General features: G+C 40.5%; 4 protein-coding genes across 8 annotated transcripts; 1 reads left to right on the plus strand and 3 right to left on the minus strand.

Moving 5' to 3' along the window:
* Positions 1–6,703: 6,703 nt before the first annotated feature.
* On the minus strand, positions 6,704–59,912 carry ubac1 (UBA domain containing 1). 2 transcript variants are annotated; one of them, XM_052037044.1, is made up of 11 exons: positions 59,680–59,912; positions 51,901–52,021; positions 50,176–50,249; positions 49,670–49,777; positions 48,323–48,425; positions 46,461–46,569; positions 45,524–45,737; positions 44,713–44,799; positions 42,176–42,314; positions 38,405–38,547; positions 6,704–6,830 (listed from the first exon to the last, which is right to left on the minus strand). In XM_052037044.1, exons 1-10 carry the CDS (start codon positions 59,815–59,817, stop codon positions 38,432–38,434), a joined length of 1,209 nt encoding a protein of 402 aa, XP_051893004.1. In that variant the 5' UTR covers positions 59,818–59,912; the 3' UTR covers positions 6,704–6,830; positions 38,405–38,431. The 2 variants fall into 2 exon arrangements, with proteins under 2 accessions (XP_051893004.1, XP_051893005.1); XM_052037045.1 differs by lacking the exon at positions 6,704–6,830 and adding an exon at positions 13,003–13,022.
* A 7,112-nt stretch (positions 59,913–67,024) lies between these two features.
* Positions 67,025–122,130, plus strand: LOC127582066 (xenotropic and polytropic retrovirus receptor 1 homolog). Its single transcript, XM_052037046.1, is given in 16 exon segments — positions 67,025–67,093; positions 71,965–72,016; positions 93,353–93,454; positions 95,920–96,137; positions 97,890–98,039; positions 100,244–100,331; positions 103,202–103,236; positions 103,238–103,283; positions 105,262–105,449; positions 106,479–106,658; positions 108,535–108,703; positions 109,604–109,798; positions 110,701–110,873; positions 114,184–114,320; positions 117,479–117,688; positions 121,667–122,130. Coding segments are annotated over 16 exon segments (2,058 nt in total). The 3' UTR covers positions 121,713–122,130.
* Positions 122,131–129,581: 7,451 nt separating this feature from the next.
* On the minus strand, positions 129,582–193,572 carry LOC127582027 (nucleus accumbens-associated protein 2-like). 4 transcript variants are annotated; one of them, XM_052036956.1, is made up of 7 exons: positions 193,438–193,538; positions 178,801–178,944; positions 152,159–153,070; positions 145,034–145,210; positions 138,812–138,917; positions 138,606–138,703; positions 129,582–136,690 (listed from the first exon to the last, which is right to left on the minus strand). In XM_052036956.1, the coding sequence occupies exons 3-7, from the start codon at positions 153,012–153,014 to the stop codon at positions 136,197–136,199; spliced, it is 1,731 nt and encodes a 576-aa protein (XP_051892916.1). In that variant the 5' UTR covers positions 153,015–153,070; positions 178,801–178,944; positions 193,438–193,538; the 3' UTR covers positions 129,582–136,196. The 4 variants fall into 4 exon arrangements, with proteins under 4 accessions (XP_051892916.1, XP_051892918.1, XP_051892919.1 ...); XM_052036958.1 differs by lacking the exon at positions 193,438–193,538 and adding an exon at positions 192,806–192,826; XM_052036959.1 differs by lacking the exon at positions 193,438–193,538 and adding an exon at positions 182,913–182,935.
* Positions 193,573–222,195: 28,623 nt separating this feature from the next.
* Positions 222,196–236,522, minus strand: LOC127582144 (transmembrane protein 250). Its single transcript, XM_052037194.1, has 2 exons — positions 236,396–236,522; positions 222,196–224,653 (listed from the first exon to the last, which is right to left on the minus strand). The coding sequence occupies exon 2, from the start codon at positions 224,528–224,530 to the stop codon at positions 224,111–224,113; it is 420 nt and encodes a 139-aa protein (XP_051893154.1). The 5' UTR covers positions 224,531–224,653; positions 236,396–236,522; the 3' UTR covers positions 222,196–224,110.
* Positions 236,523–279,818: the final 43,296 nt, after the last annotated feature.

The raw sequence follows: 279,818 nt of genomic DNA on the forward strand, positions 1-279,818 counted from the left end.
TTTTTTTCTTTAAGAATAAATCTTGACATCTGCTGGTGTTAACTAAGCTTTCCTTATGCATAAGTTTTGAATGTAATTATTTGCTAAAACTTTTTTTAAGAATAAATCTTGACATCTGTTGGTTTAACTCTCTAAGCTTTCCTTATGCATAAGTTTCAATTGTAATTATTGCTAAAACTTCTTTTCTTTAAGAATAAACCTTGACATTTCTGGAGACACAAGAGACTGCAGATGCTGGAATGGAGAAGAAAGCAGCTGAGAGGTGATAGCAGAGGTAAAGGACTGAAGACGAAGGAATCTGATAGGAGAGGGCAGTGGACCATGGAATAAAGGGAAGGAGGTGGGGAATAGATAGGCAGGTCATGAGGGCGGGAGAGTATTAAATTGGAGCTGGACAAATTACGAGAGTATTAGGCAGGAATTAGGGAGAATTGATTGGAAACAGCTGTTTTTGGGCAAGTCCACATCTGACATGAAGGGTGTTTAAACACCAACTGCACAGAGTACAGGACAGGTATGTTCCAGGAAGAAGGAAGGACAAGGATGGTAGAGTAAGAGAACCTTGGATGTCGAGAGAGATGGTGAATTTAGTCAAGAAGAAAAAGGAAAAGTATGTAAAGCTTAGGAAGCTAGGATCAAAAAAGAGCACTTGAGGATTATAAAGAAGCCAGAAAGGAACTCAAGAAGGGAATTAGGAAAGCCAGCAGGGGCCACGAAAAGTCCATGGCAAGTAGGATTAAAGGGAATCCCAAGGCATTCTATACATAAGAGCAAGAGGATAATTAGGGAGAGGGGCACGGTAGCATAGCAGTTAGCAAAATGCTTTACAGTGCCAGCAACCTGGGTTCAAATCCGGCCACTGTCTGTAAGGAGTTTGTACGTTCTCCCCGTGTCTGTGTGGGTTTCCTCCAGGTACTCAGGTTTCCTCCAGGTGCTCTGGTTTCCTCCCACATTCCAGAAGACGTACAGGTTAGGAAGTTTTGGGCATGCTATGTTGGCGCCGGAAGTGTGGCGACACTTGTGGGCTGCCCCCAGAAGCCTACGTAAAAAGATGCATTTCACTGTGTGTTTCAATGTACATGTGACTAATAAAGAAATCTTATCTTACCACTCAAGGATAAAGGAAGGAACATGCACTTGGAAGCAGAAGATGTGGGTGAGGTTCTCAATGAGTACTTTGCATCAGTATTTACCAAGGAGAAGGATGTGGAGGATAAGGACACCAGTGTGGAGCATGCTAATATGCTAGGGCATTTCGAGATAAAGGAGGAGCTAATGTTGGGTCTCTTAAGGAGCATTAAGGTGGATAAGTCCCCAGGGGCTGATGGTAAATACCCAGGTTATTGAGAGAGGCAAGAGATGAGATTGCTGGGGCCTTGACCAATATCTTCGTGTCCTCTCTAGCCACAGGCAAGGGCCTGGAGGACTGGCGAGTGGCTAATGTTGTTCCATTATTCAAGAAGGGAAACAGGGATAATCCTGGTAACTATAGACCAGTGAGTCTCACATCAGTGGTAGGGAAGTTACTGGAGAGGATTCTTAGGGATAGGATTTATGAGCATTTGGAAAACCATAAACTAATTAGGGACAGTCAACATGGCTTTGTGCAGGGCAAGTTGTGCCTTACTACATTGAGTTTTTTGACAAGGTGGCAACGGTGATTGATGAAGGTAGAGCTGTGGATGTTGTCTACATGGATTTTAGTAAGGCATTTGACAAGGTCCCTCATGGGAGGCTCACCCAGAAGATTAAGATGCATGGGATCCATGGTGAATTGGCCATTTGGATTCAGAACTGGCTTGCCTGTAGAAGACAGAAGGTAGTGGTTGTTGGGACTTATTCCAGCTGGAGGTCTGTGACTAGTGGTGTTCCTCGAGGATCTGAACTGGGACCTCTGCTCTGCTCTAAATGACCTGGATGAAAATGTACGTGGGTGGGTTGGTAAGTTTGCAGATGATAAGAAGATTGGTGGTGGTGTGGAAAGCGTAGAAGACTGGCAAAGGATACAGCGAGATATAGATCATTTGCAGGTATGGGTGGAGAAATGGCAGTTGGATTTCAACCTGGCCAAATGTGAAGTGTTGCACCTTGGGAGATCAAATGTAAAGGGAAGCACACTGTTAATGGCAAGACCTTTAACAGTATTGATGAGCAGAAGGATCTTGGGGTGCAAGTCCATAGCTCCCTCAAAGGGACTGCACAGGTTGATAGGGTGGTAAAGAAGGCATATGGCACGCTTGCCTTCGTTAGTCAAGACATTGAGTTCAAGAGTCAGGAAATTATGCTGAGCTTTATAAAACTTTAGTTAGGTTGCATCTGGAGTATTGCATTCATTTCTGGTTGCCCCATTATAGGAAGGATGTATTGGTATTGGTTTATTATTGTCACTTTTACTGAGGTACAGTGAAAAGCTTGTCTTACAAAAGGATCTCACAGGTCAATTCATTGCACAGTGCAGGTACATTGAGTTAGTACAGAGTGCATTGATGTAGTACAGGTAAAAGCAAGAACAGTACAGAGTAAAGTGTCACAGCTACAGAGAAAGTGCAGTGCAATAAGGTGCAAGGTCACAACAAGATAGATCGTGAGGTCATAGTCCATCTTGTTGTATAAGGGAACCATTCAATAGTCTTATCACAGTGGGGTAGAAGCTGTCCTTAAGTCTGGTGGTATGTGCCCTCAGGCTCCTGTATCTTCTACCTGATGGAAGAGGAGAGAAGAGAGAATGTCCCGGGTGGGTGGTGTCTTTGATTATGCTGGCTGCTACACCAAGACGAGAGGTAAAGACAGAGTCCAAGGAGGGGAGGCTGGTGTCTGTGATGCACTGGGCTGTGTCCACAACTCTCTGCAGCTTCTTGCGGTCCTGGGCGGAGCAGTTGCCATACCAAGCTATGATACATCCAGATCGGATGCTTTCTATGGTGCATCAGTAAAAGCTGGTGAGAGTCAAAGGGGACAAACCAAATTTCTTTAGCCTCCTGAGGAAGCCCAGGTGCTGGTGAGCTTTCTTGGCCATGGCATCTATGTGATTTGACCAGGACAGGTTGTTGGTGATGTTCACTCCCAGGAACTTGAAGCTCTCAATCCTCTTGACCTCAGCACCATTGATGTAGACAGGTGCATGTACACCGCCCCCTTTCCTGAAGTCAATGACCAGCTCTTTTGTTTTGTTGACATTGAGGGAAAGGTTGTTGTCATGACACCATTCCACAAAGCTCTCTATCTCCTTCCTGTACTCTGACTCATCGCTGTTTGAGATACGGCCTACAACAGTGGTATCATCTGCAAACTTGTAGATGGAGTTAGAGCAGAATCTGGCCACACAGTCATGAGTGTATAGGGAGTAGAGTAGAGGGCTGAGGACGCAGCCTTGTGGGGCACCAGTGTTGAGAATAATTGTGTCGGAGGTATTGCTGCCTATCCTCACTGATTGCGGTCTGTTTGTTAGAAAGTCAAGGATCCAGTTACAGAGGGAGGTATTGAGTCCTAGGTCTCGGAGTTTGGTGACAAGGATGTCAAGGCTTTGGAGAGGGTGCAGAAGTGGTTTATCAAGATGCTGCCTGGATTAGAGGACATGTGCTATGAGGATAGGTTGGACAAACTTGGGTTGTTTTCTCTGGAGCGATGGAGGCTGAGCGGAGATCTGATAGAGGTTTATAAGATTATGAGGGGCACAGACAGAGTAAACAGCCAGTATCTTTTCCCCAGGGTTGAAATGTCTAAGACCAGATGGCGTGCATTTAAGGTGATAGGGGGTAAGTTCAAAGGAGATGTGCAGGGCAAGTTTTTTTACACAGAGCGTGGTGGGTGCCTGGAATGCATTGCCTGGGATGGTGGTGGAGGCAAATATGATAGAGGTGTTCAAGCAGCTCTTAGATAGGCACATGAATGTGAGCGAAATAGTAGAATATGGACATTGTAGGCAGAAGGGATTAGGTTAGTTGGGCATTTTAGTACCTGTACTGTTCTATGAGAATTGGAATTTGAAAACTTGCATTTAACACCAGATTATGGGATGTAGTTTATGTTGAGATTATGACAAAATACAAAAAGACGGTAAACTTGCATGGTGAATGTAAATGGAAACTGAACTTCTATGTAGATGATAGATTTTTATAAAGGGAAAAGGAGACCAATTAATTGGAAAATAAGAATTCAAATAGCATACTGAGACCAGGGGATCTCGGCCTGGATCTGGACTACGAATTAACAAACTATTAAAAAGCCAAAAAATGCAAATAAACACTGGATGGAGTTCATTTAAGGATAAATAGAATAGAATAGCTCAGTTTCTGTTAAGCTTACATCGAACTTTGGTTAGACAAGATATGGGGTACTATGCCATTTTCTATTCTCTACATCACAAAGCATGGGGAGGTACAGCAGAAGATCTATAAGTGTTTTACAAGGAAGATGGCAGAACAGAGAGGTTTATCTATTCGGGGAAAGGCTCAACAGATTGAAGCTCTTCTTTTGAAAACAGAAGGTTGGGAGATGACCTAAGAACATCAGAAATAGAAACAAGAGTAGTCCATTTGCCCATCATACCTCTTTCACCAATCAATAAGATCAGGTTGATCCTTTACATAAGGATCCACTTTCCTGAACTAATCCTATTTCAATTGATTCCCTCAATATAAAAACTTCTATCAATCTCTTACCTGAATATACCCAACTACAGAGTCTCCATAGTAGAAAATTCCAAAGATTAATTAACTGCTGGATGAAGAAATTTTCTGTAATTCCTGAATGGCCAGCACCTTATTTTGAGACAGTGACTCCTGGTCTAGATACCCTAAGGGAAACATCATCTTCACTTCTCCACTGTCAAGGCACACCAGATATTTGTATGTTTCAGTGAAATCATCTCCCATTCCTCTATACTTGGGCATGGCACCAATCTTTTAACCTATCTTCATTTGATGAACCTGCCATCCCTGGAATCAATTTGGTGAACCTTCACTGCACTACTTCTATCACGTATCTATCGTTCTTTAGAGGGAGGCCAGACCTGAGTACAATATTCCAAATGTGTTTTCACAGGGGACCTATATAATTGGAGCAAAACATCTCTACTCTTATGGAACCACAAGAGACTGCATATGCTGGAAATTGGAGCAAAAAATGAGCTGCTGGAGGAACTCAGTGGGTCAGGCAGCAGTTGTGGAGGCAAAGGGATAGTTGATGTTTTGGCTCAATACCCTCCCATCAGGACTGAGAGTGTAAAGTGGAGATAGCCAGTATAAAGAGGTGGTGGCTGGGGGGGGGGAGGGGGGAGGTGGTGGCTGGGGGGGGGGGGGTGGTGGTGGCGGTGGTGGTGGGACGGGTGAGGCAGGACTGGTAAGCAATAGGTGGATGCGGGTGAGGAGGGGTTGATGGGCAGATGGAGCCTGGTGGGGGAGAGAAGGGTGGAGATAGCGATAGGAGGCTGGGAGGTGATAAGTGGAGACAACAAAGGGCTGCAGATTAGTGAATCAGAAAGGAAGATGATGAGTGGAACCAGAGAAGGGACGCATGGTGGGCAGATGAGAACAGTAGGGGGAGTTGACGGTGTGGGCGATAGGCAGATGGAATTAGATGGGAAAGGGGAAAGAAATGGGTAACAGGGGGCTGGGTTCGGAAAGAAAGGGGTATGTGAGAAGACCTGGGTAGATCAGAAGGAGAGAGAAGGGAACAGAGGGGGTGAGGATTACCTGAATTTGGAGAATTTAATGTTCATGCCGTTGGGTTGGAGACTACCCAGGCAGAATATGAGTTGCTTTTCCTCTAGTTTGTGTTTGGTCTCACCTTGGCAGTGGAGAAGGCCGACGACAGAGAGTTGATGTGGGAACACGGAGGGGAGTTAAAATGGCTTGCAAGCTGGAGCTCAAGATTGCCATTGCGGACGAAGCTCAGGTTCTCGGCAAAATAGTCACCTACTCTGTGCTTGGTCTCACCAATGTAAAGGAGCCATATCGAGAATGCAATAGATTTGGTTGGAGGAGGTGCATGTGAACCTCGGCCTCACCTGGAAGGGCTGTTTAGGTCCCTGGATAGTGGTGAGGGAGGAGATGTAGGGACAGTTGTTGCACCTCCTATGGTTGCAGGGGAAGGTGCCCGGGGAGGAGGAGGGATGAGTGAACCAGGGAGTCATGGAGAGAGAGGTCTCAGTGGAAAGCAGAAAGGGGTGGGGAGGGGAAGCTATGACTGGTGATGGGATCGTATTGCAGCTGGTGGAAATTATAAAGAACGATGTGCTGGATGCAGAGGCTGTGGGCATCAACCACAGCAGTGGAGAAACCATGATTCCCGATAAAGGAGGACATTTCAGATATCCTGTTCTCAAGAACAGATGTTGCGGATAGTTTGCCTCCTGAGGTGGAGCCAGAGAGAGAGGAGAGGGGTGTCAGAAATAATCCAAGTGAACTTGAGTGTGAGGGTGGGAAGCTAGTAGTGAAGTTGATAAAGTTGACGTGTTCTGCACCAATGCAGTCATCAATGTTGCGGGAAAAGAGTTGGGGAGTCATGCCAGAGTAGGTTTGGAACACGGACTGTTTCACATAGCCAACAGAAATGAAAGTGTAGCTAGGGCCCATGTGAGTCCCCACTTCTATAATTAAATCCTCTTGCTGTAAAGGTCAATATTTCATTTGCCTTCCTGTACTTGCATGTTAACCTGCAGCAACTCACACATAAGAACATCCAAATCCCTCCAACAAAAATGTTTAAAATTAAGGATGAGTTTATTGGTATGTTCATAAAATAGATGTTTCCCATTCCAGAAGTGTCATATCCAGAAAGAAAATACTGCAAATATGAAATAATGGAGCTTTCATCAGGTTAGACAGCACCTGTGAAGAGAGAAACAGAGTTGGTATTTCAGGTCAATGACTTTTCATCGGAACTGAGAAAACTTCAAAATCAAACAAATTTTAAGTTGCATTTAGTTTTAGTGCCCTTCAACTTAGCACAGGCCTTCCCTTTTGTTTTCTCAATCCTTATCCCCTTTTTCCCGCAGCTTAAAAATTTTTATTCTGCCTAAATGTTCCCAGTTCTAATGGAAGATCATTACACTTAAAATTTTAATTGTATTTCTCCCTCCCGAGATGCTGCCTGTTCTGCTGAGTATTTGTAGCATTTTCTGCTTTAATGTCATCAACATATGATAGTCCTAATTAATCCAGTAGATAATTCAAGAGAAACTTCTTTACCTGGAGGGTGATTAGAATGAACAACTTGTTACCACATGTGGTTAAAGAGTTGATTACCATTTATGCACTTTAGGGCAATTTAGATAACTACATGAGAGAGAAGGGAATAGACAGATATACTGAGAATTAGATGAAATAGGGCGAGAAGAGGCTCATGGGCTGAATATCATATTGCTGCACTGTTAATTGCATCTAATTGATTTTAGACCTTTGTGGAAGTTATGTGTCATTGAATTGAGGGATGTTAATGCTACCAACTTTAATTTTAATATCAAATATGCATTATATCCAAATCAATAACATTTGAGACCAATGCAAATCTCTGTTTTGATTGAGCTTTCAGACTTACGATACATACCAGCCATTCACTGGCTGACCATCCAAAGCAAATAGCACGGGTAGAACTATTTTATTGATGTGATCTGGTTACCAGCTTGCAGCAGATGTAGAAAATTTGAGAAACTGTGATTGGGGAGATTAAATCTGCAGATTAGTGGGGATTTGTTAGCATATTTGTGTAAATTTTGCAAACAAGCACTTGGATAGCACAATGGGTGCAGGTTTACTCTGCACCTGTTGTAATATAATTGTAAAACCATTTAGGAAGTATGAGATTATATCACTACACCCAACACTGGCAGAAATCTGTTCTGTTATCTACCTCTCAAGATATGGATATATTATAAACACAAATTACATTGATTTAAAATCAACCTGAACCAATAATTTGAAGTATGCCAAATTGCACAATGCCTTGTACAAGCTTTAAAAGATCAGTTTTATGAACAGACATTTTACATCCATGGCATGATTGTGGGATCTGTAAACTTCTTAACAATATTTGGGGCAGGTGTAAATAAATGACCTGCATAAGTTGATCAGCATTCCCAAAAGTGAATTCCCATATTATGGTGAAAGTTAGTAAGAGAATCATTTTTTGGTCCCTAAAAAAAAATACTTGGTACTGTTGAATCATGATGTTCCTGGATTTAAGAAAAATAACTGTTTTTGTATTCTCACATGGTATTTCTTTTTGCCTTTAATCTTCCCCATATTTCTTGTTTTCAAAATTACTAAATTTCTTCCAGTTAATGGATGCTAATTATGATTTCCTTTATGTTCTACTTAAATCATAACACAAGTGGCTGCTGAACACATAATGTGTGAATTTCATCGATGAGTCACTGTTGCTCTCCCCAGTCACTCGGTTATACAAATCAGATGGTTAGGTAATGAGTTACACAGACCTAGGTTTCAATTTTGTCTGTACAGAATTAGCTGATTCTCTGCCTGGGAGCAGGAGAAATGTGCTAAATCTCTTTAGCACAATAAGAAGTTGATTTGTAATAGTGAAAATTATTTTTTCTTTGGAAACAAAAGACACATTTTTGAGAGTTGCAGGTTGCATTTACGGGACTTCAGAGGTTTTATTACCTTCAGCATCTCTTCAAGAGCAATTAGGAATGAGCATCAAATGTTGGCCAAGCCAGTGGTGTTAACATTTCATACACAAATAAAATATGGACAGAAAATATTCTCCCCTAGTTTCCAAATTGTTAGGAATGAAGTTCTTGTTTTTGCTAATTTTGGCAATAAAAAGATGTGCAAAATACAGTGAAATAAAATAGTATATTTGCAAAATCAAAATAGAAATGTAGAAATTAGAGCCTCCCAACTTATTTAATATTTACAGGGCTAACTTTGTCAAACTATTTCAATTTCTCCCAATAATGTAAATTGCCTTGATCAATCTGCCTTCCAATCATCAGGATTGATATATCTCCTTTGGAAGCATTCTGTCACATATCTGCAATTGTTGTTGACTAATTAGTGCAAAAGAACTAATCTTTGACATTTCTAGTTGCCATGGAAATGGGTACCATATGGCATAGGTCATTTTTCAGAGTCTGCCGGATGTAGCACAGGCAGTGACATGAGAGGAACAGTTATGTATAATGGCACTGAGGCAATGACCTGGAAAGTTATGCACACAATGTAATACAGGAAATTACACTAACATCACCCAACCCCCTAAAATCAGAGGTTTGTAACAATATGGCATCACATCTAAGTCCAGTTCTATTTGATAATCTGCACCAATATTGGAAACACTTTTTATTCTCAAATGAAGTTAGATCTCTGAATAAGCTCATATCTCTTGGGGTCCTAAAGTCAATCCCATCTGATTCAATAATACCCTTTTCTTGGTGATTTTTTAAATTCATATTTGAAGGATTATTACATTGTTGGAGTGTGAAATTTCAGTAAACCACAACCCCTTCTGCCCGTTTCAGCAGCTTGGCTTACTGTTAGAGAACAGGTACAATTTGAAAAGGTGTAGGGAGTTCTTATAGGCCAACATTCCTTCCTCGATTAACATCATATTAATATACATATCATTGTTGTTTGTACCATAATGTTATATATAAAATGACCACTGTCTTTTCCCACAAAAGAAGCCTTTGCACTTCAATATATCTCATTATAAGAGAAATCTCTGGGAGACGGAATGAAATATTACAGCTCTTTCTTTCCTTCATTTCCCAGATAAGTGCGAAGAAATCGTCTCTGATAAATGTATTCTGCCTTGACATTTGGCTTTGTTGAAGGCAATGAACTGAATTTCGGACACAGAATTCAACGTACATATACTTCTATATTGTATGTTTAGTGCAACTGAGGATGAATATCTGCATTATTTCCTCTATATGTATGTAGTTAATTCTCTTTTCATTGCTCCCATTGACTTTTTTTCAACCACACAGCATTACCTAATCAGGAAGTTCATTCTCTCTACCCCCTGCCAATGTTCTTTATTTGGCATCTGAGAAGTTTGCCAAAGTACAGCTGTGAATCATCCCATAATTTGTGCCCCAGCATTCCTCAGTGGTCTCAGGAGATAAAGGGAAAGGCCAAAAGAGAAACAACTTAAAAAATGTGATTCACAGACTTTATTTTTTCATTATTTTTTCAATGGCAACAGCATAAACATTCACTAAGAATACAGGGCTTTGAGGAAAGACCAGGTAATGGGACAAAATGGATTGCTCTCCAAGGAGATTGGACGTCTGTGCTATGTCAGTTGTATGATTCCATGACTAGAGTAGTTATTGACCTTCAGCGTAGTGAAAGGCCTTGACCATGAACTGCCACCTTTCTCTTCATACTTAAGTTTCAAGGGGACATTGCCATTTTTTTGCTCATTCTGGGAATTTTTTTATTAAATGTTTTTTATTAAACCACTAACAAGGTTGGTATTTTTTGCTCATCTGTACTTGCTCTTGAGAAGATGGCGGTGAGATGCCTCTTAAACTGTTGCAGTCCATGTGCTGAAGATGTTCCCGCATGCATTTTGGAAGGTATTTGAACTAACTTGATGCAACACTGCTTTGACCTAGATGCTATCAAGGTTATTGAGACTTATTCGTGTTGCACATATCAGGGAAGTGGAGAGTTTCCATTACACGCCTGACTGGGAATTTGAAGGTGGCAGGGAGACTTTAGAGAATCAGTAGGTAAGGCACTCACTGCAAAATACCTAGCCACTAACCTGTTCAGGTAGTATTGTTGTAGCTGGTTTAGTTGAATGCTGGTTGATACTGACCTCAACATTGATGGTAGAGGATTTAGTTATGGAATTTGATTATCAAAGGAGGTGATTAGATTCTCTTCTATTGGAGACTACCAAAACCTATTAACTCAGTATGTAAAATACATGCCATATCTCTCTAAGATTAAATATTGACCACGCTTTGCTGCATTTGAGCACAGACTGCTTTATTATACAAGGAACGGCAAATTGAACATCGTATCCTGCAGTGTGATCTGTACACATGCTGACTCAAACTAACTTATGTAATCCACTAAGAAACAAGCTCAGCATCTTGCAAACCTGTTTAGTAGTTTAAAGGCATGTCAACTTCCGTGTATACCTAGTGGGCCTTCCGGGGAAATTGTATAGGGAGTACTGGAGACAGGAGGATGAGTTTTGATTGACAGACAGATTTGTGACTGCACGAGTTCCCCTGGTGCATCTCCTTCCTCCTCCTGGATACCCTGGGAGCCTACCTCTTTGATAGGAATTTGATGCCGCTGAGAAAAAGATAGAATCCAGGCCTGAAACTCACAATCTGTGAATCATTCCAAACATGCTGCAGTCAGCTGGGCATGACACAAACAAAATATGCCTGTCTGGAGTATTGGTCTCCATGGTAACAGCTAGAGGAATCACATTCTTTTGCCTTATACAATGCCACCACAGGAACTGAATGACCAGAGAAACTTTGGTTAACCAGTGTTTTATTATATCACCAACACTGTCCAGGCTTAACAGACTTTACCATTCAATCCTTCGATTTCAGCTTCTGATTCATTTTTGTTTGATGGCCTAACAAGAAACTGCATCGTAGCAACTTTTATCCTTATTCTTGGCTTCCTATAGTTAAAATAACTTTGTCCATTTAAATCTTATGTAAATTTTATCAATCGTTGCCTTAGTCTCTGAGTGCAAAGGAATTCCACTGCTCGAGTGATTCAGTTGGCCCTTATATAATTATAGCTCATATGTCCTTTGACATTTTGTGTTCTTGGAAAATGTCTCTTCGGAGAGTTGCAAGGGTTGAGAGGAATAGGACGGCACTGTTTTCTCCTGTACCTCCCAATGCTCTGATTCCTTGCAGGCTACACTAAGTGAAGTTGCCATGTGAGCGCAGGCACGAGGTAAAATTGCCAAAGCGTGCATTTCGATAGCACCTACTAAGGCACAACTGAAACTGATTCAAAGATGGAGACAATAGGACAGGTGAGCAAATGTTTGAACAAAGCAATAGATTTTAAGCAGTGTCTTAAAGGAAGAATGAGGTAGAGAGCTTTAAGGAGGGAATTCCAGAGGGGGACTAAACAACTAAAGACATGGCTACCAATTATAAACATCAAGCCAATTTCAATCCTACTACAGAATTATAGACCCATACTACAGAGGAGGAGGCTATTTGACCCATTGTGTCATCGTGGAGCTATTAATCCCACCTCCCTGCCCTTTTCCTATTGTTCCTCACCCCATGAAAGGAATGAGATACTGTAATATATATCATGCTAACTTCTTAAGACTCTTCATAACTAATCCATGACCCGTGTTAAACACTGCAGAACATGTAACTTGCCTTTTTCATTCAATACGGCTGTAATAATGATCCAGCCACTTTAATTTAATAAAATCAAAGAGATAATGCTAATGACAGGCTTTAGTTGTAGCTGAGTCCAGAGAAACTAGGGTGTTCCTTAGAAATTAAATCTCAAAAAGCTTCAGATTGCCCCACCTTATGTTGTTACTGTGTTGATAAAGGAAACAAGTGTTCAGTTCTATTTCTAACTTCTCAGATAATGAAGCAGTCCATGCCTTCAGACAGCAAAACCTGGGGAACATCTAGGCTGAGGATAATAAGTGTTAAGTAAAATGCACACCACACAATTGCCAGGCAATAGCCAATTTCAACAAAAGGCGATGTAACCACCAAAAGCTATGACAGCAGATCTATGACTCACCTAACTCATGAAAGCCCAGTCGTATGGTTGTTTTAGGATCCTGGCAACAGTGACTGCATTTCAAAAAATTCATTGGCTGTAAAGTACTTTGTGATATCCTGAGGCTGTGATTGATGCAATATAAATATTTTCTGCAAGCTACAAAGCATAAATCAGAAAATATCCATGCTTTGCTAGGGTGAATGCAACTCACCCAAATCTCCAGGACCTGGTGGATTTCGTCCTGGTGGTACTGAGATGGTTGATGCATTGATTTTAATTTTCTGAAATTCATTCGATTCGGGGAAGCTGCCAGTAGATTGGAAGATAGCAAATGTAAATCCTTTATTCAATAAGGGTGGGAGACAGCAATAGACAGTGGCTTAATAATTTCAGAGCTGAGGCAGATCATTTTCAGGTAGCCTAGAGATGAAACCATTATACAGGTCAGACAGAGTCAGACTGAATAGGGAAACAGCCTCAAATTAAACTGGGAACATTCCAGATTGGAGCCAATGTCCAATGCATGAAAATTACCAGGATTCTGGGAGCATCAAGGCCAAAGCTCAGTCACCCAATCTCAGCATTTCAACCCACAGTGCACAGGTTCTAACTGGTGTGTGTGAACCCAGTATCAAGTCTGCACAAGTGTCCAGTGGAGCCTCTGGCCTGAGATCTGAAAGGTATCAGAGTCACCTCACTGGAAAAAAATACCCAGGTTTGACAGGGCTGAACAATCTACTCATGTTCCAATGTTCCTTTAAAGTGCTGGAATTGTGTGTTCAGCAATTAATAAAATGAAACATGGACATAGATACTCAGATTTGTCCCTTTCATGCAATTTTATTCACAGAAACTATGAGATACCTTCATGTTTCCCTTTTGCCCCACTTTTATAACTACTCCCTCTTTACAACTTGATTTCTGTCACATGCTTTAACACGGCTGTTTCCAATGAGCCTATTACACATATTTCTTGCCTCTTGTATGAAATGTGCCACCTGGTGGCTTAGATTCACAAGACACTGCAAAATCAGGGATTAGAGCAAAAAAAAACGTGCAGATGCTAGAAATCCTTTTAAAACATGAAAACATCTTTAAATCCTATAAAGTACTTCTGAAGTGCAGACACATATGTAATTTGGGAAACCTAGCAGACAATCTGAACTCAAGGTTCCAAGGAATGTGACTACAACCAAATAATTAGCAACATTGGCTGAGAGATTCATGTTTTCAGTACAAGGAGATAACTACATTTCGTTGAACTAATGTAATACCAACTTTTATATCCACTTGAGAGCAAAATTACTGCTCCGATTATTACTTCATCTGAAAAGCAGCACCTTCACTCACTCCCTCAGCACTCTGTCAGCTAAGAGTTTTTATGCTGATTCAATAGAATGGGACTTGATCCTACAATCCTCTGACTGTAAGAAGGATACCAGTGAGCCAAAGAGAGAATTCCTTTTAAGATTAATTGATTTAGACAGATATGACCCCTTTTCACTCCTGGAGGCATTGACTCCTGAAGGGTGTCAGACACATTGTAATTCCTTCCACAAGTACCCATTCTTAATGTACCACTTAAGGCAATCTATTCCACTGTGGTGGAGAAATTAATCTTGTTCCCTTGACTTCCACAGCTGTGTACATTAGAACGGAGTCAAGCATGTATATCTTTTGTTCAGTAGAAAGACCAGATCCGTATAGAATATTTCGTGTGCAATCTCAAGGGCCCTACGTAGTTGCAGAAAGACATCTTTCATATTCAGATTGTCTTGTATAACGGCTACCATCGCGCTGGCTCGACCCCCCCCCCACCCCACATTCTCTCTTCTCCTCCCTCCCATTGGGGCAGAAGATACAAAAGCCTGAAAGCATGTACCACAAGGCTCAAGGACAGCTTCTATCCCGCTGTTATAAGACTATTCAAAGGATCTCTTTATGATAAGGTGGACTCTTGACCTCATCATCTACCTCATTATGGCCTTGCACCTTATCGTTTATCTGCACTGCACTTTCTCTGTAACTGTAACACTATATTCAGCATTCTGTTATTGCTTTTCCCTTTGTACTACTTCAATGTACTGATGTGATGAAATGATCTGTATGGATGGCATGCAAAACAAAGTTTTTCACTGTACCTTGGTACATGTGACAACAATAAACCAATTATCATTTACCAATTACCTTCCTAATTATTGCTGTACCTGTAAGTTAACTTACAGCCATTTGTAGACAAGGGCATACAGGCCCTCTAACACCAAGATCTTTCAATCTCTTTCATGGAAATTGTATTCTGCCTTCCTATTTTTCTACCAAAGTGGATGACCTCAGAGTTTTCCACATTATATTTTGTCCAACACTCTTGCTCATTCATTTAGTCTGTTCATATTCACTTGAAGCCATTCAATTTAGCATCATCAAAAAATTGGGTGTATTATACATGGTCATTTCATCCAAATCATTGCTGTAGATTGAGAACAGTTGGGATCCCAGCACCAATCATTGTGGCATCCTCGCAGACACAGCCTCTCAAATCAAAAATGACCCCTTCATTCCTGCTCTGTTTCCTATCCATTAGCTAATTTTTAATCCATATCAGTATATCACCCTCAATCCCATATATCCTAATTTAAATGACATGTTTTTGAAGGCCTTCTGAAAGTCCAAATATATTGTATCCATTAATTCCCCCTTATTCATTTTGCTAGATATAACCTTGAAGAGTTCTAATAGATTTGTCAAATGTGATTTCCCTTTCATTAAACCACGCTACCTCTGCAGAATCCTCCTGTTAAATTTTAACCACCTTGCTACCACTTCCTAAATAATAGATTTTAATATTTTCCCAAGGAATATGTCAATCCATCTGGTTTGTAGTTCTTCATTTTCTTCTTTCTGAAATAGCAGGGTTCCATTCGCTACCTTCCAATCTGTGGGATCCTTTCTGGAATCTATAACATTTTGGACAACTAGTACATCCACTATCTCAATCATTGTTTCTTTCAAGATCTTGGGGTGTATGTCGTTGGATCCTGATGATTTATTGGCTTTCAGTCCCATTAATTTATCCATTTATTTTACTAACGTTAATATCTGTTTGGTTCTCATTCACTTGAGATCTGTCGTTCTCCATGACTTCCAGGAGTCTTTACAGTTTTTGTGAAGAGACAGAATAGTTGTTTAATTTATCTGCCATTTCCTATTCCCCAATATAATTTATTCAGTGTCAGTCTGTGAGAGATTCATAATAAATTTTGCAAATCATTTCTGTCTTACATATCCTAAAAAACATTTCTGGTATGATTTATGTTTTTCACTGGTTTATTCTTGTACTCGACTTTCCCTTTCTTTATTAATTTCTTGATCCTACTTTGCTGAAACCATAAGTTTTTCCAGTTCTCAGGCTTAATGCTCTTTTTGAAAGTCTTTTCCTTCAATCTAATGTTATCTTTAACTTCTCATTAGTCATAGTTTGATTATTTTTCCTGTTGTTTTACTGTGGGTTAAAGGGATTATATATTCCCCCTGATCTATGTACTAATTCTTTACAAGTTAGCCATTGCTGGTTTATTATCACCACCTTTTAATATAGTTTCCCAACCTACCATGGCTGACATGCCTCACACATTGTTAGCGTAGATTTAAGAGTGCGGCTTCACATTGTACTAAATTACTTTTAATCTTTACATACTATTCTATTATATTGTGATCACTCTTCCCTAAAGGCCAATTAACTAGTAGATTATTAACAAATCTTTTCTTATTGCACCAAACTAGACCTAAGATAGTTGTTCCCTCATTTGATCCTGACTATATTGATCTAGAAAACAAATTCTTCTACACTCTGTGAATTCATCATCCACACTATTACTGCTAATTTGGTTTGCCCTCTCTATATGTAGATGAAAGTCTTCATTATCATTGTATTAGCCTTATTATAGGTAACTCTGATTTCTAAAGCCATGTTCCCAGTTTACCACTCCTGCCTCTATTTTCTGCCCCTAGTTTCTTAGCTCCACCCAAACTGGTTCTACTTCTTGATTTCCAAGCAGTGACTAAAGCTCCAGAAATGATATAGCTGATCTTGTCTGAATCCAGGCTAGGCTTTCTTTTTGGGAGGTGAAATAGACAGAAGGAATGGCATGCTCCTGGTCTAATGTAATCCAAAAATTCCGTGCTTTATTGTAGCATCCAAATCCCAGTGAACGCAGCTCAGTAACAGCTGGCCAGCAGTTGTTCTTCTGTTCTCAATTGCCAACAGCTTTTCTTAAACAGCCCATCAAGTGCTGCATGATTATTTTAAAACTTAATACATCGGCCACTCTGACAATTACATTTTCAATGTTCATTTTAAATTCAGATTGGTAAGTGGCAACCTAAACATTATGTAGCTGGCTTCAAGGTTTGAGAACAACAAATTGGCAGCACAATGGCCTGAAAAGGCTAGCAGCTGTTTCATGAGAGGTATATATTTTTGGGCTGAGAGATTTGCTAGCAAGGCACTTTCTTCATGTTGAGCAGCCATGAGCCAGGGAGTCCCAGGAATTGGTGGGGGGAGTTGCACTTTTTCCAAGGATGCTTTGAGAACATCCTTAAGTTTATTTCTCTATCCACCTGAAATCCTTTACTGTGGAAGGAATAGAGTGTCCATTTCAGAGGTCTGGTGACAGAGCTGACTGAGTGCAGTTAGCATCTCCACGGTGGAGATGTTGGTTGGGAGAGGGCAGTGACATTGGTTGACTTATCCCGCCAATGGAGTTGGAGGATTTTGTGGAGACTGCTTTGGGGGTATCTCTACAGAAAACTGAGGAGACTGCTGTGGGGAGCCTATATCCGAGAGTTACACAAAGAGGTCTGGGATCACTGCTGGAGATTTGGGTAACTGACAGATTATGACACAGTCTGCAGTCAGTTCCAAGGTCACAGAGCATCATGGGTTTGAGATGGTGTTGAACACCACTGGCAAGTTTCAATAACAAACAAAGGCACTGGAGGAACTCAGTAGGTCAGGCAGCATCTATGGAGGGAAATGGACAGTCAATGTTTTGGGTTGAGACCCTTCATCTGGACATAGATTTTCCCTCCATAGATGCTGCCTGACCCACTGAGTTCCTCCAGTGCCTTTGTCTGTTGGTCCAGATTTCCAGCATTCATCGCTTGTCTCTCCTCCGACAAATTTCAACCTTCTGATTACAGTGAACATACAGATAACAGCATCTCTGAGAACTAACATAGTCACGTTGCCTACCATACTAAACATATCCAGCTTGCTGCACTGTGTATGGTGTCAGGATGGCACTGTTGCTATTGGAAACTGACTGGTAATAAATTATTTCCTATTACTGGTAGGAGAATTTGTGTGATTCTTTAATCTAATATGAAGAATTTTGGCAGTTCCATTTACATTCCGGATGAATGCTAATAATTACCACGCAATAATGTAATGGAGTGATTGAGGTAATTACAAAAGTGCGCACAATGCACCTTCCAGTTTGGCCAGTGACCAAATGATGATTGTATCTCACTGATCAGTATGAGTTTTATAATGCTGGATGCCTGCCTGCTCTCTCAGGTGGATGATACATTTCAACCATTTTGCAAAGAAAAAAACAGGGGAGTTAACACTAGTATCCTGAACAATATTTATCCCATAACATCTAGAAACAAATTATCCTTTTTTTTAAATGACTTTACACAAATTGCTTGTTTCCTACATCACAGTGGTAACTAAATGGATAATGGCTGTGCAGTACTTTGGAATTTCTTGGTGCTGTGAGAGGCATTCTTGTTCCCTTAGGTTGGGGATGACTTTCTTCCACTCCAGTTTTCTGGGTTCTGGAACTGAAGAGCTCTATGCAGCTGGAGATGCTGAACGGGTGGGTGGGTTTAGCATGGAATGACATCAAAGACACAAAATCAGCACAACAGGCCACTCGACCCATTACATCCATACTGGGTCTATGTAAGAGCAATTAAAAGACAGTCCCAATTGAGGAGATCCTGAAAGTCCTTGACAACCTCTCCCCCCTATTCTTGGCTTTCAGCTGAGTGGGTCCCTGGGTTTTAGATCACAGATGATCTTGACAGCACTGAAACATGTACACGCCCATGATTATTGTGGTAATCAAACATTTGCTGGATCCCTGCACTCTTTCCAGCCATCATGTGTCCTTTGGGTCACAGTTTTTTTTCAGTTGGTCCTCAACCTTCAGATGGCTGTGTTTTTTGTTAACCTGTCTTTTTTCGTCCATGAGATATGATTGTGCTTCCAGTGCAAGGAAACCTTGTGCATAGAATTAATTAGTTCCTGCATCTCCTGGTTGCTCTTACTAAACCAGTCTTGGGGTTTTCTGGTAGAGAAGCCAAGAGTCACTTTGCAGGAGCTAATTGCAGTAGACTTCATGGCAGACCAGGAAACACAAGGACTTCTGCCACTTAGGAGGCACCATGTTGTCCACAAAGTACCAACTGTATGGAACACTCATTGAGCCCTTCAATATTAATTTTCCTGTGCCTACCCTGCTGTTGTCATCACATCTAGGGGCCAGGTTAATGGAGATGACAGACTGGGTCAGGTGCTCATCCCGCCAGCAGCCACTGGCACCTGTTATGGCACAAACATTGCAACTAACCCTACCATCAGTCACTCAGACATAAACGAGCAGGTGTCACTATGAGATCTTGTACTTGTCTCTGTGACAAAGCTGCATCTGGGTTTTTGAAGCATTTTGCTCAGACTTGGGAGGAGTCGCTTTCTCTTTTCCTTTCTACTCACACCTTAATTAGAGATTGGTGTCTTTACCACCTCTGGCTCTGAAAGTTACCAAGTAGCATCAGTTTTCCTACAGTTGGGTCTCTGAACATTCCTTGGCAAGAGTCATGGTGGAATTCATTTTTGGCCTCATCTATTGCCTCCAGGGTTGGTGTATCTGTGTGTCAATGACTGCAGTATGCTGGTTCTACTTTAAAGTGAACCAGAGGCTGATAAGGTGTTGCTTTTCCTACAGGGGCAGTTGCAAAAGCACCCAAGTGGGAAATGTTAAGGGTGAGATCCATGCCACATAGAGGGAGTTCCTCCTTCAGTCTTCCTTTCCAGAACATTTATATAGCACCTTGTTCTTTGATCCAGCCTTTCCTTGCTCATCAATTCTCGTGTAGGGCAGTAAAATCAACATTGAACTTCAAGTTCCCAGGCGAAGTTATTAGTGTGATATTCAGGTACATTACCATTAGGGGTGTTAATGAGGGTCTTTGCTTTCCAGGTCTCAAACCTCATTTAGACAAGTGGAAGAAGCCTGTGCATGCTATCATTTAATGCAAGGCAGCCATTACACATTAGGTGCCAAGTGGTCCTCAGCTGAGGAAGTTCTTGTCCCAGCAGCAAGGAAACCCAGGACAAATGGAGAACCAGGCTCTGCTGCATGGACTGGAACACATGCAGACATACAAGCCTTCGAGCTTGTACAAGGCATTAAAGAAATAAAGACTTTGCATTTATATAAAGTGCTGAGTAGCATTCCACTGTGGCATGGTTTATGCCACAAAAATATTACAGCAAAAGAACACTTTTATGCTGATTAAAACACCACCACCAATTCTGTTGTTGGAGACTAACGTTAAAATTACTAGCAGCTCACTTCGGGGTTTCAGCAGAGTGAAAGGAGAGAAATGCCGAAAGTGTCGGGGAAGAAAGCCCAGAACTGCAGTCTGTGAGATGTTGATTATTCTCAATGAGAGAGACCAGTAAATCTGAGTGTTTTGTTTTATACACACAGTGGTGGGGCCCTAATGCAGGCTCCTTAAAACCTCTCTCTGACCAAGCTTGTACATGCATCCTAATATAATCCTTTGTCACATTTAGTTTGATAACATCTCTGTAAAGCACCTTGAATTATTTTGCTATATAAATCTCAGTATAAAGATGCAAGTTGTTGCTATACATGATGAGACTTATTCCGTTCACTGTTATAATTTGTCAACTGGAATTTGGATTCCTACACCTTTGGCCTGCTGATCCAGTAGCATTAGAATCATGATGTTGTTCCCAAATCCCAACCTTTATTGGACCTGCAGTAAACTCCCAACAGGTCACCTTGGTGATCAAAGGGCAACTATGTGATACTAAAATATAACAGGCACTAGAAAACATTTTTAACAGTAATGGAAGACAGTGATGGAAACATAATACAAATGCTTCTCAACTTGAATATACATCTTGATGAAGGCTGGCCTATAAATTTCAAGGCTTCAAAACTCAGCAGTAAATTCCATAGGCTGGCAGCAAAAGGCTCATTCACATGGTCACATGGTGTGTTGAAACCTTACAGCTGAAACAGCCGTTACACTCACTTTGTCACGTGGTGTCTGACAGCAGGTTGACATTCAACACCATTTAGTTTTTACTGGTCTAGAAGGACTTCCCTGATTTACACGAGGCAGATTTCACATCCCCTTCCTATCTCCATCCCATCTGTCAGAAACTTATGAGATTTTAGTAGTTTGTGCATTGTAAAATGCACGAGACAAGCCTCGTTATATTAAAAAGCGAAGGAAAGCACTGTACTGGAATGGAGAGATAATACACACATTATGGTAAAAGCAATAAAGAAAAATAGCATAGAAACTCCACTTTCTCATACTGTAAATAGGCCTAATTGTTGTGTAATGGTCAGGCTCAAAGTTTATAATACTGACTGGAGTATCTTTCACTAACCCATTCACCAATTGCCATTTACTACCTTGTTAAAATTCTTAAAATTAATTTTAAAGTCGCCATTAAGGAGAGAGTTGTTGCTGCTGGGGAATTAACATCCGCCAAACCTCAGTACCTTGAAAAGGGCGAGTAGAGCATCTTGGTCAGTCTGTCTCTACCTGCCCATGTGACCCTCTCAACACCCACTCTATATTCACAGAAAGCGCAGCACAGCTGAATACCAATGCAGCCCCCTCTGCCCTTTGTCCAAGCCCCAGCCAAAGGACAACATTTCTCCCCCTTTCCCCACACAGGCCTGTCTAACCATTAGTAATTGGTGCAAATGTTAGAGGAAAGGCAGTTTTGTTTGTGGTTTCAATCCTGTTGCCAATAGGGTTCAAGCTATTCATGATTTATTACCAGCTGCATGGTACCTAAGTTTTTATTTGCCCAAGCATTTTCTGTTTTTATTTTATATTTTCAGCATCTTTCATTCAGCAGTTGACATATATTCACCAAACCAAACTAAAATGTAAACTTCTAGGTACACAGCTAGCATCTAAACTACAGTGTCATCCAACTCCCACGCACTAAAGCACAGATATTTAACTAGTACTTTATCATGATCATCACATTCCTAAAAATAATTCTTACCCAACTCTCCAAAATGTAAATAGCCTCATTTAAGTTTTGAAGCCAGGCTATAGGACGAATCAGCACTTTGGCACATCATAGCCAGCCAATCAGCGCCAATGTAGATTTTAGTGGAAGAGATAGCAACATTTAATCTAATGTTCCTCTTGGTTAGAGGAACAACAAGTATAAATCAGCTTGTACACTAGAATTGAAAGGCATGGCTCCATTTACAGAGCAGTTAAACAAATTGTGTGAACTGGATTCAAGTCAGTCTATAAGAGTGTGTTTAAACCAGCACATGTAAAATGTGGGATTGAAGATCATCTCTTTTGCTCAAATTTTGTGGCTTTCAAGGTGGTTAAAGAGTCATGTGCAACTCTGCCACAGGTGGGGAAGGTGATGCTTGATGGGGTGGGTAGGAAGGTCATTTGGGCTGTTGTGCACTCCTGTTGCTTGCACATACCTTCCCGCTGCCATCGTCAGTGCTTCCTAGATCCTCCTTCGAGCAGCTCCAGGGCCAGCAATTAGTCAGTGAGGATGTTACACTCATTTCCAAGGAGAATGAGAACAACTTTTAAGTATTTTCTTTGCACTCCTGACAGACCTCAGAGTCCAGTGCTTGTTTAGGGATCCTGTTGTCAAGCATTCACACAATATGACCCACCCATCATAACTGGTTGCAAGTAACCAGAGATGGGGAATTTGGCTTGATAGATGCTGACATTGTAAGGCCAACAATGACCTTAATCTCATTCATTGATTTACAGCTACAGGCTCTGCTGGGTTATGGGCACTTTCAGAGGCCAAGCAAATCATCGATGCCTCTGAACAAAGCCTACGAGAGCTTGGGCTTTACACTAAACATTGGGAAGACAAAAGGTCCTCTACCAACCTGGTCCACTACACATTGTTTTCCAATGATAAAATTCACGATGAGATAACTTTCCCTTTCAAGGAACCGCACCTTGAAGGCAAATGTCAATGATGAAGTTTACTACCACTTCCAATATACCAGCATAGCCTTTGGCTGATTGGAGAGTGCTTGAAGACCTCAATTATGAAACTAAACTCATGATTTACTGAGCAGCAATGATCCCCACCCTCCTGTATTCTACAGTAGGCATCTCCAAGGACATACCATCTAATGAGTATCCACAAAATCCTGCAGATTCATCACTTCTTTTCCAACAGTTCATAAGGAATCTCCTGCTATCACTTATAGTTGGGCAGTTCTTTTATATAGAGAATTGTAAGAAAACAAAAGACCTTAATATTAAATCGTTCTCAAGCAGATATAGAATATCCAATGGAACTAATTTGAAAAGGAGCATGGCATTCTCCCCCTTGTTCCATTATGTATCTGTCCCTCAACCAACAGCCAAAAGGTGATAAAGTCTAGAAAATCTACAATTCCTATTTATGGGCACCTCTTGTGCACAAACTACCCACATTTGTTGCATTAGAGCAATGACCTATACTTTATTCTGTCATCCAGGAAATGCTTTAGTATATTCTGAGGTCATAACAGGTGCTGTATAAAAGGAGATCTTCATTTATAATCTCTATTCTTAGGTGACAATTTTAACTTTACAGAATTAGTTAGCAACTCACATAGGTTTTTTATGAGTTTTCAATTTTGAATAATTTTTCAGAACTCAATTGACTTGGGTTCCAACAAAAATAAGCAATTGCAAGAAAAAAGAATGAAGTGATTGTTTGTAAAGATATTGGTACACCTTCCTGAACAAATTGAATTGGTGAAGCTGTATTGGTATGTTTGCAGATGACTGCATGGAATCTGGTTTTGGCTTCTAGAATATACAAACACGTGGGTAACAAAGAGACACTGCCAGGATTTGCACATCAAAACATCCTTTTGTACAATCAAGTAGAAGATATTTTAACTATATGATGTTCTGTTAATATCTGGCCTTGTCTACACTCAAATACTTCACTCAAGAATCAGTTCCAAACAAAGCATTTTGTTTTGAATACAGACACTGGAATGATTCACTTGTATATCATTTGGTTAGATCAGCTGTGCAACTTTTTTTCTCCTCCCCACTTTAGGTAGACTTTTCTTTTATTAATGATCTTAATATACATTGTTCATTAGACTGATTATTCAAGTGAGATGGTCCAGAGTGCTCAATGATGTGGAGAATGACAACGGCACTATTGATGATTGTAACCATACTTCTAATGCCCCCTCCCCTCCAATATACAATTAATATCTTGTTCCAATTACTTGTTCCAGAGTTCAGATTGATTTGGGCACTTTCTCATCACTCTGCTCACATTGTTGAAAACTTTGGTTGACATGAGTCAATGCACATCTGATCAGTGAAGCTAACTTGACAACCTTCAAACTCTCAGCAACGTTGGGAGTCATTGGATGTTGTATCTCAGTTCCTTCCACTGTTTCAGGAACTCGATGAATATACTCATTACATTCAGGCTACAGACATTCCTTCTGAATCCTGACTAGATGACAAATCCTGTTCCAGCGACTGTATAGTATACTGCTCTTTGCAGCACCTGGCCACGTGTTACATGTTTAAAGAATATATTAAAAAAAAGGGGCCGAGGCTGGGGTACCCAGGTTAATGCTCTGGGAGTTTTTCTGACTGCTAGTAAACCAGTACTATTTTGCTAGTCAACAAGTATCTATGACTTTGCCTGAAAAAGATGGTAAAACAATATACAGTAAAACTCCGATAATCCACTTTAAAATTGCTAGAAACCCTGATGGTTCCACAGCTGCCTCACTGGGTGCTGATGATACCTGTGCTCCCTTTAAAGTCACAGGGATGCTGGTTCCTGCACTCTCTTGAAAGTCACCAAGTCCGTCTCTTGTTCTCTGTTGAAACGTATTACGTTTGCTGGAAATTTATATTAGTGTGCAACATCTAAAGAAATGTTGGAGTATTAATTGAAATAACGGTTTGGAAAACCACCGAGATCTTGAGCATAGCAGATTATTACCATGTTATTGTACATGAGATCAATGATGGAGAAAGCTTTGGAAACAGATTCTGGGACTCATCAAGCCTGTTGAACTGGTACCAGGTGAGCTTTGATGACATAGTTCCCGTTTTAGATGATTGTGCTATAGCTGCCAATTACAGCTGAACTTTACTATTTCTGGAGGTTATATCACAAAGCCCTCCAGCGGTTTTTATCCACAAATAGTGTTCAAGGAAAATTAGGAGAGTCAAATCTCTTCTTACACAATTTTCTCCCAGCCTGCTCGTACCAGTATCAATTCCTGGAAACTCCAAAGATTAGGCTGGGTACAACACTGGCCAAAAAACCAGGGGTGTAAAAGATTACAGGCTAGATGGGAATGCAGACAAAGGTCAAAAATCAGACCAGCCATGATTTCATCTGAAGGTGGACCAGGCTTGAGGGGCCAAATGGCAGCCTCCTGCTCCTTATGTGACTGCATGAGCAGCGAGTTCATTATCCTGGTGCAGAACAACTGAACTATTTTAAGCAGCTGCAGTGAGCGAGTCAAGTTGTGTTATAGAGCAGCTGAGAATGAATGGGTTACAATGTCGACAATGCCTGGTTTTATTAATTAGATCACAGCTTCTCAAAGACAGGAAGGAATGCTAATACAAATACATCTCATTGAATAGGATCATAGTACTGCAGCTACACAAATATTGACAACTAGAATTCACCACAAAAAACGTGAAGTTGTACCATAAAACAGGTCAATAATAGTTCTTTCAATTGAGAATTAGAATACTTTTAATAACATGGATAAAATTGTTAGCCTGAGATAAAGCTTTATTTTATTTTGCACAAGTCAAACCTACATATCACACTTGGCCAAGAGGCACAACACTCAAAGATACAAGGCAGCTGGTCATTTTCTGCTGGGTATTCTGACCAGAAGACCATTTCAACTACTCTACCACTTTCCCCCTCCTACAGAAAACCAGTTATCCCCAGGATGACTATTCGAGGAATTACTTGCACGTCACTGACATTGTTCAAGATGTGAAAAAAAATTCCACAGCCATCTGTAGTCTCGTCTCACAGGAACTCCCTATCCAACAGCACAACATTACAAGGACTGCAGCAGTACAAGGCAGCTGTCCACCACCTTCATAGACAGTTATGGGCAATAAATACTGCTGTAGCTAGTTACACCCATATCCCACAAGTGAATATAAGGAGAATACTGTTGGAATTCAGGGAAAATGGGAGCCCTTTTGCACAAACTATTCCACAAGCAGTAATTATATAAATGACTAGATAATTTGCTTTCATGTTATAGTGGAGTAAGTATTGGCTAGGACACTGAAGATACTCCCTTCATCTCTTAGTGTTATGGAATTTCTTGTCCACCCATGAGTTTAACATCTGAAAGACAGCTCTCCCGCCGGTGTAATGTTCCACTGGAGTGTCAATCTTGACTTTGTGCTCAAGAGTCGGATGCAAACCCACTATCTTGAGACATAGGCACTTAGCCATATCTGACATCCATTTGGCATGGTAGGACCACTAAGATCTCAGGAGAGTAGCCTGGCCATTACTACTCATCTGTGTGCGCTCATTCTATTCAATTTCCACACCCACACATTGCACCAAAATCAACATTGAGGTTGAAAAACTGCAAATGCTAGAAATCTGAAATTAAAATAGAAAATGCTGGAAATGCAACTGGTTGGTTTGTAATTTAAACTGGCTACTGCTTTCCCCAACAAGCCAGGAGCCTTATTTGGGCTGGTAATCTGATCCATACTTGCACTGTTTACTCAAAACAGCCCTGCCAAACATTTAGGGCAATTGGCAACTTCCATTATGAAACTCACGGTGTAATCCTATACAGATGCATCTCTGGGAATGCTGGAGAAAATGAGCCTGCATCCCCTCAAGATTCTGCAACTTTTTAAACTTGTGCCCAGCACTCTTAGTCCATACTACTTACAATGTTGTCAGCACTTCCAGCAATTGTTTAATATAGTTGATCTATTCACATTTGAAACAAATTTATTTATTCACACAGGATAATGCTGTAATTTAAGTCATTTAGTGGTGCATTTTGAAAGTGAGTTATACAAATAAAATCAAAAGACTCATTTAAATCTTTTATTGCAAATAAATAAATTCCAAATACTTTGTTAAATAACCTGAAATCATAGTTCACATTAGTATCAGAACTGTGCACTTCACAATCCACAAAACCAGTTCACAGTCACTCCAAATAGGTACAGGAAACAGGGGAAATTGTGCCAATGATCTGACTTGGGAAAGAACAGCTTTCAACAAATGAAGGCTGTTTTACAAGCAATTGATCAGAACACAGAAAAGACAGATGCAACACAGAATTGCAATGCATTTTCACCAAGAGCTGCACTGGTCTGTGGAAATCTGGGCTGCAATACTCTATAAATTCTGAGGGACAGCAGGAATGCTCGAATGCACTTTTCCCTGGTCTACCAGATGCAATCAAAATTGCACCACAATAAATTGTGACACAATTAAACACAGTAAGTGTTACTTAAAATTCTCTCGTTTCTTCTAATAATCTTTAGATTTTGGACTGCCATGAATGCTGGAGTGTGCATTGCTAACCATACTTTATGTAAAATTAGAGCAGACTGCTGTTAGTAAATGAAGACAGCATTTTAGTCTAGATTGCCTCAAGATGAATTGTATATTAAATTCTCATATGCAGTATTGAACCCTGATGCATTAATCTAGACCACGAACTTTCTGCTCAGACCTAATGATAGTAGATTTACATCATCTGCTGTTTTCATTGCAAAGACCTTTTAAGTGGGCTGGGCCAGTGAAATCAATGCACAACACAATGAGCCAACTCTCATCTTTCTCTTCCTGACCCAATCTCCACTTCCTTCTGTTGAATCATATTTGTATTATCTGGCAGGGCTGGATTCTGAAAATTGTGGATTCTTGCAATACAAGAGACCATTCAATATATTGAGTTCTTTGAAAGTGTTATTCAATTAGTCTCGCATACCCATAGCTGACCCAAAGCTCTGCAGATTTCTCCATGGGACAACATTGAAAATGAAAAGAATGCATTGATCAAAGCCTGTGTTTTGAATCAGCTACCAATCTTACAAAAGCACAAGATAAAACCAGGGAGGAGGAGGAGGAGGATCGACATGTCTATCTTCCCAAGACCTGGTTCAGTTCAGCCAAATGCAGTCATACAATAAAATCATCCTCCCCGCCCCCCGAAACAATAAAAGTATTTTTCCTTCATTTTCTATAACTTGCAGGGAACTTGGCCACAAGTTCACAAAATAAAGGAAATTATCAATACTGAAGTATGCGGCACATTATGGATGGTACTTCTGCTATATATAGATAATACCCATAAGGAGTGCAAGGTCAAAATTAGTATTCTTTTCCCAATAGCTGACACAAGTTATAATGATTGAGCAGGTGAGTTTGGATTATGAATGCTCCAGGACCACCCCCCCCCCCCCCCCCCCCCACAAAAACTCTACAGGACTAGCCCTATTTGATGACACTCCAACATTAAACACTGATAATGTTGCTCTAACAGAACAATATAACCAAGAGTTAATGCTCTGGATTTTGAAAAAAAATAAGTAGAGAAGCAAGCAAGATCAAGGTTGCAGTACAACTCTAAAGAGTTTAGTGGCAGACTTATGGAACTCATTAGCCAAATCAATGCCACAATTAACAATTACAGCAGATCAACTAAGAATGTGTGTGGATAAGTAATGCCAACTAGAGCTTTATCAACAGTTGCAGGAGATGCCTGTGATATTTGCAGCTGGATTCCCAAAAGAAATCCATTGACCAGAGATTTTAGTCAATGACAATGAACATAGGCAAGAAATATCATGGTTAGTTTTCCAGCATCATTTATATTAAAAATGAATGCTCACTTCTTCTGCTTCTCACTACAAGTTCTGTAGTGCATCAAAAGGCAAACCTTTTTGCTGCACTACAGGACTCAAATCTGACAGGGTGCAAGGACCTGTTTTTACCTTGGAGTAAAATATTACACATCATGGACCACAATCCTGGTAAAAATGAAAGGGGACAGAATCCAATGTGATAAATGCAGCCAAAGAGTCTGGTTGCAGAGAGCTTCTTTGTACTCGGGCCTAGCCAAGCCCTTTATGTTCTCTCTCTGTCACATCTTCCAACACCCCACTCTCTCCCACATCAAATTGTCACATCAATTATTTCTATTACACACCAATCATTATCTAGCTCGAGAATGCAGAACAGTTAAAATAAGGTGGCTGCATTTGACCTCTAACCATCTGAACACATCAAGTGACGATTACCACAAATTGCTGATACATTCAAGCTCAAGATTTGAGCAAGTCACTGTTTAAAAACACTGGAAATTTTGAAGAGCTGGTCTCTTTCAGAAATAAAACAAAAACAGCACAATTAGAATAATAAGGAAATTAAATAATTCTTCAGTTCAAATCATGAGATCAATTTAAGTCCAAAGTCAAAACAATTACTACACATTACCTGATACAGGGATGATCAAATGTATTTGTCCCATCTGCTTTTGCATCCTATGCAGGTAAGAACATGGCTGTAAATCAAATGAAACAAACCATAGTGCTTGCAGCGTCTAAGGGACATTTTGTAAATTAACTATAGGTTCAAGATGAGTGGCAGAAAGTGGCAATTACTGCTGCAAGAATATGATGACAGCAATGAACATGATGGAATACACAACTATCTTATATTTTTTTAAAGTTAACTATGATAAATGAGGAACCATGAGGAGGGCAGCAGGCTCTGTAGCTAATATTGGAGTGCACAAGTCTGCATTTTACTTCCTTATTGAGCCATGGATCAGAGCAACATGTAATGCAAATCAAGTCAGCCATGTATCTGGTAAACACAGGTGCATGTACCACATACAACTAAATCACTAGTGACCTGCATAGTACAGGGAAAGTTCCTATGAAGTTGATTAAACAAATCAGTGAAGGTTACATTCTTAGCAAGTCTTACATCTCTATACAAATTCAGAGAGGTGCAGATGGCACACACTCTGGGTCAGATTTAACAGATTGTGATTATTAGTGGGAACCCCACTGGGTAGTTTTCCCCTCCTCTTCCAAGGTTATGGCAGTAAATAGACGCAAGCTTGCATCCTAGAGTCTTTCACATACAGACATCAGAAAGCCCAACCTTTGAAAATTTAAATGGGATGTCTTGATTAAGCAAACTCAGCAAGTTGCTTAAATTCCTTTGAGAAGGGATTGAAATAGCAAGCTCAAGGTAACAGACATCAGTAACAGAAAATACATCTCCAGACTATACAACCACCATCTTTTGTCAATTCTAAACCCTTTTAATAATGTACAAAATGATTTGCCCTCTCCAGGCAACAGGCAGTCAAGCCATTTGTTACATAAATTAACATTACTAATAGTCAAATATCATACACCTACTGAATTTAAATACAAACTGAAAATTCAGAGAAAACACTAAACAATTCAACACCCACCCATAAATATTTCCTTTTGTCAAGTAAATGTATACTTTTAAAATGCATCTCTAAATGGGGATTTCTTCTGCTTGTAATCTTGTGTTTTTTTTAAATTATCATTGAACTGAAGAATCAAGAGAACCATTAAAATATCTGCAAACTGGAACCTGGATTTCGACAGAGCCTTATATAATCTCAGGATGCCTTCAACCACTTGTACCTACTGACATATTTGGAATTGTAATCACTATTGTTGGTAGAAAACTCAGCAATTAGTCCACAGCAATGTGATAGAGGTGACCATGGTGGGCCGAAGGGCCTGTTTCCGTGCTGTACAATTCAGTGTCCAGTGATTTTGACTGAGGAATAGGTGCTTGGGACTCCAGACTGGCTCTAAATGCATTCTCTAAATTGGCTCTAAAATAACTTTTTCAAAATTATGCCATTACATGTTTAATATCCTCTCAAAAGCACAGACGGCACCTCAAATTACTATCCCTTATAAAATAAAGTACCTCTGAGTTCAGCACTAAAGTGTCAATCTGGATTACATGCTCAATTCTCCAGCGTGGGGCTGGAACACACAACCATACGACTGAGGCAAAGCTGTCTATTCTACCTTACTGTAGTTGTTTCATTACATGGAAGCCCATGGAAGTGATCTCTAATTCTGCTAAGGATCAAAGCACCAGAAGCAACGTGATAAAATATCCAGCACACAATGCATAATGAAAAGCTCCTTTACAAATTTGATCAACTAGAAATGAACCATCTGTACCATTTGCCCTATAGTGGGCATTATTCCAAATGCAGATCCTGCTGTGATATGGACAGTGCTTCCAGGTAAGATGGAGAGATCTCAATGACCTCAGGCTCCAAGTTTTGAAACAAAGATCAAAAGCAGATAATATATTTTTATATTAATGGACACACAAATCTTTGATTGAGATCAATGTGAAATAGTTAGAGGTCCAGCACAACTCTACAGACAGGTGTTTATTTTTGGTTGCTTTCATTTAACTTCGATTGTAGAAGCCGACTTTACACGAGAGTAATACTAAGTGGTTTCAATTCCCAGACCCCAGTGTTACAGGGGGCAGGGGAGGAGAAAGGGAGTTCTGTTCCCAGAAAGTGGCCCACATCGCGATTTCCCCCCCCCCCCCACAAAGTCACGTCATTTGAGCATGTGTCAAGAAATGAGAATTGAAAAAGAAATTCTAATTTTTTCAATGTAAATTTTGTAAGAGCAAATTTATATTCCATATTCCAGATTTCTTTTGGTAGTGATTTGTGAATTCCACAAGGGTAAATTTATGTTACCTGGGCAGCCGTAACACAAGTGTGTGCCTGTAATGGAGAGCATGTGATAGCCAGGTGTGTGGGGGAGGAGTGTGGGTGAGGGAATAGGTGGAGGGAAAAAGCAGGCTGGCAATTCTGCAGCCACCACAGGAACGAGTGCATATGCTTGTTTTTAAATACACAGAAGTGCTGCAACTGCCAGACGTGCTAAGTTGTTATCTTTTGTAAAAGTATGCCCAAAAGCTAAATCCAGTTAGATGAAATGTCTACACCTGTACTAAAACAAATTTAAAAAGTGTAAACCATTTATCTTACACCAAAATGATCTTCATCTTAAAATGAATTGCAGAACACTTAGCAACACTGACATTTGTTAACAATATCTGGAATAAAATGTGATTCCTAATATACATTTCTCTCTCCCCTTCTAGCATCTCTAAATTATGCATCAATTTGATTACAAAACTCAAATCCCAATATTAAATTTTGATGAATTCATTACAATTTGCAAATTCATTTTCAGGTCAAAATGGCTAAACATTTTGAAGACACACCTCACCCTTCCTGCTGCACACCATTCTCAATAATACTTGGTAAAGTACAGTTCAGTAATTCAAAGTATAAACAATTCAACTTTTGCAATTGTGACAAACTGAAAATTTTAAAATGATATAACAGTATATTAACCAATCCTATCTTTGCAGGGGTGGGGTTTAGTGGTCAGAAGGAAATACAAATACCTGTGATCTGTAACAAAAGATAGACTTAACGAATTGCAAAGAATTTACGTAGGCCACTTAAAGAAATGTTAAGCGATTTATCAATATGAAAATGTTTACTCTCATCTGCTGCAGAATATTGCATTTTGGATGGCTTTTATCAGTCACCCCTCAATGCAGTAACTGATTTGTACGAATTCAGTGTATTGTCCACAGCTCAGGCCTGGCAAAATGACATCAGTAAAAAGATCTTGCATTTATATAGTACCTTTCACAATAGGAGTACTTTCTAGTTTTAAGATGGGAAATGTGGCAGCTAATTTGTGAATACCAAGCTCCCATAATAACCTGAAATAACCACATAATCAACTTTTTAAATAAATGTTGATTAAAAGATGAATATTGGCAGGAATATTGGAGAAAGAATCTGACTTCATCCAAACAAGCAATGAAGCAAGCTCAGATGGCAGTAGATACCCTGGCCAAAGTTAACCCTTCACCAATCTAACAGAATTTGGCTTTGGAATGTTATTTAATTGACAGCTCATTTTTATGCAGTAACATTTCTGGAGGGTGAACACATGGGCCAACTTATGGTGCACTTTATGGGCATTCTTCAAAAGGGTACAGGGAAAACAAAAATCTTTAAATGAATGCAGAAAAGTGAAGAGGGTCATCAACATTGCACATCATAAAAGAAAAATGGGAATCCTAGCAAAAGGGCCAAGGCCCAGACTACAGATTGAATCAAAAGATCAGGTGATTTAACAAGTACTAGATGTTAACAAATGGCAATAACAAGCCTGCAGATGGTAGGAACAAAATTGGGACTCTTGAAGATCTGACAAAGAAAACATCAGAATCACATGGGGTGCTGGCACTTGTGTAGTGGCAGAGGTGAGTGCAAGTTTGAAGGATTGCATTTATTTAGAGCTTTGAAGGTTTGAGGAAAATTAGATTATTGCTGGTTGTGACAGCTTCCAAATCAGAAAGCAGACAGAGATAGTTGCAAGACAGTTTGGTGGCTAGAGGTGCAAGACCAATGGTATGAACAGTTAGGAAGATTACTGAGTAAAAACAAACAAGAGAAAGAGTCAAGCACGGCACACTCATCAGCAACCAGTGTACTATTTGAGCTTCACTAATCAAATATCTGTGCCACTGTGTAGATCTGCCTACATTGATTCTCACCATCCCACATCCTTTATTTTTCCTCCTCTTGGTGCTGCAGTCATACCACCCACTCTGACACTAGTATGTAGAACATTTTTAAATAGTCGTGTACGTTGATATCACATTAGCAAAGATAAGTGCCCATTCCAGCTAAAGGTCACTCCATTTCCATTAGGCCTCAATGCAGACATTACATTGTATTACTAACATAATTAACATAAACCACAATCTATAGACTGAAAGTCTACACTTGGACAAATGCAAATGGTCATTTGCCATTTTATTAAACTTGTTCCATTGAATTATTAAAAACAGGTAGAGTACATTTAAAAAATTATTTTCTAATTCACAGAATCACTCCACTTGTAATGCAGCTGATTTTAATTATAAATAAATTACCATTTTCCCCCCCAAACCCTAAAAAGGAATCTCTTCTTAAAAAAGTAGAATACAAATAATGAATATAAGAAATCAACTAAGAGCTGGAAAAAACACAATCAAGGTATCAGCATCTAAAACTGTACAAAGGTTCTTTTAAGATAATCCACACTCCCCAAGCTTGCAGATGCACTGTGGATTAGCAACATTTTCCCTTCCTTCTGATTTCATTAGTTAATACTAAAAGTGTTTGTTCCTGCAAATGGATGCTGCAATTAGCTCTTGGCAGCAATTCCCAATAGCACGAGATCTGCATTGTGCATTGGTAAACTCAAACAGAGGCGAGGACAGATTAGAAAGTGTGACTCACTAACATTTTAAAAGATGCATAAAACTGTCGATCAGAAATAAATGATCTTATTTGGTAGAATTCAATCCGAAAGCTTATACATCAACATCCATTGAACATTTTCTATTACATATCACTTGACAGGAGGGAAACAGTGTCATTTTAATATTAAATGTTTTAAAATTTATTTTGCAAGTTACTTTGTCTCTACAATAATGGAATCAGTTTTTTTGATTTGTCCAATAATGCTTCACTCAGGTCAACCTTTATCTAAACAATATAAAGTACAGGCAGCCCCCATATTACCCGGGGGGGGGGGGGGGGGGGGTTGCGTTCCTAATAAGCCAGCTGCATGGTGATTTTCCATAACCCAAAGCTGCATCATCTGTATGCACATCAAGAAACACAAGTTGAAAAAATATTTAGTTTTCCCACATAAATTCTGTGGGCAAATTTCATTTTATCTCTCTAATTTTTGGATAGTGATTTGCGAAGTCTGTAAGGGCGAATTTTTGTAACCCAAATGGCGATAACCTGTAATTAATTGTGCAAGATGGGATGAGTGTTAGCAACAACAGAAAGGGTATGTTGCTTCAAAGTAGTTATGCAAATTAATCATTCAATGGCAATACACACTTAAAATGACAAAATTTCTTCCGAATTGACAAAAGGGTGGTGCCAGATCAAGCAGATGAGCAGAAAACTTCGGACAATTGATTCACGATTAGAGACCCAATTTCAAATTCCTATAATTTTGCATGGGCCTTTAGCAGGAAAAAGGTTTTCTATTTATAATGACTTTGTTTCATGCAGGAGGACATAGGTAGGAGTGATCTGTTCTAGGGCTGACAATGAATGAATGGCACATGGGAAAGTGAAAGGACTATCTTGCCCCATTTTCCAGAATATTTGATAGATTCTTTGAAGAGCAAGGGGCACACCAGAGTAGCTCAAGGGATGAAACAGAGTCAAGTTCACTGGTCATCAAATTTCACTATGTATAGCATTTGAGGTAAAGCATCTCAAGGGACTGAAAATCCAATGTTACATGGTCAGACAGGCATGAACTGAGAAGTGAACCAAACACATTCACAACCTAAATGACTTGGCTCCCTCAATGGCAACCCACATGCTGCCACAGACAAAGAGTACAAATAGCAATTACTCAGTAAGCAGATCATGTGAGAAGTTACCTCATTCTCCAGAGAGGATTTTGTTCCCTTGCAAATGAAAATTTGCAAATCAAACAGAAAAAAATTCATTCCAAAGAAGTGTGAGGTAATGCCTTTGGGGGAGTGCAAACAGTGAGAAAATACCCAATAAACAATAGGATACCCTGCAGGAGAATTTTGTTGGTGGATCCCAAAAGATAGCAAAGCTAATGAATAAATGATGATGACGATGAGTGGAACACTTCTCCATAGCTGGCAAAAGCAAAGAATACAAGAGCAAGGTCAAGCTGAAGATAGAACAGTCATTAGGTTAGAGCTGGTGTGCTGCTCTGAAGGATGTGATAAGCATTGGTTGGGGGGGGGGGGGGGGGGGGGGCGTGGGGAATTTATTTCATCCAAAGATCGACAGGGTCCTTGAACACTCAACCTGGGAGGGTGGTGGAGATAAAAACCCTTTTAACATAAGAGAAATACCAGGATAAGCATTCACTATGCAGAAAACTACAAGACAACTGACCAAGACCTGGCAAGTAGGATAATTCTTCATTGCTCTTTTGGCTGGCATGGTATGGGTCACTTTAAATGTCATAAATGTCTACAATTCTAAGAAATGAATGACACCCAAATGCTATGCAGTGATATCACCCCTCATCCTCCTGCTTTGAGAACCAAAATGCCTACTGGTACTATTCATTGGGCTTGCACAAAAATGTTAGGTGCCATAGATTTGTACCTACAGCAATGAATCATCCATGGCTTTTGGGGGGGGGGGGGGGGTGGCTGGTGGTGGAGGAGGGAGTAGGAAGTGCAAGTACATTTGTTAAAACAGAATCTCTGGAATATCTAGAACTATGGAAATGCAAAAATTAATCCAATTTGTGCAATAAAAAAAGTTTTACCAACCACAGCACTTCAGTTCCTCTAGTTACATCTGGGAGAAGGTTCTGCATTGCACAGGTCTCAATCAATAATTCTCCACACTATTTTAAAATTGCCCTTCAGGCAATGAAAGCCATTTCCTGTACAACCCAATCTATTCCAAACCAATCAGGAGACAGGTTAGTTGGTCTGGCTTGTAATGGGAAATGATGTTGAAGATTAAGAAGTCAGGCAGATCTTTTCAAATGAAACAGTAGAAAATTAAAAGTCAACCAAATTTCAAAAAAACAGCAAGCCTGATGCTTCCCCCCCTTTTGATGCAAATCTTTTGACAATCCTTTCAGCCAATATAAATGCAGAAGAGACCTTTCACTCTGCTCAGTCTCTCCTTTTAAAGCACTGGTAGTCTCGCACTCTAAACTACAAACTAATGTCGCTAGTGAATCAGTAGCTCCTGATAATCTCAGTACACTTTTTAAAGAAAGGAGAACACTTATAAAGCACCACAGGGGAAGAACTGCTTTTGCCTTCACATCCAGTGATATCGTAAGTACTTTCCGGAGAAACAGTGATTTTGCTCTACAGGGACCTAAGCATTTCTTCTACTAGGTCTCTTTATTTTGATTGTGCATCAATTGCTGGTATTCATTTAAATGTTACTACTTACAGATGTTCTAGTGTAAAGATATACCCCAGCAACCAAAACATTTCCTTTTCATAAACAGATGACTACTCCAGCATTCAAACCCTAACACCAATTTTAGTATCTCACCACTGTAAAACTAATTTAAAAGCAAAACAACTTCATCTGTTCATGGTAATCAATTTCATTGAATGGATTCATCATCATAAGTCACAATGATTATGGATATTAAATTTTCCCTTTTCCCACAGATGTTACAAGTTGGTGCATGGAAAACCCAGGGATATCACAAGTAAAAACTCATCTGTACAAGTTCTCCAAATACAGCATTCTATATTAAAAAAAAATCAGCATTTATAGATTCCTTAAACACAGCAGTAATGAGCACCTTAGTACCATGTAGTGAAAGAGGAGATCATCTTCCAAAGCTGCAAAGGAATCATTTCTTTTCATTACTTTGAACTTTTCTTTTAAAAAAAGCAGTGGGAGGAGTATTCTTTACTCTAAAAGAGACTTATTTGGCACTGCGAGTATTTTGAACGTTGGACTTCCCGTACATACCCTGATGTTGCTGGGTGCAAGGAAAAGCCAAACTTGCATATTAGCAAAAGATGTGATAAGAAAACCCTTACTCAAGCTACAATTATCACCTTTTATTTTCAACACTAAATCAGTACTGTCTGCAGGACTGCCTCCTTCATGGTGCGCTGCTGCTAATTTTGAGGTTCTTAGAGGACTGAACCTTGATAAGCAAGAGCTTCAAAGCTCTCCACATTAAGGTCATTCCAAGTTTGCTTTGGTGCATTTCTGAAGGAACAGTACTGGTCACCTGTTACCAAAGTCATTCTCTCCCTTTCAGAGGTATAGGGCTCAAAAACCAAGGCAATTCAAACAATAGTAAACGTCTGTTTAGTGGATCCCAAGCATTCTACCCTTTGTTCTTTGGCTGTTCACAAATGTCCAAATGCCAAATGACACATTTGTTGCCCTTTGCCCAAAGTGGGATTACCATCGTCTTTTGTATTTATAAGTGTTCTCTTTTGTGTCTTGAATTCTGTGCAATTACTAATAACCTTTCCTTTAAATTAAAAAAAAACCTCAGATCAAGGCCTTAAACACTAGATCCAAAGGCAACAGTAGTTAAGTGGATGTAGTTGCAAGCTTCTCATATTTTAAGTACAAACAGGCTCCACCAGTGAACAATCCACAATTGCTCTTCTCAGTAAATGATAAACATCTCTGCAGGTGAGTAGCTGGAAGCACCTGTGTCATGGAAGAGGGGCAGATGCCCTACGTACGATTCAGTGTCTGGAAAATTCTAGAAATCTGCAGCATCACCGGGCCGGTCTCAGGATCATTCATCCACTGAGTGCTGTTCAATGGATTTTCCAGCATATCTTCAAATGCTGTGAAAAGGAAGAGATTGAGAGGGGAAGGGCAGGGAATGCAATGGAGCGTGGGAGTCAGAGGAGGAAGAGAAAAAAGGGGAAGTGAATTGTAGCACAACACAAAATGTAACTTCAACAGTAGATAACTGCATAGTGCAAGATTACTTTAAAAAAATCTCAAGATTAACTTAAATAAATTTTACATAATATTTATTAAATAATCACTTGTGGTATATTCACATTTTTAAATTAATCATGTATAGCAAAAAAAGTATACAGATTTGAGTTACAATAAAGTACTTTCCTTTATTAAAGATGTTACTCAGCATTAAGTGAAAACAATAACAAATAAGTAACTTAAAAGACCATGCTAACCCTGGAAAGAGTCTGTCTTTCATTGGTTTTATCATAGAATCATACACCATAGAAACAAGTCATTTGGCTCAACTTGTCCATGCCAGCCAGTGGGCACCATTCTATATTAACCCCATCACCCAGCACTTGGTCCATAGCCCTCTGTGCCTAAGCAATTAAAGTAGTCATCAAGACACCCGAATGCTTAAACCATGCTCTCAGGCAGTGCATTAAGGTACTTGCCATTCTCTGGGTAAAGGTGGTCGCTCACATATCCCCTCTGAACCTCTTCTCCCTTACCCTGAACCCATGTCCTTTCATTTTATCTACCTCTGATACAGAGAAATGATCCCTGAAGTCTACTCTATCAATTTTATACATCTCAGTCACATCCCCTCTTAACCTCCTCCACTCCAGGGAGAAAAGACCCAGCTTCTGCAGTCTCTCCTCAAATGTACTGCTCCATTCCAGGCAACATCTTAGTTAACCTCCTCTGCATCCTCTCCAGCACCATCACATCCTTCTTATACTTCGGCGACCGGAACTGCATGCAGTACTGCAACTGAGGGCTGATAATGTCCCTAATTCTATATTCAGTGCCCTGACTAATGAAGGCCAGTATCCCGCATGCCTTCCTAACCACATTGTCTACCTGCATTGCCAACTTTAAAGATCTAGGGACTTGTACTCGAAGTCCCTGTTCCTCAATACTCCGAGACCCTACCATTCATGGTGTATGGCCTAGCCTCATTAGTGCTCCCAAATTCATAACCACTCATTTGCCATCTTTCAGCCCATTTCACCAAATTATCGATACATCTCTGCAGCCTAAGCCCATCTTCCACGCCATCAATAACTCTGCCAATCCTGCTGGAAAGCTAAGGTTCTTTACAAACTCAAGATGTTAAAGTGCAAGCAAGGCATGATTTACTCAGACCAAAGCCCTCAGGATCTGTGCATTGCCAGAATCTATTCGAAGAAGAATCAAATGCCATGAGAATTACAGGCAAAGTATATTGCAAAAAGTCTGTGAAGATTTATTTTTACGTTAATTAGTAATACTGAAGGACAGTATGGTCAAAATCATTTTTCCTGGTGACAGAGGTACAGTATAAGAAATTGATTTTACTTTCCTTTGAAGCCCAGATTGAATAAATGACATTTGCTGACAGACCTTGCTACCTCTTGATCGGACAACTATACAGGTGTCTTGGAGTGACCATGCAGGAGAAGGAAAAGTAAGGGAGATTTGCCTTTCCCCCTGGTGTGTGCTTATGAAATAGCAGTGTTGATCAAACTAGGAAAGTCCACAGGCCTGATGCTCCTACTATCCGATTGAAAGGCAGCGTAAAAACAAATAATGAAAAAAGATTTTTTAGGAAAGGGAGATACATCTCAAATATTGTGATCCCATCGCATATTTTTCTCATCTACCCAAGAAAAGCAAAAACAAGTGAGGCTGCTCCAAAAGAATCAGTCAATAACAGCTGCCAAGGGCAATTGGCAGTTCTATCACAGCCATTGTTCTATTGCAAAAGAACAGAAGTCCACAGGGAAAGTTATTTTTGTATTGTGTAAATGTTTATGCAGCTTTCCACTGAAGTTTTCTTTCTTGCTTATAAAGATCACTACTGTTTGCACAAGGGAAACCACACCATTACAGTAGCAGTCATATAGTCACAGATTGCTCACTGAACATCCATGGATAGCAGCACTTTGATAATAAGTAGAATGTTCCGTCCACAGGATTTGGGGGGACATTTAAACTTTCTGAAGTGTACTTAGAACATCTATGTCAATGCTATGCTTTGTTACAAAGCAAGGCATCAATACTATAGTAACAAATTGAAAACACTACTCACTAAACAGTTGATGAATCCCTGAGTCACTGAGTTCCAATCTGAGTCACTGAGTTCAGTGAATGGAAAATATAGTTGTCAACCACCAAATAACACAAACTATTCATTTTCAAATACTGTTAACATGTAGCCATGCAACTGTTAAATTGGTTAAGGAAGTGAAACCTACTGATAGGAGATAATCCTTTAATTGTGCAGTTCAATGATCTTTGCAAGGCTAATACTCTAGATTACCAGGGGGAGAAACATCCAGGCAAAACCTCTGCTGCAAATCACTATTCAACCTTCTGTGTGAACACACGTACACAAGACAGGACAGCTCAATGTTTATCACCTCTTGCATTCGAAAAACAGAGACCAAACTAGTTAAATCTTGCTGAGCAGAAGACAACCTTTGGCACAAAGAATGGGTAGGAAAGCAAGTTGTGAAGATGACACAAGGAGGGTTCAAATGATATAGGTAGGTTAAATGAATGGCCAAAGATCAGAGAAACAGAATAAGTGTAAAATTGTCCATTTTGGCTGGAAAATTGGTGAAAGATTAGAGTTCCAAGGTGCAGACAGGTACCCTAGTACATCATTTGCAAAAGACTAGTATGCAGATAGAGCAAACAGAATGTTCTTTTATTTCAAGAGAAATTAAATATTAAAGTAGGAAGGTTATGCAGGGCATTGGTGAGTACTGTGTATTGGTTTCCTTACTTAAGGCAAGATGTAAATACATTGGAAGCAGTTCAGAGAATATTTACCCAGACTGATACCTGAAATGGATGGATTATCTTATGGGGAAAAGATTGGTCAGGTTAGGCTTGTATCCCCTGGGAGGTCAGAAAAAACAGGAAGTGACTTGAAGAAAAAACAGGAAGTGACTTGAATTAAAAAACATACAAAATCCTGAGGGGTTTTAACAGATTGAACATGGAAATATATTCCCTTTTGTGGAGTAATCTAGAACTAGGGGTCATTGTTTAAAAATAAGGGATTGCCCATTTCAAGCAGATGAGGTAATTTTTTTCCCCTCTGTCAGTGGATCTTGAATCTTTGAAACTTTTTCTCAAAAGGCATCAAAAATAAGTCTATTTAAGGCTGGAGTAGAAAGATTCTAATAAACAAGGGAGTGAAAAGTTGCCTAGGATGTGTGGGAATGTATTGAATTCCCAATCAGATCAGCAGTGATCTTTTTGAACGGTGGAGCAGATTGGAGGGCCAAATGGCCTGCTCCTAAACACAACACAAACTTAGACTCCAAAGGCACTGTGGAAATAAACACTTGGATGTAGCTAGCATCCTCAGGAGAAAATAGCAGGGACAAATAGAGAGGGAAAAAAAACTGTCTGGAAAAGATTCAAGGAATCAAAATCAAAGCAGCAGTTTGAAATTCTAAACGTAGTTCACACATTTTCACGAGACCAAAGCTTTTTAAGAAAACTTACCAAGCAGCGTTTTAGGATTAATCAGTCCCAGCTGTACTACAGGGTTGTCCAAAATGGCTTGGAATAATGGACTTTCCATATCAATGCCTTTATCCAATTCCTCAGGGGAAGGCTTTCGATCACCCAGCAGCCACTCACACTGAATGTTAAAAATTGCCCATTATTGATCAGTTTAAAAAAATACAAGTTTATTCTTTGCAGATCAATTGGTACTGTAACAATACAATGACAGATTCAGAATAATGTTTCAATTACAAGACTTTACTTTCACATTACACCTTTATTATAAAATGACACAAATTATTTGAAAAGGTCATACAAACTCTTGCACTGAGCCACAAAGAATTCAGGGTAGATAACAAAAATCTTGCTCAAAAGGGTGTTCTAAGGAGCATCTTTAAAGCAGGAAATTATTTAAAGCTCGAAATTAAGGGGTTTAGGGAGGAAATTTCAGACATTGGTCCTTACAGGATGAAGGCATGGCTGACCATCATTGGGCAATTAAAACTGGGGATATGTACAAGAATTGTTGGGCTGGAGGTTGTAGATAGTGAAGGGCCAAGCAGTGGAGGTGGTTGTAAACAAGGATGTGAATTTGAAACCAAGGCATTATTTAACCAGGAGCCAACAAGGTGACCAAGTTCCAGGATGATGGGTTAAAAACAACCGGTGCAAATTGGGACAAGGGTAGCAAAGTGCTCATTTACTGGGTATCAGCAGCATCAAAAGGTTCAGATGAATGTAGACTCTCCCAACTGGGCAGCTGCAGTCAAATCATATTTCAGACATGTTTTAATTTGAAGTAGTTTTATTTATAGCATCTTTTCTTCCTCTTAGGCAGTCCTTCAGGGTCAAAGGTGCAAGTCCAATTCTGTAGGTTCAGAAAGTGGCTGATGAGTCTACTGTGGAACTCACAGAATCTGCCACAGGTGGGGCAGAAGGTGCTTTACAGTACAAGTGAGTGTAGTTTGGGAAGTGATGCTCCCCTGCTATTTGGATTGGGCTTTATATGCCCAGATGAAGAGGCTAGAGAGTCTCAATGTCATCCCAAATTTTAAGTGGTTACGGGCCAAGGATTCTCAGGAATCAGTGAGGTGGTTATACTTTGAGAATATCCTCAAATTCTTTTCTCCATTCATCTGGTAATATCTTGCCATAACAAATTAGAATAGAGAGCATTTTGTAGATTTGTGTGTCAAGCACCTTTCAATTACTTCGAGTCAAACAGCAGAGACCTCTTTGTAACTATTATAGATGGTTTTATTCTCATTCTTGAAGATGATCACAATTATGGTGCCTCAGAGGTTCCCTGGCCATTTCTCCCCTTTCCAACCTTGGGAGTTGCAGTTGTGGATTTGTGAAGGAAATTCTGCTCAACATTAAATAGATACAGCAGATGGCAAGAGTGCCTCCCCCCTTCAAATTCCTACTCCCAACAATCCTTCTCATACATCAAGTAAAACTGGGAAGTTCAGTGCACAAGTAAAACTATTACACTGTTAGTGATTGTGGTAATTCATGTGATTTACTCACATTCCACAGCTCAGCTAACCCTTCCTAAAATACTATGGTGATAAACTCAATTAAAACATGCAAAGCACTATTTTAGGCCCAGGGTGGAGAGAGGGTGTAAACTAGCAGAGGGAGAGGTGGATGAGAGGAAAAAACAAAACATCCTAGCTTAAAAAACAACAAATCTGCACAAAGGCTCTTTAGGAGCCTTAAAAATGTAATTTTCAGTTGGCTGAATAATTTAACCAAATTTGCTCACCCAAGATTTCCTCATTACCAACATTTCCTGGGATACAGTTCCACCAGCAGCTGTCCTTTATTACATTTTGGTTTGCAGGGCTTTACTAGATTGACCACTATTGCTACCCATTACACCAAAGAGACAGTTTTAATTTTCTTCTAAGACAGCAAAGCAACTTTCATAGCCAAGTGGTGACCACTAACTTATTTTATTCTATTTCAGTGATATTGCTAAGAAATTCAAAAGGGAACAGCCATAAATAACACTTTATACACAAGCCCAGAATAGAGAAAAAATACCATGGCAAATGAATGCACCACCTCTTCAGAGAGATGCAATATTATGCTCCATGCTGACTCATGAAAACAACCATAATCACCTTTTCTTAAATTATCAGTGACTCATTTTGCACAAACATCCTACTTTCCCCACCCCCTTAAACTAAGCAATCTGTTCATGGTTTAGATAACCTCAATTAAGAACCCAGTGAATAAAACTCAAATGCAATTAGATACAAGTATTTAGAGTCAGACTTGTACAGCTCAGAAACAGGCCCTTCAGCCGTGTTCATACCAACCTTTTTGCCCATCTGCACTAATCCCAGTTACCTGCATTAGGACTGTATACTTCTATACCTTGCCTAGTCAAGTACCTGTCTAAATGCCTCAAATGTAGTAGGTGTATCCGATTCCACTACCTCCTCTGGCAGTGCATTCCAGATATCAACCACCGTGTATGAGACAATATTTTGTTTCATTTAATAAACTGCCCTTTTGGTACTTACAGCAGCATCTTGTTGGTTGTTGTTGACTCTCAATGCATCTATTACCTCTTTTTCATCAAATCCCATTTCCATTAGAGCAATCATTGCCTATCAAAGGAAATACAAATTGATTGACAACTGTTTGAACACTTGTATTTCACTCAACACTATATAAATAGCACGTTACTTATAAAACCTTTCATGGCCTATTAAGGATTAATATAGTGCCCCTTAGCAGCATTCAGAAAAGGGATTTTAAGAACAAAGTCGTGACATAACAAATGATAATCATGCTCCATTTTAAAAACATGTCACTACACATGGCCAGAATAATTGCCCTCCAATTCTGCTCGGTGACACGATTCAGTTTTATTTTTGATTTTCCCTTTCCATTCCCCACATGTACATAAATGCCTGGAAGCCTGTGTGATGAACAGTTACAATACAGTGGGCAGAGAATTGAGGGGTTAAAGCAGCTGACTCTAAACACTGACGAAATCCTCAGGCACTGATTTCACATCTTTGGCCAATAACACAGCATTTTGCACAGAAGACAAAACTTCCTCATTTTGCCAGCAAAAAAAAAAATCACAGACAAGAGTTGGAATGCAGAGCATTCAACAACAGCCCCAGTTTTTCATAGCCTATGCTGCAATAATTATTTTGCATCCTTAACTCTTCACCTATCCAGGTTTAGGAAAAATGACTACTTGTAACATATCTGTGCCACACTAAAACATCAGTGAGCATCCCAACTAATATGAAGTGTACCTAGTACAAGAAACATTCCCACCTTATGACATCAGCATTGGGGAAAATTCATTCTACTCACTCTGGGTTCTGGTCGAAATTCCCGTTTCCTCCTAATTCTCTTGAAGATATCAGTCAACTCATCTTGTTTGGCAATTTCAGTAACTGCTTCGGGCTTTGCCTCCTCTGCTGCTGCTCTCCTTCCTCCAGATGTTCCGGGACCAGGTAGTGGTGCATCAATTGCAGGGTCTTCTGCATGCTCGATTAGCCACTCCATGGCCTGTGTTACAGACATACTGGAGGTTGAAGGGAAAACCTGCAATTATTGGTACAGCTGCAACTCTACTTCAGATATTTAAACCCCAGAATGGGGACTGCAGAACTAAGACTGCCTCTCTCTGCATCAGTAATGTAAATAAGGCTAAATGACAGTTATACTTGAAATTGAAACAAAATAATTTTTTTTTTAAATTGGCTAAAGATTGATTCTTGTACCCAAAACAAAATGTCTGACGGTTCTTAACATACCATTTTGACACACCCCAATTTATCATACAACTGTTATTGGCCAGACATTTAAATGAACAGCTAGGTTTGGGAATATACTTATTCTGCTGTTATGGGAGCATCATAACACAAAGCAAAAATCACCTTAGATAGAATTGGGTATTCCAAGTCGGGACATTTAAAAAAATATAAACATTTACAGTAGCTGAGCTATTTTCCTCCAACTTGACAAAGGGAAGCTTAGAGAAAGGCAAATCCTTTGAAAAATAAAATAGTGCTCCATTTAAGTGTGACAGTAAACACAATTTAGAAGGCTCTCTAGTTAACAGAATAACATTCCCTAAGGGCTTTGATATTCTTCAATACTTAGTATTAAGAGAAAGGGACTACGTGCCACAACTACCATCCTTTCTTCACAGACCTGTCCAATCACCAATCATCCAGTGCAGAATTCTCCACCTAAAACAGCCATTTGCTTAAAAAAAAAACACAACTCTTCAAAACAGACTCACTGATTCAGCCGTAATGCTTTAACTGCTCGACTCTCAGGGAAGCCCATTTCCGTCAGTTGACGTAGAGCTGCCTCATCCACTCGTTCTTCCTCATCCTCATCCAGCATAGCTATGAAAAGGAAAAATACACCACCAATAGTCACAACAATCTAATTTGTCTTGAAGCTACTATGAAACAATTAACGCATTCTCAGAAGGACTTTAAAAATAACGTTAAAAAGAGCATGACAGATATGACACGGCTGTTGAAAAATCTGAAAATTCAAATGTGGAATAAAGCTTTTCTGCAATGATTTTACTAAATCAGTGGTTTAATCTCCAAAACGATTTGATCAAGCTGTTCAATATAATGAAAAGGGCTTGATCAGAAGATAGTTTCCTTTTCAGTTCTGATGAAAGGTCATTAACCAGAAATGTTATCTCCGTCCCTCTCCACTGATGCTACCTGCCCTGCTGAGTACCTCCAGCAGTTTTTGTTTTTACAGTTTCATTCATCATATCAAAGAACCAAATAAAGACTACTTTGCAAATAATATTCCCAACTATTGAGTTGATGAAAATATTCATGATCCTGTAATTAAGTTTCATTTCCTCATTAAAACATCCCTTCCTGGCAAAGATTTAGAAGGAAGAAATCAGCAGTTGTATTGATTAAAATCAAAGTTACAAATCTCTACCAATGTGGCTCAGTATTCCTTTAAAAACAATTTTGCTCCACCATCCCTAAGAATGCTTTACATTTTAGAAGTAGTTATAGAAATGCAAGTTACAATGCTTCAACAGGAGAACTCAATAGTTCTTTACAAAAGTAGAAATTGTCACATTTCTTGATTTCTTTGTTTCTATTCCACAATTATTCCCTTCAGCACATTTATGGTCTCAAACACCAGGCTCATTATATTTGGAAGATAAGTAGACTCCATCTCTTAAGATGGTTTGGTGCATCCATAATTGCTAAGTAACATTCCAAAAATGCAAAGAACAAGCACTCAGCCATACAATGTAATTATCAGAATGAACAGTTTACTCTCACATTTAGAACTTTAATCTGTTCTTCCATGTCTCTCATTGGTCTGCAGCTTAAGTTTAAAAAGGTATTAATCAAAGATGTTGAATTCTATCTTATAGACACAGATTTGCTGAGCTTCCCAAGCTTCTCTAATTAGTTTTCTTTTGAAGATGCTTATTACACACAATCTGAGGACAAGCATGTGTCTCATACTTAGAAAAGACAGCAGACAGAATTGAAGACAGCAGTTTAATTTCATAAAACATCTAGCAGTGACACAATGTCACTGTTTTACTTCTGTAGGGAACTGCAAAATAAAAATACTTGCTTGAATCCTGTAAAACCCAAGCTCATTGGGACATGACCCTAGCTCCCAACCCACTATTAGTTACCCAAAGAAAGAGGATGCCATTATGACAGAAAATGTTTTCAGTCCATTTTAATATTGCTCCACTTCCTGGCCAAGTACAGAAATGTCACCATTTCAGGAACTCCCTGTTAGCCCCACAAGCTTTTTATGAAGTCCTATGATCTTGTTTTACAGAGTCCATTACCATATTTTCTATGATGTTCTCTGTTCTAAATAATATTGTGCCTCTCAACAATTTTGTTAAGACAGACAAAATAAAAACCAAATAAACCAAGCAACCAAATATCCTAATTTATAAATGCCAATAATTCTGACAATTCACTTCAATAGTCTTCAAAATAACTTTGTCTAACTTCGGTTCTTCCCAATCTGCACTTAACCACTATAGTCAATAACCTTAGAAAGTACATGCTTTGTGGATAGGAAACAAAATCATCGCCAGAGAGCAGACCATTACCTGTTTCAATAAATTGGCAATCTTACCATTAGCCTTCTTAAATAGTTCAACAGCATCTGGATTTAGCGCTAGCAACTTCTGTGCCACTTCTATTAGTGAAACAAGGATTTTCCTGAGTTCTGTCTGAAACTAGAAATACATGTTAGTTTACGATTTATTTTCAGTTAAATATCATTGCTTGGTTGAAAAGTTCAAAAAGACAATTGGTTAATACAGATCTTGTATTCCCTCCCCCCTTGCTTGTAAGCAAGCAAATCACATCTTGCCTGCAAGGTCTGTCGTTTATCTAGTCACTTCAAATCACTAACACTCCAGCTAAATATCAATATATACCAGCTCATCCGCTTCTACCCAATCCCTCTTTAAATTCCATATTTAAGCATAAAATGACTCCTTTAACATTTCATTTCTTGGAACAAGGCAACATACTCAGTGGCAGAAAGCAGACATGGTCACATTTTGGCTTTGTGTCCCTGTCATTCAGCCCCTCAGTAATGATTACTTCAATCACCATTAGCACCCCGGTAACTCCTTCCTGCTATTGATATTTATTCTGTAGGATTGATTTGAGTATTGTTCAGCGGGTAGAAATAAGGCAACAAGTGAGTTAGTTAATATCAGATGGAAGACACAGTCCTTTCCCATAGTCTTCAATTTTGAAGACCTTGGCAGCAAGATCTCCCAACAGGCTTGGCTCTGTCATCAATACTGGAACCCAATGTTAAATATCCCCACAAGGAAAGTCATCTTAGCTTTCCTGCCTAATGAACAAATAGGAAGTCAAATCTAGGCCAGGTGAGACAAGTGATCTATTAAAATAACCTGTATGGCAAGACCGAGCAGAACTTTCCCTCTGGACCCTGCAGAGTAGATATAAGCCTCCCTGCAAGAAACCCCCTTTCTGTGGCTTACCAAGGGCTAGGAACTATTCCATTGTCCCAGTTGGCAGCATCCTGACCCTCTACAAGCATCTGCTGCTTATTGATTTTGAGCTGGAAAATATCCTTATGCTCCAGGAGTTAAAAGTCACCCAGAACTCAGATGCATTTTTCAAGAGTTTTAAAACTGAGCTTCATTGATTTCCAACATAAAAGTTCATCCCTGATTATTTAAATCCAAAACAAACTTGATTTAACAATGGGTAAGGTAATGCCTTGTTAACTTTATTGACTTTCCAAATTCCTATACCAGAAACAATTACTTTGGAAACAGCCTATATAAACCCATTACTTGCATTCTCTTGCCAGCAGTTGGGGTGGATAGGAATTTATCCTGAAATAAGTGGGTCAGAAATGTGCAGAGAAGATGTTTTTAAATGTATTGTATAAAAGTTGACTTAAAAATCTTTTTAAAAAAAATGTTAAGTTACGTACATCTCGCAGGTTGTGCTGGGTGACCATCCGATCAACCTGCCGAGCAGCAAGTTGAGCTGTCACCTTCATGATGGCCTCCTTATCTGGTGCCTTTTGTTCTTGTTTTTTCTAAAAAAAAGGAAAGGGAAAATTCTTTATATCTGACTATAAAGATGGTGCGATGCAGACTATAAACTACCAATATAATATCCAATACCTTGTAAAGGCAAACTAAATCATTCTGGACAATGTCAGAAGCACTCATTTAATCACTCCATAAACCCATTCTTATCTTTCCACAGGAAATATGGAGAACTACACAAAAGCTTCTACTTCACATTCAGTGCTTTCCAATCTAAGGTGAAAACTACGGATTAAATGTAACAAGGCCACAGGAAAAATCTTGTGATTTTACAAGCAATCCTTAGTGATGCAAAACAACCAAGCAAAGATTAGATGATTGCTTTTCTAATATTGTGGAGTTTCACCCAAAAGGCAATGTAGATCATTTTAAATAAGTGGTTTACCTTTTCTTCAGCAGAAACATCAGCCATTTTGGGAGGAGCAGCAGGGGCCCGCTTTTTAATTAACAATAAAACATCTAGAATAAAAACAAAGGTAAAGATGAATATGCAACTGAGATAACAGCAGACAGTAGATTATCTGAACACACTACTCAGCATCTTACAAACAAAGCAGAGTAAAGGTTAATGTCATTATCCAGTTAAACCACAGGAATTACCAACAGCATTTTAAACTATCACGCTATCATGCCATTATTTTACCTGGACACTCTGGGGTTCACCATAGGACTTGGTTTTCACAAGCAAAAAAAAGTGTGGATGCTGCAAATCTAAAATAATACCATAAAATTCTGGAGATATTCAGCATTAACTCTGTTTCTCTCTTTGTAGACAGTGCACTATCTGGTTAGTACTTCCAGTGTTTTCCATTTTTATCTTAGTTTTAAAGTTGTGATCCTCGATATTTAAAGTAACAATATTTTACCATCCTTTTAATGATGACTTCTAATTTTTTCTGTTGGGATACAGTTTGTTAGCTTTCCTGTTTACTTTGTCCCCATGATCATTATTGATTGTAAACACCACAAATGGTAAAACCAATCCTGACTCTGTCCTCAACTCTATAAACAACCCTTACCAGACAGTAATGAACTAGAACTTCAGATAATACTCCCTGACTTAACTCAAGAACACTGAGATCTACTAAAGCTCTAATATCAATCCAGACCAAGGACCAAAGATAGGTCTCTCCTACTTTGTGTGGTTCAGCTACTTACCAGAGAAAATCTCTCTGCTACTGTAGATAACTTAGACCACTGCTTTGGTGCAATCCAATGTTTATATTTTCCTTCAATCACACTACTCCAAACATCCAGTTACCCAGAAATGAAAAGCCCAAGCTTAGCAGTGGTAGGGATTACTTGAGTATGTTTCACAGCATCCTGTCCAGAACCGAGGTGCACAAATTAATGACCTCCAGTTTAAGGCAAGAATCACTTCTGGCCCTGGAGGCCATTTATAATGCAACACAAAGACATCATAAACCTTTCCCCAGCTCAAAACCTTGGAATTCCCTACCTAGCGGTACTGCAAAGTATCAGGCAGCAAAGGTTCAAGGACAAAGCTCACCATTATTCCCCAAGGCAAACAGGGCTGAGTAATAAATGAATATAAACTCTTTGTATACAATTCCTCTCTGTATGGAATCATATTATATTAGTCTTTTTTCCACATCGGTATTATTTTCCTTTTATAACTTTTTGGATTAGCTCTGCAACTTAACACTACTTCCTTGTGCATCTTGTCACTTCACTTTTCACAGTCTCCTGTACCAACAGTCTATTCACTTACCTAAATTTCTTTACAACAACATACAGAGCTGTCCAGCAATAATTCAAGGACAGCAACTGGAAACTCAAAAGCAATACTTAAAATAAAAAGGGAGAAAACTGATAGTCTACAATAAGTTCTTAAGACTGCAACATTCTCCACGTTTGATTGACTAAGTTACTCAAATATTTGTACTTTCCAATGCATCCCACCACTAGACACCCATTATTCAGGGAGTTATCGCAGTAGGATTAGAACTTAGTTTAAAGCAAACTCTCAAATGAGCTTCCTTTATCAGTATTGTTCTTTAAAAATGAGAAATTACACCACCTTAAAAAATTTGATAGTAACATTTTTCCCGAAAATCCTCTCCATTCACAGGGCTGCAATGATACTCACCTTTATCCTGGAGGTTTTCTTCAGCCACAGTCTTTGTGTCCGACAGGACCCTCTCCGAAGTAGCGTGAATGAGTTTGTGGTGTGTAACTGTCTTTGGATCTTCTAATCCTCCCTGTACACACTGCAGGATATGCCAAGAAATCAAAAAATGATTTTAACTCTGAAAGGATACACCACAGTAAATATTACACTAAAGGCCTGAATTCAATCTTTTACTTCCATAATGCTGAAACACTAACCGGCACTGTTATTAGGTTCAGTTAGAGTACTAGAAACAGGGAAAAGGGAAAAATAAAACAAAAATACATTAGTATAACATTGGTTTAAAAAGTTTCACCATTTTCTCCTGCTCCCAAATCCATCAGTTCTTTAAGATATAGCCCCGTGAGCATAGGGAACCTGCTGCAAGTGACATCCAGGAAGAATTCTATCCTCAGCTAATAGGTACACAGAGGGCGTGCATTAGACCTCACATGGGCACAAAGACCTGTTCTGGCTTTTCTCTGCTTTTACCCAAGCCCCAAGACAATTAATGTCTCAGGCGAGCTCTACTGATCTTAACCACTCAGCTGTTCATTTTTATCTCACACATCACGTCTCATGCTCTTAATAAATCATCTCACATTACCACCAGGCCCTGCAATTGGCTTGGCAGTACCAGCGTATTACTGCAGTTTTACATAACTCCCAAGTAATTTAGCCAGGGGGGAAAAAAAAATCTAAAATTGAAGGATTGTGTCCTAACGAGTGCTTTCTCCATAGGTGTCACAACTGAAAATTTCACATACTTGTGAACCCAAGTTTGGACCCTGAGCTGTGAGCACTCTATATACACAAATTAGATAAAAGAATCACCCAAATCCCAACTGCTATCACGTGCAATGTCAAAAAATCTGAAACAACATAACCCCAGCCTTCAGCTGCTCTCCAAACTTCAATATCCAACTTTAACATGTATTGCTATTACTTCATCTTTGTTACTTCAGTATGCCAGAATTCCATGTCTCAATGTCTTGGGAGTGCCTTTACCATAAGTGCAGTAGGGGTTCCAGATACCAGTTGTCAAATTCTCAGACAACTGAGAATGGCAATGACTATAACCTTGCAAGCATTGGCCAAACTTTGAGCACAAAATTAAGAGTCCAAGAGGCAAGAGTCTATAGGTTTTAATTTTCCATTGAGAACTGAGTTCTAATCCAGTTCCAGAATATCAACCAGATTATTTTATTTTTAAAATCAGTGCATAACGATCCTCATGCTCAGGTCTCTCTTCAGGGACCAATTCCCAACCCTCCCTCTAAAGAATTGTGAGTACTACACACCAAACATGTAGGTAGCGTAATCTTAAAACAGTAAATGGTCCAGCTAATATTGTTCATGGTTCTTCTCTCAGCTAGTTCTTCAATCCTTCTATCCACCATCAACAAACCCTCCCAAAAAAAAAAGTCCTTGAATCTATCAGCTGTCAAATCTGTGACCTTTGTTCCTGGAAACATGTTTGAACCCTTCCAATCAATTTCTCACCCAAGATCACTAAAGACTTTGTGATTTTGATAAACTAACCTTCTTCCAGCTGCCACTCCACCATTATCCAGTTGGCAGCAATACACTTTCTTAGCTCTCCAATCATGGACAAAAATCAATTGCAACAGTTTCTGTTCACACTCCTCTAGCCACTGCCAAAGAACTATCCTCAAGCGCTTACCATTTCTCCTCTGTGCACTCTCCTTTGGCAATATCAGGTTCTGTACATATATTGTTTACACACAGCTCTATCACAGCACCATCCTTCTTGACTCATTATATAAACTGTTAGACCATGCATCAGACAGTATTCAATGGATGGAAATGTCCTCCAATTAAATACCAGCAAGATCAAAGACATCATCATTGCTTCTTGCCATTAAGTCCATTCCTTAGCTGCTGACTCCACTATCATCTCTGGTATCCACACAAGAATCAGGACTTTTGCAATTTATGGCCTTTCCTTAAGGCGAAGGATTTGAATGTTGGGACATAATGCTAGTTGAGGCTAATGCAGTGGAATGAACAAGACCATAGGAGAGATCTAAATACAAGAATAAGATTTTTTTTTAAAAATGCAAGGTGTTGATGGACCAGAAGTCAATGCAGATAACAAGCACATGGGCAGTGAGCAAGAGGCATGCAGGATGTGGTTTAGGATACCAGCTGCATGATTTTGGAAAATTCAAATTTGAGGATGATTGAGGATAGGAGGAGGGGAGTGTGCATCCAATAGAGCCATATTAATATTGGCAATTTTCTTTAAACTACATGACATACATGAGGGAGGCTCTTTTAAGTTCATTCACCTTACTGGTGCCTATAGCATCACTGCCTTCATCACACCTTCAGACTCCATTCCACACAGCAATCATTGTGAGGAATCTCTGACATCAACCTTGCATTTCTTCATGACTAGTGCTCTTCAAGTTCTCCTTGTCTAGTGCTTCAGATTTCCTTTGTCTATGCAATATAGCACCTTACAATTATTGATCACCAACAATAATTTTTATTAAAAAAAATCAGCTATGCCTCTGAAAACTACCTCATCAAACAAGCTTTTGATCTGTCCCAACATCTCCCTATGTGGCTTGGTCTCACATTTAGTTTGTCAAATGCCATGGGGATATTTCTCTAAATTAAAGATAATGCAGGAATATGTTGTATCAAGCAGTTCAAGCCATGTGTATAAGCTACCCTTTGTGAATGAAACACCACTTTTTCCTCACTAATCTCCAAAGGTTAACAATATGACACTGATGCAAACCATTACCTTTTCCCAGGGCAGTAAATTTAAAAAAGCTTAAGGACTTTATAAAGTAGACCAAGACTCTGAACCAGTACACCACATTTCAACAAAACTGCCAACTCCAACTTATTATCCTGCAGGCCAGGTTCATTTTTTTTTTACTTAAAAGGAAAACAAACCATTCCTATCAGGATACCTTTTTAATAGAAGACATTAAAGTCCCAAATTCTGAAAGATTTTTCCACAATATTCTTAGAACCAAGTTATTGTTCTCCTCATGTTAAGCATAATTTCACAACAGTATTTTTCAGATCAGTGTTGAAAAAGAGCATCCATGTCAAAGACAGCAGGAAACTTAATCAATTGTGCAGCATAGCAAGTGGATGTGGCAAGATGCTATAATTAGATGTTATTTTGACTTTCTTGCCCAAATAGACCAGTATCCAGCATCCCCTAGTGGAAATGCATGTGCGAACAGCAAGGTAGGATCACGTTCATTAATGAAGTCACCACAACTATGACAGCCTGATGAATCAAGGAGGCTCTTATGCAAAAAGATCACTTAGATGGGATACCAAAGAATGACTGGTTTTCCTGGTACTCTTGCCTCAAGAGTCAATGACCTGGGAGATGAAAAGTAATTTTCCTTTAGCAAGTCCCATGATACAATACCAACTTAATCAAGACACGAGATTGAGGGTCCTGCACAATACAGATCTCAAAACTTCTAAATACAAGTTACTGGAAGGTCTACTGCTTCCATCTGTTATGGAGTGCAATATAATCTATTTCCAGAGAGCTCAAAGGCCCAATAAACAAAAGTCTTAACCACCAGTGGCCAGAACCATTTCTCAACCAAACCAAAGCCAAGAATAAATTTGTTCATCTTGAATCTATATTAAAAACAGGCCAAGAAATTTACATGCCTCTCAGTAAATACTTGTCACACCCATAGCACAACTAAATTATGTAGTTTTCCAAAATCAAACATTAAAATACAAATTTTAAAAAACATCTAAAAATAAGATGGAGAAATCTAACTTGTGAACACTCACCATCCATTACACAATGGACTAGAAGAACATTAATGGAAAAAGACAAGCAGACGTTCAGCTAAACAAAGTTTTAACCAACTATACAGATGTAAACTACCAACTATGTTGGTGGAGAGATTTAAAAAAAAGTAAGCCATTTTGAGAAATTTTTTGAGCTAAATACAAGAAAAATGTCCCACCTTTTCTATAAGAAGAATTCTTCCTCTGGTGATATCACAGGCTAGAACAAGTAAAACAGATTACACCAATGATGTGGAAGGGCTGATGGTTATTTTTCTATTGATAGTTTGTGTTCTAATCAAGCTTGTTGAGGAATATATTCCAAGTGACTAAGCTTCTGGGGATTGAAGATGGGCAGTACAAAAAAGGAAGATTTGAAACTAACAAAAAAGAATGAAATAGGTAACAGGCAAATAGTCTCAAGTAATAAAAGGAGGGTAAAGGAAGGAGATAAAAGTAATGGATCAGGTCTATCACACACAAACACAGAAGAAATTCAGTTTTGATAAAGTTTTCTTTTTAAAAAGATAGACCGAAAAGTCTCCTGGAATACAACTCCAATTGGCCAACACAGTAGTAGTGTACATCAGGTGTTAAACTTTTACACAGCTTTCCCAAGTTTAAAAATAACATGCACTGGCTGGCAGCATATTAAATGATGGTCAAGTCAACATGTTTGAACCAGAATCAAACATGTTGCTGGGCCAAGAATAACTAGCTATAGCCAGAAACTGGAACAATGTGCATACCATTCCTATGGGCTAAATGCAGCTCAATGCTGATATATATGTATATATAAATAAACACCAACCTATTGAATCAGACCACTAGAAAGTAAGATACGAGTAAAATAGAAAACAAGTTCTGGAGCAAACTGGACATCTAATAATTTAATGAAGCTCAAGGTACTCAAATAACTACACCAGAAGACAAAGTCAAATACACAGGGGTATCTCTTGTGCTATTCTCAAGAAAACTGCCACAGCCAGTCAAAGACCTCAAAACTTCAGGTACAGCAGTGAAAGAAAAAAAACACCTTCAAAGATGAAGGATAAACACCATATAAAAGGATAATAGAAAATTATTGCCAGTTCATTAAAAGAAAACTGAGCCATTCCCTTGGCTCTCCCCAGTAACCAATGTCTCCAGCTGATGAGTCAGAATACAGAATCGTTGCATGCTGCTTGACCCCAAGCACTTCTGCCAAGTTTGGATACATTATTAAGAAGTTCTCTTCCAAAATCATAATCCATGCCTTTAACATTAACAGGCTTTGTTCCTTTAGACCATCCAACTCAATCTGAATGAAGTTGATGGTGTGAGGTTGCAACTACAAAATAGCTCAGCAACATCCTCAACTAAGTATGCATTTCCAATCTCATCCAGATACTGTTTATCTGACCCAGAGAGCCAACTTTCATACAAACAATGCTATTTTCATAGTGACGGTGATCTACTTCCCTCTTACACCTCCCATCTTTCACAATTCCTGAACACCAGGTTACCATTCTCCATTCCACCACCAAATGTTAACTCATTAACCTACACCTTCTACCCATTTAAAACAAATGCATCCATCTTAATCCTCAGGTTTGTTCCCATTCAGCTATTCTTCACTGAAAAATGAACTGACATGTTTTCGTGCACAAGCCTGCGTAATTATTAATTCCTACAATTAGAAACCAAATTACCGGTGCCTGATAGTGACCTAGAATTTTTTAAATAAAGGATGTACTAATTCAAAAGACTGCAGGGTAAATACAAATTTAACATTCTTCATTTGTGCACCTAAGCTGCACATATTGGCAAGCAATCTGACAGTATAGAGCACCCAGTCTAGCTTGATCATACCTTCACACATACATTCTTTCTTTCTTGCACAAATCACACCATTAGAGGTCTCAGGAGAGCTGAAGTGATCAGACTAATATCCTTTTTCAAAGCCAGGATGCAAAGACTTGTCACACTTAACTCTTCACAGCCAAGGAGATCAAACACAAGTATGTGTCTCCTTAGCAATGTGTATTGCTCTTCCTCTGGGCTGCAAGATCAGTCAAAGTACATAAAATAGAAAAATTCCTTTGTATTTGGAAAATTAACAGCACAAGAGGACAATCAGCCCATCATGTCCATGCTGATCTGTCTTCAATTATAAAGTTAAACCTGCAAAAGGCATTCCCATAATTGACAGAGAGACCAAAAAAAACAATAAATCAATAAAGGGAATCATTTAAAAAAATTGTACAATATTATTCCACTTCACTCTTGACAAGAACCAATTATTATGATTTTAAATATAAGGAGTGATCCAACTTTGGGTCAGCTGTGAATGCAGAGTATTTCTAACAGCCTGTATACTGCACTATGAGCTTATTTATTTTTGGCAGTTAGTAATTGCCAGGGCACAAATGAAAGAAGAAACCCACATTTTTTTTAATATAAAAACTAGGCAAAAGACAAGCTTTTAGCCTTCAAGAGTCCAAAACAAGAGTTCACTGGAACCATAATCCAAAAACTGCTGATAAGAAACACTCAGTAATTTGATAGGGTAAAAAAAAGCAAACTAGCTAAAAATAATTTCAATGATCACGGCTTTAAGGACTGACATCAGCTCCTTCAAAGCTAGGCACCACATTTTTCAGTATCATCTTCTCCATAACTAATCTAGGTTGCAATAATCACCTTCATAAATGATGCGACCTTGAAGCAACTCAAGCAAATATGTGCCACTAAATTTATGACCCTATCAAATGAATTCATAGTAAATCTTATTTTGTGTTTTTCCATGTACTTCAGTTTGAAGAAACTGCTTGCATTGGTAAAACACCTTCCATCTCTGCAGATGGTCCAAAGCACCTCCCAGTCAAAGAACAGGGGAACCGTGTCACTATTGTTACGCAAACAAACCCTGAAGTTAGCTCATGCCTAGCAAAGTCCCACAAATTGAAATGAGAATGATTTCAGGAACTTATTTTTAGCTAGCTGTGGAATAATGGTTGGTCAGACGTTGTGCCAAACATACCTGAACAGATGGATTGTACCTTATTTTAAAGAGAACAGTCGCAACAGCAAAACACTCCTAAAGTCTGCACTGAACTACCAAAGATTAAGTATTCACATATCTGGAAAAGGACATGAACCCACAATCTTCTGACTCACAGGCTAGCCATAGGTCAAAACCAACACTTAGATCCTTAAGCAACCAACGTAGAAGCTTATTTACCATTAAAGAGTAGATTGTGCACAAATTGGCATCCAGCGCAGGAGAGAGAGAAAAATCAATCCACTGACAACATCTACACAAAAAGTTTCTAATTGCGAGCAGTGGAAATAAGTCTGTTTAAGAGAGAGTTGCACAGCATTTTAAACTTCTAAAACTTCAACTGTAAATAGAATCAAAAGGAAAGAGTTCAAGGGCAAAATCAAATCGTAGTTTGGTGACCCAGCCCTATTAAAAAAGATATTGAAGTGCTTTAAAAGTTATACCACGTTTGCAGTGCGGATGGGATGAAGATAGTCTAGTACATTTATTTATGGAATGCAGTCGCAGCTAAAGGACACATGAAAGAAGTAAACTACATAATACATGGAAAAGATGCCAACGTCCTGAATAAAAGATCGCTGGAAGCATTGAGCATGAAACGCTGATAATAATGTCTCAGCGATTTTACAACAACAAATCGTATTTCGGACGGAGGTGGGTGAGGGGGCAGCACAAGGGCCCCGACCAGCAGAAGGCAGCCGGTGGCACAACCACTCGGACCACCGGGGCAGTGGTTCCCTTCCCCCAAACACTCCTGGGTGGGGATCAGCCCCCCACCCACCAACCAACCTCCCCAGCGCACGACAGGCCACCCAGGGCAGCTCACCCCTCTCCCAGCACAGGGCGGTCGTGCCTTGCCCCCAGCCCGCGGGGTGGGGCAGGGCAGGGCAGCCCCCGGCCTGACTTACGTGCTTCAGGCAGCGCTCCTTGAGTTTCTCGATGCCGGTGTCCTCGGTCACCTCCTCCACCCACTCGGCCCCCTCCATGGTGCAAATGTGGAGCCGCACCACCTTCCCCGCAAAGATCTTCTCCTCCTGCACAAACATGGCCCGGCCGCCGCCACCGCCGCCGACTTTATTCAAAAAACGACCGTTCAAAGTCCTGCCGCGCCCGACCCCCCTCACCGTCCCTCCGCCCACAGCCTCCGAGACCAGTGCGACCTTTCACCTCTCACCCGCTCCCGGGAGGGGTCGCTTTGTCTTCGCCTAGTGCGCAGACGCACACCATGCAATGCATTGTGGTGATTGTAGTTCTCACCATTTGCTGATGGAACTGCAGGAAGTATTTAATGTCACAGTATGAAGGCAGGCTTGTTGGGCTTTTTATTCCTGTGCTGGCCTTCCATTCAATTAGTTCCACTCCCCTGCGTTTTCCCTATACTCCCGAATTTTCCCCCTCAAATATTTGTTCAAATTCCTTCTAACTCCTCTCCAGCCAATTTATAAGATATCTTCATTAGTCACATATACGTCGAAACACACACAGTGAAATGCATCTCTGCGTAGAGTGTTCTGCGGCAGTCTGCAAGTGTCGCCACGCTTCTGGCGCTAACATAGCATGCCCACAACTTCCTAACCTTTGGAATGTAGGAGGAAACAGGAGCACCCGGAGGAAACACACGCAGACACGGGGAAAACGTACAAACTCCTTACAGACAGCAGCCAGAATTGAACCTGGGTCGCTGGCGCAGTAATAGCGTTACGCTAACTGCTACACTACATGCCTATTAAAAGCAACACACAAAGCACTGGAGGAACTCAGTGGGTCAGGCAGCATCTATGGAGGGAATCTATGGACCCTTCATCTGGACTGCCTATTATTTGCCTCTGTTTTTTTTAAATCACCTTAAATCTGAGTCCTCTGGATGCTGATGACAGAGGAAGCGGTTTCTCCTTCCTCCATCAAAAAATTCAGAGTTCATGATACTGCAAAAACCCTAAATATGATACATGAATAGAATTTACAGTGAAGAAACAGAGTGGATTAATGGAGATGAACTGGAGTGGCAGGTTACGATGGATGGGTAGTTTGGAAGGAGACATGCTCCCGCCACCATTTAAATGAGGCTCCTGTGTGTTCTTAGCAAATAGACTTGGTTATTTTTGCCATCCGAGTGTTCTTTCTCCATTTTGAGCAGTCATAATCACAGTTACAAGTCAGTGGAGATATTATAGTTTGCAAGTCATTATATACTCATTCTGCAAATCCTTACCCTCCAGTACACTTCTGAGACATGCACTACATACAACAAGTACCTCAAAGTCCCTAACATCAGAAAATTAAAGGTCCTCTTCCAATCTGACCCCACTCTATAACACCGCTCCCAGTGCCATTCAGTAATGGTCCAGGACAAGACCCCGGTAAACACAGGCCTCTTCCCATACCTCAGGAGCAACATCTCATCTTAGTGATGAAATTCACCATCGTCTTCAGTGCACCAGCACAGCCTTTGCCTGTCTGAGGAAACAAGGATTTGAAGATCAAGTCTTCAGACCATTTTTATTTCAAAAATAAACTTTATTCATAAAAAATATATACATGAAATACAAAAACTGTGCATGCCTTTCTTTACATTCCCAATGTCATCCAGTCAAAACAGTCATACTGTTATCAGGTTGTAGTGTTATCATGTTCTCATACGGCTTCTTTGGACAATATATACTTTGTGCTTGAGATACTTTTATACAGGACCCAGCCCCACAGTCTGGTGGTGGCAGGACATTAGACTGCAGTCCGTCCCAACAAAGCCTTCGTGTTGGCAGCACCAAGCTTCAGTGCATCCCTTAACACTTACTCCTGCAGCCTACAATGTGCCAGGTGGCAGCATTCCCTTACGGATATCTCATTGTACTGGAAGACCAATGTTTTGAGCAGAACAAAGTGCATTTTTCACCAAGATGATAATCTTCCAGCAGCCCTTCATAATTGTACCTGTTTGCGTCCCTAGGAATAGCCAATACATCAGAGAATCCTCTGTTATGCAACTGTTCAGGATGAACCTTGCCAAGGACCCTTGCATCCCCTTCCAGACCTTCTTTGCAAATTCACAGAGACAAAGTGGTGAACGATCATCTTATGCTCATTGCAGCCATCATGAGGGAGTGTGAGTTGTGGGTGAGATGTCGACTATGCATGAAGGATCAGACAGGGAGGGCCCCTCTCACTGCCAGCCAAGCAAGGTCTTGGTGTATGTTGGTGAATTCTGACAATGAGGTGTTCTGCCAAATGGTGTTGACAATCTGCTTGGGAAACCATACCACAGAATCCATCGTGTCCTTCTCCCGCAGGGCCTGCAGGATGTTCTGTGCTGACCACTGCCTGATGGACTTGTAGTCAAAGGTGTTTTCTTAAAAGAACTTTTCCAATGATGATAGGCAGTGGGACAACGTCCAACTGAATGGAACATTGCGTGGCAAAGAGGCCAAGGCTATCCTTCACAGCACTGTGAACAGGTAGAACGTCAGCAAGTAGTGACACTTGGTGCTTGTGTACTTCAGTTCAATGCACAGCTTGATGCAGCCACACACAAAGGTGGTCATCAGGACGAGAGCAACGTAGATTTCAGAACTGACACAAACCTCATATTGCTGAGCAACCGTAGTCCTTGGCTTCTGTACACTACTGAAACATGGACTACCCTCAGCGACACCTCAAAGTGCTGGCGATGTAGTACCAGTGCTGTGTCCAAAAAATCCTCTGACTCAACTGGTAGGATAAGCAAACCAATGACAGCATCCTCTCCCAGGCCAATATCCCCAGCATTGAGGCCCTAATTGCACTTGTTCGGTTCCAATGGGCGGGGCATGTCACCTGTATTTCTAACAACAGACTCCCAAGATAGACTATTTCAAGCTACGTTGTGGCAAAAGGTTATCAGGTGGACAGACCAACAATAGAGAATTAAAATCTTCGGAGTTCATGAAAGGAAAATGTGTATGCTTCTCATCTGCATGAATTTTAAAAACAATGAGACCGGCATTGAACAACTACAGTTTTAGGTCATTGGAAGCTGGGTTCAAAATATCTCCTGATGCAAGTGTCTTCCAGGCCAGCAGGGAGCAGTCTTTACTCAGGCTACCAGCACCAAAACAAACAGTTTATTTTGTTTCACTTTGCACAAGGAACCACAATCAGTATCCAATACAAAAATAACACTGCTGAAGTGGACTCTGAATAGGATCTTGAAGCAAAGAATGTGAAAGGAGTGGGGGGGAAAAGTACTCCATAAACCATTTCATGGTATTGGTCCTCTGTCTACTGAAATACACTACAGCTTCTCCCCAAACCTGGGACATCCTCCACTAGAAAACACAAAGGCAGTATGTGCATGGAGACACAATCCCATTTGAGTTCCCCTCCACGTTACACTTCATCGTAGCCTGGAGACATTCCTTCATTCTTCCATAGTTACTTGGTCAAAATCCTAGAAGCCCAACGAACAGCAATGTGGGAGGATGTTCACCACATGGACTAACAGTTCAAAAGAATGGTCACTGCCACTTTCTCAAGGGAAATAAATGCTCGCAATGTCAGTGCAGCTCACCTGCTGAGAATGGACAAAACAAACTTAGGATTTGTTTTGTAATTCATGTGATTCATCAAAATTCTCCTGGCAGAAAATGAAATAAAATGGTGCCCATCCTCTTCACTCTGTGGAAGCATGGAGCTGAGTTGGGATACCTTTCAGGAGCAGGCAGTGTCGGTAATTCTGTGTGCAGAAGGAATATTGATACTGGGCACAGATAGAGCAACATGAGCAATGCATTTTGTGTGATCCAGTTACAGTAATCTGATTACTATGGTACTGGAATACATCATAAATTCAAATCTGAACTTGTGCCTCTAGGATCAGGTATTCAATCTAGGGATGAGCGTATGATGTAGGTTGGCATTGCTGTGTAGTACTGATGCACTGCTGTCATTTGATTAAAGCGCTAAAACAAATCACCCCTCAACTCACTTAGGTGGGCATAAACGATCCAAAGATACTCTTACGAGGAACAACAAGGGAATCTTCCGTGATGTCTTGGACAATGTTTAGCACCAAGGGATTACCTGATGTGGGGTTTCAACCCGAAGTGTCAACGATTCCTTTCCCCCACAGATGCTGCTTGACTTGCTGAGTTCCTCCAGCAGATTGTTTGTTGCTCCAGATTCCAGCATCTGCAGTCTCTTGTGTCTCCATGTTTTGTCTGGTCATTGTATCATTGCAGCTTGTGGGTCATTTCAGTGCACACAAAGAAAGTAGTAATACAATTGTGACCATATCAAAAATAGGCTTAATTTGTTGAAGGATGTTCTCATGTCTTGAAAGGTGCTGTGAGGATACAAGCCTTTTTTTTATTTTCTTGATCATTTATGAGTTGAAAGCAAAAAAAACATACAATATCATGAAAGTTGCTGGACTTGTAAGATCCCAATTTGTTCATTAATGTTTATCAAAGAATGGACCCGTCCACTCTCCTGGGGTTAGGCTACACCTTACTCTAGTCGCACCATAAGTATTGTGTCTCTTGTTGTTAGAACTAGCTGGGACTAGATAGAAAACATATTGGAGTGATTCATGTACATTGGTGACAAGGTGATCAAGTAACCTGCCGAATCACTTAGTTTTACAGACAATTGCTTAAGGAAAACCTTAAAGGAGAAAGAGAGACAAAGATGGAGATGATAGGCAGGAATAAAGATCGAACTATTGAGAAAGGGTGTGAGGGTGAGACAATAACAACGTTGTGTTAGGAAATAATGGATCTACCAACAATTGAACTGACCTTGCACCAACTCACTCAAGGAGACTGAAGCTCTATACATATTACTGAGATGCTTCAAGAAAATAATGATACTTAGACAAGTGGCTCAGTACCTAAAAACCTCAAAAGGCAGGGCACAGTCTTTTAATCGAATTAAAAGAGGTGCAAGAATCTGCCTCAGTCACTCTTTCCAAAATTCACCTCTTGCACCCCTCCAATCCAAACATCATCATCTCCATCAGCAAGGAAGAAAATGTTGGAGGAACTCAGTGGGTCAGGCAGCAAATGTGGAGGTAACTGGACAGTCGATATTCTGGGTCGAGACACTTCACCAGTCCAGATAAAGGGCCCATTGAGTTCCTCCAGCATTTTGTTTCCTGCTCCAGATTCCAGCATCTGCGGTCCCTTGTGGCATCATCATCACTATCTCTATTGTAAGAGGAAGGGAGAAAATCAGTTACAGTTCTTTATTTTGTTTATGGGATCTGGGGCCTTGCTGCTAAGGCCTGTATTCATTCCATATCAGGTAGTCTGCTTGGTCCTGGATGGCACTTTCTTTTGAGTGTATTAGAGCTGCAGTTACTCAGGCAGGTGGAGGCTACTCCAACACGCTTCCCGATTGTGGTGAAAATGTTTTGGGGAGTCAAATAGTGAGTCACTTGCCACAAGATACCCAGTCTCTGACTTACTGCTGTAGCTCCAGTATTTACGTGCCCATTATAAACTATATCAAAGATCAAAAGATTCATACAGGTGGCCACTTGTCTCGTTGCTCACAGCTCTCTGAACAAGCTACACAATTGTCCCACTCCCTCTTGCTCTTCCCCACAGCCCTGGATTATTTTATTTATAATAGCTGTGATGAGTCTACTGACTGTTAGAATGGGGCTCACTGCGAATGATTTCAAAACATTCTGTTTGTATCTCATCCCAAACTGAAGTGGCTCATGCCTGCAAGCAGCGAAACCTGGACAACATTAAGGCTTGAGATGTGAACTTCCAAGTAACATCTATGCTACATAAGTGACAGAAAATGACAATGGACAAGAGAAATTTAACCACCTATCTCTGATCTGAATGACCATCACCATGTCGACCAATGTCAACATCCAAGGAGAATCTCTACTGACCAGAAACTAATGGAGATTTGCAAAAACTTAAGTACTGAGGGAGATGCATTTTTGAGGAGAAAAGGGCAAATGTATTTTTAGTTTTTTTTCTGTGAATTAGGCAATATTTTCCATATTTATTATGAATAATAAAAATTTATTACTATACTATGATTACTAACAAAGTGCTGATTTCCTCTTTTTTGATTGTGAATTTATTGGTTGTCCTGGGGAGACCAATGGTTCTCTCATTACAGAAGAATTAATATATCTGGTGGGGGAGTGCACTTCCATGGAGACAACGGAATCAGATTTCTGCTGGAAATTTGATCCTGCTTTAATTTTGGTAGAAGATTGGGTGACACCATAGTGAGCCCATTTAGAGCGGCTCCCATCCCCTAGAGTGCCAATTGTAGCTGCATCATCAGAGAACTATAGGTCTATACTACACCTTACATGGAAAAGTGCCATCTGACTTCACCCCTTGATCTAATGGGCCTTCTTCTAATTTTAGGATTATGTTCCCCCCATTCTTCACTCCTACACCAACATAGGGCAGGAACAGAGAATGCTGTTAAGAGAGGAACAGGCTTAACCTTTCAGGTCAATGACCTTTCCTCAAAACTGAAAGGGAAACTGTTTCTCCAGATCAAGCTCATCAAGCCCTTTTATTATATTAAAAACCTGGAGCAAATCAAACCTCCTCCCTTGGAGCCAGGGGAAGGTGTCCAACTTTGGTTGTCAGTACCCAAACTGAAGGAGTGTGGGCTTCCGGTTGTGTACTTTTAGCTCCATTGTCATCAGAGCTGCGAGTGACCAGCGCCCAATATTCGTGGACTCATTTTTAGTGTGTTGGTGAGAGGGATTTCTCCCCTCAATCTCCTCAATGGAAATGAAAACCAAGTTAATCCGACCTCACCTCCTAATTCAACGCTCTAAAGCCCTGGCAGGCGATGCACCTAAATCATTGCACACAATAAAACATGCCTATAAATGGTAGTTTACTGAAATAATTAACTAAAATAAGCAGGCGAAAGTTACATTGAAACAGCGTGCAATAAAACCCTGTGTTTTTTGACAGTGCTGTGCTTGCTATCTCCCTCTCCCGCCCTCCCTTCCTGTTAGCGGAGCGCTCAATTATTTATTGATAGGTAGTGATACTGTTCCTGTTACCGAGACGCCTGGAGCCGGAGAAAGGTGTCAGGGATCTGCTCGAACTTCACCATAATTAATCGTTGTGCAAAAATATATATTAACTTTTATTGCGGTATCTGTCGCCGGGTGAAACACCGAGCGGTCATTAGGCAGTGGGCTGGTTTTGTCGCTTCATCTTTTTCCTTCGCTCCTGTTATGTTTCCCTGGAACATCCTCAATGCTCGGAGTTCTTGACAGCAATGAAGTTTGCGGAACATCTGTCGGCGCATCTAACGCCGGAATGGAGAAAGCAGTACATCGAATACGAGGTGAGAACTTCGATGGTTAACACTCGTGTTATTTCACTGTATCTAAACTATGTCGGAACGAAAACGATTTACTCCTTTCCTTCAGTGAAAGTTCCCTGGAGAGAGGCAAAATTGTGACGGAAAGTACCCCCATGTGAGAAAATGGCTCTAGTCAAATTGGGTACCTAAATATGGAGAGTCAGAGTGCGCTGGTGACCTGCAAGTGTCCCCTTCAGACTTTTATCGACTTACATTAAATTATCAATGGTAACTTAACTGTTTTATTCTCAACAATATCTTTGTATGGGCGTCTTTGAGAATCATCTGTTGACGATGTTTACCAATCTGTCAAATTAAGCAATTCTTCGCTATCATTGGTATATTTCTGCGCGCTGAGTGAATAGAGCAGAGTTAGAACTAGATTCAGGGCGGGTGTTGAGAGGATCCATCGAGAAGGTGTGAGAATCAGGTGATATCTCCCACTTTTATTCCCATTCCGGGTCTTCGGCACATTATTCAATTGGTTTGCTGCAATGCGAGAGGTGTTCCTCAGAGACAGTGAACTCTTTCAAGTGGAGATAGACTAACATTAAGCAAAGTGGAACAGGGTGCCCTGGTCAACATTGCTCCTTCAATCAGCAGCCACTGGAACTAGCTAAACTGATCATCCTGGGCGGTTTTGAGGTACTCTGATGTGTGCAAAATGGCTTCTGTGTTTGCTTGCAGCATGCCAGCTGTTGGGAGGAAGGAGAGAACCAATAGTTGGGTAGATGTCAGGTATCTCAGAGGTGGGCTGTATCCGCACGTTCCATCTCCAGGCTGGGATGGACATGCCTTCATTTTAAAGAAATGAGGCTCACATTACTAAAAGAAACAATGATAAAAACACAAAGCACAACCGACATATATAAAGGCTCGGCTCACCATAATGCTGGTTGGTTCTGTCTGGGGAGTTCTACAGTCACAAACACGATGGCTTTAGCAGTACAGACCCCATCCCCGTCCACTTATGTTGAGGAATAGGCACCATCAATTTGCTGTTTCCACTTCCATCAATTATGGGAATCATTTGAACTATGTTAAGTGGTCTGAGTCTTTCAGGTAGTTTGAACAACAATCTGTCTACTTGCCCCCATCCACAGTCCTTCAATGTGCAGCTTCTGACACCCAATTTTAAACAGTCAGCCCCTAACAGACTTGCAATCTGGCTACACAATAAACTTTGGAAATTCATCCCTCAGCCTCCCTGTATCTCTTCCTTTCTTTCCTCTGTAAGATACTCCTTAAAACCTATCATTTTGTCCAAATCTCTAATTATATTACTTGCAGTCAAATTTGCCAGATCCCATTCCCATGAAGAACCTTGGAATGTTTTTTTTCTATTTCAAAAGTACTATGTAAATGTAAGCTAATTTTGTTCATTTGAAATGGCATCTTACTAAATACTAATTTGTGAAATACTCTCTCAAACTTGCTGGTAGCAATCCATGAACTCTCAAATTGATTAGGGCAGTCTTTAGGCAAGAATCTCCACGGTTTTACTCTAATAGAAGCTGATGGTTATTTGGACAAATTAACATATACATTTGACAAATCGACAAAATCCCCGTTTCATTTTATTATTTAAAAACACAGCATTTTAGTTTTATTATATAAAAGTACCTTGAAGTTTATATCATCGAGGACAAGGATGATAGAAGAATGGATCAGTGCAAGTATGGGTACAAGTGACAGAGTGTTGGATAAGGTCAAATTTACAGAGGGTGGAAGATGGGGTGCTGGCCACTTGAAGTTGCCCAGGAACATTCTTTGAAGGCTTTACACCTTTGGGCAACAGATGGGGCTTGTGATCCAACACATAAGGCCTTATTTAAAATCTGAAGCTCAATCAACGTACATTGGTGTCATGACCAGCCCAGGCTTAAGTTCTTCCTGTTGATGTCAACTCAAAGGTATCTCTCTAGAATGAGGCAATGTATGAGTAAACTCAATGATGATTACAAAGAGAAATGTGTAGGAGGTGCCTTGTGGACAAGCCCACTCATTCTCTTCTTTCCTCCAAAGAATCATCTGGTTCTGTCCATTTCCTCCTTGGTTAGCAACAGAAACTTGTCAAATTGCAATGCAGTGGACCTCCAGAGCTCTGCACTAACTGAACTGAAAGGTCTTTAATATCAAAATGATATTGGCTGTATCTTTTGTACCCTTAAGCTAATAGGAGCTCATGTCCTGCTCATTTGTTAAGTTGTTACGTACAATTAGATGTAACATAAAGAAAAAAAACAAACAGTTCAACCACTCGATGGCAATGGTTATGCTCCACATGAACCTCTTCCCATCCTGATTTATCTTGTCAACATAGCTATCTTTCCTTCTCACTCATGTACACAACAAGATTTACCTTAAATGCAATTATGATATTCACCTCAACTATTCCCTCTGGCAGTGAGTGCCACATTCTAAGCACTCTCTAGGTAAAGAGTTTTTTTATGAATTCCTTGCTGGCAAATAGTGGCCATTTTATGTTCAGGGCTTCAGGTTTTGCCCTATACTCACAGGTGGAAACATCTCTACCACCAGGTCAATCCTTTCTAGAAAAGAGCCCAAACCTGTAATTTAGTGTTACATCAATGACACTTAAGCACTGTCCCTAAATAATGGCTTCCAAATTTGTATTCTCAACATTTTTAAGAATCTTTTACAATCACATGAAATGCAGGCGCTAAATACAGCCGATTGTTTTAAGCAGGAGTCCAGAAATCGGTACCTTCATCAGGTGAAATAGCCATTTCATCAACGTGCAGAAAATCTCATACCATTTGTAATGGTACTAGACTTTCTGCATGGTGATAATATTACCAAGGTTATCTTTCACAAAATTTAGTTCCAATGACTAACGTTGAGCCTGCTGGCAGCTCTGAAGGGTCAGGTCTTATTAGATGATGCAAATATGATCTGATTCCTTTGGGAAGTTCCAAAGGATATCATGGACTTTCAGATCATTTGATCTCATCCTTCTGGAAAACCAAGGGCCTTGGCTTCCCAAAAGCATGTTTGAATGTTTGCTCCTGGTTCATTGTACTAACGATTTGCCCTCCAATACCAACTGTGCCTCTGGTAGTGCAAGGAGTGAATTTGAAATCTGGCCTCTTTGATGGTGGGGACTTTGAGGAGAAGGCCATGATGAATCACCCATTCATTTGAATATGTTTGCATATGCTACAGCCTTGTTTCTTACATTCAAGTTTCTTAAAATCACTTAGGATTAAGACGTTCATTGAGTTTCCTCCTCCTATTTAATTACCTGCTACAATACACAACCGGGTTTGAAAGAACTGCAAAGCTTTGACCTGGTTCCTGGGTTGTGGGGTTGTTTAGTGCTGTCTATAGCACACAGCTTCTGCTGCTCACCACACATGCAGTTCTGTCTTGTACGTTCAGGTTGGCTCTTCATTCGTAAGTCTACTCGGAGCTACTCCTAACATTTTCTCCTGGACTCCTCATTCAATCAATATTTGTCAACTGTGGTGACAGTAATGACAGGGGAATATCACAGGTCATGAAGCTGCAGATGGTGGGTGAATACAGAGCCGCCGCTGCTGCTAATGTTCATGGATGCCATGTGTTGAGCTTTGCGATTTGTCCTAAATCTATCCCAAGAGATGGTGATGGTGCTGTATCTGTATTAATCATAGCTCTGTGTAATTTTCAGCAGTTATTTTAAATCTCTCTTTAAATCTTTCTGCTCTAAACAAAAAACCACAAGCTCTTCATCAGTTCCTCATTGCTGGTATTGTAGAATCATAGAAAGAAGCTATTTGGTTTATTACGTCCAAGCTATTCAAAATGAAAAAACATGTTTTCTGCAATATCCTCGTAAATCTTATTTGCTTCCTCCCCAAAGAACTAGCAGAATGAACACCTTCAGTATAATAATTCTTCCTTATTTTCTTCCCTTTTTCAGGATAGATTTGTCAAAACCTTTACACGACCCACTGTGCTTTGAGGGTATGAGAGGAATCATCAATAGAAATGAACCACAAATACCAACACAAGCATACACTGCCAATTTAGCACAGTTATATTAATGTTCTTCCATCTGTGAGACATGATAAGGTAGAAAGCAGCAGTATAATTGATAGCAACACACAAAATGCTGGAGGAACTCAACGGGTCAGGCAGCATCTATGGTGGGAAATGCACAGTTGAAGTTTTGGGTCGAGACCCTTCATCTGGACACACAAAGGGTCTCGACCAAAATGTCAACTGTCCATTTCTCTCCAAAGATGCTACCTGACCCTTTGAGTTCCTCCAGTGTTTGGTGTGTTGCTCCAGGTTCCAGCATCTGCTGTCTCTGTCTACACTTCTTACTGCCTCAGTAAAGCAGCCAACATAATCCAAGTCCCCACCCACCCTGGACATTCTCTCTTCTCCACCCCCTCACCCCCCCTCCCCATCAGGCAGAAGATACAAAAGACTGAAAGCACATACCACCAGGGTCATGGACAGCTTCAATCCCGCTGTTATAAGACTATTGAATGGTCCCATAGTATGATCAGATGGACTCTTCACCTCACAATCTACCTTGTCATGACCTTGCACCTTATTGTCTGCCTGCACTGCACTTTCTCTGTAACTGTTACACTTTATTCTGAATTTTGTTATTGTTTTACCTTGTACTACCTCAATGTACTGTTGTAGTGAATTGATCTGTATGAACGGAAAACAAGACAAGTTTTTTACTGCACCTTGGTACATGTGACTATAATAAACCAATTTACCAATTTGTGTCTCAGTATAGTTGATAGGATTGGTTTAGCCTCCCCTCCACTTTGTTTGGAATGACACTGTGTGGATACTTTCTAATACTTTATATTTTTCCTTTTGAACAGACTTTGAAGAAGATGCTGCATATGGCCCAGCACCAAGCCCCAAAGACAGAAGGTAAGGTGTGAGTGGCGTTACTATGAGATGGAACTGCAGTTTCCCCCATAACAGATGTTGCTTCTGCTAACTTGAATAGAATATCCTGACTTGCACTTGGAATTACGCCAAATGTAGTCAGTATCCAGGACATTAATATTTAATGCTGAAATATGATTTAATTTATATATAATGAAAGAGGGTTTATCTTCAATGTTGTTCCAACATTGAAACAGTATTTAACATTATTCTAAAGAATTTTTTGAAGATTTGTTGAACAGGACATTACACACTTTAAGTGTTCTCGAATTCTTTCTCTAAACCTCTTGATCTCACTCCCTTTTTAAGATTCACCTTGAAACCTATGTTGGCGGAATCAAAACTTGGTCAGATTCTGTTCTTGTGAGAGGGACTGGGCTATTTTACAATTTTAAAGGTGCTATATAACGTTAGGTGTTCTTGTTCTTTACTTGACTTTCAATTGTGTTGATAAAATACAGGACAGTGATGAATAATTAACCTTATGAATGTGTTCCTATCAGGCAATGGTGATGCCGAAGGATTTAATTAATAATCACGTTGTACACTGCTTGAAATATGAAATCATTCTTTCTCATCAATAATTTAATAAGGCAAAATGTTGTTCCACTCTCTGTGCTTACACTTTCAATGATAGCTTTGCACAGCCACAGAAAAGCTACTTAACAGTACAATGTGGTTGTTCAGTATGAACACATCTATGTGGGAATTTGGATAAGCAACATTTGTTAAAATAAAACTGAATCATTAACATTCACTATATTTCATGAGTAACAGAACTGCTGGGAACAAATGTTGCAAAATAACTGAATGGGAGGAACTGCTTTGTAGAGATCTGACTGTGTTCAATGTTATGCTAAACATCCCAAAGATGTGAATTGACAAAATGACATATCACCATTTTCCAATAATATTTTGCCCTGGTTTTACTCTGTTCAACATTGTTCAGTCAATCATTCGGTGAGCCTTCAGATGGCAGCAGTAAGCTTCCTGAGACATACCTTTCAACATATTTCAATATCATAAAGATGTTTTTCCAGGATCTATCTTTTTTTTGTTGCCTTTGCAGTCCCTAAGTGACCAGAGATTTAATCCCAACCTCTTGTGGATGTATCTATCGATGGATGCTGAAGCAGGCTGTTCTGCTATTGCAGTTAACATGTTGAAGTTGCAAGGAAAATAAAGCCATTACAAAGGCTGGGCATGCATAGTACCCAGGGGACTAAGGTTTACAGACTGGGCTCCTTGTGTGTGTGTGTTTGGAAACTTCTAACAAAATCATCTCAAAGCATATAAGAAATGCTGTGAAATTTAGAAAGAAGCTATTACAGTACAAAGAGAGAGAGAACATGTGGTTTGTGTGAAATAAAGGTTTGCAGAGTGTAAGATCTTCCAGCAAACTCACCTGACCAGATGCAAATAACCATTGCCACCGAAAGACAGCCAGGCCTGGAAAGCAGGAGCCATGGGAATTTGGAAGGTTTAGGAGAGCAGAGACTCCAAGGGTCTGAGTATTGTAGACCAGGGCCGCTTGTAGTAGCTGCACATTTAGAGAGAGGCAGTGGAAGGAGTTGGAAGGTTCAAAGTGTACAAAAGTTTGGAAGCATGGAAGACAGACTAGTGTAGGAATTGGGAAGTGTGGAATGTGCAAGCATGTCTGGCTGGGGTGGACCACAGGCTCGATGATTTGACTGGAAAAACAGGATGTCTGAATGATGAGCAGGCTTTAAACAGATGGGAGGTTTGGGCAGGGCAGGGACAGAGGCAGCAGGCAGGTGAGAGGCCCCCAAAACAGAGATGCATGGTCAATGAGGAGGATGTTATCGTTCAAGCTGATAAACACAGATATCTTTTGGAAAAAGGTTACTTGACAGTAGAGAATCTGGAGATGTTTAAAACTGAGTTGGTCTCCTGAGGCACAGCACAGCTTGCCTGGATAAAGCAGTCTTCCATACTGAACAATCCCATGAAATCTATACTCATAACCTGTTAGTTTTAGGGAAATATGGTTTATATCTTTGTTTCATTTGAAGGTACTTGCAATTATGCCACTGCATCAGGAACATGATGTAGATAGGAAATAGGTCATCTTTTCTTCATTTGCTCAATTAATCATATTTGTAAAATAATTATTTGTGAATTATTAATTTGGTACATTTGCAATATTTCTGCCCTCTATGCACAGCATAAGAAAAAGCCTCATGACTTGCTTAGTATTTCTGTATTAGATCAGGATCATTGTTGCTTTTGGGCTACAATGTCACAAGATATCAAGCAGCACATAGCAGGAGCTTGTGTCTAATTCATTTTGTGAATAAGAAATATCAATATAGCAAGCAACTACTGTATCTGCTCTCATATTCATAAATAGGTGTGACTGTCGACCAGCAGCTCTCCAAACTGTGCTGAAAGCATGAAACACTGGAGCCATCAATTCATCTGAGTATGACTGATGTCACGTGTAACCATCATGTTTCCTATTTACACAGTGTGATAAAATTGTTTAAGATTGATACCCATTAGCTCGCTTGGTGCTTCTGGTTACATACAAATGTTACTTTACTAAATGAAGCCTGCCTTGAAATGCTGTATCTCTCTATGACTCCTTGACTCTTATATTGCAGATTGCTGGAAACTTGAAATAAAAACAGAAAATGTGCTGATGAATGGACATCAGACCTGAAGTGCTAACCATTTCCCTCTCCACAGGTGCCACCTTTTCTGTTTTCAAATCTGTTTTTGAGTCCATGCGCCACTACAGTCACTGAGGAAATCTGAGGCAAAAAGGATGACATAAATCCAAATGTTTTCCTGTGCTTTTCAAACTTATTTCCCAATTATTGAAATTCTCTCAAATTTTGGGAATGAATACGTAAAGGCACACCAAACTAACTAACCATTGGTTTTAGAATAGGCTTCATTTCAACAGTTCTGTGGTTATTACATCTAAATAGACAAACATTTCTGCGTAACAGGCAAGGCTAAAAACTTAACATTAGTACAATGTAAAGTGAAATTCATAAAGGAATATCATTGGTCGACTTCAGGACAACTAAGCCTGCTTTTCTCTTATGCAGTTAAAAGTGATCAGTGGAATCATCCTGGACCACTTGAGACATATGACAGAGACAAATTTAGTGGGAACTTAGTTAAGTGCTAAAGAGAGAAAGGAAAAACATACGCTGGAAAAATCAAATGAAATAGGGTGGGAGGAAGCTCAGGTGCAGCTTAAATACTGACACAGACCAGTTGGGCTGGAAGCTCTACTTCTGTACTTTAAATCCATTGTAATTCTAGGTAACAATGCTTCATGTAGATTCATAAGTTTGGACTAAAATCACAACATAATTAAGGCCTTAAATTGGGATTCTCAACAAATTCATTTGAATTCATCCAAATAAATGTCCTTGAATGCACCCAAGAAATGTTCTTAAATTACGGAGCCATTTTCCAAATAGTGTATTATTAAAGGCACGAAGGCTTTCCCAGTCATTAATATGTTAACTGTAAGTAACAGTACCACAGGTATGTTGTAGAACTAAATGAACAGGAGGGCTTCAAACTTTGATAAATTTGCATCTTTAATAAATGTAAATTTGTAAAGAAAACCAGAAACCATTAGCTGATTGATTACATTGTCGGCATCAGTAATACACACTGTGAATTACAAATCTAACAATCTGTCTCAAGCTGTGAACAGAATAGGGCTTGTCCACATTTTACACTTTGTGACCCCTGTCATGTTACTTGAGCCTTCAATATCTCATTCCCCGCTTCAGGATAGTCCCCAGCTATAGTAAGGATAAGTAGAGCTGCCAATCAAACTAATCCAACTGTCCTCAAAGGTGAAATTTTGTCTTTAAACTCTTGAATTTCTATCTGCTTTAATTTATTAAACCAAATTGAGCACTGTTCTAACTGATCCAGACCTGACAAGTTAAAAAGAAAGAAAAGCAAAGAAAGAAAGAGACTCAGCTATAAAGTGCTTTTGCAGCTAATGAAATATTTCTGAAAGGTAATCACTGCAGTAATGTAGGAAATACAGCAGCCAATTTGTGCACAGTCAGACCACACAAACAGCAATTAGCTAATCAGGTATTTTATTTTAGTCATCTAGCTCAGGGGATGAATAATTGCTGGGGCATTCTGGAAATTTCCTTGTTACATCCACCAAATTGCTTATTGTCTTATACGAAATACAGTTTCTTCACCAGCTCCTCAGTTCTACACTAAACAGATATCCTAGATTTTGTACTCAAGACTTTGGCGTGGGGCTTGAACCTACAACCTTGTGATTCAGATGAGAATACCATTAACTGAGCTAGGCCATTATAGTGAAATGACAAGATGTAACCCATCAGCTGAGTGACTTATAGATTTGATTAATGTGTCACAAAATGTTGTGGAAATCTGGAACCGTGCCTTCCAAAGCCTGTAAGGTCATGGTCAATTTAAATTTTCAGAAACAACACTAATGGATTTTTATTACGCAAGTTATTAAGGGTTATTGAGGCAAGTAAATGAAATTATAATACAGATTTTTTTTCATAATTTAGTTGAGGGGAAAAGCAACCTTGAGAAGTTGCGGGCCTTCTCCTGTTTCTATGGTCCCGTGGTTTATTTCAATTATTTCATTCATAAAATGCACTGAAGGTAAGCATGCATCATTGGCATGCCATCCTCACCTGCTTCAAGCCATTTTCTCTTCTAGTATAGTTTCATTACATCATTATTACATATCATGATTGAAAAAAAGAATTTCATTTATAAAACCAGACTTCCGGACATTAAAGCCTTTTACCGTTATAGAAGTAAGTTAGAAGTACAATCACAGTTGCAATGAAGCAAGTGGTATCCAACCAGGAACCAGATCACTGAGATTTGGAATTACAACTTTTTTTGTTTCCTTGAAGGCTTTCTTTCCTGCTTGGACGTTATCTTGTATATAGAAGTTCAGTTTTTCTGTCCTGAGGAAAGAAAAATTAATTCCTTGGTCATACAGTGTATACTCTCACTATTCTGAACTGTACTATGTAGTGGAATTATGTTGTCAATGTGACATGTCCAAGACCCAATCTTCAGTGCATCTTTATCAAGTATCCCATACAACATATTACACCTGTGCATATAGAGGCAATCTTAAGATCCCAATACATACAACATCAATTGAAGAACATTCCAGTGCCTTTGGCTATATCACAAAGATCAGGGGCTTTTCTCAAGTAAAGTTAGAAGCCGTTACTTAAAACTTTTGCTTCATGGTTCCCAGTGTTTTAGGGAGTACACAAGTTTTAAGCAGCTTTCTCATTGTTCGGTATTCCAATTGCAGGACATGACTGAACTAGTTGTTTTCTATGTCTTACTGTCAGCGAAGGGAAGACACTGTTGTTGTGCTTCCTTTAAAATGGACCATCAAACTTGCCAAATCCACCCAGGTTGTTAAGTCCAGCCTGGTGTCTATATGTGCTACCGTGCCGTACTTGGAGTGGAGTTTGGGATGGCCAACCTTCCTACAGCCTTTTATAGATTCCATGTACGGACTTCCTTAGGCAGTCGATTGCTGTCCATACATATTACATGGGAGGCCAAGGTCGCTTACCTTCCTGCTAGAATGGCTTCCACACTTGCCATGCTTGTTGAAGTATTTTGTTATTGGTGATTTTGTCAGACCATTATCACCTACAGGTGACGTTTTCAGGGTTCATATTTCAGGCTTTTAATCCTCTCAGCACTGTGATGATAAAGCATAACTTGGAATTTTCCGGATACTTTGTTTACCACCCCCACCCAGATTCTTTTCTATAGGCAGCCAAAGCTGAAGCAATTGAATTTTAACAGATTTAAAGTTCTTTCTGCCAGGGGATGATTTATACAGGACTTAAACTTTTTTTCACATACAGTAAATACAAAATAGGGATGCAACATGAGCAAAGGAATTCAGTAAACACTGCAGGTTCTGAAAAGGGCAGCAAACACTATGATAACACCCTACAATAGATCCACTACTCCACATTGCAGGGATTTGCTTCTGTCTTTGAATCAGTGGAGGTTTAGGAGCCTGCCATTAAATCTCATCTCATCAAATCTCTGATAGTGGCAGCATGAGTGGTGACTTTGAGAACTCCAATCAAGATCGGAGAAATAACATAGGGCAGGGGCTCTTGAAACGATACCTTCTCCAGCTACCATTTAATATAGATCAGTCCAGGCTGAATTATCTTGAACATTCTAAAAAAAAATCAAACAAATGAGACAAAACAACTTAAATTGCCCAGAGATTGGATGATCATTAATGCTTTATATTTTACATAATTCCTTTGATATTGTGCATTCACATTTACCAATGTCTGACATAGCAACTCCAGTAACATTAATTAATCTCAACATTAACTCCCGATCAAGCATAAATTATTAACTTCAGGCCACAGGTGATAAAGTCAGACATGTCAATCCCAATCTGTGATCCAGGTACTGTGTATATAATTGTTTATATAACTTGTTTTCAAATACAACTACAACAGATGACCAATAAAATTAAAAGCTGCATTTCTTATGTCATCAAGATGTTCTGCAGCATCCAATGAAATGCAGACACTCTTACAATATATTGATTTAATTATTTGTTCAGAGACTCATTCAGTAAACTCAGGTTAGTTTGCACCAGTTCTTTTAACAGTGTTCAGATCATAAATCAGAGAGACTCAACTTACAATTAAAATTACAGAACAGCTCATATGTTCAAAATATCCAGTAGGTTATCTTCTTCTTCTTGTTTTTTTGCTTTGCCTGGTTTTCTAAATAATTGTAACTATTATTGACTATAATCCAATGTAAAAATTAGCTTTAAAAAGGATTGAAATACTTACAAGGACAACATTGCAGGCTGGAATACAACCATAATGTGCAACACTAAACACCAGCAGCACCGAAGAAGAGAACATTCACACTCACTAAGGAAACTGCACACTGAAAAAAGAAGATTTTTTTTACTCTTATAATTTTCTCTGAAATCAGTTTTCAGTTCTTGATGTTTGCCACTTGGTTCAAGTTCACAGTGTGTCTCTTCATCCAGGGCTGGTGGGGTGAAGACTTGAGCAAAAACCTTGTGGGTTCTCAATTTCTTTCAGTTCTCTAATTGTTTCATTATAGTTGGGCTGTCTAACCAGGGAATTATTTTGGCAATTTGTTTACACCCTCTGTCTGCTGTGTAAGGACAGATATCACTGTCTCTCCTCCTGCACAATTCTTTCTTTGCTGGTGAAAGGGAAGGGTGCAATTTGTAGAGCACAGAGAGAATGAGGAGCTGCATCAACCAGCTGAGGCTCCCAGCCTCGGTCTTGCTCTGTCTGTTAGCGCTGCTGAGCAATTCTCATTCCACATTCTTTTAAGCTCTGTTTACATCTCTCATGCTTCATGTCCCAGTCACTTACTGGCTTGATTCCTTAGCATCTTATTCTTAGTCTGAGATGCTGAGTAAACTACTCCTGCTGTTTATTGTTCAACAACTTTACCTATAAGTTGCTGGATTTCATTCTCCAACAGTTGTTAACAACTTCATATCATTGAACCAAGCTAATGTCTCACTGTTGCTTCTGCTTCAATTTCTCATCCCATTCTTTTCCTTTTTTAACTTCTTGCAAAACTGCCTTTGCCTATTGACTTCTCTCACATTCCTCTAAAACATCTATATCCTGCTTTGCAAGTTCAAGTTGCTCTTCCCATCTTAGTGTACTGGAAGTTATGTGTTCTTAAACATAATTCACTCATTAAAGGTACTAAATATCATGCATCACAGATTTATTAAGCACTCAGTACATGCAATGGTACAAAACAAACTTAAAAGGTAATACAACCGCACATATTACAAGCATGTTACAGTCTGAAGCTCAGTATCTTAGATCTTTGCAAATCCACATGCACAAATTGTGAACATTTCTCTTGCCCCTTTTAAGTTATGCATCATGCATTTCTGCTTTGATTAATGCAACCCATAAATGGAGAATTTTAATGAGCTTGTCCCTTAGTAATAACTTTAATTTTAACAAGTTATTTTTCTGGACAACTTACCAAAGTTATTATCTGATTAATATTTCTATTCTTTGTACCTCCATCACTAAGTAGGATTTTTAATTATAAATTCATCTTCCATGCTGTGCCACATTCTACCAATCTGCAGCTTCTATAAGACCATTTCTATGTTTTTTTAATTAGGTTGACTGAAGCGACCCACATTGCTTTTAGGTCAGGCTTAATTCACCAGTTCATAGTTCAGGGATACTTTTCATTCCCTGACCAAAAGGCAAAAACTAAATGTTTCTATTACTAGAGGAAAGAGAGAAATCAATAACACGATAACATTAACAGGCCTCAAGACAGTCTGATTAAAGCTTTTGTTAGAGATGTTTGACATTAATCTACCCCTGTTTGACAGATTCTATACTCTATAAATGTTGCAACCTCATCTCCCTTTCCAGGTTTTCTAAACCAGTACCAACAGCACGAGCTTTACTTAGCAGTTGTAGGTTGTGATTCCATTGACTGCTTGTCGCTCCTCTTAGCAAACTTACAGGCAGACACTTCCTGTCTCCAGCAAATCCTCCTTAAGAGCAAGAACAAAACAGTGCTAATCAAAAAATCTAAAATACTTCACTGCTACTTATCAGTTCCTCATTTTATACAGTGATTAATGTCAGCACAACACTGGTTCCTTCAAGTTCCCTTCTTTAAAATATGATTTATGTCAGTATGTGACGCTGGTACCCATTAGCTCTCCTAGTTATAGGGCATGCATAATGCCAGAGTGTTAGGAATAATAACCATTAGCTCTCCTATTTGCACCGAGTGATTAATGACTCCTACTTATGAAGAATAATGAATGTTATTGTGTAAAACTGATGCCCACCAGAAGTCCTATATCTTCAGTGTGATAAATATGTGTGTCGGACAAACCATCAGTTGTTCTATTTGTAGCTTGCAAATTAGTGCTTATGTAATACTTATAAACTCTCCTATTTGTATAATCTGAAAAACATTAGTGGGTATCATTGGTACCTCTGAACTCATATACGAACAATGTGGTGAATGCGCAAAGAAAAACAGATGCTGCCCGATCTGCTGAGTATTTCAAGCATTTTTTGTTTTTATTATAAATTTCCAGCATCTGGAGGTTTTTGATTTTCAATGAGATGAATGTAACTGGCACAGTCAATCCACTAATTGAAGCAGCTTGATGAATGTGGTTGGCTAATATTATAAGACATCAGTTATTTATAGTGTGTTGAATGCCAATTTCTAACACAGGTACACCTACAATGTGATCCTAATCAGTTTGTAACACAGGGATAAATCAGATTTCCTATTTACACAGTGCATTGAAAATCAGTGTATACTGTATGCAACGTGATGAATGTTGGTTCTTAACTTTGATGTTTTTGGTGTCTCCTGGGTGAGCTCCTGACCACACGTCCAACTCCTTTACTTGGACAGCCCACACCCACCTCTGACCATTATCCAGCCCCTACTCCCCTGTTGCTGAAGCTTTCATCTATGCCTTTATTTTCTCCACATTAGACTATTCCAATGCTCTCCTGGTTGGCTCCCCTTCCCATCTTCCCACATAAGCTTATCCATAATCTTGTTACCCACAGCAAATCGCACTGTCCCATTACTCCTGTGCTCACGGACCTACATAGGCTCCCATTTTACAAAACCTGAAGTTGACAATTCTCCTAACTTCCATAGCCTCTCAGTGACTTCCTCAAATCCAATGAGTGAATGTGAGGTGAAATCTCTGTCTCTGTGTTTCTTCAGTTCAGGGCTATTCTACACCCCCGACTCTGACTGCTACTCCACCAGCAGCTGTGCCTTCACTGGGCTTAAGATCTGAAATGCTCTCCCTAAACCTGACTGGCTTCCTTTTTCTTCCTTCCACTTCCTACAGAAACGTTCCACTTCCCCCTTTCCCCAGTTTTTTGGTTGTCTGTCTTAATATCTATTTTGGTGGCTTCATGTCAAAGCTTCTCAGAACCATCCCAGAATGATTTAATTTACAAAAACTGCTAGATACATATGTTGCTTTTACTGCCATGTACAACACTAGTACAAATCCTGTATCCTATTTAGACAGTATGATAAATACCAATGTGCAAAACTATCTTGCATCCACTTTCCTAATTATACAGTGATGTCAACCTGTAATATTGGCATCGGTTTCTCTTCCAGTTGATAAAGGATGGCAAATATTTGTTATTCTAGTGTCACAGATAGTCGTACAGCACAAAAACAGGCCCTTTGGCCCACAGTGTCTATGCCGACAATCATACCCATCTCTACCAATGCCACTTGCCTGCATTAATTCAATATCCATTATGCCCTGCTCATTCAAATACCACTCAAGATGCCTCTTAAATATGGTTACTGTTCCTACCTCTGCTACTTCCTCTGATAGCTCATTCCAGATACCGCTGTGTGTGAAAAATTTACCCCTCAGATCTCCTTTAAAGCTTCCCCCTCATACCTTAAACCTATGCCCTCTAGTTTTAGACACCCCTATAGTGGAAAAAAAGACAGACTATCTACCTTATTTATGCCTCTCCTAAGTTTATAAACCTCTATCATGCTGCCTCTCAACCCCCCTCACTCCAAGGAAAACAGACCCTGCCTATCCAATCTCTCCTGATAACTCAAGCCCTCCAATCCAGGCAACATCCTTGTGAATCCTTTCTGCATCCTCTCATAGTATGCATAGTGTAATCCAAGTTAATATGTAATCATGGTACAAATCAGAATTCTTATTGATGCTGTCAATGGTGTCAGTCACCTGCACATATGGAACATGATAAATATCAGTTTGTAGGCTTGCTCTAAGATTTGACCCTGAGATAAGCTTCTGACCACATATTGGTTCTATCACCAAGATCATTGAGTTCTGTCTTCACTTTATTATCCAATCCCTCGCCCACCTCAGCTCTGTTGAAGCCCAGCCCCCTTCACACCATTGTTACCTCTAGATTTGACCACTTGAGTGCTCACTGCAGTCTTCATATATCCATCCAGCATAAACAAACTCATCCAAAACACTGCAGTCTATTCTAACGCAACAAATCACAGTTCACAATGCATGCGCTCGCTCAGACTTACTTTGGCTCTTGGTCCTGCAGTGCCTGCAGTTATAAAGTTCTTGTCCATGCTTCCAAAACACTCCATGGACTTGCTCTGTCTTAACTCTGTATCCTTCTCCATGTCAACTGTCCTTTGAGATCTCTGTGCTCCTTCAAATCTTCTGCATTTCTGATAATATTGACAAATGATTGACAGTAGAGCCTTCATCTATGTAAGACCTGAACCTGGTACCAATCTTTCTTTCTATGAACAGAGTGTAACCAATGTCAGTGGTGCCCATCAGCATAATTATTACAGAATATGATAAATATATCAGTTTATCGAGCACATCAGAACCCCTCAGAGCTACTATTTAAACTTGTGATGAATATTTTTCTGTAAATGGTGCTCATTACAGTTTGCATTGTTGCACTTTGATGAATGTTAGCAATGTAATACAAGATTACATCTGCAGTCCTGGTTATAAATTCTGATGAATGTTTGTACACAAACACTTCCAATGTGTGATTTAGCCCAGACCTACAGTATAAATGTCAGGGAGCACGCAATGTAAATTGGACAGCACCTTCAGGTGAGGGTGAAACACACTGATCAGGAAATTGCTTGTGGACTTCCCTATCCTGCAGAAGCTTCACTACTCCAGAACGTCACTCATTGACTCAGCATCGAAGGTCACGGCAGGGCATGAAGTTGCAGTACTTACGTGACTCACATCCACTCAACCCATTGGATAAAATTAGGGCTTGCCTATTGCAGTATGTTTCAAGTAAATGTTTAAAGCTATGATAAGTATTAATTACTCCAAGCATCCCATCTGACATTGAAATCAACTTTTACATGTGGTATCTCATTACTTCAGAATTTGATGTTCTAAATTTTTAATTTTTTAAAACATTTCCTTTTGGTCCTCCTTCTCTCCCTTTTATTCCCATCTATTTTTCCTCTTAATTTCTGTACGTGATTTAATATGAACCATTCTAACTTAATTTTTTGCATCGCATTTTGTGCATTTCAGTCAGTGGTCTTCAATCTGGGTTCTTGGACAACTACATTGCACATTGTGTTGTATGGATAAGTTGTAATATTAAATGCTGACTTTCTCCAAACTGTACAAATGGAGGAGCTGATGTGTGCCAAGGGACAGACTGACAGTCATGACACAGTATGAGGTTCACCGCCACTGCTGACACTAAACATGTGAGAGTGTTGACTGCCAGTTATACTTCCCTGCATTCCATTCACTGAATGTGCAGAGACAAATAAGTGTGGCTGTTACTCTACCACATGTTAAGCACTAGTGACCAAAGACAAATTTCTCACATCTGCCAGTATGACACACCTACATTTAGCAAAATATAGTCACAGGAGAGCAGCTGGGCTCTGGTGTAATACACTGACATTCACCCAAATATATATAGAAATAAAAAGAACTGTTTTGTAATAATATTATGACTGACATTCATCAGAAAACAATTTGCATTTATACAGCGCGTAAGCAGGCCATTTGGCCCACTGGGTCTATGTTTACATCTCTTGACATAGTAAAACCTTGCAGGAGCATCATTAAAGAAACTTGATGATGAGATTTTATGATCAATAATATAGTCAGAGAGGCAGGTATCAAGGAATGCTTTAAAGGAGTGTGATAAGATGCTGGGGGGTTTAGAGAGAGAATTCCAGACCTTTGGCAGGACCTCTGATTGCGGAATGATTAAAAAACTAAGGATGTGGAAGTGGTCAAAATTGGAGGAGCAGCGATAAAGGTTGTAATTAAGGATTGGAATGCAGAAAGAGGTTGCAGAGACACAGACAAGACCACATTTGAAGAAAAGGATGGGAATTTTAAAACTGAGATGTTGCAGAAGTCAATGTGGTCCACAGGATGGGATGTGAAATGGGATATTTGTGGTAGAGTTTTGGATGAACAAATGCTTGTGTAGAGTGGAAAATGGGAGGCTGCCAGGAAAGCTTTGACATGGGGACATTGAATACAGCAGTAGGGAGATTATTCTCCAACTTCATAAAACCTTGGTCAGACCTCAGCTGGAGTACTGCGTGCAGGTCTAGTCACCAAGGTATAGGAAGGATGTGACAGCGCTGGAGAGGGTGCAGAGGAGATTCACCAGGATGTTGCCTGGGATGGAGAGTTCAGTTATGAGGAGGGACTGGAGAAGCAAGGTCTTTTCTCCCTGGAGCAAAGGAGGTTGCAAGGGAACATAATTGAGGTATGTAAAATTATGAGAGGTATAGATAGGGTAGACTGCAGGAAACTTTTCCCCATATCAAAGGTAGATAAAACTAGAAGATGTAGGTTTAGGATAAAGGGGAAGAGATTCAGTGGGGATACAAGGGGGACCTTCTTCACCCAGAGAGTGGTAAGTACCTGGAAAGTACAGCCTGAGAGCATGGTTGAAGCAGGGTCACTAAGAGCATTTAAATGTCGAGATGAACCCTTGAATTGCTTAGGCAAAGAAGGGCTATGGACCCCTTCAAAGAAGTTCCTGATGAATGAGGGTGAAGAGTAGATGCAGACAAATATTCTTGATAATCTTTATGGATGAGTAAGGACTTAATAAGCAATTGCTCTGGAGTTGAAGGTGTGGTAGAGTGCAGTGGATATATATTGCACTAATGTATTAAAAAAGTAGGTGATTGGACTTCTTTTGATTCATGGGGTTATGAAGGGTGCCCACTGGTCGGCGTGGATGAGTTGGGCCAAATGGTATTTCCATGGTGTATGATTCTGTGGTCATCAAGAAAAGGAACAGGCCATGCATGGGGGTTCCCGGAGAAGATGAACAGAGGGATTCACAGAGTACAGCAGTGTTATGGTCTTGGTGACAGAGTCAATGGAACTGAAATTTGGAGGCAGGATAGAACATGCTACTGCTGTTCTATAGCACCTTTAGCATCCCTGACTGCAGATGAATTCCTATTGCAGTATTTCCTGATGTCACCTCAGATTTTTTTGGGTAAACTTGTCTCCTCCTACTGATCCTTATGCCACTGGAAAGAATTGTTCCTATTTAAGCTGTCCAGACAACCTTTGAACACTTCTATGAAAAATACCTTTCTTATTTGTCTTTTTACAACTCCAGCTTCTTTTACATAATAAAAATAGAGAGTGCCCGGAATACTCAGCATGTCAATGGCCTGAAATATCAATTCTCTCTATGTAAAGTGCCTGGCTTGCTTAATATTTCCATTTTTCCGATTTCCAGCATCTACAATTGTTTTACTTTTCGTTCCAGTTTATTTTCTGTCCATTTATGGGATGAGAATGCAGCTGGCAAGGCCAGCAGTTATCGTGCATCCTCAGTTATACTTGGGAAGGTGAAGGTGAGGAATCTATCATGCTACTTCAGAGAAGAGTTAAAGGCAACTATGTTACTGGAGTGACAAAGGGGTTAGATTGGGAAAGGACATCGGTGAACTGAATAGGCTTGACAAATATCAACACCATTTGTAGCACTAATCTTTTACAACAGATTTACTTAATTAACTGCATTTTAATACCCATACTGTTGTGATGGATTTGAAATCACATCTTCCCATTATTAATCCAGTCTACTGGATCACTAGTCCAGGAACATTAAGCTACCACATACATAAAACTTTGCAAATCTTATTCCATTCATTCTATTAAATGTGTCCTGTGGCCTCAGCAAAACCACCCTCCAGCATCTGCAGAATTTTACTTTTTGTCCCATCTTATTTTCTCTGGTTCCTTGGGTTTATTTAAGACTTAGCACAACTTTATTTGTTGTTGTACTCTTAAGAAACCTACTTATTTTTATTCCAGTCCTGTGCTGTTACCTCCAAAGATTTGCATAGAAACACTCCCAAGATTCCCTATCCCCAATGTTTTTAAAATTGTTTCATTTTTATCCAAATTGCTGAAATATATCAATCACTTCCCACTATTCTGTATTGAATTTCATCTGCCCATTTTGTCCATTTGCACTCTCTTGAAATCTGTTATTACACTCCTGTTTTCTCTATTTCTTTAGTCAGAAATGAATATGTATCCAGTCTAATTTACTCATTATTTGCTTTATATTTATATAATTTGCATGCTGCAAAGATCTTCTTATTTTAACATTAAGAAATACTGAACAGCTGGCATGGTGTATTTCAATGCTTAAGGTGTCCTAAGGAGAGCCAGGAAAAGTAATCTTTTCTGGGTGGCATTCCAAGAAAAAAGCTGTCTCAAAGAAAGTCATTCTGATGTTTGAAGACTTCAACCTGCCTCATACAGTCACTTTTCATCAATACCCACAACTCCTTGGACATCCACAGCCATTCCTCTTGACACAATTCCCAATCGCCCTTCTCTGGCCAGTCACTTGTCCTCAGGACCTACGCCCCCCCCCCCACCCACCCCTTCCCCCAAGTTACTCTGATTAGTTACCTATCCTCTTCAATAGTTGTAATCTCCTGAGCTATCAGTCCCACTTCCCTTTACTCTGCCTGGTCACCTGCCCTCTCCCTTGTCTCCAGCTCAACCAGTTGAAACTTAAGGCAGATTACACTATTGCCTTCCCTATTTCATGTTGTAAGATTATCCTGCTGGTCTAAGATCCTTGATATTTTATTCTCTTAAGTATTTCTAACTCCCATCATAAGGTGCAGTTTCACAGGAAAAGAACATCCTCCTGTTCACCTATTGACACGTCGACCTTTGTGTGAACTTGGACGTGGTCTTATGGAATGCTGGTTACCAAAAGTAACGTCCCTTCCACACAGCCCCACAGGGCTCCTCCCAAAACCCACTGGGCACCCTGCCAGGTTTGTGCCTCACGTTTTGTTTCTGCAGCATGTCAGCAGGGACTCAGAGGGCAGCACTCTCTGAGTGAGAAGGTTGAGGGTTTAAATCTGGCTTCAGGGGCTCCATCAAAATATCTGTATGGACGCTGTAGCTAAATGCCGAGGAAGGGCTATACTCCCTGAAGTGCAATCCTTTGGATGTGTTGTTAAACCTACCTTCTCTCCAAGGTGAACACAAATGATCCCATGATACTATTTCAGAGAAGACCAGGGGAATTATCCCTAGTCCTGGTCAATATTTATCCCTGATTCAATATCACTTAAACAGATTATCTGATCTATAATCACATTGTGTTTGGGAGAGCTTGCTGTGTGCAAGCTGGCTGCATATTATCTACGTTATAAGTATTAATCACTTCAGGATGACCCGAGGTTGTGAGAAGCACTGTACATATAAAACACCAGACTATCCTTTTCCTTTGGACTCCTTTCACCACTGTAAACATGATAGTACGCAGCTGCTACAGGACACGAATGTTGTCATGGAGACCGACAGAGGCAGCCTATAAACTCCAGCTGTTTGACTGCCCTGCAGAACAATGCCATCCCATCCCCACCTTGCCCTCTGCCCCGTGTTGTGGTGCCAGTGATCCCAAACAACAAGAGGTTGCTCTTTATCATTCACTTGCGTTTTCTATGCATTTTGCTAACTGGAATTAGCAACAGAGTTTAACCTCAGCACTGACTGAAGCATTGATGGCTAGGTGGGGATCGATTTCCTTTTGTATTATTAACAAGGGGCAAGGTTTTATTTGTGCTGTCAGTATTTATTTATCATGAAACAAATAGTTGTCTGGTTAAAGACAATGCTCCACTTTAGGGGTTGGAACAAAGAATCTGCTGCTGAACACCTGCCTTTGCAATTGGAGTCACCATCTCCACTTTGCCCAGAGAGTAACAGTCCTTTAATGAAGGTAACAAGGGCAATTACAACCACAACTTTCAATTGTACAGCACCTTTAACATGGTAAAATGTTCCACAAGAGCTTTATTAGACTAGGTTACATTTGGCAGTAAACCATAGAAGATGTACTTAGTTAGGTGACCAAAAGCTTGATGCAAGTTCTTAAGAGTGTCTTAAAGGATTAGAGAGGTGGACAGTTTTAAGGAAGGAATGCTGAGCCGAGGGCCTAGAGTGTTGAACATACAACCATCAAGGGGGAACGTGCATGAGACCAGAACCAGAGGAGCACGGAGTTCTTGTCGGACAGTAGGGCTGGAGTAGGTGTGAGACGCAAGGCGATAGAGGGATTTGAATAACAAGATAATCTTAACAAGGATGCATTGCTACACTGGTACCCAGTGTAAATAATGAGCACTGGTGGGTGAATGTGGGTCAGTTACCCAACGGCCACTGATGAAACCTCTGATGTTGTCAGCTTAAAGAAAATCTATTGATTTATGGATGAACTGAGGATAATATGGGTAAAGAATGGTTGCTTCTTTACCCATATTATCCTCAGTTCATCCATAAACTGCTGCAAATAATGAATAGGAAACTAAAGATGGGTGAGGAGGTTAAAATATAATGAAGCATAACCAGTGACTTATAATGTCAATACTAAGCTTCACACTTCAGGAAGAATCTTAAGGCTTTGGAAGTTGCAAAATAAATTTAGCAGAATTCTAGCAGGGACCAGAGTTATTTGTGGAGACCAAAGAAGTTGGGGTCGATCGCCGTGGTGCAAGGGTAAAGTTGACTGACGTGAAAGTGGAAACAAGTGGGGGAAGGATGGGACCTGAGGTTTGAAACTTTGCTCAGGAGCACATAGAACACCAGGACAGCCCAGCATCCTCCAGACCTACAATCTACTGTGGTAATTGTTTTCTTTTAATTCTGGCCTCAACCACAGATTTACTTTCTCCACCGTTGTCTACAGCACCATTCTATATATCTCTCTACCTTTAAGTTGCTGCCTAAAACCTATCTCCCTGACTAAGCTTTTATTCCTTTGCTTTAATATCTCCTTACATAGTCCAATGTCAACGTTTATTTCATAATGGTCCTGTAAAGCATCTTGGAATGTTTAGCCATGTTAAAGTGGCAACATAAAACAAACGTCTGTTGTTGTGGTGATCAGTCTGAGAAACGAATCAATGAATGTGATTGGCAGAGGAAGAGGATGGAATTAGTCACAGACTAAAGAGGTTGTGATGGGGCTGTAACAGAAGGCTATCATGCTGGGAGCCACAATTTTAAGAAAAGTAGAGGTTCATTGCAGAGTGCTCTCATGACCCACCCAAACTGGGCTGTGAGAAGTTGGCTTTCCTTGGCTGTGGGCAGAGCACAAATTGGGACAAAAATACAATAGCTCCAAAAGATACAGAAAACAGGATGATTCTCTACTTCTCACTCACTCTCAGAGGAAGTTCAGTGGTCAGCTCTCTGATTGCTTCAGTGGCAGCTGAACTTTCGCAAAATTCCTGCTTCTTAGGTGAATAAAAAGAGTTCTAAACTTTCGGCCGGCAGAGAAAGGGCAGTTCACATCCCCATACAAACATATCCTGAAAATAAATTAAATCCTAGCAAGTATTAATTCCCTAACTAACATCATTGGTTGTTGAATCCTAATCTATAAAGTAACCACAGACACTTGCCTGTGTAGTTCACCTCAAGAAAATTGCTGTCTTCTCTGGATGTAACAAACAGTGTCTTTCCAACTCACCTGTTCCTTTGTTCTCCATCTTGTAGCTTATCAGCCTTTGTATTTCTGAGGGAGAGATAGACAGTAATAAATCAGTGGGGACAATCCACAAACAAACACCAAACATTAGCTCTTGTTTTCCATGCGGGATATCTGACTGAGTTTTTGTTCCAGTTTATAACAATTAGCTTTACAGAGGAATAAAATCCCTTGTCAGGTAATGAGAAAATTGGAAATAAATTAATCAAGTCAGTCTTCGCAATGTCTTAAACAAACATAAATATTTTCGCAAGGAGCTTAACCAAATTCTGGATTCACAAAAGGATAAGTTGGTGAAGAAGTGGACTTCCTTTTGTGATTATTTGTGTGAGGAGGAAATCGATGGATGTCCTAATGATCTTTGAGATTATGGAAGAGGGTAGATGGGTGAAGATGGTTCCACATGAGGGTGATGCCAAAGCTTGAAGCCATAAACAAAAGATAGAGAATTCCAAAGAGAGCAGTCTCTGCGGAAAGCAGAAAGGGGGAGAGAGGGGAAGATGTGAGAGGTGGTGGGATTATGTTGGAGCTGGTGGAAGTGGCAGAGGATGATGTGCTAGATGTCAAGGGTAAAAGGTGAGGACCAAATGCTGTTATGCCTTGGGGGGGGGGGGGTGGGTTATGAGAGCAGATGTGTGGGAAATGGAAGAAATATGTATGAATGGAGGAAATATAAGTGCTCCATCAACTATGGCAGATGGGAAGCCACACTTTTGAAGAAGGAGGACATTTTAGAAGCCCTGCTGCAGAAGGTCTTATCTTGAGAACAGATGCGGTGGAGACAGAGAAATTGAGAAAAAGGGATGACATCCTTACAGGAGGGAGGGTGGGAGGAGGAATAGTTGAGGTGGCTGTGGGAGTTGCTGGGTCTGTAGAAAACATCAACGGCAAGTCTATCACCAGAGATGGGAACAGAGAGATCCAGAAAAGGAAGAGATGAATCAGGAATGGTCCAGGTAAATCAGAGGGCAGGGTGGAAGTTGTAGGTGAAGGTGATGAAATCAGTGAGTTCTACACAGGTGCAGGAGGCTGCACCAGCGCAGTGTCGATCTTATACATCCACCTGGCAAGGCACATCTAGCAGATTTGGTTCAACATCACACCTGAAAACTGCACCTTCAGCAATGCCATACTTCCTCATTTCACATTGGGAGAGTCAGTCTAAATTGTGCAAGGACCAATGAATGGGAACTGGATTCACAACTTCCTGTTTCAGAGGTCAGATACTATCCATTCAGCCAAGGCTAACAGCCAATGGGTGATGGATTCTTTCTCTCAGAAGTCTGGATTGCACAATAAATTGATAACTTTTAATAACCATATTTCCGTTGGCAGTCTACCAACTATCTGGGTCATTTGTTTCAATTCAACTCTGTCACAGTGTTACATTGCTGTTGTTTTACATCCTTCACTGTATGTGCTTGCTCACATTCACACAGGACACAATCCCCCGTGCCCCTTTCTTCCCCCATGGCCGTCCTCTACTGTAAGAAAGCTGTCCCACCAATGGAATGTGTGTAATTAACTTCTGGTGTCAGAGGGCTCACCCTGATCTCTCCACGCACACAAACCTTCACTTTTTGGTTGATTTATGCGCAAGCAAACTATTATGAATAAAAGTAGAATTGATTTTATAGGACTGTGAAATACTTAACTGAAGGAATGGCATTGCACACATTGAGAATTGTTGTCCAGATGAAAGGGTTCAATTTGAAATGGTGACTGTCCATTTCCTTCCACAGATACTGGCTGACCCGCTTTCATCCAGCAAATCTGTTTTTGCTGTATATAAAAGTGGCAATTTGGAGCTTGTGACATTATTAAACATTAATTATGACTTATTAAGGCATAAAAAATTGACTTAAATCTCATATAATAAGCCATAATATTTTCAGGGATAAAAATCAGAAATTGAAAACAATTTGACCACCAAATCACTAAGGAAGCAGGTCACTGTCTTACCACCAGGTATTCAAGCAGACAGTGGCTCTTTAACTGACATTATGGCAGTAAATCAACCCAGGAATGAAATATAAAAACACACATGAAATGTCAAAGTTCCTCCCATACAGCTAATTTGCTAGACCAAGAAAAAGACCTTTAAATGGGTTTGATCATTTGGGCTGAGTACAGCTCACTACACTTGTCATCCCATTTAAAGAGAAGGAATTCTGAATGTAGTTCTGCAAAGTATCTGAAATCTGTATAAATTGGAATCTTTTCTGACTCAGAGATGAAACTGGTTAGAGTTACTGGGTAGTGGTAGGGTTGGATGATACATGTCTGGCACAGGTTGGTAGATAACAAGGGATCCGTAGCTTTCTACTGAATAAAAGCTTTTCAAATTGACCTTCTCCAGAAAAACAAGCTGGAGTGTAGTTGGTGCCCATCACACCTAGGGTATACTATCAAAAAAAAGCAAAAATCAGCAGATACTGGCAATCTGAAATAAAACTAAAAATGCTGAAAATACTCAACAGGTCACACAGCATCTGTGGAGAAAGAGCCAGAGTTAATGTCTCAGGTCAGTTCTGACAAATGTGTCCCATTTTACCCTTTGATTCAAGATAAGTGATATCACAGACTACTGGTTTATGTAAAATTCTCAGTATAAAAGTTCTAAAATCTTTTAATCTTGATGATTTTACCCAAGTTTTTTTGACGAATTTTCTGTTTGTCTCTGCAGTTTCAGAACCTGCAGTTATTCAACGATATTATGCATCATTGGAAGAAAGATTCTTTCAGATAAGTGAGAAAGAACTAACCAAAATAAATACATTTTATGCAGGTAAACTCAAGATTCTCTTCTTTTTTATTTATACTCTTTGCCTTCTGTGTTATGAAATGAAGCAGTCATCAGAGGGACAGATTTACCTAGCAACAAATTGGTACTTCTGTAAGCCAGGCCAATGTAGTGACATACCAAGGCGATCTTGCAGGGAAATGGCGCTCAAAGGCTAAGATTGGAAACAGGGCTGCAACATTGTCCTCCTTTAGCCTCAACTCCTGCTGAATGTGGTAACATGAAATTACCCTGAAGCAACCTGTCGCTAAAATTGATCAGAAAGAACAAATGTTTGTTTGTTTTATGACTTCCAGCCAATGACAAAAGGTTTGGAATGTAGCCCCTATTTATTTCTGAAATGAAATTAGCTTATGAAGAAAGGGTGAGCTGGTTGGTTCCATACTTGCTGGTATTTAGGACAGAAGTATTTAAAATTCTAGTTGGTTGAGCAGATGCTAAGTGGATGATAAGATAAGATTTCTTTATTAGTCACATGTACATCAAAACACAAAGTGAAATGCATCTTTTGCGTAGAGTGTTCTGGGGGCAGCCCGCAAGTGTTGCCACGCTTCCGGAGCCAACATAGCATGCCCACAACTTCCTAACCCGTGCGCCTTTGAAATGTGGGAGGAAACTGGAGCACCCGGAGGAAACCCACGCAGACACGGGGAGAATGTACAAACTCCTTACAGACAGCGGCCAGAACTGAACCTGGGTCACTGGCGCTGTAATAGCGTTATGCTAACCACTACCCTACCGTGCCTGCCCTCTACACTACAGTGCCTGCCTTTCTTCATCAAAGGATGATTCCCTTTGTTGAAGAATTTAGGACTGGGGCATAGTTTCAGAATAAGGGATCTTCCAACTAAAGTGGCGAGGAGGAGGAGTTTTCATCTCAGATGTATTCTATCCCAGAGAGGTGTGAAAACTGAGGAATTGAATGGTTTCAAGGCAGAGGTGGAGTGTTTCCTGGGCATTAGAGAGGTAAGTGTTAAGGGAACTGGCAGGGAAATGGAGATAAGACCCAGATCAGATTAGCCATGACCTCAATGAATGGCAGAGAAGGTCTACTAGGAGCAGGTAAGGCCTACTCCTGCTTCTTTTCCTTATGTTCTAATAACTAAGGGAGTCTCCAGTGCTGAGTTTTGTACCATTCTCAACAATACAAAGCCCAGAGCAAAATCCCCAACTTTGAGAGACAAATGTAATTAGCTACTAGGCCATCAGATCATTTCAAAAGGTATAACTACACTTAATCTGATTCACTGCTTCTTGATCATATGGTCTTCCCTCTGCTCTTTACACCACTGGTACTCTCCAAGACTATGCATCTGGACTTCGCTCCAGCTGGGGTCAGAGACTGAGGCAGAGACTACATCAACAATGAAGAGCTGATTTCTCGAAGTTACAAACAATATTGATGGATTGAGAGTAGCACCAATGGAGACGATAAACCTTGTGTCCATTTTACCGTAATTCCAGATCTTAAAGCAAAACAATACTTCAAATTTAAAATGGAGATAAGGAAGTAAATCAGATTACAAATAATTAGTTCTATCTTAGACTCTGCTCAGTTTGCTTAATCTCTTGTTGAGTGGTACTGCAAAACTACTGAAGAAAAATTTCAGATTAGTTAATTAATGTAATTACTTCTTCACCTGAAATTACATCTCAGGGAACCAATAGGATTCCTTGGCTTGATTGCAAGTTGCTCCAGCTGATGGCACTTCTCAGCTAAGTCCTTGCAATTACCTGGACACAACGGGGACAGACACTGACTCTGGGAGATGCCGTGCAATATTTACCAAAGTAAACTTCAGTGCACCAATTAGAAAGAGCCACATTCTCCACTTAAAATGAAAATGGACACCAGCACTCCATAATCTGAAGATGATGTTATTCCACCCAAGTGACATCCAGAACCTTTCTTGCATTCACCTCTTCTCTCGCCTGTCACCAAACATTGACAGACAGAATGCAAAGCTAATGAACTGGACTCGGCAATATTTCAAATCTTGCATGAGCCATCCTCGGGCAGATGGAAAGGAATTTCATGCTCTGCCTCCTGCACCAGTTATGGGTGCCAGGTATATTGATTCACATCTAACAACCCAACAGGTTGTTTAATAGGTAAAAACAAAATATTACTTAATTCACAGTTTTCCCTAGATAAGTGCTAGGATTAGATGAAGTGCTATGAGTACAGTGAACAGTGGGAGGCATTTCGTTTAGCAATAAGCAATCTTGTAAGTTACGTTATTAATTATGTGTTTTACTTTCCTGCTGATTCCAGTTTCCTGTGGTGGATCGCGTACACCTTTAACTCTGACTCATGTTGCTAGAGTAAAATACGTTATTAATGAATGAGAGCAATTCTTATGATGTGAATCCATGAGAGGTAGTCATCTTTTTACATTACTCCTTAATTAAATAGAAATGTCTTTCTACCCTACCCCCCACATCTTCAGAAAAACTTGCAGAAGCCCAAAGAAGATTAGCAACGTTGCAGATTGAACTTGAAGCAGTACTTGATGCCCAGAGAGGGATCGATGCAAGATCAACGGGGCACTGGAGGAGCATCCTTCTTAAACCACACAGGCACCGAGCACGACACAAGAAAATCTGTGACCTGAAGCTGGCCTTCAGTGAACTCTATCTTAACCTAGTTCTACTGCAGAATTACCAGGTACGTGGGAGATCATTTCAGCCCAACGAGATGGGTAGGATCCAGCAGAAAAAAAATTAAGATATCCCTTAATGTCATTATTGAAACTTTCAGATTGTATATGGGGAGGACAGGGGCCATTCCAATGACTCCATGGCCATTACTAACACCGGCTGATGATCTGAGTGGAAATGTGAAACAGAACAAATCGTCAATCTCAAATCCACTGTGAATGCATTGTCAATCTCATAAACGCGGATCAAGGAGAGGGTCTCTGAATGGTCAGTGGTATCATGCCCACCTCTGGAGCAGGAGGTGGTGGGTTCGAGACCATTCCATAGAACTTTGTGCATAAACTTTGTGCGGTGCTGAAAAAGTGCAACACTGTTGGAGGTGCTGTCTGTTGGATGTGATACTAAATATACCCTGACCTTGCTCTGCCCTCACATGTAGAAAAAGCACTGCCTCTATGGGTAGAAAACACTCAGAGTCCTGACCAACATTTATTCCTAAAACATTATAATTGCAATACTTGTTCACATTTCTTTGATGATTATGGGACATATGCAAATTGGCTGCTGCATTTTCCTATCCAGCAGGATTGACTATTCATTAAAAGTCATCCTCTTCTTCATTTGTGGAGTGATTTGGGTTGTGCTGAGGTTGAGAAAGATGCAATACCTCTCTCACTAATGCACCTGCTCCCTCAAAACGTTGTGGATGCTATAGGCCAAATGGAGCTCACCAGGGAACATTCGAACAAAGGTGTAAAAATGAGGTTGAGTTGCAGATCAGCCTGGATCTGATTGAATGGCAGCCCAGAAATGAGCTCCTGCAGTAATTAATCTCCCCAAAATCAGGAGAAGTTACAATGGTGAGAGGGAGAGTCAGAGACTAGAGTTCAGAGGTGATTTATTTTTCTGAAACAGCTTGGACCAATTTTGTCTTTACATTTATTTATCTTCTAATCACCAATGTCATTTCATGACAGGTGTTCATCAGGCCATGGCTGAGATAACCAACAATGTGCCCTATCCTGCAACAGCCTCTGATGGAGAGAAGTGGGGAAGGGGGAGAGGGTGGGGGGAGGAAGTATCTGTACAAGGTCAGGAAATACATCCATTGACGGATTTATCAATGAAATAAAAAAGATAGTTCCAAGGACATTTTAGATCCTCATGTTGCCTCATCCCGGCCTAGTGAAGCCCATACACATAATCATAGAGTCATACAGCAGAGAAACAGGCCCTTCAGCCCACAGGGTCCATGCCGACCATCAACCACCCACTTACACTCTACACAATCCCATTTTATTCTCTCCACATTCCCATCCTCTCCCCACGGATTCTCCCTCTCACCTACACCTCCGGGAAATCATCAACCTCATCACGCTTTACTACTCCACCCAGTTCCCTTATCAACCAATGCTCCTCCATTGGATTAGTCACCATGAATTAAGCAAAATGTTTGTTAACCAGAAGCCCATCAACAGCTATAACTTTTCTGTAGTGAGTTTAACAGATAATTAACATGCAATTTTTTAAAAAATAATGAGACTGGGGGACAGGATGCAGCTCGCTCTAGTGATTTGTGACCTATAGTGTGATCATTATAACCCTCAGAATGCATTGGCCGATTTGTGTAATAGGAAATACACACAACATGAGCTCTTTGTTCTTTTCAAAAGATTTAGCCAATTGTGTTCCTTCCACCTTCCCTCCCTTCCACCATCTCAAGAGAACAGTGACAGTGCAGTCTCTTCTTCCATTCCAGAATCTCAATCTCACTGGTTTTTCCAAAATCTTGAAGAAGTATGACAAAATGTTCAATGCATCAAAAGGCGCAAGCTGGCAGACAGCTCAAGTGGAGAGCTCGACAGTGTACACCAGCAAAAAGATAGACCAGCTAATAAGCGAGGTGGAGGTAGGTGTGGACGGACTGAATGGGGCCCCTCCTCACGTGTTCAGAGGCCAGCATTATACCCCTGTTCAGATCAGAGTTCTACCATCAACATCTCTCGCCAGGGCTTTGGGAAATGAGCCACATTCACACAATAACCTAGGATTATGATAGGCTGTTGTAGGCTTTTACAGGAATATAGTCACCCCTGTGCTTGTGGCTATACCACTGGGAGGTATGATGGGTTCCCAGTACACACTGAAGGATGAGACCTGCCAAAAAACTCCTTTATAAGATAAGATTATAAGATATCTTTATTAGTCACATGTACATCGAAACACCCAGTGAAATGCATCTTTTGTGTAGAGTGTGCTGGGGGCAGCCCGCAAGTGTCGCCACGCTTCCAGCACCAACATAGCATGCCCATAGCTTCCTAACCTGTACATCTTTGGAGTGTGGGAAGAAACCAGAGCACCTGGAGAAACCCACGCAGACACAGGGAGAACGTACAAACTCCTTACAGACAGCGGCGGGAACTGAACCCAGGTCACTGGCACTGTAATAGCGTTATGCTAACTGCTACGCCACCGTGCTGCATGTGTGTGTCCAGGTGTTGGGTGGTTGTTCAGACCTGCTGCCTGTGGGCTGGAATGGGTGGTGCTTTATCCAATGGTACAAGATCGGAAATAGATTTAGAAAGATGGGAACTTTCACAAAGACTGAAAGTCACAGGCAGAGGCTGAGGTATTGGCAGACAATGTGGCATTTACAGAGTGAAGCATACAGAGAAAGAGTGAGAGGTATTTGTAGGGACTGCAGTATGCAAGCAGAGCGAGAGGGGTATTTACATATAGTGTACTGAGAGGGTAGTTACAGAAACTGCAATATACAGACAGTATTTACAGTATACAACAGAAGGCGAGAAGTATTTGCAGAGAATGCAGTGTACAGTCAGAGCACAATAAACAAGCAGAGTGAAAGGGATATTTACAGAGACTGGGCTAGAGGCAGAGGGATGGGGTTATCTATAGAGAGGCATTAATAAGGCACATTGAGGAACCTGTTGGAATAAGTGCTGCTTCATCCAATGGTACAGGACTGTGAGAAAGTGGGAGGGGTTTTTCCAAAAACTGCAAGGCATGTCCAGGGAACAAGGGTAATAGCAGCCACAATGAGATCCTCACAGATCACTGCATACAGATGGACACACAGCAGGGTAGTTAGAGAAACTGCAGCATACAGGAAGAGGTCAAGGGTACTTACAGAGACAAAAGGTACTTACCAAGACTACAACATACCAGGGAGTGAGGTGGTTATTTACAGAGAATGCCATATTTAGAATCCGCGGTGTATAGGCAGAGACTGTGAGGTGTATACAGAGACTGCAATATACAGGCTGAGAGAAAGGGCACTTACAGAGACTACCAAACATAGGCAGACACATTGAGGTGCTTTGAGACTGCTGGAACAAGAGGTGCTTATCCAATAGTACTAGACTATAAGAAAACATTTGCAGAGGGAAAAGCTTTTACAAAGATTGCAAAATGCACTCTACTGTGAGGGTGGTGACACAGAGTGAGGTACTTTCAGAGACCATGGCATTCAGACACGCTGAGATAGTTACAGAGTGTAGCATACAAACAGAAGGAGAAAGGTATTTACAGAAATCACAGGGTACAGGTGCATACTACAGGGTATTTACAGAGTGCACTGTACAAGCGGGAGGCTGTATTTACAGAGTGCATTATACAATCAGAGGCAGAAGTGTATTTATGGATACAGCAATGCACAGGTAGAGGGAGAGTATTTACAGAATTCATAATGGGGCAGAAGTGCAGGTTATTTATGGATAATTTGATAAATATCATGCAAAGTCAAATTCCTCCTGACTGTGGACAACAAACCTCTCTGTAATTTTATGGCTTGTGAAAAAACCAAGAGGCAGCTATCCATGGGGAGCAGGAGGAACCAACTGCAGACAGAGATACTGGCAAATGGCATATCAGTTGTGGGAATTATTCATGCACACTGAATGCTCCACAAAATGTAACAGTAAAAAGCACAGCTAGTATCTTTGCCGGAATCAGAACCATTGAGTTCCAATGCCATAATCCTGGCCATAAACCAGCATCAAAAATCACAGATACAACACAGGTAGTAATGACAATACTTGCAACGAAAGCAAAGAAGAATTCATTATACTTAAGATGCATAATTGTGCCACACAGTCACTCTACACCAATCAGCTGGAAGGAGGAGACAGAGCCAGGGCAATGAAGAGGCTTCGAGTTCCACCTCTAGGGATGGCACAGGTCAGTCAACTTCCAATCCATCGATGTGTTGGAGCAAATGCATACACACGTGAGTGAGAGAGTGAGTGTACGCATTTGTGTAAATTAATGACAGTAAATGTATGTGTTTTTGCATGTGTGTGTTACTGACAGTGCAATGTCAGAGTGCATTGCTTATTTAAAGATTGGTGAATGAAGTTTGTGTGTCTTACATGTATGTGTGCTAGTGACTGCATGTGCGTGTGCGTGTGCATGTGTGTGTGTGCGCGCGCGCACGCGCGTGCACTCTCAAGGAGGAGTACAGTCAGAGAGGGTACGTTAGAGTAACAGAACACAAACTGCTCCCGAATCATAGTGTAGATTCTGTCCATTCAGATAATGGATATGACCTTCACTGTGTGACCACTCCAAAAAGGTGCAGGGCCAAATACCACTAACTATACCTGGCCTTTTTTGACCCTACTCAAGCTTTTGACTCAATCAGTCAGGAGGGACAGTGAAACACCCTCCTTGAGCTTGTTTCCAAATTATTCCTCTATGATGACATACATGCTGTGATACTAAGCAATGAGTCTACAAACCTGAATGGAGACCGTTGTCCAACAGGTTGTGTCATTGCTTCAGCACTTTTCTCAATCCATCTCACTGCGATGTTGCATCTCACCTCCACCATTCACGTGGGAATAGAGCTAATTTTCAGAACAGATGGGAATCTAACAAAACATTGAACATAGAACACAGAACAGTACAGCACAGGAACAGGCCCTTCAGCCTACAATGTCTGCATCAACCCAATGCCGAATCTCTTCTGCCTGTACGTGATTCCCTATCCCTCCATTTCCTGTATGTTCATGTGTCTATCAAACAGCCTCTTAATGCCACCATTGTATCTGCTTCCACCACTCCCGGCATCTGTTCCAGGTACCTACCTCTGTGTAAAAAAAACTTGCCCCACACATCTCCTTTAAAACTTTCCCCCTCTGATGTCCTCTAGTACTTAACATTTCTAACCTGGAAAAAGATTTTGATGTCTACCCTATCTACGCCTCTTGTAATCTTCTATCAGGTCTCTCCTCAGCCTCTGACGCTCCAGAGAAAACAACCCAAATTTCTCCAACCTCTTCTCCAACCCTCTAATCCAGGCAATAACCCAGTAGAAACCTCTTTCTGCACCTTTCCAAAGCCTCCATGTCCTTCCTGTAATGGAGGGGGGGGGGGGGGGGGGGGCTCAACCAGAATGACACACAATACTCCAAGTGCAGAATAACCAAAGTTTTATATGGCTGCAACATGACTTCCTGACACTTATACTCAATGCAATCTGTCCAATTAATGGTTATCACAGTCCAGAACGAAGGTTAGTCGATCTACAATATGCAGAGTTCCCTTGTGTCTGCACACACTTGGAGGCTGAGCCCCCAAGCCATCGTTGAGTCATTCATTGAAGTATATGAGAAATGGGCCAACCCTCAACATCCACAAGACAACAGGTCCTCTACCAACCTGCCCCCACTCCACCACACTGTGTTCAGAGAACAAAGGTTCATGACGAAAACATGGACCACATTTCATATCTCAGGAGCACCTCAGGACTCAGAGTATTGTGTGCCATTCTGGTTGCCCCATTACAGGAAGGATGTGGAGGCTTTGGAAAGGGTGCAGAAGAGGTTTACCAGGTTGTTGCCTGGATTAGAGGGCATGAGCTGTAAGGAGAGGTTGGAGAAATTTGGGTTGTTTTCTCCGGAGCATCAGAGGCTGAGGAGAGACCTGATAGAAGGTTATAAGATTATAAGAGGCGTAGATAGGGTAGACATTCAGAATCTTTTTCCCGGGTTAGAAATGTTAAGTACTAGAAGACGTGAATTTAACGTGAGAGGGGGAAAGTTTAAAGGAGATGTGTGGGGCAAATTTTTTTACACAGAGAGTGGTAGGTGCCTGGAATGTGCTGCCGGGGGCGTGGCAGAAATCATCACGTCTTCAGTGCTCCAGCACAGCCTTTGATCGATTGAGGAGAAGAGATCAGGACCTCAGACCTGCACAAAGCTCAAAGTCCACCATGCAGCTGTGATCCCTGTCCTATATACTTCTGAGATCTGGACTACCGACAGCAGGCATCTCAAGACACTGGAAAATACCACCAATGCAGTATCTGCAAAATCTCCAAGTTCACTGGAAAGGTAAGCAAACCAAGGTCAGTCTCCTCTCCCGGGCCATCATCTCCAACACTGAGGCCCCTGTGACCTCTCAGACGACTACATTGGGACATTCTAACACCACGCTCCCAAAACGGACACTCTATTCAAGGCTCTGTCATGGGGAAGAGATTGCCAGGTGGAAGAGGGAAAGAGATTCAAGATGTGCTCAAACGTTTCCCCATGACCTCCTGGAACCTCTGGCCCATGACTACTCAAAATGGAGGAGGAGCTGCTGGGATTGTATTGAGAAGCTCGGGGCCATGCATCAGGAGCACACAGAAGCCCTGTGTAAACGGTGGAAGCACTGCACCATCTCACATACTAGCCGCCTGCGCATCCTGCCCCTGCTGTGGAGGAGTCCCACCCCATCAGCCTGACAAAGCATGTCCAAAACCCATCAAAGCTGAATGCAAGAAGTCATCCTCAATCTTGAGAAACTGCCCAAGAGATGATGAGATCAGTGTCTGTGAATGTTATTGTGCATGTTAGTCACAATGTGGCAATGGAGTGTGTGTGTGTGTGTGTGTGTGTGTGTGTGGGTGGGTGGGTTGGGTGGGTGTGTGTGTGGGTGGGTGTGTGTGGTGTTGTAGGAAAGACATGATGAGTGGATGATAAAGAGTTATGCCCAAAGCTTGTTATAAATGGCTGAAGCACTGGTCCCAATCTCCCCGGGTAAACACCTTGCATTGTGTCCCCTCAGTCTGCCCGGTGTGGACAACCTTTCGTGTAGGGGTTCAAGTGTGGACTCATTATGGCACTCTCAGTACTGATAATCATCAAAGGTAAGCACTCAGCACCACCATCCGGGAAAGGAGCATGGTCTCATTGTGTATTCCAGAGATATTGTAAACAACACTACTGACAGGCTGACATGAATCATTCAATGCTGTGTGCAGATCAAGTGACCAGAGAACAGACGGGAGACTCCAGTAACACAGAGCAGCATAACTCTGACTGCCAAAAGCATAATGAAGAAAGAGAGGCAGAGATGTTCACGGGCCCACTTCTGAACAGAGTTACCTCGTTTTCCCTAGAACCACAGATAGTGTTTGCTGGATCTTGACCAAAAGTTCAGAAAGGGAGGATGCTCAGTCTTTAGCTTTCTCTGGAGCTCTCTGCAGAAATACTTTCACCCGGTTAAATATTTATAGGAAAAGAGGCATGGAATACCTTCCAGTCAACTTGCCTGTTTTTCCTCATCACTTGCTTCAGGCAGTAATTGAAGAATCAGAGACACTCTAACGACCTATTACAGAGCTTGCTGACCTGAGATGGCTTCCTGAAGGTTTCATCAAATGGGCTCGGCAACATCCCACCCAGCTGGCCTCCCACTGGTTGGTCATTATGCCCATATTCATGCACAAGCCACTGCTAACTAGACCCCTCCCAGCCAATCAGAAAATGAATAGATGGATCACATGGGCGAGCCAATGCCTATTGGCCATTTCAGGTGGGTGTTAGTGCGCAGGTTGCCAACCCTCCCATCACTGACATGTAGTCTTCGGGAAGTGAAGACTGGTCTCCTTGGCAGGACTGCACCCAATTCTGGGAGGAAAGTGAGATACGGCTTTTTTTAAAAAACTGGGTCATTTTCTTTGATCGTGTGTTTACTAGTTGAAAAAATGTGGAGATGGAAGAGAAAAGGCTGCTTAAGTGGGCAGGATGCTGGATGCATGATGGCATGTGGCATCATGTGACCAACCTCCAGTAGCTGGCAACCATACTGCAGCACACATTATTAACAATTAGAATTTTACCCAAAGACATAGGTTAAAACAACCCAGAACCAAAATACAGCAGATGCTGGAAATATGAAATAAAATAGAAGATGTTGGAAGCGCTCAGGTCAGACCTCAAATGTTAAATATTTCTCTCCACACAGATGCTTCTGACCTGCTGAATATTTCCAGAATTTTCTGTTCTATGTTAGAAAAAAACTACCACTGGCATCCTAACTAAAACAGTGGTTATCGTGGCACAAGTTGTTACACCAAAATCTGGCTTCAATGTCCCAAAGTGGGAAAGGGTTTATATAGAATTTATAGCAGGGAGTCAGGCAGATATAGGCTCTGCCTGAGTTTATGGTCTGTCTGACTGTCTTTCCACCCGACTTCATCTAAACCAGTAACAGACCTTTTTCATTCAAAAGCAAAGTATTGCAGATGTTAGAAATAACAAATCAGAAAGTTCTGGAAATGCTCACTGTTGGGCAGCATCTGTGAAGAGAGAAAGAGTTTCAGGTGAACAACTTTCATAAGAACTCAACATATCCTCCCAATCCTTTCTCATGTATATCTAACTTCCCCTCAATGCATCCATGGTATTTGCCTTTGCCTAAAGTTCAGGACCCTAACCAGTCTCTGGGCATAGAAATTTCTCCCGGATTGAACACCCTATTTATGTAGAGCATCTCATTTTTAAAATCCACAAAGAGCGACCGTCTCCTCTAAACCACTCCTTTCAAACTTAGTAATTTTAAAGACATCTCAGTCTCTCCTTTCCAGACAATAGGACCCAGTCTATTCAGTCCTTTCCTAATAACTATAGCTGAACATTTTTGCTTATGTCCCTGATATCTTTTTACCACCTTCTCCACTGCTTCTACATCCTTTTGTTCTAATATACAGACCAGAACTTCTCTGGGTGGAGTGTTGTTTAATCAGTATTTATTATTATCATTACGCACCTTCAGTTAAATGATGGTCCTGCTGCCACAACCACCTGATCAAAGTGGTATAACATTGCTGTTTTTTTTTCTAGGTATCTACGTATCCCAGAAAGCCAGTGTGTGGCCCCTCCTGAGGGCTTACAGAGGGGGCTTCATTTTGATTGAGTTTGTCTTCCTGTTGGGAATTAATATCTATGGCTGGAGAAAGGCAGGAGTGAACCATTGTTTGATCTTTGAGCTTGATCCCAGGAACCACCTCTCCCATCAGGAATTGTTTGAGGTGAGTTTGATGGAACCTCGCTTCTAAATGACAGTGAAAGTGGCAGCCTGACCAAGTTCAAGGCATGGAGAAGGCTTGAGTCAGGGGAAGGGTGGCAGGAGTCAGGTAGAGGTGTAGCTGGAGGGAGGAGATAAAGTTGATGAATGGTGTTCAAAATATTAGGAGGAATAGGTAGAGTGGACAGCCAGCGCCTCTTTCTCAGGGCACCAATGCTCAATACAAGAGGGCATGGCTTTAAAGTAATGGGTGGGAAGTTCAAGGGAGATATCAGAGGAAGGCTTTTTTACACAGTGAGTGGTTGGGGCATGGAATGCGCTGCCTGGGGCGGTCATTGGTCAAATTCAAGAGATTACTAGATAAACATATGGAGGAATTTAAAATAGAGGGATATGTGGGAGGAAGAGGTTAGATAGTCTTTGGTTTAGAGGTCAGCACAACATTGTGGGCTGAAGGGCCTGTATTGTGCTGTACTCAAAGTTAAGCTCAGCTCAGAAGCTGCTTTAACAACCTGCCCAATGTTAGTCCCCAATGAAACTTCAGAGTGAGAGGTGGTGCATTATTCCCTTTATTGGTGTGAAAGTGATTATATTACTGGACTAGTTAGCCAGAGAAACATTTAGTGCACCGTTTGGTCCAATATGTCTGTGCTGGATACAAGATTGAATCCCATGAGACAGCTTGAAAATGTAGTTCAGTGTTAGAGAACTGCAGTCAGAAATAACAATTTGATATCAGTGCAAGGGACCATGGATTTGTTGGATTGTTGTTAAGGGAAGGAAGTTTGCTCTCTGCAGCTGGTCCGGAGTGAACGTGACTCCAGGCCCACACAGTGTGGGCAGCAAACTGCTGATTTGTATCAACTGAGAAGGAGTTTAAAGAACAAAATCTACATCCCACAAAAGGATTTGAAAGTACATTTTTTCCCTAGGGTTTATTGGCATGGAGAAAATTCTAATTCTGTTAGTGTTTCCTGTCCAGTGTTTCCTGATGGGCCCCAACATTGACAGCTTCTCACTATCTGTCTTTCAGCTGGCGGGTTTCCTGGGAGTCCTCTGGTGCCTGAGTGTACTTGCCTGCCTCTTCAGTGCTTACATCCACACTCCAATGCCAATCAGTCCCCTGGTCCTGTATGGATTTATGGTGCTACTTCTCCTGAACCCAACCAAAACCTTCTACTACAAATCCCGGATCTGGTTATTAAAAGTCCTGGTAAGTGCACTAGCAGAGGTGGCTGGTCGAGGAAAGACATGTATTTACATATTGCCTTTGATGGCCTCAGACCAACCCAATGCCCTTTCCAGCCAATGAAGTAGTTCTGAATGTTGAAATGCCGGAAATATGGTATCTGGGTTGGAAAAGCTCCCATTATCCAGCTGTGATTCTCCCTGGATAAAAACAATCCCACTCAACAATTGTGATGCTGACTTCTCTTTCTCCCTGATAACTCGATCTTGGAACAACGATGGCCTTCTTTAGGCCTGCAAGATCATCCCAATCTCATCATCTGTTGCATGCAAGTGGTGACAGAACAGGTTACTTTGGATCTGGTAAAATGTAAAGAAACAGATCTAATAAATGATCTCAGAATAAAAGACCTCCTAGGAAGTAGCAATCACAGCTTGGTAGAATTTAACAGAGAATGAGAAACTTGGGTCTGAAATAACCATGTTAAACTTAAATAAAAGTGATGAAAAATGAATGATGGTAGAGTTGACTAAAGTTGACTGGGCAAATGGATTAGCAAGTAAAACAATGCACAAGTATGGTAGATATTTAAGGAGGAAGTTGATGACATCCAACAAATTATATTGAAATGAGGAACATTGGTGGGGGTAGTGAGGGAAGAGTACAATTCATGGCTGACCAAGGAGGGTGTTCAGTTGAAGGAGAAATCATGATAGCAAAAATTATTGCTAGGCCTGAAAGTTGGGACAAATTCAGAATCCAGTGGAGAAGGAGTAAAAATAATCAAGGGGGACATAAACTTGAGGGCAAACTAGCAAGAAGTATAACAACGGACAATGAGAGCTTCTCGAGTACTGCAAATGATTTTGGTCCCCCTATTTAGGGAAGGTATTGGAGGCAGTTCAGAGGAGGTTCACTGGGATGGTCGTGTGTGTGGAGGGATTGTTCTATGAGGAAACATTAAACAGGTTGGGACTTGGCTTATTGGAGTTTAGAAAAACGAGGGGCAATCTTCTTGAAACGTAACATTTTTAATGGGCTCGGAAGGGTAGATGGGAGAATTCAGAAACAGGGGGCATGGTCTCAGAATCAGGGGGTGTTTATTTCAGACTTAGATAAGGGAGAATTTCTTCTCACGGGGTTGTGGGTCTTTGGAACTGTGTAGGGTGGGGATATTTAAGGTGGAAATTGATTTTCTCGCCTGTAATGGAATCATGGGCTATGGGGAAAGGGCAGGAAAAGAATCTTCCACAATCCCATTAAATGGCAGAGCAAGCTCGAGGGTGAATATTCTGTCCCTGTTCCCACTTCTTATGGCCTTCCCATCGTGGAGTGTCTAGAACCAGAGGACAGAGTCACTGCACAAGGGGATGCCTATTTAAGACAAAGAGGAAGAAGAATTTCTTCTCTTAAGCTGCAAGCGTTTTCAATTCCTTGCTCCAGGACGCTGTTGAGGCCAAATATTGGACTATATTCAAAGCTTAGATAATTACTCAATAAGGGGACCAAGGATTATGTGGGAAAGTGGACTTGAGGAAACTTGAATCAGTCATGACCTTTCGAATGGTGGACCTCGCGTGAGTGGGCGAATGCCCAATTCTGTTCCTACTTCTTCAGGGCTCACTGCTCTGCTCCATGAGAGTCATGGCTGGCTCTTTCCGCAGGGACCACCTTTTTATGTACCCCGAGCAGCTGGTGGAGGGCTGGCAGGTTATGTGCCTGTTGCTGTTCTTACCAGGAATGATTAGGCATCAAGTCTGGAGATACCACCCCCTCCACCACACTCATCAAGTAAAGGGCTCTGGGTTGTCAGGGCGAAGGAAACAGAGGAACTGATTTCCGGTGATTGGACACATTGCTCAGACTTTCATCATTCTCCTCTTTATTTTGTCACAAACAGTCCCGAGTATTAACAGCCCCCTTCCATAAAGTTGGCTTTGCTGATTTCTGGCTGGCGGATCAACTCAACAGCATGGGACCAGTTTTCCTCGACCTCTGGTCTTTGATCTGCTTCTACACGTTTGATGTGAACTGGGAGAATAACCAGGGTCTCCTGAGCCCGCCTGCAGGTGAGAAACCACATCAGAAACAAACGTCGTCAGTCAGTAACACCACACGCTATGACAACGTATTACTGAGATAGTAGTGAAGTATACAGTGTTGAAAAGACTCCCAATACGTGGAACTTTCCTCATTTGTTCTCTGGAGCTGGACAAACACCAGTATTATTCCCCCAATTCCTTGAACCAGCATTGTCCCTGATCTTAATATTGTCCCAGTATGATATAAGTTGGCTGAAGTAGGTCCAAGTTGGGATGTTGTGTGAAATGGAAAGGAATTTGGGAGACATGGATGTTCCCACCAATTAGATTATCTTGCCCTTCGAAATCACAAGGAAGGAATCCCTGACCCACTGCTCCAGGGAATCCTGCAGATGGTGTACATTGCAACAGCATTGATTGAAGGCAGGAGTCAGGGTCTGGTGGAAGCAGAACAGATCCAAATCTAGAGTGCCATGGCTCCTGCCATTCAGAGGAATCATGAGTATTCCACTCCACTGCATTTCCAGTTTAAGTTTTATAGACAGACATTTGCCTTAGCCATGGTGTTAACGTGGCTAGTCCAGTTGAGACTTAGTTCGTGATCCCAGTCATGGTCATAGGATGTTAATGATGGGAACACAGTGAGTACAGGTCAGGATGGAAGTAGCTGGGCTTTTTTTTTGCTGCAGTGGTGTAGTACAAATATTACCACAGACAATATATTATCGAGCCCTGCTTCACACAGAATACTACAGCTTCTGGAAATGGGGATGAAACAGAATGTGGAGATACTCAGAGAGTTAATATTTCAGGTCAATGACCTTTAATCAGAACTTTAAAGAATTTGTCCATTGACATTTATGATAAGCATCCTCCAGATGTTATTTACATTTTTTCATCTCACATCATTCCTTTTCTCTGACACAGATAAATTCATAAGCAGTGGTAATTCCTATGGAATGACCTGTTTTATCCAGTGTATTCCACCCTGGATCCGATTCACCCAGTGCCTCCGCCGATACAGGGACAGTAGGGATGCATTCCCACATTTAGCAAATGCTGGAAAATACTCTACGGTGTTCATCATGGTAACCTTTGCAGCTCTATATTCAACTGAGAAAGGCAAGTGAAATCAGTCTGCTACTATCCCAATGAAATCTAGTTGCAGTAAAACTCCAATAATCTGGCATCCAATTGTTCGGAAATCCTGACAGTCCGGCATCCGGCTCACTCATTAGTCTGGAATGTGAGCCAGGGGTCCGGAGTGTGAGTAGTGTGTGCCGCCAGCGCCCAGGGTCTGTAATGTATCCGGAGCCAGGGTTGGGATCGGGAATACCAGGGTTCAGGAGCATGAGAAGGTTTGTAATTGGAGCCAGGGTCCAGAGGGTTTGTATATTTCCTGCTCTGTTTAAACTCACCAGGTTCACTGGAAAATTTATTATACTACTGTGTAACATGTTTTAAAAAAAAGTGATATGGTATCAATAGGAGTAATATCCAAAAGTCCGGATAATGGGCTGCTCTGGCACTGGCCAAGTACCACCGGTGCGGTGTTATAGAAGTTTTACTGTCTCCAAGGTTTCACTCTACCTTACACCAAGGAAAGAGATAACACTTGCAGGTGCCAGTTCCTCCCAGTGCATCCTGTCAGATAGGGAGCACTGGTATCACACCACTCAGCATGATTCCCACACGTTGGTTATCACAAGTGTTGGTGCTCCTAGTATCTCTGGCATACTCATTGTCCACTTCTCACCCAATGTGCTGGATCACCAGAGTAGCAACTCGGTGTTACTGGCTTAATGCATTTCGTAGCACTATGGTTAGAACCAGGGTGAGGACTTCAGTAGTGCAAGACTTGGAAGTGTGCTGTGTGCAGCAGCTTACTTTATCCAGGGGAAAATCTAGGCAATTTGATTTCCTCCTTTTGCCATGGCCATCCCCAAGTTTTGCTCACTACTTTGTTCTGATGTGAAGCTGAGTGAATTCTAACGCGCACCTTCCTGCAACCTGCTCTCTCTCAGAACGCTCTCAGTTGACGATTGGTGTGAAGATTTACTTTTACCTGTGGGCCGTGACGACCTGTGTTAGCACTATTTTCACCATCGGCTGGGATTTGAAGATGGACTGGGGACTGTTAGACAAGAAGACCAAGGAGAACAAGTTTCTGAGAGAAGAGACAGTATACCAATATAAAGTAAGTGTACATCTAACCTCAAATATGTACAAACTAACCAACTAGTGCAATTGGTTAAACTAATTAAACTGAATTCTTCTCTTCTAAGTCCTTACTTTCTTGTGAAGGTATCACCAGCTGCATTTAGTTGAAATATTAAAAATCCTATATTTGTGTACACTTTGTCTTTGAAGTCTGGCTCCCTGCTATCATATTTCTGTCACACTTTGAGTCAATTTTCCCATTATAAACACTTAAGGCCACACTGGGTTCAAATCTTCCAACCTGCCAGCTGACATTTACTGGAGGAACTTTTCAAATTTATCTTGTCTTGAGGTCAGAAGGCAGATGCCTTGGTGGCCGTGTGCGCTGATCACTGATCCTCCAACCCTCCATCACTCCATGTGCCGTTCAGTCTCATCTCCTGCAAAGCTCTCTGGAAATCCAACCTTTCACTGACAAACTGCCTCAGATACTGCAAACCAGGCAGCACAGAGACTTTCCAAGAAGCAGGTGGCTTCCAACTGGGAGAGGTCTTGTGAATGAGCAGGGTCCCTGGCTCATTCTGGGATCTGGGTGACAGGGGGAGTGAGGTTCCAGTACAGGGATCCTGACAGTTTCTTTCTAATCATTGAAAAACCCACATTAGTAATGACCAGGCCTCACTTTGAATGGCCTCTGTGATTACACCGTGAATGCATACATTAAGGAGTCTGTAAGGAGTTTGTATGTTCTCCCCGTGTCTGCATAGGTTTTCTCCAGGTGCTCCGGCTTCCTCCCACATTCCAAAGATGTACAGGTTAGGAAGTTGTGGGTATGTTACGTTGGCACCAGAAACATGGCGACACTTGCGGGCTGCCCCCAGAACACTCTACGCAAAAGATGTATTTCACTGTGTGTTTTGATGTACCTGTGACTAATAAAGATATTAATCTTAATCTAATCTAACACTTTGTCAAAGGCAGACAGAAGTTGGGCCTAAATATTTTTTATGTTTTAGATCCCCCTTCCTCCTCTTTATCCAGAGCCAGTCCTGGGCTGTGCCTTGGTTATCTCACCCACTGGGATGGGTTACTGCGTGGAGACTGAGTGATGCAGTCAAATGGCTTTACCCGCACTGCCCAAAATGACCCAGCCAAGACACATTGCCAAAGCTTTCCATGTCAACCACGAAGAGAATTCTATGAACAGCGCATATGTAGACTGGTCAGATGGTCTTTGGTGCACCAGTGTCTATACTGCAAAGGATTTGACAACATGTTAAACTGCCAAACTCCATTAAGTGATGGGCAAGGTGGGCCTGGGTTAGTAGATTGGCACATGCTGTACCCTTAGCGTCACAGAGAGATAAACGTGGACACAGGCCCTTCGGCCCACTAAGCGCCTGCTGGCCATTAATCACCCATTTACACTAATTCTATATTCATCCCACTTTTCATTCTTCCTACATTCTCATCAACTCCCCAATGATTCTACCCCCTCACCCACACTCTATGGGCAGTTTACGGTGGCCAATTAACCAACCAACCAACCTGCACATCATTGAGATGCGGGAGGAAACCCACGCAGTCACAGGGAGAACGTGCAAACTCCACACAGACAGCACCTGAAGTCAGGATTGAACCCAGGGCCGTGGCGCTGCCAGGCAGCGGCTCTACTAGCTGTGCCGCCGCGCTGCCCTTAACTGCAGAGAAAAAGCTGCTGAGTTATGGATCAGGAGATTGAAGAACAATGTAAACATCATCCTCCCACCAGGGGGTGCTCCAGCTTCAGGTTTGTCTCAGTTCTTCTAAAGCACTGCACACTACACATTATTGGTCTTGCTTCCAAGTTGCAGCGTTTATCCGTTTTAATTACAATATTAATGTATCAGATCACAATACGCATGACTAAAATAACTAAATTACATTTGTAATATTTGCTGTCCAACCTACTTGAACTAAAGATTCAAGTTCTCTCTCTCAGTGTGTGCAACACCATGGGCCATTGATCTTTGTTGTTTAAGCTTACTTTATACTGTGTTTGAAATCATTGGCAGACCTTAAACTCTGCTCCTCTTGTCTGGGTGAATGTGACAGATGTAACATGGCATTTACTTCTTTACCGAGGTAGTGGTGGGAATGGAGCTCACTGCTGCAAGGACTAGCTAAGATGGGCTGCTTTGATCAGCAGTTCCTTATCTGGTCCAAGGAACAGTTCTGCCCTCCAGTCTCATTCAGAAGTGAGTCACCAAGTGAGAGCCCTTCTCCATGTGACACCCCATCCCTGCCCAAGTTCACTGCTAGAAACTCCCAAGGCCGCAAATTCTTCTGGTCACTCTCATTTTTCCAAGAAACAGGAAGGTGCTTAACTTAACCTTTCATAATTCAGATATTTAATACACAAATATATTTTATCCTTTGACACCAATATGTCGAGCCCAACCTTTCATTTTCCTTACACACACTGGTAATAGTTACAAACTAGTTTCAGTTTGACTTTCAAACCATGAACCAGCCCCAGTGTAGGGAGTGAAGGATCAACTCCAAGACCTGAGGTATTCAATTCCACCCAGTTTCAGAAACAACAGACCCCACTGCTTAGTGAATCAAAGGCCAGTTGGAATGAGGGCTTTGGAAAACGACAAGCCCCACCTGCACAACTGCTCTGACAGTTGCATAAACCACAGCCCCAGATTTACTATGTCACAGCTGCCAAAAAACTTTGAATGTCCGAGATTCAGATATTGAAAAATCTATTCAGAAGCTTTTCACCTTACCATTAAAATTAAGCATTAAAGGCCAGGAATCTTTATAAAAGTACTACAAATAATTAAAACACTTGGAACACTAGAAAATGTACTGAAACAATTGAGTACATTTAAATGAACAATTATTTCAAAAATATAAATGACCTGAGACTTGCCTCTTTTCCCATTGAACCGTCCCACTCAATTGGTGAAGGCTCAGCAAGAAGACTTGCCTGCAATATTACTGGGAAACAGTTCTGCTGCTGTGTGATGGGCAGTCCATCATCGGATCCCAGACGGTGTGATCGCTCAGTAATATTACGAGTGGCCTCAGAAGAGATTTGGATTGCCAGCTGGCCCCCTAAGCAAAAGTGCTACACACCACTGCATTTAAGGGGAAAGCTCAATGTTTACCTGGAGAGAGCTTCAGAAGGTTATGTTGGAAGGGTTAGAAGAAGTAAGGTGGCTGAGGTTTGAGTGGAGCGTAAAGCAGCATTGGCCAGTTGGACCAAACGTTTCAGTGCAGCCACAGTGTGCAGTGTAACACAGGATCAGTTTTTCCTCTGAGAATTGACTCTAACCCAGACTCCCTCTGCTTGTTAGGTCTACTACTACTGTGCCATTCTTCAGGATGTGGTACTTCGTGTTGCTTGGGCTCTCAATATCTTGTTCACTCAGAGCAAGCAGTCAGAGGTGGCTGAGATCATCTCAACTACCCTGGCTCCACTCGAGGTCTTCAGGTAAGAGGCAATGCAATTCATACAGGAAAAGAAACCTGAGTTCAAGAAAGGTGGTTATGGCTGTTGCAGGATTTACTGTATCATCTTCATTCTGACCTAGAACAGGACTAATACAGGGAGCCATCAAAGTTCTGACAACACTGCACGAGTTTCTCAGGGCTGGGATCTAGGTCTAACCACTTTCTAAAGCATTATCAAAGCCCTTCCCTCCACTAGTAGGTGAGTTGTGGCAATGTTCACTGACAATTAGTTACATTCAGGTACTGTAACAGTCCATACCTGCACACAGCAAGACTGGCTGAGATTCTGGCACAGTTGATGTGGAAGATAATATTTGTTCTACAGAAGTACCAGAAGGTGGTTAGACCTACCAATGAGTGTAGGTCTAACCACCTCCTCCTGACGTCAAACAGCATTTCCATTGCAGAATCTTCCATCATTGGCCTGCCAGGCATTGCCATTTACCAGGAATTTTACAAACACTGTGGTTAAAAGCAGTCAGAGGCTGCAAATTCTGTGGGCGACAACTAAAGTCCCCACTCTTGAAAGCCTTCCCATCAGCGACAAGGCAGGTCAGGAATGTGACGGGTTTGCTGAAATTTGTCTGGTTGAGTTCAGCTCTGACAACACTCTCGAATCTCAGCACAAACCAGCCCACTTGATTGGCACCTCAATCATCACTCAGTCACCACAGCTGCGGTGTCTGGAAGTTACACTGGAACTTGAGGGATTTTTGACAGTCCCTCTGACCCGCAGCCGTTACCACGTAGAAGGCAACAGTAGCAGGTTATGGAAACATCACCAACAATGATGGGTGGCAAGACTATAAAACAAAAGCAACCTAGAAATATTAGTGGGGTGATATTGAGATTGGGTTATTGAAGGGAAGGGAAGTGAGGAAGCTCATGTTGTTAAGATGGAAGGTTTGAATGGGAGATTCGAGCTTTCTATTGCACAGTGGACATGTATCTGACATGGCTCAGTTGGTTCCACTTTCTTGCCAGTCAGAGAGGTGTGTGCTCAGGTTCTGGTCAAAGACTTCAGACAGTGCTGTGACACCATAGTGACACCATAGTGCAGTGCAATTGTTAAAGTGCCAGACATGGTCATTCAGTCCATCAAATGTGTGCCAGCTCTTGACAAAGCAATTTTTTCAGGTCATTCTTTACCCAGAGCCCTACAATTATTCCTTCTTCAGCGTTCATGTGATTCACTGGTTGATTAATTTCTTACCACACAGAGAATTCCAAAATCATAACTATTCTCTGCGTAAAACCAGTTACTCTGACATACCTTAGACTTCTGCCCAAAATGTTACATCTGTGCCCTTTGGCCTTTGAACGGTCTTCTAATGGGAACAACTTTCCTTTATTTAGCCTGCACTTGTACGCCTCCATCAAATCTCCTCTCAACCTTCTTTGCTCCAAGAACATCTCCAGCCAACGTTTGGAGCTAAAATTGTCCAATTCTGGACCCATTCACATAAATCCATTCTGCATCCTCTCCATTGTCCTAACATCCTTCCGAAGGTTAGGTGACAAGAATATAACAGAATACTTCAGCCATTGCATGACCAGTGTGTTATACGGATTCAGCATGAACTCCCTGTTTGTACCCCATGCCTCTATTAAAGAAGCCCAGGATCCCAAATGCTTTACCTATTTTCAACATTTAATTCCATCACTTGCAGACTGAGCTCAATGCATTTACTAGCTAAGGTGGTAGGAGCCTCGAGCAACTATAATCCATAAGGGAAATGAATGAAATGTGACGAGGGTGTCCGTGACAGTAATAGAAAATCAAAATACTGCAGATGCAGGAAACCTGAAACAAAAACTGGAAATGCTGCTCAGGCCCCATCGGTAGCGAGAGAGGTTGAACTTTTCAAATCGATGGGCCTTGAGTTCTGGTGAAGAGCCTCAGGGGTGAAAACGCTACCTCTGGTTTCCTCTCTCCACAGACATTTACTGAAAAGATTCAGGCATCTGTGTTCTTCTGTCTGCTGCCAGCTTTGGATTAGTCCTTGCTCGCTCTGTCCCATCCTCCTCTCTGCTCCTGCCCCCTCCTGCTTTCTGCAGCTCCAGATGTTCTGGTGAACCCCCCCCCCCCCCCCCCCCCCCCCATTTTCACAGAGATCCTGCAAAGTGATCCAGCTGCTGGTAGCAAGGAGATCCCAGCTCAAAGACACTTCAGGACAGTTCAAATGGGTTTAGACAATTGAAATAAAAATAACATTAAACAAATAAACTTACTTAAAAACAGATTTAACTGATTTAAACTAAAATCATTAAGATCGAGGAGATTTTTTTTAAATCTGTGGGCAGAGTTTTTCCGGATTGTTGTAAAACCCATCTCGTTCACCATGGTCCTTCAGGGAAGGAAACCTGCCATCCTTGACTGGGCTGCTCTTTATGTGACTCCAGACCAGCATGGTCGACTCGTAACTAGCTCCTCACTTTGGGGGTAATTAGGGATGGACAATAAATGCCAATGTTGTCGGTGATGTTCACATCCCACAACTGAATAAAAATATCAAACTGCTGACCATTTCGATCAAGTTTTGTTCTCTGCACCAGATGAATGAACGTGCACCAGCTGCCCCTGTGTAAAGTGGCCCTCGGCTCAGATTCTTCATTTGTGTTCCATCACTGTACCTGGTGCTACCAGTCTCGACAGGATCAGGCCTATACAAACACCTGTACAAGCTATGTTCCTGGCCGTTGTGCACTGCCAAAGAGTAGCAGAAGGCCAGACAGTGCATAGAATCTGCTTTGAGAGTGCTACAGATCCGTTTTAAAAAGAGTCATAGAGTTAGAGTCATAGTCCTTACAAAAGTCCTTACAAACCTATAGCCACATCTCCCAATTAAAGTGGAGTTATGTTTCAAAAATTCACAGCAAGGGGATGATAGTCAGTTAGTACAAATCAGTCCTAGTAATTTATAGCAAGGAGAGAAGAATTTCCTAATCATCTCCGTTTTGGCCAATTGTGCCCTTATAGAGAGCCAATAACCTACAGAGGGGTCAAGGTGGGAATGAGATTTAACTTAAAGTGCAAACTTTTATTCCAGAACACCTTTGCTGCAGTTCATTTGTATATGGCTTTTTGATTAAGTGTAACACAGTTGCCCAGTTTTTATTTGCACATTCCCTCTACAGACGATTTGTCTGGAATTTCTTCCGGCTGGAAAATGAACACTTGAACAACTGTGGCCATTTCCGAGCGGTCCGAGACATTTCCATCATGCCCTTAACTGGGGACAACCAGGCAACTCTGCTGTTGCTGATGGATCAGCAGGAAGGCGTCAGAAATCGTGGAAAGGTCAAATGTGGCAAGAGGAAAACCAATTTCTCTTTTAAAAGATCAAGGTCAGTTACAAAACAATGGTGACTTGCGTTTATAAATCACATATTAATCCTTTGCAATCTTCCAAGGCTCTGCATGCTATCAAATAAAATTTTCACCCACCCCACAAAGGTAGACTTGAAGAAAGGTGGAGTTTGTAAAGAGAATTGCTGCGTTAGGGATCCAGAACACTGAAGTCAAGGCCACCAACAGTGGAGCATTGAAGGACACCAGAACGGGAGGAGTGCAGTCATCCTGGAGAAAAGTAAGGCAGGAGAGGGTTAGAGAGAGAAAGAAAGGTCTGGGAGCAACTTAGAGGAGGAGTTTTAAATCAAGGCATTGCTTGACCTAAAGCCAGCTTAGATCGGCAAATACAGGAATAGGATTCTGGTAATGACGTTATAAACGGCATTTAATCTGGAACCCTAAAGAATGAAGGTGAGGAGTCTTGCCAGGAATGCATTGGAATAGTCACATCTAGAAGTGACAAAGGAGGAAAAAGAAGCACAATGACTCTGCTTCCAACAGGAGACCAGTTCATCTTAGAAGGGTTGGATTGTTTGTGTCAGGTCCTGTGGTCCTGTCCACAGCCACATCCAGGATCACCTTCAATCACCACTGCAAGGGAAGAAATTCCTTGAGATTGCTTCCCCACCACTCCCCCCACACACCCATCTCACCCTCAACATTCACCTTCTATTTTCTTGCCTTTAGCCTCACCCAGGATGTTAAGTGGCTGTGGAGGGCAGGACTGGAGAGGCAATGATGGGGGAGATGGGAAGTTGGGTTGTGAGGAATCTTTCAGTACGAGACTGCTGGCAACACAAGCCTGAGGAACCACTTGGTTTTCTCCTGATTATTACTTTCATCTTAACATCCCCGCAGGGTGGGAAGGGGGCAGACCACTGCACCAAAATGACAGACCCCACCCTCAAACTGCCTCTAATCCATATGTTAAGCATGGTGAAGTGAGACTTCAGTGAGACAAGGCCTTCCTCCAAGGATTACCCACAGATGGTCAGACTCCCCGCTCCCTTCAGCAATACTAAATCATTTATCCTATTGAAAGTTACAGAAACATTGCTGAAATGTTATGCAAGAAATACTCAAATTTAATGCATTTCATTTTTAAGATAAAAAAGCATTTTACATTTTAAAGTTGGTGTTCACTCACCCACTTTTTAGGACTGTGTGGTCTGGACATTTCTAAATGCCACCCAATAACTAATAGTTTACTTCTTATGAGACAAGACTTCAATTCCTCAGGTTAGTGAGAAAAGGGAGAAGCAGCTCAGGTTCCTGATCCAAATTACCATCCAGTGAGGCCTTCAAGAAAGGCTGGTGTATGGACATTGGATGAGGGGAGGATTACGTTTAGCAATACTCCCCTCACAGTCCAATCGTCCACCAATACTTAGTACATAATTTATTCATGAGGAAAATGACCACATGACCAAGGCATGAAAATCAAAAACTGCAGGTACTGGAATCTGAAATGGAAAGAGAAAGTGATGAAAAGACTCAGCAGGTCAGGCAGCACCTGTGGGGAGAGAAAGAGTCAATGCTTCTGTTCTCAGCACATCCTGAGATCCATGTTTAATGCCATGCATACTCCCGACCACTCTCTGCAACAACACTGACTTGCCATCTCAAAGCTGTGCTGAGCAGTTCCCCTTTCTCCTTCAGCGCACACATTGTTGCAACAGAAGGCTTCCTTCCTTTCACATCACAAATTTCAACAGTTCTCCAGTTCTGAAACTCCTCCAGAAGTTCCCCTCGTTCACTTTCCTCTGACCCCATCTCACCCTCAGCCCCTCCCAGTGCCACGTCTGCTCCGTGTTCACCGTCCCTCCTGGTCTCACAATTCTCCCACCCGTGCTACTGTTCATCAGCAGAGGATTTGCCTTCATCCCCCTACGTGACCAGCTGAGTGAATTCCAAGCCCGGTATGATGTTGAGCTGTTCTCCTGCCACCTCTGCCCATTTCTGTGGCCAGGAGTCTTCACCCCCTACTGTGGGCTCTTCCTCTTGCCTTCAGAATTCCTGACCCTTCTGGAACCTTCTTTCTGGCCCCTTGCCCCTTCTAGATCTATTCATCGCTAACTGCCAACACCACATTGACCAACTGAGTTTTGCCACTCCCTCACTCGTTCTAACCTACCCCCTTCTGAACTTGCAGCACTCTGTTCACAAATTTTCACCCTGCTCTCCACCTCATGTGGTGCATCCCCGACGGTGCCTTCCAGTATTCCAAAGGGCCTGTTCCCTTCATGACTCCATGGTTCACTGTTCCATCTCCATCAACCACCCTCCTTCTTATGACACTTTCCCAATCAATCACAGGAGATGCAACACCTGCTCTTTTATCTTGTCCCCTCCCATTATCCAGAGATACAAATCGTCCTTTGCGGAGAAGAGCAATTCAATGCACTTCGTCCAATCCAGTGCATTGTACTCCATGCTTACAATATGATCCCCTCGGTACTGGAGAATTCCCACTTGGACCCAAATGTTTGTGGCCTCCTGTGATGTTCCAACAAGACCAAGAATAAGCCAAAGAATCAACACTCCATCTTCAATCTGGGCATATTGCAGCCTTCAGGACTCCATATCAATTTCAGATCATTTGCTTCATCTGTGTATATCAGAACTGGCCAATTCTGCTGCAAGGTTATCCATCTGAATTATCTTTTTCCTCTCTTCACAGACATAACTTGACGTGCTGGACACTCTCAGCATTCTCTTTTTGGTTTCAGATCTCAGCTGCAGGTTTGACCTGCATTTCACTTCTTTAACACGTGTGTGTGTGTGTGTGTGTGTGTGTGTGTGTGTCTTCTCTTCTCTCTAACTACCCCCGTTAATCTATCAAGCAGATACCTCAGTTATCACCCCAGAGATATCCCCTTGCTCTATCCCATCCCTCTCCAACCTTTCCCAATTCTAATGATGGGTTTTTGACCCAAAACATCAACCGTTTCTCCTTTGACAGATGCTGCCTGACCTGGTGGACTAAGAGGAAATTAATATTCTGGATCGATGACCTTTCATTAGAATGTTAAAGCTAAAACAAGTTTTAAGATGCAGAGAAAGGGGCAGGCGGGGTGAGAAGAAGAGCATGAAGTTGGTCTGTGATAGGATGGGAGGAACAGGAGAACTTTCACCCTCGCCTGCCAGCTATCATCGATCTTCTTTCCATTCTCCCGTTTCCTCCCTTTCTCTGCATCTGAAAGCCAGTTTCCTCCCGGATTAATTCACCATCTTCAAAAGGAGCAAACTCAACACACCATTGGGAAGAGGATCATCTGGTTTCCAGACCCGGGTCATGGGGACCGAGTGTGGTTCAGTAGGTGGCACCATTGTCCTTCATGACAACTGTAGAATGGCGCCACCTGCTGTCAGCACTGCCAAACTCGGCTCTCCTTTTCAAAAGGTCATTATTTTTAAGAGTCAATTGGCTCAGTGTATTTCACTGAACTCTTTCCAGTTTTCAGGCAGGAGACGTTTATTATTCACATGGATGTTGCAAACATTTACCTTCCTGCCTTTTGCTGCTAACATTCAGGAAGATGGTGACGCACCACCTTTGTGAACAGGCACAGTGAGTGCAGTGGAACTACTACAACAATGCTCTCAGGCAGAAGATCCAGGATTTTGACCAGTAACTATGAAGGAACATTGATAGACGTTGGCTGTTTGGAAGAATTCACGCAGGTGCCTTAGGGCCATATTATTTTCCACAGCATGGAGAGAATCTGTATGTCTGTCTGTTCAGAGAGACAAGGCTGAAGCCCTCCTGCTGAAACGTTCACTCACCTTATCCCTATCTAAAAATCACTGTGCACAAAACGGCAGCCCAGATTGGCCACGAAACAGTCATTGTGCTCGCAAGAAATTCATGCAGTACTTACTCCCTAGCAATGTGGGCAACCCCTGACACATGCAGGATTTTGCACAAAACAAGTGCATTCCCTTCTACTAACCATTGTCTGTCTGTTCTTCAGAGTCAAAAGCTGGGAAACAAAAATTCACATTGAGGAGACGGAGTGATGGGACAAAGCTGAACAAAGTTCCCTTGAAACACTGAGCAAAGGCATGGGGCTGTTTTGAATGCTCCAAAACTCATCTGGGTGAACTGAACTGTTCATTGAAGTAAAAAGACCGAAGCCACTGACATTGGAGAAATTTCATACTTTTGCGAAACAAAATACTATATCTACATAAAAAATGTGGTGGCCCTCTTCAAATAATCCTGCACTGGTAGAGGGTGTTCTTATTCTGTTGGTCTCCTTGACATAAAGACCTGCTCCCAGACTCGCAATTTAGAGACCTTCTCTATTTCCAGTCTTCCAACCCCTATCTGGCCAATTCTCCAGTTGTCCACCAGGAGAGGAAGACAACTGATCTCCACTCAGTACCTCCGACTTTCCATTTTCCACCCATCCCATCCTATTCCCCTCTTTTGATAGTACAAATTAAATCAGGATCCTGTAGGTGGAATTGCAGGTGTGAATCCTTGCCCAATTATAGCATTAGTGTAACATCAGTTGTTGTTTTTGTAAGTTGCTTATCTGGACCGTCAGTGTCAAGTGAAAGAAAGGGTCCGAAACCTAAAGAGCTAATCGGATTTCAAAACAAAATTAAATCTCAATTTAGATAGCAGAATGTTAAAAAATGCAGCCAGAGATTGTCAATTTTAGAAACTTGTGTGTACACACTCACACAGACATGTTAAAAGCAGATGGACAGTTTAGACTTGGATTACTACAGCTTTTGCAGGAAGGGAGAATCTAGGACATGCAGAAGGAAAATAACCAACATGGAATGTTTACAATGGCATCTTGGATGTTTGAATTAACAGATTCTGCTCTAGTCTGGAGTCTCATATGCAGGGAAAAACTGGTTAAAGTTCCAGTTTGAGATCAATGCTGTAAAATGTGAATATTCAAATGGTGGTGCGGTTTTAATCTCATTTTTACAGTTCAACATCTTGGCTAAAGAGGAGCTGTTTTTTTTTAAAGCAAGCTGCTGCCCTGTTGTGTTAGCTGTGTGAGGGCAGTAACAAAGTGACTCCTCATTATGTTTTAATTCAATAGGTAAGTGTCTATGAGTACTGTGATATTACATAGAATCAGTTACTTTAATATATTTGTAATAGGCAGTTTGTCAAACCAGAGCAACCTGCTCTATTTTGTGAACTAGACTTGCATTCCAATCCAAGGGATACATCATCACCTGCAAGGGGGACAGTGGACATTGAGAGTAGTGTCTGCATTCTTCAGAGTCAAAAGCTGAGAAATGAAAGCACACATTGAGGAGCTGGACAAATCTCAACAGGTCAATCAATATAAGATGGGCTACACTGCTGCCCAGCTTGAGAATGAATCCATGTCCGCCGAACTCAAATGAAGACAAAATGTTAGGAGGCAATGGTATATGTAAATAATTTGAGTGTATATATTCAAAATATTTTTGAAGTTTAATGTTGTACATAACCTTCCAGTCACGGTGGTATTTTGTAATAGGTAAAAGGAGAATTCTCCACAGTTTTTGTTTCTCATCGTGTAAATAAAACATTTTTGTGCCTCGTTTTCTCGTGATTACGTAGGATATTAAATTTCTTAAAAATAAACACGAGTGTGTGGCAGTGATTATTCTGTGCAGGAAGCACACTGAAGCTGATGGCTCTGCTTCATGCGGTGGTGAGCATGTACAGGATTTTGCTGCAGAGTCAATGTTACACAAGGACTCATTAGACCTAGGCAGCCCACCAAGGCCTCGCAGTTTCATTGTCTGATGACAGCAAAATAACAGTAATGGGGCACAGGGGATTTTGATGAACAGTTATCCCTATGGCGGGAGGAGGTATACAAAATGAGGGGCACAGAGTAGATTTTGAGAAACTATTTGCATTAGCTGAGGTGTCCATAACCAGAGGGCAGAGCTTTTAGGTAAGGGGAAGGAGATTGGGGGGTGAGTGTGTGTGTGTGTGTGTGATGAGAGGAAGAAACTTTTTCACCCAGGCGCCAGTTGGAATGCATTGGCTGAGGGGGTTGTGGAGGCAGGTACTTTGACAACATTTAGATGGTATTTAGATGAGCACCTGAAACATATCAGCACAAAAGACTAAGGGCCGAGAGCTGGGAAATGGGATGCGTTCAGCTAGGTACATGATGGCTGGCATGGACACAGTGGGCTGAAGGGCCCGTGTCCATGGTGCATCTCTTTGGAGAAGGAGATAAAAGATAGAGGGGAAAAAAAATCCAGAAGGATGAAGCACTACATCAGGAATAAGAGGAAAATTAAATGGAAGATTGGTGCAGCAGAGAGAAAGAAAAAAAAAATCAGAGCTTTCTTTTACACAATGCTCGTTACTTGCTTCAGATCTCACAGATGTGGCCCAATTGCCTTTTTGTAAGAGATTTGCAGGTTCAAACCTCATTCTAGAACATCTAGGCCCAGTTTCTACATCACTAAACAAGCACATTAAACTGGTCAATAATATAACAGAGGTCTGTTGTGAGAAAATTAGCTGCCTCAATTCCTACAGACAACTGTGCCTAAATTTCACAAATATTTCATGGCTTTCAAAAGTTCTTTGAAATATCCTCAAGATGATTTCATTAAAAAGTACAAATTTCTTGTGGCTTGACAGGATAAATATGGTGCAGTCTCCCATGGCTGGGGTGTCAATAACCAGGGCTCTCAATCCCAGAACACTAGGTTGCCAAACAGGACAGACTTCTTCACCCAAGAAGCAGCGAACCTTTGGAACTCCCTACCTAAAAGGATGGTGAGAGGGGGCTCAGTAGCTCACTATATTAAGATAATGACAGACTTTTAGATAATCAGTGGCTAAGCAGTTAGTGGAAGACAGACACTGAGGTAAAAGATCTAATCAAATGGCAGAGGAGACAAGGAGAAAGTGGCCTAATCCTGCTTCTAATTCTGTTCTTAAGCCATGAAAAGCACGAGAGAAATTGCAAGCTCATTTTTTTCTCTAGGCTGGTCTCCTTAGTCTATTGACCAGAGGTTCCCTGTTTTGTTGGAGTGTGGGCCTTTGATTCAGTTCCCAATATTCATGATTAGCACCAGAGGTCACAATAACTTGTATGCGAGATGCGTGATGTCCCATAGTGGTCCAATACCATAGAAAAGGAAAAAGTGGCACCTTGCACTTCTCAGGCAGAACTGTAAAAACAGAGGCACCATTAAGAACAGCAAGAAACAAAGCCATTAGACCAAAAAGTAAACCTCAGACTGGAAAAAGCAACTGAGGAAAATGAGGTGTAGAGCTGAAGCGACGGCATTCACAGAAACAGAACATCCCATTCACTACACGCTAATCCTGTCAGCAAAAGACAGCAGTTCTCTGCAAAACACAGCTGACAAAAATAGCTGTTGTTGACACACAGAGCTGGTGAGAATTCCGCAGTAGAGGAACATGATAATTAACTGCATGAGAAATAAAAGCATCCCCTCTGACAGGCCTTTACCAAGAACACATCTGGTAACCTAATTGAAATCATCAAGAAGGTGTTCCAGTAATACATCGGATAGCTGCTATCCTCATTGTTCTGTGGGTAGCACTCTTGCCAGTCTGAAGGCCCTGGCTTCAAGATTCACTTCAGACAGAGGCTGACGTGGCAGTGCAATAGAGCCACAATCCAGATGGGATGTTGAACTAAGGCCTTGGCTCCTCTCAAGTGGAGATGAAATTCCTACTTCACATTTATGAGTAACAGGGAAATAATCCCTATTTTGGCCAAAATTTATCCTTTAACTGAAAGTAGAATAAAGTTGTTATCACATTACTGATAGTGGGCATAAAGTTGATAGTCTCATTTCCTCCATTACAGTAGTGACCAACTTAAAAAAACAACACAAAGTGCTGGAGGAACTCAGCAGGTGAGGCAGCATCTATGGAGGAAATGGACAGTCGACCTATCTCAACTCGAAATGTCCACTGTCCATTTCCCTCTTTAACTGCTGCCTGACCCACTGAGTTCCTCCAGCACTTCGTGTGTTGAAAAATACTTCATTGGATACAAATCACCAACATATGCAAGTCATGAGAAATGATTTTGTTTTCCAATTAATAGTCTGTTTCTTTCACCAGCCTAAACTATTGAGCATTCTCTAGGCTGAAGTTAAAGCCATCTTGATCCAACAGCCAATACTAACATCAGTAATTTACAAACAGTCTTCTGCCTGCTCCTTGATCAGATGGGAACTGGCAGCTTCTGTCCTCAGGTCAGTACAGGGCAGAATCTCTGATCAAGTCACAAATCAGATCCCAAAAACCTTCTCCCATCAAGTAGCAAAGTGGATACATCCAACACTAGCATTAGCCCACCCGAGCAAAATTCTCATTGCAATGAAGTCAAGGTGCATGATGGAAGATGGGGATCCATTGTTACTGAAAAGTGTGTGACAGGGTCTCTTTGGTCTCAAACTAATGTCATTCTCCAGCTTATTGACGACACATACATACAACAAATCTGTGCTGAGCTAAAGCATCCCTGCAATGAACAGGTAAACAGATATCCTTCGATAAAAAGCTAAGATTAAAAATTGTGTTGCTGTGTGCTTTGAATAGTTTAACTATAATTTGTTTTTGTTAATCTTACAAATTTAAAATTAAGTAATGAATCATGTCTTCTCATCACTTCAAAAAGGTGTTAAAACAGTTCACTTTCCCTACTATTTTGAAGGTGTTGAGATATACTAACAGCATTTGTTATCTTATCCGTCCTGAATTCTTTACTTTGGAACCTGGACAATAGATGTCAGCAAGATCATGACAGGAGATGGTAATATTGCTGAGGATTATGATCTTGGCCACTTCTCCACATTCATGTGGAAATTTTCCATTTGATGCCACTGGGTAGCACTTGGGTGATGAACCCCTGGCTAACATTTTGTAAATCCATGGAACGATTGGGAGCAGCTGTACACATCTTTTTAAAAACAAAAGGACAAAGCCTGCCCTCACCAATACGTCAGCTATCCACAAGCAGACTTAGAAATTCCTATTTCAACCAGGACACTCAAGGTTCAAGCCCATGAGTTAACGTCAACTAATTGACAAAAGGTCAGGAATTCAGCATGAGCAGAACTTCATCTCCATAGCTCCATTCCATACCAAGATCTGATTTACTCACTGAATACTGCTGACACCATTTCAGCTCTATTACTCTGAGAATTTTACTTGCAGATTATATCTCAAACACTGCAGTGCGGTTTCATATGGCTGATAAAGCACTTTTAACTTCAAAGCTGAGGGGAAAATCCAAATAGATATCCCTCAAATGTGCCACGAGTACAGACCTGACGGTCTTACTTATTAAAGTTATAATTTTGGGCTTTATTTAAATAAAGATCTTGCTCTGATCAAAATCAACTGTCTTAGATATAATCTTTAATCTCAAAGCAATTTAAAAGAAAATTAAGCTACTGTGAAAGGTGACTGCTGAATCCAAAAGCAGGCTAGGAACTCAACTAATTTCAATGTTAAATTTGTCACACCATTGTTCTTCTGTGCTGTTGCCTGGAACAATTGCCACTCTGCATCACTGAAACAACACATCACATCCAGCTCTTGCCTGATTTGCATGATGCACAAGATTTGCATAGTCATCAGCTGTAGTGATATTTATAGACCACATCACAGCAAAATATTGCAGATGCTCGAAATCTGATAAAAGCAGATGGCAAAAATATTCGGCAAGTCAGGCAGCATCAGTTGAGAAACTAAACTCACGTTCTAGGTCAATGCCCTTTCATCAGAACTGCAAGTTATAGATAAGACGAATTTTAAGATGCAAAGAGGCCGGGTGGGTCGTGGAGCGGAGGAAGGAATAAAAAGGAACTTCTGTAATAGGATGCAGAGCGAAGGAAGATTAATGACAAACAGGATAAGAGTGCAAAGTGAAAAGCAAAGATAAGATTTCTTTATTTTAGTCACATGTACGTTGAAACACATAGTGAAGTGCATCTTTTGCGTAGAGTGTTCTGGGGGCAGCCCACAAGTGTAAAGAACCAAAAGAACACAAAATCATGAGGGGCAGAGATAAGGTGGGTGCTCACAGTCTTCCAAGGGTAGGGGAGACTAAAGCTAGAGGGCGTAGATTTAAGGCGAGAGGGGAAGATTTAAAAAGGGACCCGAGGGGCAACTCCCTCCCCCACCACACACAGGGTGGTGGGTATATGGAATGAGCTGCCAGAGGAAGCTGTAGAGGCAAGTACAATTATAACGTTTAAAAGACAGTCAGACAGGTACATGGATAGGAAGGGTTTAGACGGATATGGGCCAGAGGCGAATAGGACTAGCTCAGGTGGACAACATGGTCAGCAATGAAAGAGTTGGGCCGAAGGGCCCGTTTCCACGTTGTGCGACTTTAATCACACTATGGTCTGTTAAAAGAAACAGCAGAATCAAATCTGGGATTGTCAGTGTTGGAAGATCAACCAGAGCACCTAATTCCTGACTGCTGTTCAGTAATTTGCATTCATTGTTCAGGCTTGGGTTTGAGCTCATCTCTCGTGCCTCCTGATTCACAATAAATCCCTTAACTACATATAAAAACATGCACTAAACTCAGCACCCTCTAAGAACTTACAATTTGTTTTAAACCTTTAATCATCTTTGTAAGTATAACCAGGGGACTTCCACATACTACTATGCTGCTACCCATACATCTTAACTCAAGTTCTATTCACCCATTATGTACAAGAGTATTTCTTGACACTTTGCCAGACCATGTACTGGAGATGGGGCAGGGTGTGCAAATCGCAGCAAACAGAAAATCCGCTAAGAAAGCAGTCCATTTAAAAGACCAAACAGTCACTCGACAGTAATGATTACCAAGTCTGATTGACAGGGAAATGTCCTCTGTCTGCTCCCTCTGGTAGGTCACATGGCTAGTAAATGCAGCTTTACACAAAAGCAAAAAGTAGTGGATTCTGGCAATCTGAAAGACGGAACGTTGGGAAGCCATTGCAGCGATGGAGAGAGAAACAGTTAACATTTCAATCGTGGCGTGGTGTTTTGAATCCTACACAGATTTGGTGTTGAACAGACATTATTCAGTATAATATTCCTGAAAATTGTGAAGTTTAAAAAAGTTACTCCAAATGTAGAGTTTATAAACCTTGAGTCATGGATGGAAGATCTAAAAATGACAACCCATTTAGAGTTCATCGTGCTCAGAAAGAGGAAAAGGAACTCCAGCAATGCATTTTCTTTCATGACCGCAATGTCCCTGAAGTGTTTGTTATCTGTCTGAATATTTCATGTGGGTTGGGGTCAATTTTTGTCTGGTTATATTGCAGTGATGCACCTTGGGATGTTTTACCACACTAAAGTCATGTTATAAATACAAGTTGCTGTGTGAAGAGTTGCAGAAAAATCTTTGCGGCCAATCTGCATTAGTGAGATCCTAGAAATACGAAATAATTAAATAAATCACAGGATAAATATTTGTTCAGAGACTAGTAGCACTTTCCTCTTCAATTTCCCTGGAATCTTAGGTCCACTTGAGAGTAAGTAGGGATCTAGTCTGAAGTCTCATTCCACCTCCAACAGTTCAACACTTAATTTTGCAATGGAAAATCAGTCTCGTTCCACCCATGTCTCTGGCATGCACTTTGTGAATCACAGATGACACTGCTGCCACTGATCCAAGGTCAACGCTTCAGTATCAACACTTAGGTCAGTTTTAAAATTTAATGAAAATGCATTTTGTAGAAATAAAGCACCCAACTTCTTAAAAAAAGATCTGCAAAAGACAAAATGAAACTGCAAGGACCAAGACTTTCCCCCTCCATAAATCCATGCACCATTCATAATGAAATCACATCCAATCTTTATAGTTTCAGTATAAAACAAACAGACCAACAGAAGGACAATAGACAAAATCAGTTCAAGTGTGTTACTTTTATTGAACACGTTAAATCTTGGCCAAATCTAGAAACAGTCCCAGAATTTAACAGTCATCTTGCTGGAGTAACAGTCCCAACAGTGCCATTTTCAGTAAGGCAACTCTACCTATACAATCTTTCCTAGAACTTAAAGGTGCAAATGCATTGAAATGGCTCAGACATTTTACAGTGTAATTTAAAAATAACTAATTTTCACAAACCTGCAGCAGGTCAGGCAAATCTTAAATTCTTTTTGCACAATGAACATCTTTCCCAGCTTTAACCAGAGAAGTATACAGAAACATAGAACATTTCTTCCATCCTGACAAGTTTGTTAAAACAAGCTTGAAGCCTTATTGTTTGCTTTGGTGCAGAGGGGTTTCTCTAATGTTGTTGCTATTAAAACTGCATTTATGTTTGAATAGATCTGCTTCACAAACTTCAAAGAGGCAGGGTGAGCAAAATGAAAACAGATTAGCATGAATGCTTTGAAAATCCTCCAAGACATGGAAGACATTCCATAAAAATTGAATATTCTTCCATACTCTAGCACAAAATAGAAATAGGATCTCTTTCTCAGGGCATCCTAAAGTTCCTCACAGGCAAACATTAAATTAAGCAAAAATGGTTGGGTTAATGCCTTTCCTGAAAGATAGTACTTCCAATAGTCCCTCAGTCCTGCATGGGAGTGTCAAAAGATTACAACAGACTGCAACCTTGATGCTACCCAGCCTCTAAGTATTTCAATCGACTGTTTTCTTGTGGCATTTGCTCAGTCAGAAATTGCACTGATGGGCAGGGAAGAGGTTTTGGGTCAGTCTGTTGAAGCATGTTTATACAAGACATGGTCACAGACCATGAAGTGCTTATGATCAATTCCTAAACAAAAAGTTAATATTTTTGTTAGTGTGATGAACATTTTTATGAACACAATATTTATACATACATATTATTAGGGCCAAGAGTGTGGTCCTGATTATAAGAAAGGGAAAAATGCAGTCAGCCTATTGCTGTGGGTTTTCAAATCAAATTTTGATTAGAGGGACTGACTGCAGTACAAGGACAGAGCATTTCTCAGTTTACAAGAGGAAGTTATTAAATAAATGAACTGCTTTGGTTGGAGTAGGTGTGATGGGTGTCCGTGTTTAATCACCAGCTTAGTATTAAATAAAAACAAGCTTGCAGGATTTTTTTTTCTACCCCTCACACCTTAAGAATATTGGAAATTATTACTTTCCTAAATTCTTCCTCACAGTTGTTCACATTCTAGATATGACAGCTTTTCCAATTATTCATGACGGAACATGGAATGGGAGGCAAGGAATGTTTGATGCTGTGCTATGTTCAATTGCTCTCTCAGGCATAACAGCAGAGTTGACTTGGGACAACAGGGATAATGTTTAGTGAGGATTCCTGCTGATCTCCCTTCAGCAGTGGATGGATGCTAGGTGGGAACAGGGATGCAGCTGAAGCACATTAATATTGGCTGTGCCAGAAGATACAAGCTGCGCAGAGGGGGGTCAAAAGGGATAAAAGAAATAGTGAAATAATTCAACAGCAAACCAACCTATCTTTAACTCCAAATGATTAGATTTCACAGCATATCTTCTGCTAACCATACCAAATCCTGTTTATTCAGCAGATCTAGAGAGATTTCTTCACTTTGTCTCTATCTTAGAAGCTTCCCTGTTCAGATGCATTTGAAAACCAGATTGAACAGATTCATGGTTACAATTCTAAGCTTTCACACCACGACAATTCAATTAACAATTTTGACAAAATCCTTGGGACACCAATTATTTTCTTAAATCTACAATACATTTAAAATACACAACTTTCAAATCAATAACATTTGTGATTCTCAAAAGTCAAAAGCATCTGTATCTTGTACCTTTAAAATAATAAAATAGAAGAATCACTAAAAAGCTTGTGTTTCACACATTAGTTATGTGGATGAAAGCAAAAACGCAGTCTGTTGCCTGCAAACGCCCACAGTAAAGAATTCCAGCAGTTAAGGAACAGGACCAAATCAGGAAGATCAGCAGTTTAAAGTTCCTGTTAGAGTTTTGTTGGAAATACAAAAGGCAATTTCAAAATAAAAGACTTTACGATTAGCGTTTCTTGATGCCGAAATGCTATCATGCATACACATTCTCAAAAAGGCCAGAAGTTACCAACTGTTTGTAGGAATGCAATGGCTCCCAAATGGAAACTGCTGATAAAAAGACCTAGACTTTGCTGATAAATGTCAGCCAGAATTTCTAGCCTTCAAAGTTAAAGATTCTTGGAAGACAATCTGTAAGATATTTACATGGGTTATCATCTAACACATGCATTTAGTGATTTTCATAAATGTCATCTTCTGCGATTTTTACTTTTTAAACAAAATTGTAGAGCAAAAAGCCTAAAACTGTGCACAACATTGCACCTTCCTAACAAATCAGCATGTGAAATTTGATAAACTTTGGATTAAAAATATTAGTCGGTTCACATGCTTCACAAGTGCATGCAGAAAAAGCACCCTTTTTCACAGCATGTGAAAATACTTCTCTACTGAATCAGACTTGTGAAATTCTATTGGTGAATTCAGAAAACTAAGAGGGACAATTTTTAGATCCTGTAAATGTTAGAATCAGAAAATCCTTCAATAGGATCCCATCAGGATTAGTAGTCTAGCAGTAGGACAGTTAGAAAATGCCAATTCAGGTAATTCACAATCAATTTTCTCCAAATTTTTGTCAAAGTCCACTAGATGTCCTTCTCGTTTGTTCATTCTTCTCTCCTTTGTCATGCCACCTCCACCACCCACCATTTTATCCCTAGTATTCAATGCCAGAAATTTGAAGCTGTTTAGTTTTCATTTTCATCCCTGATCACTGTAGTTTAACTAGTGCAATTTCACTGATACTCTGCAGTTAACTGAAGAATATTTTGTTAAAAATTAGTTTTCTTACACTTGGGAATTGAAGGATTCAAAAAAAACCCTCATGTCAAAATGAGAGTTGCTGAATTTAGAGCTGCATTTATTTCATTTCAATTGTTGTTTTTCATCATCACTACTCCCAAAAATCAGCTCTAAGAAAAACCTGTGTAGGTTAACATCCTTCCAAAACCATTTCAGCATAACCACAAAGATACTTCAGTACTGTCAATTGTATTCAATCATACTGATTTTTTTTTTAAAAACCCTCCTACACCACAATTCATGCTCACCAAGTTGCGCTTGTTTTGACATTTTAAAGTCATATTTCAAATTACTTGCACTTTATGGATCAAATGATCACATCCATCCAGTCCCAACATAGCAAAGCACCATTTAACTTCAAAGCTTTTGGCACAGGGAATTTCTTGGAGACAAACCATTGGGTTGCATAAAGCCTCCATCTCCTAAATCAGGACACTAGCCCATATTGAAATGTAATGCAAGACTGCTTGCCTCAGGCCAAAAGAGGCAAGCTTATAACAAAATCATTTCTAAAAAACCTTTCTACTCTACTGAATATTTTCCTCAGTGAATCTGCGATTATTAAGCCTGAAAGGATAAAGTATGTGACAAAGCCACTTTCCTGAACAGTATAGCCAGAAAATACTAATTGTGTTCAGTTCATGTATTTTTCAGAAATACATCTTTTAGGAGTTAATTTTTGTTAGCCCAGTGCTATTCAGTACTACAGAAATCTTCAAAATTGTCAAAAGTCAAAGCAGTAACAATTTCTACAAATAATCCTCTGGAAATGTGAAGGTGCCCTGTTAATCCAATGGTTGAAAACAGACACTGTGCAATACTGAAACTGGAAAGCATGTACTTTGTAGTTCCTGAATCTTGCACTGGAGACAACAATTGTTCCTCCAGCTGAAACAGTTCTTCCTTTTCTAATGAACTGAATGCAAGCTTAAAGGATTAAGGCATAACATTTACTTTGAAAGTTTCAGCGTCTATACTTGGTTATATTTCTGACAAAGTTGCTCCATCGTTTGTCCAATTTTCTTCTAAATGGCAAGTTTCACAAACGTTCTCTACAACAAATTGAGGGTTTGTTATTGTGCTGGGCAATTTAGCTCAAGGTTAGCAATTCAGTCTGAAACATGCCTTTGTCATGCTGGGATTGTGGTGATTGCTTGCAAGATAGTGAGAACATACAGAAGAAAGGGCGAATTTAACAAAATGAGTTACACCAGCACTATTAGAAGGGCATCCAAATCCCACAAAAGGAATGGCCACCATTAAACCACTGCATTGATGGGCAGGAAGACGAGGTGAACAGGTCCAATAAGCTCAATGGGAAAGTTCCACAATGTGGAGTAGAGGTTCCTCTCTTTTGAGACTTATGTTTTAAATATGCAAATTGTTTTTTCCCAAAAGTAATTTGCTAGTTGACCATTAAATTCAACCTGGCAGAAAAACTCAATCCCTGGGAAGACAAAGTAGTACTTTCCCACACTTGTGTGCTCATCCTGCCCAAATAAAAAAGGGTGTACAGAAGCAGTACTGAGAGTAGTTGAATTGGTTCTCCATAGACTTTCCAAATGGAATCTTTTGGGCTTCCCAACAGCTCAATTAGTTCAGACCTACATTCAGATCAACAGTGCAGAAGTGGTAGCGTATCACTTTGAAAGGTGAACACCAGAACAGAGGACTGGATAGCATTCAGTCTATTGGGATTGGGATGATAGAGCAGGAAGGCACAGGCTCACTCTTCAATCTTAACTCCTAGGGGTGGGGGGGGGGGGGGTTGGAGAGAAGCATAGAAGAAATGGGAGGCTGGAACAGCTTCTGACAGCTTGAAAGGCAGGATGAAAATGTTACTTCAGTCCTTCCTCTCAAAAGGAGGGCATTAAAAGTATGGCATTTTTGGAGCAATATATCAGCAGCTGACCGTCTAACCTCTGAACAGAAGTGCACACCAAGATAGACTGAATAACACTGATAAGTTGTCTCAGGGCATCAAGTTTAGCTATTAAACTAATGATTATATGCAATAAACAATTATAAATCTTTTATAGGAAAGGAAAAGGAAATGTACTAGACTGCCCCATGACTTTATTCAGTGATCTAACAACATGAGTCTGGAGGGAGGGAGGATGTTAATCAAATGTCAATGAACCACAAGCAGGAAAATCAGTATTCTGAAGAGTGTTCAAGCAATGACATCATTGTTATCCCCGTATGGAGAAATTACTAAGATCTTGTTTTAGTAATGCAAATATAAGTAATGATTTAATCAACTTGACAACTCATCTTCACAAATAAAAGCAGAGCGGCTAGGAAATATTACTATTTTAGAACATGCTTGATTGATGAGAATTTTTGATAACCTACCATGTACAATAAAGTGCATCAGAACAGTGTAACCCAAAATATTCAAGCTGTAAGGGTTATGTAGCCAAGCTTTCAAATGGCACTTCTGCAATCTTTTGTTAGGGAATGATCAGTTTCATCCACAGCAAAACGAAAATATTTTCCACTAAGTGCATTTAGCCAACAGTCACATTAACGGCATGGTTCATGCCGGTGCTGCTTAAAGTGAGGAACTATTTGGAAAATTCACACGTTGGTGAACAAATCTGTATTTATACATAAATACTGTTAATTCACTTAAATATTATGGGCACTCTTTTACAATTAACAAAATAATCAGCAAAATATGATGAGATTATTCTTTCTTGGGAGGAAGAGTAAATCAAATATCTAAGGCACATGGTTCTGCATGTCTACAATCTAAGTAACATTTTATGACAATCTATGTCTTAAGCATGATCAATGTTCAGTCTTGTCATATCATGCAAACACCCTACACAACTTAAGTCTTTATGCTCTTTTTAAAGATTCAGTTTGGACTTCTTCCCCATCACCCCAACCCACCCCAACAGTAAGTACCACTTGACTTCAAGGAATGAGTGAAGGATTAAAGCCCAACCTGTGTTCCTAACACCGCTGCCCTCTGACAGGGTAAAAATGCTCAAAGTGTTACCAGCAATCAATGGAAATCTTCAAGATTTGTTCAGAGCCAAATGTCATTCAGTCAATCTTCTTACAGCATCACATATAGCTACATACATTTATATATGCATCTGAAAAAAATATAATCAGTCAGATTATGCTAAATATTGAATTCCAGCTAGATAAGCTAGTGCACACTGTGGTAGTAACCTTGGCCATCATGGCTTGAGAGAGCAGATATTGATACATGGATGATGACAATTTTCTTTTAAATTCTATTTCAATCCCATCACAGTTAGTGTGTTTTTAGGAGGTCAGTTCCATTTAAGAGTCTGTTAATGGACCAACAGTGCTAAATCAGGACTATATATACACCAGCATTAAAGGCAATTTTCAAATCACCCTGGCTGTTCCATAATTGTGGCCTTCGATGGGGAGATTACAAACTCTGTCGCCCCGGCAAGACAAGTTGAATTAGAAACATCTATTTCACTGTTAAAAAGGCGTCTTCATTCCTTCATGGCAAATTGTATACAGGTAAGATAAAAGTCATGTCTTCAGGCAACAGGTACAGGTCAGTGGCTTAATAACACTGCCAAATGTTGAGAGGGTTAGTAGCATGCAAGCCATTTCAATTAACATGATGCACTTTCTTCTGATGGTGGAAATCTTCACAAGGTCCCTGCATATGTTCCATCTAGTTTTCGCATGGCTGTTTCAGATCTATTATTGGAGGAAGCTTCATCTTGATCAAGAGTGGAACCTGTGTTGGGCGTGTCAGGGGCCAAATTATTAGTGCCAGCAGCTTCTCTTATTACCGATTCCACCATTTCATTCTGTTCACATGACTGGATGGAGCTGGGGGACTCCACATCTATGCTTACAGGATTTGTTCTTTCACCGAGTACAGTTCCAGGATCACTACGCTTCTCAGCTTGACTACTTTGTTCAAATGCCAGCCCAGTTCCATACAGCTCTGGGTCCAAACTGTCTCCGCCACCTGCATCTCCAATAACAGTGCGGTACACTTCCACCCCATCGGGCAGCATCGATTTAATCTTAGGCAGCCAGCGCTTGCGAACTCGTCGAGCATTAGTGCACATATCGGCAGCAATCACATTCATCTCACTTTCTTTGAAATTGGGAGCAAAATTCTGACAATATACTGTTAAAACAGTAAAGGAAAAGTTAATCAAAGTATAAAATATTATTCACTAAAACATTCTGCCTGCAGGGAATCAGTTTTTAAAATACAAAACAAAACTTACAATATTCAAAAAGTACGATTAAGGAAGCAATTTAACCCTTGAAAAATATAAATTGTTTCAAATGCAGAATTCTTGGGTTTGGAAGCTCTGAACCCATTCTAATCTACAAAATCGGAAATGCTTGCTAATGGGCTCTATTGAGTCATAAGATGGTCTGCTAATATATAAAAATTACCTTTATTGGGTTCATTAGACTGAATCTTCATCCACAAACTACATAATGGTATTGTTCCATCTAGTCAGTCCACAGATAGAAAAGCTATTTGAATGCTTCCCCTATTAGCATTACATTCAAACGGGTGAATTAGGTTAGAAGGTTGTATTATTCTACAGGGTGAATTTCTGGCTGCATTTGATTCAACTTATTGTCAAGGTTAAATGTATTTGTTAGAGAGAAAAAAAATCACACCTGCATTCCAGAGGACATGATACTTAAGGGGCATTCTCCAGTTAGCCCTTCAGCTTCAAACTTTGCAGTTCTTCATTTCTTAGCTGTATTTTCATGTACAAGTGAGCCAAGATTTTAGGATTTATGAAAATTTGGCTCTCCCAATACTTTGTTGGCTTAAAATATATATTTTGATAAATTTGCAATGGGGAGTCAGTCCTATATTTGCAGTGAATCTCTGTGCAAAACAGCAGAATTCAATAAACCTGCAACCCTTACAAGCAGTAGTGAAAGAACATGGGACAAGAATCAAACCAAAACTGGATTCTAGCATTAGACACTGAAGCGTTGAAGACAAAGTGCTTTCCAATTGTTGCCTGAATTTACAAGAATGACTTATCCATTTGTCCTCCTCTTCTACTTGACAGAAAACTCCAGATTTTTTCTGAACACAAACTGTTTCTTCCCCATTTGTCAATCTAACACTTTCAATCACATGGCTTTGGATACAGTGATACACTGCGACAATAAACAGAATTGGCTTTGTTAATGGAGCAAGACTTGTTCACTTTCCAATTTCTAATTTTGTGTTTCCAATTTAAAAAGTCCTGTACTTGCACAATTCAGCAATGATGCAAATTCAATACAATAAGTTAACAGTTAATATTGCTCTCACAAAATGTTAATGTTTGAGAACTAAATAAATTCTTATCTGTGATAACTTCAGTGGATAAGCATGCACAACTCAGCTGCAGGCCAAATTATTCTCACGGGCATCAGCTTCTCAAACTTAGTTCACCCAAAACTATGGTGAACACAGCTTATTCAGTATCACCTCACCTGCCCCAACCTCCACACATCTAACCTTGGTGACCTATATTGGCTCCCATCCTCTAGACATGGATATTTTGAAAGATTATGTACATGCCTCTCCCAGGTTTTACCCTTCCCTACCTTGGCAACTTTCTTCAGAACTACAAACTCTCCAAATTCTTCTTTTCTGACTTTGGCTTCTTTCGCATTCTCTTGTACTTCCCCCACCAACTGGAATCATCACTACAGCAACTCAAGTCCCACATTCTGGATTTCCCCAACCTAAATTCCTATTTCCCTCTGCCCCACAGAAGTATTTCCTTAAAGCCCAACTTTGGTTAACATCTTTAACCAAAGATCATCCCATCTAATCTCTCAATGTTTGCGCTGTTAGTTTCATTCACACTGAAGTGCCCTGGGCCGATTTTCTACATGAAAATATACCATTTAAGTGCAAGCAGAGAGGGGGGGATCCATGCACAGTAATCAAAAGAAAAAACACCCAATTCTAATTCTTTTCAACAAAACCTTAATAGAAACATAATTATCCTACAGCTTTCAGTACATCTCCTTTCTTCATTGTAAGAATGAATCAATTGATTACAACTCACATTTTACTGCATTCAGGACCCTGCTATCCAAAGGTTTTCTACTGGGGTCACTGGTGGAGGAACGGATCCCAGTGCCGCAGCTGTTTGCCAATGTGTTGCTGTAAAATAATGAAATCATCTCATTATCCTTAGTGGACCTACAGTTTGCTAGCTAAGCAAACGAAGCAATTTAAACCAGACGGCATGGGCAGGAATCTTTTACCCACCGATCAAAGAATGAGGCAAGCAGACGGCGGAGGAGCACCTTGTGTTTGACCCCAGCACACAGGTGACAGTTCATCAGCTGACCTCGGGTGATATAAACTCCAGAACCTGCCAAAGAACAAACGTGTTAGATGACTGTAATCCACAGCTTTACTTGTGCTTAAACAGTTCCAGATATAACTGACATGGATAATATTCTACTCAAATGCAAGATTCTTGGGGTGTTTCATGGTATTCTATAGGTGAACTAATTGCCTCAAATCAACTAAAACTCCTCTTTTTTCTTTTAAAAAGAGCTGGGGAAATTCATTTAGGTACTCTCCAAACTGTAGACAGTCAGATGACATGCCACACAATTCAAATCATTTTTGTGGAGCCTCACTTTTAAGTGCCATGCAGAATATTTAACTTGCTAATGTGTGCGCATGTGTACATGACATCTGCTAATCTTAATTTAAATGCTGTTGTGTAATTTTGTCCTTTCTCCAACTCCTATCCAAACCAAGGAAGTAATTTATCTGAAATGAATATGTCTGCAGATGATTTTAAGTAAACAAACCTTGTAAATCAAATTGCTGAAAGATAGACCACTGCCTGATCTTTTGCTTACTAAAGCCGCTGAGAAGTTGGATTCTACCTTTTTTGGTTTGCTAAAATGCTGTTGTGTCTAGAGTTAATATCTATTTAGGGCTCCCCACACCAACTCCCCCCCCCCCTCCAAAAAATCATGAAATTTGCCAAAGAAATGTTTGAAAAAGCAGCAGTATGGTTTATACCCAGGTACATGCATCTTGATGAGACCTGCTCTCTTCCTGCAGCTGCTGACCCACACTGTACCTAAATGCCAAAAGGGTAACAGCCCATAAAAGAACACTCTCCATGGCAACCAAACGTCAGTAAACATAGAATATGGCCACCATGGAAGAGAGGCTGCAGAGGAAAGGAAGAGTGCCCTAGATACACTCATTCACTTAACATGATATTGAAGTCCTGGCGGAGATGTCCTGTGCATTGTAAACTGGGCAGGGAAAAAAAAAGGGGCTGGAAACCCACCTACCCGAGCTACTGTTGGATGAGCCTGGCAAGAAATGACTGGGATAACAAGCGCCAGGAGTGGTATCCCCTAAAGTCATGAGCCAGAACACACCCCTACCTTCACCCTGCCATTAGGGATTTTTTTTTCCAGAAGCCCTTCTCCTACAGGAGGTCAAACCTCGAAAGGGATAATGAAAAGGTCACTTATGTCCCTCAACACTTGCCTTGGGCAAAAGGCAGCAAGGAATGGGAGGGAATCCACCTGTACAGGAGGCAGGGGGCAGGTTGGGAGTGGCTCACAAATGCCACACAACCATAGACACCACCATCCTGTACCTAATGGTTACAGAGCCCCAGCCGCCTCAAAAACAAATGCCATCCATAATCTACAACACATGGTCACTAACAATGTTTCATTGTGATTGCTGTGTTGCTTTGATTTAAATCAACAGCAAGTGTCCCATTATCTATACTGGCATCACCATAATTATATTGCAGCTTAAGTGTAACTCTCTCTTAATTTGTTCTTAAAGGCTACGCCAACTATTTCCCTCTCCCCATAAAATATGGAAAGGGTGAACGAGCAAGGAATATTGGAGAGAAAGGTGTGAGGAATGATACTGAGGAGGAAGAGTACAGTGTATCATTGCATCCAACACCACCATAAAAGACCAGCATCACAAGTGTCGAGCACTGAGATACGATGAGAAAGTGACCTGCAACCTGGAACCAGGCACAAGGAATCTTGGGTGGCTGGCCTTGTTGGTGGTGGGGGAAGTGGAAGGGGTGCAAATATCTGTCTTGCTCCAGAGTACACAATTGGGATGCTGGTGTTAAAAAGATAGGAATGCACAGCAAGATAGTTAGAAACCTGTTACAGCTAGCCTCACAAAATGCACATATGCTTGGAGGACCTCCAAGCTCTGGCAGCTGGTTGTGCAGAGCATGGATACCAATAGCTCCACTCTGGATGCGATACATAGTGGTGGGGACCAGTATCATCCCCATCACGCAGCACTTACTGGCTCAAAGGCCACATCATATCTTTGTTTCTGTGCATTCTTGCACTAACTCAGCTAGATATCTGGCTGCAACCACAAGGGGGTGGTTTAAAGCTCTGAAGCAACAGCAATATGCCACGAAGTAGCAGCTTAATGCCAGTCATGAGTAAATCACTGTTTTTACTGAGTAGCACGATGCCACTCAAGCAGATTGCTGCTCTCAATGGAAAGGCATGTTACAAGAGCAACTTGCCCTGGAGCAAAGGGATTTTGTGTGCAAGCAGTTAGCTCTTCAGCAAAGAGATGCTGCACATTAACTGGTTCCTCTCCAGCAATAAGCAGGGATATGCCACAAAAGACCATCAATCTCCTGCGGTAGAGATACAGCACATGGAAACTTCTCTCTTCTGCAGGAACAGCAACACTACCCCTACCCCCATCCCTTTCATCAAGACCAGGGTCCTGTACAGGTTGCAGAGTCAACATTGGGAACTGCAAAGACAACAGGGACCAGACACCTGGGAGGCAGGGCCTGTCAGCAGGGTTGGCACAGGATCTGGAGCTTCAAACAAGTGCCAGTTGTTTGATGCAACATTGTCCATCTTGTCCCAAGAGGTCATCAAGTGCATAGGTTCAGGATACTGATGCTCATGCCCCACCCCACAAACACACCAGTGCCAGACAACTTCTCATTGTGTCCTCTCAGGCAGCATGCTCATCCTTGCCCCAAAGCCAGTCATCCCAGACTGCTCCTAAAATAGACTCTGGACAGAAGTCAGAAGCTGGCCCACTCATGAGGGTCATCAAGGGAGTGTGTGGATTCAAATGGAAAGGGAGCAACCTTCCATAGCCAGAGAGTTCCAAAGTAGCACTGGGATTTCAAACCAAGGTAGTGAAATAGAAAATACTCTTTGGTATTTAAAGTTTTGACCCAAATAGTTATAGAAATGTTATTCAATATTTGTTATGAATAATTCTGAACACAATAGCAATGTAGAAATACATTGGTTTGGTGAAAATTGCATCCTTCACTGTGTAGAGATAAATAATGTTGCTAGTGATGCTGCAGAATCTGCCGTAGCTAATGGAGTGCTGCCAACAGTGTCACTAATGAGGCACCCATTGAATAAGTCAGCAGCTAAATGCTGGAAAAACACTGCCTAGTTTTAGTGCACACTTCTGGGAGTTTGTAAGGTGAATAGTGTGCACTGAGTTCTGAAACTATCCAGTCATGTCTTCAGATGTCTGCAGTCTCCCTATAAACAGTGATGAAACAAAAGTAGCACAATGGACTTTTAATTTTATTAGGACTATTCCATGATAAGTGTATGTTGCACCTTTGAGCTCCAATTTATGCAAGGGAGAAAGCAGGCATTGTGCAAATATTGACATTAAGTATATGCCTAACACAAGAACATCAAAGTGCACTAATGTGAATAGTGAATAGAAGGCCCGATCCAATTTTGCAATGTAAATTGTCACTAGTATGATTAATACTGGCTCAAATTGATTTTTGCATTTTGCACTTAAATAATACTCCAAAGTCTCAGCTAGAATACATTGAAGCATGAACACAGTTACACACTGGAACCTTCAAAAAGGTCTGAATAATGTGTACAACTAGCTTAAATAAATTCAATTTACTTACATAAATAGTACTTTATTCATTAGCAATCCCCATTTCTTCCTTTGGGAACAGTGGTTAAACGTGGCTTGGATAGTAACTACACACAGTTATAATAAGAGCACTTAAAATTAAACCTGTTATTTTTTCTGCTCTTGGAAAGGATGAGGCGTAAACATGCTAATAAAGCATTTATAAATTCTCAATGTTATCAACAGCTATGGACCAATGTTCTCATTATGTTTCTTGCAGGTATTCAGTTGAGTAGACAGACCTAGTGGATGGGATTTCACCTTAAAAATCTGCAGCACAAAGGATCTGGGTGTTATGCAGCTGCTCAGGACGAATCTTGACAGAGACCACTGTACAGCTTTCCTGACCTCTTTGGCAAATGTACATTTCAGGTAGATAGATAACAGTGGTGCCACCTTAAGACCAGTGTGTAGGAATGAGACCCCAACATGCATGAAGGACAAGGCAGGGAGAGCCAAATGGTTTTGGTGTTTGTTCTGGTGAAGCATCGTGTCAAATGACTTTGATAGTCTGCTCAAGGAACCATTCAACAGGATCCATCACCTTTTCCTGCAGGACTCAAGGACTGCTTAATTAATAATGGCATTCTTTAAAAGGTATTCCAAAAGTGCTGATGGGTAGAGGTGTTGAAGGTGTTGCCATTGAGGAAGCCAAAAGACAAATGTAAAGCCCTTTAAGGTTAGTAATTTTACTACTGAACGTTCATGTGTACCACAAGTAAAGCAAGAGAAAAGCAAAGTGGAGAAAAGGTGAAAGATCGGTCTACAGTTAACTCCAGAAATTCCTCTAATGAAGTAAAATCTCTTTTCAAATGATCAGGGTTACACTTAATAAATAGCATCCACTATGTCACCATCTGAAGCATGATAGTTCTCACTGTTGTCAGTATTTAGGAGTCTCTTAAAAATCTAACAATCTGAACTCTGCTGTACCTTTAAACAATCCAAAGTACACGGAGATTTAAGACTTATACTCAAGCTACTGATCCTTAAGTCTCACTTCACGATAAAATCAGACTACTGTATAAAATTTAAAAATATATATTAAGCCCTAATCTTGTGCAACACCCTTTAGACTGAAGTGTTTACGTGCACTAAGGTTGCCATGAATCAAGAGGCAGAAGAGATAGAGGCAAACTTGGCCTAAAAATGTTAAGTCCATGAAACTGCAGGTGAATGCTAATTAGTATGTAATATTTGCTACTTATGCCTTTGCATATTTTTCCAAATGTTCAGTTTGTTAGTGGAAACCTTTAAGAAAATTTTTAGACTGAACTCAAAACATCAAACATTTTCATTTGCTTTTATTAGACACCTGCTAGAGCCCATAAATTAATCAACAGAAAAAGTGTTCACTATAAGCAAAAGGTGCAGCACCAACACATGTACTGCACTAGAGTGATACAGGTCTGTGATTACATTGCACAGGAGTGATAGGGGCCTCTGATTCCATTTATCCAATCTCTGGGTGAAAAACAGACTGGGATTCTCACCTCCACTTGGCAGAAAGGCCTGTCCCTTGAGACATTTGCTGGCAAAAGGAAATTGTGAACAAAAAAAAAAGTTAACCAGCTAGAGAATTAAGGTCAAACAGTGGTCAAGGATTATTAGAACCTTGTACTCTTTGTGCAAATAGAAGGTAGTTATTTACAGTTCTAGGAAGCTTACGCTGAAACTACAATGATGGGATTTGTAAAACAAACTCCACAAATATTTTAGAAAAAGCCTTGTTTGGATAGAAGGTTTGAAAGAATAACTTGCATTTATATCATATCTTCAATTTAGAAAACATCATATGGCATCTCAGATGAAGACCCTGGACCATTAGGAGACAAGGATGGGCAACTGAACTTCTGGTCAATGAGGCAGATTTTGAAGGAGAGGCCTATATAAGAGACAGATTTTGGAAAGGAGTTCTAAAGCTTGGGGCCAAGGCAACAGGTGGCATGGTTGTCAAAAGAAGTTTGTGGAAAAAGGATAAAGTTGAAAGAGTGAAAAGATCTTAGAATTATTGGGCTCTCTTAGGGCAAGAGCTTGGGGAGTCATGAAGGACACCTGTATGGATTCAAATGGAAAGAAAGCAGCCTTCCACAGCCAGGGGGGACTGCAAAGTAGGGCTGGGATTTTGAACCAGAAAAAGCTCCAGGGTGTTAAAGTTTAGACTCAAATAATGACCAACTCCACTCCTGCCGAGACTAAAAATCACTGCTTGCAAGTTAAGGAAAAAAATCTAGGATAAATTTCTGATCAGCTTGGACCTCTTCTGATTGCCTTGCAATCAGCACTCTTGTGGTCTACTTCTTGGCTTTCTTCCTCATTTGGGTCCCACAGAAGTTGCATGTACGGTAAGTAGGGAATAAAACAAAATAACTCAAACTTGCTAAAGCTCAAGAGGTTACAGAAAAGACTGTAGCATAAACAAACCACTCCAAACTTAATTAGGAGGCTAGGCCTAATGATAGCTTACTTTTCAATAATTCACTGAGCCTTGTACCTTCTTCACAAGTGATCAAAGTTTTAAATTATGCTTACCTGAGACAAGTTCTAGTTTCTCACCAGGGTCACCCTCTGAGTATAGCTTTGGGTGACATCTGTAACCAATCTGACTGATGAGGCTAGCAGGAAGTGCAACTAGATCACGACGAACAAGCACACAAGAGCGATTTTCAACTGTCACGTGATTTGTTAACTGTCCAGCTTTCTCTTGTGCTAAAAGAAATAGAAATAAACTACACAGTTAAAACTACAATATATAAACACAGCAAACAGGACATTCAATTTATTCTACAAGTGGAATGGTTAGAGGAGGATATTTGAGTTTATTTTTCCCATCACCTTGGAATACAAGAAAGGATTTTCAACAACCTGCAAAACAAAAAGACTGATACTCTTCCAAGATGTTTTTAATGAAAATGCATGGTTAAATCCACTTGTGAATTGTGACTAACACTTGGGTATAAACTTTAGTTTCATGCTGGCACTCAGTTTTATGATCCATTGAGTCACATCCTGTAATTCACAAAGAACTTTATGATAATAAAGCTGAAAGTTCAGTCCGAACACCACTTGCTCAGATATTTTCTGTCAATGCTAAAAATATATTACACTCAGCCTGCCAAACCACCAAATAGTCAGTTCAAGTGCACAATCCATTGACCACATTCATTCATCAGGAATTCTAAAACTCTGACTGTGAAATTTCTGTAAATTTTTTAAAATACATTGAATTAATCCATACCAATGATTTGATGTTTTGAAGTCACAAATGTTGCATAAAGCTATCTGGTGATAGATCATACGTTTACAGCACTGGAAGTTATTCAGCTATGTTTCTATTACCTTTGTTGTATGCTCTTCCCATAGCTTGTATTTTCTGGTTCAAGTACTTATTCCTTAAAAGATGCAATAACTATTTTTTTTGGTAGTAAAGGGTCTATACTTCAATAATTTCCTGCATAAAGAAATTTACCTTCACCTCAGCCATTCCCAAACATCTTTAACATTGTTAATGTATTTGATGAAACTCTTTGGGACAATTCGCTAACTTGGAAGGCCATTAGAAGCCTGGTCAAGGAGATAAATTTTAAAGCCACACCTTAAAAAAGGAGGGGGAAAATGAAATAGGGAGAGAATTCTAGTTCTCTGGGCCTAGACCATTGAAAACTACCGACACTGGGGCAAAGGGTGCTAGGGATACACGGGGAAAAAAAAATCAGAATTTCAACAACAAGGAACTGGAGGGTTGTAGAGATACTACAAAGTAGTACGTGAACAAAAGTGACAGTTTCAGAGTTGTGTTATGCTAAATTAGATCAAATGTCAACATAAGGGGTAATGGATGAAGGAGACTGTACAAGGTAGGATACAGGTAGTAGAGTCAGAATGTGATAATGTTGAGAGATGGTGGCAGGTGGAAGGCCAGCAAGAAAACACCGGAATAGTTAAATCCGACAAAAACAAAGCCTGGATGAGGGACTGGGGAAGTTAAGGACTGTGGAAGGGATTGGGAGTTTGGGGGGGTGGTGGCTATTACAGAATTGTAATGTCAGTAATGTAGAATGTGATTAGAAGCTTAGTTCATAAGATAAAGAGTTTAGAAAATATGCCCTGAAGTTGGCAAGGAAGCCACTTGTTTTGGATGAATAATGAACACCAAACTTATAAAAACATCCACAATAAGAATTTAAAGTAACATTGAAATTTATTGTTTCGTTCTTAAAGTTAGGATCTAAAATAAATTCAGAAGTATATAATCTTTATTATTTGTTTCAATTAAATGGCAAAGGATTTGATAACTTTTACTACACAAAATTTTTATAGTCACAGGAATGTTTTACTTTCCTGCAAAGGATCAAGCTGTATTATTTTCCCCAAGACAACTACATGCGATATTGATGGACAGTGACCAAACAAAATGCAAGACTAAACCAGAGTGGAAACACAAATACTTAAGAAAAAGCTGGCAGTCAGTGGTACAGTATGGTTTTGTGTGGTGGACTTGAGATAATACCAAATGGTCATTAATGATTCGCAATCCCACAAGATCCTGATTGACAGTCATTGAAAAATTTCTTGTGAATAATCACAAGGAGAAATGCTGCAGTTTAGAAGAAGGTAGAATACATTGTTAGATGCACAGGATAAGAGTATATCAAATTCCATCCAGAGAAGTGTGAGACAATGGAATTGGGAAAGCCAAAAGAGAATTTTCAATACAAGATACCACACTGAGAAGTGTGGAAGAACATGGGGAAACATTACAGTGGATGATTCCTTTATACTCATTCACATTATTTTCCCACAATTGGTTCTGATATTAATTATCAAGATATAGCTATCCAATGTTGCTGGGATTAGAGTAATATGAAAATGAATTTATATCCTACAACATGGAATGTGTGGCTATCCTAGCCAAAATCCCATTCTCAGTCAAAATGAAAAAAAAAATGATATAATTTCTCCACATACATATCCATGTGAACATGTTCTGGATAAATGGAATAGATCAATTTGAAAATGCATCTAAAAGATTATTGGTTGGTATGGACTTGACGAGGTGAAGGGCATGTTTCTGTGCTGTATCTCTCGATAACCCCACGAGTCCTAAATGCAATTATTCTTCATTTCAACAAACCATGTAAATTTCCAACAGAAGAGGGAAAGAATATTCTCATCTAGTGAAATCTTTCAGACCATTCCCTGAAGCACTCCACTGGTCACAACCTTTCAACCTGAAAATGATCCGTTTATTCCTACTGTTTTATTTCCATTAATCAAACCTCACTTCTCAGCATATATTATTCCAAAATCAGTATACTTCTGGCCCAACAAGGAAGATGGCATTGCTGAGGTTGGTGTGGGAAAATGAGCCAGGCCAACTGGAATACATAACAATTAGGAAAGAGTGATCATAATATCACGTCGTGGCCGCACGACAGCGCAGATTCACCAGGATGTTGTCTGGATGGGGGGACATTAGATTTCTTCTTTTCTACTTATTGCAAAAATTTCCAGCAGATAAAAGACAATTTTACCAGAAGTCTCACTGTTAAAGTATGATTAGATGCATCATGCTTAAAATACAGGATGTGCTCCTACCAGAACAAGACATTAAACACTTGTATTTAATCATTTAAAGTTATAAAGCAACAAGGTAGAATAGAAGAAAAAAATTACTTCCAGCAGTTGAGAGATCTAAAACAGTATATAAATGCAAAGTCTTCTTGTAATAAACTAGATATTTTTTCTCTGAATAGGTGCTTACAATGTTGTGGAATACACCGCCAAGCTACCAATTGTGAGTGACAGATATTTTGCCATGGTTAAAGGAACGGGAAAGCAACAGGATTGTAAGCGAAATTGAGAAAACAGGTTAAACACCAAATAGTTGAGTCAAATGGCAGATCCCATGTTATAACCTCTATCTGTATCTCAATCTGTGTGCAACTGCCAGGACTAATTGTTTTGTTTAGACTATGTAATTTGAATTATATTTTTAGCCATTATATAAGTTGAGTTACATTTTAAGCAGAACATGGAATTAACCAGAATGCACTGCAGATAAGAGCTATCTTATTCCATATCTGATTACTTCAACGATTATAAAATCAGCACTGAAAGTTTAACTTTACACAAATGATTATCATTTTTGAAATTTGATATTTATTCCAAAATCCACAGAAGATAAAGCTCACAACACGAAATACTGAAGTACATAGAAATTGGCAGTACTTGGAGAGTTTGAACCAAAGCTGTCATTGCATTTAATAAATTGCCTCATTAGGTCAGGCTTTTCTAAGCTTTTGCCTGACTCTTAATAGATCAATATCAAAGCATTTCCAATAGAAACTGACCACATTGCATATAGTTCATATTTGGCAGATATGCAGTATTCGGATTTTCAGAAGGTAATCAAATTAGTCCCACACAGAAAGTTGGTTAACAAAGTTAAAGTGGATACAATTAAGGATAATATACTTGCATGGATTGGGATTTGGTTAGATGATTAGACAGAAAGCAAAGAGTGGGATTAAACAGTTTTCAGTTTGGCAGGTTGCAATTGGTTGGATACCACAGGGATCAGTGCTTGTGCCTCAGCTTTTCACAATATATAGATATGAAAGTTTCATATCTCCTCTTGAATTTGACGTGAGTGGGTGAGCACAAAGAAGATGGAATATAATGTGGGAAAAGTGATGTTTGATGTACATCAGAAAGTATTTGTTAAATGAGAGATTGGGTAATTTTGATGCTGAAACAAATTTAGTTGATTTAGTACAAGTTGCTGAAGGACAACATGCAGGTGCAGCAAGTAAGACAAGTGATATGCCATCCTCTATTTCAAGAGGATATGAATACTAGAGTAAGCCTTACTGCAATTGTATAGGGCCTTACTGACACCCCATTTGAACCATCAGGTACAGTTTTGGCTTCCTTAACTAAGGAAGGGTGGCATTGCCAAAGAGGGTGTGCAGCCAAGATTCACTAGACCTGTTCCAGGGATGGTAGGCTTGATGAGGAGAGATCCACCACACAGGTATTGATTTCTCTGGAGATTAGATGAAAAGAGATCACTATTTTTAAACAGGCTTGACAGGCTAGATGTAGGATTCTCCTCTGCTTGGAGGAGTCTTTTACTAGGGAGCACAGTTTCAAAATAAGGGGTAGGACATTTTGGACCGAGATGAGAAATTTCTTCAGAAGGTGGTGTACAGATTTAACACACTCTGCAGCCTCGATCATTATGTCCATTCAAAACCAAGATCAATAGGTACAAGGATATTAAGGGAATCAAGAGTTATGAAGGTATGGCACTCAAGTTAAAGCTCAGCCATGACCTTAATGACTGGAAGCACAGGTTTGAAGGGCCAGATGGCAACCTCCTGTTCTTATTTCTTCTGTTCTTACCGTTTGTTGAAAATATAGATATAATTTAATATTTAAGGGATAAGAAATTGACTTTAGGGTACAAAGTAGCCATTTGCAAAAGGTACAATATTTAAGTCAAGGCACTGAACATAATAAGCGCAGGGATCAGTGTTGAAAACCTTACATTATTTAATTTACATTAGAACCTAGAAGCTTAATACAAATGGAGCAGATTTGCAGATGTCAGGGGGCACCTGAGAATACAGCAGATCTATAAACTAAATCAGACATGCAAGTGGTTAGAATAGTTGTCAATTAAAATTTAATACAGATGTCTATAAATAGTTCAATGAAAAATAATTTTCAAATGGCCAAGGGTCAAATTGAAATAGTTGCAAGAATGTTAATATACTGAACTCAAAAGAGTCCAATAACTGCTAAGAAGCCAATACCAAAAAGATATTCTACTGCTGAGTTGTATAGGCAAATAAGCCCAGTGCAAGTTGAAGGAAGGCATGCTTTTACTTAACAGTACTGAAGATCACTGTCTGAGTAAAGCACTATGTTCCACTCAGGTCACTGGAATACAAGTCAGACACGAGTCATGGAAATATTGTAGAGAAGAGTTGCAGCACTAATCCCAATTATCAAAGGGCTTAGTTGTAAGGAATGGCTGAAAATAATTGGACTTTCAGCTTAGAAGGACAAGGATGACCTTGGAGACAGTTCAGTGTGAAAACCATGAAAGCTAGTTATTGAAAAGCAATTTTAAGGTTGTTAGCAGGAAATTCCTCAAATGACTGACACACAAAATGGATTTCTGCATACAATAGTGTGTGCAAAACCCTGCAAACATTCAAGAAATATGTAGTTGCTCATATGGCAAAGGAGTAAGAAACTACAAACAATCTGGATAACAAACTGAATGGCTTTCCAAATTGGTTGCATTTATTCATAACAATTTCAAAAGTGCAGATATCATTTGGGCTTTCAAAGCCTTTTCTTTTAAAAGATCCAAATAAATCTTCTCCCCTTTCTGCAAGCACTTCTCCAATACATCCTTCACTATCCTACTTGGTATAAAACTAAAGAAAAAGGATTTCTGCTTCAAATGTGCCTTCCCTTTCTACCTGTTCCCATTTCACTGCCTTAATTATAAATCTACATTTAGTCTTTTCATACAACTCAAAAAACTGTCCCTATAAATGACAAAATACTTTTCAGCTTTGACCTTTTCTACTTTTTTTTGCAATCCACATGTCTGACCAGCGCATAGTAGTAGCCCAGGGCAATTTTGATAGGTTCTACTTCCTCTATTCTTGCTGTATTTACCTACAAGAGTTGAGAGTTCAAAAGCATTTTGGACCACAGGATTGAAATTTCAAACATGCCTATCACTCCCAGGTCTCCAAGCCTTTCTATGCTTCCCTCTGCAAATTTAAAATCAATGAAGAGTTTTATTTTAAATAATGATCGATGTTCAAATATAATCTTGCTCAAAATTATGTATTGCATAGAATTACAGTGCAGAAACTGATCATTTGGATGATTCTGGCATCCATACTCCAGATGAGCCTCCTCCTTGCCTACTTCATTTAATCCTCTTAGCATACATTTGTAGCATCTATTCTTTCTTTGAAAGTGTTTGGCTGAATTCTAAACTCTAATGCTCAATTTTAGCAAAATTTAGTAAACCTAATGCTTTAGCAATTTGTGCAAATTTATATCAGAGATAAATGCTGCAATTCCAATCAACAATTCCTTACAAGTCTCAACATGTATCCTAATTCCCATTTCATTAGTTTCTTAGGCAGTTGCATTTCCTGTTCTTGATTGCTTTTCATACCAAAAAGGTATTTTGATTGTACATTTATAGCAAGCATAATCTGTCAAGTCCTTAAGTTGGTGTCGTGCCAATCAGAATTTGTCTTTTCTATGGGCATTTATCATTTCTACTGTAGAATACCAAAAAGTGAATTTACTTTTACCTTAAACAAAAACAATGGCTCTATTAGTTTAAAAGTGTACATGAAACACTTCTTCCTCTCACGTGAAGTATTATAAACGTGGGACTTTTCAAATTCTAACAGAAGACAATATTCAATACTCCACATACAATCTCTTTACTGGAACAAATGTTATTCATTTTGTTTTTTATTTGTATCCCTCATACGTGTCCCTAGTACTCCATTCTTAGCCCAGCAATTACTGGACGTTGCTGAATACACCAAAAAGCTCATATGAACAAATTAGCAACAAACATAATTAGTTCCAGACAGCATTTCTTACCATGGTATCCTGTTGATGCCTTGATGTACATCTGTCCATACTGATCTTCTGCCATAGTGTCGTATGCTTCATCCTCATCTTCCTCCTCTTCATTATGGTAAGAAGTTGGACTATCTGTTGTCTGATTACTGCTTCCACCTGGACTTGTACGTTCTGCTGGAGCATAGTTTACTGGTTGTACAAAGGTCGTGGCACCCCATGTTCCAGGATAGGAAACTCTGGGCAGCTTCAAAGGAGTCACACAGTTTTGGTTACCTGCACTTTCACGCTGGCTAGGCTCCAGTGAGCGTTTTGTTGTGAGTGCATGAATGCCAGGTGCCATCAAATCTGGCTCACAGTGCTCACTCTTCACCCGGGAAAGCAGTGGAATGGGCAAAGCTGGGGACACAACGGTCAAGGTGGCAGGTGGCTGGAGGGGACAAGGGCTTTGTGGCTCAGAGCCAGCATCTTCAATGGAGGTCGTCTGAGAGTCACAATGCGGGGAGCTCACTTTGAACATCAGCTCAGTCCCTTTCTCAACAATACGCTGTATTTGCAAGAAGCCTGCTGTATACATCACCACCAGCTGCTCACTGGCTGCCATTGTAAGTTTGCCGGTGTAACAGAAGGAAAGGATCTGCTGAAAGCAGGCCGGCGGCACTGTGGCGGGTAGCTCAAATGCATTTTTGCTGTTGCCACTGAACAAGTCCCGGAAATAGAGGCTGTTGGCAGCCAGCACAGCTCTGTGTGCCTTGAAGGCTTGGCCTTTGACCACAATGGAGACATCACAAAATAACCCCATTAACCGCTGCTCATTCAGGCATCCCAGGACATTGTTCCCAAAATTCGGAATTTCAAGATGGAGGATCTGAGCCATGGTAAAGATGAAGTTCTGGTCCTTGCAAGACTCACGACGACAACATCAAAACAAAACTGCAAATGAAGGGTTGGGAAGGTAGGGTGGGGAAAATAGAAAATGGCAAAGGGAAAAAGAAAATCAACAGGTCAATGCTGACACTACACAACAATTTAAGAGGCAAGTAAAAAATCTCTCAATCTTGCACATTTGTTTCAACATTAAGACCATTTCAAAACTTAGCACCACAAATTACCTGTATGTTTTTATTTTTAAAAAAATGGATAAAATCCCTTCTTTAGCCAGCTCAATCTGTACAAGTCAAGACCCTGTACTGCTGTGTGCTGAATGTAAATGAGCAGGACAGCTATTAACATTCAGGCTGTACACTTGAATGAATGAACCTTTTGACTGATGCAGCTAAATGCCGACCAGATTAGAAATGAGACTTCGAAACACAGTACTGTGAACTTGTTGCTAATGTGAAGCTTTGCATTGGTACAAGCTGTAGTTTGATGACTCACTGCAACGGATGGTAATAGGCACAGTATATCATGCCTAGGAAAGAGAGAGAGTTTTGAATTATGCATGTATCCTAAAGCTCCCACCACGGTATGGTCAATAGAGCCATTCACAAATTAAAACATTTCAATTCTTCAAAATATTGAAGAATATTAGACCAACAGGCTTTTATCTTTTATAGTATTAAACATAACTGCTAGTAGCATTACAACTAACAGCATTTCAGTAGTTCATCTACAGATGAATCAAAGATTATTGCCCTTACTGCACTTTTTTGGTATTAACACACTGTCACGAACCAGCAACAAAAGAAACACACTGAGCATGATTTAGTGTTAAAAACTATTTTATTAATTACTACTTATGATAATACGTAAAATAAAAGTAAAAATGTTAGTATGTTAGAATTCAAAAATGTTAAACCTCGAACGTTAACCCCAAAACTAAACTCTTTGTGTGTGTGTGTGTGTGTGTGTGTGTGTGTGTGTGTGTGTGTGTGTGTGTGTGTGTGTGTGTGTGTGTGAGAGAGACAAAGGCCCAAACTCCAAGTTCCGGAATGGTTCTTAAAGTTCAGTTCCGCAAGCCACAAGGTGAAACGTGAGCAAGGGCTTCTTCAACAACCACCGTTGTCTGAAGATAAGACGTAGATGTAGAGAACATAGGGAGAGTAAATACGAAATCCAAATGTTCCACGATGGAACCCCAAACGACACTTCAGTGTTTACTCGGTAGTGACTTCCTCACCCCGAAAAGCATCCGAATCGTGGTCGTCCACACACAAATACCTGTTTCCTTCTACAGGTCAGCAACAAAGTGAACTCCACCAGATTACTTCCAACTTCCATACATGAATTTCAGTGGCAAACACAGTTATTGTTTCTCATCCATCGATAGAGAAAACAAGCAGGCTGGTGTCTCTCTCCCTTCTCTCTCTCTCTCTCCTTCTTCTTCTTCTAACTTCTTCAACCACGTCATTACGTCCTTTATCTTCTATTGACGTAAGCACGCCCCACACACACATACACACGCACTCTCTATCTTAAAGGGACTTTCACTGAGTCCGTAACACCTCCCACCTAAAAAAAATTTTCTCCAAGAAAAATTTAACCGCACATACAGTTAGTAATGTTAATGATTATCATGCTACACAACTACAGACTATCAGATTAGTACAGATACATGTTTCCCATTTAACATCGAGAAAGACAATCAGCAATCACATTATCTTTGCCTTTAATGTGAGTTATCATGAGATCAAACTCTTGCAAAATTAAACTCCAGTTTAACAGCCTTCTGTTCTTGTTTTTGACTCGGCTCAGAAACACCAATGGGTTATGATCTGTATACACAGTCAATGGTTTCTGAGCGGTGCAAACATATACACTGAAATGTTGCAAGGCTAAAACAAGCGACAGTAATTCTTTCTCTATGGTGGAATAATTCTTTTGATGCTCATTACATTTCTTTGAAAAGTAAGCTACAGGATGGTCAATATCATCAAGGTCACCCTTCTGCAACAACACAGCTCCTGCAGCTTCATCACTGGCATCTACTGCTAATGAAAATGGCTTTTCAAAGTCAGGTGTTTTGAGCACAGGATGGTAGCATAAAATGGCTTTCAGCTTCTCAAATGCTTCTTGACAAGAATCTGTCCAAACAAACTTTACTCCCTTCTTCAGAAGATTAGTTAGGGGAAGAGCAATATCAGCAAAATTTTTACAAAATTTTCGGTAATATCCAACCATTCCCAAAAATCTTCTAACAGTCCTCGTACCTGTGGGAATAGGGAACTCAGATATTGCTTGAACTTTTGCCTGAACAGGAGCTTGCTTGCCTTGACCTACAACATAACCAAGATACGTCACAGTGGCATGGCCAAATTCACTTTTAGCCAAGTTAACTGTAAGGTTAGCCTTGGAAAATCTTTCAAACAACCTTTCTAACGCAGAGATGTGATCCTCCCATGTATCATTCCCAGTCACTAAGTCGTCAATGTAGGCATCTGTATGTTTTAACCCATGAATCACTGAATTAATCATTCTTTGAAATGTTGCCGGAGCATTTTTCATTCCAAATGGTAAAACATTGTATTCATACAATCCAGAAGGGGTTACAAAGGCTGAAATTTCCCTTCCTCTATCTGTTAATGGAACACACCAGTACCCTTTTAATAGGTCAATCTTTGTAAGAAATTTTGCCTTTCCCACTCTGTCTATGCAATCATCCACCCTAGGAATAGGGTAAGCATCTGACTTTGTTACAGCATTCACTTTCCTGTAACCTGTGCAAAATCTAACAGTTCCATCAGGTTTAGGTACAATAACACAGGGCGAACTCCAATTTGAAGTAGAATGTCTAATAATATCATTTTCCAACATGTATTTTATTTCCTGATCAACAAGTTTACTTTTTTCTACATTCATTCGATATGGGTGTTGTTTGATTGGTTTTGCATCCCCAACATCAACATCATGGGTAATTATCGATGTTCTGTTTGGAACATCTGGGAACAGATTTTTAAATTTTAAAATTAATTCTCTCATCTGTTGTTTTTGTGAAACTTGTAAATGGTCCAACTTCGTTTCAAGGTTCTCCATGATATTTTGGTTTTTTAGTTTCGATGGAACAATATTTGGTCTAAATTGGCCTTCCTCAACATCAACATCAGGCAATCTAGAAACAACCTTTACATCATCCACCAAGGCCACAACTGAATCCCTCTCATAATAAGGTTTTAGCATGTTTACATGACAGAGTTGTGTTTTCTTGCGTTTATCTGGTGTTTTGATTATATATGTTAAATCAGTCACTCGAGATTCAATAACATAGGGTCCAGAAAAACGAGATTGCAAGGGATTATTTTGGCTAGGGAAAAATACCAACACCTTTTGCCCCACTGCGAATGTCCTAGGCCGAGCAAGTCTATCAAAATATGTCTTCATTCTTATCTGGCTAGTTTTCAAATTCTCTCTCGCTAGCTGGCAGACTCTCTCCAACCGAGTTTTAAATTTTTGGACATAGTCCAACAGACTCAAGTGAACTTCCTCATTAACCCATTGCTCTCTTAACAACTCCAAAGGTCCTCTCACCCTATGTCCAAATACAAGCTCAAACGGACTAAATCCTATTGACTCCTGGATCGATTCTCTAACGGCAAACAAAAGTAAATGGATACCTTCGTCCCAATCCTTGGTGTTTTCAAAGCAATAAGTCTTCAGCATATTTTTGAGAGTAGAATGAAATCTCTCCAGAGCTCCTTGAGATTCTGGGTGATATGCAGATGATACAATCTGCTTTGCTCCCAGCTCATAGACTATTTGTTGAAAAATTTTTGACATAAAATTACTACCTTGATCAGATTGGATTTCTTTTGGCAAACCAAACAAGGTAAAAAATTTTACAAGAGCCTTTGACACCATCTTGGCCTTAATATTTCTAAGGGGTATTGCCTCTGGAAATCTAGAAGTGGCACACATGATGGTTAACAAATACTGATTTCCAGTCTTAGACTTTGGTAATGGACCAACACAGTCCACAATCACCTTCGAAAAGGGTTCACCAAAAGCAGAAATTGGCTTCAAAGGAGCCACAGGGGGTTTTTGATTTGGTTTACCTACCATCTGACATGTGTGGCAGGTTCGACAAAACATCACCACATCTTCTCTCAAACCAGGCCAATAGAATTGTTTCAAGATCTTCCCTACAGTTTTATTCACACCAAAATGACCACCCAAAGGCATACTGTGGGCCAGGTTTAAAATCTCATCCCTATAAACTTTTGGAACAACGACCTGATGAATAACTTCCCATTCCTCAGTAACAGGAACATGAGGAGGTCTCCATTTCCTCATTAACACTCCATTTTTGACATAATATCCCATTGGCACTTTTTCAATCTCCTCACATGAGAGAGCTTTTTCTTTCAATTCTGTCAACTCAGGGTCCTTTGTCTGTTCCACCATAAAATCCTTCTTCAACAAAGACAAATCTTTAAATTCAGGCTCACTATAAGGATGTTGATCCTCCAATGAAGACAGAAACGTCTCAGATAAGGCATCATAATTTTCTTCCTGTTTAGGACTGTCACAAGGAACTACATCAGACTGCACCGGACTGTCTGTCTTGGCTAATTCTTTAGCTCTAGCTCGAGTCACCGCACATGATGGGTAAACATCTGGATCATTCTCAGACTCATCAATCCTTGGTTTGGTTGTTAACCGTACCACAGGAACAATTTCTCCATCTGCAAGGTCATTTCCCAATAACAAAGAAACTCCTTCCACTGGCAAACTAGGTCTTATCCCTATCTCGACTGGTCCTTCTACGAACTTTGACTTTAAAATCACCCTGTGAAAAGGGACAGACATGGTCTCACCTGTAACGCCTCGTACTAGATTTACTTCACCAGTGTCACTTTCTTCACCAAAATTTAAAACACTGTCCAGCAAGAGAGATTGACAAGCCCCAGTATCTCTAAGAATTTTCACTGGCACCTGGGGTGACTCATCATTCAGTGAAACAAAACCCTCTGATACATACGAACGGAATTCTTTTCTCACCTCCTCCAACTTTTCCGCTTTTCCCTCTTGCAAGGACTGGTCTTTAACAGCATCTCCTAAACCTTTTTGATTTTTAATCGCCTGAAAGCAAGCATTGGGCACAGCTTCCTTCCTTTTCTTCAAAAGGGCACAATTAGATATCACATGGCCAGGTTTCTTACAGTAATAACAAGTACGCTCAACAGGTTTCTCCAGCCCTGGCTTCTTTTCATCTTTTCCTTTTTGATTACCTCCCAATTTAATCTCCGGTTTACCTGGATTGTCTTTGTAACTCTTTTGAAAGGTTTTAGGTTGTCCCCATTTGGATTTATGGGTTAAAGCATAATCATCTGCCAACCTAGCAGTTTCTTGTAAAGTTTCCACTGCCTTTCATTTAAATATGTTGTTAATTCAGCTGGAACACATCTTTTAAAGTCTTCCACTAGTATCAATTCTGTCAATTTATCATAATCCCCATCTACATTTTTAACCAGGCACCATCGTTCAAAACATATTCTCTTTCCATTGGCAAATTCCATATAAGTCTGATCTGCAGATTTCCTCAAATCTCTGAATTTTTGTCTATAAGCCTCAGGGACCAATTCATAGGCCTTCAAAATAGCTTGTTTTACCTTGGTATAATCAGCTGCATCCTCAGCAGACAAAGCAGAATAAGCTTTTTGAGCTTTACCTTTAATCACACTCTGTACCATAAGAGCCCATCCTTTCCTTGGCCAGTTTGAACTCACAGCAACCTTTTCAAAATGTTGGAAATACTGATCAACCTGATCTTCTTCAAAAGGAGGGACTAATCGAACCTCCCTGCTGGCTGAAAAACCATCATCAGAATCAGATTCCAAACTCTTACGCTTCATTTGTAACTCATGCTGCCTCTGTTTCTCCTTCTCCTCACTATCCAGCTCCATCCTCTTCAATTCCATCTGCTTCATTGCTAGATCAGCCTCTATCTTCATCTGAGTTATCTTTTGTTCGGCCTCTAATTTCTTTTGCTCTCGTTCAGCTTCTAATTTCTTTTGTTCTCGTTCGGCCTCTATCTTTGCCAGCTGCACCTGTGCCTCAGAAATTGCTATTTCACTGCCAGGAAACTGTTTTAACACTTCCTTCTCAAACACCTTCTTTTCCACATAATGGCCAGCTATCAGTCTCTGAATATCTGCCTTTCTCATAGACTGCTTTACTTCTGTAAGGTTTAGCCTTGTAGCAATCTTTATCAAATCATCCTTTTTCGCCACCTCCAATCCCTTTTGGGTTGGTGACTCCAAAAATGCCTTAATATCCATTGCTGCTGGTTTCCACACACACAAGCCAATTAAAAAGAATTTATCAGACCTCCCTCAAAAATCTTTGGATTGAATCCCGAACAAATCTTGTCAATCTGGGGAACGATCCCAGACGACACTCGTTAATCTTTGGATTGGATCCTGAACCAATCTCGTTAAACCTTGGGAACTATCCCGGACGAGCCCCCAATTTTGTCACGAACCAGCAACAAAAGAAACACACTGAGCATGATTTAGTGTTAAAAACTATTTTATTAATTACTACTTATGATAATACGTAAAATAAAAGTAAAAATGTTAGTATGTTAGAATTCAAAAATGTTAAACCTCGAACGTTAACCCCAAAACTAAACTCTGTGTGTGTGTGTGTGTGTGTGTGTGTGTGTGTGTGTGTGTGTGTGTGTGTGTGTGTGTGTGTGTGTGTGTGAGAGACAAAGGCCCAAACTCCAAGTTCCGGAATGGTTCTTAAAGTTCAGTTCCGCAAGCCACAAGGTGAAATGTGAGCAAGGGCTTCTTCAACAACCACCGTTGTCTGAAGATAAGACGTAGATGTAGAAAAACATAGAGAGAGTAAATACGAAATCCAAATGTTCCACGATGGAACCCCAAACGACACTTCAGTGTTTACTCGGTAGTGACTTCCTCACCCCGAAAAGCATCCGAATCGTGGTCGTCCACACACAAATACCTGTTTCCTTCTACAGGTCAGCAACAAAGTGAACTCCACCGGATTACTTCCAACTTCCATACATGGATTTCAGTGGCAAACACAGTTATTGTTTCTCATCCATCGATAGAGAAAACAAGCAGGCTGGTGTCTCTCTCCCTTCTCTCTCTCTCTCTCTCCTCCTTCTTCTTCTAACTTCTTCAACCACGTCATTACGTCCTTTATCTTCTATTGACGTAAGCACGCCCCACACACACATACACACACACTCTCTATCTTAAAGGGACTTTCACTGAGTCCGTAACAACACACACACAGTAGGTGGCCTGGGTTAAGTATCTGAACACATGCACATCAGCAGGTATCAGATGTCTTGTCAAACAACAAGCTCTGTCAAAGAAATGTGGCCATAGTTCAAACTATTCAGTAACTATGCAGTACTGTAACATTAATAATTTAACGTTTATTCTAAGTGTTAAAACAGCAGTACTGGAATTTAGAGATAAAGATGTTAACTTTTCCTTAAGTGATTCACAGCATTAGAATATTTCACTCATCTGTTCTTGTAGAGGTATCCCATCATACTTTCCCATAACTCTCCACCATCCTTTTAAATATATATCCAAGTTACTTCTGAATATGCTTGCAGCATGCTTTTAAGAGGAGCATTCGAGGCAAGTTTTACCATTAGAATTCTCATCTCCCTTTGTTATTTTTTGCCGATTATCTTAACCTGTTTGCTCATGCTGAGCAGCAAAAACTTGTCACTTAGTTACTGTATCAGAATAAATCATAATTTTGGATAGTTGTATTGAACTTCAATTTTCTTAAAACAAAAGATGGGCTAAAACATACTGCACTGCATTAACCTGCATATATCATCACATCATAAAACTGAAAAGGACCAAAGGACAGATATCAGCAATGTCATCTCACATTACCATCAAGATTGATATGCAATAAAACTGATGAAGAGAATTCTTCTGAACTGGTTCACTAAGATTAAGTTGTGGCAAATGTTGAGGATTTAACTATATTACTGGAAGAAGAAACAAATATGAAATCAAAAAGCATGCAGTGCAAATTCAATGGCCTACACAGATGGAGCCTGGATACCTTACTAGACTTGACATGTTGTGCCAAAACATTTAGGGATCGGGTCAGCTTGGGCCTTGCCAGCCCGGCTCAGTACTTTATCCAGGGCAGGGTGATTAACTTGGTATCATGCGTGTGCCCTGTTCTTGGTGAACATCAACGTATGTGCAGCATAGCAAGTTATTTTTCTACGGCTTTTGTTGTAAACATCTGAGTCAGGTCAAGTATGGAATAAAATTTCAAATAATCAAGGTTGGGTCGGGTTTAAATTTTAAACCTCAAAAGGTGCTCAGCCTGAAGCTGCAAAAAGGAAATACTAGAAATAGAAAAAGGAATTCAGATTTCCATTTATATGCTATTAGAACATCAAAAAAGCTACTTCAGCATTTCACCAAGTCCTGGAAATATTCAGCCCCTCAAAGATACGTTCCCATGGAATCCCAGGAGATGCAACACCTGCCCTTTTACCTCATCCCTTCCCAGCATTAACAGCCCTTCCAGGTGAAGCAGTGATTTACTTGCATCTTTCTTTAAAATCTAGTACATTGCATTGTGTTCATCAAGTGGTCTATTCTTCTTAGTAAAAAAAAAGCGGTTGACTGCTTTGCAGAGCACCTCTTCAGTCCATGAGGGCTTCCAATTACCTGTCACTTTAATTCTCCATCCCACTCCTATTTTGATACATTTTTGGACTCCTATACTGTTCCAATCAAGTCCCCATCTTCCACCTAATCACACTGCAGATCCGAGGTCAACAATTAATTCAAAAATTTCAGACAACCAACTTTTGCCGTTTGGCTAAAATTGGTCATTCACCTTAACTCACCACAGATGCTGCCTGACTTGCTGGGTATTTCCAGCAACCACTGTGTCCTGCCTCTCAATTCCAGCATGTTCTTACATTGCTTTAATTCTTTATTTGCCTTCACTTATCAACTAGATAGCTCTGAAGGCATTGGACAAACTTGATCTACATCCAATCACAGACATTCCTTTTCTTCTTTCCATCCCTTTCTGCAACTTAAAAAACAACCCCCCCCCCAAACACATTTCTCCAGTTCTAATGAAGGATCTCTGACCCAAAACAACAATTATTTCCTCACGCCACAGAATGCTGAGTATTTCCAGCACTTTGGTTTTTTGCATTTATACAGCGACTCTTGTGGTTAGGATCATTGCAAAGTCACAGAAATAATCAGCAGTGAGTGGAGCAGCAGGTAGTGAAGCTGCCTCACAGCTCCAGTGACTCAGGTTTGATCCCAACCTCATGCTGTATGGAGTTTGTATTTTTTCCCCAAATGACTGCATGTTTCCCTGGTTCCTCCAGTTTCCTCACACATCTCAATGTTAAGAAGTTAATTGCCCTTTGTAAATTGCCCCCAAGTAGGTAAGTGTTAGGAAAAAAATTCAGAGGTTGATGGCCATGAGAGAGAATTGGGAAGTGAGAAGTGGGATAAATGGGATTGCTCCGAGAGCCAGCATAGACTTGATAAGCTGAACGGCTTCCTGTCATGAGAAAAATTAGAAATAACTGCCAACATTACAAGCTCACATCTCTAACTCAGACCTAATAACGCTGTCATTGAGCAAAGCAGTATCAGGAAATTGTGACACACAAGATTAGTGAAAAATATGAAAATGCAAAATGTGTTTGATAGTTTCAAAATTATCCAAAGAAAGATTTTAAATGGAACGTAGCCTTGGTGTGCAGGTCAGAATCAGATTATCACCAACTTAAAGGACATGAAATTTGTGTTTTGCAAAAAAGTGACTATGAATTACAAAAAAATAGTGCAAAAAGGAACAAGGTGGTGTTCATGGACCATTCAAAAATCTAATGGTGGAGGGGAAGAAGTTGTTTCTGAATCGTTGAGTGTGGGTCTTCAGGCTCCTGTACCTCCTCCCCGATGGTAGTAACGTGAAGAGTGCATGTCCCAGATGGTGAGGGTCCTTTGTAATAGGAGACAGTGTAAGGAAATATAAATTGCCATTTTCTATGACTTAGATTTTATAACTAGGAACATTGAATACAAAAAAAAACAAGGGAATGCTGAAACTGTACAAGACAACAATAGGGAATATTGTGTGGCCCACTGCAAAAAAAGGTGCAAGCTCAATGGAAAAGGATCTTAAAGTACAAAAGGTCACAGTTCCAAAGGGAGAGTTTAGAAGTTAAAGACACTTTTCAGCAGAGAATAAAAAGTTGAGGGGTAAAATAGAGATCTTTAAGAAAAAGAGTAATAACTCTTAGTGATGGACTCTTCATCAGTTAGTAAGACAGATCAATAGAGCAAATGGATTTAACAAAAAAAAATGAAAGATGGCTAAAGAATATAATTAAAGAACTCTTCACTAAACAAATAGCCAAGCAGAAACCACTTTCTGGAAAATAAAGAATCCTAGTTTGAAATGGGCGAATGCACCACAGAGTGGGGTTAGACTGGATGGGTTGTACAAATTTGTATGTATTGAATAATTTGCTCCTGTGCAAATTATTTGTGCAAAATGTTTAATGATTCCACAATATTCACTGAACAACATGACATGCATTGGAGAATTACTTACAGTACAAATTCTGGCTTCTGGAAGCTGAATGCCGCACAGATGGCATTAACATAGTACCCAACACTAATGAAGAGAGTATTTTCAAGAAGTATTACACCAAAAGACTCATGGGGAGAATATTTAGTAATATTTCACCCAAACATGCCCTCTTCCACACAAGGTCATATCCATGTAATAGTGTTGAATTGGAGCAGCAACTTCATAGACACCAGCAAGCCATCCAAGAGTAGCTTTGCAAACTCTGGCAAATAAGATTGTTTTGCTATCTGAAAACTGGAGATTACATTATGACTGCCCCTTCTGGGAATATGCCATGGCACTACATTTAAAAGTTTTGCAGTTTTATTAAAACCTTAAATATTGTTTAATGCATTTTGATCTTCTTCAATGGAGAGGCTTCCAATTCTTGGCAGCAGTCATATGATCTTGAACAGCCAAATGCTTTGATGGGGGTTAGAAATAGATTTGTCTCCATTTCCATTTGTTTAATCACATATTAAATTGCATTCTGGTCTTCTATCCAAAATAATGATCAAACAAACCACTTGTATTTATGTGCCCTGGAACCAACTGCTGTGTAATGTAGAAAAGTTTTCTTCCACTTGAGATGTACAGTTATCTTTGGTTCTCCATCAAACTTAAAGGTGGTAAATAATTCCGATTCTGAGGATGTAGGTTTCAAACCAGCACTCCCCTCAATGCAAATTAAATCTGCTGTTAAGCTGTACTTCCCCAAACAAATGTAATTTAATATAGGAAACTTAACATTAGCTGCATACATGGCAATTTTTAGTTCTTGATTAAATAACTGCAGGTATGGAAAAAGTTTCTCTTATATGACCCAAAAAAAGGGCTGAAATGAGAAACTAAACACCTTCAGTTCACCTTTAGAATGGGGTAAATCACACTGTAGATGGAAATGAAAAAGTTAATTCACTAACATTATATCATTAGATCACAAAACCAAAACTAATCCAATGAAGAAGAGTCTTTAAAAAAAAATGACATGCAAAGCACCTTTTATGGTTGGAATCAGCTTAGGGCCCATCATCTATTAGAAAATTGCACCAAGGAGCGCACTGGATGAAACAGCATGCGAGTGAGAGAGTGCAACCTGCTTTTTCAGGAAATTCAGTGGACATCTGAATATCCAGTCTGATGGCCTTAGGAGCCAATCATATTGTAAATTATCCTTGCATGACAAAATCACCACAGCACATTGGTTTGGGAGAATGAAAAAGCAATTTTTCTATCATCCCTTTTATCCTCAGAATAAATAAACACAAGCAAGGCATAGGTTACATGCTTTGTAATCCAAATGGCAATGAAAAAAAACACTGAAACCAAAGCAACAGCCTGTAGCAAGATTCCTTGGAGGATAGACTAGTCTTCAAGAAATATGCTGAAGTTGCATGTGTTACTTTTTCCTTCCAGTATTCAAAATTGAATTTTAATTTCTTCTCTGCATTACCTGTGGCCCCTTGCATGCCATGTCCAAATCTGATTATAAGGATTAGTTATTGTAATTGTCCATTGAAATATTGCGCAATAGTTCTGTAGAACAGAAATCAAAGTTTAACTTTGCTTTTAAATAGGCAATTTTAATACAGCAAGTTGAGGCAATCCAATCTTAATAGTAAAGTAGATCTATATCATAGTTTTTTTAAAATTAGGTGGAAACCCATGCTACTTGTCAACATGAGTAATTAACAAATGGAAATAAAGCCATATGACAAGGCTTCAGATTTACATATAGCCTCAAAACAAATCTGAAGCATTAGCAGTTATTTTGGTCTAATTTCTTCATGCCTTCTGCCTGCATCGTACAAAAATCTTGTACAGAATGGACTGAATTTCTTCACACAATTTTAAGCAGGACTGGAAAGAATATATTGCCTGCTTTTAGTACAACTGGAAAAAATTCATAAATATATCCAGTTAGCAAATTTTAATATAGAATCATTACCATTTATTTTATAGCAACCAAAGCCATCTCTCAGTTAACCATAAAAACCAATGAACTGCATAATGAACAAGTTGTCCATACATCTCCCCTAGCTCATCGTTTCACTTTTGAAAACTCTCCACCGCATTATCTAGTATTCAATCCAACCATGTGGTATGAACTATAGTGGAAAAAAAATCACCTGTTCAGTTTAAAAAAAATCAATACTCCCTCAACTTAATACAGTATATCTTGTATGACTCAGGAGACTGATTTCCTAAACTTAGCTATAAAATGAGTCAATAAGCAACTAGTATCAGTGAATCAGATTCTGTCACTTTCATTGCTTCATTACCATTTATGGTAGCACAGCTTGGTATTTTATAAGCAAATCAGTCTGAGTCAGCATTACTCGACATGAGAACATCAGGACAGAGTGCCCATTTATCCTGCATTGAATGTTGTGAAAACAGAGTTTGGCTGGGACATGTGCCATGTACACATTTCCCCCTTTGTGCTCCATTGCAGATCGTTTTTATCTGCCAGTTTTCACAATTACTACTCAAGACATGTTGCAAAAAACATTTCCCCTTCAATGCCTTTTCTTTTCTCAAACTATGCAGTGGTCAGCAATGCTGGGAACTTGAGCTCTCTGAATCAAGGTTAAGTTGTAATCTACAATAAGAATACAAAGCAGCCTAAAAAGACTTCACTATGCTGAATTAAGATAATTATAAGTCTTCCAGTTGTGCAAATTATATTCATTATACTCTAGCAGAAATTTATAATCACATTAGTGACATATTTAGTGGACTTAAATTGTGCAAATAATTTTTTTTATAAAAATCATGCTACCTAATTGTACATAAAGTTAGAACTTGCCAGAGCTCCATAAAGTAACTGGGGGAGGGTGATAAATTGACATGTCTGAGTTCTGGGTAACTAACATCAGAAGTTGTACTTGGGTAGATGTAAATTCTATTGAAGCTGTGAATGAGCCATGATTTCTATTTGTCATCATTATTATTCAACTGGTAATTTAAGTATTTCCTAATCCAAAAACCAGCAAGATCAGTGTCTTTCTATGCTGCTAAATTAGCTTGCAATTACACCACTGAGTAATTCAGGGCACCTTAGTGAACTATGCCAAATCAATAGAAGTACAGAAAAATTCCCTGGTGAAAAGTCACAATTATAAACTGTTGTAAGGAGGATGCATTGGAGAATGCAGAATACAGGTGGTTTGGAATTTAACAGCAAGTTGAAGATTAAAAGATGGCTTGAGTCATCTAAATTATGAATTACAATAGGCTAACTATTTTTATTGATGGGATGTTGAAGGCACTGATCTAAAAAGTAATAAATATACATTTTTATTCCCCACAGAAAGTTGAGGAAAAAGGTTACTTCTGGATTTTGAACTTTTAATAAAAATTCTGCCCTACTCAGGTGGTTGTAATTTCTCTAATATTACAACCACCTGGGACGTCTGCACTCCTCGAAACTGGCCTCTTAGGGATCTTTGCTGCCATTGATGTTTGTGCTTTCATCTGTCTCAGCAGCATCCTCTGGAACTATTGTCCAAAAGCACTCCAGTTCCACCTCTCAGTTCCTTTCTTTAGGTGATGCTCAAAACCTCTGGTTACCTAGTCTAATGTCTCCTTGTATGCTCAGCATAAAAAAAGTCATTTGTTAATGCTCTTGCAACACCCAGTCACAAAAACATCAATCCTCTCTTGCATTCCACATACTTTTGCTCTTTTTGAAGGCAATTACTTGACATCCAGTAGCAGATCTGTAGGGGATAGGTAAAGGAGACAGGTATGAGGTAAATGAGGAACAGTTGCACTAATGGCCAGTAGTGCAGAATGAGTTATGCAAGTTGATATAATGCAAAATTTTCAACAAATGTTGATCATCACCTTTGGAATATTGGCAAGTTCTTGGTAGTTGACAGCAGTGAACAAAGGAGCAAGAGGCTGAGTGAGGGGTGACTTCCATGTTTTGCTGATTTTAAGGCATCTCCATAATTATTCAATTTGAATTTTGAAATGTATTACCCATGTTGGAATAAAAGATGATCACCATTCTCTCCCTGAATTCCCTAGGTTCTATGACCTTCTCCACGGTAAATACAAACAAGAAATATTTAAGACCTCAACCATCTCCTGTGGCTCCACACACAGACAAGCATATTGATCCTTAAGAAGCCCCATTCTCTCCCTAGTTACCCCTTCTGTTACTATCATACTTAAAGGATCTCTTGGGATTCTCCTTTACATATCTAAAGCTATCTCAGCATCCTCTTTTTGCCCACTTGATTTCCCCTCATGTACTTCTACATCCTTTATACCGAAGGGATTTGCTTGATCCCATCTGCCTATACCTGACACATGCCCCCTTTTTCCTGACTGGAGCCTCAATATTCCTCATGAACCAGGGCTCCCTAATCCTGCCAGCCTTGCCCTTCACACCATCAGGAACATGCTGATCCTGAACTCTCCCTATCTCACTTTTAAAAGCCTTCAATAAGGATCTTATATTAAAATTGCATTATATAAAGATGGACTTGACACCAATTAAAATGCTTATTTACAATAAACCCATTTCAGTTACATGTACCAATGTAATATATACCATATAGAGCAATTCCTCTTTGAAATAAAATGTACTAATATGCCGCCTGTTTGCTGTCCATCAGTTTTATATCTGTCAATCTGAAAATAAATGAGCAGAAAAAGTTGGGGCGGTGGGGAGAAATCAAAAACACTAGCACAATTTTGGGTACAACTTGGCCTGTATCAGTAATTGCAGGCAAGCAGAAACTCCAGCCAAGTATGCTCTACATGACATGAGAGCATCTATAAAAGAAAGTAAACTATATGACGTTGCCTTCTATTCAATCATTCAGCAGCTGCAGTCTAACAGTTATTCCTAGGAAGGCAAAAAATTCCCACTTCATTCTTAATGATTTACACTCTGATGGAGTTTTACTGAGTACAACATGTTTGAAATCAGCATTCAGTCCTCTTTTCTGTTGCTACATCTATACCTTGAAACCCATTAACAATCCTGTGAAAAATAAACTACAGTTTTGGATACCAACTAAAAAAGCATGTTATAATCAAGTGTGATGCAATCAAAATGAATGCTAAAAATTGATTTACTTTTTTTTTTAAAAAATCGAGCTTGTTGTTAAGGTAGATCTACAAAAATGTCCCATTAATAAAAAAAAATAGGCAGAATACAAGTCAGCAAAATCCACTACAAACACTTGTTTTTTTTTTGTAGGTATTCCACTAATTCTCAATTCACACATTGTACTTACCCGACCTGGTCTGTTTTATCATTTCACTATAGCAAACCAGAAACACATACCGGGCACATTAATGTAGTTTGTGCAGGCACCACAATTTTGAATTTTAAGAGACATTGGAAATGGCAAGATTGCATAGCCAAATTAAGTTAGTAAAATATATTAAGTCTTACTCAACAGAGGAAAGACTCAGGGCTTTGATAAATAGTTTTAAACCAGTAAAATATGGTCCATCACAGCCCTAACTGATTTTTGTCAATGGATGATTCCTGCAGTCAGATCCAATACTCCACTAATGTAAATGCCTATTCAGTGGGTCTCTTTAAAAGCTGTGCAGCTGAAGCAGAATGCAATTCAGCCATTTTCATGCTGAATTTGCACCACCACAGACACAAATCTGGCATGAAAAATCATAGGATGACAACAGGATTAACTGTCATTTTGATCATTACTGTGCCAATATCCTTTAGTGAAGTCTGTGCTCCAATCAGACTGCCTCAGCAATGTTCAACTTCACAAGGGTGCAGTTGCTTCCCCCAAAACCACCCCTCCCCACCCATTTCTCTTACCAGCTATTCAGTGGGCATGTGTCAATAGCAGTATCCTTGTCCACTTGAAATTAATATTTTCCTAGCTTACACAGGAAGATTGCTAAACAACAAATAAAGCAAACCATTGTCTGAGCAGGAAGCAAAACAAAGCAGCTAGACACAAAAAGGACTTTGGTAAGTAATGCTTCATTTTAGATTATAATGTTACAACTAACCATGGCGACGAAGACAAGCTCAGGCATTGTGTGCTTGTGATTTCTGCAATGATTTTGACAGAACTCTTGCAAAACACCTCAATAAGGGGAGGAAAATTAACTAAGCTACTCTAGAAATATTCATTTAGCATAATACTTTGAGAATCTATTTGACAATGAAAGCATCACACCTTGATCAATGTTCCAGTCATGGAGCTTCTGCAGAAACCTGAAAACACTTACACTCCTGACTAGTGCCAAAATGTGTGTCTGCTGCAAGGCATCAATGAGGTTTAACCAAACCGCGTTGTTTGTACTAGGAAACCCGACGGTGCAAAGAAGGAAAAAAAAGTTTCCATATTCAACCATTCTGCAAATCAACTTCAACACACATGGTGAAACATTCAACCACAAAACCAGAATTTCCTCCAACATTCATTGCAACATCAAAAGATATACTGTAAATCTTGCTGATTCATAAAAGAAAAATGACAGTCATTCATGAAGCACAAAGTCTGTTAATTATGTGCAGGGTATTAAACAGGCACATTTCTATTTGCTCAGCACATGGTCACATTTGGATGGTTTTAAGCCAAGGATGAAATCAAGCTGAATAATCCTTCTCTGCTTTTAAATGCTCTGTGTTTCTTACTAGGGAAAGTCCCAATTCAGTGGGCAAGACTTAAACTTCACTGACTACCATATTTTTAAACACATGACAAATACATTAACACAAGTGCTAAACAGTGATCAGCAGCACTACAATGTGATCCCATATTCATTTAAAAGCATGTGCCAGGTTCACTGAACACACCCTTACAATTTGGTACCCATTCCAATCCAACCTGGATATATCCTACCTAGCTCAAAGTTGCCTTGGTCCATAACCACAATTTAAAATAATTACCCCCGCCCAATATCTATCATAGCTCAGCAGCTTGAAGTTCCACTCTAAGACTTGTGAAAAAGACTTGTGTAACTCAGTAATATATAGGAACAAGAGTTTCTACACGAGTGTGTGTGGAGAGGGAGGGAAATAGGAGAGAAACCAAAAGGAGATGATTTGCATGGAACTGCAGCTAGGGATGCCCAAGCAATGCAAAATAAAAGCACCCAATTGAAACAGATCCCATCTGAATCAATAAAAGTCAGTTAGGTTCCTTTAAAAGACAGCCACATCAAGTTCCACACCCTGAGCAGATCCTAAAAATTTTATCTTTAGAATACTACTTGGTGGGTTTGTGGCAGAGCAAAAAAAAGCCCTTTTTAAACTCAACACCACCAGCAGATGCCTACTTCTGTCACACATGATTTATCTAGTATAATTTCACCAGATGATATTTCATAATCCATTGCTCATATATACACCATTATGCATACAGTATCAAAAACTATCAATTTCACAGTACAACACTAAAATGTGAAACAGGAACGCAAGAAGCTGCAGGGAGTAGTGGAATCTGCCCAATACATCACAGGCACATCCCTCCTCACCATTGGTTGTATCTACAGGAAGTGCTGTCTCAAGGCGGCAACATCCAAAGATCCCCACCATTCGGACCATGCCATCTTTCTGCAAATACCATCAGGTAGGAGGTACAGAAGCCTGAAGTCCCACACCACCAGGTTCAAAAAAAGCTACTTCCTTTCAACTACTCTTCTTGAAGTAACGTGCAAAACACTAATCACTACAGTTTTGCAACACTATGACCACTTTGATCACTTGGCACTGAAATGGACTTTGTTCTAATTGTGTTCTTTCTTGTAAAAAGCGTATAATTTGTTTAATTTATGTTTTTCTTGTGAATGCTGCTTATATGATGCTATGTGCCTGTGATGCTGCTGCACGTTTTTCATTGCACCTGTGCATACATGTACTTGTGCATATGACAATAAACTATACTTTGACATTCCAATGACAGTGAATTTAGCAGTCTAATAGATAATTTATCTGAATGCTCCACTCTAAAGTAATGCTGCATATTACCTGTTTTTAAACCCATGCTGAGCTATTTAAGCTTTGACATCTGATCTGGTTCAATGCCAGATTTCACTAGGCTAGTTATATGGAACTCCTTCATACTAATGTCAAGGTGAAGTGTACATACTAACCAGGTATATTTAACAAAGTACATGCCAATTGTGAGCACACTTAATACAATGTACTATTTTTCTTTCAGATTGTAAAGGAGAATGTAAAGGCTTCAAGTGAACATGGACCTCCCGAATCAATAGAACACAACACATGAGTAAAATGTGGGAAAATGTGTTGTCCACTTTGGTGCACAAAAACAAAAAAAATTCTTAAAAATGACAACAGATTGGAAATGTTGATGTTCAATATGGATCTGGGTGGTGTTGTACAGAAATTGCAAAGCCAACATGCAGGTGCAGCATGACATGTTGGCTTTTACTATAAGACCGCTCGAGTAAAGAGCTGCTGCCGCAGTTGTACAGGGCATCGATGAGACTGCAGCCAAAGTATTATACTATTTTTGTCTCCTTACCTAAAACGGATATATGGAGCAACACACAAAAAGCTGGAGGAACTCAGCGGGTCAGGCAGCATCTGAGGGGGGAAATGGACAGTCGATGTTTCGGGTCAAGACCCTGGACTGGACTCAAATGCTTCCTGCATGTGTCTTAAGAGTTGTGTGGTGAATATCATGGAACCAACAAGGAATATGAAAATGACTTCCCTTCTGGAAAGCAAAGAGGCCCCTCTGCAGTCAGACTTGTTGCCTTTCTTGAAGATGGTCATGATTACAGGATCTCGGAGGTCACCAGGAATACTCTCTTCCCAGATGTGGGTAATGAGGTTATCAATTCGTGACGAAAACACTTAGCTCCTGAGTTTTAGGATTTCCAACTGCTCCCGAGGCCTTATTGTTTTTGTCAGGAGCATTGGTGACATTGGCCCAGATAGGCTACCATGGGATGGAATCAAGTGCATTCAGGTCAATGCCACAGCTGCAGTCGGGGAAGTCCCTCATGAGTTCACCCCCCATTTCTGTCTCTGTAGTGTGGGAACTCGGGTGGCTTTTTTACACTGCTGAAGGACCTGTGTATGTCATAGCTTACAGCACAGAAAGCTGCCCACGAGTCAGGAGAATCTTAGGCTATTGTAAACTTATTTTTCCCCCCCATACATAATCAATTAAATGATTCAGGGTCTCAGTGAAGTGCCCTGAAGTCCAGAGCACAGAATAACCCATAAAAATCACTAATTTTAGAGTATGCAAAATCATTTGAGGGAAATGGAGAAATTACCAGTGGTGGTGAAGCAGGGGTGGGGAAGAGGAGACAAATGCCCTGGGATTGAGGTTCATGCTCATTGTTACGGATGCCAATAGGAGTGGGAAGAAACAGTCAGTCCAGAAAGATTTTTTGAAAAAAATTATGCTTGTTGTCAGTAATAGGGATTTGCCAGAATGGACCAAAGAGAACTTGGGAGGACAAAGAACATAAATTTGTAAGCTCAATCAAATGATCAAATCAACTGCAGTTTAAAAAAAAAATCACATTCCAAGGTGGCTAACTTTCATTACTTCATAAAATAAAAGTTAATGACTTGATAAGGCATTCAAAAATTAAACTGCAACTGAAATCTAGTCTATTTAAAGAAAATGAATCCACTACAGCAGAGTCTTGTATACAATGTGACCCAGACACAATCACTCAATTACTGCCTCAATTCACTTTGCCAGTTGGAAGTATTAGAAAATTGCTCAGCAAGATGATAAACATTAAAAGAAAGCTGATGCACACAGCAGCCAATAGCTGTCACTCAGAAGGTTTAGAAAAAAAATTACCCAGATAAAAATATTGTGGTTACATGTGATACACATGAACACCAGTCAGAACTACGGTACCCAGCTTCAAAAAAATTTTCCTTCAGTAAAAGCTAAGCTGACAAAATGGAATTTTCATACCACCGCTGGTTTTCATCAAGTCCTGTACACTGGGAATTTAGTGTCATGGCTTTCTTAGGTCCTCCATGGAGATCATGGCTCTCTTGCTTTCGCTTCAGTTTTGTGGGTTTCTAGGTACCCAATAAACCACTGACCTGGCAGGTGAATGGGCAGCTTGAGAGCTGCTTCTGCTGTTCAGAAGGAACAATGCCCCCAGTGCCTGATCCACTTAGGTTTTCTCACCCCCCCCCCCTTCCCAATAACCACTTCTTTCCCCCCCACGCTCCCTGCCCACTAGGTGGAGGAGGAGAACAAAACCGGGTAATGGGTGGCTTGTAGCCTATCAGCTACACATTTAACCTACTGGGTCTCCTATCCTCACCCCTCAACTGGTTCCTTCTGCCCATCACCCCTCCTTTTCGTTTTCACTTATTACCTTCCTTCCTTATTAGATTTCAGCACCTTTAGCCTTAGTCTCCCCTTATCACTCACCAACCACCGACTCCCAATTCTGCCCCTCTCCTTGCTACATCAGCCCGTCATCATCCTCCTCACTTGGTCCCACCTACTGGTTGCCATCCTGTCTCCCCCACCCCCCCTCCCTCTCACTGCCTTATACCTGGCAAATTCATTAAGGATGGAAAGACAGTCATACCTGTCGGGAGGAAAACAGGTATTTTTAACCACAACCTCTTCATTCACAATTCTCTCATTGATGCAAGTGCCATTCATTCCATCCCACCCCAACCTATTCAGAGCAGCTTTGCTACCGCTCCTGACTGACAAGATGATGGCCATATCCCAATTTGAAATAACAAGGCCTCCGGAGCAGATAGGTATCCCCGATGAAATCCTAAAATTCAGTGATGAAAAATTTGTCACAAATCCACTATCTGGAAAGAGAATATACCTGGAGACCTCAAAAATGCCATAAACGTGAATATCTTCAAGGAGGCAAGAGACATTCCCCAACTTCACTAAAGCCTTTGGTTTCATCAGGTGAGTGTGGGGGAAAATCAGGACCTTCAAATTGGCTGCCTACAAAAATTTGTTTCCATTTTGCATTTGTGCCACAACAGGCAAGCCATGATACTAACCAATGGGTCTACAGTGGAACCTAATTTATGTGAAGAACAATGTCAACTGAGGCGGCATCATCATCTCTTCTTCAGGTTTCACCACAATGCTGCACCTCACCTCCAACAAGCTTCCCATGGGAGTGGAATGAATTCTTCAGAACTAATGGGAAGCTGCTCAACCTACATCCAGATCGAAGGCAGCTTGAACCTCTGCACTCACGATGCAGAGGATGCTAGCATTGTGCATGCTTGGATGAAGCGTTCCAAGACTTCTTCGATTTGTTAAACTACCAGATGGGCCTTGCACTCAACAAAAAGACCAAGGTCCTCTACGTAGGCACTTAATTGTGGCTGCCAGAATGCGACAGTCATTGTGGACATCAAGATTTAATAAACAGCAAGATGAAAGCTAATTTTGGAATTGATTTAGCATATTAACCAATACATCATGAAATGTCATTTTCAAATAATGCCATGAAAATTAATTTTTAAAATACATACAAAACAGGGTAACATACAGAGAAAGCTAAGCTACTTCTACTAAAACTGTTTTACAGCAATGCCAGTTAACACACTTATTTCTTGGTTGATAGAAAATTATACTTACTTCAAACTAATTCCGTACATTCATGCCAATATACATCTTGAACCACTATTTTGTGTCAGTGCAAACAACATCCTTCAGCCATAGGCTTCAAGTGAAGCAATATGTTAGGTATGTTGGTGCGGTCACTTTTACCACAAATCCAGACCTCTGCGACAGCTACTTTTAAACAAGGACAAGTTATCTGGATGAGTAATTCTTCCTCAAAAAGAATAAACCAACATTAATGCTCAAAAGCTATCCAGTATCCTTCAACTAACTTCAGATTTTTCCAGACACAAACATGATCAAGGTGCTCCCAGGAATATTATGTTAAGGTTACAGGAAACCCTCTCCAAATTTTAAGGATGATGGGTAACCAAATGTCTCAGAGTTGATATCTTGCCAATTTTTTTTATTTCTACTTGTACATTGTTTGCTCTGCATGAATTTTGCAAACTTGTAGGTTTACCAAGGTCTTTACTCCTTTGAAGGGGCAGCAGTAAAATAATTAATTTCTGCATCCATTTTCTCTCTACAATGGTTGAATTTGATTTGTTTTAACTTCCTTTTCATTGAATGTTCTACTCAAAGTATCTACTGATGTTTTTTAGACTCTTATTCTAAGGATGCAAACAGCAGTCTTGCCCAAGGGCATTAAGATTTCAACATTACATGAACTGGGTCATATAAACCGAGCAGAGGAATACAAATGAACGAATTGGGTTTATGGCAGCAGCAATCTGGTTAGCCTATAAATGACCAGATTTACTATGACTGTTATTCCAGAGTTATAACCATCATATCAGTGTACTCCTTGATGCTTTTTAAAGTGAAACACAAGGGATAAATTGGTTTGAGGAAATGCAGTACAAGGACCAAATAAGTACATGGTGAACATAGTTAAGTCTTGCAAGAAAAAATATTGAGACGTTAAATAGATCAAGATTCATGTTTTGTCCTGCAGGTTAACCAGAGGAAGCTTGAAAGTAACCAAAAAGAATCAGAGGGCATAAGGCAAGTTATTATCTGGAGTGCACTTCCTTAAAGGGGGGGGTGAAAACAGATTACATACTTTCAAAGGGAATTGGACACGTACTAAAGAGAAAATTGTGCAGACCATGGAACACAGCAGGAGAGTGGAACTAAAAGCATTTTCAAAACAGCCAATATAGACACAATGAGCTAAATGGCCTAATGCACGAGGAATTTTATGCAGCGACTTTCATGAATTTCATACACCCCGAAGTATTCTATAAAAGTACAAAAGGTACCTAACTGAATACAATGCATTAATATCTTCATTAGACTTAACACTTGTATGGCTTATCAAAACTCAAATTGCATCAACACACATTTATGCCATAATTCAAAAAAGGTATAAACTATTTTTATCTAAAGTCCGGAGAAATTAGATTTTAGTAGCTGTTAAATGAAATGCTCTTAACTGCCAACCAGAACAATAGAGATTACATAATGTTGGAACAATATCTTGCAACTCATCATACATGACCACAAAGCAGTCTTTACAATAATTTGGATTATGCAACTGTTGCCCCTATCACTTTAGGGCAAATCTCTCCACAAAGACCATACAGCATCACTCAGTAGGTCAACTTCAACCTAGACTTCATTAGTCTATTGATAAAACTCTACAAGTCTTTAGTACATCAAGTTTAAAAAAACAAAACACAGCTTGACCTAGTAATTATTGATTATAGATCTTCACTTAAGTATTGTTAACTGGGATAAGAAGTTGAACTGATGCCAGTAATTGAGATATGCTATCGGAAATCCCAGAAGCTGCCAACCACAGCAAGTTCACACATTGAAAAAGCACAGAGCAGGCCAAAACACATCCAGTGTTAATGCCAATACAAATTCAGAGCTCTCTACTTCATCTACAATTAATGCATGGTATTGTACAGACACCAGATAAATGTAGCAGAATAGATTGCTCCTGATATCCACTACTTCATTTGTAACTTTTCCTGTCTACCCACCTAAAAATAAAAGACAAGCTGAGTGCAGAGGAAAGCAGGAAAGAGAAAGAAGGAGAGAAACCAACTCCTCTATACTTGCACATCCCAATGAGTAAAACAGAATACCATCACTGACATCTCTACCTCATTTCCTGTTCGAAATAACACTTAGCTAAGCTGGAAGAAGCAATTTTAAGGCTACAGCCAAAAAATGTCCCTAATGGAAATCTGGGAGCACCTAGAAAGTCAGCCATCTTTGATTGCACTCAACTATAAAATTAACAGGCCTTTCAAAATGAACTTTTCCAAAATATATTTTGTGCAGTCCAATGCCATCTCAAGTTCAGTAAAGATCAGGTGGCATGATAAGCTTGACCCATTCTTCTCTACAGAGAAATCAAAACATGCACCAGGAACACAGCTGTGTCTTTGTGTAACTGGATGCAAGGCCTATAGATCTCAATGCCCTCCCTGAACAACCTCTTCTCCTTTCCTGTGTTTCCAATCCATAGGTTTTTTCCCCCCACAGCTGATTCCCCTGCACAGTGGATGACTATGGCTATCCAGTTTTTCCTCAGTGCTTACTTTGAATCACTGCCTCCAAATCAGCAGACGATTCTCCATTATTTTTGCTTAACTCCCGCATGATGCACCCTTCAATGCATCATCTCCCCCTTGTGACATTCTCAAGTGATCCATCAACATCGTCTTATAGGCACTGCCTGGTCAGGGTATTTCAAGCACTTTCTGCTTCTCTCCGAAACTGTGTTGGAACAACCCACAAGGCTCATGAAAAGCTGTATTAAAACCTAAACGTATCAAATTGAAAACACTCAAATTGAGAAAGCAGGATACAGTAAACCAATTACACGCAGTCCACCGGACTAACAAGAATGTCATAAAATTCAGATACCTGACCCCTACCTTGCTGGTCAACTGAGAAAAACCCAATTACCATTCATCTTTCTTTGAAATCAGAGACCATAACAAAAGCTATAAATTAAGTAGCACTTTTCATCTCTTTTGTGCCAAATAGCAAATGGGATTCTTTTCCATAGCCATAGGGAAATTTTAGATTCTTTTATTCAAGTTACTTTACCAAGCAAAAACTTCAATATTTTATCATTCATGTACCTTTCGTCTTATTCAAAATGAATAATTATCATTATATATTGAAATAATTTTTGATCAGTAGGTAAGTCATAATGCTCAGCTCTCATGTTTATAAATGACACAGGAGGTCAAAGGTCTGTGTTGGCTCCTAGGACAGCAATCAACTCCTATACCCCACCCCTCCTTATTCTCTCATCAATGCCTCTTTGATTCATCCTGTCATTTACCAACATCGAAGTAGCAGCATTAACCGCTAAAGTCACGAAGAGATCAAAATAAATTTCTAATATTTATGGAATAGAAAATAACAGATCAAGGAAACCTTATCTAGTATTATACTTGCAAAAAAAACCTGAAAAACTTATTCTGCATGACCAGCAACTCCGACTGGGGTCATCAATTGCAGCCAAGAACAAAACAAGAACAGGCAAGTTAACCAACTTACTCCCATTAGGCAATCAAGGGAAACTAATGTGCAGGGCTACCAGAGAGCAGGGGAAGGGATACAGTGGACTGCTCTACAAGGAATCATCATGGACTTGATGGGCCAAATGTCCTCTTCAGTACCATCATTCCAGTTATTTTGGTGCTAAAAAGCAGAAGAACAACCTGAATTAAGCAATGCAAAGAATATAGTTTTAAGTGGAAAATTAACACTAGAAGAATTAAATTAAACAACAGGAATTAAAAAACTTTGAATTAAGTGCATATTGTACTTCTGGCAGAAAGTTGGAATATATCAAACACAACTAATTGGCACATTCAGGAGATAGCTAGACCTTTGGTGCAAGGAAGAAACAAGGGGTACAGGAGCTTTAGGGATATGGAATAATTAATATACATTTGAACTTTTATGATGTCTAGATAAACATCAAGAATTTTACACCAGTTTTGTACATTCCTACATTTTGTTCTCAATGCCATATTAGGCAATACATATACATCTATATCACTGACAATTTTTATATCAGAAGGTAGTTCTTTTGTGATGGGGATTTGCTGTGAAGGATTACCAAAGCTCAAGTTCTACAAGCAGCAGCAAGGGTTATACAGGAGAGAGAATAGTAAAGTGTGCATTCTGTGGAGGTTTCCTGACCACCTGGAAATGATCCCAACGATGGCATGTTCATAGGTGCAGAGAGAACCGTGAACTATTTGACTACAATTGAAAGTGTGCACTTAAAACTGTTCCTTACATTATCACGAAGACTACATTTTGAAAAAGTACCTCAATGGTAATAGCCTGATTTTATGAGGTAATGGGCGAGGAAAATTTCATCTCATCCAAGTCCTAAACAGCTATCCATATTTCAAGGCTGTGACTCGATGGAGACACTCAAAAGGGAAACATCACCCCCGTGTAGCCCTATAAAGCTCCACAAAAAATTGTTTCAATGAGCTCACTTCTCATTTTAAACTCCAGAGTGTAGAGGACCAATTTTCTTATTCTATTCTAATATGACAATCACCAGAAATCAATCTGGTGAACCTTTATTGCACTACCATGCATTGCCTTCCTCTAGGTAAGGAGACCAGACTTGTAATGCAATATTCCAGGAATAATCTTGCCAAGGCCCAAAATAATTACAAAAAACATTAATTCCTGTACTTAAATTCTCTTGCAGTATAGCATGGTGATTAAGTGAGAGAAAGAGCAGAAGACGTATTAGTTATTAAACAGTGCTACCTCTTCCATTGCAAAAACTTCGTCTCACATATACATTGCACAGGGGTTTCCAAAGCACGTGGAAATGATTCCAAAGGTGGTTAAAAAATCAGGCATGTCCCAGGGTGCTGAAAGAACAGTAAACTTTTTGACTGCAGTTGAAGAATGTGCACTTTCAATTGTTTGCCTGCCTATCTGCTTGCTACACAGCATGTTAACATTCACAATACATGTAGACACCAACTCTTTTCAATCTCACTATTTAAAAATACTGCTTTGTTTTTCCACCTTAGCCTGAGAGTTATCCTTAGAGTTGCAAACTCAAAAAATCCAAATTTGTCAAAAAATTCCCTTTTATAAATCCTTGCTGCCTCTGCCCAATCCTATTATTTATTCAAGTGCCTGTTATCACATCCTGAATAATAGATTCTAGTGTTTTCCTACTACTGATATCTGGTTAACTGGTCTGCAATTCCTAATTTGCTCTCTGTCCTTTCTTACATAGTGGGATTACATATGCTATCTTCCAATGGTAAATAAACTTGTATTTCCTTCAAGGATAAATAAACAAACAGAAATAAATACCCACCATAGGAATTCATTAGTTGAACATCTCTAGTTTGTGTTTGTGAATGAATACCAAGCTCAAGCCCAATAGCACAATTTTAGGACTATCACATTTCAAATGCGAAAACAAGACAAAATAAAATTACAATTCGGGTGGCAGCCACAAACTTAGCTTGTCAGCAAAATAAAGAGCTTTTAAGGAATGCAAATACAACTGTGTTGAGTCAGATTGTGTTAAAGGATCCAATTTCAAACTGGAAAAATAAAAATTGGCTAAAATTAAAACATCAGTTCACAGTAATAGAGCAGCCAGACATCCAACTCAAACTGCAGGAGAAAATACAGCAAAGCATCTGCGAGAAATGAACTTTTAAGAACCAAAACCTAGGTAGAGAGGCAAGTCAAGAGGGAAACCATGCAAAGTTCTGAAACTTCAAAACAAAACACAGCTTTTTAAAAAATTGGTAAAGATTAATCTCAAACTAGTTTAGATGTTTATTAGGATATTCAAATAGCTGACAGCGAGTCTAATGGTGGCGCTCATTGAAAGCCTGCATCAGTGATTTGATTGGTTATGCTTTTGTTGTTGAATTAGGCAAATTGATTTTATGGGGTTCCTGGCACAGATTGCAGTTTTCCAACCCATCTGCATTACAGTGCGAAGGGAACAGTCTCTATCCAGAAAACACTAATGCACATTCATGGAGATACTCCTAAATGAATGTTATGCTCTACTGATAGTTAGACCAAGAGAGATACACGTCAACATAATTTAAGTGCTTTACAGTTGCAAAAAGAAATGGAGAAGAATGCACAACATACATAAGATGCAATAGCCTACATGCATACACTATACACAAAGGCTTTATTTAAACAAAAAAAATCAGAACTACATGGTATTCAGTTTTGCCTGCAATAGAATGGATAGAACAGTTGGCACCTTGCCTTCAGATTCCCTGCTCAACCATCACCCATTCAATACTGGCAAGAAAAAAATTCAAGTCACAGAATTATTCATGAACTAGGCACTTTTTCTAAATTATAAACTTGGGCAAAGGTCCAAAACACCATAGCTAAAAGGAGTTGAGGAGATAAATCAAAGAGCAGAGCTTAGGTGACATGGAGATGGAGCTTTAAGTGCGCTGGCTGTTTTAGGAAGGAAAATAAGAGGAGCCAGAAATTATGTCCTACTAATAATAAAAGATAAAATTTTCACATTTTGATTTCAGATTGATAATTATTTAGAAGTACAATGACTTAAATCAGTTTTCTTAGAGGCTGGTAGATGAAGCAGTTCAGTTCTAGGACACTTCCAAATTAATTGTTAGGCACTGCCCAGAAAGTATGTTATGCAGGAGTTGCCAGAGATAGTGATAACAGTACAATGGACACTTTTTAAAGAGACACAACAGGGCTGTGTTGGACTGAAGGTTGTCAAATGGATCCTTGCTATTCCTTCAGAGATTCTGCAAACTAATGCCTTTTAAAGCTTTTCTGGAAATTTTATACGCATCAAAAGTTCACTAGAACCAGATGCCCTCAGTTGCGGCGAAATTAATACTGCACAACTGAAACACCAGTCTTGTAATTAATCAGGAAGCAGCTTGTACAACGCACATGGTGAATGTGTTCTGAAGTGCATGAATTGAAAAGGGCCATTGTATATCATGTGCAAAAGGGTGAACGGAGCAACAAATTCAAGGCACAGTTTTCTTCTCATAATCAAGGGAAATGCAGGCTCCATGTTGAAAGTTTAGTCCAGTACTTGCTTTTCACCAAATTATCTTAAATCTGGGATGTAGAGTTATCCTTCAAATCATCTAGAATCTAAAACAGATTATGTGTTTGTATGGTTCATTATGGAAAAACAAACTGCAGAATTCCTCAATTTTTATTGTATTCTGTACAAGAACAGGACCAAAAATAATCAGAAAAATGTTTATATTTTCAGCATCTGTGGGCAAATTGTATTTTGCGTGCATGTGCACATCAACATACTGAAATGCACCCTGAAGTTAAGCAAACACCAGACAAAAAGAATCAATTGCTAGAATCAACTACCTTGAACTACACCACTTTCAATTAAGGGGAGAGGGTGGACAGTTTCTTGACAGTCTATTGTGATGGTGAGGGTGGTGGGGGGGGGGGGGGGTGAAGGGAAAAGAGATGGTGAAGGGGTAGAACATTAAGGATTTTAAAATGAAGTACAGACATGAAATTTACCAAATGTAGTCATTTTGTTTCATTCTCAAATTAAAGTTATTTCAGTGTCAAATTCAACATTTTACAAACAAACACAAAATGGGACAAGTAGTTAAACAAACCCCAAGCTTGTTCCACCATTATTATGCAGTCTGATTTGGGCCTCAATTCCACTCTCCTGCCAGTTTCCATAACCCTCAACTGCACTATGGTACACAAGTATCTCAACCTTTAATAGGTTAGAGAACTGGAAAGCTACACAACCCCGAGAAGGAAGTGCTCATCTTTTCTTAGATGCATGATCTTTCCTCTGAAACTCCATCCCCAGTTCAAGATTTGCCGACAAGAGGAAATATCCTCTCAGCATCCAAAATGTTGTGTTTGAATACCAGCACAAAAACATTAACAAAAGCATTTTGTATACAACCTCAAAACAGCAAAACCCTTAAGAGCAATTCTCAGGAGGAGTGTTTCCAAACCAAAGGATGCTGAATCACTCATGGAGATAGTAGGGCAAATCACCAAAAACTTGGTCAAAATAGTTACTTTTAAACTACTCAAGTGAAAAGAAAGGTGGAAAAGCTTAGAAAGAGAATTCCAACATTTAGGACCTTGCAGCTGATGCAAGCTCATCAATAGCAGAGCAATTAATTTCAGGGACGAACCAGAATTAGAAAGGCACTTCTAAAATAAAAGCAAAACTTTTTGAAAAAACACAAAAATGTAACATTTACAGGAAAAAAAAGCAGAAGCAAAAGTCCCTTGTCATTAGAACACTGGTGCCAAAGACCTTACTAAGACAGGCATGCACATATTTTCCCCCCAAGTGAAGAAGTCTGCAGCATATAAATTACAAAATCTTGCAAAAGTACAATGCATGAGGTTTCTCAAGATTAAGAAAATGTCATTTCCTGCCCCAATCTTAACAGAAAAAGCATCAAAATACTTACTGTAATAGCCACAAACCAAATCTCTGCCTCAGAATGAAAATTCTATCAAGTTTTAAAATTATACAAGGCAGTGGCTTGAATCAGGTGATTACCATTAACTCTTAAGACATCTTTTTGATGAGCATTAACTTTCATAGTTTTATTAAGGACAGAACTTACCCCACCACCACACACCCCCCCCCCCCATAAGAACAACATTCCTAAGCCAAAAAGAACCAAGTTTGTAATTTACAACTTTTGTAACCTCTAAATTCAGAACTGGAATTTGGATAGATCCAATGCCACTTAAAATTATTTAGAATTATTCAGTTTTAGAGAGACAGCAGAGAAACAGGCCCTCTGGTTCACCACATCCATGTCAAATACCTGCAACCGACTCCAATTTTTAAATATTACATATTTCTCCTAATGTGGTCAACTGCACTTCCAGTGTAAAGTAAAATTATAAATTGTATCTTAAGAGTCAACTGCTGAGGAGAAAAAAAATGAATGGGTCAACAAGTACCATCGTTTTTATAAGCAATGCCAGTTCTTAAACCAAAGCTGCAGTGGATCTTGTGCAGGAAGGAATTCTTTTAAATTTATAGATATATAGCCTACAACCAAAAGGTTCAAAATTATAACGGAAGACTGCCAAGGCTATGAGAAAATAGATCGCCAAGTGATGATATGGCAATACCAACCCCACAGGCAACAGAAGATTAAGGGATTCCAGTTGTTAGATCTTGGGGATGAACAAATTATTGTTGGAAACTGTTCACTGAGCAACAACTTTAATAATAGAAAAGCTTCTGCTTTCCTATCTTGGAAGGACAAGCAATAAAATTTCCCACATTTTGTTGACCCATATGGTCAGCAAGGACATGGTGGGCTAAAGGACCTGGTTCTATGCTGTATGATTCCATGACTCCAAGAATTTGAAATACACGTGTTAACAGCCCTCACAAAATGGACACTGGTTCCTGCTCATTCTCATCCCAATTTAAACTGGCTTCAATGTTCTAAATTTCAGAATTTTGCCTTGAAACCTGTCCATTCCTTTTAGGTTGTCTCCAGAAGCCTCTCCATTTCTCTAGTCCTTTACATCATCTTATAATCCAATGATTCTAGGACCCATTTTTTGACTACTCATTAAAGCCAAGTTTCAGTCACCGTAAATCTAAAATATATGGTATCCCTGTATTAAGATCTATCAGAAGTCACTCTGTCCAGTCTCAATTCAGTTAAAAAAAAAAGGAATCATTAAGGTTACTTCCACTTCCTACCTCTTGGCTTGTCGTCCGTAAAAAGTGAAATGTAACAAAGTTCTCTAACTTGACCACTCCTTCAGGCAACAAGTGCCAGGCACCAGCTTCTGGGTGAAAAAATATTTCCTGCACTTGTCTCTAATGCGTCCAGCAAACAATAAATGTTCCCTAGTTATCAACTTCTCTGCAGAATTTTTCTGCTTTAGGCAAAACATTTGAGTAAATGGATTGTTAACTCCCAAAAATAGCAAGCAACCTCTCCTTGCTCTAAGTATTCAAGTAATTTAGGCCATGAGAAAATGCACATGTATGGACATTAGGTAAAATTGATTTACATCAGTCAAACAACACAGACTAGCCTCACAAGAAAATGCTTCTTAGGCAGAATACTGGATGGAAGCTAGAATTCATGGAGCCATGTCAATTTTTGCCAAATTTGCACTTTGATGAACTGTACTAGAACCTTCCTGCGTTGTGGGAACCTCATATGTACAGATTACAGGAGTGGAATGACGTATTAAGTTAACTTAAGTATTCAAGTTGCAGTAATTACCTGCCAATGTTACAACTAAGAGGCTAGTGATAATCTTTGTAGGATAGCCAGATATTTTAACCTAATACATTTGAGAAAACACAGCCTTATAAATAAATGGGAGGCGAGATTAAGGGGGGGGGATAGTGATGATGAATATTTTGTGAAAAAAATTATCCCAGATAAAAGGATTGCCAGGATGGCCTGTGAAAGTTTATTTATTTGGGTATTAACTATTCTAGGTCTAATTATAAATGAGTGCAATTGAATGCATTCGCCATTTCTGGAAAGAGCAGACTTGGTGGGTTGAATTTCATCACATTGTGGGATCCCTTCTGCAAACTTGCTAAATTTTTTTTTGCAAACAATGCACACAAATCTATTTTCAAAAATTAAAACACCAAGCAAAATATGAACATTCTGCATTAATATCCATTGCAAGTCAGTTACAAAAGCCAGAAAATTATGAACCAGAATTGAAAAGGGAAGTTAGTTAAACTTGCACAGCACTTGTTTAGGCCACACCTGGAGTACTGTGCTTAATTCTAGTTGTTGTACTGTAAAAATGATAACAAACGCAGGAAATGTAACAGGATGTCAGAACTGTAAAGATAAGCTCATCAGGAAGATTGGATAGATCAAGATGACCCTGGAAACAAACTAGTTGAGGGATGATATTACTGAAATCCTTAATAATTACAGGGGAAGATGTGGGGAAACTAGGATGAAAAAAAAATCACCAAGAGGATAGTCAGGGAAGACTAAAATAAAACATTGCAAGAATATAGCACTTCCAAAACAGACATGCCGAAAAACAGATGCAATTAAGGGCCGTTAAATAAGCATTCAAGAGAAACTGGGTTAGAAGGATATGCTGAGAGAAGCAGACAAAGTAGCAGGGGAGAAAGCTTGTGTGGTACATAAACTCTGGCGTGGACCAAGTAGGCTGAATGGTCAAATTCTGTGCTGTAAATTCTCTGGAAAAGTGATTACCTGGAAATATCTTCATAGATAAAATCCACGTTATGGCTCTTCAGCCATTTTACTAAGTGGATATTTCCATTACTATAATAAATGCCATCAATGCCTAGAGTTGCTTTGCCAGCTGTAATCTTCCCCCACACTGTTTTAGCACTGATCAGCATCTCATTTTAAAAACAAGTTAAAAGCACACTTCCAGGCCATCACCCATGGTCAATCTTGTATCATTAATGCCCTCCACGTCTGCCCCATCACCTTCTCTACAAAAATAGATACAAATTTTTGGGAGGGAGACGTTCGATGATCAACAACTTGAAATGACGAAGTAATGACGAACTTACAAGAGATGAGAATTTTTTTTAAAAATGAGTTTAAGAAAAGTGAGGACATCTTAAATACAGATTCTTGCTAGTTAATAGTCAGCAATGAACCCTACTTTTGTTACGCTAGATGATGGAAGTTAAAGTGCATACAGAGTACCTGGATGGATCATACTGTGCTTTAAGAACAATTAATTAACAGAACCAGCAGCAAAAGATATTTTCAGCCCATGAACTGAAACCATTACTTTCCATTGATTTGGGAAGTTGTGAATTGATTCAGGAGGGCAAACAGTGTGTTCTTTTTAAATCATCCTCGCTAACTGTGACAACGACCCAAATCTGTATATTTTACTTAACCTTTTATTCCAGGTCATTCAAATAAAAGACTTCATGTTTAATCAGCAGCAAAACAGGAATCACACATACTGTCACTTCAATGTCAAGGAATTCAGATGATTCCCCTGCTGCTCAGAACGAATAGCAATTTAGAGGCAAGACCAATTGAAACTGCCACACGAGAAAAAACACGTCATTTCTAGTCTTTCTAATTCTTACTATAAAGTAACCCTTCTAGTGATATATTAAACTTAAACCCATATATTTAAACTAGTCTGTGATTACAAAGGTATCATGATGCAAAAAGGTTTACCCAGGTTTATATTCATCTTGGAATTCAGTCATTTTAACTTCTCCCTAAAACTCAAAAGTAACTTCTTGCTAAAAGCTAGATCTTAATCCATGGGTTTCCATGCTCGCATCTAAATCAGGTGGAGCAGTGCATTAAATTTTAATAAATTAAATCAAATTTTAAATTATTACAATGGCTTTCTAAAAAAAATCAATCTACTCCTCCAATTATGGCAATGTTCTGATGTCAATGTGTAGATTCTGCCAAAATGCCTACAATTCTGACTGTCCACACAAACAAAAAAATAATCAAGTTTAGCATGTCAGCTGAGGGTTGAATATTAGCCAGGTCACCAGGGAGAAAGACCCTATTCTTCTTCAAAAGAATGACAAGGGGCTTATTACAGCCACTTAAGAGGCCACACTTAAACATCTCTTCTAAAAGTTGTGCAATGCAGTGCTGAATGCCAGCGCAGAGAGGCAATGAAGCAAGTCACCCAGTGATTGCCAGAGAATATGAAAGATAGCCATTGAATACCTGATATTGCAACCAGAACAATCCCCATTACCCAAGCTAATACCTCTTTCACGAGGACACATCCACGGTAGGGAAATGGAAACTGCCAACCTCTGGCTCTACTAAAAATACAGATTAAATCAATACTGCCTAACATTCTCACACTCCCAGCTCAAGAAAGATTCTTACTTCTTAACAGAAATCCACAATCATTGCAGCATTCTTTTACTGTACAGTAATTTAAGATTTTACAAACTGATCACTAAATGTTTCCACAGGCTATCAGAGGCCAATTCAAAATGTATCACAAAACATTTTGCAGAGTGTTTTGTGTTTTTTTTTCTGCATATGATACAAACATACACTTTCACTTTCATAAAGACTATGTTAATGATTGCCATGAATAAAAGTCAGAATGCAACAGAATTAACAATTGTCTATCAAATATCTTGGAACTTGGTCTCTACGAGAAACCTGCAGGATTGATAAACAAGCTGTAGGTATTCTCCAAGAAAACTAGCTTTGGACAATAGAATTTCTGCTGGCTTTGCAGCTCCTGACAAGGGATTTTTTTTTATAAGTGACAAAACAAAAGTATTCCTAATTCTGTGATGAAATACCTTTACTTGAGACCAGAGATTACATAACCTTAATATAACAACTGACAATAGAATACCATTCAATGCATGGATTCTTCCAAGAGGCCCACAATTCTGATTGCCCACATTAAAAATAAAATCAAATTTAACAAGTGATGTCAGGGGACCGGGAAAACCCCAAATGTAAATTTGACCTCTCAGACTTCACAAATCACTACCCAAAAATTTGAGATATGGAATAAAATTCACAATTACATTCACTTAAACCACACTTGCTCAGATGACTCTGCTTTATGGTGGGGGGGGGGGGTCTAAATTTGCATTAAAACTGTTTTCTAGGAAGGCATCACCCACCCCCCCCCCCCACCTCATCCCCGTGACATGAGGGTTACCTGTAGTCAAATTTACTGATGAAACAAAATAGATGTTTAAGCAAGCTGTGAAGAGAACTTAAAGTGTCTACAACAGAAGAGAGATAGATATAGTGAGTGGCAAAGGAATATGTAAGGAGAATATGAAGTTATCCACTTTGGAAGGAAGAATAAACAAGTTATTATTTAACCTGAGTGAGACCACAAAATGTGGTGGCCCTAACATGAAGAAAAAGTTAACATGCTCCTGCATCAAGTAATAAGAAAGGCTAATGGAATGCTGGCCTTTATTGCAAGGTGTATGGAGTACAAAAGATGAAAACTTACAGAAAAGATATTCCTATTAGAGGCAGTGCAGAGAAGGTTCAGTAAACTGATTCCTAGGATGAAGGGTTAAGCAAATTGGCCTTTCTTCATTGGAGTTTAGGAGAATACGATTGCCTAGAGTCACCAAATTGAGAGGGGAACTGAGAACAAATGCTGAGGAGATGCTTCCTCCAGATGGGGTGTCTACAAATAAGGGGCATAATTTGAGAAATAGGTGTCACCCATTTCAGATGGAGATGAGGAGGAATTTTAGGGGCTCATAATTCCTTGGAATACTCCACCCTGGAGAGGTGGAGTCATTGAATATATTCAGGGCAGAGGTCAATTGATACTGAATATACTAAGGAGTCACAGAGTAATTGGTCTGAGGCGAAGGCTGAATCAGCTTTGTTCTTACTGAATGGCAGAGAACTCTCAAGCCCAAACGGCATATGCCTGCTGTTTCTTGTGTTTCCCTTTCTTTTTACCCCTCTGTGCCACAAGCTGAACCCTGCATGTATTCATTATCAGCTCATGGTCAATGTGCTGATGATCAAATGAGGCACAACTTGACTATCCTTCCCAAACCATAGTCTGTCTCCAGTGGTCCACCTGCCAACATCTGCTGGTGTTATCTGAACTGACTAGCTTATCTGTCCCTGAATACAAGTGCCTTCATGGCTGGAAGTTGGTGCTTAAGGTAGTACTTCACCAGACAAAATTGAAATTGTGGCTTTCCCTTCAAGTTTCACATTGCCCATTCTCTGCTGACCTGAGCAAACAAGGACTTCAGCTCTCCTTCCCTCTCCTGTCTTTGCAATTGTGTTAGTTAATAGATATAACCTTTCAGGTGTTACCAAGTAATAGTCTTGAACTATATTCATACAACTCTCATTACAATGAGTTACATGAAGAAAATTTCAGGTGAAAAGGAAGTTCAACAGAATTATACATTCACAACAGCATGTATAAGCAGAGGGCAAAAACCTTTAAAGCTTCCAACACCTGCTCTTTATTGTTGAACCAAGCTAATTCTGTATTGACATGAAATTCCACATGCAAATAAACAACTCCCAATTGTTAGCATTTCTAACAGCTTGGGTCAGAAACGAGATAAAAGAAGCCTTTCTCAGAACAGCAGTGTGAATTCCATATTTCTGTAGACACAAGAGTGTCAGACAGATGTCCGTCTCTTTCAGTTTGCACATTTCACTAAACTTAGTCTCTGGAATTGTGGAGCAAATTGTCTCTCACAGTACAGCCAACCATACAGTGGCACAGCCACATCAATGTACTTCAGTTAACAACTCTTCCTACTGATATTGTGGGTTCCATCTATCATAATATTAAAAGGTGCTTTGCAGGATTCAGACAATTCAAAAATTAAAGTCTATGCAACAGAATAAGCAGTAGCCCATTGTATCAGCACTTTGCTCTCTAGATATAGGAGTTTTATAACAAAATTTCTTGAGTTCATCAGCTGAACCGACCACTTCATTGAAATGCATCCCAAAGTTTATGAAAAATATTAAACTTTCAAGTGGAAGATATACAAAATCCTTCCACCATCTTGTGCAATACCACTTGCGCGCATTTCAGCATTTCATTATCGATAACTTCAGGGAACTTGTAGGATTTAATAAGGAAATAAGGGATAATCTTGACTTTGAAAATGCTAATTATAGAACTATGGGGATGTAATTAAAACAGCAAAATTATTGTTGACACAGATGGAAGAGGGTAGTAATTTAAATGCATATACATCTTCAACAAGGTGCATGTGTCTTGATTGAAAGAATAGCAGCAGTAAGAATGGCCCCAAATGCAAAGATTTAAAACAATGACAACATCTGAAAGAAAGCCTGTGAGAGGAAGTAAATGGAGTGCCTCAAGGAACAATAATATTTTTTGGATGCATCTATGCACACACTTCCAGCCAGAAGCCTTGATCTTGGTGCCAGCAGTTTATGCAAATATGTATATTAGAATGCTTCATACTGTTAAAATACTAAATTTAATTACTATTTTTAAAACTTCACACTCCACCCCCTCCCTATCCAGGAACTGAAATCTAAGATTATACTGTCTTTTGCATGTTTTAATGACTCCTAAAAAAAAATCCATTTTAAGGCTTCAAGAGGTTTGCCATTCATGCATTCTAGAATAAAGACCCAAACAGTTCCAATCACATCTAAGCACTGAGCTTATACAGTTTGGTGGATTTCAATTTTCAATTCTTGGCTGTAGCATGTGCAGAGATATTTAAATTGAAAATGCATCTCTGCTGTGAACTGCTTAGTCAGACAACACCTGTGATCAGCAGCTTTTTAAACTGTAGTTTCTTTGTAAATAAAAGATTATATTGTGCAAATTCTTAAGTCACTAATCCACAGTGGAGAAAATTCATTTAAAATACTAACCAAACATCTGAGGCTTTCAAAATTTTGTTAAAAACTTGGAAATGTCAAAATGCAAATAACTCACAGATCAGTGCTATTCGGATTGCAGTTAGACTCTAGACATGGAGTTTGAGCATCAGAACAATATTTTGACTGAGCCAAAAATCTAGCCTTTCATTACTTCAATATTTCTTATATTCCTGAATTTTGATAATAATTCAAAATATCTGCTTTCAGACAGTCTCACTCAGTATCACCAAGGCAGATGCTTTTGACAAACTGATTTATAGTCTCAGTAACAATCCATCTAGTCAATGCAACTTCCTTCCCTTCCAGAAAAACTGGAACCCTGGTTTCAAAACATAACTGCAAAATTATATTTTATAAAAATTGATAGCTCAGTTACCATTCTGCCAAGGAAATTCAGTGACCTCCAGTTGCACCTTTTAGTTGCACTAGAAATATTGAACCCAATTCTATGGCAACATGCCCACAGCAGCATTACGTACAAAACTGAAGAGATTATATCAGTAAACTGAAACAAATGATTCACAAGCGAATTTTGATACCATTTTATAGCAAAGATGTTCAAGGTTTATTTTTTTTTGTTAGTCACTTAAGGTGAACACCACGAAAGCCTTGGCAGGGAGTTACAACCAGCTTGGTGCTCTCATTTAGGTTTTAAGTGGAAATAATTAAAGCAAGACAGATAAACCAGAAAATCTAAGTGAACTAAAGCCAAGTTGCCTGGACTTTGAGGTTCAGAATGTCATGACTCACTTATCATGTGATTTACTGGTGGTACTACCAAAAGAATTCAGATTAAAATCACGTTACACCAGCAATGCCTTGATGAATTTACTTTAAACAGGTGGAACATAAAGCAAAAATGCTAACTTAATATTTAAGCAACATCAATGAAATGAACAAATAAAAGCCACCAGTATTCTGTATACAGGTATCTGGAAATACCAAGTTTTTAATATTAATAATAACATGTTTAACTGCATATTTCATTATCGTAAAAAAATTCAAGTCATTGTCACTTTTTAAAGGGACCCTCCCAGATACTACAGTAAAACAGGGTTACGTAGCCAAAGTATGTGCTCTGGAATGTAAATATTCTTTTCGAACATAACTGCAAAATGTGGATTATTTTCTACCGCAATAATTGCAGAAAGAACAGTTCCTCCATATGGCGCCGTAAGCGTGCGTTGTGATGGTTGGTCCTTCAAGATGAAAAACTATGAATTGAAGTATTATAACCCAAGCGTTACTGCTACTTTTAAAAAGTCAGAAATAAAGGGTTTTAATAGTTACCAACGATAATAAACAACTTGCCTCAAAACGTGCATTGATCAGCAACCTACAAATGCCCAGATCCTGAACAAGTGCGTTTCATCGAGCAGGAAGCACTTAGGCAACTTCTGAAGCGAGGGCAGGGTGGGAGGTGGGAGGGAGAAGAGTTTGAACAGCAGCAGAGCAACCGGGCATTCAGAATATTTACAGCACCCCTAACAGGGTCTGCAGAGCAGGGGACGGGACGCATTTAACGAGGAAACTTTTTTTGCTGAAGTTTATTCTCGCATTGCAAACTTCAGGGCTCGCCGCTGGGTCGGCCGGTGCGCCCGTTCGCTTTGGCAGTGCCCCCACCCCGACCCGCGCAGAAAAGTCCCGTCTGCACGTCGCTAGGTGACTGCCCGGCAACTCCCCCGGCCTACAGCATCCACTCCTCTCCCTCCTCCTCAGCCGACACCCCGCGGCCAACGCGGCGGACTCACGGAGCCTCCTTTACCTTCTCTCCGCCTGCCGTGTGTCGCTGCCCGTCCCTCTTGCCCTTCCTCCTTTCCCCCCTTCACTGCCTGCCTGAGCGCCAGAGAAACAAGCGCAGCTTGCACCGCACCGGAAGTCAGCGCGCTTAACAACGGACGTGACGTCACCACCGCTGGAGGGTAATGCGCGTATCCCAGCAACAGGCCCCGCCCATTAGTAAACAAAGCGGTGAGCGTGTCTTGCGTCACTTCATTGTTATTTCCAGCCGCAGGAGGTGCCAGAAGTACAAAGAGGTGGCAAAGTCTCACAGGGACGTGAGAAACAGGGGCAGCAGCAGGCCATTCAGCCCCTCGAGCCCGCCCTACCACTCAACATGATCATAGCTGATTTTACCACCACACCACCATTCTCCTGCCCATTGCCCAGGCCCCTTGTTTCCTCTAAATCTAACAAGCTCTTGTTGTAATGCGGAGCAACACACGAAATGTTTGTAAAAACTGTGTACAATTTATGATTTTTCTTGTAAATGTGTATCTGATCCTATTTGGATGTATCACGGCTTAGTACGGCAACTGCTCTGCCCAGGACCGCAAGAAACTGCAGAGAGTTGTGGACACAGCCCAGTGCATCACGGACACCAGCCTCCCCTCCTTGGAATCCGTCTTTAGCTCTCGTCTTGGTGAATCAGCCAGCATAAGCAAAAACCCCACCCACCCAGGTCATTCTCTCTTCTCTCCTCTTCCATCAGGTAGAAGATACAGGAGCCTGAGGGCACGTACCACCAGACTTAAGAGCAGCTACTGCCCCACTGTGATAAGGCTATTGAACGGTTCCCTTATATAATGAGAAGGAGTCTGACCTCACGATCTACCTTGTTGTGACCTTGCACCTTATTGCACTGCAATTTATCTGTAGCTGTGACACTTTACTCTGTACTGTTCTTGTTTTTACCTGTACTGCATCAATGCACTCTGTACTAACTCAATGTAACTGCACTGTGTAATGAATTGACCTGTACGATCAGTATGCAAGACAAGTTTTTCACTGTACCTCAGTACAAGTGACAATAATAAACCAATACCAATACCAATGATGCTATGTGCCTTTGATGCTGCTGCTGCAGTAGAATTTTCATTGCATCTGTGCATACATGTTCTTGTGTATATGACAATAAACTCAACTTTGACTTTGAAGTGCTGGAGGAACTCAGCAGATCAGGCAGCCTGACCTGCTGTGTTCCTCCAGCATTTTATCCATCACTCCAGATTTCAGTATCTGCAGAAACAGCAAATGACTGGGTTCAAATGTGCTTTACATGGACCAGTTTATTTGGATTTATTTAAAATATAGCATACTTGAACTACAATTATTCCCTTGAGTAACACTTGCAAAAATAAAAGTAATGAAGTAAGCATTCATCACATTTCTCTGTTCCCTCTGCCATCAGATTTCTGAACAGTCCCTGAACACTACCTTCTTATTCTTTTTCACATTATTTATTTATTTCTGTAATTTGTAGAAATCTCTTTCCTTGCCCTGTACTGCTTCTGCAAAACAACAAATTTCACATCATTTAAGTCAGTGATAATAAATCCAATTCTGATTCTGATTGTAGATCATGATTGGAATATAATGGCTGTTGCATTTCACAGCATAACCAGTCACTGCCATTGATGTAATTTTATTCCTAAAGTTTTTTAAATGTTTATGACAAAATACTACAGTATCATTATTATCACCCATTATTATCACCCTGCCTCCAGCAAAGACTTAATTCCATTCTTCCAGTATTTCTCTCTGTGCTGGATCTTTTCCCACAATGCCATCTTTCACACCTGTGCCTTCCATGTGCCTTACTTTTCTCTGAACCACTGTTTCCCCTTTCCTGTGGTTCACTGTATTTTTATCCATGTTTATTCCATTTTGTGCACTTCTGCACTCATCCCCTCTCTTCCCACCCAGAACAAGGATGGGCTTTGCCTTGGCCTCACCTATCACTCTGTCAGCCTCAATATTCAACTCATCGCCTCCATCATTTCTGATACTTTCCACATTGATATTGGTATTGGTTTATTATTGTTACTTGTACCGAGGCACAGTGAAAAACTTGTCTTGCATACCGATCGTACAGGTCAATTCATTACACAGTGCAGTTACACTGAGTTAGTACAGAGTGCATTGGTGTAGTACAGGTAAAAACAAGAACAGTACAGAGTAAAGTGTCACAGCTACAGATAAAGTGCAGTGCAATAAGGTGCAAGGTCACAACAAGGTAGATCGTGAGGTCAGACTTCTTCTCATCAATACCACTGCCAGCCTTTCCCAGCCTCCTTTAGCCGGCACCACAACCACTTCTGTCACTCAGTTTCTCCTGGTCTTCAACCTACCAGAGCTTCCCTTTTGTCCTCTCTGTCCCTTGTGCTTTTTCTGAAACATTATACTTGATTCTTTTCAAACTCTTTCCTGTACTCTTTCCTGAGGAAACCTGCCTGAAGGGTTGACTTTCTCTGGAGATGATCCCTGCCCTTACATGTTTATCAAAAACTTTCTATGTTATTTCAGATTTCCAGGATCTACAGCATTTTGATGTATCATTACTATTTAGTTTAATTTGCTTCTCCATAAAATTTATGAATGTCACCCTTTACAGAAAGAAATTTACTAGAAAGCTGCCAAGGATGAGTGACTTCAGGTAGGTGGAAAGGGAGATGATGCTGGACTGGGAAGAGAAAAAAAAGGTAAATATTTCAGGCCAATGACCTCCACTGGCAGAAAAGGTGGAGGTCATTGATAACCAGATCTTCAATATTATTGGCAAAAGAACCAAAGGAAAAACAAGGGAAGTTTCTTTTTACACAGCAATTATACAGTAGTTATCAAAAATATAAGTACGGTGGAAGGAGATACAATAATACCATTCAAAAAAGAAATGAAAAAAATTACACATCTGTTGGGAAACAGTAGGGAAGTAGGACTAATGGGTTAACATAAGCATGGACATGCGCAATATGACAAATACCCTCTTATTGTGCTGCATTATTGGAATATTCTATTCTTTCTCTTCCTATCTCATAGAGAGGTGTGGGATCAGAATGGAGCTATTGTGACTGATAGTGTAAAGAGCAAGGCAAATCCAAATGAAATAGAGAGGGCTCGGATCAATTTCTATGGACTTTCAAACGAGTACAAGTACTTGCCACAGGAAGATAAGGATAAACACTGCTTGAGGAACAGACAGAATGTACCATGGAGCAGGAGTGGTAGAAGGAGATGCTTGCATAAAGTGGTAGTTGTGAGAAACTAAATAAAAATGTGGACAGGTAGCATCCCTTATTAAAATTTCAAACCTCATATGACCCATTACATAACCAGCATAAAGATGAGGGAAATCTTCAGATGTCTTGATAAGGTATTGGAGAGATATGGTGGAAAGGATCTAGTTGAGGTGATTCCTGTTGGGATTACCAGCAAAGGAAGGGCTAGGAAAAGGTCCTACTGGAGAGTTTCAGGTACTAAGAACCAAGTTAAAGAAAAAAACCTGAAGGATTATAATCTGTGGATTATTTTCACACAGTATGAAAATTAATATAGGGAGAAGCAGGATATGGACGAGAACAGATAACTGAAGGAATGGTGCAGGGGGAGTTTCTTTCTCAATCTTTTTACTAATTTTCAAATTAGTACAAATTAATATATATAACATTAATAATTATACATACGGTGCAAAGAGATCAGGATAACAATCATAACAGTTAATATATGTAATCACAAGGAGTAAAAAAAAGTAATCTAGACCTCCCGCTCTCTTATTAAGTGAACATAATACAAAAGGAAAATTGAAAAGAGATTTAATTACATGAGAAAAGAACCCCCAAATCAAAAAAAATATTAATAATAAACCAAAAGAAACCAAAAACTTCAAAAAAAAAACTGGACTGATATTTCTTCAATTAAAAAAAAACATTATTATGTCGTTAATTCTGCTCCTCTGTATTCAAGGGTTATTGAAAGGGATCTGAAAAAGGTCTGCTTATATCATATGGAAATATTGAATAAATGGACTCCAAACTTCCTCAAATTTAAGCAAAGGATCAACAGTACCACTCCTAATTTTTTCTAAGTTTAAACATGATATAGTTTGAGAGAACCACTGAAGAGTGGCGGGAGGTATTGGATCCTTCTTTTGAACAAAATGGATCGATTGGCCATTAATGTGACAAAGGCGATCATACGATGAGCAGAAACAGATAAATGGTGAGATTCCATCATTGGTAACCCAAAAATTGCAGTAATAGGATGAGGTTGTAAATCAATAATCAATACAGATGAAATAATGTTAAAAATGTCTTTCCAATATTTTTCCAAAAGGAGACAGGACCAAAACATATGTGTCAGGGAAGCCACCTTCGAATTACATCTGTCACATATAGGATTTATATGATGATAAAAATGGGCTAACTTGTCCTTGGACATATGGGTCCTGTGAAGGGAAATTTCAACTGAAGACCAGTTCTGGAACCGTACTCTTGGTGCAGTCGCCTCAGAAATCTGACTGGGACCAAAATCCCAGAGAAAGGATTAAATAGGTTGGTCACAAGGACTTTAAATTAGTGGGTAGCGTTGGCAGGGGTGGTGGAACAGAGAGCTCAGGATGGAAAGGTAGCATTAATAATAGTTCTGAAAGGGAAATGTATTGGTTAATTAACAGAAATAATCCTTTACACACTAAAGCTATCTAAGAATGTAAAATAAATAAACTAGGAATAAGAAATAATAATTGGTGACCAGAATCATAAGTTAGAGATAAAAACAAAAATGCTGGAGAGACTCAGCAGGTCAGGCAGCACCTGCTCTGTGTTTCCTTCAGGTTTCCAGCAATCAAAAAACTGCAGTTAAGATATTGGCTGAAAGAAACATTTTTTATATAAAGGTTTGGAGTATACAATCCAAAACAAATGATCTGAAGATTCAATTTGAAAAGAATGTCATGGCAGCATTTTCTGACATGGGAACTAAATATTCTGAGTTATAATTTACAGAAAGGGAATAGAAAGGGATACAAAATTGATAAGACAAATTATGAGAGGTAAGAAGGCAGTTGAAATTTTAAGAGTTGAAATCAGAAATAGAAAATAATAGTGGGAATTTGCATAAGCCTTCTAATAAAACCATTAATGCAGAAATTAGGTAAATATGTAGCAACAGCAGGATGGTTTTAATGGGAGATTTTAACATATTCAGATTTAGACATTAATGGGAAGGAAACTGCTAAAATTGATTAATAAGTGGTAAGAGGACACTTAGAAAATTATAATAGGACTGGGCAGAGTCAACCTGGATTTATGGAAGAGAAAGAGTGTCTGAAAAATCAGTTCGTTTTTTGAAGAATTAGTAGAATAGACAAGCCAGTACCAGTGTATGTGGTGCACTCGGATTTTTTCTGAAAGACTTCAATAAGGTTATTAAACAAAATGAGTTTATATGGGATTTTGGGATAATACACCAGTGTGAACTTAGAATTGGTTAATGGATAGAAAATTGGGAATCAAAATAGGTGGGACATTTTTGATTTGGGAGGCTGAATTACTAGTTAGGTGCAACAGGATTCGGTGCTAGAGCCCCAGCTGTTCACAATCCAGATCCATAACTAGAATAAGGAAACTAAGTGTAATATATTCAAGATTGCTGATGATACAAAACTGTGTGCAAGTTGTGAGAATATTGCAGAAACACTTCAAAGAGCCATAGACAGACTAACTGGATGAGCAAAGACATGGTAGATAAAATATAATATGGAAAATATGAACTCATCCAATTTAGTAGAACAATAGAAAAACAGATTTTTTTTAAATGATGAGTAAATGAAAAGAGTTGGTCTTCAGAGGAACTTGTGCACAAGTTACTGTAAGTTAACATGCAGATACAGTAAGCAATTAGGGATGCAAATGCATGGTTGCCTCTATGGTACATGAATATGAGCAAATACATCTTACTGAATTAATACAGAGCCCTGTTAAGTCCGTATCTGAAATATTGTGTATAGGTATGGTTTTCTTATCTGAGGAAGAATATACTTGCAATAGAGGGAGTGCAATGAAGATTGAACACATTAATTCCTGGGATGCTGGGTCTGTATCATTAGGAAACATTAACCAAAGTTTAGAAGCATGAGTGATGATCTCATTGAAACACACAAAATTCCTAGAGTTGGACAAGCAAATGTAGAGATGATCAGCCATGATATTAATGAATGGCATAGAAGGTATGAGGGACCAAATGGCCTAAGTCCTGCTTCTATTTCTTGTGCACTTATGGATGAGTGAACATTGTACAAAAGGTAGACATTTCTAAAGAGTGTACACTCTAGTGTAGGACAATATGTCCCAGTGACAACAAGAGAGCAGACAATATGACTGAGGAATAATGAGGTAGATTTAGTTACTACCTAATGATGCAGAAACAATTATCTAATCATGATCACAATATGATTTGCATTCATCATAGCTTTCGAAAGGGAGAAATACAAAACAGCAACAATGATTCTAGATTTAAGTAAAACTAACCTGCGTGATCAGTCAGAGGCTTTCAATAGGAAATTGTCAAATCCACTAATAGTTAAGACTGAAAGGAGTTCAAAATGGATTTCTGACACTGAATCAGTTTATAGACCTAGGGGCAAAGAACAAACATTAAAAAGGTAAGTCAACATAAAAGTAGAAAGTGAAAGCATACGTCATGGAAAAAGTTAGAGGAGATTTTGATGACTGGAAGAACGAGGAACAACAAAGGTGACAATGCGACAGAGCTACAGAGAAGCATGAAAAACATTTGCAAGGATGTCAAAATCAACGCAACAAATTTGATCAAAAAGAATGTGGCCCATAAAAACATGAATGTTGGTGAGATTGTAAAAGAAACTAAGAAAATAAATGGCCTGTTGAGGACTTGCTTTATGCCAGTATTTAAAGTGGAGGAAGAGAAGAGCATCCAGGACATCTCAATATTAAATTAGAAACAGAATCTCACCACAATTAACATGAGCAAGATAAATAAAGAATAAAATAATGGCACAAAAAAAAACAAACAGGTCCTCTGAACCAGATAGTTTCCAAGGATTTAAGGATTTAAAGAAAGTAGCTGAAAACATTGCAAATGAGAATTAATTTTCTCAAGTTCTCTCAGTTTGGGAAATATTCTTCTAAATTGTGCAGTTCACTAATTAAGAAAAGTGAGAGGTGGAAACCAAGAAAATATATACCAGTTAGCATAATATTAATCCTCAGTAATGTATTAGGCACTGAGATTAATAACAGGGAGACTAACCATCAGGTACATTTAGAGTTGAACACGGAGAGTCTGCACGAAAGGGTAGGTCACGTCTGACAAACCAAAGTGATTTTTTTTGGAAGAGTTGTCTAATCTACCTGACTGAATACGGTAATATTTATAAACATTATTATATGAAATTCCAGAAGGTATCTGATAAAGTACCTCATTAGAGAATATTTACTGCAGTTGAAACAAATGGAATTGAAGGAACAATATCAACTTGACTGGAAAATTGGCCGAACAGCAGGATATGGAGAGTACGGATAATGGGCAGATACTCAAATCGGGCTATGCTGCTTCTGAGAGCATTCTGATTTGGGACCAGAGTGACATATAACCAAGCTCAGGTAAGAATAGCAGATATTCAGGGTTTTTACAAGTGATCTGACAGCTTTGACTTTACTTTTTATTGATACTAGGTTTTTTTTAATTTACAGATTTGATGAAATTCAAATTCTCAGAATTACCAATATCATAACAATCAAACTGCTCCAGGAGCATTGTTTTTGACGACGGTATGAAAATCTGACATTGCAAAAAAAAACCTCCCAAAATCATCCAGAAAATGCTGCTTGGAATTTAACATCAGGCACTACCCTAATTATGAGCAAAATAAACTCATTTTAAGTTATTTGATTCTAAATATTTTTAATTTCCTGGTATGATTTGAAGATTTTCTCCATGACCGTGACATTCTTATCGTGTACTTTACCATAATGTGAATGGGAAGGGGGACATCATACTGAACTTTAAATTATTACATTTATGGTTTTAAAATCTTAATTACCCAGGAAGTGACCTTGACTGTAAACTGAGACATTTACCCTGCCTGGGCATAAAAGGGTTGTGTACATGGAACACATGTGATTTCATTTGAGTTTTTATTGGTATGGAGTTAGTCAAAGGTCTGTAAAAAATTGTAATAGTGCATCATAATTGTTGGCATTATTTCAACCAATACATAGATCATGTACAAAAGTATAGAGATAAACTAGGGGTATTCATTTGTTCTGGTTAGAAACAGATCTGTTCCGATTGCTTGATATTTACTTCCAGCAATCTTAAAATAGCTGCTGTGCTAATAAGTTGTTTAATATCAATTACACAAGAAGAATCAGGGAGCAAACTGCTGTGCTTATTAGCAGCCTTAGAAATAGCAGCTATTGGAAAAATTATCACTTCAGAGCTGCTTTGTGTAATATAAATGTTCCATTCTCCAACATTCCGCCACAGAGCTCAGTGTTTATAAGGACTGACAACTCAAAGAACAGTCATATGATGAACTCACAAAACGGTTTCACATGAATTCAACTTTTAGGTGCCACATCCATTTTAAGCCAGTTAATTGAGTAAGACCAGAGGATTTGTATTTGTGTGCAGCTACTGTCAGAACATTATTTTTTCACACATTTCTGAGGAAATTACAAGTGGGAAGTGGGAATTTATTTATATATCATGTTTGAAAACAGGTTTTCTTAATTTAGAGAAAGCAATTAAAATTAATTCCACACAGTGGAAATCACCAGTGAAGACAGTAACTACAAGGTATTTTTATTCAAACACTATATTAATGAGAAATGGGTTGCTCAGTTCTTAAATCTTCCTTAATATTGGTTGTACAAAACCTTCTACCCACCTACAGTAATGTCAAAATGAAAAGTGTTCCCTGTAAGTTCAACTATCCCATTTCAGCCTTCTTTTAACCTTATGAGAAATAGGATGGATATAGAGAGAATTTTCTGTTTTCCAAATACGGTACATGATCACAAATATATCAAAGATGTATGGTATTCAGAGTCGCTTTGCCTGAGGATGTGAAGGGTTTTGCAGAGACGGCATTCAAGGTACCTCTCTGCTGTCTGCTGTGAGTAGTCCACGTTTCAGAAGTATTGAAGAAGGGGCAGGGTGGGTAGGGGGGTGGGGGTGGTGTGGCTGGTCACTGCTGTCCAATATACCAATACCTTTGTGTCAAGTTTGAGGCCTTGATCTTCAAACACCCTTTCCCTTAGTCAGCTAAAGGCAATGTTGGCACTTTGGAGGCTGTGGTGCATAATCATTACTAATATCTGCCTTTGCTAAGAGTTGGCCCTCATTCTGGACCCTTATTGTCAGGGTGATGTTGCGCAGTGGGAGCCAGTTGGCAGGGCACCTTTATTTTGCAGCTTTTTAGCGTAAGGTCCATTCTTGTACGCACTGAACAGGCAACTTGGGCTCTGAGTGTGCACAGTGCGAAGATTATGTCCATAGGACCTCTTCATGGACATAATCCATCATAGGATTCAGGGAGCAGCTCTTTGGCTACTCAAAGGTGACATTTGAGGATCCTTAAGATGACTTCCCCAGGAGACCTCCTGATAGTTACAATCAAATGATTCCTTATTTGAAGATGGCCATGATTATGATTTCTTTGAGGCCCCCTGGAATGTGGTCTCTTCCTAGATAAGACAGTTGAGAATTGTGAATTTGCATCAGAAGTTCCATTATGCCAAATTTTAGAACATTTGCAGGCAGCCCCTCTGCTGCAGTAACCTTGTTTTTCCATCAATGTATATAGCCTTTTAAACCTCATAGGTCTGGGCTGTTGGTGAGAATGGATTGAATAATTGGTTGTGGCTTAAAAAAAAATTCATATCTAGCACAGATCCTTGATTGAGGAGTTCCTCAAAGTGCTGCTTAATAAGCAACTGGGTCTCCTAGTCATTCTCATCAAATCAATCCTGTGCTCTCTGGTAGAGAAGCCAAGAATCTCTGCTCATCGTTGTGGACTTCAGGACTGATGATCAGGAAGGTCATGGGCTGATCTAAGAGAATGCTAGGAGAAGAGAAGATCATGGATGCAATGGAGAGTTTGACGGAAGGGGTTAAAAATCATAGGGCGGTGGGTTCGAGTATGGGAGCATCAGGGAGTTCAAAAAAGAAAAGGAGAATGTTGTCAGAGGCAGTGAAGGTCAGGAAGCAGTATGATTGATGGAAAAAGACTGTGGGTCAGAGAGCAGTACTGATGGGAAAATGAAAGAGAACGGAAGGGAGAAGATTGCAAGGCAGAGAGATTTGTTTTGGGGGGGAGGAGAGAAGGTTACAGGACTCAGACAGAAGCTATGAAGTGGAAGAAAATATGGAGGGATTAGAGACTCTGGGCAATGAGTGGTCTCAGTCATGGCAGGGGATGGGAAGCTTTGAAGTGATTGGGGGAGAGAATCATGGATGGGGGCTTACCATGTACAAGTGAGGAGGGTATAAATATCACATGGGACAGATTGGGGGAGTAGGGTGAAATGCCCCTCACCCACAACCTCTCAACTAGAAGTAGGAATCATAATATCAATTATTTAATTACATGGACCACTAAGTGTCTTTGGAACACTAGCATTTCAATATTTAGAATGCCCTCCATTGTATTTTTAACATTCAAAATGAATGCCTTTACAATTGCCCACTTACCTAGTCTTTAGTATTTCCTTATTTTTTTGTTTCTATCTGGAGTAATTAAAACGTCATTTATCTTTGCATTATTTTAAAACTTGTATATTTGGCTTTCTATCCCTTAATCACAGTCTTTTATAAAGATGGTGATTAGTTGAACTGTATATTTGCATTATAACTTTCATAATTATCTTGAAAAGAAGACATGTGTTGGGACACAATGTGGGCCACATTTAAAAATGATAATAGTGATACTATAAATGAAATGTCTTGTCAGTTTGAGTACCTGTTCATTTTCCCTACTCTGGGAGGGAGCACTGCCAATTTCCTAACCAGACCAATAATTGGTCTTCAATTCCATAAGTTTTAACTTTACAAGCCTTCTGTGAAAGATTTTATCAAATGCTTTTTGATACTCTATATAAATGACATCAATTCACCTGTGAAATACTCCAATTATCTCTTTAAAAAAACACAATCAAGTTTAGGAGGTGTGACCAACTCCTTTCCGATTTGAGGTTGCTCTTTCTCATCAGCTAAAAACTTTCAAGGTGTTCAGCCACAGTATCCCTCATTATGTAATCAAATAATTACTTAACAACAGATGTTAGACTATAAATATCCTGGCTTCCTCTCCCAGCTTCCTTAATCTGTGGACCATCAAGTGTAATTTTCCAATCTGAAATAACTCATCCCAAATCAAGAAAAATATTTTGAAGATTATAGTTACACCACATCCATTGTTCTTGCCTACTTCCTTTAAAACCGTGAAAGGGGACCATCTGCTCCTAGGCAACTGTCACTGTTTTTTGCCATTTTTTTTTTCATTGTTATCATCTTGTTTATGTTAATATTGGCAAGTCCACATCTCCAATTCAATTTTAGCTTCCTTGGGAAGCTATCTGCTTTCTTCACTATAAACGCAGGCACAAAGTAATGACACAATATGTCTGTTTTTTTTTTCATTTACACTATTGTCAGTTTTTGTAGGTACACATTGCTCTTGACCACTCCCTCCTTTCTAATATAACTATGAAAGTAACAGTGCAAATGTCCAGTTCATGTAAGAAGGGGGCACCTATGTTATGGATCCCTGTTAACTTCTTCCAGTAGGCAAACAACGACTTGCACAAAGTAGGAAATGTCCCAAAATTCTTCACTGAATTATTAACCAACAAAATGTGTCATTGTGTGATGTATAAGGAGATATTTGGGAACATGAGGCAGAACTAATAATTATTTTAAAGGAAGAAAGAGAAACCGACAGTGGAAAGATTTAGAGAGGGAGCTTAAGCCCAGATGAATGTTGGCATGACAGACAATGGAGGTGTGATTAAAATCAGGATGGTTAAGGATTGCAGAACTCAGAGGAGATTGCACAGAGGAGGAATTTTAAAGGATGAGGAATTTAAACAAGGATGAGAATTTTTAAATGGATTATTAAACACAGATTGAGTGAACAGGGTTTGGTTCAGATAAGGACCTTAACTTTGTCATGATGATTTAGTGTATGGTAGTACTAATACGTCACAAGAATTAGTGACCCCTACATTATAGCTGTTGGGGTTATGAAAATTCACCCTTACAGAATTCATAAATCACTACCCAAAGATTTGAATACAGAATTAAATTCACTCTCATGGAATTCACATGAAAAAAAACTATATAGATAGACAAACACAAAATTTATTTCTTTTCAACTCACATATCTTGATACATGTGCAGACAACGCAGCTTCACATTATGGAAAATTGTGACAAGGACTGTTTTCTAGGAACGCAACCCTTTGTAATGTGTGGGTTGCCTTTACTTTCTGAGCATCTATCAAATATAATGGCGTAACTCCAAAATCAAGCAAGCATTCTAAAGCCATTTGCCAATGGTTCTAGTTTATCCCACCAGGCTTGAATTTATGCCATGACTGATATATCTAAATTAAGGACAATAATTATACAAATACCTTGCTTTTTCAGGATTTGAGAATACATATTAATTCAGATGAATAACTATGATGAAGCCATCATTCTCTTCACAGCACTCCCACTAACTGATGTACTTAGTGGACTTTAACTATCATAAACATAAGGTTTCATTATTCATTCCATTTCTAATTAAGGTAGCAGCAATATCTTTTGATCCAAAGATAAAAGTGATTTCATTGACTTTTGTGATGTACGGTCTTATTAAATGTGATTGGATCTCTACAGATTGAAATCTACCAAACAGTTCAGGCATTCTTTTAAGATTCTGTTGCGCAATCAGCCGAGTACTTCATTTCTCTACTGAGTTATTTTCATAGAATCATACCGTACAGGAGATGGTTATTTGATTCTTCGGACTTGTGCCAATTCTTTAAAAAGCAATCCAATTAATCCTATATCCCTCCGCTCTTTTCCCATTGCCTTGCAATTTTTCGCTTCAAGTACATGTCTATTTCCACAATCCTTCCAGATAGTTCATGCCAGATCATAACAACACAGTGCACAAAAATAAATCTTCTCATCTCCCTTGTGGTTCTTCTGGCAAGCACCTTAAAGCTGATGCTTCTGTCTATGGGAACAATTTCTCTCTGTTTACCTGAGTAAAATTGTGTGTACAGAAATAACATACATTGAAACTTAGAGTGGTATGAAATAATTAAATCTATTGAACTTGCTGCACAGAAACAATGACTTTTTGAATGAATAGTTGAAAATATATTTTTATTTTAAATATAGAATGGACCAATTATAGAATCTTCTATTGGTTATATGTTCATATACAATAGATGGTGGTTCTAGTCATAGAGTTTCACAGCACAGAAACACGTTGTCCAAGATGTCTATCTGAACTAGTCCCATTTGCCTGCATTTGGCCCATATCCATCTAGGCCATTTCCATCCATGTACCAAAAGTCTTTTAAACATTGTAATTGTACCTCCCTCTACAACTTCCACTGGCAGCTCGTTCCATAGAGCCACCATCCTCTGCATGAAAAGGTTGCCCCTCAAGTCTCTTCTAAATCTTTCCCTTCTCATTTTAAGTCCATGCCCTCTAGTTTTAGACTCCCCTGCCCTGGGAAAAAGCCTGTGGCCATCCACCTTATATGCCCCTCATGCTTTATATACCTCTATAAGGTCACCCCTCAACCTCTTATACTCCAGGGAAAAAAGTCCCAACCTATCCAGCCTCTCCTTATAACTCAAGCCCTACAGTTTTGTGAAATTTTTCTGCAGCTTTCCCAGCTTAATGACATCCTTCCTATAGCTGGGTGACCAGAACTGCGCGGAATACTCCAAGTGTTGTTTCACTAACAACTTGTATAGTTGTAACATGATGTCCCAACTCCTGTACTTAGTGTCTTGACTGATGAAGGAAAGCATGCCAAATGCCTTCTTCACCACCCCGTCTACCTGTGTAACCACTTTCAGGAAACTATATACCTGTACTCCTAGGTCTCTCTGTTCTACAACACTCCCCAGGGTGCTACCATTTAGTGTGTAAGTTCTGCCATGGTTTAACTTCTCAAAAGGCAGCACCTTGCAATTTTCCAAGTTAAATTCCATCTACCATTTCTTGGCCCACTTCCCCAGTTCATCCAGATCCTGTTGTAATCCTAACAACCTTCTTCACTGTCCACTACACCACAAATTTTGGAGTCAAACTTACTAACCATGTTAACAAAATTGTCATCCAAATCATTAATAAAGATGACAAACAACAGTGGACCCAGTATTAAACAAATATTTGTGTAATTATTATTTAACTGTAACAAATATTTTAGTTGTCTTCGTCAATAATAACTCTGCTCTTGTGTTTAATCACTGTAATTTCCAAATATAGTAGTTGTAAATCTTGGGAATTACATTCAACCATAGAGAGACGTAGATATGGAATTTGATGTACAGGATCCACTATGGAAGATGCCACCAAATGCTATTCAGCAACATTATACGATACCTCCAACAACAATGGTTTCCCATACAGAAATCCAATCTTCTGAATAAATTACCAGTTAATGGACACTGTTAATTGGAAAGCTTGAATAAAGAAATTGTATTCCCTACACTTTAATTGCAATTGCTGTTTTAGAGCCCACAGATTGAGATTGTTGCTTTATCTGCAAAATTCTGAACTGATTTATTATTTTATTTCAATGGGAGATGGATTGAAATGCAAGTCCAACTGTTAAAAATTCTGATTTTACAGAACCATTTTCTCTTCCATTAGAGTCACAGTAGTTTAACAAACAGAACCTATTCTCTACAAATGGAAATATTTATCTAATCTGCAAACTGCAAAACTGCATTCCTCAAGGGATACACAAATACTTTTATACAGAGTAACCTACTTAATGAATTAAGTGCCTCATACTACACTATCATACCTGCTCTGTAATAGCAAAGGTTAAAATGAGCCCTGATGGGCTGATGGACTACATTAAATAAAATGTATTTAAAATGCAATGAATACAAATCCTTCAACAAAGTATTAATGGACACTATATAAACACAATTCAGAAACCCATAATGGATTACTTGCTACAAGTCTGAATGCATCTGCAGAACTAACCTCTTGGACTTAACAAAAAACAAAGTATTGGTCCCTGAAGAAACTAATCCAAAAGATTTGCCTCTTTCTATCACCATCACTTTTAACGTGACACAAATTAGATGGTTTTCCTTGAGCAACCAGTTGAACGTCGACCTCCAAGATCTGAAATGGTTAGAATTTCAGTATTTGTTCCCTGTGCTGATTTCAAACAAACACTTCAGTGAAATTCCCAGTCAGCTTAAGAATAAGGGCAAGGTGAAAGTAAGCAGGGGAATAGGACAGATGGCATTTCTCTTCTTGGAGGCAGCGTGGACCTGATTGGCAGAATGACTCCCTTCTGTACCGTGATAATACTCTGATTATGCAGCTTTAAAGGCTGCAACAGCAGATTGACAACTTAAATGCACTAACAATTTAATAAGCAGAAAATGTCTTTTTTAGTTGGTCGGTTTCATTTGATAAATATATTTCCAAATATTCACAATAGAAACACCATTAGTTAATCAAATCCACAGGAAAACCAATGCAATTTACATCAATGCAATCACTAGCAATTTCAATCAGTGAAGTACTCTGATCTTAAGATCAAGAGACATGTTTTACCACTTAAGTAGCAGCCACACTAATATAAAATGGTGACATTTGTAGCACTTTAATCAACAATATCTTTTATAAAATCAGGCAGAGAAAAAAATCATGATTGTTAAACTACTCCATTTATCTTCTAAACTATTTATTGAGAATAGAGTTGCACGGTGGTGTAGCTAGTAGAGCTGCTGTCTGACAGCACCAGTGACCCTGGCCTCCTGTGCTGCCTGTGTGGAGTTTGTACATTCTCCCTGTGACCACATGGGTTCTCTTTGGCTGCTCTGCTTTCTTCCCACATCCCAAAAACATGTGGATTGGTGGGTTAATTGGACATGATAAATTGCCCCTAGTGTGTAAGTGAGTGGCAGAATCTGGGTGGAGTTGATGGAAATGTGGGGAGAAAAAAATGGGATTCGTGTAAATGAGCGCATGGACCTGGTGGGCTGAAGACTCTGTTTCTGTGCTGTATGACTCTATGAATTCAGCTAAAAGCATGTTGTATATGAAAGTGAATTATACTTGCTCTGTATATCAATGACATTTTATTTTTAGAGTAATGTTAACCAATAGAAATCGCTAACCAACCACAAGTGTGGCTATCTCAATACACACCAATTTAAGTATTTTTTTTAACCACCATATGATACAAGTAAATGAACTCTACATATGTATATTTACTTGACTAACATTCACCACCAAGAAAGGGATCTACAATAATCAAAATACTCACATTTCCTACTTCTTACCACTTCACCAACAAATACGGAAGGAGATTAAAGTTCGCATTCATACAGGGTGCAAATAAGAGCATAAATCACATGTGCTTAAATAATGATATATTACTCATTTTTTTATTTACTAATTAGTCATGTGTGACATATGGCTCATGTATCAGACAGCACTGATTTAGAGCATTTACACTTGGTTTTGATTTTAACAAACATGTATCACATCTACAGAAATCAATTGATGCTATTTGTCATGCCAATGAAGATCAGAATTTTATTTTCTCTGGAGTTTTCATACTGATGTGATTGTTAAAGGCAAGTATTTATTTGCATTCACATGTTATAAAATGAAACAGAAGTATTGATACAGTATCTTCAGCTGGCCTTGTTTTATGCTTTAGAATTGTTCAACAGGAGCAGTCTGGAGCAAACAAGCCACAGCCAAATTTTCTTAATGAGATGTCAAGAAACTCTGCTCCAGAGAGATCATGAACAAGAACAGAAGACCAAGGCTACTTTTGATGGGAATTCAACAATCCAAAAATATTAACTCCGTTTCTTTCTCCAAAAGTATTTCTGCTTTTATTTTCAGATTTCCAGCATTTGCAGTACTTTCCTTGAGAGTGAAACTGGTACAGTTCACTCCTACATTCCATGTATTAAAAAAAATAAAATGTTCTCCTTTGATATTGAAGAGCAATTCTGCATTTGTTCTTGGGCTGCTTCTATTGGCACTCAATGTAACATTAAGACTAAAGACACAAGAAAATGTTCAGTCTCCTACAGATTCTGTGACTTGGGGGAATGTGAAGCAAGGGAGTCAAGTTAACTTTCTATTCAACTGAAATCACTGTAGTGATCTTAATGTTCCATCTGTGATTGCTGATCTAGTTCTTACAAGTAATGGGATTGAATCAACTTTCTTCAGTGATATATGAAAAAAAGATCATCATTGATTTTCTTTTAAAAACAAACAGGCAAAATAGGAATTTCTTTCCCTTACCTTCTCAACATTGGTGATCAGTGCCAAAGCTGGCTTCACTATTGTGCTGCGAGTGGCCACTCAATACAGAGTGGCTTCCTCTGACTTTCTTCACTTTTGCTTATAGGAGGCCGCCACCCTTTGCTCCACACACTGTTACAGTGATCTGATTGGAATCAGTAACATTCCCTACAGAGATTCACAAGCACAAGCCTGCAGCCTACAATTGAGCTGTGAGGTTTGCTGCAACTCCAACATGCTGAACCACAACACTGCCCCACGGCAAAGCAGCCGACATTAATGTACAGCAAACGTTATCACTGCAATAGATTATGAATGAATTACTGCCATAGGATACTCAGTTCATTTAAACTTGGCTAGCTGGATTTTCAGCCTCAATACATGATTAAAAACTTGTTTCTAGAGATTATTTTTAATGTCTATATGTAGCAGATTTTTGTCAATTGGGATCAGTAAATGTTCTGGTGTATAAGCGTAGATGGGGTTATGCAAACTAGCTCTGCTATTCCTGTATCAGTTTAACAAACACTGGAATTCCAACTTCAGATATTTGTTTCACCTTCAGCTGAAGACAAAACACTTTGGACTTTCGAGACATCAAGAACAATAATAAGCCTAGAACATCTCCAAAAAGTCCCCTTATAAGTTTTTAATCTTTCATTGAGTGCTGTATAACTACCACCTGAGCCAGATCAGTTCAGAGTTTTCAGTACTAAACCAATATATTTCACTCCCACATTCCACAAATCAAAAGACTTTTAGAGTCATGGAGAGATACAGTACTGAAACAGGCCCTTTAGTCCATGAGTCCATGCTGACCACTAAGCACTTATTTTTACACTAATCCTACCCTAACCTATTTTATTCCCCCCACATTGCCAACACCCCACCCCAGATTTTACCACTCATCTACACAAGAGGGGCAATTTACAATGGAAAATCAAACTACCAACCTGCTCATTTTTAGGATGTGGGAGAAAACCGGAGCATCCAGGAGAAATCCATGTGAACACAGAAAGAATGTGCAAACTCCAAGCAGACAGCACCTGAGATCAGGACTGAACCTGTGCAATTGCTCTACTAGCTGCACCACTCTGGTACCATTGACCTAAATGTTCTCACCATCTTGCAGATAACTGCTACTTACGTACCTAAGGCTCCTCTACCTCAACCTAAATGTGAACTAACTGAACTCTAAATGAGTGTAGTATACAATGTTAGTATAAATCGATCCATATGTCCTTAACCATTTCTCCAACATTTCTGTTTAAATATTTATGTTTATTCTGATCAATCTACTAATAAAATATCAATTTGGAATGGTGGCTATCTTTGCATTTCTGTTCAAAAAAGTAAAAGGGAGATCTTCTAATTCCATTAATGTATAAATGTGCAGATTTGTCGGTACTGGTTAAAGGTGCCATTCATTATTCATGGAATTGGAAATGTAATTCCCCACATTTTTCTCTGAGTGTTGTAAAATGTAATTAGATGAAACGGATATGGCAAAAGCTTCAATATATCCCCAAGCTTCTATTCCTTTGACTGCAGTATTGCTTGAAGGGTACATATCAGGAAGCCAGCTATAGCAACATGGATGCAAATTACGTAACACGAGAAACATAATAAATTTGCAAAGAGTCAGGACTGGCGATAAACCAATCATCTTGCTGGCAGGTTTAGTCATCTTAAGCAGCTCAGGAATAAAACATACTCATGTGAACATTGGTTCACATGGCCAAGTCAAATCAAGCCAGATTGGATGAACAACATCTCATATTCCATTTGGATAGCTTACAACCCAATGGTATGAAGATTGAATTTTTCCATTTTCAGATAACCCTCACCCCTATTGTTCTCCTACACATCTAGTTTTCTTCTCCTTTGTTCACCTTTCTGATCATCCCCTCCCCATCTGGTTCCACCTATCACCTACCAGCCTCTGTCCCACCCCTCCCTCATACTGCTGTATAGTAGCAATATGTCCTCTTCCCATTCAGTCCTGATGCAGGGTCTTGACCCGAAATGACAACTTACACCTATTGGCTCCATAGATGCTGTTTGACCCGCTGAGTTCTTCCAGTGTTCTCTTTTTTGAAGCAAAAACCATGTTTACATATTTATTTGGTTGTTATTGGGAAAGTTACCTCATCCTGATTTGGCACTTTTTATAGATGCCCTAGATATCACATCCAATCCCAATGTTGTGCATTCTAAGGCATTAACACTATTCATCCATGGAAAGATCAATAAATGCATCTTAATCCGCAAAGTGTTTAAAATATTAACATTTTTCTCTCCTTCATGGTTTGCTGTGAGGATTCTTCAATGTGATTGGCAGCTCAACCAGATTGCTAGGTCCCAGGATCACTTTTAGCCACATTATTCTCTCAAGGAACTAATTTCTAATTTCAATACCAATACAAAGGAAAATATAAAAGAGACAGTGAGATATTACCAACTTCCAAACGTAGCCAGTGTTTATTAAACAATATCACATCTATCATGAACATTGGCCAATATTTGTCGCTGCAGTATCAACGAAGCCATCGTCCTTCACTGTTAATATTCTGTGAAACCGACTGCAATTTCTGGCAACAGCACATGTGCAGTTAAACACAAAATCCAGAAGTTGTTGTCAGTGATACCTTGCTCTACCATAGTAGGGAATCATTCAGAATCCACTGATTAGGCAAATATTTCAACTACTTTTGAACTATTCTTGCTAAAAAAAAAAGCGATTTAAAATGGCATGCTTTGTCGGACAAGACGTAAATGAGATTTAGTTGACGTTCTGTTGAACAAGTTCTCTGGCAATTATGAATGCAACATCATTCCCTCAAAATAATTATTTTCAAATTCATTGATTTTGAAATAACTATTTTTCAATAGCTTGATATTTATTCTTCTACTTAATCTTGTGTATGCCCCATTCACTTTCTGCAGAACGTTTGTTGAAGATTAGAGTTCTTTTTCAGGTTTGTGCTATGTGAAAATTCTTCAGTATGATGGGCTGCTCATCCTGCTAATGACATCACTGCTGCTGGATGATGAAGAGTCCCTTTTGCTGATGCCAGAACAAAATTATCACCACCAAAGAGCCGAGAGGTATTGTTGCAACTAAATAGGACCCTGGTCAGACCCCACTTGGAGTACTGTGCTCAGTTCTGGGTGCCTCACTACAGGAAGGATGTGGACGCCATAGAAAGGGTGCAGAGGAGATTTACAAGGATGCTGCCTGGAATGCGGAGCAAGCCTTATGAAAGCAGGTTGAGGGAACTTGGCCTTTTCTCCTTGGAGCGACGGAGGATGAGGGGGGACCTGGTAGAGGTATATGATGAGAGGCATTGATCGGGTAGATAGTCAGATGCTTTTCTCCAGGGCTGAAATGGTTGTCATGAGAGGACACAGGTTTAAGGTGCTGGGGAGTAGGTATAGAGGAGATGTCAGGGGTGAGTTTTTTACTCAGAGAGTGGTGAGTGCGTGGAATGGGCTGCCGGCAACAGTGGTGGAAGCGGAAACGATAGGGTCTTTTAAGAGACTTTTGGATAGGTACATGGAGCTGAGAAAAATAGAGAGCTATGGGTAAGCCTAGTAATTTCTAAGGCAGGGACATGTTTGGCACAGCTTTGTGGGCCGAAGGGCCTGAATTGTGCTGTAGGTTTTCTATGTTCTCTATGTTCTAAGATTAGAAATCCTTGCCAAAGACCTTGTGAGCTTATTGTGGGCAGCTATCTTTGAGGTCAACAGTGAGTGCCATCACTTTGTGACCAAATTCAAATCTAGGACCATGGCCCTGACTATATACAGAGACATTACTAATCATGCTTTATAGCTCAAGAAGTGGAAGTTATCCAGCCATCTGTTCTGCAATGTAAAACTCCTTCCAACACCTTTGTTTCACCTTAAGGTTCCATTTCCCAATGGCAGGGTGATTTAACTATGTTGGAAAAGCAAGACAATACATTTCTTTATTTTTTTTCTATGTGTATAATCTATGCACAATTTACAATTCCTATGTACAAAATATTTTGTGAGAATGAATATTCCCACCATGAGCTTTGCATGGATCAAACAAAAAAGACATAAATAATACTTAAGTTTATGTATTTTGAGATATTGCGCGGAACAACATTTCCACCTCTCTGCCCTTAGCATTTCCTATACTGAAGGCAACTTTTAAATTTCAGTGGTTCTAAGAATGATGAAGGCAAGTCAGCATATTTTAGCTCAATGTCTGAGGTAGGAAGGGGTTCTCAGTCACAATATCATCTCAAAATAACAGATTTAACTATCACAATATTTCTCTCACAAATGCTATTTCCCAAAATGACAGAAATGTCTAAGAGAAAGTCATGAGCAAATTTAGTGTTTAAGGGGCTGCATCGTGAAAACTCTCCAGTAGTTACTGTTCTAGGTGGCCTCCAAGATTGCTTTGGCATCTTATGCATTCTTCTCAATCACTCCTTCATTGGCAGTTGTGCCTTTAGCTGCACAAGCCATGGTAGTTGCATCAATCCAAACTTTGGCATTGTGGAACAAATGCTACTCTGAACAAGTGCTAAGTGAACCAAGGAGGCATGATCATAAATTAAAACAAAGGTAAACCAGAACAACACGATTGCAATAGACACATGGTTCACCCCCCCCCCCCAAAAACTATGTGATTATGGAGGGTGAGAGACCACCAAGGAATCTAATAAGAGAAACGGAGTCTAAAGATGATCAAAGTGTGAGTGAGAAGGTTCGTATGAGATCCATTGCATTAAATAATTGATGAGGAGCACAAGTACCCCAAGGTCAACACAGCTGTACTTTGTGACTTTGGCTGGAGTATTTTTGGTGCCAAGAAGGTTAAAAAATAGTCAGAGAGGTTTAGAAGATGAGGGAATATGAATTTCACAGATTATGACACATTTGAGACCCTCTGAAATAGAAGCAGAAAATGGAATGATATTTGGCAAGCACCAAAGGTTGCGATTTTGTTGAGAAAGGGTCTGTTACAGTATTTGAAAGGTGAGGGGGGCAGTGACTTAATTTAAAAAAAAACACCTCTAATCACGTCTGGCAGAAGGTTAGGTGTGTCATTAATGAATAGGTAGGGATGTAATCAAGCAACAACTGGTAACCTAGATGTGTTTGGAGCGAACAATTAAAAAACCTAATGAAGTGCAATTGGTACTATCTTATATTCTAGTTTTAAACAAAAGTACTTTGAATTCCAATTGCAATGTCCACTGATTGCACACTTAATGCTTAATCTCAAACTTTATGTGACAATCCATCAGCCTGCCTCTCCTCTGAAGAAGAAGTCTTTATTACTGGCAATTCCCAATCGCATCCCTTGTGCAGCATATGGAAAACCTTCTCAATTTTCACTCCACCTCTTTATAAAACCATAATCTCTAAATTACATGCTTATTAAACAGTTCATAAAAATAGCAACAATCAGCAATGGGCTTGCAAGTACTTCAGGTACAATGTACCTGATGGACATTATTACATAGTGTAATCCTGTTTCTTTGTCCAGAGATGTTGCCTGATCCGCTGAATATTTAGAGAAATTTCAATTTTTATTTCAACTTTTGAGCCTCTGCTTTTTTTTCCTCTTCAATATGACATATTGCATCTTGGCTATGTGTGCTTATTTAAAAGACAAATCAGAAAATACAACATTTGGAGTTGGATAGGAGTGCCATCTTATGAAATGCAATCTCCAGCCATTAAAAGATAGTAAGACAATCTTGTTTTAAAGTAATACTGTCACCAATCAAGGAAGTCAATCATTAGCTCTACTTATATTGAACAATGAGATTAGATTAGACTAATGGGTCATAAATCAACTTGCACTACCTAAGTAGACTCCATCTACACAAAGCAAACAGCTAAAATCAGCTATCTGTAGTTGATTCAAATGCAACACACACACATTGTATATCTTGGTATGCAGCGTGATGAGCACAAAGTGGTTTTGGATTGGATAGTCAATATATGGAACAAACACACAAAAGATTACAACCCATGAATTACAAGGGTTCTACACAGTACAGATCGAAAGATTGTGAGCCACAATTGCACTTGAGATCATAAATCACAATTATATTGTTGTATTATGTTACATGGCAGTAAGGGATGAAATTTTGCTGAAAATCATTTAAGTCATCCTTGATCCCAAGGGACCTCCTAAGAAGAAAAAGACTGAGCTGAGGTCAGGTAAAGAAGGCAGAAAGGCAAATGAATACAACAACACAGCTGGTCATCTCACACACCTTCCAAAAGGACATTAAGAAGGGTTGATCAAGACAGAGGCACCAAGAAGGAAAAGAGATTTTATTCAAAGAAACAAATCAAACAATATTGGTGGGTTATGAATCTGCAATTTTTTTGAAAGTATGGAACAGGGTGACTGCACATAGATCAAAGTTAGTGGGACACACCATTCACAGATCTGGCATTCATCCCAATCAACTGTTACTTTGTGCCATGTTGTAAAGGTACCTTCCACTCCCAATTTATAGTTCATTAAATTGCTCAAGAGACAATGACTTCACATGTTATAAATATCACACATAACAGATCTGCAATTGGGAGGAAGAAATCACCTGAACACTTGGAGAAGGAGAAAGGTGTCTATTATTAATACTTGTATTTTATCATGCATAAAAAAGCAATGCAACAGCATATTTACTATAGAAACCATGAAGGCAAAGGTTGGTGGTTGAGGAGAGCTACATTGGGATAGAGAGAAACATTCATCACTTATTAGAAAGGTCCTCAGAAGGATAAAAAGCAGTAAATAAACATAACTATTGCCATAAAGTTTAATGAGAACAATGTTTCAGTACTCAGCAGTAGAGGGATGGCTAGACTGAATATGGTTGAACTTTAAAGGATGTCAAGACGGCCAATGAAAGATGATCATAAAATGCTTAATATTGTGTTCACTGGGTATGACAGAACCCTAAAATCTCCCATAATTAATTATAATTAAAATTTATTTTGAATAAAAGGTAGAAATCCTATACCTACAGAGACTTGGAAGAAAATTCTTCATTTAGTTAATACATCTTCAATGTGTGCCAGACATTCTTTGATACAGTTTAAGGTAGTTCACAGGACCCATATGTCAAAAGATAAGCTAGCTCGTTTTTATCAACATATAAATCCTATATGTGACAGATGTAAATCGAATGTGGCTTCTTTGACACATATGTTTTGGTCCTGTCCTCTTTTGGAAAAATATTGGAAAGATATTTTTAACATTATTTCAAATGTATTGAAGATTAATTTACAACCTCATCCTATCACTGCAATTTTTGGTTTACCAAGGATAGAATCTGGCCATTTATCTGCCTCCACTAACCGTATGATTGCCTTTGTTACATTAATAGCCAAACGATCCATTTTGCTTAAGTGGAAGGATCCAATACCCCCAACTACTTTTCAATGGTTCTCTCAAACTATATCATGTTTAAACTTGGAAAAAATTAGGAGTGGTACTGTTGATCCTTCGCTTAAATTTGAGGAAGTTTGGAGTCCATTTATTCAATATTTTCACATGATATAGATCCCCTTATTATAACCTTTCAATTTAGAGGAACGGAGTTGACGACATAATATTGCTCTGTTTCTACTGAGAAATTTTAGTCCAGTTTTTTTTTCTTTCGCTTAGTTTGGTTTGATATATTGTTTATAATTTTTCTTATTGTTTTGTTTTTTTTTCTTTCTTTTATATTTTATAATAAATCTTTTTCTTTTATATTATATTCATTCACTAACAGATCGTTGGATCTACAGATTTTTTTTATACTTTATTGTTCTTTATGATTATCCATGTCATGAATGTTCTCCTGAACTCTTTGTATTACATGTATAAACATTGATATATTAATCTGTATTAATTTGAAAACTAATAAAAAGATTGAAAAAGAAAGAAAAAGGTAGAAATCATAGATAGGCTAAGGGAGCTCAAAACTAATACATTCTTGTGAATGACACACAAAGCACTGGAGGAACTCAGTGGGTCATTCAGCATCTGTGGAGGGAAATGGACAGTTGATGTTTCGGGTTAAGACCCTTCATCTGGACTGCCGCCAAATTTCCAGCATCTGCAGTCTCTCACGTTTCCATTCTTGTGAGTACACAGTATTCTATGATAACAAGATATTTTGCTTATAATCATTTTGAGAGTTCTAAATGACAGCCTGCTAAATTGAACAGCACTGGTGCTCAACTGCTGTTGTTACTATTGATGCAAGGAAAAGAAACCCTTCTTTGGTAAATCCAGCACTCAACAGATCGGGTCATTGCATGGCAGCAAAACAATTCAAATTCTGTACCACAGCAGCAAAACCATAAATCACAGGTAAGAGAGGTTAAGATTAATCAGTATATCGAAGTAGCGTACCTGGCAGTGCGTTCTATCTACTTATCAGCGTGAACATAAGTGGGGATTCCTCTGAGAGCATGCCTAGACATGATGGGCTGAATAGCCTCCTTCCATGTCTAAGGATATAAAAAAGGTGTCAATGAATTGGCACAGCAGTTAGTGCTGCTGCCACACCCAGGTTCAATTCTGATGTCTCTGTAGAATTTGCATGTTCTCCCTGTGACCCTGTAGGTTTCTCCCACATGCTCCGGTTTCCTCCCACATCTCAAAGACATGCCAAGCGGTAGAGTAATTTAAATTACCCCTAAGAATAGGTGGGTGGTTGGAAAATCAGGGTGAAGTTGATGGGCATGTGAGAGAAAACATAAACATAACTGGTACCATAAAGTTTAATGAACCAAGGTTTCAGCATTCAGCAGTAGAGGGATGGCTAAACTGAATATGGTTGAACTTTAAAGGATGTCAAGACGGCCAATGACAGATGATCATAAAATGATTAATAAAATAGTGTTCACTGGGTGAAAACATTCTTGGTGCTCCATGGAGACAGAACACAGAAAGAAAAAACTTGAAGAAATTTGACATTAAGTGACCGGAAAGGGGGGGCACAATAAGAAAAAGACTTATACTTGTATAGTAACATGCACATTCATTTCAGGATATGCCAGCATTTTACAACTAATGAAATACTTCTGAAATGTAGTCTTTGCTATAACATGTGGGATGTTATACTGCTAATTTCTACAAAACAACAGTCAGCAATTTGATGCCCAGATCATCTAGTTTAGCAGTGCTGAGCAAGCCAAGTATAATTTGCCTGCTCTTTTCCAAAATACTGCCATGGAAACTTTCACATCCCTTCGAGAACAGATTGTTGGTTTGGAGGCTCATAATTTGCAGTCAGCAGTGAACAACCTGACCTTGACCTTCTGACTTAGAGATGAGAGTGCTACCAACTGTGACATAGATCACCCTACACTGTAAACTTTTTATTATTCCTTCACGTTGATGCCACTACCAAGGACAGCGTAACTTGAAAAATGCTGGACGTTGTCAGCAGATAAGGCGGTATCCATGAAGAGAGACAGAATTAATTATTTCAGCTTAAATATTAGAAAAGTTTAACAGAAGATTATTGCACAGCAATCCAGAGTATTTCCAGCATTTCTGTTTTATTTCAGATTTACATCTTCTGAAGTACTGCTTTTGGGTTGGCAGCATTTACTGTCAATCCCTCAATGTCTCCTAAACTGTGTAATTTTATAGGCCATTCCAGAGGACAGTTATGGGTCAATCACATTGGCGGGTCTGGAGGCATTTGTAGATTAGACCAAATTAGGAAGGCAGACTTCCTCCTGTGAAGAACTTCACTGAACCAGAGATTTTACATCAATCTAGCAGTACCATTGTGATATTAGCTTTTTATTCCAAACTTATTTAAATTTAAACCTTCAGCTGCCGTAACTCTGGATCAACAGTCTGGATCTCTGTATTCTGGTCCAGTAATTTAAGTCACTAGAGTGGAACTAAATCTGGAAATAACTTCAAGTTATACTGCAATGGCAGATAAAGAGATAGACCAGGGGAGGTGGGGTGGGGAGTAGAAGAGGTTTAACTAGCTAAATAACCATAGAATGGTCAATGAACAACACAGAAAATGCTCTGGAATAATTCAAGCAGCCGTTTGTTGCTATAATTGAGGATAGATGAGCTACAATAGACTAAATGGCCTTACTCATCTGTTTTGTAAAGAGATCCCAGTGCAATTTAGTGTTAATAAAATAGTATATAAACCATGCTGTGCAGCATTTTCACTGAGACTGGGGTAATTTTAAAGATCAACTGATTCCATCAGATAGCTATTAGGAAAAATAGGCAGAAATTTGAGTGAACAGTAGGAACCTGTTCTAAATTGTACGACTTATTTGATCACAAATTTAGACTTGATTTAGTAACTCTTAAGTTTCCAAGTGAACATTCTCTTTCTAAGTCTAGTAGCAAACATAAATTTGACACACTCCCAGTGCTACATATGTTTTTTTAAAAGATCCAATAGAACCAAAGCAATCGGTCCAAAGCTTAACATTTATCCTCTGACTGACTCCAGTAGTGTCCGCAAAATAGCAGAACCATGGGCAAGATTACCCAAGTTCAATATTGTGGAAAAGAGACATATAACATTTTAATAATCAGAATAACCGTCACTTGCTTATGCATTTCACCATGCATTCATTTAACCAGCAAAGTCATCAATGACCTGATGCACTTCACCAAGTTGGCTGATGAGAAACAACAGTAGCTGTTGGTCATGATCCAGTTTGGCACAATCTTTCTATCAGAAAACATATGATCATCTCAAGTGAACCCTACGTCGGACAAATCATTTCAAAGCAAACTCCTTAAGCTACCCTAAATTAATTTGATCAAGGTTGAGGTAATGGATCTGATTTAGGATAGGGTTACAAAAGGCACAGAGTGGTGTAATTTTCTGCCAAAATTCTGCAAATGCTGAGTTCACAGAGATGACAAGTTGAGTGGATTTGACTGACAATATAACCTAGATAAGGAGCACTAAATATCACTGCGAGTTCATTTATAAATTACTTTGTTTTTCAAGAAAAATGTGGTAGAATGAAATATCTGGATTCTAAATAATGTGGTGTATCAGGGCTGCTACACAATTCTTTTCTTATGTCAAATTGTGTTTAAAAATTTAAAAGAAAAATCTTCCAGATTTACATTTTCAGAACTGTATTTAATCCCAGCTGTGAGGCAACTGAATGTACATGAAATCAAAAGAAAGACTTTAGTTAATGACCATCTCAATTATGCATTCAGCAGTTTGTTGAAGATGGTCAGGACAGACAATACCAGCAAATAGATCAATCTGGCAGATCACATTTGTTTTCATTCCAAGAGAATGTGGTGCTGGAGGTTTTTCTAGTGTTTGTGTAAAAATGTCTTGCTTTGTATAACCAAGGAGAGTGGCCTAGAATTAACAGATGAATGGACTAGTAAAATATAATCATACAACATAAGGAAGCCACGTGCGTTTGCCAGCTCTTGAAAAGCATTTTCCATGAGTTTTACTGTCATGCACTTTCACCACATTCCTCCAAATTTTATCTTCTCAAGTATTTAATTTCCATTTGAATCTGTGATTCCGGAAGATAAATATGCCAAAAAAACCAAAATTCCCAAAGTCAGTGGATTCCTCTAAGACATCAATAATCAGTTAAGCAATCCATCAGGCAATTTACTGAACTTTTTTTGTGACCTTTAGGCCGTCATTGTTGCCAGTGTCATAACATAGTCATAATACAATTGTATTCACATGTGTCTCACTTCTCTATTGCCATTTCAGAATATTTCTGACTTTGCCGTCTTTCATCTCTAACACTTCTTAAAAACATACCCATTGCAAACTCTGGGAACAGTACTTAATCTTATGTCTGAATCCTCAATTTTTCCTCCTTTCTCTTATTCACATATTATTTTGAATCCTTCTGTCTTGGAGCTGGTTTACTCCACTTTCACTAACTCTTTAACAGCTCAACTCTTATAATCTTAATAGCACTTATACCACTTTCTTTTAAGGAAATATTTTTCTTCCCCTGTTCATAACAACTCCTTGCTGAATAACCTTTCTCTTCTTACCAGGCCTGGCCCATAGCTGTTAAAAAGACTATTTGAATTAGAAGAGCATCCCACTTTTTTTTTACTCAACGTGTAGTCACTCACTGAAATGCAATTAGGTAGGGGGGCTCTGATTATTTCTTCCCCTTCTCCAGTCACAGATTATCAAGGGCAAATACAGCTGCCTTGCCTCCCAGGCTTTGAGCTCAGATAACTTAGGCTGAACCAAGGATATTGAGCGCCATTTAAGTCACCGGAGCTTAACTCCAGACAGGGTGATGGGTTTGCTACCTGAACATAAGAAACAGAAATAGGAGTGAACCATAAAGCTTCCTCAAAGTTGCCCCAATATTCAATAAAGTCACAGTTGATCCATGACTTCAGCTCCATTTTCCTGCCCAAACCTCATTTCCCTTAAGTATCCAAAATTCTGTCACCCTCAAGCTAAAATGACATAGCATTTATAGACCCCCAACAAACAAAATTCAATATTCACAACTCTGGGTGAAACAAAATATCCTAAACACTCAACCCCGTTGACAGACTAAATTCCCCAGTTCTAACTCTTCAGCCAGAGGAACTGGCTCTCAGCATCCACCTCATCATGCCCCCTCAGAATCTTGTGGGTTACAATACAATTACGCCTCGTTCTTCAAAACTCCAGACAACATAGGCTTTTACTCTATCTTTGTTCACTGGATAACTCCCTCAGACATGAATTAATGAACTTCTGTTCCACCATCTCTAAAACAAGTATATCCTTCCTTATATACAGAAACTAAAATAGTCCACAATACGTTGGATGTGTACAACTGGCTTCCTTCCTCCTATACTTTTACTGTTGGCTTGTGTAATGCTACATCAAAATGGGGCCACGATACCAATAGACGGGGAGGAGAGAGGGGTGAGAGGAGGGAAAAGAAACAAAGCAATGATTGATGGTTTATATATTTTAACTTAGCAAGATTTTGTTTTTAAATAAAAATCAAATAATTTTTTTTGCATGATTGTAAACAATATATTTTACATTATAATGCACAAAACCATTTTTCACATGCACTCTTATTTACATATCAACAAACACCATAAAACACCAGCCCAGTCCTCCAACTAGCAGCATTGTCACATGGATCCCATAGATAAAGAGTTCATTCATTGTGTTAAAGTCAACACGCCTACGCCCCAGCAACAGAAGCACTATGGACAGCTTGTATTGAAAGCGCAGGGACACACGTATGAAGAAGTACTGGATACAGAAGAGGATGGACAGCGCCACCCAGAGTATGGATGTAAAGAGACTGCAGCTGAAGTACAGCAGGAAGCGGATGAAGCAAAACAGCCACCGTGATTTCAAGTAAAGGTCGAAGCTGCTGTATTTGGTCCGGACGAGGTGTGTTGTCCGAACTGGGCCACATGCCGAGTGTAGACATGTAGAATGGGGGCCGTGGAAGGAACGCACCCGGCGGGGGATTGGGAATATAGGCATCAAGGCAGGTTGCTGCAATGTTCTCTCAGTGACAGGAGTCCCAGAAAAAGTGGCTTTGCAAACAGCAAACAAATCATCGTCTGTTAATGGTCAACAGCTCCCCACTGTTTCTTGTTCAAAGGTCTGCAAAAGAAAAGGAAAAAAAATTAAAATGCATCAAAAGAAGTAACAATGCAGGAACACTTAAATTCCTCCAGTCTCTATTCCTCTCCTGAACATTCCGGTTTATGCTGGGACATAGGGAAAGGAAAATGAACTTCAGTCCTTGTATGCACAAGGGAAATTTTTGTGCACAGTTGCAACATTCTCAAATCAAGATGAGATTGTTCCTGTTCACCAGTCATCCATCACAACCCATTTCTTCTTTGGCCAGTCCTATGAAATTGCATCACATCAAGGAGTATCCAATATCATAAAAGGGAAGGAAGTTGGGGAAAACAGTTCGATAACATGAATGGCTGTATTGTACTGTACTTCACAAATGAAGGAGCTTATAACTATACATAAGTAGTGCTATGTTATCTCTATATATGGCTCATTTGTTCCCCAATAATTGGTGCAATAACATGAATTTAGTACTTCTGTTGACATTATCATAAACCAATGCTTAGTTTGGCTATATGCTCAGACTGGAGAACTGGGATTGTTATCCTTGAATCAATGAAGGTTGAGAGGTGATTTGATAGAAGTATACAAGATGTTAACATAGAACATTACAGCACAGTACAGGCCCTTTGGCCCACAATGTTGTGCCGACATTTTAACCTGCTCTAAGATCTATCTAACCCTTCCACCCCACATAGCCCTCCATTTCTCTATCATTCATGTGGCTATCTAAGAATCTCTTAAATGTCAGCAATGTATCTGCCCCCACAACCTCTGACAGCAGTGCGTTCCATGCACCCACCACTCTGTGTAAAAAATTTACCCCTGACATCCCCCTTGTATCTTCCTCCAATCACCTTAAAATTATGCCCCCTCATGTTAGCCATTGTCGCCCTGGGAAAAAGTCTCTGACTGTCCACTCGATCTATGCCTCTTATCATCTTGTACACCTCTATCAAGTCACCTCTCATCCTCCTCCTCTCCAAAGAGAAAAGTGCTAGCTCGCTCAACCTATCCTCTAATAGACTGTTGCTACAATCTATTAGAATCCTCTTTGCAGTTCATAATACAGCCAAATATAATGCCATCTAGTTCATTAATATAGAAAAAAAAAGGATCCTAACATCAATCCCTGATGAATGGCATTATTTACCTTCCTCCAATCTGAAACCCATTCAACGGATATGGTGGGCCAAAAGGTCTGTTTGAATGCTATATGATAAAGCCTAGAATTAGGTAATCTTCATTAACCATGGTCCCAAACTGCCCTGCCCTCTTTCAATGACTAATCCAGGTCCCTCCACTCTTGCACCACTTTTAGAACAGTATCCTTCACACACGGTTCAGACCACATCTGCTACTTGGCCAACTTTCCATCCACCTCAGCCTCCTATGCCTTGGCAGTTCAAGTGCTTGTCTGGATGCTTCTTAAATGTTGCGAGAGTAGCTGCCTCCACTACTTCCTAGTCTGCACATTCCAGATTCCAACCAGTCTCTGGGTAGAAAACTGTCTTCCTCAGATCCCCTCTAAATACCCTACTGTCTTATTATACCTATGTCCCCCAGTTCTTAACACTTCCATCATGGGAAAAAGATTCTTATTTATCTTACCTACTGCCCCTTGATTTTGTAAACCTCTACAAGGTCATCCCACAGCCCCCTCCACTCCAGAGTTAACAGCAACCCAGACTGCCTAATCTCTCCCAACAACTGAAATGCTCCAACCCAGGAAACATCCAGGCGATTCTCCGCTGCAGCCTCCCCAGCACAATCATATCCTGCCTAAACAGTGGCAACCAGAACTCCACATAAAGGGTTAGCCTAACCAATGTTTTATACAGTTGTAACATGAGATCCCAGCTCTTGCATTCTGTGCCACAGTGGATGAAGACAAGCATCCCATATGATTTCTTCATCACCCTATCAAACTCTGCTCCCACTTTCTGGGATCTATGGACTTGTTCCCTAGGGTCCTACCATTTACTGTATATGTCCTACCCTTATGCGACCTTTCAAAGTGCATTACTTCATACTTGTGAGGATTAAATTCCATCCGCCATTTTTCTGCCCAACTTTCCAGCTGATCAATATAATGTTGTAGTCCAAGACAGTCCTCCTTGCTACCTAGAACCACAAATCTTAACATAGCTAGTGTCAACTATCTCCTTCTTCACTATGACATTGAAGGCTCTCTCCTCCTGGTGAAGACAGATGCAAGGTACTCATTTTTAATTAATTGAGTTGGCCTCACTGTTCCATAAATGCCAAAAGGCCACTTTTGACCACTCAAGTCGGAAGCTAATTCTTTCTCACACACACTGTCTCATTTTAATTTTCACTTTCCTTCTGACTCCTTTGCATTGAGACTGATTGTTGCTGATATTTACAACCTGACACTTGCCACAAGCAGTCTTTATCTTCCTGTGTCTTTTCTGTCAACCTGGGAGCTCTGGATTAGTTTGTTCTTGCTTTGCTCCTCATGGGAATATATCTTATCTGTTCCCAAACCATCTTCTTTGAAGACAGCCCATTGTTAGAGTTGTACAACACAGAAACAGGCTCCCTGGCCCAACCCGTCCAGGCTGACCCCAATGCCCATCTATGCCAATCCCACTTACCTGCATTAGGCTGGCATCCCTTTACTCTCTTCCCCCCAAAGCACCTGTACAAATGCCCTGTAAACAGCATAACCGCATCTGCCTCGAACACCTCCCCTGGCAGCTGGTTATAGATAATTACCACCCTGTGTGGAAAAACTTGTACTTCAGATCATCTCTAAATTTCTCCCTTCTCACCTTTATTCCCGTCACCTCTAGTTCTAGACTAACCCACCCTAGGAAAAGACTGTGACTATCCACCCTATCCAGGCCACTCAATTCTATAAACCTATACAAGGTCAACCCCAGCCCCCCACACTCCAGCGAGAATAAATCCAGCCTATTCAATCTCTCCCTGCAAGTAAAGCCCCCCACCACTCCACACAACACCCTGGTGAATCTCCTCTGGACCACCCCCCCCCCCAACCCCCACAATGCCACAACATCCTTCCCTCAGTGTGGCAACCAGAAATTTACATAATACTCCAAAGTGCAGCCTGACCAATGTTTTGTACAGCTTATGACATCCCAAATCTTATACTCATTGCCTCGGCTTATGAAAGCAAGCATGCCGAATGCCTTCTTCACTACCCTATCCACCTGAACTTACACCCCAAGGCCTCTCTGTACATCAACACTCCTGAGGTCCCTGCCATTTAATGTATATTTAATGTACATTTCCGACCAGTATTAGATGACCCAAAATGCTTTACCTCACACTTGTCTGGATTAAATTCCATCCAGCACTGCCCAACCTTCCAACTGATCAACTGTAGCAAAAGGCAAACTACTGGGGGAACTCACCAGGTCAGGCAGCATCTGAGGAGGAAAAGGGATGGCTGATGTTTTGGGTTGAGATCCTGCATCAGGACTGAGAGTGTAGAGGGGAGATGGCCGGTATAAAGAAGCAAGAGCAAGAGATGAGGCGGGGCTGCAGGCGATAGGTGGAACCAGGTGAGAAGGGGGATGATGGGCAGATGGAGCCAGGTGGGGGAAAGGGAGGGGTGGAGTATGGAGACCATGGCTAGTGGATGACAGGTACAGACATAGAAGAGAGAAAAAAAAATCTGCAAAACAGCATCTGCAGTCTCTTGTGTCTCAGAGTCTCTCTGTATCCATTCACAAACCTCTTTACTACCTGCTACAATTTTTGTGTCATCAACAAACTACTAATCAGTCCACAATGGTTCCAACACCAGTCCGTGGGGTACACCGCTGGTTACAGACTTCCAGTCTGTAAAATACCCTTCAACTACTATCACTTTTATCTGTCAAGTTTTGGTTAAAATTTATCTGGGCCAGATCCATTCTAATCCAATTAAATTTGACCTTCCTCTAATAATTTTTACTTTGGATTTCTCCTTCTTCTGGAACTAAACTAAATCGTATGTTATTACCACTGTCTTTTAAATGTTCTCCTTCTGAGACTTGACCACCTTATTCGCAAGAAAAAGCAACAATGACTCCTGCCTCGTTGGACTGGAAACACATGCTCTAGAAAATTATCCTGGATAGAGCAAAACGTTTTAGTTCAAGGACCTGGGGCACAGGTTTAACATTTTGACTAAAAGATACAGATGTGATCTTTAAAACAAAATTGCACAGAGTGCAGTTATGATTTAAAAATCATTACCTGCAAGGCTGATGGAAAGAGAAACAGGTCTTCAAAAGGGAATCTGAGAGCAACTGAAGACAGTGATTTGCAGGGCTATGGGGAAGTGTGGGAGAAAGGGTCTGAAAGGATCTGCTAGGAACAAACAAAGACTCGATGGGCTGAATAATCTCCTTTTCTGCCATAAGAATTTGGATTCCACAATTCAGATTTTATTTTATGGTTTACTCACATATCGCTAAGTTGGTCTCTTTTTTTTAAAAACTTGAACAATTTGGTTCGTTAATTGTCATGAAAGTGGTAGAAAAGGGGAAAGTGCACACCCCAAATTGAAGCAACAGTCTGGAATTACTTCCAATTTAAGGGTTATTCTCAAACATCACTGAGATGCAGAAATGCTAAATTGGGTAGGGGTAGGGGGAAGGGGAACGGTGCAGTCTGTTAAGGCTGCAGTCTGTCAGTATGTCTAGCAGGATGCCCCTGCATACTTAATGAATTTTAGTTTTTGGCCCATTTCTTTCTTACCTACCACAAACTATCGTAATGTTAAAGTATAAGCCTGATTTTACGTACATTAAAACATTAAATGTAATTATTTGAATATGATCTTCAGTTATGCTAGTTTTGTAGCTCATGTTCTCAGCCATTCACTTTGATTCCCTCCTAACAACAGTTAAAGATTAGACACTCTCAAATTCATGCGCAAAAGATTAATAAGTCACTGGTGTTGCGAACTGAGTAGAGTTTAGAGGAAATGCAGAAAACATTCCCTGTTAAGTCTCAAAACATCATCACCAAAACACTGATGTTTCCATCGTCAAATGTTGTCAGATTCCAATCAAATGTTGCCTTGGTGCCAGGGGCAGTCAGTCTCACCTCACCTCTGAAATTCAACACTTTGGTCCACACTATGACCATGTTGTGATGAGCTCTGGAGCTGAAAAGTCCTGGGCATCAGTGAGAGCTGAGGAGTAATACTGCGGGCCACACTTTTCATCACTTTGCTGACAATTGAGAATAAATTGATTGGGTGTAATTAGCAGAATTGGACTTGTCCTCTGATTTGCCAGTGTTGTAATCACATTGGAACAAAGCGGTTAATGGTATGACTGGAATGTATGTCTTTAGTACTACAGCCAGGAAGTTGTCAGGTCCTGCAACTTTTGCTATATCTTTTGCTCACAGTCAATTCTTTAGCATCTGGAGTAAATTGCATTGCACCTTTTAACAGTGTAGGATCTTAAGTTGAAGCATAGGATCAGCTGGGGCATCCCAGCTCAGGTCTGGCTCCATCTCAAGTCATGGCTGATGGAGCAGGGTTGCTAATTCGCTACCATCTCTCCCATTACTGAAAATTCAACTTTTTACTGTTTTGGAAGGAACTCACGATGGTTCTTAAAAGAAAACATCCATGATTATTACAAATTTTTAAAAAGTCAAATTTGCCAATGATAACTTTTAACACAAAATTAAGCCTGTTTTCAGAATGCCATACAAATCACCAGCTTAATGAATTAATCAGCTTTCAAATACAATTCCCATTGGTGTACAACTTCACACTAAACCAAACTGCAGAGTTTAGTTTCTCTGTGAAGACACCAAAGTAAAACATGAGCAGAAGGTACAGAACCGTCTTTAGGTAGAATGATCCCACTATCTGGGTTTCACACTATTTGGAACCCAACTAATTCAACAGCCCCCTTTGTGCATTTTCCTGAACAAAATATGCTGCAAAGTCATAAATACATGTGTAAATCCAGCCTCATTACATCCCTATTACTGACACGTGAACAGGGAGCATACTGATCATACTTTTGCTAATGAAGTGAAAGTATGATTGGAGAAGGAAGAGTTGAATTGGTTTAAATATGAATGGATTAATAAGGTCAAATAACATATGGTGAAACCATCAGATAGTGTGATTTTATTCAACGATCCCTTTGTTTTGTTGTGCCAGTTTTCTCTTGCCATGGTCATGCCTCTCACAATACACTTAAATGTTCCACATTAAAAATAGTTTTTGAAATGCACCGGTGGATCTACATTCAACCCAACAATCCCTGGACATCTTTGTTCTGCTGGAAAAATGATTAATCGTAAATAGTATACCTATGGTGCATATAGGAGGCAGCAGCTGGCAAATCCATCCCGCTGATCTCCCAAATGCTTGTTTATATGTACGGGCTATACACAAGTCAGGCATAAGTCCTGGGAGGACCTGTAGATGCTTAAACTACATGGTAATATCTTTCGACTTTTAGTCAAATATAGAACAAACATACATTCACAAACTATTTTTTTTTAAAAACAGGCAGATGAACATCAAACACAACCATTTAACATGCTAATATTTATCTCATATTAGGACAGGGTGGTTCACATGGCACACATCTACTGCAGCATTCAATATCTGCAAACAAATTTGCTCTCTTGAAAGGCACTACTATGATGCACACACTACAAATCCAGCAACCAGTGCCTGCATCAAACTGTAGATATAGGTCAGCTTTTGACCACAAACATTGCAAACAATAATATGCATTCATTTAGTAACTTTAAGACAGGAAATACAAGTCTTTGTGGAACCTTTTCATAAAATCCCAGTCTAAAAGTGGCACCCAGTCAAAGATGCTACCAGGATGGTTGATCAAAAGCTTTGTCAAATGTGTTTTAAGTTTAGGTGGGGAGTTTGAAATATCAATTAAACAAAGATAATCATTTACTTTAAAATTAATTGAATGTTTGAAATATTTATCTGAAGGAATGACAATCTACACATGTAAGATTTATCTATTTGGCCAGAAAAGTCTTAAGGCAGTGATTTATGGATCAACAGACCAGTAAAAAAAAATCAGTAACACCTCATGGAACAATTATAATTCTCAGTGAGAATAGCTAACAAAAAATTGAAGTTCTCATTCAGGGTTATGAACAAAACAGTGTAAAAGACTCTTAACAACACAAATCTGTAGAGGACAAGAGAGAATATATATATTAAAAAAGTCACTGAAAGAACCTTCCGGATTTTCCCATTTAACTACAGACATCCAAGCTCCAGAAGATGCTGTCAGTTTCACTGCGCAATTATGGCAAATGCCGACAGCTTCACCATCACCCAAAGCTGTAAAATTCAGGTCATTAAATAAAGAGTGGCTAATAACTGTTCAGAAGTGTTGCTGTCCCAGACACTGGCATCTTTCCAGTGATCAAGCACAAGCATTAACTTCCATATCACAGTTTCTTGCAGTGTGGAGAGTAGCAGAAGAGCACAATAAACACACAAACATAAAACCTCTATGCAGAATAATAAGTATAGTGATAGGCTCTATTCAAATAACTTGTGATTAATTTCCTTCTTATTACAAGGAAAGTTTATTTTCCCAACAGTACTCTGTATAGCAGGTAACATCTCAATAAAATTACTCTTTTATCAAAAGGTAAGTAAATAGTTATCAATAAAAGGAAAGAGCTGGATTTATATAGTATCGTTCATAACTTAAGAGAATGCCACACAGTTTTAGAGTAAACCAATTGCTTTTGAAATCTATTAAGCCTTAGTGCTACATTGGCAAATGTGGCAACAAATTGGTAACCACTAAGGAACAACAGAAAATGCTGGAAGTCTATAGCTGGTCAGGCAGCATCTGTGGAGATAAAAACATTCACCAAATCTAAAACATGTGGACTGACAGCTACTGAGTCTATTTCTGGACTAGATACAGTCATGTTGTCTTCTCCAATCCTCCTCCATGCCAGACATGGCATAGGATGAGACCCATTCATTTTAATGAGCATTTTCAATCTGCAGAATGGGGAAAACATGTTATCTTTTAAGAAAATTGTAAACAGGTTATTAATAGTTTCTGAATATTTTAATGTGACAGTAACAACGCTTTTCTTTGTTCAATAGGTTTACTTAAAAATTGTTTAAAAGCTTCACAGTTTTGCACCTGACTCTGGCTTCTAACAAAGGCTGTCAGATAAGGGGAGGGCCTCTGGACTACACCACCTAATGCCAAGATACCATTTGCACGTCACCCCGATGAAATCAGCCCTCTGCATCCAGAGAAGTGCAGGCAGGTTGGCTCCATGCATTTGTTCTAGTCAAATCCATTCGCAACATGATTGCGACACTCTTCATTTACTGTACACCATCTTAGTCGACTCACAAATTAAAACAAACTGCTTCGGAATGATACTAGTGTTACAGCAAAAATAAATCAGTCTCAGTGCTTTCAACAAATCATCTAGGGATCATCCAGTAATTCCACTGTGTTGCTGAATATGTCCTACACTGTCAGTCAATGAGTTGGAACTGGGACGGGACTTGAGGCATAACTCTCAGCAGTCTTCCTTGCATCAAACAAAATATAATTGCTCAAAGAGTTTGCTTTAACCGTGCACCACAGCAGCCTAAAAACACTATTTCATGTGAGTTTGAACTATGGTTAGAAGAATTCTTGAGCAACAAAATTGCCCAATAAAAACAGGTGATTTTTTTTTCAGCAAAATGCAGTGGTGGAGAGTTACATAACATGAACTTGGCACATGGAATCAATCCTGGCAGTGCAATCTCTTCACACAACTAATGGGAGAATTGTAGTATTGTCTCCAATCTGGCTGGAACAACAGAGTCTATATTTCAAGGATCTATCTAAAGAAGAAAAAAACCTAATCTCAATAGGATTTGCACTGCAAATACAATATTTGCATATCAGGAGTGAAGGCCATAACTAGAAATGTTTTCTTCTGTACTATCTAACCACCACTTTCCCTTGTTGATTCTTGACAATGCGAACAGGGGACAGGAACAGCAGTGCATCTGGAGCCAAAAGTAGGACATAAGCCACAATTGCATCCCATTATAAGTTTGAGAACAGTAGCATCTGAATGCAAAATGTAGCTGGAGATTCAAGATATGCTGAGAGCAGGAACTGACTTACTTCACTAGGACAGAGCTCTGGGGATGAGCCTCCCTGTTATCCAGCTGGCTAATCTTGAATGAATCAAACATTGGGTATTTCCAATATGCTCAAGAGAATAAACCTGAGCAATTATTTTAAACATGCTTCAACATTGTTCTGGAGGCAAGTCTAACCCAAAACCATACTGATGATGTCAGCTGTCCTCCACAGGGAACTCAAATATCACATAGACTGCTTTCCTGATGTAGGCCAAGACTCAAATATTAATTTGCATTAATGCTCAAACAAAATTGTGAATGAACACAAAACTGGCAATAAAATTGCAGCCCAACTGTACAAAATCTAGCTTTTAGCTTCACTTGTAAATTGACCACATTTTGAAAATAATTCAAACCAGCAATTTCCCCCTCAACGTTAGCTGCTTTACTTGCTCCCTCCAGGTGAAAAAGGGAGTGAAGAGAAAATATATTGTGAAAATGCTTAAATGCAAATATGAGAGATTTGCACCTTTCAAAAGGAATTTTATGCTGTACATAATGAACTACATTTAGCAAGGAAAGACAAAGTTTCAAAAAATAACAGGTACATCAAGTTTGTATTTTTGGGGTTGATGGGTGGAATCAAGGAAATAAAAAAATCTCAGAAAATTTGTTGCTGGTTTGAATAAAGATCATCCTTTGGTGTTCATAATAATTTCCTACACAGTATCAATCTGATTGCTGAATTCTGTGAGCATCCAATCATCTCATACAACAACCTGAATACGTATATAGCACCTTGAACATTGGAAAATGTCCCAAGCCATGAGAAACATTGTCTGAAAAACCAGTCCAGATGAAGGGTTTCAACCCAAGACGTTGACGGTCCATTTCCCTCCATAGATGCTGCCTGACCTGCTGAGTTCCCCCACCACTTTGTTTGTTGCTCCAGATTCCAGCATCTGCAGTCTCCTGTGTCTTCTCTCTGAAAAGTCACTTTGGTCAGCCTCACATCCTTCACCTTGCACAATTGAGCTTATCCCCCTGATCTGCATAAATTTTTTTTTGGAAGGGAATGGTTCCAATTCACCGTGTGTGTGTGTGTGTGTGTGTGTGTGTGTGTGTGTGTGTGTGTGTGTGTGTGTGTCTGTGGGGGGGGGGGGGGGGGGGGGGGGGAGGTGGGGAATATTTGGTAGCAATGTAGCAGAGCCAGCTGAACACATGGCCCAATCTTCTTGTCTATTAGCTACTTGTCCCCATCTTTGGATGCAAGGGTGGAGAGGCCAGGGGACAGGAGTTTAAAGAGGTGGTTGGCAACAGGGAACAATTGAAAGTTATCACAAGATCACAAGAAAAAGAAGCAGAAGTAGGTCATTCAGCCCAGAGTCTGCTCCATGAGCTAAACTAAACTATTCCTATCTAGCCCCACTTTCCAGCCTTTTCCCCATATCCCTTGATACCTTGACTAATTAGATACCTATCAATCTCGTCCTTAAACACCCCAATGATCGGGCCTCCACAGCTGTATGTGGCAAAGAATTCCATAAATCCACGACACTCTGACTAAAGAAATTTCTGTTCTAAATGGGTATCCTCTAATTTTAAGACTGTGCCCTCTAGTCCTGGACTCACCCACCAAGGTATCTATAGAGCAAGATGGGAAGTTATTCTTCTGCATCCCTCACCCCCTTGCAATCGACCTTAAGTTTATCCCTTACATATTTTGTAACAACACTGAAGACCATTTGGCCCACTGAATTTATGCAAGCTTTCAGAGTAATCCTATTCTCCCTGTAACCCATTCTTTTGGACATTTACTTCCCCTGATTCTTGTACCACCCAATCACGTTGCGTGCAACTTAAACATGTCCGTTAACCTCACAATCACCAGATCTTTGGGATGTGGGAGGAAGTCCAGGCAGTCACAGGGAGAACATGTAAACATACAGACAGCACCATAGGTCAGATCTGATTACTTGACCTGCAGGACACTTGTCACCCAAATGTGTACCTTCATTTCCTAATAGCCAGGCATATCTGCTAGCAGAACTACTAGTTTGACTTCTTCATCCCACTCGATATTTTACCCTTTTAACAATATTTTTCTGAGATCTCTTATTCTTCACAGAGCACTACCGTTCAAAGAAATATATAAAAACATCATTAATATATCTTTACAGGAACACAAGAACATCACAGACACAAAATACAATAAGGTCATCAAGGGTAGGGGGAGAGAACTGCATACAAGTGTCATTTTAAAGACAAAAGGCACAATTGCCCTGTTAGTTGGGAGAACCAGCCCTCAGAGACGTATCCAAAGTGCAAAGACAAGCAGACTTCACGTCAAATAAATTATTAAGCTGATTTTATGGGCCAGATAAAGAGCTGGAATTAAACCTAAATGAACCCCGTACACAATGCCTGCCTTCCTCCGGCCGTGGGGATGTTCTGCAAGGAGTAATTCCCATTAAAGCCAAGGAGTGAGCGGGGTTGGCGGCGCCTGGGGCCCAGGCCGAGCCGGGCCGCTCCTCCACCTCCCCATCTCGCCTGCCAGTTATCGGTGGGTCTTCCCGCCGTGTGGGAAAGGACGGGAGTGGGGGGAGGATGGCGAAGACAAGCCGGTACCCCGGCTCGGTTTTACTTACATGTTGCGCTCAGTAACTGGCAACATCCGCGCCGCTGACGAAGAGGCTTCTTCCCGTCTCCTCAGCGACCGCTCACATTTTACGGCATGTCGCCAAGCAGCAGCCCTGCAGAGAGAGCCAACCCCAGTTGTAAAATGCCACTCAATTCTATGCTTAGAATATTTTATATATAAGCGCACATACACGAACATACATATGCATGGGTATGTATGCAGACACATGTATCTATCCATGTGCGTGTATTTGTATATAAGTATTTTATATCTAAATGCACATATGCTGACATACAGATGCATGAATATATATGCAGACATGTGTATCTATTCATGTGCACACACATGTACATATGTTTGTATGCATGTTTGTGTAATGTTCATTTTGGGGGCTGTGGCAACATCAGCAAAGCTGGTATTTATTGCCCATCCACAGAAGTCCTTGAGAAGCTGAGCTTCTCCTCCTTGAACCGCTGCAGTTTCATCTGATGAAGATGCTCCCACAGTGTCACTGCGGATGAAGTTCCAGGATTGAGTCCCAGCGACGATGAAGGAATGGCAATATATCTCCAAGTCAGGGTAATTGGCAGGGAGGAACATGAGTCGACGGTGTTTCCATGTGCCTGCTGTCCTTGTGCTTCTATGTGTTAGAGATGAGTGGTTGGGGAGCTGCAGAAAACCACTCCCTGAGAAGGTGGTGCAGGTAGATACTTTCACATTTAAGAAGCATTTTGACGAGCACTTGAATCACCAAGGAATAGGAGGCTACAGACCAAGTGCTGGTAAATGGGATTAGTATACTGAAGGTCAACATAGACATGGTGGGCCATGGTGCCTGTTGTTGTGCTGTATGACTTGATGACTAAATGCGAGTATATACATCTGCACATACTCGTGTAGAAGTTCAGATAGGTGGCAACTCTGGGTCACTGACAGATGAAAGGCCTGATCACCCCAGACCTGCCCATGTGTGCCATCATCATGGCTAAATTTGAGCCAAACTGAAGACTGGAGGCTGGCGTCTGCAGGTTGGTGGATGCCAGTGTCAGCTAACTGCACAATATACAGACAAATATATAAGTGGTAAGATGGCCAGATTTAGAGAACCTTTCTCTCCCTTGACTCTGCCATGTCAAAGATGGCCAATGGAGTGGGCAGGTGGGTAATCAGTAAGTGGAATGCATCTTCCACCATTTACGCAGGGCTTTAGTATGTTCCTAACGCTTGGCCTTAAGATTCTCAATGAAGCCCCATCTCCAGTTTGAGCAGTCTTGAACAAAGGTTCCCAGAAATCACTGGGGATGTTGCACTTCAACCTTGGACCTCCTTCTCTGTGTGGCTTCCACTACTATGCTGGTTGATTTTACTGCTTGGAATATAAATGTTGGACTTCACTGGCTACTGAGCTGTCCAATTAACAGGGTCCTATCAGATTGAAAGGATCCCATACATTGAGCTAAAGAGCCTACCTGAGTTAGGCACACAGTTCCACTGTTTTCCATTAATGCACTCATTGCTTGAAATTGATTGCAGACCCCATTCTTTGTTTCCACCGGGCTAGGTTGTTAAGACACCTCCAAAAGGGCATAATTTTATATGTTAATTTGCTTATTCTCTGCATGGGTTCTGTCTGATCTGCTGAGTTTTCCCAAGATTTTTAGGAAGTTTTGTTTCATATTGCTAGCATATGCACCTTTTGTTTGAATAATCCATGTACATGAGGATCTTCTGATTCCCCAGAGGATACAGAACAAGCTATAAAGTGACAGACTAACATTGGACTTTAGAAATAACATTATACCTGTGCTCTGACCACATATCTGGTTGCCACATCTGCACCATAATATTGTCAATCCATTGAATTAGAATTTTGCTTCAGACCTCAATTTTGGCACAATTAAGACCAGATGAATCTACCAGTATGAAACCAGTTTTGGAGCATTGAATTACCATGTGAGTAAAACTATCAGACATGACCAAAGACAATGGAGAGAAAGTTCTGAGGAGCTCAATGACCTAACTTCTTCTTATGTCTCTCTCTTCTTATCTGTGTTAAATGACTCCAACAGCTGAGGTGTTAAACTGCAAGTTTACATCCAGAATTTACATCACAGAAACAGGCTCCTTGGCCCAATAAGTCCACATTGTTCCACACAAACCTCCTCTCATTCTTTTTCTCCCTAGTTATTGGTATCCTTTTCTCCCTCTTGTAAATATCAAGCTGCCCCTAAAAGGCTTCCAACTTATTCATCTCAATAACTCCACTGTACCAAGTTCCACATTCTCACCAGCCTTCATGTTTCTCCTGAGGTGTTGATTGTTTTAATTGAAAGTTATCATATATTTCAACAAACTCGCACAGAAGAGTCAAAGTCATAGTCAAAGTCAAAGAAGAGGAGCGGATGCCTGGGACAGATCAGTCACTGAACGGTGGGACGGACTTGAGAGGCCTGTTCCTTTTTCTTAATATTTTTATTTATGGTCTTTATATTTAAAGGAAAAACTTTCCCTATGTACCCTATTAAACCTATTAATAATTTTAAAGGTTCCCATTTAGTCCGCCCTCAGACTTCTCTTGTGCAGGGGAGGAACCCAGCTTGTTCAGCCTTCCCTCATAGTTGTTCCTTCTTACTTCTGACATTTTCCTTTCAAGCATCTATTGCTGCTTCTCCTGGATTTCTCAATCAGTTTGGAAATATAGAGTCCAAGACTACACGCAGACCAAAATAGGTTCTAAGCAACTTTAATGGAACCCTGTGCTTTTGAAGTGTATTCATCCGGGAATAAATAGCAAAATAAAAACACAAATTTACATCTAGGTATCTAAATTAGAAACAATGCTGCCTTCTTCTAAAATGCAGACTCAAATGCTCAATATACACGATCTGGAATTATTATCAGTTGCCATGGCAACTTACACCACAACACTTTGATGTTGGAAAGAAGACTGATTCCACTTCTATCAGTGTACACTGCGTCAGAGAAAAATATTTCAAGATAAGTCCAAAGAGATTATTGGTTAAACTGCAATGAGTGAGGTATGCAAAGGCTCCTGCATCTTTGCTTTGAAAGTGCTTTATGCAGATTCCCTTCTGTGGAAGAGATTAACACAGCAGTTCTGCTACCTGGGAAGCACTTGGTGGAGAAAGGCAGAACTAATTCTGCATTCCATCATGAAATTTTAATAAAAGCACTTGAAATCAGGCAATGCTCTCATGATACTGTGGAATGGTAAGGCAGAATAATATTTAATGTAGATGTCTTTCTCCAGCCTTACATAAAGTCAAAGGAGAGAAACATTCAAAATTAGATTTTTTTCTGTAAAGGCAACTTGGCAATTTTTTTGTTGTTTAAACCTTTACGACTAAAATGGTAACGATGAATATCAACATTTCTATTATTTGTCCTCATTATTTGCACAAACTTGATTTACTAAATCAATTCTCAGAAATGTTTCACTCTTTAAAAATGAACATATTAAGCTTTTATTACAAAAGTGAAATACTACAGATGTTGGACATCGGAAATAAAAACAGTGAATGCTGGAAACACTCAGCACATCAGACAGGAACTGTGACGAGAAAAAGCCAAAGTTAATACTTCAGGTCTGATACAAGATAATTGACCTGAAAGGTTAACTCTCCCTCAGCATCGATGCTGCCTGATCTGCTGACTATACCCTGCATTATCTTTTTTTTCCCTCTTAAGTACTTTATTTCATGTCTCCATTCACCAAATAAAAATACATGATTTGATAAATAAGTTTAAAGTTTGAATACTGATGTAGGCATTTTGTAAAGTTTTGTCAAAATTATTTTTCACCAGACTTAGAGTGCATATTGTTTATAAATCTGCAATGTGTTTATAAATTTGCTGAGTTACTGAGAATAATATGGAATGACAAAAATGTGCTTCACTGTAACTATAAGCAGGTAAAGAGTGTATGGGTGACTGCCCGTCAGACGTGAAAGAGCAGGCAGAGAGTGCAGGAGTCTTCTGAGTCAGTCTCACTCTCTAACAGATCTTCCTTTTTGGATACAGTTGGGAATGATGATTCCTTGTTGGAATGCAGTGACACAGAGGGGGAAGGAGGAGAGTGAAAGGGCAATTATGACCGGGGATTCAATAGTTAGAGGGATAGACAGACGCTTCTGTGGCTGTGACCATGACTCCAGGATAGTATGTTCCCTCCTTGGTGCCAGGGTCAAGGATGTCACTGAATGGCTGCAAAGCATCTTGAAAAGATAAGGCAAAGTATCAGAAGTCCTAGTTCATATCAGTACCATTGGTAGCAAAATGAATGACATCCTCGAGACAGAGTTTAGGTAATGACAAGAGAGGTGAACAAGCAGGAACTCAGGATTAATCCCAGTGCCATGTGTTAATATGTATAGAAACAAAAGGATAAAGTGGACGAATGTGTAGTGTAGAGAAGGTGCAGAAGAGAGAGCTTTAAATTTCTGAGGCATTGGAACCTGTACAAATTGGATGGGTTGCACCTCAGCAGGTCTGTGACCATTATTCTCGCAGGCGTACTGTAGTGCTACTGGGAGAGTTCAAACTAATGGTGTGATGGGAATCTCAAAGGAAGTTCAGGAAGGAGAAACACGAAGCAGGAAGGGGATTAGAAAAATAGTAGATGAAATAAATGGACAGCAGAAAACTAAGTCAAGCAACAAAAAGGCTTAAAGCACAGAAAAATATTAAAATGTTTCCCCTGACTGGGGAGTCGAGGACCAGAGGGCACAGGTTCATAATAAGGGTAGACTGTTTAGGACTGAGATGAGGAGAAATTTCCTCACTTAGAGGTTGATGAACCTTTGGAGTTCTCTACCCAGAGGACTGTGGAGGATCAGTTGTTATGTTCATTCAAAACAGAGATAGATAGATTTCTGGGCTTTGAGAGAAATGGGGGACAGGGGGTTGCTGCTTGAAATGGTGCTGAGGTAGAAGATTAGCCATGGTCTTGATGAATGGTGGAGCAGGCTTGAAGGGCTGGATGGCCCATTCCTGTTCCTATTTCTTACCTTCTAATGTTCTAATCTTCACACAAATTGTGGAATGACCACACAACACAGCTAGCCCAAGGTAGACTGTACTGCACACATTTAATCTTCCAAAGAGAGTTCCAAGCTACAAAAAGAAAATCAAAATTCCAGAATTCATTCTTCGTATCATCCCCATTTTTCAGGGCACTGTCCCTCTTCCCATGATATTCAGGAACCACTTAGTTCCAAGAAATATTTGATATATTCACCCTTCTAATCATTTATTTTTAACATTATATATTCAGTTGCTTTTAATCAGGAATTAATTAACCTCTCTCATCAATAGCTGGAAACAATTTCACATGTTAATGACAAAATGGGGTTAAAAAGTCTCCACTGATTTTTTGTCTCACTTAACATATAGAACAACACGTTTCTACATTCTGCAAAGTGTCGAAGGTGACGTTTGGTAGCTTTCTCAATATCAGGATATCCCTGGGGAGCCAATCTCTTCATTGAATGGACTGCCAAATATTGTATACTTTTTGTAATAAATGCTTTACAGTTAAAGGAACTTTCAATTTTTATTCCGTCCCACTTTGAGTGTGGCAGACATGGTGAGATATTGGTTAAAAGCTACTACTGCTGATATAGATCCTGGGCATATGTAGTTCTGTGCATTAGTTTCAGTAGAATAGCGCTATGTCATATGTTCAGAAAATTACTGGTTACGTTGTTGCAGAGGTTAATTTTTTTTCCCTGAATTCAAGGGATTCCAGCAGTCTTGGAATCGAATGAGGAAAGTGCAAAAATTTCTTAAATGCAAGTATAAGGTACCGTCCATGACCAACCACCGTAGTTGCATATTCAAGGGATTAGAATTAATCTTTATGGTGTTCTTCAGTTCTACATTAGAGTATGAGGAATACCTTAAAAGGCAAGGAAAGTTTGTCCAAACTAGTTTTTGTTTTACAGAAACGTTGACCTTAGACTCCCACAACATAGCTTCTCGTGGAACCCACCGGTTTCTGATGGAGTCACTCCAGAACATTCTTTGTTGATGAAGTCACTGGAGCAGGGAAAGCATGCCTTCACTCTGCAAAAAAAATGTTTTTGTTTGAAATACTTAACATTCTCCTGAGGTCGACCAACTTCTATAGAATGGGCATGATGTTTAAAAAACTCCCCTGGACACGTCAATCTCTTAAGCCATAATGGCTAGATTTGAACATACACCTAGGAGCTGATAACTCTTATTGCCATCCTCGGCTCTTGTTTCATGTTTCTATCATCCACATTATTTTGATTTTTCCATGACTGGGAATCAGTAACGGGAATTGTTTTATGTGGGGAATATGCGACATGATTAAGAACTCCTTGGGTACGCTGGTGGGCAAGAGGGCAAATCTTAAGTACCTTTGTCTGCAGAATCAATGCTGCCAGGATTTAAAAGTGTGAGTACAAATATATATTTTGGAGCCACATTGGATAAAGAAATATTTACTTATACATAAATTCCCTTCTGGAGATTCAGGGCATGGGACAATGTCCATAATTAGGTCTGTGGAAGACCAATCTAATTCCATGTTCTATGTTGAACAGTAGCCTTTTAGAGGCAGTATTCAGGGTGTTCCATTTACATAAGGTCAACAGAATGTCAGCAAGAACTCTTCAGACATCTTGCACCTGTCCAGATTGTTTATGTGCAGCAGTAAAGCAAGTACTAACATTCCCATCAATAAAAGATTTTGTGATATGTGCCAACAAACCAACACTTATCACATTTAGGGCCATTTGCAACTTTGAGTGTTTGAGGTCTGGCCTTAGTATTGACCGTTGTCAAAACTAAAAGTCAACATCACATCTCGGCAATTGGAAACTAAACTTGCGTCATCTGTCGATGGCAAGTACTCTTCTGAGTCGCTGACCTAGGTCCCACTGTATCGCTAAACCTGTCGACAATGCTTTTTCTGTTGCCTGATGTCAGCTGTGGCAAAGGCAAGTCATTGATGTGCGTGTTTGATCAATAGATTGTAAACCAGTTTGTGATTGAATAGGTCTTAAGTGGAATGAGTTCATAGCTAGTTTTACTCCAGTTTGTTGTTCACGTGATTGCATACCAAACTACTTAGAAGGCAATATTATTTATCATTAAGTTGGAAATCTCATTCAAAGAAGCCATGTAGACTTGATTTTAAGTGGGATCTTTCACAAAACAGCTTGCAGCTCATAACTTACAAGAAGTGATACCAATTTATATACAGTAATATCCTACATGAACAGATAATTTGTTTCAGTAGTTTTGGTTGAAGGATAAAACATCAAAACATCAACAAGCATTCCCTTCCCTTGGAATTTTGTGCTCAAGTCTCTGTAGTGGGCTTTGATCCTTTGTCTCAGGGTTGGAACTGTTACCATGGAGACATTGAGGAAAGTAGTAGCAGTTTTTTTAGATCTTGTATGAGTTCCACCACATTATAGACCTTAAAACGACTACGAGTTAGAGATAATTCATTAGAATTTGTTACTTTTTGCATAATAGTTTCAGGAGTTGCCGATTCGCCCTTTTAAACCTGCTTTCACTCTTGGAAATATTTAAATTTTTAAATTTTATTTACAGCGTGGTAACAGGCCCTTCCGGCCAACGGGTCCGCGCCGCCCACTTTTTAAACCCAAATTAACCTACCCGTACGTCTTTGGAATGTGGGAGGAAACCGGAGCTCCCGGAGGACACCCACGCAGACACGGGAGAACGTACAAACTCCTTACAGACAGCGACGGGAATTGAACCCCGATCACTGGCGCTGTAATAGCGTTGTGCTAACCGCTACACTACCGTGTTTATTTTTGCAAGGGGAATAAGGGAGAGGTTTATCAAAGTGTCCATTGTGTGAGTACCTATAAGCCATTTGACAAGAATATACGGGCTGAGTGAGGGCGGCACTACTGGAAATGTTGTCATTCAGTTTACTCTAAGTGAAGGTAAGATATCTCATAGCAGTATTTTGAAGAAGAACAGGGGAATTTTCCTTTATCCCTGGTCAATATTTAGTCTCTCAATCCACATTACTGAACCTGATTACCTTATCATTATCATACTGCAATCTGTTGGATCTGTGGAGGCAAAGGTACAGTCGACATTTCGGGTCGAGACCCTGCGTCAGGACTGAGTGTGTAGAGGGGAAATAGCCAGATTAAAGAGGTGTGGGGGAGCGGTGAGAGGTGATAGGAGAGGAGGGGGAAGGTGGGCAAATAGAGCCAGGTGGGGGAGGGGTGAGTTGGGAGACAGCGGCTGGTGGGTGATAGGTAGAGACAGATAAGTGGAGAGAGAACAAAAAGGGGGCAGCTGAAGCTGGGTGGGGGGAGGGAAGGGTGGAGGTAGAGACAGAGGCTGGAAAGTGAAACGTGGAGACACAAGAGGCTGCAGATGCTGAAATCTGATAAGTAAGAAAGGTAATAAGTGAAACCAGATCAGGGGGGGATAGTGGACAGATGGGACCTGTTGGGAGAAGGGATAGGAGACCCGGTAGGTGTAGTGTGAGGGTAATCCGCAGATGGGACCTGTTGGGAGAAGGGATAGGAGACCCGGTAGGTGTAGTGTGAGGGTGATCCGCAGATGGGACCAGTTGGGAGAAGGGATAGGAGACCCGGTAGGTGTAGTGTGAGGGTGATCCGCAGATGGGACCAGTTGGGAGAAGGGATAGGAGACCCGGTAGGTGTAGTGTGAGGGTGATCAGCAGATGGGACCAGGTGGCGGAGCGGGGACTTGGGTGAGTCAGAAGGAGAGAGAAAGGAGTACAGGGAGCGCAGGCGACCTGAAGTTGGAGAATTCAATGCTCATACCATTGGGTAGAGACTACCCAGGCAGAATATGAGGGATCGTTCTTCTAGTTTGCGTTTGGCATCACCCGGCAGTGGAGAAGGCCAAGGAGAGACAGGTCAGTGTGGGAATGGGAAGGGGAGTTGAAGCAACATGCAATCAGGAGCTCAGGGGGGCAACTGTGGACAGAAAGCAGGAGTTCCATAAAACATTGCCGAGCCTATGTTTGGTCTCGCTGATGTAGAGGAGGCACATCGAGAGCGTCGAATGAGGTAGACGAGGTGGGAGGAGGTGCATGTGAAGCTTTGCCTGATCCTGGAAGGGCTGTTTTGGTCCCACGATGGTGGTGAGGGAGGAGATGTAGGGACCTCTTCCTAGGGGAAAGTGCCAGGGGACTGGGAAGGATGCTTTTCTCTCTCTTTCCTTATCTGTTCCTATCTACCACCCAGCAGCTACTGCCTTCCAACTTCCACTCCCTGATCTGGCTCCATCTGCCCAACATCCCCCTCGTCACCTGGTTCCACCTATCACCTGCCAGCCCCTGCCTCACCCCCTCCCTCTCAACCCTTTGTACCAGCCATCTCCCCTCCACACGATGCAGGGTCTCAACCTGAAACATCGGCCATCCCTCTGCCTCCACAGATGCTGCTCAGCCCCCTGAGTTCCTCCAGCAGTTTGTTTTTTTCTTGCTCCCAACTGCAGCATCTGCTGTGTCTCTTGAGTCTGGAGTTTGTGGGATCTTGCTGTGCATAAGATGCCACCATGATTTCCACTTTCCAAAGCTGACAACAATTCTGAACTACTTCTTTGGCTGCAACCTGCTTCAGGATGACTTGAGTTGTGAAAGGCACCATTGCACAAAAATGTGAGTCTGTCTGTCTTCTTTCTACACTCATTAAATCAGAAATCGTTTCATGTGTAAAAACTGTGAGCAATAAGTTCCTCTGCTGAAAATAGCAAGCAACACAATTAGTTTTGCTGTAACCTTCATTCATCTATCTGTACAAACATAATACGTCTTCTTCTGATTGTATCAATTGATCACAAATCAGCCACATCTTCCTACAGCCCACATGGATCACACTTTGAAAATAGTTCACTGTTCAGAGATTTGAGAGTCCCAGGATGTGACTAGTTGCATGTTCTTCTCTGCAAGTCTGATCATATTCCAGTTCTCTGGGAAAACGTTTAATTTCAAATCTAATTTGTTTTAAGGGCTTTAAAATTTGGTATCAATGTACTCTTAACTCTTAATTAACTATGCTGTTTGTCCAATTTCATTTGCCAACTCCAACACTTTGAGTGTTAATTCAGAGCCGTCTACTGACTGCAGAGAAAATAAGGAATCGCCATTGTTTCTCTGCTTGTGATGTGGATGGTCAATTGTTGCTTGTTTTTTACAATTTAAATGAGTTATAACCACTTTGAAAGATTTATGAAATGATTGCAAGAGCACGAAATATTGCCGTGAGCAAATTTGTCACTGGCAGAAACGCAAATACTAATAAAAAAAGGAATAAAAAAAATAAAAGGACATTACACGACAAAATAAATCAGATATGTGTGCATATTAAAAGGGTTTACGCCTGTCGTTAAATGCCCTGATTGGCTCTACCGAGAGGATTTAAAGTTAAATTATGCAAAATCAAAAACAAACCTTATAACACTTAATCAAGCATGTGTTAAAACGTCAAGGCCTAAATACATCTTATCAATTAACTTGCTTGAGATTGTGATTGCTCCTACTAATTTAATCAACACTGGAATAATTCTGGGACTGTGCGATGATAAATGGCAGATACGGCACACTCAGAGATGTTGTAAGACTGCGCTGATCTAAGGAATGGAACAAGGTTGTTTGACACTCAGTGTGTGATTTGCTGATGATTTATCTTAGCTCGGGAGACCACACAAACTCTGGGGCAAAATCCAGCCAAATGCAATCATTCAATTGAAAAGGAAACTAACAAGGGGAGGATGGTGTGAAAAGAGAAAATAAAGAGAAGGAAAAGGAAGGAAGAAAGAAAGAGAGGAAGGAAGTAAAAAGAAAGTTATAAAGAAAGACTTGTATTTCTTTCATTAGTAGTGTCCCAAAATACACTACAGAGAATGTCTTACGTGTATTCTATGTTGTAATGAAAGATTACTGCAGCCATTATGTGAACAGCAAGCTCTCACAACATCTATCCAAATTACGACAAAATAATCTGCTTTAAGATAAGGTAAAATAAGATTTCTTTATTAGTCACATGTACATCGAAACACACAGTGAAATACATCTTTTTGCGTAGAGTTTTCTGGGGGGGGGGGGCAGCCCGCAAGTGTCGCCACCGTTCCGGTGCCAACATAGCATGCCCACAACTTCCTAACCCGTACGTCTTTGGAATGTGGGAGGAAACCGGAGAACCCGGAGCAAACCCACGCAGACACGGGAGAACATACAAACTCCTTAAAGACAGTGACTGGATTTGAACCTGAGTCGCTTGCACTGTAAAGCATTACGCTAACCGCTACACTACCACACCTGCTGTCTGAGGGTTAAATATTGGTCCACACACTGGCAGAACTCTCAGGTTCTAAATATTGGCATGGCATCTTATAATCCCAGCTAAGAGGGCAGACAAGTCCTTGTTTCAATGTCTCATTTGAAAGCTGGCTCCTCTGAATTTATCCATACGGCTGTGTTGAAGTACTGTTTGTGTAGACTGAACTAAAGCCTAGTTCTGCCATGTCGCTGTCAGCTCTGATGCATAGGTTTGTGAATTTACACCTTGTCCTAAATCACATAACCTTGTTGACACAACAACGCATTGTTGAGCTGCCTAGTGTCTGAGAAGGTATCAGGCCAAGGTCTGTCTGCTGCACTTACCTGCATAAAAACAATGATTACCCTGAAGAATGCATTGAAAGAAAGGAAGAAATTTAGATAGAGATGAATGGGTGTGGCATTAAATGCAGAAATACCTAACGTGCTCAACAGAGTGAGTACCTGGAGATTAAATGATTTCGGCCGTCATTTAAGATAAGATAAGATTTCTTTATTAGTCATGTGTACATTGAAACACACAGTGAAATGCATCTTTTGCGTAGAGTGTTCTGGGGGCAGCCCGCAAGTGTCACCACGCTCCGGCGCCAACATAGCATGCCCACAACTTCCTAACCCGTACGTCTTCGGAGTGTGGGAGGAAACTGGAGCACCCGGAGGAAACCCATGCAGACACAGGGAAAAGGTACAAATTCCTTACAGGCAGCAGTTGGAATTGAACCCGGGTCGCTGGCGCTGTAATAGCGTTACACTAACTGCTACACTACGGTCCGTACTGTGTGGGATCAAAATTAAAGCAGGCCATGAAAGTCACACTGCAGGACTCACAGTTTCTTTTCCCTGCTGGTTGATATGGGCCTCGCTGGCAAGGCCATCACTTATTGCTCATCCCTGTTGCTTTTGTGAAGTTGATGGTGAGCCATTGCCTTCTTCAATCTGTGTCGTGAAGAATCTTGCAAGACCCAGCATGCCAGGATCTAACGAACACGACCTTAATGAATATGAGTATTATCTTGTCTGTGGGACGAGAACTGGATGAGCAGCCTGAGAGGGGCGTAGAGAGGAAGAAGATAAATTAAATAGTTATTATATTTTGAAAGTCAGAAAAGAGATTGCTGAGGCTCTGTGCTCAGTACTGCCCTCCACTGGTGCTGCAAAGAACTGGCTTCCTGAAGAAAAGTTTGGATGAAGTACCTCAAATTATTAAGCAACATGCAAGCGTAAATACCCTTACATTTACCATTCTGCAACCCTGGACACATTTCTTGCCATGCCGCCTGTGCATGCAGTTAAAGTAAAATGATGCCAACCATGAGACAATGAAACTGTAATATTAAAAGGTTAAATTCTCATTTTTATTTTCAGAGCTCTGCATTGTCTTGCCTCCCTGTCATCTCCAGCCCGACAACTCAGATCTCTGCACAGCCCCAATTCTGGACCTTTGCATATCCCAGATTTTCATTGCTCCACCACTGGTGGCCATGCCTCAGGCTGCCCAGTCCTGAAGTCTGGAATTCACTTCCACAAATTTCTCTGCCTCTTTAATAAAAGCAGAAAATGCTGGAAATACTCAGCAGGTCAGCCAGTTCTGATGAAAGGTCATCGACCTGATACTTTAACTCAGTTTGTCTCTCCACAAATGCTGCATGACCTGCTGAGTCCCTCCAGCACTTCTGTTCTTTTTATTTCAGACTTCCAGCAACTGTTTTTACATTTTTCAATCTCTGCTTCTATTTTCTCTTCCATCCCTTAAGAAACTCTTTAAAACCAATTGCTCTGACTAAATCTTTTGGTCATCGGTTCCTGTGCAGTCAGTCCCTGGGTTCCGCAAGGGTTCCGTTGCTGAGAGCTGTCCATAAGTTGATTACTCCATAAGTCAGAAATGTCTATTTTCTACAGCTACCCATATCCTATCACTCCATATCCAATTACTATAATTCTTTTATAGAACATAGAACAGTACAGCACAGGAACAGGCTCTTCAACCCAAGCTGTCATGCCGAACTAATTAAACTAGTAATTAAACACCTAACTAAACTAATGCCTTCTCCCTACACAATGTCCATATCCCTCCTTTCTCTGCACATTCATGTGCCTATCTAAGAGCCTCTTAAATGTCTCTATCATATTTGTCTCCACTTCTACCCCTGGCAGCGCATTCCAAGTACCCACCACTCTCTGTGTAGCAAAACTTGCCCCACACATCTCCTTTGAATTTAGCCCCTCTCACCTTAAACGCATGCCCTCTAGTATTAGACATTTCAACCCTAGGAAAAAGATATCAGCTATCTACTCTATCTATGCCTCTCGTAATCTTATAAACTTCTATCAGGTATCCCCTCAGCCTCCACTGCTCCTGAGAAAACAACCCAAGCTCGATCAAACTTTCTCCAAAGCGCATGCCCTCTAATCCAGGCAGCACCCTGGCAAACCTTTCCTGCACCCTCTCCAAAGCCTCCACATCCTTCCTACAATGGGATGACCAGAACTGAATGCAATATTCCACACGTGGCCTAACCAGAGTTTTATAAAGCTGCAACATAACTTTCTGACTCTTGAACTCAAATCCTCGACTAATAAAGGCAAGCATGTCATACACCTTCTTTACCACCATATCAAGCTGTGCAGCTGCTTACATGGAGCTGTGGACTTGGACCCCAAGATCCTTCTGTACATCAAAGATCCCTCTGTACATCATTTCATGAAATAATCACCCTAACACTACTCATAATTAAACTCATGGAATACATCCTGTATCCAGTCATGAATGAATAACATGAAACATTTTATTATTGTTATTACCAGCTTGAAAAATGCTTTAAAAACATAAGGGGGAATATACGTAAAGTTGGATTTCTGCAAGTCAGGTCATTAATAACCTGAAGAGCCCCAGTATCACCTTATGGAGTAAGGTGTTGAATTTTACATACAACACTCCTTTGAAGAACCTTAGAATGTTTTACTTCATTAAAGGCTCTGTCAAAATGCAGGTTATTAAATATAATTATGGCAACTGACGTGCCTCAGTCATCCATGGGTTACTTCCACAATGAGCCTTGCCGGTTATTAAAGAGACAGCACAATGTTCTGACAGCTGGGATTGCGAATTCAAAAGCTGAAAACCACCAATTTGTCTAACAACCATTTCTATCTATATATAGATCCTTTAACTGGAGCAAAATGACCTAAAGGTCTTCACAGGAACATTGCCAGGCAGAACTGATGTATTCACCAAAATGATATGGTTGTTCACATCAAAGACACATCAAGCTGCATCAGGAGAGAATTGTTCAGAATGACCAAAAGCATGGTTCTGTATTAGGTATAAGTTTTGTGGAGTAACTTAAAGGGGTCGTTCCTGAGTTTAGGGATCAAGGTATGGCTGCCAATCATGGAATGATTAAAATCATGAACAATTGAAAGTGCAGAGGAGAGTGTGGCATCGTCTCAGAGAGCTGAAGGGGGAATAGAGCGAGACCATGGTTGGTTTGAAAACAATGGTGAGAATGTTAAAATAAGGTGTATTTGACTGGGAAGCAGTGTAGGTCAACAAGAAATCAGTGAAGGGGTAATGCGAGTTAGAACACTGGGCTTTGGATAGCTTTAGGTTTATGGATGATGGGAGAAATGGGCTGACATAGGTAAAAGAAAGAGGTGAAGAGAGCACAGATGAACCTTTCAGCTGTAAAAGTCGACCAGCGCTCTATAATAAATCAGACAACAGCAGAACCAAGGAGCGTACAAAAAGTCCTTTATTGTTTAACATTAGCGGGAGTAGGGGGTACACAGAGGAGTGCTGCTGTTCCCTGCACGTGGCCCGACTCAAGGAACACAGGGTGCTAACAGACTTAAATATATTGTTCTTCGGTGGGTGTCCACCTACTGCACTGGCATACCCATATTTGGGTATGCTTGACCAGCTCACGCTTCCATTGGTCCCAGACAGGTTAACACATCTTTCACAGACAGTCACAAACAACCGTCCTTGTGGCCTTGAAGTCAGCTTGGCTGATAAGGAGTTGCTAAGCTTCACAAGCAGGTTCAAGCTGCTTACCAAGTTCAGCGAGAGAGAGAGTAACCCTTTATTCACCAGAGCTCCCTTCCCATTGTCTTCTACTCAGCTGTGGATAAACTGAAGCAGGGGGGTGGAGATAGGCGATCTAACGGAAACAGAAATGAATAGTCTTAATAAAGAAATTGATCTGAAGTTCATCATGGGGTCAATAGCACCAGGCAGAGGGATGGAGTTGGTGGTTAGTGAAATGGATGTGGCGGCGACTGTGGAAGTAGTTTATGTCTCCCCAATAAAGTTCTGCTCTTTCAGTATGAAATGCTGCACATGCAAATTGAGACAAGCCATCATAGAGACAACGGAGGGGTCAAGGGAGTTAGCAGTGAGGCAGGACTCAATGATAAAAATGTGAACTGGCGCTGTGGTAGGACAACAGTGCTGAGCGGCAGCACGTAGATGAGAAACAGAAGGGGGCCAAGGAGGGAGAGACCAGAGCAAATGTGCAGACGTGGGAAGAGAAGCCACTGCTGGTGATTCTCAGGCTACCACTGGATGGATAGGATTGGAACCAGGACAGTGCAGTTCTATCTGCTGCAAGCCGGCGGAGAGGCACGAGAGGCGATTGCTGTCATCAACCACGGCAAAGGCAACAAACAGAGAGAAACTGATCACATCACATGGAAGGTCATGAATGACATTGGTAAGAGTTGTCTGATTACTGTGATGGGGTGGAAACATAATTGGAGGGATTCAAGCAAGAATTTACAGTACTTTATGAATGAGGAGTGTGTGTGTTTGTGGGGGTGTGTGTGTATTCATAAGTGCATTTGTAAATATGTATATGTGTGGTGTATGAGTATGTGCATGTGTGTGCGATTTTGAGTGTGTATGTCTGTTTGCGAGTTTGTATTTGTCAGGGTGTGGTATGTATGCATGTGTGTGTGTATTTGCTGGGAGGGAGATTTATCTGTGAGTGTGTGTCTCGCTCTATCTTGCTGAGGACAGGAAGACGTTTGTTTGCTGCCAATCTGGGACAGAAGGGGCACTGAGGTCTGGGGCAGATTAGCCATGATCCTATTGAATGGCAAGACAGGCTTAAGGGGCCGAGTGGCCTTCTCCTTCTCCTATTTTCTTATGTTTTTATGTGTTATGTTAACATACAAAGAATGACTTCCTGGGTGAAATGCTGCGCTTACTTTGGGATAAACCAGAGCATTGGGAAACTAAAAGAAGAAAACTGGCAAATTATATTAAAATATATTAAAATTATGTTAAAATCTCTCAACAAATAGAACACAAGAGATGAGAGAAATGAAAATGGAAAATGCTAGAGATTTTCAACAGGTCATGTGGTATCTGTGGAGAGAGAAACATAGAACATAGAACATTCCAGCACAGTACAGGCCCTTTGGCCCACAATGTTGTGCCGACATTTTATCCTTCTCTAAGATCTATCTAACCCTTCCCTCCCACATAGTCCTCCATTTTTCTGTCATTCATGTGCCTAACTAAGAGTCTCTTAAATGTCCTTAATGTAATCTGCCCCCACAACCTCTGCTGGCAGTGCGTTCCACACACCCACCACTCTCTGTTTAAAAAAACTTACCTCTGACATCCCCCTTATACCTTCCTCCAATCACCTTAAAAATATGCCCCCTCATGTTAGCCATTTTCGCCCTGGGAAAAAGTCTCTGACTGTCCACTCGATCTATGCCTCTTATCATCTTGTACACCTCTATCAAGTCACCTCTCATCCTCCTTATCTCCAAAGAGAAAAGCCCTAACTCGCTCAACATATCCTCATAAGACATGCACTCCAATCCATGCAGCATCCTGGTAAATCTCTTCTGCACCCTCTCTAAAGCTTCCACATCCTTCCCTATAATGAGGCGACCAGAACCGAACACAATACTCCAATAGAGCTAATGTTGCAGGTCGATGACATTTCATTAGCATTTTCACTCTACGATGCTCCCTGACCTGCAGAACATTTCCAGTACTTTTTGTTTTTATTTCAGATTTCCAGCATCTGCACTGTTTTTACATGTTCATCTCCTGCTGTTTTTGGCCTTTTGACAAACAATGAGGGAACGGATTGTAAATCTTCAATGACAGCTAAATGTCAGCAGGGGGCGCTGAGAAGCCACAGTTGAAGCAGCAGAGAAATAACCGTGGATCCTAAACGTGGACCATGGTGGTGAATGTCCTTCACTGTCTGATGTATATTTACTCACGTATTCTTGTTATAGAAAATGTGCTCTGAGCTTTCTTGGTGATGCACTGCTTGGAATATACTTCATGTACAATGGAGACATAAGAGACTGCCGATTGTAGATTCTGGAGCAACAATGCTGGACTTTATGTACAGTTTAGTCCTGAGCAGTGAATGCAGTTGGAGTGGGTGAACTCCCCCCACCTCAGCCCACATTGTGCTAACACCATCCAACAGGTGTGTATTGCACAGCGCAGCTACACACCAACTTTATATAAACAGTGGACCCTGCTGCTGTGTTTCATATTGTTCCTTGCCTTTTCTTCCTGTAACAACAACAGAACGCTGGAAGTACTCAGTGGGTCAAGCAGCGTCTGCGGAGCCAAAATGTGTAAGTCCATGTTTTGGGTCGAGACCGTGCACCAGGACTGAGAGGGAATTGCTCGTATGTACATGGGGTGGGGGGCAGTGGGTGAGGAGGTGGTAGGTGGAGCCAGGGTGGGGAGCCAGGTGTTCCCCCCACCGCCCACCCAACCCTTGCTCCGCTACATTTACAAATGCATTGGTGCAGCCTCCTGCACTCGTGCAGAACTTGTGAATTTCATCACCTTCGCCACCAACTTCCACCTGCCCTCAGGTTCACCTGGACCATCGCTGACTCTTCCCTCCCTATTCTGCATCTCTCTGCCTCCATCTCAGGAGGCTGACTTGCATCTTCTATAAACCCACTGACTCCCCCCCGCCCCCCTCCGCCATCCGGTTCCATTGCCCGTCATCCCCTCCCCATCCGGTTTCACCCGTCCCTCCACCTCCCCACCACACTGCTACATACTGGCGATCTTTCCTCTTCCCCCTCAGTCCTCACGCTGGGTCTCAACCTGAAATGTCCGCCTACACCCTTTGCCCCCGCAGATAGTGCTTGACCTGCTCTAGATTCCAATATCTGCATTCTCTTTTGTCGTCACATTTCTTCCTGCCCTTCGGAATCTCACCCCTTGTTCTTTCTCTGCCTTCTTTCCAGGAACTACCTCACTGACCATTGAAGTTCAGGGTCACTTCTACACACCAAAGGTGGTAGAAGTTTGGAAATCTCTCCGACAAAATACATTCGATGCTGCGTCAATTGTTAACATTAATATAGAAAAGTAGAAATACAGGAGTTAGGAGCAGCAGGGCCTTTCAAGACTGCTTTGCTTTTCAAAACAAATATGGCTGATCATCCAAATTCAGTACCCAGTACCAGCTTCCTCCCCATCTCACTTGATCTCTTTAACCTTTAGATCTACATCTAACTCCTCTGGAATATATTTAACGATTTGTCCTCAACTGCCCTCTGTGGTAAAGAATTTCATGGGTTCTCCACTCTTCGGGTGAAGATATTCTTTCTCTTCTCAGTCTTAAATTGCTTTCCCTGTGTTGTTAGGCTGTGGTGCCTTGGTTTTGGACTTCCCCATCATCGGAAACATCCTTCCTGCATGTAGTCTGTCCAATTCTGTCAGTACTTTATAAGTTGCAATGAGGTTTTCTCTCATTCTTCCAAACCTGAATATGAGCCTGATTATCTCAGGTTACAGAGGAAATTTGCTGGAAATCTGAAAGTTTGCAAAGAAAGCCAATTGTGAAGAAGGAACCTAGAGATTAAACTCTATCTGTGGTTCAAACGTCACCTCTCAAAAGATCAGGAAATCATCCCTGGTTCTATCACTTTTGCCTTTTATTACAGCTGTACTTTGTTGACATTTTACATGATATCACAAATGTGACTTTGGACCGTGATATCTGGATGTGGATCTGGAGAGTGACATCTAGACCATGACATCTGGATGTGGGTCTGGAGAATGACGTCTGGACCATGACATCTGGATGTGGATCTGGAGAGTGACATCTAGACCATGACATCTGGATGTGGGTCTGGAGAATGACGTCTGGACCATGACATCTGGATGTGGATCTGGAGAGTGACATCTAGACCATGACATCTGGACGTGGGTCTGGAGAATGACGTCTGGACCATGACATCTGGATGTGGGTCTGGAGAATGACGTCTGGACCATGACACCTGGATGTGGGTCTGGAGAATGACGTCTGGACCATGACATCTGGATGTGGGTCTGGAGAATGACGTCTGGACCATGACACCTGGATGTGGGTCTGGAGAATGACGTCTGGACCATGACATCTGGATGTGGGTCTGGAGGGTGACATCTGGACCATGACACCTGGATGTGGGTCTGGAGAGTGACGTCTGGACCATGACATCTGGCAGTTGGATTTGGACCATGACATCTGGAGTGCATCATCTGGAGTGCATCATCTGATGCACGATGTTGCTGTGTGAATTCTGGAGGGTGCTTCCTGGTGTATGACATTTGTTGTTAGGGGTCTGGAGCGTAGCCTTCTGGAGCTTGGTCCCTGGAACACTGACGTCCTGAGTGCAACGTCAGGGATACGATGACAAGACGTGGAGCATGACAACTGGAGTGCCACAGTTGGCTGTAACTCTTTGGTAGCTCTTTTCCCAGCCTGACCTGGCTAATCTGAGCACAGAACACAGTTCAAGGCTGTGAACTTGCTGCTCCTTCTGGCTCATGCCACCTCGAATTGTCCACTGAACTACAGAGCACCGACTGGGGAAACTTCAGTCGGGAGACAATCCCAACCCTTCCCATCACTCCAAACTCTCAAAGCAAAAAAAAACAAACACGAATAGCTCGGTATGTGTCTAACCACATACTCAGGTAGAATCAATTACTGTGTCTAATAAGACTTCCAAGGACTTTAATTAAAAGAAATTTAATTAAAACTAAGCCAGCTTTATATGATGATATGCTGCAGTTTACCCAGGGGGCTCATGACTCCTTGGTGTAATTTACAAAGACGGAATTAATCACTGACAATATGAGATGTAAAGAACTGGTCAATTCTGCAAGCCATTGCACTCCAGCTGCACAGCCTGCTCTGTCTGAGTTTAAGGGGAAAAGAGTTTGCCTGACTTTTGACACACGTTTCATTACCGCTGTTTGACAATGTGGAGGTGTCTTGCTTGTCCATTTGTGGTAGGAGGAGGACAAACAAGCAAGGAGGAGGTCAGAGGGGCCAAATTCTCAGTCTGTGTTTGGGCTGAGCGGTCGGCTGCACGACATATTTCCATTCGTTAGCACCAGTCTTAGTGAAGTGTAGCCAACACTAAATCCCAGCCTCACGTCCTGGACACCTTGAAACACTGTCCCTGGCCTCTTTGCCAAACAGGATGAGCAAAGAGGAGGAAAGAAATGCCATCTTACCACAGGCAGGTCACCGCACCAGTGGTCACTTGGAATCACTCCGTCAACTGTTTGGCCGGGGAAAGCGTGCTGAAGAGTATGAGACAAGGTGTTCTTCTTCTTCCTGAATGGTAATAACATTTGCTGTATTTTCTTACAATACAGAATGGAACCATTCAGCCCATCATCAATGCTTGCTCATAGAACAATCCCGTTTCCCCACTAATTTTCCCTGTAACCTATCCCCATTAACTTTCCCCTGATTATACTGGGGGCAATTTACAGTGGCCAATTAACCTGCACGTCTTTGGGATGTAGGAAGAAACCAGAGCATCCGGGGAAACCCTCAGGGTCACGGGGGTGGGGGTGGGGGGGGGGGGGGGAACGTGCAAACTCCACACAAACAACCCTGGAAGTCTGGATTGAACCTGGGTTGCTGGAATTGCGAGGTAGCAGCTCTACTGTCTGTGTCACTCTGCACCCTTCCACAGTATGGTGCAGGTGTTCTCCATCTCCCTGAGCAGTAACAACTTCGCCAAACTCTCAGTCCTTTTAACTATGCCTTCATTTACTTCAGGACCATAAGCACTAACCTTTACCACCAACCTGGCAAAAATTAATCAAGAAAAACATCACCAGCTGCTTCACAGGTGCAGATATCAAACAGAATTTGACTTTAAATCACATAATGAGATACTTGACCAAAGAGGTCAATTTTAAAGTGTGTTAATGGAGGTGAAGAGGGGTTTAGAGATTCCAGAGTTTAGGTCCCAGGCAGTCAGCTGGACAGACAACCACCAGTGATGGGATATGTTGGAATTGGAAGACAGCAGGAACCTGCAGACCCGGAGAGCTCACGGTGACAGAGAGGGGTGAGATCTTGGACAGATCAAGAACCAAGCTGATAATTTTTCTAATCAAGCGTTTGCTGACAGGAACAACTACAGTCAGGCAGACCAACCTCCTAATAACAGTAAAAAGTTGGGATGAGGTTGGACTTTAGGCAGATCCACCTGACGAGGTGGCCATCTTGTTTTGACCACCCAATGGCATAAATTTGACCTTAGATGAGTTACACAACTTCTGTTGTTCAGCCTCTGACGGCAAATCACAGAGGAGCTAAATTTAGCAATAAGGAGAGTACTCAAAATCAGGGACTACCAGGTTCTGGAATGCAATCCCTTTGGAAAGGTCTTACAGAGTAAGGTGGGTGAAAATGGCAGATTTGCTTCCCTCAAAGACAGGAGCCAACCTGTGGGGCTTTTACAACAATCCAATATTTCCAAAAGATTTAAACTCAGTCTGCCACAGTGCACAGAAACAAACCCTTTAGCCCAGCAGATCCATGCTAACCCAAGTCTCCTCCATTAACGTATTCTTCTAATCCCTTTCTCCATTGTCAAATGTCTTCCTAAATAGACTCAGCTGTCCTGCATGATGTTTTCTACAATCTAATCACTTTAGTGGAATCTAAACTCACATTCTGTGGATTATTTACCCAGGAACATAGCCATGACGTCACCGTACCCTGCTTGAAGTGATGCTCTGCTCCATCCAGAACTGTGCTCTGGTGGGGGCCAGGAGTGGGGGTGACGGGAAGCCAAAAGGCTGAGGTCAGACGTGCTAATCACAATGCACCATGCGTCTGTTAAAGTTTTTACAGCCTCGTAAAAGGATTAAGACTCCTAACAATCGGTGTCACTGTGCTGCTGGGGAGGAAGTTTCCAGTTAGTCCAAGGCCTTGGATTGCTTTCACTGTATCAAAAATCCCAGTAATGACACAGGCAGTTAGTGTCAAATATAGAGACCTTCAGGATCCATGTGGTCTATCAGGCCTGGCAGAACCCTTAAGCTGAGGCTATTAGTGTGATTGCTGGGGGGTTGCTGAGTTCAAGCCGAAATGTCAATTTTCATCTTCAGGAATGGACCGGTTCTGGGGCTGAAGGATTTTTGAGCAGCCCTGACTGTGAAATCATTGCTCCCCTGAGGACTGCAAATTCCAGGTTGATGAGGACTGCCAATATTTACTTACACGGATAAAGATTTACAAGGGTCACCCTTGTCAGGGCCCTGTTTTTAAGTCAGAAACTGTGAAGTCTGTTATTTCTTTTCTGAAATGAACCCTTGGCCTCCTGTCCAATTGTTTACCATTTGCTTTAGGCTCTCGTCACCGGTAGTGTGTCAGAAATTCAGCAGTCAGCAGCGACAGGAGTTCTCAGAAGTCCCATGTTTGTACTCTTCCGCTTGAAAGCCAAAAGCTGACGGAGCTTTGATCCACTGCCCTGAAGGGTCGCAATTCACGTTGCAACCTTGCTGCCTGACTTGGAAAACCAGCAACGCAAGAGAATTCACCAACTCTGAGACGACAAAGCTGGGGTCTTACTGTCCAGACTCCAGCTTGTAATAGGACCCAATCCCATTGTTGACCTTAACCCTTTGAGCATCTCTATCACTGGTTGAAAGAGACCACAGATGTCCAACACTTAATGCCCCAACAAACTCACTGTCAAAGTCTTAAAATCTCTTCTAGATCTGAGGAAAATCCTTATACTTCTCTCCCACATCCCTTGACAGAGACAGCATTTTCAGCCTCACCATTAAAGCACCCCTTCTTTCTCACTTTTATTTGCCATACTATTGTTACCATCATGTCCTTGCTTGCTTAAACTGGAATTAAGTGTTGTAAATATCAGAGGAACTGTAGGAGGACTGAGTGCAGGACGTGAGAATAGAAGAACCTGGAACAGTTGTAGGGCAAACAGCCCCCTGGGCCTGCTCTGCCATTCAATGAGATCATGGCCTCATCACCACTTACCTGCTCTCTCCCCACACCCCTTTATTTCCTATCACTATCTGTCAGTCTCTGCCTTGAATCCATTCAATGACTCCTGCTCCACAGTTATCTGGGCTAAAGAATTCCAAAGATTCACGACCCTCAGAGAAGGGAAATTCCTCCTCTGTGTTAAATGGGCGACTCTTTAAGGTCGTCTTAGGCTAGAGCAGTTTAACGACCCGGTCGAAAGTTCGTCAGGTGGAATTTAATCCTGACAAGTGTGAGGTGATGCATTTTGGGAAGTCAAGTAAGGACAGGACATAGGCAGTTAATGCAGGGCGCCAAGGAATGCTGATGAACAGAGGGAACTTGGGGTTCAAGTCAATAGTTCCCTGAAAGTGGCAACACGGGTAGTTAGGGTGGTGAAGAAGGGACATCATAAGTTGGGACATAGGATATAAATGTTGGGATGTTATGTTGCAACACAACATAACAAGTTTTGTGTGCAGCTCTGATTGCCACACCAGAGGAAGGATGTGGTTGTGTTGGAGTGAATGAAGAGGAGATTCACCAGGACGTTTCCTGGATTAGGAGACTTTACTTATGGCGAGAGATTGAATGGGATGAGCTTGTTTTCCCTGGAGTGAAGGAGGCTAAGGGTGACTTGATAGAGGTGTGTAAAATTGTGAGAGGCAGGGTAGATAGTCAGAATGTTCTGACTGTGGTAGGGTATCAAAAAAACAAGAGGGCATGGGTTTAAGGCGAAGGGAAGGAGTTTTAAAGGGGATCTGAGGGGGATGTTTTCTGTTTACACGGAGAGAGGCTGATATCTGGAACACACTGCAGATGAGGTGGTGGAACCAGATACAATCACTATGCTTAAGAGGCATTTAGACAGGCACTTCAATAAACACACATAGAAGGATCTGGACCTAATACAAAAAAATAAGATTTAGTATAGGTGGGCAAAATGGTTGGCATGGACATGGTGGGCTGAAGGGCCTGATTCTGTCCTGTATGACTCTATGACTCTATTCTGAAACGATGCCCCCTAGTTCTAAGTACATCCACTGGGGAAGACATCCTCTCAGCATCCACCCTGTCAATAACCTTTCATTCTTCTAAACTCTAATGAGTGTAGGCCCAACCTGCTCAACCTCTCTTCAGGTATCAACCCCCTCATCTGAGGAATCGATGTAGTGAACCTTTACTGCACTGTCTCCAATGCAACCAAGTCTTCCTTAAATATGGAGACTAAGACTGCATACATCACTCTGGGTGTGGTCTCACCAGGGTCCTGTGACGTTGCATCAAAACCTTCCCACTTTTATACTCCATTCCCCTTGTAATAAAGGCTAACATTTCATTGGCCTTCCTGATTACTTGATGTACCCGCAAGCCAACCCTTTGTGTTTCGTGCACAAGGACCCCCTCTGTACTGCAACATTTTGTAGTCTCACCATGTTTGCCATTTCATTCTTCCTTCCAAAGTAGATAACTTCACATTTTCCCACAGATTTACTCATTCTGCCAATGTCTTTCCCACTGACATAACCTGCCTTCCTTTGCATAACCTTCTCACAACTTGCTAGTCTACCTGTCTTTATGGCATCAACACATTTGACCCTCCCTCTTCATCCAAGTATCAATATAGATTGTAAATAGTAATGATCCCTGTGGACCCACTAGTTATAGATTGCATTTGTCCTAACTCTCTGATTTCTGTTAGTTAGCTCACTCCCTATCCATACCAACATTCTGTCCCAACCATGTGTGCCCTTATCTTATGTTGTGGCACCTTATCAAATACCATCTGAAAATGCAAATATACTACATCTACTAGTTCCCCTTTATCCGCCCTGTTTGTTACACCCTCAAGCAACTCTAGCGAACCTGTTAAAGTCATTTTGCCTTTCATAAAACTATGTTGATTCTCCTTGATTGTCCAATGACTTTCTAAATGTCCTCCAATTACCTTCCTAAAATTAGATTCTGGCATTTTCCCGGTGACAGGTGTTAGACTAACTGGCACAGAGTTTCCTGTTTCCCACGTCCATCCTTTCTTGAGTAGTAGCAATACATTCACAGCTTTTCAATCTTCTGGGACCTCTGCAGAATCGAGGCAATTTTAGTAGATTCCAACCATCACATCCACTCTTCCCGAAGGTCTTCAGATCCAGAGGACCTGTTAGCCTTTCGCTCATTAGTTTGCCTAGTAGTTTTGCTGCAGTGATTGTTTTACATTCCTCTCTTCCTATAGCCCCTTCATTATCTATTATTATTAGGATATTTTTAGTGTTTTCTGCTCTATCTCTGCATTTCTCTTTTCCCCATTATTAATTCCCCAGCCTCATCTGCTTAGGCACCAACATTTACTTTGGCTAATCTTTCAACGGTCTGTCCCTAATGTCCTCACTAACCCGAGTGATCTTCGCCAGCCTTGTCTTAAACTTGGGAGATTTCAATATCTTGTGCTTCATTTTCCAGCAAGTAGGGTTAAAGTCACGGTAACACTTTCCTCCCCAACATGATGAAAAGGCAACTCATTTCTCAGATCTAACATTCTTCTCCTTAATTACAAAATTAAACAGAAAATAGTGGAAAACAAGATGTTAGATATACAGGCCAAGGCTGGTAAAAGATCCCTTACAAATGTTCTTTTTGAGGAATACAATGAAATTGCATGAACTCTTTCTCGGAGTAAAAACAGAAATATGAGTGATTGTCATTGCCTACATGGGCAGTTGCTTATAATGGTAACTTCTAAAGCCCAATCTTCACAGTAATAACACAGAACCTCCCTTTTATTCTCTCCAACATTCTCCATTTGCTCTGCAACTTAAAATTTGTTTTATTTCTAACATTTACCAGTTTTGACAAAAGTTCAGAAATGACCAGAAGTGTTAACTCCGTTTCTCTCTCCACCTGTCCTGCTGAGTACTTGCAGCATTTTCTATTTTTATTTCTTTGTAGCAGTACCTTGCTCCCCCACTGGAGAAAACAGTGGACAAAATCCCAACGAATCCCACAAGTCAGCACGAGGTGAGAGAACCAAGTAGAGCAAAAGAGAAAGGCAGGACTATAAAGGAGCAGGGAACACTCCCATTTACATTGTTGGGGCTGATGTTGGCCCTGGGGAACCTTCTCTATGTCCTTGTTATGGAGGTATTACATTTAACCTTGCCAATATTTTGGTCAGACTACTGAACACCAGCTCTCATCTCAAGTTATAAGTTCTATTATACTCCAGCCCATGACAAGATTAAGTTGTAATGCTCTCTCTCTTTATAGCCCACTCATTATGACAACCTCAGTTATTGCTCTCCATCATACAACAACACTTTCAATACAGTACATTTAACATTGTGAAAAGACCCAAAGCACTCCGAAGCAGTTGACATCAAGCTGCATAAAGAAATGTCAAAGCAGGTGACTGCAAACCTAGCCAAACCAGTAGGTATTAAGGACTACCTTAAGTGAGGAGACAAAGAGAGCAAGGGGAAGGGGTTTAGGGACCAAATTCCAAAGCTTAAGACCAATGATGTTGGAGTATGGCCACCAGTGGCGGAATGATGAAAATCAGGGGCTTTACTGTGAAATAAACCCTAGTTGTATCAGCAGCAGAATGGGGATGGGGGTTGAAGCATGTCCATGGATCGGGACTAAGAAGATGCCTGAGGTATGATGCTATGCACCAAGGGCAGGAGGCAGAATTTCCATGAGGTTCACCTGATTCCCCCTGTGGCTTTGGCAGGGAGTTCAGAGGAGCCGAGCGAATGGTTTTTAAGTGGAACGTTGGGATCATTTTTGTAAATTCTAATCCCAACATTATTGGAGGAAAAACCGAAGTTCCGGACTAGACACTTTGTTGTAGGAAAGCTGCTTCATGCTGAGCAATGTCTCTGGCAGATAAATTACCAAGAGACCAGTTTCTCTTCCTGCAAATTATAATTTGGCCTTGGCTTGTTAATTAGATACCTCCTCAACCTCCATGGCCATCGGCTTCAATGATTACAGAATCTTTTAATTAGTTAATCATTACTAACATTGGGATATTGGTTAATTAACCCCCTGCCCTCTCCAGGCTACTTTTGACATCAAAAGAAGAATTGCTTCATAAAGTAGTAATTAGTACAGAGAAGGGTAAAGGTCAGGTGAAATCATTCCTTGGCCGACTTCGGCCTTGTCCATCTGCTCTTTCCAAAAGCAACCTTTCCCTAATGCTCTTCAAGTGTTGTCTATCCCCATGACCTGCCTGAGTTCTCTTCATTTGGGAACATCAATAACAAAGTTACTCAATGACGAGAAGTAACGTAGGATCTGCTGACCCTGTCCTTAGACAACAGGTTAAGTTCAGGCAAACTGATTGGTTTTAAGCCCCCATTAATTTGGAGGTGTTGAGACTAACTCAAAGTTTAATGGCTACATCCGAATAGAAGACATGGGGATTTCACAGAAATGTTACTGAATATTGCACAAGATGTGTTGAACTTAGAGTTTTACAACAATGGAAACAGGCCCCTCGGCCCAACTCATCCATGCCGACCAATTTTTCTACTTGAGTGAGTCCTATTTCCCCGCGTTTGGCCCATATCCCTCTAAACCTTTCCTAACCATGTACCTGTCTAAATGTCTTTTAAACCCTGCAATTGGACCCACCTCTACAGCTTCCTCTGGCAGCTCGTTCCACACACCCACCACCTTCTGTGTGAGAAAGTTGCCTCTCAGGTCCCCTTTAAATCTTTCCCCTCTCACCCCAAATCTATGCCCTGTAGTTTTAGACTCCCCTACCCTGGGAAAAAGACTGTGGCAATCCACCTTATCTACTCCCCTCATGATTTTATAAATCTCTATAAGGTCATCCCTCAGCCTCTTGTGCTCCAGGGAAAGAAGTCCCAGCCTATCCAGCCTCTCCATATAACTCAAGCCCTCCAATCCCGGTAACACCCCGGTGAATCTTTTCTGCACCCTCTCCAGCTCAATGACATCCTTCCTATACCCAGGCGACCAGAAGTGCACACAGTATTCCAAGTGTGGTATCACCAACGTCCAGTACAGCTGATTTACAGTCGGTTTTCAAACACTGTGGCTTCATCCCTTCCTAAAATCGCAACCTGCTCCAGCCAACCCTACCCACAATCTTCTGAGATGTCTGCATTCCTCCAGCTCTAGTCTCTTGGTGTCACTGACTTCCTTCACCCCATTGTCGGCAGACGTGCTTTCAACTGCCTGGGCCCTGAACTCACAACTTTTCATTTCAAACCTTTTGCTCCAGTCTCCTCGCATTGCTTCTCACCTCTCCGCCAAAGCCATGCAAAGAGAGTGTTCAAAACCTACCTCTGCCTAGTGGCTCAGCCACTGGTCCTAGTATTTGCTTCCTAGGGCTCCATATCACTGTTTGTCTGAATGGGTTCCAGTGATGTGCTTTGGGACATTTAGTTTTGCAAAAACTGCTATATAAATGCAAGTTGCTGTCAATATAGGTAAGTTGCAAATCGAAATGGAAAGGAGTCACGCTTGCTCTGTTTCCGTGAAGGTTTTGCAGTTCCTGATATGTGACTTGTCAGACCTCAAACCCCATTTCTCTATAGAGCAGGATATGTATATTAAATCAAGTCGACACACGTTATATCAGTTGCACAACTATTTGAGGAGTATGCAGAAGAACACCTCTGAACCTCCACCATTGGAGCGAGTGAAGCTGGTGCCCCTGGTGGACAGCTCCTGCGAATGCAGGTTGCTACACTACAAAGAAGGTGCATCTCTTTACATGGCAACCCGGCTCAAAGTAAGTTACAGTCAAGGGGGGAGGGAAAGACCAAAACTTGTTGACCAAGAGTGGTCTAGTGTGGCGGGGATGTTGTGTGGGGGGGGGTGGTGGTGAGGGGCAGTGGCAGTTGCAGAAGACCTGGTACAGACCCCATGAGAAGACAGGAGGTGTTTCCTGAAGGGGCAATGGAGTAATGTCATAAAAAGATCACAATATCACAAGGTATGTCAAGGACAGCTGTGCACCACTGAAAGACTGGTCTCTTATCCACAGAGATACACAGGGTGTTAATCCATCGGCAGCCTCTACACACCCCATGCTGTCAAACGCCACCTCAGTCCCCATCCCACCACTGACACTGTGCCACCTCCACTCCTCACACAGAGGTCGCCTTCAAATGAATGATAACGAAAATCTCCCTCCTTGCACTTAACCTCCTCCACATAGGCGAAGACAGCAAGGCACAGAAAGGAGGCCACCTTCACAGATGAGGTCTCCTCCTGCACTTTATCTGTGCCAATTTATGTCAGGAAGGCTGGAAATGAGAATTATGCAAACGGTAACGAGCTTGTGCTGATCGTGCGAGGAATTTTCCAGTTTCATGATGCATGTGATTTAACCTGTAACTGATCGCAATTCTGATCTACTCCTGCATAAAGTGCCTAAAAGATGGGTGGTAATCGAACGAATTTCTCAGCTTCAACATACCAAACACAAACTTCCCCTAGGGATCAGCGTCAGAGTAAAGAACAAAATCTCTGACAGCGCTGCTGATGTCTCTAACTAACCTAATTTTCTTCCTACCCTTAATGTAGTGGATTTCACTAAAACTATCACTTCTCATTTCATGAAAAGTAGAACATCACAAATACTAGGAATCTGACGTTAAAAAAAACACATAATACTTAGCAACATCTTTATAGAGAGAAATATTTCAGAACAATCACCTTTACTCAGAATCGGAAACGCTCCTCAATGTTTTGATTTTAAAACTCTCCCCATTATTTCCAAATCCCTCAAACACCCTCTGCTCCTGGAGTACTCAGGGATCTCTGTACTCCTCCAATTCATTCCCAAATTTGATTGCTCCCCAATGGCAGCTGTGCCTTAAGCCACCTTGGCCCCCAGGCTCTGAAACTTCTCTGAAACTTTCCACTTTCTACCTCTCTCTCCTCCTCTATCACCTGCCTCACATAATGGCTGGATGACAGATTTGTTTCCAATTAAGCTGCCGGGCAGCACCTTAGGGTGTTTTATTACAGTAGCTGCTGCATAAATGTTAAAAGGAATGTGGTACTTGCTGGAATTGAAACAGGAGAAGTTGAAGTGAATAGCATTGATGCATTTTAAGGTAAATTGGATAGTGAGGGAATGGATAGAATTCTGATGGGACTTAGTGAGAGGGGTGGAAGGAGATGAGCACCAACATGAGTCAGATGGGCCTCATGGCCTGCTTCTGCACTGTACTTTATAAAGCAATGCAAGTTGTCTGTAACATTCCCATTTCGGGAGATACCCTCAACTCTCCAGGCTGCATGTTCCTGGGGATAAAAGCCTGACTGGAGAGAGAACTCCCTCCCAGTTGCAGAGTAACCCAAATCCAGTTGCAGAATGGGAACCAGCTGACAGGGCTGAAGGAATACATTTTTCATGATGTTCTAACAACCGCAAGAACTTCCACCACTTGGTGAGTGAAGAGGCAGGAACGAGAGGAAGATTTCAGACCCAGCTTGTCAGGAAGTAAAATGAAATAAATGTTCAAAGTCCTTTCCTGATGGAAATGTGTAGAGAAAAGCTTCAACTTTGCTCCTTGAGTAACATGTTTTCGGGAATTAATTTCGGGAATATTAACATTATGTTCTGTGTTTTCTCTTTCACTCAACATTAAGGCAAAGATTGGAAAACTTAGAATGAGACTACTTCCCTGTGAACAAAAATAATTTCACTTCAGCATTGTCTACGTGAGGGAGTGTTTATAACCTACGTGTTGTCCTGCACTTTGTCACTTATAAGCAACATTTTCTCTGTTAAAAATGACACAATTTTCTTTTAACCCCTTATAGCCTCCACTCTCTTCTAAACTGATCTGCTGTTGAAACCCTTGTCTACAGTTTTGGGACCTCCAGCCTGACCGTGCCAGCACATTCCTGGCAATCCTCCTTTGCTCTACTCTTCGTAAACAAAGCCCATCCAAAATTCGACTGCTTGTTCCTGACCTTCAACCCATTCACCCACCATCTCTGTCTCACGTTGGCTCCCAGGATAGCAACACCGTGAATTTAAAATTTTCATCCTTGTTTTCAAATCCTTCCCTGGATTCACTGCTCCCTTCCGTAATCTCTTCCTGCACTTTATCTGCTCTGGTATCTCTACTGTGCTGATTCTGGCCTCTTGAGCATCCACGAGTTTAATTGCTCAGCCATTGTTGGATGTGTCTTCAGCTGCCAAGCTTTAAATCCTGGCATTCCCTTCCAAAGCACCTCTGCCTCTCTACCTCGCCATTGTTAACATGCTCTTTAAACCCATCTCTGGCTTACCTTTTGGGCGTATAAATCTAATATCTCCTTTTACTGCCCAGCATTAACTTCTGTTTGTCCACATGTCTGTGAAGTGGTTTCTCTAGAGAATCTACTTCAGTGGAGCTTGTTGAATACGTGGTGTTTCATCTTCTCACCTGTGACCTTCTTTGGAGTAGGATTCCACAGGCCTGACACCTTACTCAAGTTCCCATTCTTTGGCTGTGAGCTAAGATCACTGAGTATCCATGAACTATTATATCAGAGACAGAACCACAGACAATTCCTTGTCTGAGGTCAACACATTTGCATGATAGCCGACTTAACAAGATATCTAGCTGCTGCTTAGCATTGTGCAAAGCAAAATTTGCATCACTCTGATGCTAAGCATTCACTGTTAATCTGCCATCGGGATCCAAACCTCAGGGTTGCCAACCTGTTTGGATTGCCCAGCAGACACAGAAATTGCCGATTCACCTCCAGGGTAGAGCTGCAAGCAAAACACAGGAGAAAAGTCAGAAGGACTTTACCTACTTCAATTTATTAACTTACAAGTGCTCTCCCTCAGCTGTTTCTTGAGACCATGTGGAGTGTATCAAATTAGCTGGAAACTGGGCTGTGTGGCAGCAGGGATCTCAGGAGGAAGCCAAGATGTAGCATCTGTTCAGCCGACAATGCTTCAGCCTCGTCTTAACTCACTTCAGCACGGGAGGCCACTTGGTCCACGCCTGCTCCCACCAGAAGAATCCCATCAGTCCCACTCCCCCTGTTGCCCAGCAACTCGTTCCCTATCTCGTGTCACATCCCCACACTAAGGGCTTATTTATCGTAGCCCAAAACCTCCCAGCACGTCCTTGGGATGTGGGACGAAACATGGCCACAGAGAGGTAAACATGCAAACTCCACCCTGACAGCACCGGAGGTCAGGATCGAACCCAGGCGCCTGGAGCTGTGAGACAGCAGCTCTGTCTGCTCCACCATTGTGCCACTCATATGCTGAGGCCCTCTGTCATTGACACTCCTGGACTCTTCTCCTCCGTTAGCTGTTTAATTGTTCATCACCATTCATGACCAGACATGTCTGGACTCCAGAGCTGTGCCGTGGTCTGTTGGTTGGGAGGTGGCTCAGCTCTGTCTATTGCTGTTATGTACAACAGCTTCATCAGGTTGACACCCTTTTAGGTATTCCTGGACCTGCTCCAATGCACCCATCTGCACTCATTATTGAACAGATTTAATGCTTAGGCTTGAAGGTAGAGTGAAGGATATGCCAGGTCACAGACTGTGGTGATGTACATTTCTGCTGCCAGTGATCCACATGCCCGGTTTTGAGATGTCACATCTGTCTGAATCAGAGCATAGGGTCTTCCAGCACCATTCTCTAAACATCTTAGGAGGCCTTTCAGTGCTTGTGTGTCCCAACTACAGGGCAAGATTTCTCCTGGTAAGGACAGGCCTAGCCTGACATGGACAAACAATGTAAATGGTTTTACTCAGTCTAGCTAAGGTTTGTAGATACTAGACTCAAGTGGGATCTGCAGCTTAAATGCCCTCTTACTCTGAAGGTGAATCAACTTTACAATTTTTTATTACGTTAATTAAAAATTAAGCGTAAAAACAGCCCATCTGAAATGACAGCGTAATTAAAGATTAACGTATGTTACACAGCTGTAAAATCAGTGATCAGGAGCCACTGCAAACAGCAGATTATCATCAAGCTTTAGTTTTCTGTTTGTTTCTTCTTTATAATTGATGAGTATATCATGTCGGATAAGTATAAGTGGTACCGATGAGAATGCTGGAAGCTGTGATATTATCCACTTAGGAAGGAAGGATGAAAAGGCAAACTATTAATTAAACAGAGTGAGACTGCAAAGTGTTGCCATGGAAAAGGGACTTGGGGAGGGGAGGTCTTGGGGAGGGGAGGTCTGAAACGTAAAAGGCTGTCATGTAGATAAAGTTAGTAATCAGGAAGGCTGATGGAATGTTGGCCTTCATCATAAAGAGTATAGAGAATAAAAATAGAGGTGCTTTGATGCAACTTTGCAGGGCACCGGTGAGACCACAACTGAGATACTGCTTACAGTTTTGGTCTCCAAACTTAAGGATGTGCTTGTATTGGAGGGAGCGCAGAAAAGGTTCACTGGATTGGTTCCTGGGATGGAGGCTGATGTGTGACGAGTGGTTGAGCAGACTGGGTCCATACTCATCGGAGTTTAGCAGAATGAGAGGTGATCATATTGAAACACAAGATTCTGAGACGTCAGAGGGATTGACAGGGTGGATACTGAGAGGGTGTTTCCCCTAGTGGGGGTATCTAGAATGACAGGACAGTTTCAAAATGAGGAGTTGCTTATTTGAGATGAGATGAGGAGGAACTTCTCCTCTCAGTGGGTTGTGAATCTTTGGACTTCTCAGCTCCAGAGAGCTGTGGAGGCGGAGTCACTGAATATATTCAAGGCAGTGATTGACAGATATTTAAATTACAAGCTAGTCAAGAGGGAAAAGCAGAGAGTGGGAAAGTGGAGTTGAGACCAAGACTGGTTCAGCCATGACTTTATTAAATAGCTGAGTCAGCTCAAGGGGACAGATGACCTACTGTTTGTTCTGGTCATTTGAAAGTGTTATGATGGGTATATCAAAGAGTGTTATAACTGGAAATATTACAAGGAAATTGGGAGAGATCATGGGATTTATCTCACTGTTCCAATTTAGTTTGATTTGAAGAAAATAAAAATGAGCAAATATACTTTCTCAAATGCCTTCCCCCATTTTGTCCCAGACACTATAAATTAATGTTAACGAGTTAATGAAACAAGTGCGTTTAACATTTAACAAATTTTGAAAGTCAATCGGAACAAATCCTTAACTAGCGGTGGGTTTTCCTGCTCGGCCCTCCTTTCAGAGGCAGGTAATTCCGTGTGTTTGTCTTGAAGTCCTTTGAGGGGTCCCAAGATGATGGAGTGACTCTGTCCTAATGGAGATCAGGCCACTGCCTCGTAACCTTCAGCCCAGCTCTTATGGAGCAGCTCCTCTAAGAGATCTATTTTCCTCGCTGCCAAATAAGCCACAGAATTGGGGTCCCCAGATGCTGCCCAACAACAGCCTGACGTGATTGGTAAAGTTACCAAAGGGGAAATTGTGGAGCTGAACAGCTAACGAGATGAAATGATTGACCTAAAGCCAGGTAATGTCTGAAGTAATGCAGTTCAATAGATAAGGAACTAATCAACCACGGGAATGTGAGTGAGAAAACTAGGCCACGTGGCAGCACATTTTATCGAAGGAGGAGATGTTTGGACAATAGCTCCTGGCCACTTTCTGGTGAACATGCTGCAGCACTTTCACCTTCTCTGCACTGTGACGATGTTTGTCCTTTACAGCAATTGCTGTGATATGCATTTATATAGCACCTTAAGTACGGTAAAACTTTCCCAAAAGGCTTGACACAACACTGTTAAACAAAATTGGACAGAGGCACACAAGCAGCTGTTAGAGCAGGCAATTAGCCATTGTAAATTACCCCTAGTATGTAGGTGAGTGTAGAATCTGGGGGCAGTTGATGAGAGGGGAGGGGAATGAGGGGAGAATAAAAACAATGAGATAATGTACATGATTAGTGTAAATGTGTGGTTGATGGTCAGTGTGAACCTGATGGGCTGAAGGGCCTGTTGCCGTGCTCTATCTCTCTTTGGCTCTGTAACTAAAACTTTGGTCAAAGAGGTTGGTTTTTAAGCAGCATCAAATGTGGGAGGGAGGAGGGGATTTGGAGGGTTATGGGGAGATATCCCAAGTCTTAGAAAGTCAAGGACTGAAGCTGCTGGTGAAGCCAGGGATGGGCAAAAGGTGAACAATGGAACAACTCACAGGATGAGGGCATGTACTACCAGACCTAAGGACAGTTTCTACCCCACTGTGATAAGACTATTGAACAGTTCCCTTATACGATGAGATGGACTCTGACCTCACGATCTACCTTGTTGTGACATCGCACCTTATTGCACTGCACTTTCCCTGTAGCTGTGACACTTTACTCTGTACTGTTATTGTTTTTACCTGTACTACATCAATGCACTCTGTACTAACACATGTAACTGCACTGTGTAATGAATTGACCTGTACGATCGGTATGCAAGACAAGGTTTTCACTGCACCTCGGTACTAGTGATGATAATAAACCAATACCAATCTGGGTAGGGTAGGATAAGCAGTAGGGGGAGACTGAGTTATATTTGGGGGGTGGTGAGCTATGTGGGGAAGGATGAAGAAGGGCGAGTGTTCTGGGCAAAGGTGGAGGAATAAGGTGACCTTACTGAGGGGGCACGACAGGGTAATGCTGAGATGTTTTCACTACTGGGAGAGTGTCAAACAAGGGGACATGGTTACAAGGGGGTCGGTCATTTAAAACCGATGTGCATCGGAACTTCTTTTCGCAGAGAATGGTGAATCTCTGGAATTCTTAACCCCAGAGAGTTGTGTAGGCTGGATCATTAGAAGTAGTTAAGGTGGATCTAGATATGTTGTTGAAAGATCAAGGAATTGTAGGCTATTGGGAACTGGCACAGAAGAGGCCAGTGTAGATCAACAACGATCATATTGAACGGTGGGTCAGGCTTGAAGGACCTGATGGCCAACTCCTGCTCCTACTTCGTGTGAATATGGGAGGAAAGAGGATATTGGGGAAGGAGAAAGGACATCATGATTCGAGAGGCAAAGTGAGTGGAGGGGAGTAGTGGTGGAGAAGGGAGAAGTGGAGTTCGAAGTGAAGAAGGACAGGGAGAGGGAGGAATGTGGGAGGGCGAGTGAGGTGGGAAATGTGATTGTGGGGGCAGTATTATAATAGTCTTGGAGCGTGGGGTGGGGGAGTTGCTGTGGTGCTGGAAAGGCAGAGCAAACACTGCAGCCTATGCAGAAGTGTCAAATTACTCAACACCTGATCTGTGCCTCCAAGGTAACTTCTTCATGAATAATCTCCCAGAAGCTGAAGAGGTTTCTACGAGCACACTGCTGAATAATGCATAGTGACTAGACTCTGCCTAACAGATGGCACTGGTGGTTGTTATATGAGCTAGTTATTTAAGAGGGTGCGCACTCCAAGAGGACAAAGGTCCTAGAGTTAACCCTTTGATATTGACAGATTACTGGATGCTGGGTAATCTTGCGCTGTGTACTGCGCCTCAAACTCAAGGCACCATGATTAATTGCCATCCTTCCCACTTGCTGATGTGCTTTCCTTTCATCCATCTGATCAGAGAGCAGATGTGCTGTTTATTTCACAGCACCACTGGTGTTGGCAGTTACAGCCTTGGTAGCAGTGGTTTGAAGAAATTGGGGGATGACCCTCACCCCCCCCCCCCCCCCCCCAGAGCTGCCTTGTGCTCACAACTGAAGCACCATCTTTAGAGGCAGATGCGTTGTCTCTTCTGCCACCAGTAGATTCATCAAAATCCTTTGCCAATGTTACCCAGATTCCCAGTGCTGCCCACATCTCGAGAAGAAAAAGAAGTGAAATGGAAAGACGTGGTGAATAAATGGGGGAGAAGGTCACTTATTATGGACAAAATGAGGCCTTATTGTAACGAATTGTGATTTGAAAAGAGAAAGGATCAACAGTAAAAAACTTCACTCAAACCATGCCCCTGTTAGCTGCAGGTTTATAGTATACATTTCCCTAATGCATCACTTATTTATGGTTTTGAAGCTAATATTAGGAACAGGAATGGATAAACATCAGAGCACAAGCCTGGAGCAGAAACTAGTCATTAACCTGATAAGCCTTTAAATTCATCTACAATCCCATTGACTCATCGGATCCCTCAATTCTGTCCTCTCCGGACGTATCTCATTGTTTTTTCGAGCCCATTTACGCTCCTCGCTCAATCTCTTTCCTGGAGGTTATTCCACACTGGCGTCACTTGTCGAAACAGCTCCACTTAAATTTCCCTTTTACTCCTCATTTCTGAACTCTATCATCCTGGTATTTGAAACCTTCACCATGTACAGCGCATCACCTCGGAAATCCCATCGATTATCCTGAAAAAAACCTTAGAGGCCGATGGTTTTGTGCACGAGGTTGTGCTGGTGGCTGGATTGTCAAGGTTTGAGAATGTTTTCACATATTTCCTTTTTCCATAGAATGTGGTCACTCAGCCCATTGCATCTGCGTCGGCCCTCTGAGCAATGCCACCTGCCCCTTCCCTCATTTATTTCCCTGTAACCTATTCTCCCTCACACACCCATTATCTGTCCATAATTCTCCCATGGCCCATCCACACTGGCAGCCAATCAACCTACCAAGCAGTACGTCTTTGGATTGTGTGAGGAAACCGGAGCACCCTGGGGAAACCCACATGGTCACAGGGAGAACGTGCAAACTCCACACAGACAGTGCTGAAGGTCAGGATCGAATATGGGTCACTGTAGCTGAAGCTGTGCGGCAGCAGCACTACCTGCTGAGTCACTGTGCTGCTCATGAACCTCAAACTATTACTCCCTATAAGCTTCTGGGATACAGTTTGAAAGAAAGAAATGCATTTATATAACGTCCTCCCTGTCAGAACGTTACAAATACACTTGCATATAATGAAGAACTTCTGAAAGGTAGTCACTGGTGTAAAGTAGAAAATGCATGCTAATTTATGCACAGCAAACTCCCATAAACAACAGTGTGATCGTGACTAGGTTACTTGTTTTAGTAGTGGTGACTGGCGGCTAAAGACAGACCAGCATACCAGGGGATCCATGTGAGGGGGATCACTTTAACATCTCACGACAAGACAGCACTTCAGGACTACACCAGAATACAAGGCGAAATGTTTGTACTCGGCTCCCTACAACGGGATCTGAACCGGCAACTGTCTGTTCCATAGGCTGAAAACTCAGTTTCCTAACTCTCCATCTTGTTTGGTAATGTGCCTGTGAAGATCCATGGGAATGTTTACTACATTAAAGTTGCTACTTTAAATGCATGTTATTATCACCTTCTTCTTCATGAACCCATGTCATTAGCTCCTTGTCCAGGAGGGAAATTGGCATAATCAAAATGAAGAAGACGAGGAAGAGAGGTGTGAATCTTCATTTTGGCAAAAAGACTTAACCACTAAATTTGCCCTGTTTAAATGCCACCCAACACAGTGTGGAGTGAAGTGATTGTAAACAGGGGCTGATATTTTTATTGGAGGCCTTTTTCATACCCAGCCTAGTTTCCCCATCCATTCACTTGATTAGAAAGGATATTTAGGCATGGTGGCTAATTCAAGAAACCCTGCTTAACATTATCAGTAAAAGTCCCCTCAGTAGCACAAGTGCCGAGGTAAAAGTTACGGAACCATTAGAGAGTCTCCATTGGCCATGTGTTACTTTCAGTAGCTGAGACGGGACATAACAAACACATATATAAAGAGACCAGAATAAATGCACCACAGCTCTCCATTGCTTGGTGAGGTGCTCCCGGCCTTTGCTGCAATCCATAACCTTCTGCTTTTCCATTTTCTCAGGTACCTCTGAACACAAATCATTGTGACAACCCAATCACTGGGGGCCAAAATTTTATAAAACCTCTGAGTTGTGAACAATGATTCACTGCAAGAGCGTGTTTCATGCTCTTGAGTAAATCTCTGTAAACCTGGGAGTTATTTTTGAATGTAAACAGCACACATTCTCCATTAGCTGGCTTTTCTTTTCTTTTCCCCTTTCTGTTCCATTTTACTGACAACTGCATCCTAATGGTCCTTTTAAACTCATGATGAATGCCTATGCTGCATATTGATCGTCTTGGTGATTGATTACTGGATCCGTTTGACAGATGAGCTGCTAAGGTGCCTGCCAATATGGGGGCACAGAGGGGTGGATTACCTCACCGGAGAATCTAATGGATTCTGACCTGAAAGGGCAGAACCACAATTCCCTCATTTTATGAAGAGGAAAAGGTTTTTCACTTTACAAGAAGAACTAAAAGAGAGAAAGACAATTCATGAGCCATTTAACATGAAAAGACTTGGGGAAATTGCAGATTGTAAAATATGATGGATTGTAGGTTAGAATGAGTAGACTAAGGCAGACTAAATTGATCTGGTAGAAAATGTTTTTGTCCGCTGGTGAAAAATGCTCAATATCTACATGCCTCTGTACTCTTGAGGAATAATTTATTTTTCGTTGCTCAAAAGCTTTTGTTTTAAATTTCTCTCCATTTGCTTTTAGAGACAAAAACTAGGTCTTCTCCCTCCCCCACTATCTGCTCCACATTTCAGGGGAGGTTTCTTAAGCATTTCCCATCCCAGGTTTTGAAAATTAGGATTCTTGTCTCCTTCTGTGAACTTAACCCTTTGATGACTGGATCAGGATTGGGGCTGACAGCATGATTCCTTAACGCTAGCGTAGGGCATTCTTCTGGGGTCTTCATAAAGGTGGAGGTGGGTGGAGGGAGGGGACTGGAGGAAGGGTTAAGGAGACGCATGCAATGCACAAAGAGATTGCTGAAGCTGGGGAGAGTTGAAGATAGGCAATGGAGTTCAAGTGACTCAATAATATAAATCATGTTGGAATGGCATCATTATTTGTTCTGTAACGTCTCCCACCATTCTGACTGGACAGAATGATGTGTGCTGATCCTGATCACAGGCACGCTGCTCCTTTCAGAGTCTCCGGATCGGTACAAGGACACGGAAAAGTGAAATCAATTTACCATTCAGGAAGTATGATTCACGTCGGGAAGAACAAGACGTACACTAGGCACGGCATGACTATGACAGCACAAATGACACCTCCCTTCTAGAATATTTAAAGTCTCTTTTTAATGTTTTATTTTAAACTGGTAATATCGAGTCTTCATTTGTTTTATTCCATTTAGTTTTCTCCATTTCCTTTTTTAAAGCCTCAGCTTCTTCATTAGGTCATAGGTTATTTTCTCCTTCTCACTTTGAATGTCTCTTCCCCCTCCTTTAGTCTTGCTCCTCTTGTTCACAGACCTCACAGGCTTTTGTAACTTCCCCTCCAGCCCACCTCCCTGCCTCAGGGTCTCTGCTAATTAGACTGCCATTGACTTTCCTTGCCTGGATTCATTCAGACTCTGCCCAAGATTGTTCTGCTGGTGGTACAACTGAAGTTAGGAACTCACTGTGCAGGGAGCAGGGGGTTGAAACCTGGATTTTATAACATTGGACTGGAAAACTGATGCAGTCCCTGTTTTCGAGGCTGACTTGGTTCCACAGAATGTGCGATTTGCTTAAAATGGGGCAGCCGTTGCTCTCCACAGTGTGATGTCTTGATCTGCAAGGACTTCTGTTTAATATCTCAGCCAAAAGATATGACTTCCAGCAGTACCAAACTGGCTCAGTATTGTACTGAGAGGTGGGGTAGGGGAGGGTGAGAATGGGGAATATGTGGACTTGAATAGGAGGGGCTAAGATGGAGGGAGTTTGAGAGCATAAGGAGAAGGGGGCCTGATAGTAGGAGAGGGTGAAGGATGGGCAATTGACGGTGTGAGTGGTTTGGGAGAGGGGTAACTAAGGGAGGTTGGGTGAAAAGGATAATGTGGGCAAGAGTATTGTGTCTCTGCCCAAACGTAGTGTATTGCACTGTGGATAACCAATTTGTAAGATGTTAAAATTTCGACCCATAGTTCGTACTTCCTGGCCAGTGGTGAGAGGAGAAGGCAGGGTACAAAGGTGGATGAACCCACCATTATACCAGTAGAGGACTGAAGTGTGGGCTTGTGGGGCAGGGCTCAGGAGCTCCTGCCAGTCAGAAGCACTAGGGCCACATCTGATAAGCCCACCCGCATACACTGCCTACATTGGGTAACCCGGGCAACAGCTGCTTCAGATGCTGCAACCTGGAAACTGCGAGAAACCCACCGACTCCTCCGTGGTTCCGCTCCAGTAGGGAGGGAGGCAGTGTGAAGCAGCAACATTCAGGCAGACTGTCCCGTCCCACCTTCCCCACTCAACCACTGAGGTAGAATACAGAATGGGCGGCACGGTGTTTCATTGCCTGCTGACCCATAACTCCACTCAAGCAGCAGCCCTATCTTCCCAGCCTCTTTAATGCCCATTTTGCATTCTCCCGCGATCGGTTGAGAGGAGAGGGGTTTCCTCCAGGTGCTCTGGTTTCCCCCTATATCCCAAAATCTGCTGATTTGTATATTAGTCAGCTGATAGAAGATTACCCCGCCCCCACCACTTTCCCCTCAGTGTAGGTGGATGGGAATGTGAGAGAGAGTGGGTTACAGGGAAATAAATGGGGAATAGGATTTCTGGGATTGTTCCGTGAGTTAGCATGTACTTGATGGGCCAAATGGTCTCCTTCTGTGTGATAAGGAAGTATGAAAAATACTAAAAAGTATGAAGCAGGTGCAGCCTAAGTTAGTGCATTTCTGGGGAGCAGCATCCCACTGTCTGGCCAGGAATCCTGTTGGAGAGAGCACTGTGCAACTTGCTGAAGGTGGAGATCTAAAATGATAAATTTTGACCTCTTGACCTGCTAAGTATTTACTAATGTGTTTTGCCAGGTCTTTTCATGAATGTTTTTGATACATTAATGAGGTGTAGGGGTGCTCCGATCTTCTGTTTGCCTCGGTTCCCGATAAATCTGAAGCTGCCCCTGCACTCTGTCTCCTGGCACTCACCGGTGCTGATGATTCTTCAAACTACTCTCCACTCCAAGCTTCTGCAGCAAGTGCTGATCCTGCCCCCGTCAGAAACTTCAAGTAAACATCGGTAGAATCTTTACATTTCTAAATTTTTCTGTTCGCTGTCTCTTTGCCTCCTTGAGAGTTGCCAGGCTGTTTATCCAGAAGCCACCCCCCTCCATTATTTTCCACATCAGAAATGAACTATTTCCCCAAGAACTGTAATGTGAAATCTTTAGCCTTGACACCTCTTGGAAACTGATTTACAAAGAGTAGGCTGGGGGAGGGTCAGTGTTACCAGCAAGTGAACGGCGACAAGTGTTTGTCTGAATGCAGCCCAGGTGGAATGTTGGGGAGAGGGGGAGAGGAAGGGGGTAGCGGGGGGCGGGCATGAGGGAGGATCTGATCTGCTAATCAGTGGGAAAACTATTGGTGGTTTAATAAAAGAAAGTGTGCGCTAATGAGAGGCAGCTCGAGTTTCATAACGTTTTATCTCACCTGAAGGAGAGTTTGCAGAAGGCATTGGCATTTTCTATGGGCTGATCTCTGCACTGCTACCTGGTGAAGAGATTCGAGCACCGTACCTGACCCTGGGAGAATTTGCATAGTGTCAGGTCTCTCTAACCTGGGGATCCCCTGTAGACACTTGGGAGAAACAAAAATCCGCAGAAGCTAGAAATCTAAAACAAAAACAGGGCATGCTAGAAAAACTCAACAGGTCAGGCAGCATCCATGGAGAGAGAAACGGAATTAACTTTGCTGATTGTTAACCATTCATTAGAACGTTAACCAGTTCTCTCAGCACAGATGCTGTCTGACCAGTTGAGTACCTCCAGCATTTCCTTTTTTGTTGCAGAGCCGATACCGGGGAAGTTTAAAATGAAGAGTAAAGAGGAATGTAGAA

This window comes from Pristis pectinata, chromosome 23 (genome assembly GCF_009764475.1).
Source record: "Pristis pectinata isolate sPriPec2 chromosome 23, sPriPec2.1.pri, whole genome shotgun sequence".
In the NCBI taxonomy this organism is placed as follows: Eukaryota; Metazoa; Chordata; class Chondrichthyes; order Rhinopristiformes; family Pristidae; genus Pristis; species Pristis pectinata.

Excerpts from the sequence above, each read along its gene's own strand:
- ubac1 (XM_052037044.1), bottom strand. The coding sequence starts at position 59,817 with ATGTTTGTGCAGGAGGAGAAGATCTTTGCGGGGAAGGTGGTGCGGCTC. Across the intron at positions 50,250-51,900 it reads AGAAAACCTCCAGGATAAAG|ATGTTTTATTGTTAATTAAA; the intron begins GTGAGTATCATT and ends TTTTTATTCTAG. Across the intron at positions 44,800-45,523 it reads AATTTCGACCAGAACCCAGA|GCAATGATTGCTCTAATGGA; the intron begins GTGAGTAGAATG and ends TTCCTTTGATAG.
- LOC127582027 (XM_052036957.1), bottom strand. The coding sequence starts at position 153,014 with ATGGCTCAGATCCTCCATCTTGAAATTCCGAATTTTGGGAACAATGTC. Across the intron at positions 145,211-152,158 it reads GGCATCAACAGGATACCATG|CACAAGAGAAAGCTGGACAG; the intron begins GTAAGAAATGCT and ends TATTTCTTTTAG. Across the intron at positions 136,691-138,605 it reads GGTCCTGAATGCAGTAAAAT|TATATTGTCAGAATTTTGCT; the intron begins GTGAGTTGTAAT and ends CTGTTTTAACAG.
- LOC127582144 (XM_052037194.1), bottom strand. The coding sequence starts at position 224,530 with ATGCCTATATTCCCAATCCCCCGCCGGGTGCGTTCCTTCCACGGCCCC.